At 48.2% G+C, this 288,358-nt stretch overlaps 2 protein-coding genes across 3 annotated transcripts; both read right to left on the bottom strand.

The window, feature by feature from the left end:
- Nucleotides 1-49,151: 49,151 nt before the first annotated feature.
- On the bottom strand, nucleotides 49,152-93,030 carry EPN3 (epsin 3). 2 transcript variants are annotated; one of them, XM_066586918.1, is made up of 11 exons: nucleotides 92,680-93,030; nucleotides 73,879-74,496; nucleotides 71,646-71,758; nucleotides 66,129-66,209; nucleotides 63,413-63,517; nucleotides 61,769-61,816; nucleotides 58,145-58,277; nucleotides 54,626-54,805; nucleotides 51,938-52,036; nucleotides 51,166-51,378; nucleotides 49,152-49,686 (listed from the first exon to the last, which is right to left on the bottom strand). In XM_066586918.1, exons 2-11 carry the CDS (start codon nucleotides 74,387-74,389, stop codon nucleotides 49,307-49,309), a joined length of 1,863 nt encoding a protein of 620 aa, XP_066443015.1. In that variant the 5' UTR covers nucleotides 74,390-74,496; nucleotides 92,680-93,030; the 3' UTR covers nucleotides 49,152-49,306. The 2 variants fall into 2 exon arrangements, with proteins under 2 accessions (XP_066443015.1, XP_066443016.1); XM_066586919.1 differs by lacking the exon at nucleotides 61,769-61,816.
- Nucleotides 93,031-105,828: 12,798 nt separating this feature from the next.
- Nucleotides 105,829-165,792, bottom strand: MYCBPAP (MYCBP associated protein). Its single transcript, XM_066586084.1, is given in 20 exon segments — nucleotides 105,829-105,965; nucleotides 105,968-106,034; nucleotides 107,983-108,171; nucleotides 115,331-115,470; nucleotides 120,090-120,205; nucleotides 128,730-128,851; nucleotides 132,667-132,870; nucleotides 135,876-136,019; nucleotides 137,470-137,657; nucleotides 140,205-140,397; nucleotides 144,057-144,165; nucleotides 144,271-144,386; nucleotides 150,540-150,649; nucleotides 150,740-150,890; nucleotides 150,972-151,087; nucleotides 152,503-152,677; nucleotides 154,473-154,579; nucleotides 156,382-156,541; nucleotides 160,087-160,217; nucleotides 165,741-165,792. Coding segments are annotated over 20 exon segments (2,667 nt in total). The 5' UTR covers nucleotides 165,787-165,792; the 3' UTR covers nucleotides 105,829-105,882.
- Nucleotides 165,793-288,358: the final 122,566 nt, after the last annotated feature.

Here is a 288,358-nt window from a genome sequence, read left to right as displayed (position 1 = left end):
TTACGCCCCGTGAATACGACCGTGTGATCTTATGCATTGGAATCCAATGCATCAGATCATAGCTTATAACGGCTGATCGTTAAATCAGCGGGCTGATATATGCTCGTGTGAAAGAGCCCTCATACTGCAGATTTTACTCCTTCTAATAAGCAGGGAGAAGCTTGCGACAAAATCTGTGGCATCTACCGTATGCAGGTATCACATGCAAGCTTTGCTCCAGATTTGTGGATCTTCTGGGGAACATACTTGTACAGTGTCTTGTGCATGCTATTCGCAATGAATAAAACTAGAGATGAGCGAGCACCAAAATGCTCGGGTGCTCGTTACTTGGGACGAATTTATCGCGATGCTCGAGAGTTCGTTTCGAGTAACGAATCCCATTGAAGTCAATGGGCGACCGGAGCATTTTTGTATTTCGCCGATGCTCGCTAAGGTTTTCATGTGTGAAAATCTGGGCAATTCAAGAAAGTGATGGGAATGACACAGAAACGGATAGGGCAGGCGAGGGGCTACATGTTGGGCTGCATCTCAAGTTCACAGGTCCCACTATTAAGCCACAATACCGGCAAGAGTGGGGCCCCCCCCCTCCCAACAACTTTTACTTCTGAAAAGCCCTCATTAGCATGGCATACCTTAGCTAAGCACCACACTACCTCCAACAAAGCACAATCACTGCCTGCATGACACTCCGCTGCCACTTCTCCTGGGTTACATGCTGCCCAACCCCCCTCCCCCCTGCACGACACAGTGTCCACAGCGCACACCAAACTGTCCCTGTGCAGCCTTCAGCTGCCTTCATGCCACACCACCCTCATGTCTATTTATAAGTGCGTCTGCCATGAGGAGGAACTGCAGGCACACACTGCAGAGGGTTGGCACGGCTAGGCAGCGACCCTCTATAAAAGTGGTGGGGCGATAGCCCACAATGCTGTACAGAAGCAATGAGAAATCCAATCCTGTGCCACCTCCATCAGGAGCTGCACACGTGGGCATAGCAATGGGGAACCTATGTGCCACACACTATTCATTCTGTCAAGGTGTCTGTATGCCCCAGTCAGACTGGTAATATGTACCTTAACAGTAACCGCGTTGGTGGTAATGTGGTGGTGACTGCGGACCTAGTAGCACGGTTGTATTTTGTTGGTTTTCGGAATGTGGCCAGGATTAAGTGGGCCGTGGCGGGGGGATGGTGTGGGGGCTCTCGTTGTGTCGGTAAAGGTGAAATTCTTGGACTGCCACCAGACGAACCAATGCAAAGGCATTTGCCAAGAATGTTTTCATTGTTGGAGGAGGAGGGGGATGTTTTTGAGGCACTACGTGTCCTCTCCACGTGTCCGTGGTTATATGCACCTTAACAGTAACCGTGTTGGTGGGAAATGGCCACGCCGCCATCATGTCTTTGGGAAGCCTCTGTTTCCACACCCCAGAGACATACCATTAGCAGCGGTATAGGCAGAGCCCAGAATTCGTAACATTTCAGCCGTAGCATTAGGACAGGCCCCACTAACATATCACTAGCAGCATTATAGGGGGAGCACAGTATTAGTTCCATTTCAGTAATAGTAGCACTCAAGACAGGCCCCAGTAACAATTCCGAAGCAGCAGTATAGGAGGAGCGCAGTCTTAGTTCCATTTCAGTAATAGTAGCAGCCTACACAGGCCCCAGGAACAATTCCGAAGCAGCAGTATAGTGGGAGCGCAGTCTTAGTTCCATTTCAGTAGCTGCAGTATAGCCAAGGCCCAAGTTACATTTATGTAGCTAAAGTGTAGGCCAACCCCACACACCTTTCTGTACCATGAGTGCAGGCGAAGAACATAGAAATTGCTATGATTACACTGTAGGTGAGGGCCCAAAAAAATTGGTGTACCAACAGTACTAATGTACCTCAGTAAAAATTGGCCATGCCCAACCAAGATGGCAGGTGAAACCCATTAATCGCTTTGGTTAATGTGGCTTAAGTGGTAACTAGGCCTGTAGGCAGCCCAGTTTAACGAAAAATTGGTTCAAGTTAAAGTTCCAACGCTTTTAAGAGCATTGAAACGTATAAAAAAATTTTAGAAAAATTATATGAGTGAGCCTTGTGGCCCTAAGAAAAATTGCCCGTTCAGCGTGATTACGTGAGGTTTCAGAAGGAGGAGCAGGAGGAGGAGGAGGAATATTATACACAGGTTGATGAAGCAGAAATGTCCCCGTTTTGGATGGTGAGAGAGAACGTAGCTTCCATCCGCGGGTGCAGCCTACGTATTGCTTAGGTATCGCTGCTGTCCGCTGGTGGAGAAGAGAAGTCTGGGGAAATCCAGGCTTTGCTCATCTTGATGAGTGTTAGCCTGTCGGCACTGTCGGTTGACAGGCGGGTACGCTTATCTGTGATGATTCCCCCAGCCGCACTAAACACCCTCTCCGACAAGACGCTAGCCGCAGGACAAGCAAGCACCTCCAGCGCATACAGCGCTAGTTCAGGCCACGTGTCCAGCTTCGACACCCAGTAGTTGTAGGTGGCAGAGGCGTCACGGAGGACGGTCGTGCGATCGGCTACGTACTCCCTCACCATCCTTTTACAGTGCTCCCGCCAACTCAGCCTTGACTGGGGAGCGGTGACACAGTCTTGCTGGGGAGCCATAAAGCTGGCAAAGGCCTTGGAGAATGTTCCCCTGCCTGCGCTGTACATGCTGCCTGATCTCTGCGCCTCCCCTGCTACCTGGCCTTCAGAACTGCGCCTTCTGCCACTAGCGCTGTCGGATGGGACGTTTACCATCAGTTTGTCCACCAGCGCCCTGTGGTATAGCATCATTCTCGAACCCCTTTCCTCTTCGGGAATGAGAGTGCAAAGGCTCTCCTTATACCGTGGATCGAGCAGTGTGTACACCCAGTAATCCGTAGTGGCCAGAATGCGTGTAACGCGAGGGTCACGAGAAAGGCATCCTAACATGAAGTCAGCCATGTGTGCCAGGGTACCTGTACGCAACACATGGCTGTCCGCACTAGGAAGATCACTTTCAGGATCCTCCTCCTCCTCCTCCTCCTCCTCCGGCCATACACGCTGAAATGATGACAGGCAAGCAGCATGGGTACCGTCAGCAGTGGGCCAAGCTGTCTCTTCCCCCTCCTCCTCATCCTCCTCATGCTCCTCCTCCTCCTCCTCCTGAACGCGTAGTTTCAGCACGGCCTGCTGACGCTTGCCCACCGCTGTGCTGCCACGCCGCGCGACACCGACTGCTGGCGACGTCCTGCTGCTGCTGACACATCTAGATTGCGAGACAGAGGTTGAGGAGGAGGAGGGTGCTTTAGTGGAGGAAGCATACACCGCCGAACATACCACCACCGAGCTGGGGCCCGCAATTCTGGGGGTGGGTAGGACGTGAGCGGTCCCAGGCTCTGACTCTGTCCCAGCCTCCACTAAATTCACCCAATGTGCCGTCAGGGAGATGTAGTGGCCCTGCCCGCCTGTGCTTGTCCACGTGTCCGTAGTTAAGTGGACCTTGCCACTCACCGCATTGGTGAGGGCGCGTACAATGTTGCGGGAGACGTGGTCGTGCAGGGCTGGGACGGCACATCGGGAAAAGTAGTGGCGACTGGGAACTGAGTAGCGCGGGGCCGCCGCCGCCATCATAGCTTTGAAAGCCTCCGTTTCCACAACCCTATACGGCAGCATCTCAAGGCTGATAAATTTGGCTATGTGGACGGTTAACGATTGAGCGTGCGGGTGCGTGGCGGCGTACTTGCGCTTGCGCTCCAACACTTGCGCTAGCGACGGCTGGACTGTGCGGTGCGAGACATTGGTGGATGGGGCCGAGGACAGCGGAGGTGAGGGTGTGGGTGCAGGCCAGGAGACGGTAGTGCCTGTGTCCTGAGAGGGGGGTTGGATCTCAGTGGCAGGTTGGGGCACAGGGGGAGAGGCAGCGGTGCAAACCGGAGGCGGTGAACGGCCTTCGTCCCACCTTGTGGGGTGCTTGGCCATCATATGTCTGCGCATGCTGGTGGTGGTGAGGCTGTTGGTGGTGGCTCCCCGGCTGATCTTGGCGCAACAAAGTCTGCACACCACTGTTCGTCGATCGTCAGGCGTCTCTGTGAAAAACTGCCAGACCTTAGAGCACCTCGGCCTCTGCAGGGTGGCATGGCGCGAGGGTGCGCTTTGGGAAACAGTTGGTGGATTATTCGGTCTGGCCCTGCCTCCACCCCTGGCCACCGCACTACCTCTTGCAACCTGCCCTGCTGCTGCCCTTGCCTGCCCCTCTGAAGACCTGTCCTGAGTAGGCGTTGCACACCAGGTGGGGTCAGTCACCTCATCGTCCTGCTGCTCTTCCTCCGAATCCTCTGTGCGCTCCTCCCTCGGACTTACTGCCCTTACTACTACCTCACTGCAAGACAACTGTGTCTCATCGTCATCGTCCTCCTCACCCACTGAAAGGTCTTGAGACAGTTGCCGGAAGTCCCCAGCCTCATCCCCCGGACCCCGGGAACTTTCCAATGGTTGTGCATCAGTGACGATAAACTCCTCTGGTGGGAGAGGAACCACTGCTGCCCAATCTGAGCAGGGGCCCGAGAACAGTTCCTGGGAGTCTTCCCGCTCTTGAGCATGTGTCATTGTAGTGGAGTGAGGAGGCTGGGAGGAAGGAGGAGCAGCAGACAGAGGATTCAGATTTGCAGCACTGGACGGCGCAGAACTCTGGGTGGATGATAGCTTGCTCGAAGCACTTTCTGCCATCCACGACAGGACCTGCTCACACTGCTCATTTTCTAATAAAGGTCTCCCGTGTGGACCCATTAATTGGGCGATGAATGTGGGGATGTGCCTCTCTCCTAATCGCGCAGCAGTCGGCTGCGACACACCGGGATCAGGAGCTCGGCCTGTGCCCACACCCTCACTTGGGCCTACGCGTCCTCGGCCGCGTCCACGTCCTCTAGGCCTACCCCTACCCCTCAGCATGCTGTATTACCAGTGATTTCCAAGCCAGGAAAGAAATTGGCGCAAGCCTGCAGCCAAAATAGAATTTTTTCCCTTGTTTTTCAAAGGACAAGCCACACTGTGTGTATTCAATGAATACTACTAAGTTTAACAACTGTGTTGTGGCCCTGCAAATGTGTCAGAGAACTGCAGTGATGCAAAGTTATTCGCTACAGCAGATCAGGGATTTCCCATGCAGGAAAAAAATTGGCGCAAGCCTGCAGCCAAAATAGAATTTTTTCCCTTGTTTTTCAAAGGACAAGCCACACTGCGTGTATTCAATGAATACTACTAAGTTTAATAACTGTGTTGTGGCCCTGCAAATGTGTCACAGAACTGCAGTGATGCAAAGTTATTCGCTCCAGCAGATCAGGGATTTCCCATGCTGGAAAAAAATTGGCGCAAGCCTGCAGCCAAAATAGAATTGTTTCCCTTGTTTTTCAAAGGACAAGCCACACTGCGTGTATTCAATGAATACTACTAAGTTTAATAACTGTGTTGTGGCCCTGCAAATGTGTCACAGAACTGCAGTGATGCAAAGTTATTCGCTACAGCAGATCAGGGATTTCCCATGCAGGAAAAAAATTGGCGCAAGCCTGCAGCCAAAATAGAATTTTTTCCCTTGTTTTTCAAAGGACAAGCCACACTGCGTGAATTCAATGAATACTACTAAGTTTAATAACTGTGTTGTGGCCCTGCAAATGTGTCACAGAACTGCAGTGATGCAAAGTTATTCGCTACAGCAGATCAGGGATTTCCCATGCAGGAAAAAAATTGGCGCAAGCCTGCAGCCAAAATAGAATTTTTCCCTTGTTTTTCAAAGGACAAGCCACACTGCGTGTATTCAATGAATACTACTAAGTTTAATAACTGTGTTGTGGCCCTGCAAATGTGTCACAGAACTGCAGTGATGCAAAGTTATTCGCTACAGCAGATCAGGGATTTCCCATGCAGGAAAAAAATTGGCGCAAGCCTGCAGCCAAAATAGAATTTTTTCCCTTGTTTTTCAAAGGACAAGCCACACTGCGTGAATTCAATGAATACTACTAAGTTTAATAACTGTGTTGTGGCCCTGCAAATGTGTCACAGAACTGCAGTGATGCAAAGTTATTCGCTACAGCAGATCAGGGATTTCCCATGCAGGAAAAAAATTGGCGCAAGCCTGCAGCCAAAATAGAATTTTTCCCTTGTTTTTCAAAGGACAAGCCACACTGCGTGTATTCAATGAATACTACTAAGTTTAATAACTGTGTTGTGGCCCTGCAAATGTGTCACAGAACTGCAGTGATGCAAAGTTATTCGCTACAGCAGATCAGGGATTTCCCATGCAGGAAAAAAATTGGCGCAAGCCTGCAGTAAAACGTAGCTGGCTGCGTCTGATTTTTTTTAACGTTCTGCACGCAGCACACACGTACCCAGAGCCCCGAGGACTGTCAGAGGCAGGCGAAATAGAATTTTTTCCCTTGTTTTTCAAAGGAAAAGCCACACTGCATCTATTCAATGAATAATGTATGTCTTCTGGCCCTGCCTACACAATTCTATCCCTGTAGTATTAATGCCGGGTGCAATGGTCTGCACAGCCGGTTTTGAGAAAAAAAAAAAAAATATGCAACACTGCTAACAGCAGCCTGGACAGTACTGCACACGGATAGATGTGGCCCTAGAAAGGACCGTTGGGGTTCTTGAAGCCTGCACTCACTGCTAACACTCTCCCTGCCTAACCACCACTTCTGTCCCTATTGCAGGGCGCAATGCTCTGCAGATCCAATTTTGAAAAAAAAATAAAAAATACAGTGCTAACACAGTACTGCACACTATTAGATGTGGCCCTGAGAAGGACCGTTGGGGTTCTTGAAGCCTACACTAACTCCTAACACTCTCCCTACAGCAGCTCCAGCACGATACCACTGTCCCTCAGCTAACTCACAAGGCATTTGAGGCGAGCCGCGGGAGGGGCCGATTTTTATACTCGGGTGACATCAGATCTCCCCAGCCACTCACAGCAGGGGGTGGTATAGGGCTTGAACGTCACAGGGGGAAGTTGTAATGCCTTCCCTGTCTTTCAATTGGCCAGAAAAGCGCGCTAACGTCTCAGAGAGGAAACTGAAAGTAACCCGAACACCGCGTGGTACTCGTTACGAGTAACGAGCATCCCGAACACCCTAATATTCGCCCGAGTATCAAGCTCGGACGAGTACGTTCGCTCATCTCTAAATAAAACCCAATTTCATTGGGTTCATCCACATAAGCATATTTCGCACGTATTTCGTTCGTGCAAAAAAATATGCAGCATGCTTTATTTTCCTGCGCATTTGCCCATGAAAATAGCAGATATAGAAATACTTAACTTAATTGACCATTTCAATGAACGGGAGCATGGTTGCGGTTTTTTTCGTATACAATTTGTGCACGTAAAAAGTACATTAAGGGCTCCTTCAGATGGGCATATGCATTTTTGCGCACTCCTCAGGACTCAGTCACACGGGCGTTTGTACGCCCATATGACAGCTGCGTTTGCGATCCGCATCTATATAGACCCAATGCTTTGCACACATGTGCGACTTTTTCATGCGCAGAAACGCATCCGGCGAAAATTATAGGACACAACAATTCGCAGAACGCATGTAACTGCGTTCTGCGGCAAATTGTTGTGTTCTGTGTATGTGCACTCAATGGGGCCGACGGCAGCAGCACCGACCCCATTGAGAACATATACTAAAGATCATTCTCCTCTGCCACAGCTGTTACAGCTGTGGCAGAGGAGAACAATGTTCTCCTATTGAATTCAATGGAGCCGGCAATACAGCCGCCTCCTTTGAAAGCAATGGGCTGCTGGCAAGCGCTGTATTAATTTTCGGGGAAGGGAATATAAGCCCTTCCCTGAAAACCATTCTAAAAAAGTGTAAAAATTAAAAAAAATCTATACTCACCTCTCTGCAGCTGCCGGGGCTCAGCTGCGTCCACCCGGCTCTTCTCCTGAACTGCTTTCAGTAAAATTCAGCAGGCGACGATTTAAAATCCCTGCCTGCTGAATGGGCTGCCTCTGATTGGCTGAGCATTGTAACCAATCAGAGGCAACTCTCAGCTATTGAATGACAGCTGAGAGCTGCCTCTGATTGGTCCCAGCACTCAGCCAATCAGAGGCAGCACTCACTCACCCAATTATGAATTCATGCGCACAAAAAATCGTGCCAAAAAAAGCCCGTGTGACTGAGCCCTCAGAGCAACATATTTGCACTGTGTCTGGGACTTTTTTTGCTTGCATATCACTGCATTGTACTGTATTTTTTGCGTTTGCACAGCAAGTTCATTTGTGCGCAGCAGACAAACATGCCCTGATTTAAATTGCCATTTAGCCTAATGAGTTCTATTGCGCATCTCTGTGTACATTGTGTGTGCATTTGCACACCTCCCATAGGCTTCTATAATAAATATAATAGGTAGAGCCGTAGAGGATTATTCCATCACTCATTTGCATAACTTTTTCCCAGGTGGCATTGCATGGCCTATAAGACTGCTTACACCATTGTGGTCCTCTCCACAAGGAGAAACATTACCTCCTTGGACTTGCTATAGGAGAAAAAAAAAACTATAAAGCTTATAAAAATGCATGAATTTCATGGCGTTTTTTACTAGCCAGGCAGAGACAACAGAACGTCTATGCTTGAAGGAAGTCTTAGACTGGTGCCACACTGGCATAAATGCACTTATGTAGTGGGCGTTGCGTATTTGCACAATGGTCGCTTTACTGTACTCTTTCTATGCACAAATCGTAAGGCTAGTACATTCAACGACCAAGATATGAGAAATAGAAAATATCTTTTAGAATGATACCCATGACACCCATTCATACAAACGGTAAACTCCTTATATCCAAATATGCTTGCTGAATGTACCCTGTTTCCCTGAAAATAAGACATACCCTGAAAATAAGACATAGCACGATTTTCCAGAATTTTTGAAGATGCAAAATGATTTTTCAGGCTTTCTGAGGATGCTTGAAATATAAGCCCTACTCCAAAATTAAGCCTGCTAACAGTTATTTTAAAAAGTCAATTTAAATAATGTCCAGGCAGCTATACATGTAAAAAGTTAAACCTTTTTGAACAAAAATTAATATAAGACACTGTCTTATTTTCAGGGAAACACGGTACTAGTTGCATAACAACCAAAATTAAAATTTTTTTTAATCAAATATCTACTTTTTGGATCAGATCTCCTTTTCTCCTGACCCTGGATGTGGGTTATCTCCTTTTTTACCTTCCGTTTTTTATTAAGGGAAAGATAGGATGATATAGGTTAGGTTCCTGTGCAGGGTCACCATTTTCGGGGCAGTTACCCCACTATTCCATCATTAGATTAGTGTTTGGGATGCTTTAGGGTGCAGTTAGGCTTTTTAAAATATTTATCAATTAGAGTTTATATATATATATTGATTCTTAAGACGGTACACTTTTCTGTGAACTCTAGTAGCATTAAAAAAAACGCAAGATATCAGCATATTTCTGCTCGAAATACACATACAGCTGTGTGAATGCACTCTTACAATTCTCATTTTTTCACTTCTTCACCACCCAAGTGCATCAAAATCTGTACTATGTGAATGATCCTCATACAGAAAAAGGTTATGAAATCAGATAACGAGTTGTGTGCACCTGACTACTAGAACATACTACTATATGCCCTATATATATAACATGCAAGAAGCTTATGTCATAGATTTTTCGTCATGACTATAGTAAGCAAACCGTTCTCCGGCCAAAGCAAGAGATGAGGGATTTCAGTGTTTGGGAAAACAGATGTCCTCCCTCTGACTGCACCATTTATTTATAGAGTGCAAATTGTTTGTACTAGCGAGTCTCTGGACCCCAGTGGTGCATCCTGGTGGAGCAGCTGCGTGCAGCACCAGTGTCTCCTGCAGGCCTCTAGCTCCCCCTCTGGGATCTCATTAGATTTACAGATATCTAATTGCTCTGTGCATCAACGTGCAGCAGCGACTGGCAGGAGACGCCTCTCACCTGAGCGAAATATTGTTGGCTTTCTCGCAGCTCTCATCTTCTATTACAGGATTTCTAGCTACCAGAGACAAAATTAAGTCAGGGAAAGATTCTAACCCCGGACGGATAAGTGTAGCAGAGGTGATAAATGTATCCACAAAAGCACATTTTAAGCCATGCTTCACACGAGCGTATTTGCACTTAGTTTTGCTTGCCGAAAATTGACACGCGCCATATGCGGAGAAGAGAACCCATTCATTGACAGATTTTGCATGCGCAAAAAAATAAAACCTGCTCTATTTTTGTGCGTATTTGTGCACAGAGGGTCCCCATAGAAGTCTATGGCAGTGCGGAATGCACTCCTAGATGCGCAATTCAGTTAAAAAAAATAACACATCTGGAACACATTAGATTAAATATCCATTTAAATCAAGGAGTGTTCATCTGCCACACGTAAATAAACGAGCTCTGTGAGCGCGAAAAGTACATTAAAATACGCGCGCACAAAAAAAAAAACTTGTTCATAATGCAAATATGTTGCACCAAAAAACGCATACGCCTGTGTGAAGCTGCCCTAAAAGAATTGTCATACAATAAAGTAGAAGATGGGGAAGAGATGTAAGCCACTAGAATGTTGAAACCAACCCCCTTCACACGGGTGTATTTGTGCATGCAAAACTTGCACGTGTGATACGGAGAAAATAGAGCCCATTGATTTCATTGGGTTCATTCAATCTACATATTTTCCTGCGCATTTCGGTTACACAAAAAAAAGCAGCATGCTCTATTTTCTTGCGCATTTGTGCACCCAAAGTTCCCATAGAAGTCGATAGGGGTGCGCAAACGCGAGCAAAATATCCATGAAATACTGCGTAATTCTGCAGGAAAAAGAACACATTTGGAACTAATTAGATTAATTAGTTATTTCAATTGGCGCATTTTTATTATCCGCACGCAAATGAACAGGCTTTGCAGGTGCAAAACCACAATAAAATATGCCAAAGCATTGATCATTCCGCAAATAAGCAGCCACACGTAAATATTTATACGCTTACGTGAAGAGGCCTTATACTGTGGCATCAAGAGTTTTAAGGAGTTTTATGGAGATGTTGCTCATTACCATTAAAAATGATTTTAATGGCTCATTCACACAAGCGTGAAATTCACGCCGAAGTTAGCCGCGCAAAAAAATTACGGTTAACTGCGTGAATGGACGATTTGCCATTATCAAGACAGGAGCTTAATTAGCAGTGAAATTGCCCATTCACACTATTGGGAGTTGCTTGGTGCTTTAAAAAAGTACTGCAGCTGCGGGAGGAGAGAGAGAGAGAGAGAGGTGAAGGAAAGCCTCGGGAAACCCCCTCTCTGGGGGGCTTCCCTTCATCTCAGCAGGGCTAGAGGTATATTCATAGCAGTAGTGAGACCGGGTTCGCCTGCAGGGGAGAATAAGGGATTCTCCAGCTTCGGGAAACCCCTTCTCTGGGGGGGGGCTTCCCTTCATCTCAGCAGGGCTAGAGGTATATTCTTAGGAGTAGTGAGACCGGGTTCGCCTTCAGGGGAGAATAAGGGATTCCCCAGCTGCTGGGGATTTCCTTAGTTTTCCCTGCAGGTTAACCCCTGTCTCACCGCTGCAGGGGATATCCCTCTAGCCCCACTGAGATGAAGGGAAGCCCCGCAGAGAAGGAGGTTTCCCCGATGCTTTCCTTCATCTCTCTCTCTCTTCTCACTATGGAGTGATTCCCCTGTAGTGGGAAGATGGAGTGGAAGTGGCTATAGGGCTTCCCTGAGAGGGGAGAGAGAGGGCAGGGCTAGAGGGAACCACCCTCTAGCCCTGCCCTCTCTCTTTGCTATGGGGAAATCACTGGTAGAGCCCCTCTAGCCCCGCCCTCTCTTTGTAGCCCCGCTCCCGCTCTCCCTGCTACAGGGCAATTCCTTGTTTTTGGCACAGTTTTTTTCTGTGGTTTTGTCTCCATAGGAGTCTATGGAGGCTTCTGCACTTTGTGCACCAAAGATAGATCGGCTGCTATCTTTTCACACAGCAATTTCACAAGAATTTTAGTTACGGGTTTTTTTTACGTGCTTAACATTCTCCCATCTAAACGTTTTCATAACAATGCATTGGTTCTATTAGCCGCGATTCTTCTAAGTTATATGGCGTGCGTGCATATCACGCTCGTGTGAAGGAGGCCTAAGGCCTTATTCACATGACTATATGCGTTTATATGTTCACCCGCTGTATAATCGCATGAATGAAGAATTGCTGGCATTGATTCCCGATGTTAATTAGCGTAGTTCATGCCATTCACACAGGCGGCTGCTGCAAGAAAATACGCTAAAGCAAAGTGATGAAGACCATCGATTGCTATAAAATGCTCGGAATGTCTAATAATGCTTAATTAGAACAAGCTATATTCTTTTCCCATCGTTGTGCGCAGGGTAACTCCCCCCCCCTCCCTTTTTTTCCCTTTTATAGGAGTCTATGGGAGCTTTCTGCGTATTTCGTCAAAAGATAGGGCAAGACTAAAGATGAGCGAACGTGTTCGGCTCCGCCCCTTTTCGCCCGGACACCGAACTTCGCGAGGAATTCCGTGTTCGGGCGAAAAAAGTTCGGGGGTCGCCGTGGCAGCGCGGGGGGTTGCGGCGGGGAGTGGGGGGGAGAGGGAGAGAGAGAGGGCTCCCCCCTGTTCCCCGCTGCTGCCGCCCGCGCCGCCGCGCCTCTCCCCGCCCCCCGGCGCCCCCCGAATACTTACGCGCGAACACGGAAGTCCTCGGAAAAGCCGGTGTTCGGGTGCGTAAGTGTTCGTTAAGAACACGTTCGCTCATCTCTAGGCAAGACCCATTTTTTGATATGAATGTGATTAATTAAAAATGTGCTATATTTCCCGGGGGGTGATTTTTTTTTTTTTTTTCTTTTTTTAACGTGTACAAAAATCGTTCATCTGAATGACTACATTGGCATTCAATGCTTCAGATGGTCGAGATTTTGGGGCAATTTTTCTTGCGTGGCTAAATACGGGCGTAAATAGAGTCGTATGAATAAGGTCTAAGGGTATGTTTACACGTTTGCTGTAGATTTTGTTGCAGATCAGCAGATTTCACCCTTTAGATTTGAATTCAATTGGAAAGGCGAAATCTGCTGCAGATTTCGCAATGCATGAATTTCGCTCGATTTACTCACCAGTGTGAAGGCACCCTTAGGCTAACTTTACACGGGCGAGCACAATATGGGGCGTGAATCCCGGCACCAGATCGCACTCCCTGCCATATGAATTCCCCGTGGATGTGAGGAGTTTTCATGGCAAAACAGCCTTGCATCACTTTGGTGACTAAGGAATCCTCTGCTACGGCTGTCAGCCACGATGGAGGATCGCAGAGTTTCTCCCATTGATTTCAATGGGAGATGTGATGCAAGAGCACGCAGCTAGATAGAACATGCTGCAATTGGATTCCCACATCGCATCACAGTGCTGTGCAGGACAACATCGCTCATGGTTTTAACCCCATTCAAAATAATAAGGTTTGTGTTTGTGCGAGATTTGTGCGTCTCATAATGCACAAATCTCGACCCCATTTTGACGCCCGTGTAAAGGCAGGCTTAGAGCATTTACCCGACTAGGATAAAATGTTGAAGGAATATTGTAAAATAAAGAAATATGACATAACCATCTCCTTAAGACTCTTTCACACTGGCTATCGTGTAATCGCCATGAGAAAATCGCAGCAAAATCACAATTCTGCTCATGAGATGTCTGAGCGTCAGCAATGCTTATTCTTGCAAAAACATTGCTGCCGCTTGCGATTGGCTTGTGCGACAATAGGAATCTTTAATGTTAAAAACGCATTGCATCGCACGAAAATTGCAAGTTCGTGCTTTGAGATAAAAAGGAGGCTCCATAGGAGATAAACATAGGGAGATAAAATACATTAAAAAAATAAAAAATTTAAAAAATTTTTTTTTTCGCAGGATAGCAGGAGTGAAAGCATTGCAAATGGGAATGAAACCATTGAAAATAATTGGTTTCATAATTTTGCGTTTTCAATCTCGCATCATGCGATTTTGTCGACAGTGTGAAGGCACTCAAAGTTCTTGTACTGTAGTGGCCAAGAACAACATCCTGGTCCCCTTCATAATTGTCATACATGTCAGCTTATGTGGATGCACTGTGCAAATCTGTTATGCCACAGTGACACGTCAGCACTTACCCCTCCCAGCTCTTCACGTTAGCCGGGTGTCCAAGGTCGCCCCTCTGGGGTGTTGCAGTACTAAGATAGACTTTTATTACCCATCTATGCAAAAGGTCAGTGTTTCCCAACTCCAGTCCTAAGGGCTTCTCACAGGTCATGTTTTCTGGATATCCCATAGAGAGAACACCTGCAGCAATGTCTGAGGACAGACAATAATTACCTGTGTAACACTGAGTTAATCCTGAAAACATGACCTGCTGGGGGTCCCGAGGACTTGGAGCTGGCCACGTATGCGCAGTCATCGCTTTGTTCATTTTTATGGGGATGATGGAAATAGCAGAATACAAAGCACTCCGTTATCTCCGGCAGTCCCATTGAAATGAATGGAGTGGCACAGCCCATGTGCAACCATAGCTCCATTCACGTCTCCTCCTCACTGCAGACGGTATAGTGAGCAGGATGGGCGAATCGGGGCCATTCAGGATCAGACCCACACCAATCACACAGATAGGTAATAGTTTATCCCTTTAAGTGGCCCCCTGTGCAGTACAGGAGTCACAGTTCACACTGCTACAATCTCAGAAAAAGCTGCAATGGTCATATGCTGTTTATTGCAAAATTGCAGCTGAAGCCTACGCCTGACTGAGCAGTGATGTGCACAAGGAATGGCACGTGACCGGCACCACTTCTTCCCAGATGAAAGCGAAAGGATCTACAGCTCCTCCAGTGAACAGGAGGTCATTTAAAGAAGTAAGTGTGCCATATTTTCTTATTTTACAATATTCTCTGCCTTTCTATTCTAAGTCCTAGAAAACCCCTTTTAATGTTTCTTTGTGCTAGCCCTCAGTAACCGATAGTAGCATTAGCGGAGCGTCTGCAGACGGTGAGTGGCTACGGTGATCACCTGCAAGTAGTTGCATCGTCAACACTTCTGGACAGCAACTGAGACCTCTGGAGCAGCAGAGCATGATCCGCGTCTGCAGCACAATATAATAATATGAATATATTAGCAGCATTCACTGTAAGCTGGAAAATAAGAATTACAATGGCAATAATCTGCGCGAGCGCCGCCAGCTTCAGGGAATCATTGACACAACAAGTTTTTGCTTTATGGGCAGTAGAAAAAGTGCCCTATTGTTACAGATTCTGCAGGAATTCACGGCACTGGGGAGGCGGCAGGGATTTTTCCAGGTGAGTACTGCTTATTGCGGTGTATTATGCATCCCCTGCTGCCTGCTGCAACATTTTGAAATGCCCCGGACATCCATCAAGGTTGATGTCTTGGGCAGCTATTTTGCTTAGGTTCCATTTCAGACAAAAAGCGTTGTGTCATCACATACAGAAAACTACTTAGTAAAGGTTTGTACTAGAAGCAATTTTAAAGTAAACAGAATTGGGGTCCGTCTACAAATAGTGTGGTCGTTTTTGTTTTTTTAAACTTAGCATTTTTTGCTTCATTTTTTCTGGCAAAAAAAATGGTTGCAACTTCATGTTAGCTGTAAGGTAATGAATAGGGAAATATGAAACTTGCTACAAACGGTGCAGGATTTGGGGGGGGGGGGGTTCGCCATTCAGGCTACATGCACGTGGGTGAGCGCAATATTGCACCAAGAAACCAATATTGCGCTTGCCAATGTACGTTTTAGGGTGCATTCACACGAATGTATATCGGCTCGGTTTTCACGCTGGCCGATATACGTCGTCCTCATTTGCAGGGGGGGGGAGGATGGAAGAGCCAGGAGCAGGAACTGAGCTCCCGGCCCCTCTCTGCCTCCCTGCACTATTTGCAATGAAAGGAGGCGGGGGCAGGGCTAAGTTCTGAGAATTAGCCCCGCCCCCATCCCACCTCTCCCCAGGGGCGGAGAGGAGGCAGAGAGGGGGCGGGAGCTCAGTTCCTGCTCCTGGCTCTTCCATCCTCCACCCCCCTGCACACGAGGACAACATATATCGGCTCGGCGTGAAAACTGAGCCGATATACGCTCGTGGGAATGCAGCCTTACATGCGGATGCAAGGCATTTTTGATTCAAAAACGCCTGTGAAATTGCGAACCTTGGGCGCGTGTTTAATGCGCGCTAGAGTATCACAAGTGTCAATGGGAAACATCACATCGCTCTCGCATCGATGTCTTTTAAGGTCCCATTGAAAACTATGAGCGATGCATTCCGAGGGAATGTCAAAAGATAGAATATGCTTCTCTGAAGGGGGAAAAAACGGTAATGTGACTAACTCCATTCAAAACAATGGAGTTCATTTTGGCATCTTGTAATGCTCAAAACCCACGTAAGATTCTCGCTTGAGTGCATGAAGCCTGATTGCGCATTTCTGTGGTCCATGGTGTTTTTTTTGTACCCCCAAAATACAGCATCCTTTAGGTATACCGTTTTTTTAAGTGTTTTCCCACAGGCTTGTCTGTTGGAAAAAATGGCAAAAGTGTGTGAAAAAGTCAACAAAAACACTTCTAAAAGAATACATGAAATAAACAGCATTTTTTACAAGCTAGGGAAAATGCCACAGTGAAGTGTATTAACATTTTCGCAATGCAAACCTGTGTGGGCATGGAAAAAATAAGAAAAATTAAAAGGGCTATCTAACCAGTAAAAGATGATGGTCTTGCGTCAGGATAGGCCATTGAGAGCTGATCTATGGGGGTCCACTAGCTGGGGATCCCTGATTAAAGAGGCCACAATACTCATGTGAATGCTGCAGCCTTTTCAATCCTTCCATCCATCTAAGCACGATCCTGACTCTGAACACCGTATTTATAGCCGTCATTCTGAGTATTACAGGCTTATTCTATTTACTTCAATGGGAGAAGCCTGCAGTACTCAGAATGGGCGCTATAAATACACTTGGTCAAAAGAAATCCAGCACCTAGAAGTTGTCATTTTGCTGCAAGACTCAGCATTAGAGATGAGCGAACGTGTTCTTCCGAGCTTGATATTCGTGCGAATATTAGGGTGTTCGGTATGTTCGTTATCCGTAACGAACACCATGCGGTGTCCGGGTTACTTAAACTTTCTTCCCTGAGACGTTAGCGCTTTTTTTTGGCCAATATAAAGACAGGGAAGGCATTACAACTTCCCCCTGCAACGTTTAAGCCCTATACCACCCCCCTGCAGTGAGTGGCTGGGGAGATCAGGTGTCCGCCTGATATGAAAGTCTGCCCCTCCCGCGGTTCGCTATGGATGCATTCTATATGCGCTCAATGGGGCCAGCGGCAGCAGCGCTGACCCCATTGAGAACATATAGAAGACAAATCCTTCTTCTCTGGCACAGCTGTAACAGCTGTAGCAGAGAAGAACGATGTTTGCCCATTGAATTCAATGGAGCGGCAATACAGCATGTTCCACTGAAAGCAATGGGCTGCCGGCGTGCGCAGGATGAATGGTCGGAAAGGGGTTAAATATATAACCCCTTTCCTGCAATTCATCCAGAAATGTGTTACACTAAAAATATATACCGGCGTATAAGGCGACGGGGCGTATAAGACGACCCCCCAACTGTCACCTTATACGCCGGTAATACAGTGGAGCAAAGAATAAAAATCATTACTTACGTTTTTAGATGATCTGCGGCGCTCCTGCAGGCTGTCACTCCCTCCTGGTCCACGGCAGACAAGCTTTCTCTATGAAAGGCTTTAAATCCCTGCCTCCAGAAGCACACGTGCCTTCAGCCAATCACAGCCAATGACAATGATGTCATTGAATGGCTGTGATAGGCTGTGTTTCTGGAGGCGGGGATTTCAAGGCTTGAAATCCCCGCCTCCAGAAACACAGCCAATCACAGCCATTCAATGACATCATTGTCATTGGCTGTGATTGGCTGAAGGCACGTGTCTTTCTGGAGGCAGGGATTTAAAGCCTTTCATAGAGAAAGCAATACTCTGCCGTGGACCAGGAGGGAGTGACAGCCTGCAGGAGCGCCGCAGATCATCTAAAAACGTAAGTAATGCTTTTTATTCTTTGCTCCACTGTATTACCGGCGTATAAGGTGACAGTTGGGGGGTCGTCTTATACGCCCCGTCGCCTTATACGCCGGTATATATTTTTAGTGTAACACATTTCTGGATGAATTGCAGGAAAGGGGTTATATATTTAACCCCTTTCCGACCATTCATCCTGCGATCGCGGGCAGCCCATTGCATTCAGTGGAACATGCTGTATTGCCGCTCCATTGAATTCAATGGGCAAACATCGTTCTTCTCTGCTACAGCTGTTACAGCTGTGCCAGAGGAGGACGATCTTTATGCTGACAGTGGGGGGGGCCCCACTCTTGCCGCTATTGTGGCTTAATAGTGGGACCTGTGAACTTGAGATGCAGCCCATGTAGCCCCTCGCCTGCCCTATCCGTCACTGTGTCATTCCCATCACTTTCTTGAATTGCCCAGATTTTCACACATGAAAACCTTAGCGAGCATCGGCGAAATACAAAAATGCTCTGGTCGCCCATTGACTTCAATGGGGTTCGTTGTTCGAAACGAACCCTCGAGCATCGCGGGAAGTTCGTTCCGAATAACGAACACCCGAACATTTTGGTGTTCGCTCATCTCTACTCAGCATGCATCTCAGAGGGACATGCAAATGATTAGAGTTGTGGTGTGATTAGATGAACATACGTATATGTTATATATATATATATATATATATATATATATATATATATATATATATATATATATACCTCTTCTGATCTATTCCATTTAAGCCTGAGGAAGAACCCTAGGTAGGTTTGAAAGCTTGCTGTGACATCATGTATTTTTGTTAGCCATTGAAAGGTATCATATCTGAAGAATGGGTGGAGACATGGTTTGGGAGTCCTCAGCTGCAGAGTACGCCTAGGTGATGGGCAAATGTGGGGATAGCCTGGCGCGCACACACCTCCCCACATGCACTGCCCATTGCCTATGCCCAGAGCCGGACTGCCCGCTCTCAGCGTTCATGCCCTTCCCATGACAACACAGCAGCAGCTGGCGGGTCTGCTGTAAGGGTCATCGCTGGGGGTGACAGGGGAGGACTCAGGATTTAGGTGCTGGCGACAGCCGCAGAGACACACAGGGGAACGGACTCGCCCTTCAGCTGCTGCATTTCCCTGTGACATGGGCCTGGCAGCTGACACCTGTTGGCTATGTCTGTATATTCCAGCCTGTGAGGAGAGAAGTTGTGGAGCTGGCAGGGAGAAAGTGCTGCGAGCACCGATACAGCTGGGAGAACAGTGTCAGCGTGAGCAGCACTACAGCGGGGACAAGACTGTCATATTGAGCAGTGGTACAGTGGGGAGAACAGTGTCTCCACCGGGGGCACCATGGACTGAGAGACCACGGAGGGCTTGAGGATGACAGCAGAAAGCAAACTGTCATCAGTAGGGGAGCAGAGCTGCGAGCGTGGCAACGGAGCGGGGAGAAGAGTGACAGGCTGCCCGGCTGCAGAGGCTGCAGGAAGAAACACACACAGCCGAAAACAGGTTGGGAGCTGAGGGGGCGTTATCAGGGCAGTAATAAGGCATTAGCTCTCACTAGGCAGGTCTCCACACATATTTGTGGTGGAGACAAGATACAACAATACCCAAGATTACTTGGTGTCTCCTACTGAGAACAATTACATAAGATAAACAGTCTTGCCACTTGTTGGCCTAACCTAAAGATGGGTTATCCAGCCTTTAAAAATGTAATAACCTCTTTCATTTAATACGGAAAAGGGTAATAATGAAAAGTCCTACTAAAGCCTAACAAAATCCCAAATAATGAAGCTGACGTTCACTCTCATATGATGCTTATTATTCATTTCTGTTTGGCTCACTCAGAGACATTGTCTCAAAACGGGTCCACTGCATGGCCAGCATATGACATTGCTTAAAGTGATATTCTATGACTCCAGGATTGGTCATCAGTAGTTGATCATCGGGTCCGCACTCGTGCATCCCACTGATTAGCTGATCGTCCCTCTCGCTGTCGGTGCATTGGGCTGGACATCTTCATCAGTGGTGAGTGATAGAAGTTAAATAGACAGCTTCACCTCCATAGAAATCATATTTAAGTCCGAAACACGTGTCAGAGTATACATTCCTTCTTAGGTTTGTGACTTTTCTGGTTTTTAACATGCATTAACATAATGCTGCTGTTTGGGTTGTCCATGTGCTGGACTGATGGTTTCATATTCTGCAGAACTCACTGCGCAGGCAGGGAAAGAAGAACACGGAGTGTCAGACTATTCTAAAATTCATTGGCCAGAGTGAAAACTGCAAGATTTCTGGATTATTTTTTTTTAGTATGTAGAAAAAAAATCATGAAAAATTATTTAAAACATGTTACCATAAAAACTTGATTGTTTAAAATATTTTAAATAGAGATAAGCAAGTATACTCGCTAAAGGCAATTGCTCGAGCGAGCATTGCCTTTAGCAAGTACCTGCCCGCTCGAGACCGAAGGTTCGGGTTCCGGCAGCGGGCAGGGAGCTGCGGGGGGAGAGCGGGGCGGAACGGAGGGAACATCTTTCTCTCCCTCTCTCCCCCCGCTCCCTCCTGCTGACTGCCACTACTCACCGCTCCCCCGCGCCGGCACCCGAACCTTCTGTCTCAAGCGGGCAGGTACTCGCTAAAGGCAATGCTCGCTCAAGCAATTGCCTTTAGCGAGTATACTCGCTCATCTATAATTTTAAACAATAGGTCATTTTCTGATGATATTCCCTTAGTCACAAGACTATGAAATGGGTGAAATTGGGCTTCTCCTGAGTGAGGTTGAAATATAAAAAAATCTCCATGTCTGCCTTTGTACCCACTCAAGCTCTGATATGTCCTTCTTGAGTACCGGTGCCCAAAATTGTACATAATATTCCATGTGTGGTCTGCCCAGTAAGCATGTTTTTTATCTGTATGTTCATGTGCATTTATACCACTTCCACTGCATCCCATGATCTTATTTGCCTTGACAGAAGCTTCCTGATACTGATTGCTCCAGTTAAGTTTACTTTCAACTAATATCCCTAAGTCCTTTTCCGTGTCAGTGTTAATCAGTATTTTCTCATTTAATATGTGATGGTGGCATGACCTTACATTTATTGATGTTAAACCTCATTTCCCACATCTGTGCTCAAGCCTCGAACTTTGACATAACACTGTCCTCTCCGGTGTTAATTACTTTACACAGTTTAGTCATCTGCAAAAATTGATATTTTACTGTGCAATCCCTCGGCAAGGTCATTACTAAATATATATTAAAAAGGGACAATACTGACCCCTGTGGTACCCCACTAGTAATGGTGAACCAATCTAAGTATCCCATTAAAGGGGTATTCCCATCTCATAATATCACGGCTAATCACTAAGAGATGTCATAACTTTATGAGCCCATAGATCCCAACAATGGAGTGATTGGAACTGACTGCAGTTTTCAGCACATCCGGGTGGGCAGGAGAGCGACTGCGCAAGAAAAAACAGTGAAGGGGCTTCAGCACTGCATGAGCATTGTGACCCCTTCATTCTCAGGATCAGTTTGGGTCCAAGAGTTCAGGACCCCCCCCCCCCCCCCCCCCCAATCATAAAGTAATTGCATAATTCAGGTATTTGTTTTTTTTCTACAGATAATGCTATAAAATTGCATCCGTCAGTGCAGCTGGATGATGTTGCTATTAGAATGATAGAAAATGCATGCAGAAGGTAAAGCAAGAACAATTTGTAAGTTACAGTGTCTGTTTCGGGTGGGTTCTCTGCATATGTCTCTTATTACCCCGCTTTTGGGTCACATGTGGGTAATAAGAGATTTCTATGTCTGTCATTGCTTCTTGCACATAAAGTACTTATAAACATCATCAGGATGCATAGAATGTACGCCAAGAAAAAAAATCCTCTGTAATTACAGCACGGACACTGTGAACGCTGCTGTTAAAGATGTTCTTAGAGGAATGACACTCACTTAAGCTGCTTGATGTCACAATGTGGTAAAGTCTTTACTTGGTAAACAATAAAGACAAGTGTGCTATACATGTTGGAGGGAAATAGAAGCAATAGCTATCAAAGGAAGATGAAGATAGCTTGGCAGAATATATGTAAGTGTGTGGGAGCGGTGGTGGAGGACTAGTACAGTATGACAGAACTTGTGAAGGAGGAAAACTTGGGGCAATACAGGACCTGGTTGTATCTGTTCATCATACGACACCTGGAGCTGAGGTATTGGAAAGGGGAGAAGAAAAATGTTCCTCCCGAAGTTGATGCATAACTTTCTGTCTGCAATTTCCAAGTTTTTGTAACTTTGTTTCTAATAAACATGTGAAGACTAAATACGGTACAACTGTCCTGTCAGTGGTGTCTTGTCTGTTTTCCCCTCACAACTCAGTTCAATGTGGGAAATAGCTGACAACATTTGGGGTAATAAGAGACATTTTTTTTACCCTGTTACACAATATGCATTATGAAATGGAATATGTTATCGTAGAGCCTTTCTGCTACATTGTAATTGATGTCAATATGGGATATGTGCATTCTGCTTGGGGTCATGTATTTTTCCCCAATCTTGTTACCCCTCTCTCCCCTATGTCTATTATTTTCAGTATCAGACATATGCAATACAGTGGTAAGGCATTTTAATAGGTACATATATACCTCTGTATGCTCCATCAGATTATATAGCTCGCACCTAGAATCCTTGTTTCCCCCAGTCGTCTCCACGACAGCACCAATTGAGATTGCCTCCTCCTGATAGGACAGGAACATACTGAGAGGTTAAAAGCTCCCCCCCTTCCCCACTTTCCTCAGTGTCTTCCTGTCCTGCCAGGAGGCAGGATCTCTGAGAGGGGCTGGTGGAGAAGCCAGCCAAAGCATACTCACGGGCGGATCGGAGGGCAGTGAGTCAGCCTGTCCTCCCTTCCCAGCCAGACGACTCCCGGGACGCCACATGGGGTGGTAACCCCCGGGCCAGGTTCCTCCCACGGCGGCCCATGGGGGGTACAAAGCGGGAGCCTCAGTCCCCCTCCTCCTCCTTGTATAGTCACAGCGTGGCGCTCCAGGAAGCCCTTTGACGGCGGGGGGCGGGGCGTCGCGTCACGTGTCCAGCGTGGTGACGTCATCACGCTCGCATCAGGAGCTGCACTGAGGGGGCGGGGCTTAGTGCAGGAGCACGAAAATTCAAAATAAGGAACCTGAGAGAAGCCAGAAGGTGGACCAGCACTACAGGTCGCAGGGTGTCTGCAGCACCGGTACAGTAATGAGTGCTCCAGCCCCAGAGATAGCTGAAACCTCAGCCTCAGCGGCCGTAAGTAGCCAGTGCGGCAATAAATACAAAATGCAAAATCCAATGTATTGTATATGGAAAAATTGCATATTTACCCGCAAAAAATACTTTCCCTTTTTTTGTCAGGGGGATAAAAAATACAACCCCCCCCAGAACAAAACCCAAAAAATGCGTGGAGTGCGAGACGAGACTGCCAGCTACGTACCAGAGGCCTCTATGCAAGGCATGCGTAGCTAGGCTAGTCAGAGAGGAATCGGGGGGATTCCTGGATGACGTTAGGAAGCTGGTGAAGGAGGAGGTTAGATCAGCCCTAACGTCACAGCTGGCGCTGCCAGAGAAACGCCAGAAAAAGGCATATGTTCCCGACGAGCCTTCCGACTCCGAGAGTTCTATCGGATCGAAGCAAGAGGAACAGGCGGCCGAGGAGTCCTCAGACGATGAGGACTACAAAAGAGATACCTTTTCCATCAGGACGACTTAACAGAATTGATTAAGTCAGTCAGGGCTACATTAAAAATGGAAGAGCCCAGAGAACCACGCACCCTGCAAGATGAGATATTCAGGGGACTAGGGGAGAGGCGTAAACATACCTTCCCTGTCCACAAAAACATCATTAAAATTATCCAAAAGGAGTGGAAGAAACCAGACGCAGGTTCCTTCTCTGCTAGAGGGGTAAAAAGAAGGTACCCATTCGAGGAGGAAGTTTGCGCAAGCTGGGAAGAGATACCCGGTAGAGGTAGACGTCCCAGTGGCCAAAGTAGCTAGGAGGACGAGCCTGCCCTTTGAGGACGCCGCACAATTAAAAGATCCCATGGATCGCAAAGCCGAAGGCCTTCTAAAAAAATCATGGGAGGCAGCGGCAAACATACTTAGGCCAGGGATCGCAGCCACTTGCGTGCCGCGCACTCTGGGGGTATGGCTCGAACAGCTGGAGCTACACTTAAAGGAGATGTCCCGCGCCGAAACGGGTTTTTTTTTTTTTTAAACCCCCCCCCCCGTTCGGCGCGAGACAACCCCGATGCAGGGGTTAAAAAAACCACCCGCACAGCGCTTACCTGAATCCCGGCGGTCCGGCGTCTTCATACTCACCTGCTGAAGATGGCCGCCGGGATCCTCTGTCTTCGTGGACCGCAGCTCTTCTGTGCGGTCCACTGCCGATTCCAGCCTCCTGATTGGCTGGAATCGGCACGTGACGGGGCGGAGCTACACGGAGCCGCTCTCTGGCACGAGCGGCTCCATAGAAGACTGCTGAAGACCCGGACTGCGCAAGCGCGGCTAATTTGGCCATCGGAGGCCAAAAATTAGTCGGCACCATGGAGACGAGGACGCTAGCAACGGAGCAGGTAAGTATAAAACTTTTTATAACTTCTGTATGGCTCATAATTAATGCACAATGTACATTACAAAGTGCATTATTATGGCCATACAGAAGTGTATAGACCCACTTGCTGCCTCGGGACAACCCCTTTAACCAATAAAACGCCAAGGGAACAGATCCTAAATTCCCTACCTATCCTGCGTATGGCAACAAATTTCCTAGCGGATGCCGTGGCCGAAACGGTTAAACTCTCAGCAAAAGCTACAGCCCGATCTAACTCAGCCAGAAGAGTACTATGGCTGAAATCGTGGTCAGGCGACCTAGCCTCAAAAAAAACTATGCGCCCTCCTGTTCTACGGTCAGTTTTTGTTCGGACCAGACCTAGACAAAATCCTGGAGAAGGCGGCCGACAAAAAGAAGGGATTCCCGGAAGAAAAGCCGCAGAGAGGGAAGACCTTCTTCCGAACCCCAGGGCAACAGCACGAGGACTACCAAGGCAAGGGCAAGACAGGCCGCTGGAGTTACCCCAAGGGGGGCAGAGGGAGAAATATCCTCTTTAATCCCCACCAGGGGGAGCCCAAGCAGAGACCCTGATGCCAGCTCCGTAGGGGCAAGGCTGGGGAACTTTGTGGACCAATGGGCCGCAATTTGCAAAGGCCTATGGATCCCAAAGATCCTACAGCAGGGATACTGGATAGAACTGGTGTCCCTCCCCAGAAGGAAATTCATCATCACAGGAGGCTCAGGGCAACAGTTACACTTACTAAGGCAGAGCGTTCGGGACCTGCAACATCTAAACGCAATATCCCCCGTACCGCAAAACGAGGAAACTCAGGGCCATTATTCTAGGCTCTTCCTAGTAAGAAAACCCTGCAGGAAACAGCGGATGATAGTGAATCTGAAGCCTTTGAACACCTGTGTCAAGTACAGAAAATTCAAAATGGAGTCCATCTCTTTAACGATAAAGTTGATTCCCAAAGGGGCCTACATGGCATCCATCGATCTGAAGGACGCTTATTTCCACGTACCGATCTACGAGGGGTCCCAAAGATACCTAAGGTTCGCAGTGGATATGGGCAAAGGAATAGAGCCCCACCAATTCAGATGCCTGCCTTTCGGGATCTACCCAGCACCCAGAATTTTTACCAAAATTATGGCAGAGGTAGCTGCCTACCTGAGGAAAAAGTCGATCCTAATAATACCCTACCTGGACGATATTTTAATAATAGCAGAGTCCAGGAAACTACTAACGAAGCACCTAGAGATAGTGCTAGAACTCCTCCAGTCTCTAGGATGGATCATAAACTGGGAAAAATCCAGCTTAGACCCCGACAGGAAGAAGACGTTTTTGGGCATAACACTTAACTCAGAATTACAATGCTCCTGCCTGCCCGAGGAAAAAATACAAAGGCTGGTCAGATCCTTCCTACAGAAACGATCATGCACAATTCGGGAAGCCATGTCTCTCCTGGGAAGCCTAACGTCATGCATTCCCGGAGTAGCATGGGCCCAGGCTCACACCAGAGCTCTACAGGCCTCCGTCCTATCCACATGGGACAAAAAGCAGTCCTCGCTAGGGACAAAAATGTATATCCCAAACACAGTGAAAACATCCCTGCGTTGGTGGACATCCCCAGCGAACCTGCAGGAAGGGGTTCATTGGCTACAAAACCCAGCCACGCACATCACAATGGACACAAGCGCCTGGGGATGGGGAGCGCATGTGGGGAACCAGTTCTTTCAGGGCCCGTGGTCCCAAAGGATAAAAGAACAATCCTCCAATTACAGAGAGCTACAGGCCGTATGGCGGGTCCTACAGCAGTTAGGAAACTCGCTACGGAACCAGCATATAAAGATACTGTCGGACAATACCACCAAGGTCGCCCATATTCGGCACCAGGGGGGCACAAGGTCTCCTGCCCTGCAAAACATTTCGCAGAAAATCTTCCACTGGGCAGAGGGCCGGATCACAGCAACACACTTAAAAGGGACGCTAAACCAAAAAGCGGACTTCTTCAGCAGGAGGCAGATAGACCCAGGAGAATGGTCTCTCTCCCTGGAGGCATTCAGAATCCTGACCAACCGGTGGGGGACCCCACAATTGGACCTATTTGCAACCAGGGAGAACGCCAACATAGGCAATTTCTTCTCCCTCCGGCCAGGAGATCGTCCTACAGCAATAGACGCCCTAGGCCAGGACTGGGGAAAGGGTCTAGCGTACGCGTTTCCTCTGATACCGCTGATCCCCAGGGTCTTACAACATTTCAGAACCCAGGTATGCACGCTAATCCTGGTGACCCCCTTCTGGCCCAAGAGAAGCTGGTTCGGTCTTCTGACAACATTGAGTGTCCAGGACCCAGTCACCTTTCCGACCTGGACAGATCAGCTATCACAGGGGCCACTGAACCACCCGGGCTTAGACAGACTCCACTTAACAGCATGGCTCTTGAGGAATCCTCACTAAGGGGGAAGGGATTCTCACAAAGAGTGGTAGAAACGTTAATGTCCAGCAGAAAAATGACGACCCACCTTATCTACCAGAAGGTTTGGAGAAGGTTCTCCTCATGGAGACAGGGAAGGGATACCGGGGATTCTATCCTAAGCATCCCTTTGATCTTAGAATTCTTGCAGGAGGGCCTACAGATGGGCCTCTCTCCAAGTACCCTGAAGGTCCAGGTCGCAGCCCTTAGCGCCATATGCAACACAAAGTTCGTGGACAATAGATGGGTCAACAGGTTCCTGACAGCAGCAGCTAGATTACGACCTAGACCCATAAACCTTGTTCCAGACTGGAACCTTAATTGGGTTCTAAGGGCCATGTCAGCGGAACCATTCGAGCCGATCGAAGCACTACCGATAAAAATGCTTACGATCAAGACGGTTTTTCTAGTAGCCATCACGTCCACGAGGAGGGTTAGCGAGCTTCAGGCTTTGTCCATTCGCCACCCATTTCTAAAAATCTCGGATTCCAAATTAGTATTTAAAACGGACCCTGCCTTCATGCCAAAGGTGGTATCACATTTTCATAGGCCCCAGGATGTAATAATTCCCTCATTTTTTAGCAAACCTAAAAACGAGGAAGAAAAAATCCTAAGCTGCCTGGACGTCAGGAGAGCAGTCCTAGGCTACATAGATGCGACAAGCCACTGGAGACAGGATGACAACCTGTTCGTCCAGTTCAGTGGCCCAAATAGAGGGAATAAAGCGGCAAAAAACTCCATAGCCAGGTGGATCCGCCTGGCCATCATAGAGTCCTATAAGGCCCTCGGGGAGGGAAATCCCCTTAGCTCTTAAAGCCCATTCTACAAGGGCAGTAGCATCCTCATGGGCCGAACATAGCTCAGCTTCGGTCGAGCAGATATGCAAGGCCGCAGTCTGGAAAAAAACCCACACGTTCATTAAACATTATAGGGTAAAAGTGCAGCAGGACAAGGACATGGCCTTCGGCCGCAAAGTCCTCTCGGCAGCAATCCCACCCTAATAAACTTTAGTTGGTACATCTCAATTGGTGCTGTCGTGGAGACGAGTGGGGAAAAAATAGATTATACCTACCCGATAATCGGGTTTCCAGGAGTCTCCACGACAGCACCCGTACCTTCCCCCCCCTAAATGGATAGAAAAGAAATTATAGAATATAATTCCCCCTCAAAAAAAAAAAAATCACAGTTAGGGAAAGAATTTAATTTAAGCTCCTACCCCGGCAATTCGTTAGAATCCACTGAGGAAAGTGGGGAAGGGGGGGGAGTTTTTAACCTCTCAGTATGTTCCTGTCCTATCAGGAGGAGGCAATCTCAATTGGTGCTGTCATGGAGACTCCTGGAAACCCGATTATCGGGTAGGTATAATCCATTTTTTTCTGTGTTCCTAAGAAGGAATACAATGCAACATGCGGGACCCAATACGGAACAGTATTGGCCACAGTATGTTTCCTTATTTTCCACTGTCTGGCCATCTCATGTTACCTATAGTCGGGCTATTCCATCTACTTGAAAAAGTCCACTAGATGAAGGCATTCCTAGTGAAATACTATGCAGTAGGGATTATCAATAGTGATTAGAGATGAGCGAGCATACTCGCTAAGGCAAATTAATCGCTCGAGTAATTTGCCTTAGCGAGTACGCTCGCTCATCTCTAATAGGGATTTATAGACATAGATACAATTCAACTATGGTATTTATGCACGCTCGTACAAACATCATTTTTGACCTCACAGTGGGTGACCTTGGTTTCAGAATATGTTTCCTGCCAATATTTTGATATTGCATGTCCTAGGGTGGTTTCAGATCTGCGTCAGAACCTCTCGCCGGAGGCTCCATCAAGGGTACTGGTGCATTATGTCTCCTCCGAAAGCTAGGGGTGGAGACATGGGTAAGCTGGGTTGAGATGCAGGAGACGACCAGGTGATGGCCACAGCTGCTGATTGGCTGTCCCTGCTGCCTGCCATCTCCGGGTCTCCTCTTTCATCTCCCCTCTGGACTCTGCTGATGTAAGTGTCTCACTGCCATCTACCCTCCCGAACCTGGTGCTCCCAGTGTCGACCACGGTGCTGTCACAGTTCCCTGTTTCCGCTGTACTGCCATCTCTGGGTCTCGGCTCCCATCTCCCCTCCAGGCTCTGCTGCTGTTAGTGTCCCGCTGCCATATCCCTTCCCGACCTCGCTGATCTCAGTTTCCCGCTGCCATCTGCCTTCCCGACCCCCCCCCCCCCCCTGGTGTAATTGTCCCACCGCCAACCCAGCTGCTGTCACTGTTTGACCCCGCTCCCACTGGCAATTATGGACAATGCTGCTGTCACTGTTCGGACCCCGCTGTCCACCGGCCTCCCATGTCCGCTGTAACTGTTGTCCCCGCTGGCCTCCCATCGCCGCTAATGGGCCCCTTATGACTGTCTCTGGCGCACTTGCTTGTGTCCGCATATTCCCCACCGGCACCCCCTTCTGTGCTCCCGGCTCGTCTCTCACTGGACTCCCCACCAGTCTCAGCCGCTGCTCACACTGGACTCACCACTGGTCTCAGCTGCTGCTCTGTTGTGCTGCGCCTGTCTTCTGATGCTGGAACATGCCACCTCTGTTGCCAGCCCGTGTGTCAGACACTGCCTCTGTGCATGGGCAAGTCACCTGTGCCAACACAGCACAGCAGATACCAGGAGCCAAGAGCATTATCCAATTGGCAGCTAGGGGCATAAACATGGTTTTACCTTCACCTAAGCTCTGTCAACCCTTAGCTTCCGGTGGAGACATAATGCACTAGTACCGCATCACAGATCTGACTGCAAATACCGGACTAAAAAGCACTGCATACAGTCTTAAAACCAGGGGTCCACCCAACACTGTTCAGTTCTGTCCTGAAACTGAATCGTTCGGCCTCAGGGATTCCCCTTTCCTGCTTCCTGAACAGAGCAGGAAAGTGGAACCCCTAGCACAAGTGTGAAACCACCCCTTCAAGGCTTAAAAAAGTAAATTATTTTTAATAACATTAACTAGCGGAGGAATATCCCCCACCTATCACGTAATCCTCTGAATTGGTGATCATGAGGGACAAATGTCCTATATGGTAATGAGGCTTTACCTTCCCTTAGTGATGCCTTTTCAATGACATTAAGAGGGATGAAGTGACATGACCCCATGACACCTTTTCTGCCCCCCAAAAGTTTATTCTTTTTAGGACTTCCAAGTTATATCATCATGCCATTGATTTGCTGAGAGTAATTTGCCAGGAAGGCACCACTGAGGTAGAGGAATATCTTATTACCATATAGAGGGCACTAATGATCAGCATCTTGGGATGTTGTTCCCTTTTGTACCCCGGAGGGCATTTTTATAAAAGTCCTCATTTAAATACATTTCTCCTATTCACAGTTTTTTTTAAAGCAAAAATAAAGTCACTTTCCCCGATCTGACAGTTACTTTTTCGCGGTTTTTGCTTTTGGCCCTGATTTCCCGTTCTCACAAGTCCTCATTCTGTATACTTAAATTATTACTCCATCGCTGGTTATTTTAGCCATTTAGTGGCTCATTTGCAAAACTCAATTTGAGGAAATAAGTCGCTTAGAACTGGAGAAGCAAACACCTTATTATAGCAGACAGCCTGTGAAATGCGTTGAACCTCCGGGTAGAATTTTCGTAAAAAGTTAATGTGAGAGACTTAAAGCGTAATCTGGGTCATGTGAAGAAAGCGGGGAAAGACTTTTTCGGCTCTCTAATTGTATTTGCCTTTTCATGATATCCTCTCCCTTTTCTCTCCCCACCTCATTCTCTCTGCATGCGTCTCCCGCACAAGATCTGTGCATTGTCTCCATAAAGCAGATGGGAATGAAAAGCAAACAGCAAGATGTGATCGCTGTCTCTATAGAAACACAGCCCCGGGAGTGTGCTTGGCTTTATTTGTCCCAGCAGACGTCAGAGCATAGAATCCAATGTCACATGTGAGAATGGATTAGTATACAGAGGAACTCCTCTCCTCTCAGGAGCTTTTCTTGCCCCAAGCCCTCAACCTTTCATTCAGCAAAACTCTGTCATTGCATCTCATCCTGACTCCACATGATATGGCAGAATGCTTTGTCTGCACAACCCAAAGAGCTGACAGCAGGAAATTTTCAGGTTTAAACAAAATATCTGCAGTGCTGAGGTTGGCAGGATCACCCCCGTATGTTACTCAGCTGTCTATCTATATTGAATAAACCGTATCTGGGACACCACAGCGGTGAAGCTCCATCGCAGGACGGGCAGTAGGACCGCGTGTAAATAATTTATTGACTACCAAGAGATAATATTATTGTATGTCTTCTTCTTAGGATAAATGATGCTGAATACATAGACTTCTATCTGTGCTTAGGAACAATATTATGTCCGGGAAGATTTCTATATAATATGTTATGAATGGTACTATAAATAAACAGGTATACATTGATATTCATGGTTGTTGATTGGAAAACAAATAACGTTATGAATTTATATAAACTCATTGCGTATTGTTACATTTACACTGATATGCCTAAAGTCATGGGATAGGGTCTAGTATGTAAAATCTCCTTTAGTATGGTGAGGTGTAGCAACTTGATGTAGCATTGATTCCACAAGTGGATGGAAGATGTCTCGAGGGATGGATAGCCATCCACAACTCTGTGGTATTTGTAGGTGCGGAATCTCAGGTGTGACTCGATCTCTCAGCTATATTCCATAAATGCTTGATTGGGCTTGTGTTGGGAAAATGTGAAGGCCATACTTTGACAGAATGCTCCTCAAACCAGTTCTGGACAACTTGGGCCCGGAGTATTATCATGCTGGAATATTTCATAACTGTGGAGGTACATGAAGTCCGTGAAGAGCTGTAAATGATCACTAAGCAGTTTTACATAGAGGGCACTGGTCAATGATGTGTTTAGGCAGACCAGTGGATACAACCCAAGCCATGAGAACTACCACCAGCTAACAGTGCCTTGTTGACAACTGGAGTCCATGGCTTCATGGGGTCTGCTTCACACACAAACCCTACCATCAGCCTGAAACAATTGGTACCATGGATCATGGGCTCATGGGTATGTTGATAGTACTTTAGGGTCCATATAGCAAGGCTGCAAGCCTAGACAAGGCACTGTGTCCAGGGTTGTGGTGTTAACGGAGGCACTCTGAGTCTTCTGCTCCCATATCCCATGGAAGCTAAAGAATGCTGCACTGACTTGCAGGATATAATTGTCGGGCCTCCTGTATTGAATACGGATGGGATTTATGCCAGAGTAGCTTGTCTATTCCCACAGACAATTCTAGCCAGATGCTGTTGATCATGATCATTAAGCACCATTGGGTGGCCACTTCGCTGTCCACTGTAAGTTGTAATGTCTTATATGTCATATGTTCCTGGCAACAAAAAACAAAGTCTGTGCATCCAACAAATAAACTAAATGTGAAGGTGCACATAAGCCATATTTACAACAAATACAAGAACAAACATGGGCTTCAGCACTCACAGACACTTTATATCTGCATAAAAATGCCCAACTGTTGCTTATACAAACTACATAAAAATGCAGGGTTCATAGCGCACAATTTGATCAAATTATGTGGGCCCATCCACCATGTCCTGGCAAACATTAATAGATGGGTACTTAGCTCTATAGACACCTGTCTTTGGACTAAAACCGTCCCACATATGAAAGCTGGATCAAATTGTGCACTAAAAACTTAGCATTTTTTAATGTAGTTGGCATAAGTAACAGTTGGGCAGGTTTATGCAGATATTAACCCCTTCCCGCTCCAGGATGTACATTTACGTACTGGAGCGTCAGGGTATGTATGATTAGAGATTGCGGGGCGACCTCTCTTCATACAGCGCGGGCGTCAGCTGTTTATTACAGCTGACACCCATGAGCAATAGCTGCAATCGGCCGTGCGGCCAATTGCGACTATTAACCCTTTAAATGCTGGGGGTCCCGGACGTATGTTCGGGCGTCCCGCACGTCCCCCCTCGCGGTGAGATCGGGGGAGTCGTGCAGGTTTCATGGCAGCCAGGGCCCAGGGCTGCCTTGAGAAATTGACTATCAAGCCATCCCCGTGGGGTGGCTTGATAGGCTGCCTGTCAAATTGCAGTATGACGTAATGCTCTGATAAGTGATCAGAAAAAAGTGGCTTAGAAGCTCGCCAAGGTTCATAGATGAGTTAAAGTGAAGGCAAATGCCAAAGGCATTAACCCCTATACCAAGTTCCCTAAAATATAACGTTATTAGATATAAACTGAAATTCACTTGCTAAAGGTTAAAAATCCAGCTTGCAGGCTGCCTGAGACAAATAAACACTCATTAGGTAAATCGTTCATATGAGAGCACAGATTTGCCCTATTTCCCAGGGACATGAGTGGAAGACTCAAACTCCCTCCTCAGTATAGGAAACTGTTTGAAATATAAGATCACAATCAAGGGCAAAGGATCATATATAGAAAAAAAGTGGAAGAAATCATTAGGTAATACAACCAAATGCAGGTGAAAAACTGCCCTAAGCTCCCTATGAACCAAATGGAAGACTCAAACTCCCTCCTCAGTATCAAGGGGGGTCATTAAACAAACATTCATGGCAAAGGGCAAAACATGGCCAACCAAACTGTGCTAAAAACATTGCTGTTAGACTCCCAACACGCTTCGGCAGCTCCCTGGTGCCATTGAGGGATATCAAGGCTAATACTAGTGTCCATTCGCCATACACTAGATCGGTATGTGTCAGCATATCTGTTTTATTTCACTGTATAGAAAATAGTAATTCTACGTGGTATACTTATTTAGTTAGATGTTGTCAATAGCCAACGTATGCCACTGTATATATACTGGGAGATGCCAGAGAAACGCATCATGAAATATTCCTGATATTAACCTCCGACAGAGGCAAAAACTAAGTGTGAACAGATCCTGAATTGCACATTTAATTCCACCTTCTTGCCTCCCTTTACACTGCCTTCTGTTACAGCCAAATACTTCACATTTTGACCCATCAGCCCAGCTTACCTGCTGCCATCTTTTTGCACCCCAGTTCCTATGTTTTTGTGCATAGTTCAATCGCTTGGCCTTGTTTCTATGTCAAAGCTATCGCTTTTTTGGTGCAGTTCTTCCATGAAGACCACTTCTGGCCAGACTTCTCTGATCTGCTAGATGGGTGTACCTGGGTCCCACCGGTTTCTGGCAGTTCTGAGCTGTTTGCACGCTGGACATCTTCTGATTTCAAAGAGAAGCAAGCATGATATGCCTTTCATCTGTTGCACTAAGTTTCCTTGACCAACCACTGTGTCTACGGTCCTCAACATTGCCTGTTTCTTTGTGCTTCTTCAAAAGCGCTTGAACAGCACATCTTGAAACCCCAGTCTGCTTTGAAATCTTTGCCTAGGAGAGACCGTGCTGATGCAGTATTAATGCCTTGTGTCTTGTTGCTGTGCTCAGTCTTACCATGGTGTATGTCATGTGATATGTAACTGTCTTCCACAACCTCACCTTTGTAACAGAGTTTGGCTGTTCTAACGCACTTTGACTCCTACACAGCTGTTTCTGTTTCAGTTCATGACTGTATTTCAACCTACATATGAAAATGGTGATCATTAGCAGTTTTTTGGTATAATTCGTTAATTATACTCCTATAAAATCTCTGATTTTGTGCAAGTGTACCTAGAAGAATTGATGTTGCTTTGAAAACAAAGGGTGGTCATGCCAAATACTAATTTGATTTTGATTTCTCTTTTGTTCATTCACTTTGCATTTTGTTAAATTAGTTTTCCAGGAAAAATACTATTGATGACCTATCCTCAGGATAGGTCACCAATTGTTGATCGGCTGAGATCCGCTGTTCCAGACCCCAGCCAATCATCTGATCGGGCACCTGTTCACAGTGCTGCAATTACACAGGGGTCGGAGCAGAATTAGATGTTCTAAGCCCTGTGTAGTGGCTGACGTTTGTAACTGCAAATGCAGCTCCCATTGATTTCAGTGAGACCACAGCCTGCAATTACAAGTGCTGCCCACTGCACACAGGTCAGAGCATCAGCTTCCACTCTGACCTCTGTGTATTTGCAGCGCTGACAGTGCAGGATCCCGTAGGGTGACTCCGGACACAGGGCATAGGTTGAGGAGCTGGCAGGGTAGAGTGGTCACTTGTCACGGTGGCACTTACCAGACTCCCTCCCGGAGGGACAGTGCTGGGCCTCTTCTGGACACCCCTAGGAGAGGGATGGCCAATAAACATACGAACAGGAGAAAAGGTTGTAACGGGTGACGCCACTATTCCGTTACCCACCGGAATGACCCTCGGCGGTAAATAAATGAGCCGCAGACTGTGTAACTTGCCTCAGCTCCCTGGGAACGGTCAGGGCCTGGCAAAACTTTACTTGGAACTTTATCAGTTCAGGTAAAAAGAAGATTAGAGGTCAGGGAGAAAACACAGAATGAAACCGGTCCTGCAGTCGCAGTTATCTGCTAGGAACCGCACCTGGATGGGGAACTCTCCAGAGGAGGATAGGGGTAGGGCCACTCCACAGACACTCTCACAGGATAGTACCTCTGCACGGTAGTTTTGTCCGTCTCTTCTCGCTCACTCTCAATCTCTCTCTCTCTCGCTTACTTTTCCTCACTCTCTGTTGGCTCCTGGCATGGGGGTACTCAGGAAACCGCTCTTCTTCCATTCTTAACCACATGAGGGTTGAAGGTACCCCCATGTGGCTGGCACTCTGAAGACTCCTCACTCACTAAAAACTACTCTCTACCATACCCAAATCACTCATACTTATAGACAACATAGATCACGTGACTAGACAAATATTGAAACATTGCAGGCATCTCCCAGTCTCATGCAAACATTAACCTCTCACTTGCTGCAGCTGTGCAATACGCATAACAAAATGAATAGACAACTTTGCACAGAACATCTACAGAAGAAATAACATGTATGACACTTATGGAGGGGCCAGCATAATAGACTTCTGGCCACTACAACAGCATGCGCTCGCTCAGCTGATTGGTCGGTGTGATAAACGACGGACCCCAGCCAATAAACTATTGATGACTTATCCTGAGGAAAGGTCATCAATGGTATTTTCCCTGGAAAACCCATTTAATTGACAAAAATTAACTATTAACACTTCTATTTTTGAAAACATTCTTTGGACGCCTGCAGACGGCCGGGTCGGATTCCCTGCAGGGACCAGTGCGACTCTCACCTGCTCCCGCGGCTCCGGCTCTCTGATGTGCCGGCGCAGGCACAGAGCGGAGCCAGCGCGCTGGGAGTAATATTTATGTGCGGGCCTCTGCGAGACCCGCACAGAAATAGAACATGCCGCAATTTGTTTTCCATGTGTGATTTCACCCGGACAAATCACGGCTGTCTGCCTAGGATTGCACGGGCGGAAATCCTGCCGAGAAGTTCCACCCGTGTGCAGGGGGCCTTACTTTGCAGCAGTTTTTCCACACATGCCTGAAACTTTTGCCCAGTAGTGTAGGATATATCTACCACTAACCCACTGCAAATTATAATTAGAGATCAAGGGCAAGTGTAATTTAAATGGAAAGCAGAGGGCGACCTAGTTAAAGGGGAAGTTCTCATTTACCACTTTGGCACCTAAAATATGAAAAGATTTTGCTGGTAATGACAATGAGGCTGTTTGATAACATAATTGCAGTCATGTATGCGAATTTCTGCTTACTTTGCTCTCTCTATATAAGGTTCATTGTGACAACTGCTGGTATAAGGAAATGGGTAGAAGTGGTATCTGAATGGGAAGAAATCAGTTTACAGCAATAGTAACAGCTTGTAGTAAGGAAACTACATGGTGGAACACTATATGGCATTTGGGTTGATGTGTAGCAGTAGCAAAACAACCAGGAGGTGGAGCTCTTCCCCATTGTAATGGGCATTGTACTTGATGAATAAGTAAAGTGTTAGAAAAACATCCGACTTTACAAATTCCTTTTGCATCTGCGTGTGAGGAGGCACTATACGGTCATGATTAATACATGTGCAGAATGTGCACCAGTCATATGTGATGTAGTGTCATAGTATTATCCTGGACAATGATAGCCATTCAAAATCTGCTGTAAGTCAGCATTCGCTCTTCAATGATCTTCACCCATAATAAATCTATCTCCGGGTACATAAGTACATCCACGGACCCCGGGCACAGATAAAATTGGGTCTCCTTTGTCAGCGCTGCTTTATGCCCTGAGTCATTGGTGGTGGAGGGCCCGTGTTTGTACCTCTTTTTCAATATTGTTCAGTTGATTCACTAATATCTTAGGGAAGCTATCAAACCTTGCAGGCAGGATCAGAGGAAAGGGAGCCATGGGTATATGAAATAAATCACTCCGAAAACCCCTTTAAGACTGCTCAGTTGTTTAAGAAAGGACTATTTTACCGTCCCCTTGCTATTGCTTTGCGGCCTGCAATGTAAATAAGGTTTGTATGTACTGTATATTATTTGATGTATATTTGATTTATTATATACTGATTGTGAACCTTTGGGTCTTGGGTCACTGGAGTTGGCAGACCATGGTGGTCCCATCAGGACTTGTTACAGCATTTGTCCTATCAGGAAGTGGTGACAACATCCTAGGAAGAGCATGGATGCTAATGTGGGTATGAACATTGTGATGCTGTAGCACTGCGCCACAGCATTGATAGGAAGGATGGAGAAGGGGTGATAAAAAGTGTTCTTTGGCGCCAATGGGTTGAGTGCAGATGGTCCAGGAGTGGTGCTAAGTGGATCTGTAATTGGCTTATGGGAAGTGGGGGACCTGGGCATATTTATCAGAGGTGAAGTGGTAGTCTGGAGGCCAGAGTGGATTGTTCATTGCATGAGAAGCGGTGGGCAGGAGACCAACATGTGTGACGCTGAGTCTGTACAAATGCTGCATAGCCGCCTGGCCGCTCTTGGAACACCTATAAGGTGAGAGGTGTATTGCCGTAAGAATGTCGCTGCAAGCAGATGGTGAGCTGGCCTGGGTAAATGTTGCTGCGTTAGTGTAGGGGGAACTAGAATAGTCTTAGCCATAGGAAGGGACAGATTGCAGGGCTCTGCGGGGGCTATTGCAGAAGTGGCTTAGGCTGAGCATGCTATCAGCCAGGGGAGATGTCACTACTAAAGAATCTACTGAGGCTGGAAGAGATGACCACCCAGAGGAAGCCAAGAGTGGGTTGAGAGGAGCTAGACTCAAACCAAGGAGGCTACAGCTCAGTCTGTAAGGGACTATGAATTTAAAGGAGTTATTAGAGTTGTTCTTATTATTTTAATTCATGCTCCCCATGCCTAAAAATAATGGAAAATCGTATACTTGCCTCTCCCGGCTCCTTGCAGCTGCAGCACGGTGGCTCGGCTCTATGCACTGGGTCTCTGTTGACAGGTTGTAGTTAATCTGTTTATACAACTTCCCGAGCCGCTGCAACCAATCACAGACTTTAGCAATCAAATGCTGAGGTCTGTGACTGGCTGCAGCAGCCTGGGATGTCCCATACACAGGCTAACTGCAGCCTATAGTAAACACGTCATAGGGAAGAGGATGTGGCACTGGAGCTGCGGGGATCCAAGAGAGGCGAGTTTATGAACTTTCAATATTTTTAAGCATGGGGAGCAGGAATAAAAAAAATAAATAACTTGGACACCCATTTAAATGTATCCTGTGAGAGTTAAAATTGTTGTATGTTGAAGACTATTCAAGTCGTGTTCTAGAATGTTCAAGTAATATGCCACCTGGGGTCAACTGCAACCACTAAACCTCTGTGCCTCATATGAGCATTTTTATGCCCCTGACAAAGAAAAAAAATCTGTTTTAACCAATATGCTCTGCAACTGTTTCTTTAAAAGGGGAAATCTCGACCATCTTCTTACATTTCACAACCCATTATGAAAAAGGTTTGTTACCGTGTTAGCCAGTAGAGCAAAATGTGATTGTTCCCAGCAAAAGAAAGACTTGCTCAGAGTCCTTCATCAAAGAAAAATGAAATGGATCTGAAGAGACATGCATATTTATGCACACCTACTTATGACAAGGCACAGACATGGATGTGATTGATTTGCACTTAAAACAAATACTCACTGATAAGGAAGTGAAGGTTTTAGGGCCCCTGAATTAGTGTTGGGGAGGGGGGGGGGGGTTCACCAGGTCAGCAGTGTTACCTGTGCTATAGATTTCCCATACTTATGCGTGAGTTGGAAGTATGAGAAATCTATAGCACAGATAACACTGCTGGCCTGAGACAGCCCCCCCCCCCCCTCCCCAAAAAAAATAAAATAATTAAGGGACCATAAAACCATCACTCCCTAATCAGTGCCATTTTAAAGATGTTTGTATTTCTGTGGTAGTATTCACTAAAGCCCTATTTACACTGAATGAATGTCTGGCAAATGATGCCCGACACTCGTCCAGTACTGAACGGCTGCTGCTTACACTCATCGTTTAGGCTGCATAAAATCCTGAACGATGAGTGTAAATAGCAGCTGTTCAGTCCTGAATGGCCGCTGTCTTAAGTGAATGAAGAGGGGTGGGGTAGCGCGAGGACTGAAATCTCCTCCAGCCGCCCGCTTGCGAGCCAATGATACTCACTCCTGTGCAACAGCACAGGAACGAGTACATGCGGGGACGAGTGTCGGGCATCATTTCCCCAACATTCATCTCGTGTAAATGGGGCTTAATTCAGGGGCCATAAAACCATCACTCCTTTATCAGTGACTTTTTAAAGATGTTTGTATTTCAGTGCTAGTATTCACTAATGGCCCATTTAACGATTATCGCTCAAAAGCCATCTTTTGAAGGATAATCGTTTCCAATAATCATGTAAGCAGCACGAGGGGTTAAATCATCCACAGCTCATCTTCTTTGAATGCATAAGCTCTTTATTAATCCATTCTTTGCAATTCGCCGCAGCGTTTCAACTGCTTGCCGCAGTCTTTATCAAGCAATTGCGGCAAGCAGTTGAAACGTTGCAGCGAATTGCAAAGAATGGATTAATAAAGAGCTTATGCATTTTAAGAAGATGAGCTGTGGATGATTTAACCCCTCGTGCTGCTTACATTATTATTGGAAACATTTGTTGGAAATTGGATGCATGGTCCACATCTGGGTAAGCCTGCATGAATTAAGATTGAAAGATTTCCCCTCTGAGGTTGAGGAAACATTGTGTGCGGCAGCCTGATCATAGACTTTTGAGCGATAATTGTTGCGTCTAAATGCGCAGCCATCGTGCATTGTTCGTGTACTGTTCGTTCATCGCTCATTTCTAACCAACTAGAAATGAGCAATGAGCCTTATCAGCGCCGCATGCTGATATCTCATCGGGCGGTGCCGATAGCATTCTTTCAGCTGGTATCCCACTGGCAGTTCTCAGCGGGACACCAGCTGAAAGCGCTGAGAGCAAAGTAGCTGTTTGCAGATACAAAACAGCTGCTTTGTGCTCGGAGCTACACAGCAGTATCGTGCTCCACCTGTATAACTCTTAAGTAGCTAATTAGCTACTCAGAGTTATGCAAAGATGATTGCTCAAAACTGGGGACCATAAAACCTTCACTCCCTTATCAGTGACTATTCTTTTAAGTGCAAATTAATCACATCCATGTCTGTGCCTTGTCATAAGTAGGTGTGTATAAATATGCATGTCTTCAGAATTATTTCCTTTTGCTTTGATGAAGGGCTCTGAGTAAGTCTGAAAGCTCGCATTAACATTGTGTATTTTTGTTAGCCATTAAAAGGTATTATATCCATGAGATTACTTGGTTTCTCTTGCTGGGAATAATCATAACCCGTTATAAAATGGCATGATGACAAAATGGGCTGTGTAAAGTCTCAAAGTAGAGAAATCCCATTATGGTATGTAGCTTCTTGTCTGTTTAATCTCCCACCATCTCTCATCAAGCAAACCCTTTCCCTACCTTACTGCCCATACATCCAGCATCCTCTATAGTCTCAGCTGCAGCATCAGTCATGCTATCTTCATTGCAAATATTCAGTGGCCTCAATATGCAAATGACTGCCCAATGATCGGAAGAGGGGAAATAAAGCTCGACTGAGATCCGAACATTTAGTAGTGCCTGTGATGTTATTTTCACCTAATGTCTGTGCGCTACTCTTTGACAGATGACAATGATTGTATCCTACAGAACTCATTTCACTGCAGTCTCTTGATAGTTCAGTGTCTATATCTAGCAATGCCTGCGCTTCAGGCCAGATATACCTATAAGTACAGTACTCCTGTGACTTTCAGTGGCTCTGGGAGAATGACATCTGCTAAGAGGAAACGTACATATGAATGTACTGAATGTGTGCCGTTCTATGTAAAATATGGGTATGTAAAGTAATTAAGGATTCACAGTGCTGCAATAGTAAACTGGCCATAAACAGTGGACGTATATTGGCCACCAATTTTGATGGAATTGCAGACTATCTGTCTATGGGGCCTCCTGCCTCTTCCCTGCGGACAGATGTTAGGGTCGATAAGAATTGGGCAGTTGGTTTTCTACTTGCCTAAAACTTTTGCTCTCAGGGCAGGGAGATAAGCCGCTGCTAGAGGTGCCTGGCAGCGGCTTATCCCCCTCATGTTACTCAAAACATATTGGCGATCAGCGGGGCTAAGCATACACATGCATGAGGGATTGGAAGAGATAACCACTGTCCGAATGAGCATTCAGCTGGCTGCTATCTAATATGTATGGACAGCCAAGAAGCACTCCCAAGAAGAAACAATGGGAAGGCTGTAGAGGTTCCTGGATGTTGTGAGAAATGCACTATAATTTATATAGTAAGAGTGGACAAACATGTTAACCCTCTCCAATCCACTGTCTGACGTCTGAAGACATTATGATTTTAAGGCTGTACAGCTCTGTTGTTGGAAGACGTCCGTCGGGGCTCTCTTACTGTATGTTGCCAGCCTCTCTGCAGTCAGAGCCTATCCAACGTGTCACCTCATGCAGTACTGGCTTTAGCCAGCATAAAGCGCTGTTGTATAACAGCAGAAAAAGAGTAAGCCCCCTAGGAAAACCAAAATACGAATTGGATTGGAAAGGGTTAATGCCATATATGACTTAAGATGTCAAAAAGCAAAACCCAGCGCTCCATCGTGTAGTGAGCTAGTCAAAGTCAGTGATAGAAAATAAGAACAGTAGCACCTAAATGGCACAACGCGTAGAAGGACCTGTCAGTTGCTGCAGCCTCCACAAACGGACGAGCACAAAGCCTCTGTAGTAGATCCAATGCAGGATAAGAAAAGCAAGGCATTCGCGGTGCTACTTGCCAGAGACACCGATAGATGGTTGGCACTTTTAATAGGACGGCAACGTGTTTCAGTACCAGTTGTGCACCTTCTTTGGGCCAATACAGACAGAACAACCTTGGTTGTTCAGTCTGTATGGCCTATAGAAGATGCAAGTCCTATACCGAAATACATCGCCTGTCCAGTTACGTGTCAACCATCTACCCGTGTCTTGGTTCCTCTGTCAAGCAGCGCCACAAATCCCAGATGAGTTACGGTGTGGCCTACTTGGTGGGTGGAGTCTAAGGCGCCAGACATTTTTAAGCTTACAGGCTCCTTCAATGTAAATTTGGTACTAGCATTGTAGGATATACCGTGTATATTGTTACCGTGTTAACATTTTATAATATATCAAAAAATATCCAAATAAAAAGCTTAGTCCAGAACCCCCTGAGGTGGGGTGGGGTGTTGGTGTTGCTGTTTTCTCCTTTTTATCATGCCCCATAACAGTCAGTCAACTGTGTATTCTAGATTGTTGTATATCTTAGTGCTTGGTGCATTATTTATTATAGCAAAACGGTGGCAATCGTGCGGTCCTTAAATGTGTAACGTGATCTTTTAGAAACAAGTGAGGTGTTACAAACACTTAGATTTAACGAGCTAGCGCGACCCCGCAGTGCTGCCAGCAAGCCACAAGAATAAGTGACTGTTGGATTGTATCCGTAATACACAAAAAAACTAAATAAATGAATGCCTCGATGCTTATTCATTTGGGAGTACTTGTGTACAAGAAGTTACTGTGAATGTATTATTTATCGCTTAGCGCATCTTTTAGTGTTATTCTATTCATCACATATTTTATATCATTTTATTTTGCCCTTTATGGGAATCATTTTACATTTTCTGTGTCACGACTCGCTAGCCTTGTTGGATCGAGACCAGGGTGACATCACAGCGTAAGCCCTGGCCCATGTGATCTACATGTCTGCACATGCTCAATGTTATTTCGGTGCTGGGCGCTGATGTGATCATTTCTCTGCAGATGTGTGTAGGGATTGGTCAGTGGGGAGGCGTGTGTCCTAGCCGGTCAATCAACACCTGTCTGTATACATCTATTCTTGCTCCTCCTCAGAAAGGACACCAGTTATACTTCTTGTCAGCAGTTGTGTCCAGTCAAGTTGTCGGATTCAATTCTGCTCCATAATCCAATAAGTCTGTTTGGTCCATTTGGATATTCTGGTGTGTTAACCATCTTTCTCCTGACTCTTTCATATTGTGTTCCATCTTGTTCATAATGTCCTGGTTTACAATCTTGTCGTATTCCTTGTCATTCTCAGTAGCTAATAGCATTCCTATTTTTCATGTAAGGAAACTCAGGGATGCCCCAGGATCCTGATGTGGGGTTGCCCTCATCAGGGTAAGTGCTCCGCTTTTAGGTAAGATTTCTTAGTGAGTTAGGGTTATATTTCCTAAAACTTTTTAGTTTCGTTATTAATAGTTTTGCTCTCCGCATTTCTATATTGTGTGTATATCTGTCCTCTTAAGAACAACAGATTATGTCTGTGTTTTGCGTCCTGCTAAGAGATAACATTATGTTGCTAGTGTGTTCATATTTTTATTCTGAGCTATAGAGACAGATATTACTTACAATCCTTTGATTCATTTTTGATTTAGTACTTAGTTAATAAAAGTGACATTGGCAGCTTTGCTACCCCCTAGTACAACAGGATTTATTATTATAATATCATTGTCTCCTTGATATCCTATGAACACTCTCTGACAATGACTAAAACTATTAACAAGAGTAATACTGGTGTATAGAGCTGGTAATATTGTATTAATAGTAGATGCTATTCTATTTTATGGTAACTATATGAATAGGAACATTCAGGGGTATGGCTATAGGAGAGGAAAAGCACTGTGGAATAAGTTGGCATTATACAAATAACGATTATTATTATCCTCTATTTAAACATTTTTTTCTTTGAAGTCAAAAGACAGCAGCCATGAAAATATTAGATTGGACATACTGTAGTTTGAAGAAAAGAAAAAAGAAAAACTTCACCCGTAAGACTCATTAGCCAAGGAACATGTGTCTGACAAATTACCACAACATTATACTGTAGTGGCCCAGTACATGCTTTCCTGGCCCCCTTCATAATGTCATACATGTAGATGTGTAGATGCACTGTGCAAAACTGTCTTGTCATTCTGTTATGTGTATTGCATAGCTGCAGCAAATGAGAGGTTAATGTCTGCAAAGTGTGAGCTGACTGTCTGTAAATGCATCAATTCTATCCTGTCACATGGTATGAGTGAGGCTATAAATGTGAGTGCTTGAGAGCAGGAAGAGTTCCATCTCGGCTTCTACCTGAAGTACAGAGACATATGGGGGCACCTTCAGCCCTCTTGTGTTGAAGATGGATGAGGAGGAGAGATTTCCTGAGCATGAGGATCAGCATAAGCAGTGAGTGGGCCTGCCCTAGAGAGAGAGAGCATGAGCCAGTCCCAAGTTTTTCCTACACAAGACCCAGTGCAGAGGTACTCTTCTTCTCAGTTGTTCACGCCCAAACGTCCTAAAGTCTGGGACCACTGGGTGGAGGTACACGATTACAATTGTCACACACACACAGGCGTCCTAAAGTCTGGGATCGCTGTGTGGAGGTACTGCTCTTCATGTCTGTCTGAATATACTTCTAATTTTACCTGCACTTGGAACACTGATTGTCTTTTGCCTTGTATCATTTGAGTTATTACCCAGTAAAGTAATCTCCAGGCCCTGATGGTTCCCGGAGACCTGAGGTATTAAACTACTGTCTGTGGCTCTTTTATTTCCACGCTGATGTTCATGCCAGTGGGTGCCGGGACGGTAGCGTCACCCGTGACGGCCCCTTCACCTGTCCTAATGTTTATTGGGCATCCCCATGCCGGGGGTGTCCAGAAGAGGCCCATCCCTCCCCTTGCCTCGGCTGCGAGCGTCCCTGTGGGAGGGAGCATGGTAAGTGCCGCTGTGACAAGCCAGCATCTTGTCCTCCAAGCTCCTCAATGTATGCCATGTATCCAGTGTCACCCTACAGGACTCTGCAGGACAGTATCCTGTATGTATGTATTTATAGATAATAAGTTCCGATGCTTTTTAAAACCTTAACAACTCAAACTTTTGGGACAAAAACTTTTGTTTACATCATTTTTTTTTTTTTTCAAGGATCTGACATCATTTGATTGTTTTTCGTATGATGTAAAGACATCACCTTCCAGAATAAAAATCATCAGAGTAAATGCTGAACCAGCAAGGAATGCTTGACTTTGAAGCCTGCAGCCCGATCATCAATCGTGGAAGAGAGGCCTGAAATAGGAAGAGGCGGCTACAGCAACAGAAGAGGGAGGAGGATGAGGCTGACTCTTTACCGTCTGGCCCAGGTAGGCTCTCCAAAGCAGCAGGGGTGGGAGTTCATGTGACTGTTCATACACATTGTGTCGAGTTTATTTATTTACTTGCAGTGTTTAAAATACTTGCTGCAAAATTTACAGATAACCTCTCTTTTGTCATCACGTGTGGTTTCAAAGCAGTCCTGTGAACAGTCCTAGCTCTGGGACAGATGTTGGTGCTGTTGTGACTAGTAGTGGCTGATGGTGATCGTAACGCCCTTATGTTTGTCTGTGACACCCTACATCCTGCAACGTTGGTCTCTTCCTTTAGCCCTGTGAGTTGCTATCATGACTCTCCCTACCTATCTGCGTTGGGTCAAGCACCCCATCATCTTCCACCTCTTCTGTCTCTTAAAGGGGTTGTCTCACGAAAGCAAGTGGGGTTATACACTTCTGTATGGCCATATTAATGCACTTAGTAATATACATCGTGCATTAAATATGAGCCATACAGAAGTTATTCACTTACCTGCTCCGTTGCTAGCGTCCCCGTCGCCATGGATCCGTCTAATTTCGCTTTCTTCTGGCGTTTTTAGACGCGCTTGCGCTGTGCAGCCTTCTTCCTGGTGAATGGGGCCGCTCGTGCCGGAGAGCTGCTCCTCGTAGCTCCGCCCCGTCACGTGTGCCGATTCCAGCCAATCAGGAGGCTGGAATCGGCAATGGACCGCACAGAGCCCACGGTACACCATGGCAAAGGACCCGCGGTGCATTGTGGGTGAAGATCCCGGCGGCCATCTTGGTGAAGGAAGAAGGAAGACGTCGCAGAGCGGGGATTCGGGTAAGTAATATATATTTTTTTTTTTTTAACACATCCATTGGGGTTGTCCTGCACCAAACGGAGGGCCTATGGGGGAAAAAAAACCCGTTTCGGCACGAGACAACCCCTTTAATTGTCCTTCTCCTCCTGAGTGGACTTTGTCACAGTGAGCATTGGAGCTGGCAACTCAGTCTCCACCTCTCCCTGAGTACACCTTGCCTGTGGAGGACTGACCACATGCACTGACCCACCATGATCTTCTTCGGAGGAGGAGGAGGAAAAAAAATTGTTTGGCATCAGTTCATTCAATGTCTTGGTCTTCTCGGTTGTTTGAACTGCTTAGTTGACATTCATGACACTGAAGGTTCAAACAGCTCCGCAGACTCATCCATGTGGACTGCTTTGGAAGGTTCGGGGGATTTGGCACGAGGTGAAGTAGACAGGGATGCTCATGGCCGACTGGTGCAGAATGACTACTGTGTGCCTGCGACTGAGGAGGTGGTAGTACTTAAGTCATGCTGTGTCATCCACTCTACAACCTATTTTGAATCCTGGTTCTGTTTGGGAGCCAACGGCAGACATGTTCAAGTATAAAGGTCTTGCTGTGATCGCTTCAATCCTGCCTTTGCTGTGGGGTGGCACACTGCATCCACTGCTAGTGTGATGATTTAGGGAGCCATCGCATATAACAGTCAGTCACCCCTAGTAGTGATGCAAGGAACACTAACAACTCAGCAATATGTGTTGCTTCTCATGGTATGGACTCCAACAGGCATTTTTCAGTAGGATAACGCTCACCTACACACAGGAAGGGTCTCCCAGGAATGCCTCCGCAAAGTTGCCACACTTCCTTGCCCTGCCCATTTGGCCTATATATCACAGATCAAGCTTTTATTGCTGAGAAGCCAGTTTAGATAGCTTACAAGGGTGCAGGATCTAGACGCCCATTTGCAACATCTGTGGGTAAATGTGCCACAGTATAGCATACAGACCCTGCATGCCTCCATTCTTGATTGTATCTCATAATTTATGTGGGCTAAAGGCAGTACAACAGGGTACTAGAGCCTCCATATCCGAAAGTATCTTATCATGTATCCAGACTAGAGGTGGAACAATAGAGTACTACAGCCATCATACTCGACTATATCTAATGTATCCAGACTAAAGGCGGTCCAACAGGGTACTAGAGACTTCATACCCATCCGTATCGTATTTATCCAGACTAAAGGTGGTCCAACAGGGTACTAGAACCTCCATACACAACCATATCTCTTCATGTATCCAGACTAGAGGCGGTACAACAGGGTACTAGAGCCTCCATACCCAAATGTATCTTATTATGTATGCAAACTAGAGGCGGCCCAATAGGGTACTAGAACCTCCATACCCGACCGTATCTCCACATATATCCAGACTAGAGGCGGCACAGCAGGGTACTAGAGCCTCCATACCCAAATGTATCTTATTATGTATGCAGACTAGAGTGGCCCAATAGGGTACTAGAACCTCCATACCCGACAGGATCTCCTCATGTATCCAGACTAGAGGCAGTACAGCAGGGTACTAGAGCCTCCATACCCGAATGTATCTTATTATGTATCCAGACTAGAGGCGGCCCAACAGGGTGCTAGAACCTCCATACCCGACAGTATCTCCTCATGTATCCAGACTAGAGGCGGCCCAATAGGGTACTAGAACCTCCATACCCGACCGTATCTATTCATGTATCCAGACTAGAGGGGGTACAGCAGGGTACTAGAGCCTCCATACCCGAACATATCTTATTATGTATCCAGACTAGAGGCGGCCCAACAGGGTACTAGAACCTCCATACCCGACCGTATCTCCTCATGTATCCAGACTAGAGGCGGCCCAACAGGGTACTAGAGCCTCCATACGTGAACATATCTTCCCTAATAAATGTATCAATTCGCTCTAGTATTGTAATCACTTACAGATATCATTACATTCACACATATAAAGTTTAAGTCAACAACTCCTTTCTAGCGCATAATTTTTTGCCAAGAGGTGTATCTATGTTGCAATGACCACTAGAGGAGAAATTTAGCATTACCTGCTGGCCATTCAAATGCATGGCTGAGAATACAAAGACAAACCAGTTCCTCCAGAGTTGGAGCTGCTGTTTGTTAGCAGCTCTCCTCACTGACTAATAGATTGGAGTGTCAAGCAGAGAAAACCCCTCCATGACATCCACATGTCCCAACAGAATACATAGAAAGGTGTTGTCTTGATGAGACCGCCCCTTTAAACAGAGGTTTTATGACTACAAAAAAGATTTTCTATGGATGGGTTGCTAAAAAGGAAGAAGTTTTCAAATATTGCCATATTCCAGAGAACTTTTGGTTTATAGCCTCAGTCCAGTAGAATAATTGTTGCTGTGATTCAGCAATTATGTTAATTAACTCGGTAATAATAGCAATTTGACAGGCAAGTATTGTTACCCTAAATCTCATAGTTCTAAATGATTCCCTTCCACTTAGCAGTGACCCAGATTCATAATTATTACTCATTAAAAACCTATATACCACATAACGACTTCATAATTTTAAAAATAATTAAACTCACAACACCAGCCATCATTTGTTTCTATGGAAAATATATTGTTTTATGATTTGTAAGCCGTAATAATACAGAATGATCACATTGCTTATATCCTCTAACAAGAAGTCATAGTGTGTGTGCACTAAAATAAGTGAAGACCTCATCAACAAATAAGAGAGTGATCCCCACCCAGTCAGAGGAAGGGGTTATTGGGAGCTTGTGCGGAGTTGGGGTTCGGCAGCATTGGTTGAGGCACGACAGCAGGTACTTGATTCAATGGTAGCACTGGAGCATACTGGAAATTCAGTGAAGGGTAAAGACTTGTAGCAGGGGGGAAACTTTGGAGCTGCATTGGAAGTGGTATGGTTGGTGGCACTGCGATTGTAGGCACCGGAGAAATGGTCCTTAAATTGATAATTCCAGTATCCAGTGAGTTAGTTGGCAAAAGACTGATATTTTGGATTGGCATTTGTGCTCCTGCAGTTGGCATAGGAGAGGTAGCTCGAATTTGATTGAGAGTGGGTTTCTGGTCTCCATACTGAAATGGGTTGGTGGGTGATGGTTCCTTCAGACCTACAGGAAAATGACAAAGTAAATCTGTTAATCCAAGAAAATGGAAAAATTACTTTAATATGGTAGTCAACAAGTACATAATCATAATATTGCCTGCTGCAACTCAGTTATGGTCAGACGAGGCTGCTTGGGTATCAACAGTCCCATTGAAAGTGAAGGGAGCACTGGTGCTCTCCCGCAACCAGCGCTTCACTCAGTCTCATCCTCACTGCGGTGGGTGCAGTAATCTTCCCCCCATCAGTGAGGAGGACATGGGATCCCCTTTCTTGAGATCAGTGAGGATGTCAGCAGTGAGACGCCCTCTGATCAGTTATTTCCTATCCTGTATATAGTGGTATGGTGGTATAACCTAGGTATCTCCCGTATATGATTATATATATAAAATGTGTAATATTTATGTGTGTGTGTGTATGTATATATATATATATATATATAATTACACATCTCCTGCATATAGTGGTATAACCTAATATATTTCCTGTATTAGAAAATGCATCAAAACCCTGCATGTGGTTTTAAAAAGACTGCATGTATTGTTTACACCCACATGTGGTTTTTAAATACCATATGCAGTTTTTTATGTGACTTTTAATTGACATTCAAAAATGCAGCAAAAATCATGAACACAGACTAAGGGGCTACAAATTTTCACCTAGTCCAGGAAAGCAGTCCTGTGTGGAAAGCTTATGACAAGGGGCTAAATCATGTATGTAAATTTGTTTTGCAGCTGTATGCAGCACAGTTTATGTATGGGTATAGGTCCAGGGGGAGGGAACCAGCTGGACTTTTGCACCCAGGCCCCTGAGCCTTCAGCTACTCCACGCCACAGTGCAGAGGGATCAGCTCTATTCTCATTTGCACAAGGAAACACTAGAAGCAATGGGATGAAACTGAAAGGGAGGAGACACAGATTAGATATTAGACAGTGAGGGTGATCAATGAGTGGAACAGGTTACCACGGGAGGTGGGGAGTTCTCCTTCAATGGAAGTGTTCAAACAAAGACTGGACAAATATCTGTCTGGGATGATTTAGTGAATCCTGCACTGAGCAGAGGGTTGGACCCGATGACCCTGGAGCTCCCTTCCAACTTTACCATTCTATGATTAATATAAACTAAGGAACAGTGATGCAAACCCTCAGATTTGAGATTTTTTGGTTCTTCCTCAAGATAACCCACCACTAGAAGAGTCTGACTGCTGCTTTTTCCTCTTTCTATATGGGATACACATGACAATATCCAAAAATGTTCTGTTCCGTATTGACCCTAATGGAGTATTCTCTTGCTTTTTTTATAGGATATGTATTATATAATTAATATGAAATTTACCTATATTCTTGTTAAATTGCTAAACTTGAAATGTTTTCAGCTTTTATGAATTCATAGCATAGAGGTCCACAGTAAAACTGTAACCATAAACAATGCCGTAGCTTGTTTCCTTGTGCCTAATATCTAGACCATTAGTGTTGTACCTACTTACCGGATAAGAAAGGGTTTTTGGTTTTGACGCTATCTCCATAAGTTACAAGGCTATCTAGATTTACTAATGACCGGGCAGCAGGTTCCAAAAACAACTCTGGAGTATTACAGCGGGGTCTGGCATTGGCATCTAGGATGGGTTCTTCAGCCTCTAGATCCGGACTGTCTGAGGATGGCTTTGAAGTAGGTACAACATCTCCAAAAAGGTCCAGGTCTGTAATAGAACAATATATTATTTTATAGAACACTGTAAATATTGTAACACAATTACTTGCTCGCCCGGCCTTACTATTCCCACGCCGAGTGCACGGAAGCAGAGAACCACTGCTAACAAGACTGCCAAGACTAAGGGCTTCTGTTTGAAACATGTAGACATTGAAAATACTCATGCTGGGATTTTATCCATGTTTTTACTGAATTGCTTAACCCTTTCCAATCCACTGTCTGACGTCTAAAGACACTCTGATTGAAGGCTGTACAGCTCTGATGTCGGAAGACGTCCGGCAGGGTATTCTTACTGTAGATTACTGGCCACTCTGTTGTCAGAGGCCTCTCCAGCATGTCACATACCGCAGTACTGGCTCAAGCCAGCAGATGGCACTATGGTATAATGGCAGAAAGAGAAAGCCCCCTAGGAAAACCCTGAATCCAAAATTGGATTGCAAAGGGTTAAATTTAGAAATCGTTTTATTGCGCCCAAGTGCTGGAAAACATCTGTTTTACTTCTATTGTAAAAACTGTAGCAGTGTGCAGGTGAAAAAAGGATGTCTTACCAAAAGAGTTGTCCGACTTTAGAAGAGGCGGTGGTTTGACATCTTTGTCTTCAGATGAAAGAGATGCTGAAAGTATATCATAGACGACTTCATCTGTACCTAAGTGAAGGAATTTACCAAAGTAATTGAAATTCATTTCTAAGGGCTTTGCACGTATGTTTTCAGGACAGTCTGACATTTAAAGGGGTTGAACCACAATGGCAAGTTATTCCCTAAGCATAGGATAGGGACTAACCTTCTGATCGTGAGGGTCTCAACCGTGAGACTACACACGAATCTCGAGAACAGCGCCCCCCGCCCCCCCCCCCCCCCCCCCAGCTGCCCTCCTGTCTCTGCAGGAGTCGCTTCAGTGATGTAACTGTGAATGGAGAACAAGCTGATCATGTGCGATCAAAGCTCCATTCTTTTCAATGCGGCTGATGGAAATAGCCAAGTGGCACGCTTAATTATCTCCACAGTCCTGTTGAAAGTGAATGAAGCGCTAGTGCACTTGCGCGATCAGTGCTCCATGACCAATTTAATTCCGGCATCAGTGGGGGTCCCAGCAGTTGCACATACTTCTTAATTGTGCCATTGAATTGTAACATTATTGATGCAGAAACTCCACCATTTGATGGCATCTTTAATTACTCCCTAACAGTCACATTTAAATTGGAAAAACCTAACCGTAAATGTCACTTTTAGGGCTTATTTAGACGACCGTATATTGGCGTCTCTCTCTGCAGGGGGAGGAGGCTGGAAGAGCCGGGAGCAGTCTGCAGTCATTTTACTGAGTATAGGGGCAGTACTGGTGAGGCAGGGACAGTGGTACAGGGAAAGAGATATACTGGCTATATAGGCAGTGGGCTTTTTCAAAAAAATTGGAAAAAAAAATCTTTGGGCTGCCTGTGACCGTGTTCAGTTTACTGCGTGTCTGCTTGGGGTAGTAGTCGCTCATTATTACCCAGCTAAGCGTTACAGCAGGCTTGCGCATAATTGTTTCCTGGCTCTGCTGTGTCTGTTACATGATCGCCGTCATCCCGCCAGAGGGAAAGAGTATACAGATATATGCTGCATACGGTGTCTGTCTGGTTTTTCACCTCACCATTTTAAAAAATTGAAGCAAAATACTTAAGGCCTACCACTGGCCTTTGGCCACTTGACTGCTTCTGCCCTGTGAATTCCAGTAGCTCAGTGATACGCACCTAGGTCTCACTACAGGCGTGCGCATAATTGTTTCCTGGCTCTGCTGTGTCCGTTACATGATCCCCCTATACTGTGCTCCCCCTATACTGTTGCTAGTGATATGTTACTGGGGCCTGTCTAGACTGCTACTACTACTGAAGTGGAACTAATACTGTGCTCCCCCTATACTGCTGCTTCGGAATTGTTACCGGGGCCTCTCTTGACTGCTACTATTACTAAAATGGGCGGTTGGGCAGCATGTTACCCAGGAGAAGTGGCAGCGGAGTGTCATGCAGGCAGTGATTGTGCTTTGTTGGAGGTAGTGTGGTGCTTAGCTAAGGTATGCATTGCTAATGAGGGTTTTTCAGAAGTAAAAATTGTTGGGGGGGGCACTCTTGCCGCTATTGTGGCTTAATAGTGGGACCTGGGAACTTGAGATGCAGCCCAACATGTAGCCCCTCGCCTGCCCTATCCGTTTCTGTGTCGTTCCCATCCCTTTCTTGAATTTCCAAGATTTTCACAAATGAAAACCTTAGCGGAGCATGGGTCATATACAAAAATGCTCAAGTCGCCCATTGACTTCAATGGGGTTCGTTAATCGAAACGAACCCTCGAGCATCGCGGGAAGTTCGACTCGAGTAACGAGCACCCGAGCATTTTGGTGCTCGCTCATCTCTAATTATGTGGTATAAATATTATGTTAATTTTATTCTACGGGTCATTATAATTGCAATACCACCAAATTTATGGAGGCTTTATTGTGTTGTACTACTTTCGCACAATTCAAACACTTTTTTCTTTAACAAAAATACTTTTTGCATGTCACCACATTCCAAGATCAGAGCATTTTTATTTTTTCGCAGACAGAACTGTACGAGGTCTTGTTTTTTGAAGAATGACTTATAGTTTTTCTTGGGACTGTTTTGATGGATATAAGGCTTTTTGACTACTTCTTATTACTGTTCTGGGAAAACAAGAACCAAAAATGGCAATTTTTGCACTTTCCTTCTTAGTTTGTTTTACAAGATTTACTGTACTTGATGAATAATATAATATTTTATAGTACGGGTTATTACAGATTTGGTAATACCAATTATGTGTGGGGTTTTTTCACTTTTTTCATTTTTTCCACCTTCAAAGCATTGTGTAAGGAGTAGAAAAGTGTAAAAAAAAATTCTGTAAAAACCCTTAGATGCCGCAGTCAGCAATGACTGCAGCATCTGCCAGTTTAAATGGTGTAGATGAGTTGTTAGATAACCTTCTCGTTCATTCTCACTCAGTCAGCAGTGCTTTTAATTCCTTTTTTAAAAAATGAACCATAATGAGATTAAATCAAATTGAAAGCATTCTGTTGTTTTGGAAAATACATGGAAATCATCGGGAAAAAAATGGAAATCCTGAATGCTATCTGAATTTTTCTACCCAAAAAACAAAAGAGGCAGATGGAATTCAAATGGAAATCTCTAACGCAGGTGTGATCGAGCCCTAAGAAGCTGTCCTCTTGAGCGGTGCACAGATACTCACTGTTTTTGCTCTCCCCCCAAGGATCAGATGGGGAGCTCTTTACAACTTGAGGCTCTTGCCAGCCTGATGGTTCATCAGAGCCAAAAATTATACTTTGACTTGTGTTATCTGCTTTTAACGGAGGATTCTGAGGAACAGTATCCCAGGGTAGGGGAGCAGTGACTATAGTTGAACTCTGATCTGAAATGAGAACACAGAATCTGCTATCAGACTTTGAATATACAGCTTCAAATACACTAAATGAGCACTATATTAGAGACATCCATCTAGAAGCACGTTGGACCTCCTTTGGCCTGCAGCAATTTGTCACGGGATCCATCCAAAGTTATCAGAGTTCCCAGGGGGGTGCAAAGCAAACACCCTCACCACTACTCCACCTCTACCAGGATGAATTGTTGACAGGAAGGGTTCATCAATTCATGCTGCTTGCACCAAATTCTGACCCTGCTATCAATATAGTGCAACAGAAATCTGGATTTATCTGACCAGGTGATGTTTTTCCTGTCATAGCCCATCTGTGCTAAAGAACTGAGAGTTGTGCATTTGAGTATGTTAATTGGAGCAGCAGCATTCTGTTTTATTTGCTTGGCTCTGCACCGCCTCTTGGTCAGAACGATTCATGATATGATGTGCCATGATAGCTCGAAGACTTGCAGGACATCCATCCATGTATGTCTCCTCCTCGCCACCCTACTTTTCCTCCTCCTCCTCTTCCTCCAACTCTACATACCACCTTTTAAAACCCTCCATATCACCACAGATATCCATATGAAACAAAGCCCGGCCTCCATACAGCAGTGTAGATGGTAAATGCCAACATGCTGTCCTAAAATTCATATGTCTTGGGAAGCGAAGCCACGTGGCTGAAATGCTGTTGATGGCTTTGCAGGCCCAGGCTGACATGTAGCTGACTCCACACAATCTAAGGCTAAGAAAAGTCGTGTGTGACAATGGGGCCAACTTGCTGGCAGCCCTTTGCCTCAGAAATCTCACATACATACCTTGCCTGGCCAATATGATGAACCTGATAGTGCAGCACTTCCCAAACAATTACCCAGGTTTATATCTACTACTGGAAAAGGCCAGGAAACTGTGCTTGCACTTTTGGCATTTAAACCCAGCCGCCTCTTGTATGGAGGAGGTGCAGCAACAGTTCAAGCTACCACCTAACCTCCTCATCGATCACTGAGTACCAGATTGTGTATGCCGTTAGAAGGTGCTGTATGGAGGTTGGTTATTTGACGCCTGTGGAGTGGCTGCAGATCAAAGACATTTGTGATTTTTTTTTTTTAGCCTGCTTTGAATAATTGGACAAAATAGTCAGTCATGATGACGCATAGATGAGTATGACATCCCTGTTGCCTGCTTGCTGAAACAGAACCTACAGGGTCTCAAGGACAATGACATGTTGTCAAAGAAGGAAGTAGAAGGGATACTAATCTGCTAACTGTCTGGCCTGTCCACCATTACTCAACACCGCAGTGAGGTGGCTCTGGGCAGTAAAGGGGAAATCTTTTCCAGCAGGTTTCTCTACTCATGGGACAAGTATAGAGGAGGAAGAAGGGGATGAAGAGAAGGGGGCTATGCAATGTTCCTTCAATCCATCACTAACCCCAGCTATTCTATCTGGATGATGGGAGCAGCCAAAGGACACTCTTCGGCATGACCCCAAGGAATGTGAGCCATCACCCTTATGCACGTTGAAGCATACGAGAGTTTTTATGCTGCAGTGCTTGCAGAAGGATCGTCGCATAGCCCACATCAAAACATCAGATCATTACTGGGTGGCCACGCTTCTTGATCCCCACTCTAAGGCCAAAATGACAAATCTCATTCTCAAAATGCAGCAGTATGAGGACAGACTGTCAAGCAACTTGAGCAGAGTAACTTCCTATGGCAGCGGGGATGCATCCACAATGGATCACAGCTCTGCATCTCATAGCAGACAAGCAGGAAGCCGCCACAGCAGCACCAACACTGGTGGCAGGGGAAGTCTAACATAGATGTGGCATAGTTTTTTCAGCCCACTGCAGCAAAAGCACTGAATAGGTCTGACAGATACAGGGAGCACTTATCCATGATGGTCCAAAAGTATTTAAGCTCCCGTCTGGGAGATGCACTGTTAATTACAAGTGTCAGCCACTACACAGGGGGTGGAGCAGTGGCTTGTACTTTGACCCCTGCGATGCGATGCCGTCAGTGGGCGCACAGTCAGCTGATCGGCCAGGGTCCCCAGCTGATCAACTATTGATGACCTATCCTATTTTTCCTGGAAATCCTTTTTTTTTCCACTGTAGATCTAGGTCGAAGTGCAGCCCCTCTGCAATCCACTGCTTATAATTAAGCATTTAGCTTCCCTTTCAACTAGAACATTATGACATTTTCTTAGCCTTTTTGCGGAGAGGCTGTCTTCACAGGCTCAGCTTCCCTGCACTCACCAGCTCTTAGATCTGCAGTTAGTGTGTACATAAGCGCTGCTTCTTTTAACCTGCTATGTGCACTTATCTTTATGTTGTAGGCATTATATGTGTCTCCAATTTCCTGTGGGCAAAAGCCGCATCAATCTTAAGGCCCATTTAGACGCAACGATTCTTGCTCAAATATCACTCAAAGCTATCTTTTGAGCGAGAATCGTTGGGTCCAAATGCAAGGACATCGAGCAGTTTTTGTGCTTGAGTCATTTATCGTTCAATTCTGTTTTTCTTGAATTGAAAGAAGAACTCTTATCAGCGGTGCAGACTGTTATCACAGTCAGCAGCGCTGATAAGATTCTTACAGCGCGTGTCCCACTGGTAGTTCACAGCAGGATGTCAGCTATAATCGGGGACAACAAGACAGCTGTTTGCTTGTGCAGAACAGCTGTATTGTTCACCGAGCGATAGTGGCAGTGTCTCGCTCTGCCTGCGTAGCTCTTTAGTAGCTACTTAGCTACTATAGACTATGCAAAGATGATCACTCAAAACTGTCACTCAAACTGTCGTTTGAGTGACTTTTGAGCGATTATCTGTCAGTGTAAATGGGGTCTTACTGATTTGTTCTTAATTAGCTGCTTTACTAGCTCTTGTGTGTTTGTATGGTCATAGCATATAAATAGCAGTGTTGGCCATAATGATTGGTTCCCAGGACAAACATACAGTCACTAAAGCGTCAGGCACACTAACCATGAGTGCAAGTTGCACCTCAAGAGGCTTGAGTGCAAATTGCATTGACCAGCACACGGACATCAGTACATGAAGACAGAACATTGACGTGCATTGGCAGGTCCCATTTCTCATCCAAGAAACGGATGGGAATAGGACATGCCATGAGTATTTTCAGGCGGATTATACTGTAATGTACACTTAAGCCTAAATAAAAAAAGAAAACTTGAATTGCCTTTTTCAATTCTGGATAGAGGAGGACATTAGAGAGATATCTCCTATTATGAATCAAGCAACAATTCTGTCTACGAAAGATTTCATCATCATATAACGTGTAGAATACAGGCTTCCTGATCTTATACCAGATGTTGCCACTTACTTGCTGGTCCCCAGGCTGGAATGAAAGAATTTAGGTTTGTTGATGGATGAGAGCTGGCAACTGGAGTATCCCAGATGTCTGATGCATGCGGTTGGGGAGGCCCAAATATGTCAATAAGATCATATAGGTGTGTCTGAAAAAGAGATACAAAAGGAAATTTATTAAGAGCAACTATAGTTGGCAAGCAGAGAGATCTCTGCAGTGATGGAGCAACAAGCCAAAACACACAAGTCTTCTTGTACTGGCTATGGAGAAAAAATATGAGGATGCTTGGCGAAAACATAGCCACTAGTCAAAGGGATTGTGATGAGGAATTTTAGTAGTAATTGTGCCGGGAACATTCGAGACTCTATCAACTCCTTTACCAGTTACCATGACTGGACTGAACTGGACATGACACGTACCAGTGTGCCGCTGTGGGAGAAGGGCAGGGAAGAAGAGTGATGATGATATCAATATTTGCTGTAGATACACATGTTCATGCCAACCAGTTTATTGTCGGCATTGCACAATAATGGTTTGCTATCAAGGTCGCTGAAACGAAATGAACTCTTGTTCTAAACTCATTAAAATAGGCCTCATAATATCACAGTTTTCATTTTTTAGAAATATGCTCCATTCATGTATCCAGGATTTGTGATGTATCTTACAGACACAGAATGAGGACACACTGGACCAACCCACCGGTTAAGCTTTGAGCTAGTCCCAGTATGGTTGGCAGCTGACCCCCTGATGTCAGAGGCACTGGCATGAGGCATGACGAAAGAGAACAACGTATGGGCAAATCTTGCCCTTTGTTAAACAGGAAGATGTAAGAGACCCTGCCTAATAGCGGGGCTGGTGTCCTGACAAGGACGACCCCACAGTTTTAAACTTGCGGCTGGAACCGCAAGAAGGCAGCAGACATGGGTAGCAGACCTAGCGATGTAGTATTCTTACTAAAGAAGGGAAGGTTCCATTTTAGCAAACAGGATTTAAAAGTAAAAATATTCCCACGTTGGTCCCAGGATATCCAAGGTAAGGCAAGTTTTAGGCAAATCTATGATTCAAAATAAAGCCTTTAGATACCGTCGGTTACAATCCGCACGTCAATATGTCTGGGTGTAGCAAGTCTTAGGCTGCTTTCACATCTGCACTAGGCCTCATGTCCACGGGGAAATTATATTCAGCAAATCCATGCGTGAAAAAAAAATGCAAATCCGCATCCCATAGGAAAGCATTGACCATTCACAATTAATTGAATAGCCGCGGATGGTATTATAAGTGATTTGCAAATTTCACGTGCGTGAAAAAAAAGCGACCTGCTCCATTTTAGTGCGGATCACGCATGCGAGAGCTCATAGAGGTCATATCTCAATTGATCTCCCGCATGAAAAAAAAAGACCATTATAATGCATCCACAGCAGAAATCTGCAGCAGAAGTCCATGTGGGCTCAGATCAGGGTTTCTGTTTCTCTGCTTCATACCTAAAATAAAACTGAAAAAACAGTTTTTTTCCCCTATTGATTTCAATAGGGTTTTAAGAAAATGGAAAGGGTTCCGTTTGCTTCCATTCTATCAAGTTTCCATTTTTCATGAAAGTGTGGCAATGTTGTGGGGTCTCCTGTGAGCCCCTTATGTGTGCGGCCAAGCATTATACTGTTGCCTCTTGGAAGCCGGCATGAGAGGAACACATGTGGCTGCAGGATGTCCTGAACACATCGCTGACCTGTCATTGTCCTCGTACCACTACTACCGTGTTTCCCCGAAAATAAGGCACCCCCCCCGAAATTTGCAGAAGTCCCAAATATAAGGCACCCCCAATAGTAAGGCATAGTAAAGTGCAGGCAAGTCAAGAGGCCTGTCCCCTGCTGCCATCCCCGTTGTCTCCTACCTCCAGATGTATAGGTAGATCTGCAGACAGTCTGCTGTTATCCTGTCCCTGCTGTGCTGTACGAGTGTGCTGTTGTGAGCTCCCCTTGCTGGCTGGAAAAGTCCATACTGTACGTTCTTTTCCTGCTGTACATGTCTGCTGTGATGAGCCACCCTGGTGGCCGGAAGCTGCAATACCATCCCTGCTTACAAGTGGTACAGGAACTTCTGTCTGCAGACAGGTACGTTACTTTACAGCCCTTATTTTTTTATGGCTCTGTGTGTGAGTCAGGCAACCTGTGTGTGATTCTTAAGGCTGGGTTCTCACAGAGCGTATTTCCAGCGGAAATCTAGCAGTTTGGCCACAGCGATATACAGCGAGATTTCCGCCGGGAAAGCGCTGCTTCAAAACCCACGGCACTCAGCCGCTTGTTTTGAAGCGACCTGGCTGCACGCTTTTCCGTTTCTGTGGCCGGTGAATCCGCACCACAACACCAGCTTCTCCCAGCTTTGCCGTGACAGATTTGCTGTCCCATGTGGACGAGATTTCTGAGAAATTTCGTCCACAAAGCTGGCCAATTGAGGGATTAGCGGCCACAGACGGATTTGCTGCGGTGAAATAAGACACCCCCTGAAAATAAGATGTAGCGCATATTTGGGAGCAAAAATTAATATAAGACGCGTCTTATTTTCGGGGAAACAGGGTAGGAGTGACCGTCATATACGATGGTCCCCCCCCCCCCATCGCAAGCTCTACACTACACAAGTGGAAGAAGAGGTCACTACACACAAGGGGCCTCTGAGAGCCTTTTATAGGTCAAGGGGGAACCACTTTTAGGGTCTCAGATGACCAGACCGTTCATCTAATCACACCACAACTCTAATCATTTATATATCTGCCTAAGATGGAACTGCATGCCGGGTTTTGCATCAAAACAACCTTTCCTTCTAGGTGCTTGATTTTTTTTTTTTTTTTACAGTGTGGGTATATATACTTTATATATACAATGCTTGCATCTATACAGGGTGTAGTCAAAAAGACTGATCCATTGCTATATCTCAATACTGGTGTCTTATGTTAAAACAACAATAGCGTACTTGAATAGGAAGGTGTGGATACAGTACACGATGGTATGGCGTATGTGTAGTGGCCCAGTACATGCTTTTCTGGCCCCCTCCATAATGTCATACATGTCATGTCTTATGTAGATGATCGGTGCAAAGTGGTTAATGTCTGCAAAGTGTGAGCTGACTGTCTGCAAATGTAACAATTTCTGTCCTGTCACGTGATATGAGAGAGGCTATAAATGTGAGTGCTTGAGAGAGGGAAGGATTTCCATCTTCTGGAGTTGGAGGCAAGAGGTCCTGCTGCATAGGGGGCACCTTCAGCCCTCAAGTAGCGAAGCATTGAAGAGGAAGAGAGGTTTTCCAGAGTGCTTGGTTCTGAGATGAAGATGGAGTGAGTCCCAAGAGAGAGTGAGAGTGAGCAACTACTGAATAAGACTTTCTGAAGGCCCAGTGCAGAGGTACTCTTTGTCCATCAACTGTTCACACCCAAGCGTCCTGAAGTCTGGGGCCGTTGGGTGGAGGTACTTGCAGGACTGTGTCAGTGAACAGCGAAGCACCAATTTAGTACAAATGTTTGCAAATTACTAGTAAGAGCACAACTCAATCCGAAGACAATGCAGATTTCAGTGTAAACGTGTCGGTTGGAATTTGGCGTTCATCTGGTTGGACCTGTGTTCATTCCAGGGACTCAACGCAGGTTAGTACCTGAATCTCCAGCAGACAACTGTGATTGACTTCCTGGGTGATCTGCCCCTATAATAATAGAAGGAAACTACTTTGATCATGCTTTCCTTACTTCAGCAGCAGTCCCATGGGACATAGAGAGAGGCGGAAAGCGGATTACTCTTTCTCTCACGCTACTCTTCAACTTTGCAATTGTGTTTTACTCTCTTTCTCCTACAGGGGCCACAACACAAAATTGAAATCCATGTTCTGGGGCCCCTAGGGGCCCATGCTTCATACCATTGTGTATCGCATCCATACCTTCCTATTCAAGTACTCTATTATTTCAATTTTTGACTACACCCTGTATTCATCTGTTCATAAATATGATGGCTGTTGATTATCCATATGTTAATATGGGTATTAATGTGTCAATGTGCCTATCAACCTAACAGCCCATTCAAGACAGACCACTATTGTGCACTCAAACTACTAGATGGGGACAGATAACACTAAGCTAATCTGCTAGTCTGCTTGCTGATGGTTTCCCTGGTGCTACAGATTTTCTTCATGCTACTCAAAAATAAGTGACGTTAGAACACATAGACCCATGTAATCCAACCTGCATCTCTCCAGCTGGCTCAAAACTACAAGCTGGGCATGGGTTAAAGTAAAAAAAAAAAATGAAGCCTACTCACCTATCTTGGGTCCCCCTGGGACTCATTAATCGACTCAACTGCCCCATCCTTGTTCTCCTCTGTCCCATCTCTGTCGTTGCTGTCAATGGCCAATCAAAGGCTACAGCACACTCCTGGCACCATGGCTCTCAGGATGTGAGTGCTGATGCCAGGAGTTTGGAGGATAATGCTGAGGCCACTGATTGGCTGAAGCAGCAGTACATATCTCCATTCTTGTGATCTGGAAGGGGGTTTCCAGCAGTCGGACCCCCACTGATCAGACACTTATCTATCCCCTACTCTGCAGATGGGGAATACGTTTATCTCTTGGGACAACCCCTTTAGAAGTTGTAGGTCAGCTACATCTGGAGAGCCTGGGATTAGCTACCCCTGGTCTGCTGGTTTAACCGCACCACATACTAAATCTTCCGAAATAAGCACTTTTTATATCAATAATAGATAACTTATCCAACATAAGTTTACATGAAGTTAAACAATATTCCGATGACATTCCACTAAGTACAGAAAAAGTGACCATAAATAGTCTCAAACTATGTTCTCATGCTTTATGTAAGAGTCGGGCTCAGTCGCTGCTCTCTCTGTTTAATGAGGTCACCTCAGTACACGGCAGGGATTAGGTAGGAACGAGCATGTATGGCTTGTAGATCTTCCCATTTGTCACATATATCATGATCATTACTGGATTTAATACAAATCACTTTAGTCATATGCCAGTACCTGTATGTCAAGAGGGAACGAGCAGCAGGAAAGCTCCACTAATTCAGTATTTAACCTTACAGAGCCTCAGACTTATCTTAAAAATCCCAACTGCTTTCTCTAAACTCTACAGGAAGTAATAAACATGGCTCTGATTAGTTCCTATGACCATCAAGGGCCCTATAGACTCCAAATACTATGACGCCAAAGCCCCTGGTGCTATATGTGATTAGAGTCTTATACTAATATATAGAGGATCATTCAGTGAGTTTACAGACAGATGCAGAATTACCTCATTTTTCTTCACCGTTTCCTTCTGGTCATCCTCTCCTATCAAATGCGTCTCTATAAGAGCGTTTTCAATCAATGATATGTCACCTTGTTTGGCCTGTTGTTCCTAAATAAAGATCAGACTGTATCATAACCTTGATTTTATTCAAATAGCAAGACATATATACCCCTAGTAACAGTTAATAATATATATTCTCCCTCCAAAAGTAATTGGACACCTTAGCAAGAATCAAAAGTAGTATTTATTTCCATATGTTCATACTTAGTACGGCTCCTTTGGTCATAATGGTATCAGATACTTTCTGTGGAATCCAGGGGCGTACCTAAGGGCTCAGGGGCCTGGGTGCAAAAGTTCAGCTCGGCCCCCCCCCCCCCCCCCCCACACACACACACACACACACTCCCCCGTACCCATATCTAGATCGTGCTGCATACATGATCTGCCTCTTGGCGTAATCTTTCCAAACATGACGCATTTCCTGCACTACATGAAGATTTGTTTGTAGCCCCGCAGGCCGCTCCCACACACACTGCTTTTTACCGCTATTAGCGCGGTGTCCCGAGTGCCGTACTAACCACAGTACAACACTCCCATAGATTTTAATGAGCTTACTCAAATGTGCGCTGGAATGCGGTGTTCCTAAAGCTGTGATTTTCGAGAGCTGTCTGTTCTATTTTTGCATTGTTGTGGTTTTTAACGCATCTCCTCACCCATCACAATGATGGGGTGCATTAAAAAGCGCCGTCAGACGCTGTAACCTGTGTTCAAAAACGCTGATCGAAATTCCGGTAAAAATGCCACGATTACAAGCTGCGTTTTCTGAACACATGTGTGAGAGCGGCCTTGGGGGGGGTCATGTTTATGTTGTACTTTATAAAGAAAAACACATAAGAAACCTGCATGCAGTATTTAAAGACCGCGTACGGTATTAAGGAGCTGCATAATTAAAAACTGCATGTGGTTTAGATGCGTTTTTTTTTTATTGTGTGTAAAGTGTGAATACAGTAAATCCAGGGAGATGTATAACCTATACCAGAGAGAGCTAGAGAGCTGGATAGATATGAGATAGATATGAGATAGATAAATATGGGATAGATAGATAGATATGGGATAGATAGATAGATATGAGAGAGAGATAGATATGAGAGAGATAGATATGGGATAGAGAGATGGATGGATAGATAGGAGATAGATAGATAGATAGATACACACACATATACACTTACCCCGACACTGCAGCTCCACGTTCAGGAGGAAGCAGGGTGCCGGCCCATGTGACTTCCTCCCTCCTCCTCTCCCCTTCTCTGCCGGGCTACACTCGGGCTGGCCGTTCTGCATGCAGCCTGATTGGAATCATGCTGCACACAGAACGGCCACCCATTAATGTCCTGAATGTGCATGTAGGTATGGTGGAGGGCGGCCTCGGGGCCCCCTGAGCGCAGGGGCCGGGTCGCCATGGCGACCCCAGCAACCCCTAACACTACTCCTATGATGGAATCCTTTCTACTAATGTCTGATACACTTCAGCTGGTATTTCCCTCCATTCACCCTGCAAACATCTTCTCTCAAAAAAAATCGGTGCTGTTCATATTTTCCGACTCAGTGCACCTGTTCATTCCAAAGATGTTCAGTAGGGTTCAGATTGGGACTCTGTGCAGCCAGTCCAAACGTCGAAGATCCATATCCTCAAACCAATGTAAAATAGTGTTGATGCGTTGTCTTGTTGGAAGTATTGCTGACCATTCTGAGAGTCACATTGTTGGCACACATTATCGTCTATAATGTCAGAGTACACCTCCATGGTTCTTGCCACTATAACCAATAGACCGAGACCATGCCACGTAACACGACTCCAGACCATAATGGAACATCCGACGTACTTAACTGTTGACACTACAGACTCAGGCAAAAGGCGTTCCCCAGGTATCCTCCACACCCAGGTACATCCATCCGAAGAGTGTGATTCATCATTTCATAAAACGTTCTTGCATTGCACAACCGTCCAATGATGACGCGCCTTGTACCATTCTAAACGAGTTTATGCATTGCGCTTTGAGATGGATGGCTTGTGGCATATATCCAAAAGTGTGCAGTTCCCGTCACAAACTATGGCTGATACTTCCAAGAGTCTGGATCTTATATATTATGGTGATGTAGCAGGGTTTAAGACATGTGACATGCTAATAAGACCCAATCCATTCTATCGGGGTGTCCAAATACTTTTGGTAGGACAGTGCATATCACTGGACATTTCCACATTTTGGTAGATACTGTATGTTTCGTGTCATTTTGTCAGTAGCACGTTTCATACTCTAACAAGGTGTCCATTCTGGATAAAATACTGACGTTTTGATACGTAGTTTGGGGATAAAGAATGATGAATATATATTTTAGTACATTGAAGTCAATGGATAAACAATAAATATATCTGGTGTTTAATTGCTTCTGACTATAAAACCAATGACCTCCTGGTAGATGTGGTCATGGATGAGCTCAAGACCATCTAATATTCTTGCCAGACATTCTATACGTTTTATTAACATTTTGCCCAAAATCAATAAAAAAAATGTCCCTGTGTACTTGCCTATTCTGTGATGTCATCGAAGTGTCTTATATAGAGACAGGGAGGATAATGTTCCCGTGTGAGCGCAATCTAGTAATGGCTTGTATAAATGATGTTACGACTGGAGGCAAGGCACATACATAAATGAAATACCTTTTCATATTCCTCTTTGCTTTTATTCAGCGCTGCTTGCAGCTGGATTTCTTCTTCTTCATTCGGGGCTGAAGGGACTTTCTGTATTCAAAAGACAAACCTCATATAAATCTGCTATAAGTTCAGTAAAGACCGGTGACAAGGTCAAATCATAAGCATTAAATATCAAAGTAAGGCAAGGGCCACTTTTAAATGTATTTCTGTAAGACTTAAGGCCCATTTAGACGCTACGATTATCGCTCAAATTGAGTGACTTTTGAGTGATAATCGTTGTGTGCATTCAGAGCGATCACCTTGCACTCCAAGCGGGGGATGCAGAAGACAAGCGGGCCGCTTGTCTTCTGCATCCAGCTGTTCTCTGCTCGGAGTGCCTGGCTGTTATACAGCTGAGCACTCTGAGCGGGGTATGGAGAACGCAGTTGCACAGCTGTGTTCTTCATACCCCGCCTGTCTTCAGGAAGTGGGATACAGCTGAAACAATAGTATCGGCTGTATCCCGCTGTGACTCCATGATAAGGCTCATCGTTCTCTTTCAGCACGCTGAAAGATGAGCGATCAGTGACAGCTTAACAAAAACTGCATGATGTCAGTGCAGTTACACACAGCGATTAACGCTCAAAAGACGGCTTTTGAGCGAATTTTGAGCGATAATCGTTGTGTCTAAATGGGCCTTAAGCCAGAACTGGATCCTGAAAGTAGGAAATGCACAGTGGCTCATGCACAATACTCTACCACGGCTCTTGAGTTGTAGGGAGCAGCAAAATGGCACTTATAGACTACTGTGGGGCCCTTCTGTTATAGAGATCAACTAGACTACCAGTGAAAAGCAGATGATTACAACATTGGACCACACCATATCAGAACTATATTACAAGGTATCTGCTCTCAGTTTTTTTTCTTCCGTCAGAACCAAAAGGCCACTTTCACACGGGCGACAAAATTGTGTGGTTTTTTTTTTTGGTTTTTTTTTCTGCAATGTGACAGCGCTACAAATCACATGTATGTGAAGCCCATGCTTTCCAATGGGTTCCTTCACATTAGCGATGCTTTCTAGGCTGCTACATTGTGTGAGAGAAAATCGCACCATGCTGAATATTGCCACGATTTGTGATGTTTTGTAGCCCATGTTTCCCTATGGAGCGTTCCTTTGTGTTGCATTGTATTGCACGAAATCGCAGTTTTTGTGCAGTGCGATGCAACTTTAACAGCAGGAAGTCCTACTGTTTTCCCTAAAATAAGCCCTAGCTGCATTAAAAAAAACAATACATCACCTAACAAGCGCTGTCCTCTCTGCTGCACGTCTCCTCCTGAAGCTCTGCAACACTTGTTTGCAGTCTTCAGCTGCCACTTCCTGGTTGAGCGCTCATAAATCCCACCTCCAGGAAGCTTTGTCTCGGATTAGTTCTTAAATGCTGCGACGGCTGTGATTGGTTCACCGAGCGCTGCATTGATTGGCTGAGCTGCGGCGCTTAAGAACCAATCAAAGCCAGCGCTTCCTGGAGGCGGGATTTATGAACCCCCTGACCAGGAAGTGGTGGCTGAAGATTTCAAATAAGTGTGCCGGAACTTTGGGAGGAGAAGTGCAGTGGAGCAATCAGTGCCTGTTAGGTAATGTATTGTTTTGGGGTTTTTTTTTAATGCCGCTAGGGCTTCTTTTCAGGGCAGGGCTTATTTTTCAAGCCCCCTGAAAATCCCAGCAAAGGAGCGCAACTTTGTGGCGCAACAAAATCGCAATATTGCTGCAATATAACACAGAAATTGCGGGAACACAGCTGCGATTTTCTTGTTGCAGCCTAAGTTGGATGTATTTGTCAGAAAATGGCTGAATGCGTGATATGAGCATAGACTTATGTGTTGTGTATTGTTCTCTTAACTTAGTAATACATACAAAGACCCCCCCAGTGATCTCGACAAATTGCAAACTGTACGTTTTGTGAAACAATCGTGATAAACTGAATTTTTAAAAGCATAGCTAACTTTTCAGACCTCTTATGCTCATTTAATACCCTGTTTGTTTCTCATCAATTTTGTAATATGCATTCATTAAATTGTTTTTTTGTTTTACCACTATAAATCAAAGCTGGAATGCAGCCCCTCTGCAATCCACTGCTTGTTATTATGCATTTAGCTTTTGTAGTAATTGGAGCATTGGAACCTTTCTTAGCTGTGGGGAGAAGCTGTCTTCACAGGCTCAGCTTCCCTGCTAACAGCTGTCAGACCTGCAGCCAGTGTGTACACAATCATCCTCTCCTGATCTTATAATTACCTGATCTGCTATGTGCACTTATCTTTATGTTTGTAGGCATTACACTGGGTATGTGACTTCAGTTTTCTGTTGGCAAAGCAGCCTAATTCTTATTGGATTGTCCTTTATAAGCTGCTTTACTTCTTTTGTGTAAAAGCTGGCAGTAGAGGAGGCACAACACTCCAGGTTAAAGCATGTAGGAAGTGATCAGCATATGAAGACGCGTTTCGGGGATAACCCCTTCATCAGTTCTGCTGACCCTCACCACACAGACAAACAGGATCTCATTATTAACCCTTTTATGTCCTTTTGATAGGTCAATAATTGCTTCACTATGTATGTTATCATTAAGCTTGAGGAAGGCCACAGGGCCGAAACGTCGCTTCTGTTGGTGATGGGGCAATAAATTATTCTTTTACTGCATCCCTATATGCTGCCGGTTCTACTTTTTTCATTATTAACCCTTTTGGGATCAATAAATTGCTTGTATGTTTTAAACACCAGCTGAACTGATGAAGGGGTCATCCCCGAAATGCGTCTGCATATGCTGATCACATATTTTATTAAATAAAAGGAGAGGTTTTCCACACCTTTGGTCACGTCCTACTTGCTATAACCTGGAGTGTTGTGTCGTCTCCTCTGCCAGCTTTTAGTCCTATTCTCTTGTCCGATTACGCCCACCCAGGTGGTGCGTCATCTGGTCAGGCAGCACCTCCACTATTGAAAATATCATTCTACTCTTTTCACCTTATATGTAGATTCATCCTTCCCAATTGACACGACTGTATGGGTGTTGCTCCACCCCTCTCTCTTTTTTTCCTCCTCGTCCACAGCATATTTAGATCTCTATATATGCTGTGAATATTGCAAACACACAAGACCAAGAAAAGCAACCAATAAAGATCACTCCAATAAGCAATATGCTCCTTTTCCCATAGCAAACTGGAGACATACAAAGATAAGTGCACCTAGTAGATTAGGAGAGGCAGAGATTGTGTACACACTGACTGCAGGCCTAAGAGCATAGTGAGTACAGGGAAGCTGAGTGCGTTAAGACAGACCCTTGCCCACAGCTAAGATGATGTCCTAAATGTCTCATTTGCTGGGGAAGTTAAGTGTCTAATGACAAGCAGTGGATTGCAGAGGGGCTGCGCTTCAGCCTTGACTTTCAGTGGTAAAACAAAAAAAAATTAAAGTATATTACAAGATGGATGAGACACACAGACTATTAAATGGGTGTAAGTTGTCTGAAAAAGTAGCTATGCATTAGCTGTCCCATGAATAATAACAATAATATACACCAATTTGAATTTTAAAAAACCATATGTGCCGATGCTATAAATATCCAGACAAACACGTATAACTTCTTAAAAAATTCCTGATTTAGCGAAATTGGGATGTAGATGTTTGTGCAACTCTGCGATGACCTCATTGGGTGGTGACTGAATTGAGCAATGAAGGACTTAAGTGGAGTGACACATTGTATAATTTAGAATGGGACTACAAGGCTACAGTCATGTAAGTATATAATTATACCCATTATATTGCATCTACTTGATAGACGTCCACACTATTAACAGGTGCAGTATTCATAGTATGTAAATATTACAGATGTATACAGTCGTCATAATATATATTCTGCTTGAGAGCTCAGTCCGGGTTTCCATCCATCCGTTGTGTCCAGCCAGTGTCTTCATGCCGATGCCACTTTTGGTATACTTTTTGCACTGGCATAAAGTACAATAGCCGGACATAGTTGCATGCTACGTTTTTTCTATCTAGCTCAGAGAGGCATCTAGCATCAAAACTGATATGCTGGATGCCTTAAACTATCCCATAGAAAGCTATAGGATCAGTTCTGACATCAATCTCCTTCCAGCATTTCACTACAATGCTGGAAGTTATAAAAGCAGATGGCCGGGTATATGGGAAGTATTTCAGGAATTGCCATAGCTTTCCTCCACAGTGCACTGATATGCCGACAATACAAAATCTTCTCGGAGACACTAGGCAGATCACAAGTGGGCATATTTAGGGACGTGTCTTAAATTAAGTTTTGCAATTGGTAAAAATTAGTTGTATAACAAAGCACTAAAACTTAGGAATAGAAATGTATTTAAAGCAGTAACCATGGCCACAACTTCACTAGACAATCCTTAAAATTGCTTCTACTATAATAATATTTTGGATAAGCAGTAAGTTCAACCCCCCCCCCCCCAAAAAAAAAGGGAAAAAAAGAGATTTGAGGTTCGGTATAATCTGATGGGATCTTAATCAATTTGGTAAAATCTGGTAAAAAATACTAGTGGTGATGGATTTTGAGAGGTAGAAAGGCTTTGTAGTAATACCGCGCTCAGTAAGAATATTATTGGTTTGTATGCCCACCTCATTGTGCATTTCCATTAGAATCACTCTTGCTTCGGCACATGGCCGTGTTTTTGGGGCCGTGTGCCGTCTTGTATTCTACTAATTATAGCTCATTATAGCCCATGAACAAAATTGCTGCATGTCCTATTCTTGTTCATCAATATTTAGGATTTAGGAATTGTCTATCATACGTTAGTGGATGTTCACATGGTGGAAGTCACCGTGGAATTTTCAGCATTAATTCTACCTCTAAAAACTGCGTCTTTCTGCCGACGATCTGCAGATTTCGCCCTGTCAATGGACAAAATCTACTTGCGGAAGTCTGATGTTGAAAATTACTTGTACACGCCAAGAAGTGACATGTCGCTTCTTGATGTCGAAATGTGTGGAAATGTGCCGGAATTCCACACATGGATATTGCCCATTGGCATGGCTAATTCTGTGCGTGGATCGGCGGCAAGGACTACAGCACAAAGACGTGGATTTTGTCATGCTTTTTAGAGGCAAAATTCATGCTTAAAAATTCCGAAATTTGTGAAGTACCATAAGGGTACCGCCATTTAAAACAAACAGTGCCTGCTGGTGATCGCAGATTTCCACGGTCTCCATTAATGCTATATTAATGGAGATCTTCCGCGGCGTAAATCTGCGGCAAACAGAACATGCCGCAATTTATTTCCGCTGCGGAAATCCGCATGTGAGCATTGGTAGGCAGAAAGCTATTAAGTTCCATAGAACCTAATAACTGCAGAATTTAAGCGCTGATTTCCGCCGCAGGTAACGCGGTAGAAATCTGTTGGTGGGCATTCACTCTTACAGTGATGTAGGAGTATTCTGGAGGATGTTTAATAACAATGAAATAACAATGTATAATAGAGCAGAAACTTCGGGAGTTTATAGTTTACCTTTTCAGCTTCTTCCTTACTCATAGCCAAAGCAAGCTGCAGCTGAAGTTCTTCCTCGCCAGTACTCTGAGGTACTGCCTGTTCCATATCTGCAGAAAGAGCTGACGCAGCGGCTAAAAACAAGAGGAAAACCCAATCACTAAGTAATCTCTGGCTCTTATGCCAAGTGGTGAGGAGTCATTACAGGTTTCACCCCTCTCCGGCACTCTAAGTTTAAGGCTGAATGCACACGGGTGGAAATTCCGTGGCGAGATTTCACGCAGAATTTCCATCGTTGCTCGCTGCCAGAGGATTGCCGGCACATCCGCAGAGCAGAGCGAAGACGCTGGACAGGTAAGCCGTATGTCACTGCAGGGGCACGGGTCGCATCCCGCTGCAAGAATTCTCGCCGTCTGAATCTGACCTGGCCATCTGCATTCACCCTAAGTATCCGTTCTGTTATCTCACATGCACTAATGAGTAATACTGAACATAACGGACTAAAGCCTTCACTGAGAAAGTTTGAAAACTACATAAAAGAAAGACTTTTTAGAGCGCTATGACATTACTGGATATAGACATTAAATACCAGCAGGTTTGTTGATCCGGAGATCTTCCGACTGACGGACTTAGTCGGGAAGGAACTTTTCTCTGCAGAGTGTTGATCCAGGGATTATTCTGACTTCCAATATGGAGTTGGGAAAGATTTCCCCCCCCCCCCCCAATGGGGTAAATTGGCTTCTACCTCATTGGGTTTTTTATTTGCATTCCTCTGGATCAACATGGGGAAGGTGAAGTGGAAACTGGCTGAACTGAATGGACATTGTCTTTTTTCATATAATGTAACCCTCTACAGTGTTTTGTTATATAGGAATCATGTTAGGAATAGGATTCATGAATCTGTGTATTCCCATAATCCTTTAGGTCTATTTCTTTGCCAGGTACATTTCATGCACCACACACATCAATGTCTTTAGTACCATCTTCTGTGTAACATGGGCACTTGAACAGTTATATTATGGAGCAGTAGAAAGATCATATGGGATTCATAAGTTTCCTTGTTTAAAATTGTATGCTTTCTCAAAAATAATATTTCTCTAGAAACTTAGAAAATTGATGGCAGAAGACCCCCAGGTCTATCTAGTCCGCACTTGTACTATTTCCTTTTTATTTCTCTCCTAGGATATATCTGTGTTTATCCCAGATGTACATGCATTTATTGTTGATTTTTCAACCACGTCTGCTGGAAGTCTATTCCAAACATCTACTACTATTTCAGTAATATAACATTTTCGGATCTCCCCCCAACTGATCTGAGTGTGTCCCCTTATTCTAGTATTTAGCTCCCTAATAAGAATATTTCCCTCCTGAACCTTATTTACACTTTAATATATATATAAAGGTTTCCGTCATGTTCGCCCCCCCCCCCCCCCCCCCCCCCGACTATACAAATTAAGTTACTTAAGTCTTTCCTGATAAGTTTTGTTCTTGATATCTTCCACCATTTTTGCAGCCTGTCTTTGGACTCGTTCTATCTTATCAATGTCTTTCTATAGATGAGGTTTCCAGAACTGAGCACAGTATTCCAGATGTGCTCTTACCAGGCATCTATACAGCAGGATCACAATCTCCCTCTTTCTACTGGTTATCTATTGTTCAATTAAGACAATTTTGCTCTAAGTATTTTGCTCTATAAGTTAGGAAAGTATGTCTCAGGTTTATAAGATTACACATGAATCCCTTGGCTTGCACAAAATACTTGGATACAGTGGTTTACTGACTACAACCACCCCTGTCAATATGCCTTATCAGGTATATGGACATCCTAGTAAGGGGTCTCCAACTTAGGAACTTTTTCTATGTGCCTGAATGGAAAGCTAATCTATATGAGGCTTTTCGTTGTGGCACATAGGCTAGCAATAGCTATCACTAGATAATGTTCCATCACTGAAGGTTAAGGAAAGCTGGATGGCTTCTTGAGAAGCCCAAGCAACATTTTCATTCTTTTTACTATACAGTGATTTATCATTGGTTCTGGTATTTTTACCAGCAAGAATATCAAAGTCTACACAGATATCCTTGTGGTCAAGAGTAACGTAATCCTAACAGGAACCCGATAGACCCCAATATAAAACAATGGGGTCTGTGAGGCTCTGTCAGAATATATTAAAATAAATTGACTCATCACAACTGTCATGGCTTCATTATGAACAGAATCTCAAAAAAGCTGTCCCATTTTTTTTCTATGCATTACCTTCATTAAATCTTAGCCTATGGCTGCTGTCAAGAGCTGCAGTCACTTGAGACATCCTTCTCCTGGTTGCTTGAGCTTGCACTCTCTCTTGCTTTATTCGCTCCTCATCTTTAAGCAGGGATACTATCTGTTTGGCCTTCTCTCGCACGTTAATGCCGTGGTCTTTTCCATCCTTATCCAAGAATTGAAAATCCTTGAGCGTCTGTACAGCGATGATATTCTCATTACTTTCTTGCACCACTTTGTTGGACCCATTTTTAATCAAATAGTCCAAAAGCATCAAACCTTTATAAACATGACGCCAGTTTTTTCCACTGTCATTCAGTCTCCTCCAGACCATAATCATGACCTCAGAGTACTCTGCGCTGTAAGTCATTTGAGCAATTTCAGCCATAAGAGTAGCAGATGGTCCCCATGGGTCATTTGAGGTAGCCTCTCGAACCTTAACTTCTGCTTCAGAATAATTGTGAACGATGTTCTTTACTTGACGACGTATTGATGAAGTAGCCATGGTGGATTGTTCTGGTGCTTATCTCGATATCCTTAGTGTGGGATCTACTAGTTTGTAAAAAAAAAAGTCTGGGGATGTATTTGCTTCCTGCTGATTTGTTCTGATATCTGTAAAATAAAGATCAGTGTGAGAAGCAGTTATCATGGTATCCTTGTAGAACATATGTAAAGATGGGGTCATTGTAAATCAAGGATATGTATCCTTGTAGAACATATGTAAAGATGGGGTCATTGTAAATCAAGGATATGTATCCTTGTAGAACATATGTAAAGATGGGGTCATTGTAAATCAAGGATATTTTTTTTAGACAACTATCCAAAACTGCAGAGAAAATACGTTTTTTGGGGTTTTTTTGTAGGGTGGTGGTCTTCTCAAATAGGATGGACACAGACAAGATGCAAGAGAACGGAAAAACTATCATGGTCTATATTAGTTGTGGTCTTAAGGTCTAAAAGTAGTGGCCTTTTGAAAAGGTTCCTTGTACAACTTAATACAAGTATAGATACTAATACTAGAAATCACTTAAGACTTCTTAAACATCTGTGCTAATCATTTCCATTGTCCTGATTAGAGATGAGCGAGTATACTCGCTAAGGCACATTACTCGAGCGAGTAGTGCCTTAGCCGAGTATCTCCCCGCTCGTCTCTAAAGATTCGGGTGCTGGTGGGGGAGAGCGGTGAGTTGCGGGAGTGAGCAAGGGGGAGCAGGGGGAGAGAGAGAGATCTTCCTCCAGTTCCTCCCCGCTCTCCCCCGCCGCTCCCCGCCCCCAGCCGTCACCCGAATCTTTTGAGACGAGCGGGCAGGTACTCACATAAGGCAATACTTGCTCGAGTAGTTTGCCTTAGCGAGTACGCTCGCTCATCTGTAGTCCTGATCCATCACTAGATTGATGGACTGCCGGTTCCATCACTTGACCGACGCCAACAGAACCAGGTATCTGTCAGGGTATCTCTAATCTTGCAAATGCTGAGCTATCTTTTTGGTCAATTTGACAGAATTTTTGGGATGCAGGCTCCAGTGCAAATGTCAACAATGCCTGTCTGTATTCTACTGTAACAGCCCTGCATTCCTTATATTTATTGTTAATTTATGATTACTACATTGTGGCAGATTGTGGCTATATCCTTGACATGTTTATGCACACCCCACACATAATCATTCTATTCTAGTCTACATTTTCCAAGTTTGCCTCTACTGTTATCATATAAAAGCATTATCAATTAAAATAGTGTAATCAATATTTATGCAAAAGACTAGTAAGGGAAGTAATAATACATCAAAAAGTTCCTAATCCTTGTTGAAGTGAATGTCGGACGAAGGCTTTCCTAGCCGAAACGTGTGACGGGGCAGACGTCAACCCAGACTTTTTTTTACTTTCCACATGGGTTTAGTATTGCTTAGCTTGTCATTGTTTTTTTGTCATCTACTGTACACTTGAACTTCATTATTTGTATATTCATCAAAATACTAAGGACCACCTGTCTGTGAGTGAGTTACATGCTCCGCCCTTGATCAAATGACATTGACGTCATCAAAGGTCCTAATCTAAAAGACATGCAAAGCCTGACCGCAGCCATGTGCTTACAGAACCTGTGATGATGTCACCGTCATGTGATCAGTCACCTGGGCTCTGTGACCATGAGTGAGTTACATGCTCCGCCCCTAATCACACGGTGGTGACATCATTACAGGGCTTTTATTCATGCGCAGATTATGCGCAGACTACATCACCTACAAACCCCCGGTGGCCTCAGTTGCTATGGAATACTAATGACCACTTGTCTGTAAGTGAGTGACTGTGTGAGTTACATGTGAAGATGCCACCGTCATGTGATCAGTCACCTGGGCTCTGTGACCATGAGTGAGTTACATGCTCCGCCCCTAATCACACGGTGGTGACATCATTACAGGGCTTTTATTCATGCGCAGATTATGCGCAGACTACATCACCTACAAACCCCCGGTGGCCTCAGTTGCTATGGAATACTAATGACCACTTGTCTGTAAGTGAGTGACTGTGTGAGTTACATGTGAAGATGCCACCGTCATGGGATCAGTCATTGGGGCTCTGAGCTTCACCCGATGATCACAAAACAAGTCCTTCACTTTATTAAAAACATGCAGAGCCTGACAGCAGGCGTGTGATTACAGCACCTATGATGATGTCACCATCATGTGATCAGCCACCTGTGTGGGGGGAGTCTGGGGTCACATGACCAGGGGTGATCAGTGTGTGCAGGACTCTGCTCTGCTGCTTGTGATCCCTGTTGTATTGGATGAAAAATGTATGTAGCAGAGCTGTATGTGATGCGCATGTAGCAGAGCTGTGTGTGTGACGTACATCTAGCAGAGCTGTGTGTGTGCAACATGCATGTAGCAGAGCTGTGTAGCACATTGCACCACCAGAAACACTGGTGCTATAATTTCCTAATAATTACTAGTCAATATATGTTAGTCTCTTCAACAAGATTTAGGACTATTCTGATGCATTCCTACTTCCTTTATTCATATTCTAGCTTATCATTTACTATTAATTGCAATTCGCTGTCCTACTACTATTATAGGTGCGGTAAAAAATGTGATGTCTCATAATTATTTTCTAGTTCACTAAAGGGCATAAAAGTCAATCAAAATTGGAAGAAAGCATGTGATAACTGGAATTTGGATTCCATCAAATTTTATATCACACTTACAAAATCTCTATCAATAACATGTTTCGGCCTGTAGCAGGAAGCATTGCCCAATAGACAGTAACAAACTTCTCAGAATGCTATGAGATTGATGTAATGACGATAAATATTTGACTCTAAGATGAAGAATATAATTACCATATAAGTCATAGAAATATAAAAGCATCTTGGAATATCTTCATTCCATTCAACGGTCTGCACAAAATCATCCTCTGAAGCTACCTTCTCTGGTAGGTAGATGAGTCCCACTAGTGTAAGCCATGTTTACTGCATTGAGTGCACCATTTTTGGTTTTACAGTAGAGCCTTATTCTATACTAGTCGTTATCATAAGACCAATTTCTAATTGTAAAAATAATTCAATTGTCCTCTCTTTATTAAATTTGGGCTGAATCCAGTGCACAACCTAATTTTGTGTGGCCCACCGGCTGTGCAGCAATTCTGTGGATTGCCGCAGGACACAGTCAAATCGCAGCTGTGGAGTTCCGCACCAAGATCTGCAGATTTTGATGTGGAATTGCAGGCAAGGCTTTAAGCCATTTTCAATTTTGTATCACAATCCACTGGTAGCCTGCAGATTTTGGTGCAGGATTTACTGTGGCTTGCGGTGCGTCGTGCGGCCTGTAAGGTCCATAAGGCTGCAATCACATGGGCAAGAGTGAGTTGTATCCAACATTCTCGCGAGTGACTCGCATCACATAATATACGGACACGCCATCCATGTGTTATGTGGTGTGAGAGAGACCCAACATCTGCATGTTCTATTCTCATATGAGGGTCAGAAACGCTATCTTTTCTCCTTAGGGAAAGCAACTATAAACTAAGTGAGGAGACTCAAATGGCCACACACGCTCCTCTGGGTAATATGCAAATAAGGGAGATGGAAAAAATCCTCCACAGTGCCACCTATTGAAAGGCAGCATTCCTTCAAGCCAAAGTCAGACTTTTTATACAAGCCTTGTTACAATAACTGGAAACTAAAAGCAAAGCCAGACTCCATGTACAGACAGCTGTTTCAGGGTTTTTGCCCTTCATCAGTGTACAGTAGGAGTGGTTTTGCTAGTGAGAGGCCTGGGACGGGGGGGGGGGGGGGGGGGGGTCAGAAATGCTATCTTTTCTCCTTAGTGAGACAACTATAAACTAAGTGAAGAGACTCAAATGGCCATCTCCTCACTTAGTTTATAGTTGCTCTCCCTAAGGAGAAAAGATAGCGTTTCTGACCCCCGTCCCAGGCCTCTCACTAGCAAAGCCAGACTCCTACTGTACACTGATGAAGGGCAAAGACCCTGAAACAGCTTTCTGTACATGGAGTCTGGCTTTGCTTTTAATTCCCGGTCATTGTAACAAGGCTTGTATAAAAAGTCTGACTTTGGCTTGAAGGAATGCTGCCTTTCAATAGGTGGCACTATGGAGGATTTATTCCATCTCCCTTATTCTCATATGAGACTCACACAAAAGTAGACCGTGATGCGATCCTTTCATCTCATAGCATCGCTGCAGGAGAAAATTCGCCCATGTAAATATACCCATTGCAAATAATAGGTTGTATCTCCGCATTTCGCAAGGCACAAAACCCACACGATTTCCTTGCCCATATGAATGCACTCTTCGTCATCTCATTGCTAAATGCGTGACCTTCTCACCGAGGAATTCAAATGTAGACCAAAGTAATACATTATTTAGAGGACTAAAATATCCAGCCAATTATTATCCACCTGACCATAATATTAACTTGCCAACCTCTAATTGTCTTCTTTGCCAAAGGTTGGGTTATTATCACACAATACTGGTTCTGTCCCAGCTGAGACCAATGTCTACATGAACTCCACTAAACTTTACAGCCACCTTCTTAAACTTGCCAACACTTAGGAAGTCCTCGTTCTACAGCTACATTGTACAAAGTGAATACTACAGTAGGTAGCTACATTGTATACAATTCCATTGTTATAATAGTATCAATAATAACCCTTTAATAGCACGCAAGTGCATAAATAAACATGTGACGGGGTGCAGTTTTTAATATCCACCCATTCTAGATTAATCTCTCCTTGGGTGCGGCTATTACAGGGCAGAGTGGAGAGCCGTGTACTAGAATATAGATGCTGTGGCTCACCAGAGAGCACTTATTGCTTGAGATGTTAATGAGACCTCGTCATCCCGCCGCACATGTCAGTTTTAGAAAATATTTGCATTCCGCGTAAATTAATAATTTTGAAGCATCTGATGTGTGGATTCTTCAGTTATTCCTCCTGGAAATGTGTAAATACAGTGACAAGTGAACAACTTTCCCATATCAAGAGCCTGAGTGCCAACACACTCTGATACTATCAGCAGGGGCATAACTATAGGGGGTGCAGAGGTAGCACTCGCTACCGGGCCCAGGAGCCTTAGGGGGCCCAAAGACCACCCTGTTACATACCCATAAACCAGTATTATAAATGGCACATGGTAGATAGGGGGATCTGTTCCAGATTTTGCATTGGGCCAGGGGTGTAACTATAGAGGATGCAGGGGATGCGGTTGCACCCTGGCCCAGGAGCCTTAGGGGGCCCATAAGGCCTCTCTTCTCCATATAGGGAGCCCAGTACTATGAGTAAAGCATTATAGTTGGGGGCCCCGTTACAGGTTTTGCATTGGGGCCTGGGAGCTTCAAGTTACGCCTCTGCATTGGGGCCCAAGGGCTCCTAGATACACCTCTGACTGTCAGCACTGATTTGGCAATGTCAGGCCTCCTTCACACGAGCGAACCCATTTTTGCAGGCATGAGCGTAGCGTTTTTGCGAATGAACAATAGTTGTTTGTGCATGCATCAACGTATTTTACTGCACCGAGACATGTTTATTTGCGCGCGGCAAACAAAGACGTACCGATTTAAATATGTAATTAGTCTAATGAGTTCTAGATGTGTTCTTTTAGCAGCAGTATTACATATCATTCATCTCCTAGTGTATTGCGTGCACATTTGCGCACAACCCATTGACTTCTTTGGAAACCTTTGGCGTGCAAATACGCAGGAAAGTAGATCATGTTGCTATTTTATTTTTGTGCAGGAAAAAATACGCACATGTGAACCAGCCCATTGAAATCAATTGGCGCTATTTTCTGCCTATTACGTGCGTAAATTCTGCAAGTGCGAATACATCCATATTTAAAGAGACTGCAGGAGCCTGTAAAAAGGCCATTAGTAAGGATATAATATTTTAACAAAGGGATTACCCAATTGTTATATAATGTATATATTTCCAGGAGGAATAACAGAGGAATGACACAAAACAGCATTATAAAAAAACTCTTTTATGCTCCAGAATTATTTTATGGGTTTTCAAAATTGACATGTCCGGTTGAGCTGACCTGTCCTCCATAAGGACGAGCTCTTACATAGAGCAGCTATATTAATAATCTGTGGAGCTACTATGGTGATTAGTTGAATAAATATCTAAAATGAAATATGGGACCCCTATGAAAAGTAAATCCAGGGTCTCCATACAGAAGGATCATGCAGGGTAGTAGGGAATGCCCTGTGACAATGTTCTGTTCCCAAAGTTACTTTAACTCACTTGGCATCAACTGTGACTTTGTTACAATATACCGAAAATAACCCGATACTTCAAAAAACTGACATTTTCTAAACTTAAAAGCTAATGAATCATTTAGCGCAACTCGCTGACCTGAAAAGTCTTGTGACTAATTTTAGCTTTCCTGTCATTCTCCTATCTGCCTCTTTTTGGTATGTAAAACATGCAGAATGTACACGACCCTCTTGGAATTAATGAATTTATGTTATTATTATAATATTTATAATCAGCACAAGTTTTAATCAGCAAGAATTACTGCAACAAAATCATATCTCTCCCTTCAGGGAAAATCTGTTAATAAGCAACCACTGATATGCAAATTTCCTATATTTATTTTAGACAATGAGATTCATTATTCCTTACAGAGATTTATAGGCTGCGGCTGTAACTCCTTCTATTCACTAGTGGCACTTACTTCCCAACTGATGCGCTGTACTCTGGGGACAGAACACAATTAGAAAGGGATAAGATAGAACAATAGTGTGAGCCGATAGATATGAGTTAGAGAGATAGATAGATGTGAGATGGATAGATGTGAGATGGATAGATGGATAGATAGATAGATAGATAGATAGATAGATAGATTATAGACATAGATAGATAGATTATAGACATAGATAGATAGATAGATTATAGACAGATAGATAGATTATAGACATAGATAGATAGATAGATAGATTATAGACATAGATAGAGATAGATAGATTATAGACATAGATAGATAGATAGATAGATTATAGACATAGATAGATAGATAGATAGATTATAGACATAGATAGATAGATAGATTATAGACATAGATAGATAGATAGATAGATTATAGACATAGATAGATAGATTATAGACATAGATAGAGATAGATAGATAGATAGATTATAGACATAGATAGATAGATAGATTATAGACATAGATAGATATAGATAGATAGATTTTAGAGATAGATAGATTATAGACATAGATAGATAGATAGATTATAGACATAGATAGAGATAGATAGATTATAGACATAGATAGATAGATTATAGACATAGATAGATAGATTATAGACATAGATAGATAGATTATAGACATAGATAGAGATAGATAGATAGATTATAGACATAGATAGATAGATAGATTATAGACATAGATAGATAGATAGATTATAGACATAGATAGAGATAGATAGATTATAGACATAGATAGATAGATTATAGACATAGATAGAGATAGATAGATAGATTATAGACATAGATAGATAGATTATAGTCATAGATAGATAGATAGATTATAGACATAGATAGATAGATTATAGACATATATATAGATAGATATGACATAGATAGAGAGATATAGTTAGATTTTAGATATAGATAGAGATAGATAGATATGACATAGATAGAGATAGATGGATAGATAGATATGACATAGATAGAGATAGATGGATAGATAGATATGACATAGATAGAGATAGATAGATGGATAGATAGATATGACATAGATATGAAATAGATAGATAGATATGAGATAGATAGATAGGAGATAGATAGATAGATAGATATGACATAGATAGATGGATGGATGGATGGATAGATAGATATGACATAGATAGAGATAGATAGATATGAGATAGACCGAGATAGATAGATAGATAGATAGATAGATAGATAGATAGATAGATAGATATGACATAGATAGATAGGAGATAGATGGATAGATGGATGGATGGATAGATAGATATGACATAGATAGATATGAGATAGATAGATGATCCTAATAATGCATTTAACTCCTAAATCCCATAACATCTTGGCATATGCTGACACTCCTAGTAGTGCCATTTAAAGCTTTAAGGCCTTTTTCACATGATCATTGCGTCTTCAGGGTCCTGTACATTACACCCCAAAAATATGTTGTTGTCCTCACCTAATGCTAATGGAGCAGCCCATTCAGTATGCTGAATCTGGTTTCGCATTATAGTGGCCCTGAAAAGACCATTGTTTGTTCAAAATATTTTATCCTGAGGCCATTGTAACTTGAGTGATCTATGTAACAATTCTGGATCATCTTTTCTTAGAACTCGGTGCTGTGCCGTTCCTTCATTATTCCTACTAGGAATGTATGAATACATTGACAACTGGGTGTTACCTGATGGGTGGGTGTCCTCACACAGTCTACTGATACTATCCAATCAGTGCTGACTGTGTAAGGACACGCCCATTTCACAATGGGAATGCTAACCTCTATGTGTCAAATTATTCACATATTTGATGAGAAATACCTGAGGAACGACACAATGTAGAGTTATAAAAAAACATAATTCAGAATTGTTATTTCATGGCGGATCTGAGTATTTAGTGAAACAGGAATATTAGTAGTGGTGACAGGGCCACCTTAAGTGATATTAGGGTGGTTCCACATTCATGTTGGAACCTCCGATTGGAAGTTCCATTGCACATCCAACACAAAATGCCAGAAGAAAAAGTGTTGCATGCAGTGCTTTCTCTTCCGGCTAAAAGCCGGGCAGCTGAGCGGAAACCGAACGGACCCCGTTATAGTCAATGGGGTCAGTTCGGCGCTGTTCGGTTCGATCCTGAGACGGAGTCGTTCGGCTATGAGGATTCTCCTTTTCTACTCCCTGAATAGAGCAGGAAAGTGGAACTCCGAGTGCAGGGGACAATGGGTGAAGGCATGTCTACACATACAGTATATAAAGGATACAGTATATATGTATGCATAGTGGATCTGCAGTATAACTATCAGCAAAGTTTTACATAGTTGAATCTAGAGAACAGTGATTTTGCAAAAGTCATGTGAACAGTTCAGTCCATGAGGACATCGAGTTGTCAACAACCGATCGCCCAAAGAGTAGAATGATTCCATGCCCGTGAATGTGGGCGGTAGCGGGCCCTTATACGTACACCTCCCTTTCTTCTTTGTATTTATTGAAGTAAACAGGTGTATAGTAAATCACAATTCATGGTCTCTGCCTCTTCCAGGAACACTAAATCAGTACCTATTATGTGTATAAAGGGACTAACATGCCAGCTCCGAGGTATTATCAGTTGGCTGCAGCGATACTCCGAGTCAGATGGATTTGCACAGTAATCATTGACTGTATTGAAAAAGACAGAGGCCCATTTAAGAGACGGCAACTAATCATATGTTCAGTGTTAGCGGGTATTTGCATCTTAAATCAAAAACGATCATGGAATAGAGTATATAACAGGGTAGAATGTGATGACTGAGAACAGACTGCTAGCCTCTAATGTGACAATTGTCCCATACAACTCCCTGACATTGACTGATCATAATATAGGGAGCTCTTACAAGCAGCTGAACCCAGTTGGGGATTCGTGACCTGAGGCTTCCGATTCCTGTTTCACACATCAGTTGAAAGTAGAGATAGCGTTCTGTCTTTTAATGCAATTAAAATATTTGATTGAAGACTGTGCTAATATATAGAACACATTATTGCTGTATAGTGTATATGGGCGGTGTCTTTAATACAGTCACTGTAGATCACCGCCTCTTCTCAAGATCCCCCCTGCAATACTACAAAATGCCAGTGATTGTCTGCTGTCTCTAACATCTATCTGAATCTTTCAAAAACTGAACTTCTTGTATTTCTACCATCTATTAATCAACCTAAACCTGAAATTTTAATTTCAGTGTATGGTTCTACCATAACTCCTAGGTAGCACGCCTGCTATCTTGGGTCATATTTGACTCCAAACTTTTCTTCCCTCTTTTCCTATATTCATATATTCAATCCCTTGCTCACTCATGTGACTTGCACCTCAAAAACCTCTCCAGAATCTCCCCTTTTCATACTGCTGAAACAGTAAAACCTTTAATTGTTGCCCTGATCCATTCCTGTCTTGACTACTGTAACTACTGATCGGTCTTCCCCTCACTAAACTCTCCAATCCACCGTGAACGCAACAGCCAGGTTCATATTCAACTACTATACCGATACCTCCACCCTGTGCCAGTCACTATACTGTCTGCCCCTCCACTAAAGATCAATATTCAAACTTCTGCTCCCTCATTGCCGTCTACCATTCCACCGATGCTCTCCATTCTGTTAATGACCTCACTCTAAGTTCCACTTTAGTTCGAACCTCCTACATCCAACGCCAAAACTTTTCCCGAGCCATTGGCTATCAAATTAATACCATTCATTGAAACGTTTGGTAGAAGGGTGCAGTCCATGGCGGACTCAGCATCTGCACTGTGTACAGTGATGGAGAACAAACTAGCTGTCATCTGTCTCTCTGGTATGGAAGTTCTATGGCATCACTTTCATTTCCAAAAATATGAAATGAAACGAAAAGTAGATCCGCCTTGCCGAACACCAATTTGACTTTGGGTTGCCCACGAAGGTAGCAATTTGGAAACTCCAGTTTTCTCCCTTGACTCCTCCAAGCGATATTTCATCTTCACTACTGGGACCCCAAGCCATTACTCATAGAGGTATTCCTGGTTGTGTGGCCACCGACGCATAGGGCTGAGGTATGGTACCTGATGGTGTGAACTTGGGCTTGTCCGTACTATTAGCAAAGGTCAGGGCTAGCAGCAAAACTTCAAAGACTGTATCCAGGCAAATAAAAGTCAGGTCAGCAAGCAAGTAAAGAAGTCCAGGTAATGTAGTTGAGGTCAGGAATCACAGACGTCAGACAGGTCAGGAAACAAACAAAGGTCGGAGCCAGACTACAAGACCAACGGGAGCTTTGTCATGGTGGATGAGACCAGTTGCTTAGGCATCCTCCAATGGAGGAGAAGGATGGCTAACATAGTCGGGAGGTGAGTAGTGATTGGGGGGGCCGGACTTGGGAGTGCATGCTGATCCTTTAAGAGAGAGGGCAGGACCACTTGTGAGCCCTACTAGCAGAGGCCATGAAGCAAGCAGTGGAGAAAGTGTGGCATATAGCGTGTCAAGTGGGGCCGATGTTACAGTATGTGTGCAGGACCAACCTTGCTTAAGATGAGGAGCTGTTGGATGAAGTCAAGGCTCCCATAACATCTTGCTTCCATAACCTCTTGCTTTGACCATCACAGCTCAGTCAGACGTCACGTCATGGCCGTGGTCTCTGCATGGAAGTCACTGAACTTTGACATGAATGTATCTCTAATATGCAGTTATATTTTTAATTAGATGATATCTGTATGGGGGATCAGGATTCTGTGTTTGCTATGGAAGAAAATATTGTTGACAACAGAGATGAGAATCTGGTGATGTGTGTTTCATGTTAGTATTTAGCTCTGCAATTTAAAATGTGTGAATAAAGCCTTCCCGAGTCATCCACGGGCTGTCACACACATTAACATTGAGTGCAAGTTGTTAAATATTCATATATTGACTCAGCTCATTATGTGTTATTGAGCATCAGGAATTCATGTGAGCTAGAAGCCATTCACATAATTAAAGGAACAATTAAGCCGTGATAAGATCTGTCAACAGCAATATTGTGCAGATCACTAAAGTTTTTTTGTCTTTCCGAAACTTGCCAGTAAATAACTAAAAAAATAAGTTACCACAAAGGTAATAAAGACAAGCTATGAAGAGTTAAATGTTTACATTGGCTGACTATATAACTAAAGATAATCCTTGAAGGAACCTGCAATAGTGTCTGGAGACCAAATACATAGTGTTGGATCAGAAGAAAGTGAAAAGGGGAATTTGCCCCACACTCAGTTACATCCAGTGCTACCATGTTTCCCCGAAAAGAAGACAGGGTCTTATATTAATTTGTGCTCCAAGATGTTTATTTTTTACATGTATAGCTGCCTGGACACTATTTAAAAATCATGCTAGGGCTTATTTACAGGGAAACAGGCTAGAATCGCCTTATTTAGTTATTCCTGAAATGTCCTGGAGCCGTTCTCCTCAGGTGGTCATGTGATCTTACTTCTGACCAGCGGAAATTTACTTGGCTGTATATGCTATCAAATTAGTCATTTTTTCAGACAGCATAACTCCTGCATAGTGAACCTAACCACAGATACTCTTTAGAGAAAGGCACAGACACTCCTGTCACAGTTACTGGTGATGATCACACAGTTATAATACAGGAGATCACAGCTTATCCTCCTGACTGTATACGTGTGGTCTATAGCTTATTTAAGTGAAAATAGAATATAGACAGCAGTAGCACTGTTCTCCCTGTAGGCAGAGATGGTACATGCTGTAGCTGCTCATGTGATGTTGTACTGATGCATCATGGGATTAATAGCACAGAATAGTGAAAAAGAAAGTAGGAAGGTATTTTAGCATCACAATAAGTATCAGACAGGAGGCTGCAGTGTATAAAAGTGACTATAATATACAGATGCAGGGATGGAAAAATGTAGTTTTGCTGGAGTGGCCATTTAATCTGGCCCTGGGAATACACTGGCAATGCTCACTGCAATGTGGTGTATTGTGAACCTGTGACAGTTATTAATTTTTGTTCACTGATCGTAATGTCTGTTAGGGTAAAACGTCATTTTCAAATCTATGGTATATTTCGAATATTTCCGTTAGTACTCTAAAACACATGAACCATACCCCCCCCCCCCCCACTCACTCAAAAAACCTGAAGGTAGCCACCCTACATACACCTGTAAAACCTTTTGTAGGCTTCTATGAATGAGAAGATCTGCTGAGTGCCGGCACGCAATATAGTCGCTGGTTTACAGATTTGGATGGGGCCAACACAAGTATGTTGAGTCCCTTCAGACAAAGATCATGTAGTTACAATGAAAGGGAGTTGGCCATACAAAGAGGGCCAAACGTCTCGCTGAGGTAATGGCTTGTTTTTCTGGGTTCTATTCAGACTTCTGAGTATAAACTTGAGGTCAACTTTAGTGTTTTTGACCTTCACTAATGTGAAATCTGCTTAAGGTGATGTTTATACAAAAATACCGCCGTGTGATAAATACTACATTCTTTTATTCTGTAGTATGGTTATGGTGATATCGTATTTATATAGTTTTGCTATGTTTTACTACAATAAAAAAATAGCTTTTTTTTCACCGCATGCTGATACCCATAACTTTTTCACTTTTTCGGCAATGGGGCCCTGTGAGGCTTGTTTTCTGAGGGTCGAGCTATAGTTTTTATTGGCATCATTTTGGGGTGCATATGACCTTTTTGATTATTTTTACTTCATTTTTTTTGAGGGGGAGAGGGTGGGTGGAGGTAAACTAAGAACTGTAACTCTGGCAAAGTGGTTTTATTACAGTAGTTACCAAGTGGGATAAGTAATATTATATTTTATCAGGCTGGATCTTTTTGGACACAGGGATACCGGTTGTTTATTTTTTTACTTTGTGTTTTTTGGTTACTTTTTCTTTTACTACCTAGCATGACTTGAACAATTTCTTGAATGCCTGTCCAATAAACTATGTTGTCACTGTGATATTGTTCCTTGCCAGCATTCTATTACACCCTGGCATATAGGCAGGGTATACTAGGTATACTAGAAAGGCAGGCTAGAAGGCCTCTGGTGGCCATGACAACCATTCATCACCTTGCAATCACATTTTGGGATGCCCACATAAGTGACAGAGGCAACTCTCTTCCTAATCACTTAGAGGCCACAGTCAGCATGGACCGCAGCATCTAAGTAGAGGTCACAAAGGTGTTAATGTACCTGACACATATGAGTGCTCTACAGTTTTTTAGTTATTAATTTTAATGTGTTTTATATTTATACATTGTTTTTCCATTGCGATCAACATGGTGGCAGTTTCACTGGCAGCTATTAGCCGCCAGAAAACGTTGCGGGAAACAGAAGGAACTGTAGTTGAGGTGTGTGAGCGGAGGCGGCTGCAAGAGAAACCAACTGCAGTTCTTAGAAAGAAGTGTGACACATTCTGCGCTGCTCTTAATGTAGTGTGTGTTCTGGGAGTAAGCTGCTTGGGCTAGCTGCCGCCTAGTCACCTAGAACACACACCCTGGCATGGGCATCATGCCAGCTGTGTCCGAAGTGGAAACTCTGCCCGTAAAAGAACTGGGATGTGCGGGCAAAGAATGGGGAGCTAACAGTGTGGAGCAAGGGAGGAAGAAAATCAGTGAGCAGGAAAGACTAAGCTGCCTCGTATAAAGCTCTTGTGACTAACCAGCCACCATACGGAATGCAATCACGTATTGTGCCCTGATGTTGAAACACGGTAACGTCCCAGCTATATTTGCATTGTAAATACTCTAACTGATAAGCTAGTTTGCCTGAGAGAGTTTTCCTTCAAATGCAACACGTGCCTCTCTCTGCCTGCCTTTCCTTGTTCTGTCATCTTAAAGGAATGACCCAGCGCTCCTTTTTTCTTCTGTAGACTCGCACAGGTATAAAATAATAAGCTAAACTATATTCACCTCTAACATGTCCCCACCGCTCCGGACAGAATGCGACCATGCTACCGAGAAGTATGCAAAGGTTGGAAATGCCCTGTGCCAGCCTTTAGGAAAAAAATAAAGTACCACCAGGCAACCCCTTTAAGTTTCTGTGGGTCTTATATCACTTGCTACACCTTGGTTCCTCCATTCCATATGTACTAAAAGGGAGACCTGTTGACCTGAGATCGTCTAAGATCTTAAACACGTCTTGATACACTCATCACTGATCCTCTATATATTTTCTACCAATGGTTGTGTTTGGCCATCTAATTGTGCCAGAATCGGGAGATATATAGCCGACCAAACTTATTATTTATCAAGCCCATTTCTCTTTTCTACTGAAATTGCAAGACGTTATTTCTTCACCCATGGTTTATGGACATTGGATTTGATTGTATTGCACTAATTTGAAATATGTCGTAAATGAAAGAACAATAGTGAGTTAAACAACGCGAGTCAACGATTAAGATGTTTGTCAAATATTTTGATAGATAAGGCTACTGCCGTACATTCAGCCACATGAAGATAAGGGGACTGGAAACAGAATTCTTCACTGGAACTGTGATACTGACCTTGAGAAAGTCTTATGCTGATAACATTCAACGACTAACGCATAATAACAAAAAGAGACCTGGTATCGATGGTGCTAGTCAAATCTGTCCACATCAATATCCAGATATAGCATGTAAAAAGTACTTAGAATTACAAACTATGCAATAAAAACCCCATTCTGCTGAGATGTGAATTTATGTGCCTTTCTATACCATGTGTCTTCCAAAAACTCATCTTTAGAGAAATCGCTGATCACAATGACCTTATAGTCTAGCAGCTACTAGGTCTAATGCACAGGGAATGCTTCGTGCAAGGACCCAATATGGTGGCACATGTGACTTTATATGCCTCTGTGGGGCACTATATTAGACCCTAGAAGTATGGGCCTAAATTATTCTTTGGGGTCTATATTATAGATCCATACCATGCAGCTCTACATTACATTGCCACTTTATTAGACATCCATCTTGTAGTGTTGGACCTCCTTTGGCCGCCAGCAATTCACCGTGGCACAGATTCCACTAGTTGTTGAAATCATTCTGCAAAACGTTTGGCCCTTGCAAAAACTGTAGCTTCCTGCAGTTGCTACAAGTTAGATACAGCTATTAACATGCTCAGAACAGATGTCAAGAAGGGTTCATCGGCTGCCCGTCAACATGGTGCAACCGAAATCTAGAATCATCTGAACAAGCGGTGTTTTTTTACTGCTCAGTGATCCAATTTTGGTGCTCATTTTCCCACTGGAAACTTTTATTCCTGTTTCTCTAAGGCTTCTTTCCCACGAGTGTATATCAGCCGTCTGTTTTATACGCTGTGATCTGATGCATTGGATTCCAATGCATCAGATCACATGGACATATTCCTGAGACGTAAAAGTGCCTGGCCAGACCAATATAGCGCCGGGCGTTTTTACATCGGGCCCAAAAGGTAGGTCTTATGCGTCCTATGGGAGCCCATGGCAGCGGCCGCAGGTGGGAGTTTAGCAGCATAGCTGCTAAACTCCCTGCCTCTGCTCTTCCCTCCCCGAGCAGGCTCACCTGTTCTTTCCTCCCCGCTGGCTCTCTGCAATGGGAGGGGGGCGGGAGGGGGGTGGAGCTAACCACTGCCCCACCCCGCCTCCTCCCATTGCTAGCTGTGGATAAGGGGCGGGACATGCGCAGAGCTTATATCCCACCCGCCCCTTGTCCATAGCCATCAATGGGAGGAGGCTGGACGGGATGATGCGTAGCTCCGCCCCTGCCCCATCCCCTCCCATTGCAAAGAACGAGCAGGGAGGAAAGGACAGGTGAGCCTGCTATGAGGAGGGGGCGGGAAAGGGGCGCCGGCATGGTGACTTCGGCGCATATGCCCCGAGATCCATGCCGTCTTAATGGATGCACAAACGCTTGATAAAGTGGTCACTCATTGTATAATACTCTTATGGGGTCTTAGATTCCATTTAACTAGAGAAGTAGAATATTTTTTAGGTTACTTTCAATCTTTGAGAAGAATCCCAATTCTAAACTTTTACATTTCTTAACAAAAACAATCTCTTCTTTGCATTCATTCTACCGACATTCTTTCATTCCACAGACACCTTCAATATTGTCTTTCAAAGCTAAATAATAATTCCCTTACGTAACCTCCGATCCCCAAAAAGAACCAAAGTTCCACAAACCACATGCCCCACCAATGCCTGAGCCCTAAATAGTAAATTAAAAAGTTAAATTACCCGAAGGTCCTTTTAAGATTTTATTATCTGTTATGGAGGTTCCTCAAAATCATTTCTACCAGGAACTGGCTTTTTAAGGTCGAAATATTGCGAAATCTTTAAAGGGGTTGTTCACTTTATCCAACAACTTTTTAATAGAAGGGCCGAACAACAATAACCTGATCACAGGGTTTCCAACTGTGGGAGAAACGGGCAGCATCAACCGTGGGCAGAAATGAAGCATTACAACACGGTACCCATGAAAACCTAACAACTGTCTGTGCAATGTGCCGAACTAGATCCTCTACAGATGCTCATTGAGTTTTGAAGCTCATCAGTGGCGCACCTCCTCTAATAACTCAGAATTTCCTTTAAAAAAAGCATTGAAAATGGGTTTTGTCAATTTGGACATTTAATCGTAAATGGCTGGCCATGTGAAAATGCTGAAAGGAACAAATAGAAGACAAGGTGGCAAGCCACTTCCCTAGCCCTTCTACCTCTTTGTTGCAGGTGAGGGCCACAGCGGTCAAATATGGATGGACTAGCAGCATATCAGTAGTGTCTATCTTAAGACAATCCTCTTAAAGGGGTATTCCCATCTGGAATTTTATGGCATATCTACAGCATATGCTATAAAGGACGATTGAGCGCAGGTTCCACTTCTGACCCCCACTGTCTTTGGCCCGACTGAATGTGTTGGCTGGGGAATATTGGAAATTACAGAAACTGATGAGTGGACTGTCTTAGGGCTCGTTCACATCGGCATTGAAGGTTCCATTCAGAACCTCTGTCACTGATTCCTGCTAGAAAGCAGGACGAAATAGAGCAGCAAGCCGCGCTATTTCATCCTCTAAATTCTGCCAGACTGTTGCCCGGAAATTGAACGGATCCCATTATATTCAATGGGGTCCGTTCTGCGCCGTTCGATTCCATCATAAGACAGATCCGATCGGCCAGAAATGGAGGAGGAAAACAGAACTTCCGAATGCTGATGTGAACGACTTCTTGCACAGTTTGTGTAACTCTCATAAAAGTGAATGGGAGTTACGGAAACAGTATAACACCGTGAGCCAAATTGCAGAGTTGCAGAAACAATGTATCCCAGATGCGCTCAGATGCTTCTATCCTCCGGCCACCTTGTATAGAGCGGTGTTCTCGTCTGGTCTAGATAGGAATACTATTTTAATGTCACTGTTATATGTATGATATTTACACATTCTGGACAATCATCCTGTCCCTACGATTACTATAGTCATCTAAATAGCCTAATGGATCCTAACTTAGTAATAATACCGTAAAATACATAGTATATAAAAACATAGAAATACAAGTTACATCGGTAGCAGAATTGAATATAAGATTACCAATACTTCATTTACCCCGTCTAGGCATGTAATGTTCCAATATTAAAGGTCTGCCCGCCTTACCTGTTACTTCTCAGTCTTCTTCAGGAAGCAGGGTGAAGGCTAAAATCCATACCGCCACAAGTGAAATCCTTTGTGAAGTCCGAGTGACTACTCCGTATGCTACAGACACACCTTTATGTAGTAATATAGAATGAGAAATGTCTCTTAAAGGTACAGGAAAATGGATTAAAACAGAATAATTCCATTTGCTATCGTGTGGTTATGTGTCATTGTATGTTCACGTCTGCCTATCCGTGTTCCGTGTGTATGTGACAGTAGTTGTGGTTTCTAGCAGTTCAGTTATTGAACACTTATTGTGTCTCCCTGTGCCGGTCTGTGTGTGTCTTACAAAAGTTCCTGTCAGTCAGTGGTTTTTCTTATGTGTCACCCTGACTAGAAGTTGCTTAGCTCGTTAGGCAGGTCAGACAGTAATTCAGCCCACATTTAACACTTTAGGAGCAGGCAAGTTTCTACAGGTAGTTCTACAAGTTGCCACTCTTTGTAAAAAAAAAAAAAAAAATCAAGCACCGACAATTAATTGTCATTTTGATACAAAACCCGGCATGCAGTTATATCTCATGCAGATATATAAATGATTAGAGTTGTGGGGATTAGATGAAGGGTCCCCCCCACCCGGCCTACAAAAAGGCTCTCAGAGGCTACTTGTGTGTAGAGTGACCTCTTTTTCCGCTTGTGTGCAGGTGGTTGCCCGCTAGACGACACCATCAAAGAGATTTCACTCAATTAACATTGAGAGGGGCGCATCATTGGAATGTACAAAGCTGGATGGTCATATTGACAAATTGCCCATTAACTGGGCTGTTTTAACCAAATTAATAGAAGGTGTTGGGACCAGTGGATGCGTGAGGGCAGACACACAAGGTAAAATAGTATGTAAGGCTGAAAAAATACATATGTCCATGAATTTCAGCTTATTCCTCCCCCCAATGTTGATCCAGAGGAAGGCAAAAAACCCAATGAGGTAGAAGCCAATTTTTCCCATTTAAGAGAAAAAATTTCTTTCTAATTCCAAGTCTGGCAATCAGAATAATCACTGGATCAACAACCACTCTGAAGTAATTCGTGATGATAACATATAATATTATAATGCTCAAGAAAAGTGTCCAGGCTCTTCTTGAATTCTTATATCAAATTTTTCATTGCCACATCCTCAGGCAGAAAATCCTATAGTCTCACTGCTCTTACAGTAAAGAACCCCCTTCTATGTCGGTGTAGAACCCTTCTTTCCTCTAGATGTAGAGGGTGTCCCCTTGTTACAGTCACAGTCCAGGGTGTAAATAGATCATGGGGGAGATCTCTGTATCGTTCCTTGATATACCTTTACATAGTCGATTGGTTGCACCTCAGCTGGTTTTTTGTTTTTTTTTAGGTGACCGGGTTCAGGAGTCCCTTAATAGATCAACAGTCAACAGAATAGTCTGATCATCTGACAAACATGAGCAGCTCCAACTGTTTTGTTGTCCACCATCCAGAGACAGGTGGCACCATCTTTGCAGGCCTCTTTGTCTGTCGGAACCATTTCCAGGCGCTTGGCTGAAGGACATTTGGTCTCACGGCACCCATTACATGTACTGACTTTGACACCCACTCACCATCTCCTCCATTTGCAGTGATGTCATGAACGATGAAATTGGATGCTACAGAGTGGTACTGGGTTGTCTTCAGCAACAAATCTAGGTTTAGTTTGGGCGCTGATGACAACTGTGTTCACTTCTGGAGACCTAGGGATGAGCACCTTAATCCTGCCTTTGCTGTGGAGCGGCACACTGCCTCCACTGCTGGTGTGATGGTCTGGGGGGGCCATCACATATGACAGTCGGTCACTCCTAGTAGTGGTACGAGGGACAATGACAGCTCAGTGATATGTTCAGCACATCCTGCAGCCACATGTGTTCCTCTCATGGCGGCTTCCAACAGCCATTTTTCAGCAGGATAATGCTCAACCGCACACACAAGGGTGTCACAGGAATGTCTCCACAACATTGCCACACTTCTGTGGTCTGCACAATCGCCAGATTTGTCACCAATAGAACATGTAAGGGACCATCTGGGAGGCTAACTTTAACAGTTTTTTCCTGACCTACATCACACTCACCTGTGTAAATACAGCCTGAGGGCTCTTTCACACAAGCATATATCGGCCGCCATTTTCACGGCCGGCCAATATACACTACGATCTGATGCATTGGATTCCAATGCATCAGATCACATGGCTGCATTCCCGCACCATAAAAGCACCCAGTCAAGCCAATATAGCGCCGGGCGCTTTCACTCTGGGTTGAAGAGATAGTCCTGGTATTATCTTTCCAGCCAGAATATATCGGCTGCTGCATAGATACCTATGGGAGCCAGTCACGCTGCTAAACTCCCTCCCTCTTCTCTCCTCCTCTCTGGCTGTTTGCAGTGGGAGGGAGTGGGACGGGTTGGAGCTAAACTCTGCCCCCTACCATTGCTGGCTACGGGCAAGGGGCGGGTGCCTAGCTCCACCCCTGCCCACTCCCATTGCAAACAGCCGGAGGGAAGAAGAGAGGAAGTGAGCCAGCGAGGGGGAGGGAAGGAGAGGCAATGGCATTGCAGCCTTTGCTTATATGTGCCGGGGCCCGTACCATCTAAACGGGCACACAAACGTTAGATTTCCGCGCCTATTCACACGGTTTTACAGCGCTGGTGGGCGCACATAAAAACGCCTACGGCCGTGTGACGGGAACCTTCGTAATCAATGGAATTGTGCTGTTTTATGGCCCCCTTCATGAGGGAACTTAACTTGGTTGTCTGATTTAGGGTCCTTTTACATGGGACGACTGTCAAGCACTTAAGCATTCAACAGTCATCCCAATGATATCACTGCTCTGCTTTCACACAGGAGCGAAAATTGCTCAGTGAATGAAGACGGAGCACACTGGAGATCCCTTCCTGCCTTCCGTCAGCGTAAACAAGCAGTCATTAAAGATGAACACTTACCTGTTTACACGGGCTGGTTATTATCATCAGCTTTATCCTGCCGACACGTGAGATGGAGACATATCTTTATGACCCTGGTGGAATGCTGCCCACACTGTACCCTCGCACCAGCATTGCCATTTAATTGGCGGTTGGCAGGTGCAACAGTATTGATGAGTGATTGTTATCTTTGCAATAGGGTGGACTCAATACGATGCATAAATGGCTGTTCCTCTTAAGTTATATCGCTCTTCATTGGTTTATTGAGAAACTTGATCTAAATAGAAGACGCAGGGTGATGATGTCACCATAGGCTATCTTACGTATGATTGGCAGTTCCTCACAAGTTATATCGGTCCTTACTGGTTCATTGAGAAAGTTGATCGGATTGGAGGATGCAGGTTAATGAAATCATCAGAGGCTATAATTATCCTAACCCCCCCCCCCCCCACCACCACCACCTCCCCCATTCCCCATTGGACTGCCATTTAGGCCCTGATGATGCCATTGAGGCACATGCTGGGGGTGCTGTTTGTTGCTTTTTAATTTCAATAAACTGAACAATTGCTGCTAATACACAATAATTAGATGGATTTCTCCTTTATATACCTAGATGTGTAGGAAATATGGAATATAGCCAATATGTTAGTGCAGCATGTGGAAGATACTGGGTTTTTAAATACCCCTTTTTAATGCATACCAATAAAGATTATACTTTTTCAGTAAAGGGATACCATCATTTGAGTTATATTGCATAACACAGGCAGCCCATTTATTAGGGCTTATTCACATGAGCGTATATTGCCCGCCGTTTTCATGGCCGGCTAATATATGCTACCATCTGATGCATTGGATTCCAATGCATCAGATCACACAGACGTATTCCCATAGTGTAAAAGTACCCGGCTGGCCAATATAGCGCCAAGCAGGATAGTCCTGACTGCTAAACTCCCTCCCCCTTTTTCCTCCCCTCTGGCTGCTTGCAATGGGAGGGGGTGGGATGGAGGCGGAGCTAAGCTGCCATTTCTGGCTGTGGACAAGGGGAGGGAGCTTAGCTCCACCCCCAACCATTGCTAACAGCCGGAGGGGAGGAGAGAGGAGGAGAGCCGGCGAGGGGAGGAAAAGGGGAGACAGCTTAGCAGAGCTAAGCTGTTTCTCCCCACCCAACAGCATTGCGGTCTCGGCATATATGTACCTAGCCTGGGCTGTCTGAACTAGCGCACATACGTTAGATTTGTGCGCCTGTTCACGCGTTTTTACAGCGCCGGCGGGTGCACGTAAAATGCCTGCGGCTGTGTGACAGAGTCCCTTATGATGGACACTGTGTAATGCTTCATTTCTCCTGTGGAGGAGCTGTAGGGGGATTGAACAATCACAGCTTCCTAGCAAGTCATTGCTGGCGGAAGATCTTTCTCATAAAATGGACAAGTAATGTAAATGACTGAATCTGCACTTAGAGCACGTCTGATTTAGGCCTCGTTCACACGGGCTACAAAATCTCGCTACAGAACGCATGTATGTGAAGCCCGTGGTTTCCAATGGGTTCTTTCAGGCTACAAAACAGAGCGATGATTTTGTAGCCCGTGTGAACGAGGCCTTATCCTGAAAATTAGAGATGAGCGAGTATACTCGCTAAGGCACATTACTCGAGCGAGTAGTGCCTTAGCCGAGTATCTCCCCGCTCGTCTCTAAAGATTCGGGGGCCAGCGTGGGTGACAGGTGAGTTGCGGTGGGGAGCGGGGGAAGAGAGGGAGAGAGATCTCCCCTCCCTTCCTCCCCGCTCTCCTCCGCCACTCTCCGCCCCCCGAATCTTTAGAGACGAGCGGGGAGATACTCGGCTAAGGCACTACTCGCTCGAGTAATGTGCCTTACTGAGTATACTCGCTCATCTCTACTGAAAATGTATTCACAAAGTGACTACTAATATTCCAGAGTGATCCCCTGTAGATCTTGTTAGACTGCGACACGCCCAAATTGAAGGCACATGGGAAAGACTTGCAACTAGTTTCCGGTAGTTCTGGGTGGAAGGTTTCAGCAGAATCCAGAGCATTGATTTGTAGACAGGTCTGTCCTGTTCTTGCCTCCACATTTAGAGCATGTGTTACCAGATTAAAGTCTTGTCATTTCACAACACCAGTAGCAGATAACACGAAAGCAGAGTGTTTATAAAGCAAAATGATGACTTAGATGCGGCCATACTAAGCGTACCGGGCAAACCAGTGCGAAGGATTTACAGATAAGCGTGAAGTCAGGCCTGAAGGTCTTCTTTTGAAACTTTTCTTTGAACTCTTAACTTGTATACCTTGGGATTTATGTGTTTAGTATTTACCTTAAATTCTCTGAAATGCTGGTGTTTTAGTGCCACATGTTTTTAAGGCTTCTTTCACACAAGCATATATCGGCCGCCATTTTCACGGTTGGCCGATATGTGCTACCTTCTGTGGCATTAAAGCTCGTGAACGGGCGTACAAATCTAACGTTTGTGCGCACGTTCACACAGCATGGGCCCTGGCGCCCCTTTCCCCTCCCTCCCCCTCGCAGGCTCACCTCCCTGACTCGCTCTTTGCCTAGCTCCCCCCCTTGCATTGCAAAGAGTGAGTGGGGAGAAGAGCAGAGGGAAGGAGTTTAGCAGCCGCTGCTAAGCTCCCTCCCACCTCCCTTCTCCGGCTACTGTCATTGCCTCCCATAGGAGCCCATGCAGCGGCCGACGTATTCCAGCCCAAAAGATAGTTCCAGGACTATCTTTTGGGCCGACATAAAAACGCACGGCGCTATATTGGCCAGCCGGGTACTTTTACGTCCTGGGAATATGGCCATATGATCTGATGCATTGGAATCCAATGCATCAGATCACAGCGTATATCGGGCAGCCGTGAAAACGGGAGGCCAATATACGCTCATGGGAAAGAAGCCTTTAAAATGTAGTTTTTCTATTTAGACATTGAAATAATTGTAGAGGAACAGACCATTTTCCCAAACTTCCTTGTATACGTCTTGTGATTGGTTTGCTCACTTTGGACCTCCAGAAGATGCAGCATGAAAATTATAAAATAACATGAAAGTATCAAAGTATTTAGAAAGTTAAAGGGATTTTCTGGGACTGAAAATAATCTAATGGACGGGTAATGTTCTAAAATAAAAAATAAGCCATACTTACTTATTTTAATTAATTCATGGTCCAACACAGGAGGCCCCATTACCCGCCGCTTTGACCCCGGAACAAGCTGCAGCAGTCATATGCTAATCATCGTAAACATGACTTTTCAGCCAATCACTGGCTTCAGCAGTCATGCATCATTTATGGCAGTATCACCACTGAAGCCAGTGATTGGCTGAGCAGTTAAATGTACCATATATGACATGAGACTACTGCAGCTACTTCCAGGATGGGAGCAGCGAGGTCCGAGGCTCCTACACTGGACCAGGGGGCCACGCAAGGAGGTAAATGTGCCTTTTTTTACATCACTTTTTGCCCATTAGATGTTTTTAGTCCCATAAAACCCCGTTTAATGGCCATTTACAAGTAACAATTAGGACTTTGATTTATACGGTTTCACGCCATCATAAAGTTAATTGTTCAGGACAGAAAACACTTAACACTAAATGATAAGTCCATTGTTTATTGGTGAGTACAATTGGTAGTTTATGTATTAAAAGAAATCTTAACATTTGTGAAATTGTTAAATGGGACAACACTATCCATGTGCTCTATTAGTGCGGAAGGACATCCTAGAAGGTGGTTGCCTCCTTGAGACTTCCCCTCCATTAGTCAGAGTGAAGAGCCACTGCAGTCCTTGGCTACCATCCTGGAGGACTATTATGAATGGATACAGGGGCATGGGTAATAGGGAGTACAGAGGTCCTGGAGTCTGTTGGACCTACTGGTTTTGTAACATGCAAAGACTCATGTGTCATAAATGGCACATGGTAGATGTAATCAGTTTGGGCTGTAGACAACTTGGGTACATTGGGTTACTCATCAGGCAAACCGCCAGCGTGTTGGAATCAGTGCCAGGAATTCAGTGCCAATGATGTTTACTCTAAAGGCTGTACAGGTCGCATATGGAGGAAAGGTGTTTTTATCATCTGTTCAGGAACGCGTTGTTTGCAGCTCCTCAGTAGCTCAAGGGGCAGTCATGGCAAAATCAAACAGCCATTCATTGAAATGAGAGCATACACTTGTCATATTCTGAATGACGCATAAGTAAGACACTTGGCTGCAGGCCATGTAACTGACTGGAGGTGGGGGTACAAGGGTCCGGAAGTAAAGTAATTGAAAACTCAAATAAAACTTACAATATAGAAATGTGACATCGGTCTGCAGCTTATCTATTGGCACAACAGAAGATCGGACATGTTGAAATACAAATTGCCCGATCTGTTGTGCGGGGACATGAGCGGCCATCTGAGGTGTTTGGGGGCAGCTCTTTTTCTCTCCTTATTGGAAGCGCCCACAAAATGAGTGTAAAGCCAACTTAAGGGCTCATTCACACGAGTGTATATCGGCCGCTGGTTTAACGGCCAGCCGATATATGCTACGATCTGATACATTGGATTCCAATGCACCAGATCACACAGGCGTATTCCCGTGGCGTAAAAGCACCCGCCCAGCCAATATACCGCCGGGCGCTTTTACGCCGGGCAGGAAAGATAGTCTTGGAACTATCTTTCTGCTAGGAATATGTCGGCCGCTGCATGGGCTCCTGTGGGAGCCAATGACAGTGGCCGGAGAAGAGAGGTAGGAGGGAATTTAGCAGCATGGCTGCTAAACTTCCTCCTTCTTCTCTCCTCCCTTCCGGCTGTTTGCAATAGGAGTTGGCGGGACGGTGGTGGAGCTAAGCTCCACCCCCTCCCGTTGCTGGCTGTGGACAAGGGGCAGGGAGGGGAGCTTATCTCCACCCCATCCCCTCCATTGCAAACAGCCGGAGGGGTAGAGAGAGGAGATGAGCCAGTGAGGGGGAGGGAAGGCGGAGCTCTGCTAAGCTGTCTCTCCCCGCCCAACGGAATTGTGGCCTCAGCGTATACGTACCGGCCCTGGGTCATTTGAACGGGCGCACAAATATTAGATTTGTGCGCCGTTCACACGTTTTCATGGCGCTGGCAGATGCACATAAAAACGCCTGCGGCTGTGTTAAAGAGGCCTAAAGTTGAGTTTAGATCTAGAATTCTGGTGTGGTTTATTCCCCCCCCCCCCCCCCTTCCTCTCCCCTCCCCATTCAGTAACTGAATTTAGAGGTTGGAAAAACTGAATGTAAAAGCTGATTTATGAGATTTTTTTAAATGCAGTGGGGCAGATTTACTAAAACTATCTAGTAGTTAGTGTAAACCTCAGTCTAAAAGTGTGCCAAATTTATTGGAGGCCAATGCTGCATAATAAATTTGGTGCAACTTTTGCCTAAGTTTATACCACCTATTAGTTAGCTTACTTTTGCACCAGATTTTCTTGCTAAAATTTTGTCACCTGACAGGTTAAATCCCACCCTTTTTCCAGTAAAGCCACATCCCTTATCTATGAGGCTGTTTTCACAGGAGCGTATTTTAGCGTCCCATTTGGTCCTTGTTTTGTGGATCATAATATGGTGCTAATGTAAATCTATATATCTATTGACATTGCCGTATTTTTTACTACCGTTTTTTAAAAATGCTGCATGACCTATTTTTTGCGCTTCTGCCTTTGTATTTGTATTCTTTTCTATTAGGCAAATATTGATCAGTAAAAACCGAACAGCGGCTAAGGCACTCACAGGCTTCAGCAGTGGTTCTTCTAAAGCCACTGAAGCCTGTGAGTGGATGGCCGGTCACGTACACAATGTACGGTGCGTGACAGCCTACCGCTTCTTACGGGCTCCATGCGGCAGACACTGTGGCCGCAGCGATGGACAGGGAGCCGCTGGGATAGGCGAGTATTCCATTTTTCCATTTCTCTTCATTTTAAGCCCTTCTAACTTTTTTTAATGGCCTGGAACAACCCTTGAAATAGTTCAAAATGTCCAAGAGATGTGAGATAGATTTCTCGTGTGTAGCTCCTCTGGACATTCCATGCAGAACCAGGACCTGATTCAGCTGAATATAAGAATTAGGCAATTTGCAAACCTTTACAGCATGCTGCTTGTCTGGGCCATAATCCGTTTCCCTTTGGAAGCAATTATTATTCACTTTGCTTGTTGGAAAGCCTCAGAAATGTTTGGGAGCTGAAACTAGGATGAACCTTTCTCTACATCTCTGTGGTCCCTATACTACAGCCTTTCATTTACACCACCTCTACAGCATAAATAGGCTTATGTGTGTAAGTACTGCTGCTTTATAGCTATTTATCTTCCTTGATTATTGGGACTTGTGGCCGTATTTCTCAGTATGCCAGTTTTAAAGTGTAGTGAAGACGACCGTGATTGTGTTTGGCTTGAACACAATGGTGGTAGAGCTCCTTAGGTGTACAATGGTGTATTATAAAAGTCAATCACTGCCAAAAGTGGATTCCTGTCCTTAGTTCATAAAGTTCACAAGGACAGGTAGAAGTCCTCCCAAGGAATAGAGAGAAATACAAACTGGAGACAGTATGACTGCTTTCTTGTTGACGTTCACCGATGAACTCAACAGCAATGCAAAACGGCCAGCTTGGACCTGTTTCAGGCCTTGTAAGGGAAGTCAATGTCTGTAATACACATCTTCTAGGGTAGGGTCACTTAATGCAAACAAAGTTCAGTGCAACACAATGACCTCTGCTCCAGTCAGAGAGGCACTTAACTTGTTAAACAGGTTACATGGTATAGTGGTCCTCAGGGTGACTGGTTCAATACAATGCCTTCTCTTCAGCTGCACCATGGACTTGGTGCCTAGCTGGTGGGCAACTTTTGTTCCCACTGTTTTAGACTCTCACTTGGTCACAGTTTCTGTCTGACCCTCTCCTCCTTGTACCAGCTATCTCAAGAGCATGCGAGAGAAAGAAATACCTGATTCAAGAACGGACATTCCTGCTCTGACTTCCACTGTAAAGCAAAAGCTTAAACAATACAAACGTGGCAATAAAACATCACAATTTCTCAATCAATGTGGTCTCCTCCTCCTTATAAATTGATATCTTTGTAGTATAATAGAGAACAGAAAGTGGAGCTGTCTGTACAGATTTCTTAGAAAAAGGCTGATGGTTGAATCTGGTTTCGCAGATGCAGCCATACACATTTTGGGCTATATTGGGCCCTAAACTGGTTGAAACTAGCCATACATGTTCAATGACACCAGCCGATGAACGAAGTTCCTTTAAAGGAAGATCATTCGTTGATGAAAAATCGTTCATAAAAATGGAAGATCTCTCGTCTGGGTTGAGGCCTTGGACAACCTTCAATATATGAAGGAGCTCAGGAGCTCCGACTCGGAGATGGGATACTTGGGCTTCTACGGTACATGGGCGCTGTTGGACAACTTCAGAAGCTCCTCGGCCTTTCTTAGGTGGCTGGAAGAGGGCTTGTCCTGAGCCTAATACGGGGTCCCCGGATACCTTGTGACACCAAGATCCCATACTGCCATGGCTGGAAGGACCTTCTCCCCTCCCCTCTTTCCCCTGTGTCTGACCCTCCCTCTCTGTTCACCATCTAATTTCTCTTCTCCTTTTCACCTCTGTCTTCCATTCTTCTTAATCTTTTCATCTTAACTAAAATAGTTACAACAGTTACAACAGTTTTAATGTATCCTCTCAGCCCTTTGCACATGATAGCCTGTATACAGACTTGTACCTAGAGGGAAACCTATGGGTTTCAGAGGTCTGGTAACCGCCTGGAGTGCCGTTTAGGGGACTTTTTGTCTTCTCAAGGGCTCACCCGACGTGCCTTGATTTGTTGTCTACGTTTAGACTAGTTTAGAGGTGCCCTACTCAAGAGCTGGGTTTGGCTCTTAGCCCAACTAACAGCTATATCAACGTCCGCACAGCCCTATTTATAACCTCACGTTGATGATACTGTATATGTTCCCCCTTGAATTCAGTCGGTTCTTTCCTCGGTGGCACTTTTTCTTCTTTTCTCCCCCTCTTGATCTCCTCAGTTTGGAGATAACTCATATGTAAACCTATGGGAAGACTCATAGCCCGGGGTGAGGGGGGAAATGCGTGTATTCCTTTTAAGCTTCAGATTGGATATGTCTCTAACGACATAGCTTATTATTGCAATTTTCTATGGTATGTTATATGTTTTATCTAAGAAAACTCAAATAGCTACATTTTGAAAGAAAATTAAAGCTCTCTCGTCCGACTATCAGATGAAAATTTCATTGACTGTCTTTCATCGTCAGCTAAAACGATTGCTCACGGTTAGGTTTCGCTTGTTATTTGTATAGCAGTGCTTTCTGGGTGTCTGCTATGTATATTGCAGTCACTTACATACAGTGCAGCCTCCCGTCAGATACTTATCAGGCACCACCATGTTGGGGCAATGTTGGACTGAGCCCACATTTTATGCCCATGTATGCAGATATTTCAAAATCCTCCTCCAACCCCCCCCCCCCCACCACCACCACCCCCCAACACACACACCCTCCATATACCATGAATAGTGCATCACTTTTATAGGTCTGGTATTGCAGAGAGTGGGAGGTACGATGTATTTTTCAGTGTATCAGTTAGATTTACTATTACTTTTTATCTTATTTCAGGGGCTTTGAAATAAACTAAGACTTATCTATAGAATTACAGTAAAACCTCTACTAACATCAGCAATCCGTCCAAAAGCAATCGTCTTTACCTGAAACCGTTGCTACTCGAGGTATTTTCATAGGAATCAATGTAAATCCAATTAGTTCGTTCTAGACATTCCAAAAAACGCACTAAACCACATTTAAATGGAGAATAAATATGGTCTTTAATACCAAAAACAATAATAAATTAATATAAAAGACTGCTGTAAAGAATAAATTAACCTTTAACATGTTACTGTGTGTTCTCTGTGCTGTTACATAGGACTGCAGGACACATCTACTACATCATCTGTCCTCAGTATTATCACTGTGTTCTCTGTGTGTTACAAAGGACAGCAGGTGATATTTGCTGTACTACAGTACATCATCTGTACTCAGTGTTATCACTGTATTCTCTATGGTATTACTTGGGACTGCAGGTGGCAGCATTATCTGTCCACAGCATTATCACTGTGTTCTCTGTGATGTTACATATGACTGCAGATCACATCTACTACATCATCTGTCCTCAGTGTTATCACAGTGTTCTCTGTGCTGTTACATTGGAGTGCAATAGTACAGTACTGTACTAGTGTATTACCCATCGCCGATTATGGAGAAGGGTGGGTTACATTAGCAGCAGCAGGAGTAGAAGGAGGAGAGGCCGAGCAGAAGATCACGTGGGTTCAGCAGCAAGGTCACATGGGTCGGCACACGCCGGTATTATTAGAGGCAACCAATGTTACTAGAGACAAAATTCTCGCTAAAAAAAAAAATCAACTTTACTCGAAATCAGCCTTAGCAGAGGTCAATGCTAGTAGAGGTTTTACTTAATTCTTTCATTTTACAATATTTAAACTTGACACTAATTGATTTAATTAAAGGGCTTTTTCTTGGCATTTACTATTGATGACCTGTCTTGAGCATAGGACATCAATAGTTGATCGGTGGGGGTCTGCCTCTCAGAATCCCCGGCAATCAGCTGATTCTCCGGCCTACTGTGACTGCAGCCGAGACGGAGACAGAAGTAAAATAGGAGGCATTTCTGCCATAGATTTCAATGGGAGCAATGCCTTCTATTACACTTCTGCTTTCAACCTCAATGCGGACATATAGCTCAGCTGCACCGATAGCGGGCCTGAGGATCAGCTGATTGGAGGTCTGTGGCACAGGGTCTCTGCCAATGATCAACTATTTCCGTATACTTCTGAAACAATCCTAATAATTTTCTGCAGGCTTGTTCCATTTTTGGTCGGGCAATGACAGAGAAGCTGAGCTTACCAGTCTTTATGTCCTATTGTAAACAGGACAGAGGGGGAAGCTCCTGCCAGGCGCTATACAGTGAGGAAGAGGAGGCACATGGCCGATACCTAGAGAACATTACTTCTTTATACATTTCTCACTTTGAATTGCAATAGTATCAAATTAAAGAAAGAGATTAAGAGAGGAAGAGCTGGGATTTGTTTCTGAGCATTTTCTATGTTAGTGTTCCTTTAAGTACAAAAGCATGAAAATGCTACAAAAATGACCAGCCTCCATATACAACTATTACAAGGTATACTGCACTTTAATTATACAGATTTATGAAGGAGTATATATTAGTCAATTACGTGGAGCATCTGCTGCAGAATTTAAAATATATTCAAAGCCTTGGGATTTGTCTTGGTTGACCGTTTTAGAGAGTTCTCCCCAAACTTCATGTCTTCTGCAATGAGCACCAGGTTTTCAGCCACTGCTTCCAGGATCCCATACATCTGCAATAGAGGTGATGAATTATAACGAGGGTTTACAGGGCCAATGAGTGCTATAGTTTGGCCCCTAGCAGTCTGTCCATTTGTTACTGTTGCTCCATATGAGCCAACATTACCTTCTAAGTTACTTTATGTAGCACCTTGCAGTTGAGAAGAAACCATTAGGGTGCATTCCGAGAAACCTGGATCAATATCACACTTGCAACATTTTTATGCGAGTGCAATACAAGTGTGACAAAATTGCATCACACTCGCATCACTGTACTTGCAATTTTCTCATATATTAAAAATGTGCGTGCAAATCGCATGTTATTCTCTATGGGAGCAAAAATGTATCGCATTACGCTCACGTGTGTGACTTTTGCCTTCTCCTATCTTTAGTACACAGCGCTCCATGAGCGCCATGTACTAAAAAGTGAAAGTGTTTCTTCCACTACACGAGATGGCAGTCATGTGACCACTAACATTCCCTGCTACAGCAGAGCTACAGGGTCCTAGCAGACTCCAATAAGCTCTGCCAGTGAGAATTGTCACTACAGGGGATGTTTTCCCTGTAACTGAGGCTCCTATGGATGCCCAAGCTACAGGGAGAAAAGTGTCAAATAAAAAAAATAAAAAAAACACGTAAATGTCCCCTAGAGGTCTTATATGATGTCATGGAGGAGACAGATAGTAAAAAAAATAATTACATAAGTAAAACAAAATTACAGAATAAAATAAAAATATATACATAAAAAAAAATAAAGCTGACGCTAATTCATCAATGCAGAGTAGGGTACTGGCGATAGGCTTTTACGTGGGTCTGGGGAATAATGTTTCTTTTTGTGGATTTCATTTTCTGACACATGAACTAAGAAAAGATGCACCAAATTTTTAAAGAAGCATGCTCTTAAAGGGGTATTCCCAAGATCAGCTTTTATCACCTATCCACAAAATAGGTGCTGAAAGTATGATTGATAGGGGTCTCAGAGCTGAGAAACTCACTGATACTAAGAACAGGGGTCTCGTGTTCCCCTTACCTCCACCCTGCACCCACCAGAAAGCTTGAATGATGCAACGTTAGAACATGCAGTGTCCCATTTTTAAGGGGACTGCCAAAAAGGGCTGTCAAGCACTCAGCGATTTCCTTCACCTCCATTTAAATGAATGATGTAGCCCCATGCATTCACAACCACCACCTGATTTAAGCTACAGTGAAGAGGAATGGGGGACATGAATCCTCTGCTATCAAAATCAATGGGGATCTCAGCGATAAGACCCCCCATTAATTAGACTTCTATCAGCTACCCTCTGGATAGTTGATACAAGTCAATCTTGGGATAACCCCTTTAATAAATTTGGAGCATCTTACTGTATTGCACTTTATAAATAAGACATGTAGGAAATGCCTTACCTAATAAATCTGGGCCTATGTTCTTGAAGGGCAGTAGATGGACATGTTCCCATTAGGCGAGAAGGATCAATATGCATTAGGCCTCCTGTCCACGGCTGATATTTCACTGCTTTACCCGCTGCGATAATCTGCACACGGGTAACGCAGTAAGCGCTTTCCTTTGGATAACTATGGGAAGCGCAGCCCGATGTACACGTTCTGCTCACGTCTAAACATCACGGCATGCCGTGATTCACCTATCATTATAGATAAGTTCATCACAGAAAATCGTGATGACAAAGTGCTCCCCAGCGGCGGCTCCCACGGTGGTATATCACACCGCCGGTGGACAGGCAGCCTTAACCTGCCAAAGACCCTAAAGAGTATCTTCCAGCTCTGAAGACACATCTCTTTTAGTAAAGACTTGTATTCCCCATGAAATAAGAATATTTTCCTAAAACTCTGTGCAGTGCCATTCCTCCATTGGTCCTCCTGGAAACGTCTGAATAAGTTGACAACTAATGCATCCCTACACAGTCTGATAGTAATTGGGCAATCTCTATTTTAGCAAATACATACCACAGTATATAGATTTGCCTTATATTTTTCTTGTAGAATTGGATCAACTTGACTGAGCCGAGACTCTGGAGGTGTAAGGTCCACACTTTCTGCTGAGGACACCAAGTCCTTGTTCTCTCTGGAGATGGTTGATGCCTTCAATACTTTCTTGTCATCTTTGCCCTTCAATTTTCTACTGCTTGGACGTTCCTATTTAAAGAAAAAAGATAATTTCTAGGATTTAACCCTTTCCAATCCACTGACTGACGTCTAAAGACATTGTGATTGAAGGCTATACAGCTCCGATGTCGGAAGACGTCCGACAGGGTATTGTTACTTTATATTACTGGCCGCTCTGTTGTTGGGGGCCTCTCCAGCATGTCACATACCACAGTTCTGGCACTAGCCAGCAGATGGCAGCATTGTATAATGGTAGAAAGAAAAAAAAACCCTAGGAAAACCTGAATCCAAAATTGGATTGCAAAGGGTTAAGATTCATTCCTTTTCTGTTTTATGAACGTTAAATTGGAAAATGTGAAAATCTGTTTTAATGCTTAATCGACTACTTTGTAATGTAACGCAAACCAGATTTTCCAAACAGCTTAAAACATTGGGAATGAGACTAGATATCTATACTAGACGCTCCTCCAGGCGCCCGAGCACAAGGAGGTCAGGCAGCTAATATCCAACCAATCCTACCCTGACATCAGCTGTTGGGGGAGAGTCAGGAGGCTCCAAACTTGCTAGATGATCAGCTGGACAAGCTAGAATTAGCAGGTCCCGCTGATACGCATCTACGGCCTTATTCAGATGAGCGGGTCACTGATAGATGAACCGGCACTGAGCTATATTGCACCCTGTGTAGGAGTTTTTTTTGCCCCCGCTCCCCCGCGTCATAAGAAAAAGATTATATGTTGCACTGATTATATACTGGCTATATTCTGCTTCTGCAGAAAGATAGCAACTCCTAAATATAGCACCAGAACCAAGACCATAACATAAATACAGCACTGACCAAACTCCATGCATAAATACAGTACCTGAACCAAGCAGTGGTACTTCCCCAGAATCAAGTTTATAACCCAAATACAGCACCAGAACTAAGCAAGTGAGTTGTAGTGGCGCTGATGGGCTGAAAACGTCACCTTCAACCATCAGATTAATTTCACAGGGGCGAGTGCGATATTGGGCCGTAAAACTCGGCCTGATATCACGCTCACCAGCATGCGATGTCCCTGCGGATGTGAAGCAATTTTGTGTTAAAACCGCCTTGCATCACTTAAGGGAAGGAGCGAGGTGCGCAGAGTATTTCTCATTGTTTTCAATGGGTAAACTTAGCATCGCATCGCACTTGGATGCGATGCTGCGACGGCCCCATTGACAACAGTGGGCAATGTGTTCCGAGGGAACACCCAATGATAGGACATGCCACGATTTCTTTCTCGCACCATGATGTGGGGAAAAAAAAATTACTCATGTGTATGACCCCATTCAAAAGAATATGGCTCGTATTTGTGTGTCTCGCAACGTACAAAACTCACACGATTTTGTTGCCCGTGTGTAAACTGCCTCACGGGATAAAACAGAGTCAGGAGAATGAGGTTCCACAAGACACAGCCGTATGAAGGACGAAAATCATTTTTCTGAGCAGGCTTAAGAGGGGGCGATCACCCCAAGCAACATCCACCTGGAGCCCCACTACAAGCTGGTAGCCAGCCATGGGTCTAACGTAGGTAAGGCTGGCCATGGATTTATCATCCTGCTTGTGTCACTTTTTTGGCATAATCTGCAACAATTTTCTGTCTAAAATGTGTAAAGTCAGATGTATTAATCATTTGCGCTTTTTGTTTTTTTCTTTTAGCTTTTGCATTGTCCTCACCACTTTTCTATTTTGACAAAAAAAGAGGGTGTGTCTTGGAGGGCATGAGCAATCTTAGCATTTGCAATTTTTTGTAAAAGTTGCAAATTCTCCCAAAACTTCACTCCATCTCGGAGATATTGTAAACTAACGGAGATGGACAGTCTTTATTTGTGCAGAGAAAGGGGAACATAGTTAATCAGCCTGGAGGTGCCCTGAATGGAGGAGATGTACAAATGCCTATATGGCACTCAGAAGGGGCTGGGGACCTACCAAAAGCAGCTGCCACAGACATCTGGACTCTCCTCAAGCTGCCACCCCCTAGTGCAATGCTGTGTGTGGATACCCCAGTGATGTAACTATCCGTGTAGGGCACTGTCAAACTATCAAAAGCCACGTCAGCCTCATAGTTGCCTTCAAAGGGCCGCTTGTAATTGTAAGACTGCATAGTAATAATAGCGATTCCCCATAGTGGCCCTAGTAGTGACAGTGACCCCTCATAGTGGCTACAGGAGTAATAGTGTCCCCTATATTGGTTTCTGTAGTAATAAGTTACCCCTAAAGTAGTCCCTGTAGTAATAGCAATCCCCCTATTGGCCTCTGGCCAGGCAGCATTCCTACAGGCATTCCACGCACCCAACCTGCAGCAACGGTACAATGGCAGCAGTGCGGAGTTTGTGATCGCTGACCTCTCCCCTTGGTATCTGCACTGCATATAGGTAAGCGCACAGAGGGGGGTGAAAATATCAGCAGTCACAGACTCTGCCCTGCCGCCAACAGAACGGAGCTGCAGGCTGGGTGTGTAGAATGCCTGTCAGGCTGCATGGCCGGTGGGCCACATATAATGAGTTGGCGGGCCGGACTCAACTCGCTGGCCTTGAGTTTAACATGTGATGCAGGGGAAACAACAGTGATGTAACTATATGTGTACGGTAACTATCTATATATGGATAGTTCTATCACTAGAGGCTTCCTGGTAAAGTATTAGTATTCAGAGATTGGAAGCTCCTCCTCCAGGACACTCTGCCACTGCTCCTGACCATTCTGCAGCGCTCCCGGCTGTAGGCTGTACGCCTCTTGTAGCTGCCTTGTTCTCTATCCTCCCCCCAGATTGGCAACAATGAGCACTCAAAAAGCTGGGTGACACAGTGCTCACAATGAAACCACCCGCTATCCCGCTCTCCTGGTGTGTCTTGCTTGCCCCTCTGTTTCCCCAAAAGCTTTTCTTATACTTTTTATAACATGCGCCAATTCCCAAGTCACGCAACATTCTTGTGACTAATTAAAAAGCTTGTCAATTTCTGGTTTTACCCTGCTGTTTAACATACGACAAATGTGACAAATTCAGAGAACACTTGGTAAATTTGGCGCAACATTCAAAGGAACAGTCCGCAACAGCTAAACATAAAGCAGACTTTAAGAGTTACGCAAATGATACAATCCCCCCTAACTGTTCCAGGGATAACGAATCCCCCTCAGATGATGTAACCAGGATCTGTATTTTTATCCTCGCTGTAACTCAGGTGCTATTTGGAAGCACGTAACTGACTGATGTGGGGACTTCTGAAATTAAAATTGCATGCTGTCAAAACATTTATATACCCTGTAATTAAGCAGAATGTAGAATGATGTAAAGATGATGTCAGGAAAGGGATTGACACATGCAATATGCCCGGCCATGGAAGTCACTGAAGAACATACTGTTACATTTCCGGACTTATTGATTTATTTATAAGGCGCCTGATAGATTGCGCTGATGTATTTTTCACAGCCTACATTTTCATATCAACCTCGTAAAAGGCTTTTCTGGACTCCTATTTTCACATTTAGTCCTCTAATTCTTGAAGAGTAAGAGAGCTTTTCAATGGCATCCACTGAACTGAGTGATGCTACAAGTACGAAATGCGCTTAACTTACATGGGCTTATAAATCATATGTCAATAAGACATGCAAAACCGATTTTAAGTGGAGGTAATACGACACAGATGCTGCAGAAGTGAACATCTGCCTGAGCAACAAGATTCCATTGGTCAGGGGTTTGAGCCACTCAGCTGCTGTTATCAGCTGCTTCCAAAGCCACCCAGAGCAGGGCAGGAGGCGAAGTAAACACAAATTTAGCGGGAAAGCCCTCAGCGAAGTAGGTGTCAAAAGGGCAGCTCAGTGCTAATGATTAAAATTTCCATGCATTTTGTACATGGTTTCCATATTTTTGTCCATCCCCTGTATATTGCATTATCTCTCAAGTCAGTGTACGCCCCCCACCCTCATTCCAGTCTATGCAATGTATGGAGAAAGATGCAATTGAAAAGCCATTTTGTTACTCATGAAAAAACATAGCAACCCCCTTTTTAAAAGCAATACCAACTTTTGTATTGAGGGCCAAGGCTATACACAGTTTTTTAGCACCTCACAATCCATTAACCATCCGTATATTTGAGACTTTTTTGAAAGAAGAGTTGGCCAAGCATGTTGATTGTGAACGGTAGTGAATGAGTGACACATGGCAGAGAGTCTCCTCTATGGAGACACATGATCGTTAATACAATTATTCGTCTCCATACAGCTATTGTTGGTTAGCTGCATAGCTCACTGTTTACATGGGGAGATCTGCAGCCAACCAGCAAGCCAGTCAGCTGACAAATGCTGAGGCCAGTGATTGGCTGCAGTGGTCACGTGTATATACAAAATGTCACTGCAGCAGCCAAAGTAAACAGAGTATGGTGTGGAGGATGGAAACAGTGAGGTTGGACTGACGGGGGCAATGGGGGTGGTGAGACTGGCTTTGTTTCTTATTTTTAAGCCTTTCCTGCTCTCTGTATCATATACTTACTGTATAACTCAAAAAACCCTTTAAATGGAATCAATCACTTCAAAACAATTTGTCCCATTTCATTTTGTATCTTTTTTTTCTTCCAGATATTTATTCTAATTGACAGATTTGGAGAAAAGAAGGATTTTTTTTTCCACTAAGGTGAAAAAAATTGGCTTCTACCTCATGTTTTTTTGCCTTACTCTGGATCAACACTGCAGGATAATAGGCTGAAGTGGATAGATGTACATCTTTCTTTTAAACCCTACTATCAAAATACTAACGGCCACCTATCCGTGAGTGAGTTACATGTGATGATGTCACCGTCATGTAAGCAGTCAACGGGCCTCTGAGCTACGCCCCATATCACGTGACGGTGACGTCATCACAGGTCCTTCATACCTGTGTACTGAATGAGGGCTTTCATGTGTTCAGTGATCAGTCACTGGGGCCCCACACAGCTAATGTCTGGATCTGCTGGTTTAGCACCTTTGATGACATCACAGTCATGTGATCAGGGGCGGAGCTCAGTGCCCCTAGTGACTCATCACATAATGACCATCACAGGTCCTGTAAGCACAGGGCTGCTGTTCAGCTCTGCTGGTTTAACACCTGTGATGATGTCACCATCATGTGATCAGGGGCAGAGCTCAGAGCCACAGTGACTGATCACATGATGGTCACATCATCACAGGTCCTATAAGTACACGGTTGCTGTCTGACTCTACTGGTTTAGGACCTGTGACCAATTCCAATTCCTTTTATTATTTTATATTAGTAAGTGCCGCATTGCATCACCAGAAACACTGCTACTAGAATTTCCTAATAGTTACTAGTACTACTTTAAAGGGAACCTATCACATTGATAATTTAGTGTGAGTGGTGTGTTATAGAGCAGGAAAAGCTAGGGTGATGAATAGATAGTTCTACCCAGAAATCGTCGCATAGTCAATGTGAACTACTCAGCTCTGCTTCATGAGTCTGAGGAGAGGGGAATATTATCTATTTTTCTCATTTTAAAATGGGCTCAGTTGCTAGAAAAAGCCCTTTAAGCAATGATTGACAGCCTTCCTTCTAGAAGTGTAGATACAGAGATACCGTAGCTGTCAGTCAGTGACAGGACCTCCCACTGGACTCCCAAGCCCAGAACAAATGAAAATAAAAATACAATAAACGCTACAGTTAGCTACCTGCATGGTGAGAGGAGGATGCATCTATATGCACTCCTCACCCAGTAAGTAACGGCCATTTTCTGTGATTGTTTTTAATTTTTTATTTCCCCTTCTGTGACGCATTATATTAGTGTAGGGACCCACTACAACGCAAGGAACCGTGAAGTGGTTAGTGGGCTCATGTATCTTGGCCAACATCCAACCAATGCCTTGCATTTACTATTTATCATTCACATGCAGCGTGGCTTTAAGACTCCAGGGGGAGCCCAGGGTGGCAGTACCAATGTGGTTCACTGAAGGAAATGCAGGGCAACCCACCGAATTATCATGGCGTCATTAATAGGTTGCTGGTCTGCATGGTGAACTACATATATCAGAATGGTCTGGCACCCTGTATCCACTATGTGTGGGAGTGTACACCAAGCATCCACCCCCCTCATTATCAGGAGGCAGTGTGAGTGGTTGTCAGGTGTTATTGGCTCCTCCATTTGGCAGTCAGCTACCTGCATGGTGAGAGGAGGATGCATCTATATGCACTCCTCACCCAGTAAGTAACGGCCACTTTCTGTGATTGCTTTTAATTTTTTATTTCCCCTTCTGTGATGCAAACGCTACAGTTATGCTCAATCTTTTCCGACAAAACTATATAACAATCTGCTCAACTCCGCCTGTTTTAGGGTACGTTCACACAACGAAAATGGTGCAGATTATCTGCAGTGGAAAATCCGCACAAAAACCAGTGTCAGAAATCGCATCAAAATCTTCACCATTGCACATTTTAGTGTGAATCTGCAGCTGGTATCACCCATTTAATGCAAAGGTCTCTGAGGTCTCTTGTGGATCTGCACCAAAATCCACAACAATGGTGTGCTTTTTAACTTCCACCCAATATCCAGTGTGTGTGACCATACCAAGCCGCCTGCACACGGGCGAAAATGATTTCCCGCGGGATTTCCGCCGCTGAAAGTCTGCATAGGAGTGCATTACAATACGCACTCCTATGCAGACGGCCGCGGTTTGGCCGCGCGAAATCTCGCGCGGCAAACTAACCACGGCATGTCCTATTTTTGTGCGGGGCACGCACTCACCCGGCCGCCGGCTCCGGTCTGCCTATGCGCCGGCTGCGCCGCAGCCGGCACGTGAAAGAGCTGGGGCCGCCAGGCGCGGGAGAGTACGCGCTCGTCCCTGCAGGCTCTCGGGTCGGGTCCCGTGGCGAGAATTCTCGCTGCCGGATCCGACCCGCTCGTGTGCAGGTGGCCTTATAGTATGCTGCCCGCAGACCGCATTACATGTTCAGTGTAACGGGTTCCCTTTAATTCTAAACCAGTTCATCAGAAGCTATGTATTTGTTCTTCTCAGTATGGGGGGCTACTCCAGGAAGAGGGGAAATCATCATACATCACAGAAAGCAAGTCTATCAGTTACAAAATGAAAATAATTGTAACACTAGTGCAGATCTACAGATATTTACCATTTAAGCCCCGAAAGACAAATATGTGACTACTGTACTAAGTGTAGCTGGCAGCGTACCTCTTTCTCTGGTTTGTCCTTTACTGTCCTCCCAGCCTTTTTCTCATCTTTTTCCTTTGCACCAGACATCCTTTTATCTTCCTTCACACCTCCTGCTCTCTTATCTTCTTTGCTGCCTTTTACACACTTTTGATCCAATGCTAAAAACAAGGCGTTTAGGAATTTTACAGTAGGTTTCTAAAATGTTACATGTTTAATCATATCCAGCTACACGGCAACCGATTTTTTTTTAAAAATTTTTTTATTTTTACACTTTTTATTTTTGACCTTTTTAATCAAAGTCACTTTCTTTCAAAAACAGATTTAGGCTTCATACACAGGTTTTTGTGGAAGTTTTTGAGCAAAGCCAGAAATGGATCCAGAAGGAAGGAGGGGTAAGTCCTTCGTTTCTACAGTATTTCTTATTCTCTTTGGACATGTTCACAAGGGCTTTACTTGTCGGATCCATGTCGGATTTTGAATAGAGCACAAACTAGACCGCCACTCCGTTTAAACTCCTGGTCGTGTAGTGAAGAGCACGAAGGGGCTTACGGACCCCATTCTACAGATCATGGGGGTCTCTAGTGATCAGACATTTATCACCTATCTTGTGGATAAGTGACAAATGGCCATTACAGGAAAACCACTCTAATGCCCAACGCCTTCCATTGTGTTATAGGGAGGGGGGGGGGGATTGTTCACATTGACAACCCTTGTTCATATTCCCTACTACTATATTTAAATGTGATAGAATGGTCCCAGACTGTTCATACTATATATTACATATATTGCCATTATTTAAATATAATAATCAATATGTTTTTGGAAATTAAGACTTTTTGTAAATGGTTTTCATTAAAAAAAATATTCTGATTGTTTAGTTTCTATACTTGTATTGTTTTCCAAGGCTCTGTAGACTGGAAGACTAGCAAATTCTGTCAGTCCCAGTAAACGTACAGCTCCTACCCTAGCCTGCTTCCCTGTTGTGAAGGTGCATCCACTGCCTTTCAACTGAGCTATTACATAGCTATATTATGACATAATATATATATTATGTATGTATTATCATACATAGTATGACAGTACTGGGAATGGTGAAGGAGATCAGGAGGATAGAAAGCAGAGAAAGCTACCATTACAGAGGGCCGTAATTGACTCCCAGTAAGCATTTTGCTCTTATCAGTGGATGTGAATGGACCAGCAGCTACTCAGAGGATGGCATAGAAGGAGAGATAGCTGTGTAGTATGGAGTGGGCATGGCTACAAAGCATCTGAATCAGATGAGAGGAGGGGGAGCTGAGCTTGTGCTTGATCTCAAGAAACCAGCAGATTAGTGCTGGGAATGCCTGCTAGGCAGAAACTTGAATGTACGAGAATCTGCAAACCAAATATGAGGCTTTTTAAATGCATGAGAATGAAAACTAAATGCAAAAACACAGCTAAGTGCATCACTTTTTTTCTGCAGGAACTTAGATATGTCTGTGTTGATTTTTCATGCACAAAGGCTTCCATAGCCTTTAAGTTGATACAGTTTCCTCTAATAATCAAAGGCGATTGCCAGGGATTAGAGAAGCTGGGCTCATGGCACTTGTCTTCTATTTGAAAATGGTCTTCAGGATTAAATAGATCAGCTAACAAATTGATTATCTTAGCAATCTTTCTCCTCATTATTAAGTCAGAGGACTTTCCAAAACGTATGTGGTGTGGCACTAGAGGCGTAACGGAGTTCAAAAAGGAAGATATCTTATAGACTGAATCTCTTAGGTGGTTTCCAGTAACATGGAAATCAATTACCCAAATGGTAGGTGTCAATATTTTTTTTTTTTTTAGAGTTGTGGTTAATGACAATGCTATATACCGCCTACATGTTGGGAGCCATGACTGCCCTGCCCATCTGATGAATCACATTGATCATGCACGGCTTTAATTGCTCACGTGAACCGTCTTGGTGAACAAAGCATGGAATTAATATTAACTGATATAAATGACAGGAAAGCAGTTGATGTGTGGCTGAATACCAGAATAGACTTATATAACACGAGCCATGTGGGGAAGGAACTAAGAAACATCTAACCTACAGATTAATTAATTAATTAAAACAAACTCATTCTTCTCTTTCCAGCACCGCCTAGCTACGTGTATACCTGTCTCTTCAGGTAGGATTTCGGCAAAGATGACTAAACTTCTGCCATCTCGCATAAGAGTTAATAATTAAAAAAAAAAAAAAAAACAGAACTAATGGATCTGTGCCCAAGAGCTGTGCCAGGCTACATAAACAGCAGATGCCAAGGTCATTAATATACCAATGAAAGGGAAAGTATAAATATATATACACACACACACTACACAAATCTATCCTACAGAAACGACTAATGGGAATATTCCCTGTGATGGGTTTCTAGTACTTCTGACATAGATCTATGAATTGCGGTTGGGTGGACTTATGAGCTGAACCACAAATGCCCTATTTGATCTTATTGAGGTTGAGTCCCATGTATGCAATCATAATAACAAAGTTTACGATGGAGGTACATCATCATCATCGTTCATTCTGGCGGCTCTGAGAAACCTCAGTTTGACATTGCCTGCCCCCATGTAAAAACATGAAGCTTTACTAGATTACCTGCATTACTTCGGCTCATGCCATGAGTTGTGCAGTATAAATATCATTAATGGATGGAATTGCAGATTATCATCAGTCAACCTGGTGTTGACCCTACGACAAGGAAAATATGCACTGTCTCTAAGAAAGTGGCGCAGAGTGTTAAGGCAGCAGAAATACAGTCCTAAGCCCCGAAGCTCTCGCTCACAACCTTAAGGTTGCAGGTTCAATCCCCGCTTGGGTAGTCAATAGAGATGAGCGATTATACTCGCTAAAGGCAATTGCCTTTAGCGAGTATCTCCCCGCTCGAGACTGCAGGTTCAGGTGCCGGCGCGGGGGAGCCGTGAGTAGCGGCTATCAGCAGGAGGGAGCGGGGGGGGGGGGGAGAGAGAGAGAGATCTCCCCTCCGTTCCGCCCCGCTCTCCCCCGCAGCTCCGTGCCTGCTGCCGGCACCCGAACCTGCAGTCTCGAGCGGGGGAGATACTCGCTAAAGGCAATGCTCACTCGAACAATTGCCTTTGGCGAGTATACTTGCTCATCTATGGTAGTCAACTCAAAGTTGACTCAGCCTTCCATCCTCATTCCAAAATGAGCACCCAGCTTGCTTGGGGGTAGAAAAAATGACTGGGGAAGGCAATAGCAAACCACCCCGGATAAACAGTCTGCCAAGAAAACTATGTATACCTTTACATGGTACCATAAAGGTTATATGAACAAGTTAGTTATTAGATGTAGATAGGGTTCGTTTGCAGTTTATGCTTTACCCATATGATATCATTCTTGACGACTGGTTTTTATTATTGTTGTACCCAGAGCCAATAGATTTTTTCGAAATGTTAGATATTGTTGGAGAAAAAAAAAATTTAAAAAGGGGTAGGAACTAAAAAGTTGCTGCACTAATGTTCTATATTATACTGTACTCTACTAATGAGATGCACCACTAGAGGCTGGATTTGTGAGAAGCGTTCTAATACACATCCATTCTGCCACTAAGCATACAGTAGACTGCTGTGATTGCAGAGGGCAGTGTAACAGATGCCGTGTTATGCGTTGCCTTATGTCCTGTCCTGGCCTTCCCTTATGTCGTATTTTGGAGTCTACTTTATAGTAAAGCTCATGAGAAAATGCATAGCAGAATTCCTTGCATGGTCTGATTTAATATGTACTTGGAATTTGTATAGGAATCTCTAAGCTAAGGGCTTATTCACATGGGCGATTGTGATATCACGCTTGCCAACGTGCACGTTTCAAGGTGACGCAGCGATGATGCAAGGAAAAAAAATTGCTCATGTGCATGAATCTGCATGATAGGTCATCAGTAGTAGATTAGTGGTGGTTCGCCTCCTTGGGCCCCACCGATCAGCTTTTTATTGGGTAAGTGTGCTAATGCATCAAGCGATTTCTGCAGGAACCAGATGGTTTCGTTCTTACTGCAGTGGAGAGACTTGGTATTGCAGGCACTGCCGTGACTGTAAACTTTACCTGTAATACCTCGCCTAGCCACTGCAGTAACAACGGAGCTGTCTGCTTCCTGCAGAAAATAGCTCAGTGTACGAGCTGGGGAACATCTGATCAGCAGGGGTCCTGGGCAGCAAACCCCCACCGATCTACTACTTATGGCTCATCCTAAGGATATGCCATCAAAAAAATAAAATTATTGTAAATAATAAATAAATGAAAAGAATATAAAATTAAGGTTCTGTTCACATCTGCGTTGGAGGTTATTAGGATCCTTCATTGCAGATTTTGTTCTCTTTGATGGGAAGCACAGCATACACAGAGGCGTAACTAGAAGCTCTTGTGTCCCAATGTAAAATCTGGAACAGGGCCCCCTACCTTCCATGTGCCACATAATACTGGTGTCATCATATGTGATAGATGACCCCAGTAAGGCATCAGGGCCCAGCAGCGACGGCTACCTCTGCACTCCTATAGCAAGCAGCATTCATCTTCCTGTCAAAATGACAACACGTCCACAAAGACTGCTCTATAACCCAATGGTGTCGTCATTGGTGTACGCAGTGTGATGATGTTGCACTGCCTCGTGGCTTCTGTTATAAACAGGAACCATGACGCAGATGTGAACAGAGGCTAAAACTATTATAATTAAGTATAATATTGGCCATTTAATCCTCATTTAACTGATATCTCAATAAAGAACATGAATGAGTCACATACCTGAGTCCGCAATGATAAATTCCGCTGTCATATCCTTATCTGGCATTCCCAGTACAGATCGCAGCTCAATGGAGCGTTCTACAAGCTCATCGATGGCTTCACGCCAGAGCTGCAAACTAAGGACAAACATCAAGATACTCTCAGAAGTAATGTAACTAGATGAAAACCGCAGACTCCTCCAGTCCTTGTTTATTGTAAAGGTTTAACTTGATTGACCTATTGTTACTGATTTATACTCCCTCCACAGATCTGAATGGGTTTGCACATGGTGCGGGAACAACCCCATACATATGTATGGAACAGATTTTCGGTTATGGAAATGGCTGCAACAAATTTGCCAGGCGAAAACATACTCTGAGGCTGCATTCAAACGAACGTATATCGGCTCGGTTTTCACGCCGAGCCGATATACGTTGTCCTCATGTGCAGGGGGGGGGGGGGGGGGGAGGATGGAAGAGCCAGGAGCAGGAACTGAGCTCCCGCCCCCTCTCCGCCCCTCTGCACTATTTGCAATGGGGAGAGGCGGGTAGGGGGCGGGGCTAATTCGTCCCACTTTCATTCATGAAAGTTTTGATGCAACTTTTTTTTTTCACCCAACGCGTATCCACACATACGTTAGGCTAAAAAGACTGCATCATAAACTGCATATCTACTTTCAGCCTTAAAGATTCAATATATTTAACTTACCAAATTGTGACCCCCTTTCCAATGATAAAATTGGTAACACCCCTGCCAGGTTATCAGAAGGAGAAGATCAGTATTGAGTCTCTATATAAGTAAATGGTGTATACTTTGGACTAAGGGTGGGTTCACATATGCATTGAGGATTCCGCTTTCCTGCAGTGTTCAGGGAGCAGTAAAGGGGGAATCCCAGCAGCCAAATGGTTCAATCTCTGGATGAAACCAGATAACACTGGACGGACCCCATTGACTTTGATGGGGTCCGTCGGCTTTCCACCAAGCTGCCCGCCTGTTGGACGGAAGAAACAGTGCTGCATGCAGCACTTTTTCCTCCGGTATTTGGAGCTGGATCTATGACAGAATCTCTAGCCAGAGTTTCCAACGCAGATGTGACATCACCAAACTACATCATGTGATTATTTAACCCACAGATCAACAGCCCATCTATCATGATCTATTAGATCACATAAAGGATCCAGGTAGAATGTGAATCGGTTAAGACCTCTTTTACCTGGACTGATGATCTGGCACTAATGTTCACTCTAAAATTTCTTTGGCCGATCAACAAGCCATGTAAATATGCACCCAATCAGCTGACAAACGATCACATGCTTGTTCATTGGCCGATTATATATGCCACCATAAAAATCGTCAGTTGTCAGCAGCACATCCCCCATAAGAACAAGGGGCTGTGCTACCAAAAAAAGTCATCTGTATTTGTTTGTCCTCATGCCTATTCCTGATCTAGCATACAGCTGTTCAGCTTACATTGTATACAACTATACAATAAATTGTTTCATTACCTTTGCCATTATTTATTAGTGTCCTTCAGAGCACACCGCCAATGAAAAATAAAACTGTTACACTTTACATGTACGGCACATTTGTACCAGACCTCTTTTTTTCCTCCAAATTCACTAACTGTGATCAATGTATACTATGTTACATGTAGAATTAACCCCTTAACGACTGCCCCATCGGGAAACTACGTCCTCAGAAAGTGGGCTTTAATCCTAGAGGACGTAGTTTTATGCATCCTCTTTAGATTGATGCCCAATTGCCTGAGGACGTGACAGCTTCATGCTGTCGGTGCCCGCAGGTAGCCGACAGCATGGAGCTGTCATCCCAGGATGCGGGCAGACCCCACCGGCATTGCGATCGGCGCTATCCAATGCATAGCGCCGATCGCAAAAAAGTAAATAAAACCGTGAAAAAAAGTAAAGATTCAGCTGGCCTGATGGATCGGATCTATCAGAGCAGCTGAAAAAAATCACGCGGCTTGTCCCCAGTGTCCCCCGGAGATCGGGTCCTCCCGGACCCGCCGGCGGTCTTCTGTGCATGCGCGCCAGCCAATGACGTCAGGCGCATGCGCAGAAGCCCGGGTGCCCCCGGCAAATTTTAAATCTCCTGGCTCCCGGCTCCTAAAGGTAGCCGGGAACCAGGAGTGTTACCGGGGACTGCTGTGAGCGGTCCCCGGGCACGCGATCGCCGCTATGCATTGGATAGCGGCGATCGCGAAAAAGTTTAAAAAGTCCGTTTCACCTCCCCTCATGGATCGGATCCATGAGGGCAGGTGAAAATACTTACCTAAGTCTTCCCCGATGTCCCGGGACCCGAATCCACGTCTGCGCATGCGCACCCGATGATTGACATCGGGCTCGTGCGCAGACGGGCTCGAGCCCCGGGAAATTTAAAATCCCTCTGCTCTTGGCTGCCATGTGTAGCCTGGAGCAGAGAGATTATACCGGGGACATGATCACTGTTATCCAATGGATGACAGTGATCATGTAAAGTTTTAAAAAAAAACTGTAAAAAGTGAACAAAAAAAGTGTCAAAGTAAAAAAAAAAAAAAGTTTAAAAAAAGTTTTAAAAAAAGTTAAAAAAGCTGGCGTTTCATCTCCCCCCACGGATCATATCCATGAGGTAGGATGAAATGACGTACCTAAGGCCCGCGGATTTATCCGCGGACCTTACCCCAGCTTCTGCGCACGTGCCCGTCGCCAAAATGGCAGACGCATGCGCAAAAACCGTGGATTGCCAGGATAATTGAAAATCTCCCTGCTCCTGGCTACAAAACTTAGCTGAGAGCCTGAAGATTTCACAGGGGGCCACGCTGAGCGGTTCCTCGTCACGTGTTCGCCGTTATCCAATGGATAATGGCGAACACGTAAAAGTAAAAAAAAGGTGACGCTTCATCTCCCCTCACCGATGCGATCGGTGAGAGGAGATGAAACTTTTTACCGGAGGCCTCCGTATTTTCACCCCGATGCGATCTTCTCCCGTGAACTTTCCCGGATCCTGGGCATGCGACCGCCGGCAAAACACCGGACACATGCGCAGGAGTCGGGGAGCCCAGGAAACGTAAAATCTCCTTGCTCTCAGCGACCAATGGTCGCCGAGAGCCCGGAGCAGTGACGGGTGGCCTCGTTGAGCGGTCCCCGGTCACATGATAAAAAGGTAGCGATCTACCTTAGGCCGGTCTCACATGACCGGATAGGAATTACGGATTCCGCATGCGTCTGATCCGCGGTAATACGCAGATCAATCGCATTGGATTACACAATTCCGCTCACATTAGCGGGTCGGAATTGTGTAATCCACTCGAAGAAAAGAGAACGCAGCACGTTCTATTTTAGCGCGCATATCTGCAACATAGAGCCTATTGTGCTCCTGAGAAAGTACAGGCTCATAATATGAAAGAATCTGTCTCAAAATGGCCGCTAGATACAAAATGGAGCATTATAAGATGTAAATAAGCTTGTGTGTAGTGAAACAAGTCTGGATACAGTTCTTATCAGAAGAAACCCTCCCACGCCTCCATTCGGAGACTTGGACAAAGGAACTGACTGTACTACAGCCACCTAAATCACAAAGTGAATACAAGGGAGGACCAGATAAACGCTGGGAGAAACAGACACTTGAGAACATAACAGATATATTCTCACTACGCTGATTGCTGAACAATATATGATTCTTAATGTTTTTCTAACCCAATAAGATTAACCCCATGACTAATGACGTATTCCTTTCCTGTATTAGAACTATACCAAGTCAATAAACGCTCAGAGTACGCACGCCTTAAGCAGAGTGAGCTGTATATCTGCCGCGGCTCAACTCTACGTATCTGTGGGAACTAATAACTATAAATCATATAGTTTTTGGCCTCCCTGATGCATCCAGGTACGAACTAATTTGAACCTCAAGACTTGAAAGGTTACGTGGCCGCCAAGCGGTCCTTAACACTCCGTGGTCGCAGATATACCCGCAGCCCATACGCAACTACCTTGTATACGGGCTGCGGGTACCCGCGTCATCGCTAAGCGACGGTGCGGGAAATACAAACAAAAAAAAGGTACTGCGCATGACCGCCTGTGTGAGTACGCAGTTATGCGCAGTACATTACGCGGCCGTACGCAGGGTCACAGCCGGGATCACAGCTGGGACCCGCTGCGGGCCTCCGCAAGCGGATCCCACCTACGGCTGCGTGAGCCCGGCGTTATTCAGACCGCTACCTGTAATACGTATTTTACAAGAAGCCCCGGGAACGCTCACCTTCCTGCAGTTCCAGGAGCACCTTGTTGAGCGCCTTCTGTGCGAGACCGCCGCACCTCAGCAAGCTTACGGAGACTCACAGAGCGCCACTTTTTACACCCCATCCCCGCTGCTGAGGTCACGAAATACCCCCAAAAAAGCATGAGGAGAGGGGAGGAGATACCCGGTTTTATTGCCCCATGTGCCCATCCCAACCAGCCTCTGTAATTACCCCTGTCTTCGGAAATACCACACAGTTCACATTATTACTTTTATCTAAGATTTGGGGAACGCCGAAAAGGGCGCGGAGGGCTAGGGGTGTGTGTGTGTGTGGGGCGGGAAGGGGGGGGGGGATATTTTTAGGGAGTCAATTTTTATTCCGTACAAATGAACAATGGGGCCTGGGATTTATTCAGTTGTGCCCTGCAATCCAACGGCTGTTCCCTCCATTATGGGCCTAACCATGTGTCCTATAAGTAGATTAGGGCCACGATGGGTATGTTTTTGAACACGGGACAAACGGGGGTATCCATTTGGGGGTGCAAGTCTTCATTCCTATGTACACTGTACAAAAAAAACCAGTTTTTAAATTGACAAAATTGCCAAAAAAAAGAAAATCGTAATTTTTTCCTTCTGCTTTGCTTAGATTTATTCAAACACTGTGGGGTCAAAATACACAATACACCCCTAGATGAATTCATTAAGGGGTCTAGTTTTTTAAATGGGGTCATTTGAGGGGGTTCCTTATCGTTTTGGACGCTCAATGGCTCTATAAGTGGGCGATGGGGCCTGGAATTTATTCCGTTGTACCCTGAAATGAAACGGGTGCTCCTTCCATTATAGGCCTAGCCATATGTCCTTTAAGTAGATTAGGGCCACAAGGGGTATGTATCTGAACACAGGACAAACAGGGGTATCCATTTGGGGGTGAAAGTCTTCATTCCTATGTACATTGTACAAAAAAACCTGTTTTTAAATTGACACAACTGCCAAAAAAATAAAAATTGTGATTTTTTTCCTACTGCTTTGCTTAGATTTATTCAAAAATTGTAGGGTAAAAATACACAGTACACCCCTAGATGAATTCGTTAAGGGGTCTAGTTTTCAAAATGGGGTCATTTGTGGGGGTTCTCTGTCGTTTTGGCCGCTCAAGGGCTCTACAAGTGGGCAATGGGGCCTAAATCACTTTCATGCTAAATTTCTGTTCTGAAAGCCACCGACTACTTCTTTCATTTTGCGCCACATTGTGCATCCAGACAAAAGATTAGGGCCACAATGGGTATGTCTCTGAACACGGGACAAACAGGGGTATCCATTTTGGGGTGCAAGTCTTCATTCATGTGTGTGCTGTACAAAAAAAGCAGTTTTTAAAACGACAGAATTGCCAAAAAAACGAAAATCACATTTTTTTCCTTTTGCTTTGCTTGAATTCATTCAAAAACTGTGAGGTCAAAATGGGCAGTACACCCCTAGATAAAATCATTAAGGGGTCTAGTTTTCAAAATGGGGTCACTTGTGGGGGTTCTCTTTGGTTTTGGCTGCTCAAGAGCTCTACAAAAGTGCTATGGGCCTAAAACGCCTTCAAGCAAAATTTATGTTCTGAAAGACACCGACTGCTTCTTTCATTTTGGGTCCCGTTGTGCATCCAGACATAAGATTAGGGCCACAATGGGTATGTTTCTAAACACGGGAGAAAAGGGGGTATCCATTTTGGGGTGTAAATCCTCATTTTCATGGGCACTATAGGAAAAAAAATGTCTTTAAAATGACATATTTGCAAAAATATGAAATTTTAGTTTTTCTCCTCTAAATTGAATTAATTCCTGAAAAAAACTGGTAGGGTCAAAATACTCACGACACCCCTCAGTGAATACATTAAGGGGTGTAGTTTTTAAAATGGGGTCATTTGGGGGGGGTATCTATTATTCTGACACTCATGAGCCTTTGCAAACTTGGCTTGGTGCAGGAAAGCAAAGTGTTCCTCAAAATGCTGAAAAGTAATGTTAAATTTGTACGCCCTATAAATGGTTAAAAAAAACACAAAAGTTTTGCAAGGTGTGCATTCAGAATAAAGTAAACAGATGGAAATATATATCTTATCAAAAATTTGTACAGTATGTTTAGACATATTTGAGATATTACAGTTGAAAATGTGAAAAAAAATGACAATTTTTTCAAAATTTTTCCAATATTGGTACTTTTAATAAATATACACAAATTATATCGGTCTCTTTTTACAACCAAAATGAAGTACAACATGTGGCGAAAAAACAATGTCAGAATCACTTGGATGTGTAAAGCCTTTACGGAGTTATGCTACGTTGAACGACGCATGTCAGATTTCCAAAATTTGGCTCCGTCACTAAGGCGCAAACAGGCTTCGTCACTAAGGGGTTAAACTATAGCCCAGTCACTGCTTCTACAAGCCTGAGAGCTCTCATTACACTTGTCACACTTTAACTCGACCCTCACTGATCTTATACTGCAGAAACTGCTTGCTTGCATCAATGCTGATGCTGCTGTGATCACAGGACTTTATTAACCCTTTCCAATCCACTGTCTGACCTCTGAATACATTATGATTTAAGGCTGTACAGCTCCGATGTTGGAAGACGTCCGTCGGGGTTCTCTTACTGTATATTGCCAGCCTCTTTGCTGTCGGAGCCTATCCAACGTGTCACCTCATGCAGTACTGGGTTTAGCCAGCATATAGTGCTGTTGTATAACAGCAGAAAAAGAGTAAGCCCCCTAGGAAATCCAGGATACAAATTGGACTGGAAAGGGTTAACGAGCAAGTTCACTCTACAGGCACCGACAGCTTATAACTCCTTGTCTGGATATTCAAGTTACTTTAGCCATTTCACACTGTCTCTACAAAGCAAAAGTTACACTGCTTTCACACCTGCATTAGGCCTTTCAATCTCAATTCAGGGTGTCTATTCTGTTTTTTGAGCAGAAAAACGTAATTAAAGTAGAATTAAACTTTTCTATTTTTCTCTCCATTCATTTCAATGGGTTTAAAAAAGGCAAAGCTTTCAGTTTGCTTCCTTTACGTTATGCTTCCATTTCTTTTTTAAGTCTGCGGTGCTATTTGTTCCATTACAAAAAACGGAAACATAACGGAAAGGGAGCAAAAAAGAAAAAAAAAAATGCTTAATTCAGTTTTTCTGTTTCAAAAATGGAACAGAGAGCTGGAATTGAGACGGGAAGCCCTAATGCAGGTGTGAAAGCAGCCTAACGTGCTGCAGTAATCCACGTCTAATCCTACTCTGACTCATACTGTAATAACTAGAGTATGCTCCCTGCAAGTGAATGAAAATGATGAACTGTATAGGACACTGATTTTCCAATTCTACACGGGTAACATGAATTTACACTGAAGCATTTCCTTAGAGGTTTTTAGGTGGATCTCTGAGCCCCCCACGGATCCTGAGAATGAAAGGTAATCAGTGCTGGTTTAGATCTGCATCCCCCTCTTAAGTTCTCTTTACATATCAGCTGCACTTGGGAAGATTTCTTTAGGGTATGTTTACACGGTGTGCAAATGTCTGCAACGAAAATTCACTGGCAAATTCTGTATCCAAAAGAGAGTCAAAATACACATCATTGGTGCGGATGTTGGCTTAAAATCAGCAGCCTACCCGCAGCTGACTTCAAAAAGTACAGTACTCACCTCCAAAGTCTTTGGCTGTCAGCGCACTTCTTCATCTGGTACCCAGCGACCTTTAGTGAGCGCAGCGCCACTGATCAGGTGATACGGAAGTGCCATCACCGTACCAGAAACCCTGCGGGCAGTATAGGTCACCGGATGAAGGCGTGCGCTGACAAAGACTTCCGAGGTGAGTGCTGTATTTTCTGAAGTCAGCTGCAGGTATGCTGCTGATTTTGAGTCAAAATCCGCACCGATGGTGCGGTTTTTTGACTCTGTTTTGGGTGCGGAAATGCTGTGGAACTTGCCGCGGGAATTTCCACTGTGGACATTCTGCAGAATTTCTGCCGCGTGTAAGCATACCATAAGGCCAGGCTTCACAAACCCGTATTTGCATCTGCAATAAGCAGAGAATAAGACCCATTGATGTCAACGGGTTTGTTCCCATTTCCATATTTTGGCGTGCGCATTTTGGTTGCGCACAAAAAGATAGAGCATACCGCACAAAAAGTTGCGCTAGGGCATGCACAATTGTCTGAAGCAGACATTAAGGCGATTTTTTTTTTCTACTTGGGAAGCCAGGCAGAGGTCTTTACGGGTGCGAGGGAAAGCAGGTGCCACACCTTCAGAGACATATCAGCCCAAGTAGAGGACATGCAGGTTGAAAGTAGGGAAAGCCGGCGGACTGGGTTTTGTTTCACAAATTTCCATATTTCTCCTGTCTGAAGTAGAATACATTGTCAGGAAGCCCAGGGAATTGACAGACATAAAACACTCACCCAGCTTGATGTAACAGATCCAGAGGAACATCCGGGACGGCTTCATTCAGTTCACTGATATTTCTGTTCAACTGAAGTAAGAAAGTCTCTCTTGCTTCATCATCGGGAATCGAGACGGCAGCCTGAAATAAAGATGGAACAGACACCTCCGTCTATACATGGAGTTTACTACAGACCGCAATTTACAGCGCCACACAGCTTATGAATGGGACATACACTATAAGTTATCATAAAGCAGTCAGATGATACATTCAGCAGACTACAGGCTTTTTTAGCAGTGGGCTAGAGAAAGCCTTCTTGGAACAGAAACTGCTCATTCTTGAATCCCTGGTGATCAGTGTTATTGGATGGGAGAGCCACGTCCAACCATTTGTTTCCTGCAGTCGGAGAAATATAGCAATCTATACCAGCCTTTCACATGAATGTGTTATTGTCACAGTGCTTACTGCAGATGGCGTGGTATAACTCAGTTACTACAGATTGATCATTCGGCTAAACCGGGGAACAGAGTCTAAGGGATTGGGAGTTATTCACCCTAGTCGGGATGGGTATTGTCTCTCCTTAAGAAGACACCAAGAAGGTGAGTGAGGAGACTTATAAGGCCATGCATGTTCCTCTAGGTAATATATGCAAAAAAGGAATATGGAACAATACCTCTGCAGCGCCACCTATTGGATAGCAGCATTCCTGCAAATCAATCATATTGTTCACCCTAGAACACACGTCAAACACAAGGCCCGTGAGCAGAATCTGGCCCGCCACCTCATTTTATGTGGCCCACTAGCCACGCAGCAAACTAACAGGCACTTCACTCACCCAGCCTGCAGCTCCAGTCCTGCGGCGACAGTGCAGTCTGACCGCTTCCCTCTGGTCTCTGCATGTGCCGTCCTGTATGCAGTGCAGATGCCAAGGTGAGAGGTACGCGATCACAAGCTCAGCAGCGCCTACTGCTGGACCGGAGCTGCAGGCTGGGTAAGTGGAATGCCTGTAGGGATGCTGCCTGGTCAGAGGCCAATAGAGGAGTCACTATTACTACTGGGACTACTATGGGGGTCACTTATTACTGCTGGCACTAATATACAGAAGACTATTACTACTGGAATGTCCATGGGGGGCACTATTACCACTGGGGCCACCAATATAGGAGACACTTATTACTGGGGCAACTATGGGGTCATTATTACTACTGGGACTACTATGGATGTCACTTATTACTACAGTGGCCACTATGGGGGTCACTATTACTATAAAATCTTACAATTACAAATCAGCCCTTTGAAGGCAGCCATAAGGCCCGCAGTGAAAATGAGTTTGACACCCCTGTCCTTAAATACATGCATGGAGGAATGGACTCCATCAGCAGTGGTTGATGTGAGGAATGACTGAAGACATGGATACATGGTACCAAGACAGAAGGAAGAAATTGCAATCAGACAGGCAGACGTGAGGGCAGGCCGAGTATGTTCACAACTGTAGACAGACCGATGTCAGGGCTGTTAGAGTTGAGGCAACATGGCGAACAGACAGTAGGTCAGATCAGGCAGCAGATGGATTGACAACTTCAGAAAACAAGCCATGTCAGTACCAAAGAACATAAATCTGAACACCTTACAGCTGACTAGTTCATGGCCTGAAGCTTGTAACCACCTGGAGTGCAGGTAAACTGGCACACACTGGCCCTTTAAGAAGCCAGGTGTCAGAGTATGTGTGAGACCCAACAGGTGAGCAGTAGTGAGCGGAATAAGGAGCAGTGGCATGGACAGGGATGCAATGGCATGGCCATAAAATTACACTCCCAAATTTATGGCCATTGTAGATACCCTCAAGAATGGAATGAACCTCGGAGCAGGGTTCTTGCACAAGTGGAGAATATGAAAGGTCGGAAGGAGGTCAAGAGGGATGTCCTTAAGGAGAGCACCCAGGGGGTATGTGGAGACACCTGAAGGGTGTGTGGGTCAGGTGATGACATTGTCTCTCACCAAGGAGAGCACCCAAAAGGGGTGCTATTTCCAATCATTGTTTTACAGACTTAGTAAAAACTCCTACACTGATTTGAAGGAATGCTGCCATTCAGTAGGTGGCGCTGCAGAGGTATTGTTCCATCTTCCTTGTCTGCAGATCTGAAGGAGAGATTTCACATTCCTTGTCACTGGACTAATTATTTACTGTTATGGTCATCCCTCCCTGGGATTTACCTAAATGCTATTAATCCCAACATGTCTGTGCCCTCATACCCTCTGTCTCTGGTATTTATATAGTGCATATTAAGTTCACCATGTTCCTGCCCTCCCATGTGATCATGTCTTATAGTAAATACGTCTTTAGATTTGTTTCATTAAGCCTGAGGAAGGACCATGAAAGATCTGAAAGCTCGCTGTAACATCATGTATTTTTTATTAGCCATTAGCGGGTATCTCATCTATAAGATTACTTGATTTCTCTTACTGAGCACAATCACATATTGCTCTACTGAATAACACTATACCAAACCCCCTTTTTTTGCATTGCAGTAATACATGGATGGCACAGGACTGCCGGAGCAGAAGATGCTCTTACACAATATGGGGCGTCTCTAAATGACAACTCCTTTCCAAGAAATCTCTATATCAGTAGAGGGCCGTAAGAACAGGTACATCACAATAACAGCAATCATCCTTTACAGCACACAAAAGAAATAGATTGTACTTTGTGATGCCAAACTCAATCAAGAAGAGAATCTATTGGAAGCGGCTTCTAAAATCAACCAAAATAGTCATCTAACCTTTCACATAGCACAAATCTACTAGTGCAATGTATGAAATGCAAATGCCTCAATCTGGAGACATTCACTGCTGTATGCTTAGGAGTAGGATTGTAATCAGAAGTGGTAAAAAGCTACAAAGACTTCAGTGATTGCACAGTGCGATAGAGCCTGCCCTGATAACTTATGACTGATACTGCGAATGGTAGACTGAATACACGACTGTCTTCATAAAGTGGGATATTTATTGAAGCGCAGTATTACGTCGTTGTTTCCACTTTGAAATTTTGGAGGTACATACAGCGTTCTTCTTCAACTAATTAGCAGTGATTTAGAGATCAAAGGTCCATGTGATCTTTATTTACCATAAACTTCAGAACTTCACTTTATTGAAGACGTATAATGGCACTGAGCACAGCCCGAGAGTTGGATTCAAGCAGGGTGCCATCTGTGTGAGTTTTGCACATTCTCAGTCTGATGTAAATGAATGCCGATTGACAAGCACGTCATCTGGCGCTCATTTGCTTTTGTTGACATGGGCTGAGAATCGCTGCTATGGGGACAAAGAATCACTAGTACAATTGATTGTCTCCATTGGCCTGCTGTATATCTCTCTGTTCACACTGGAAGATGTACAGTCCCCAATCAGTGAGAATTTTTATCAGCAATCAACTGACAAACTAGCATCCACTTGTTCATGGGGCCCTCTGCATGGCGTGATCGTCAGTAGACACCCGTGGGGAAGCAGTGCTGTGCTGTTAAACTAGTAAGCTGAACATGCTCTACATTGAGTGATTAAGGCTGCCTGTCCACGGGCTTTGCGGTATCCCGAGGCGGATCTCCGCCACGGGAGCCGCCGCACGGGAGCAGGAGCCAGGAGACGGATCTGACAGAGAGGCTGACCGCGGAGAAATGTGGCAAATCACAGCATGCTGCGATTTGCCGGCCGTGAGCAGAGAATCGCTATGATTCTCCACTCGTGGACAGGGAGTGGGGAAGCGCTCTCCATAGCGTTGCTATGGAGAGCTTTCACTGCGTTCCCCGCCGCCAGATTATCGCCGGGGGAAACGCTTTGAAAACTCGCCCGTGGACAGGCAGCCTTACAGAGCATGCTGGATGTTCCAGTTGTAACAGCAGAAGAAACAAAAGTTGCTACAATGTCACCAGATGTGCGTATAATGCAGGTGCTGGTCTTACCTGTTTCAGCTCCACAACTGATAAGTCCCATACATGTTCTAACTTCTCTTCCTCTTTTAGCTCATCGCTTTCTACAATATTTGTAGCTTGCAGAAAGTGATCCAGAACCTCTTCAGATACGCTCATGCTGTCCTGGACATCAGGGGAGATGTATTCCTTCCATAACTCATGCAGCTCCCGAACAGTCTCATGCTTGTAGTGTAACTGTAGCAACACAAAAAGAAAGTGCAAAGTGTGCTTTATGAGGGATGGAAGAATGCAGGTGATTAATAAGACAGCAACAAACAAAAAGAAGGTTTAGTTCCAGACTAGAATCCCATCAGTATCAGTTTTGTTATACAATATATACTTAAAGGAGTTGTACCAAAATCCACAGGATAAGGAATAAATTTGTATTTTGGAACAAACTATTTGCGTTCACACGAAGTGGAAATGCTGTAGATCTTTCACAGCGGGAAATCTTCAGCATTTCTGCATCAAAACCCGTAACATGGGTGTGGGTTTTGACTAGCATACAGCTGCTCATCCGCAGCTGATTTGAACCTACTCTCGCCTCATACTACACCCTCACTGCAGCACACATGACTCACGAGGCAAGCACTACTTAGCACGGCTGCCGCTGGTCAAGTGATGCGCCCACTTTCGCTTCAATGGATCCGCAGCTGACTACCAATCAAAATCCGCACCAATGGAACTGCAGTATTTTTGTTTTATATGAAGGCACCCTATAAAAGTGGCAGAAGCTACAGGGTTTGCTAAGGTTAACAACTAGAGATGAGCGAGTATACTCACTAAAGGCAATTGCTCGAGCGAGTATTGCCTTTAGCGAGTATCTCCCCCGCTCGAGACTGCAGGTTCGGGTGCTGGCGCGGGGGAGCCGTGAGTAGCGGCTGTCAGCAGGAGGGAGCGGGGGGGAGAGAGGGAGAGAGAGATCTTCCCTCCATTCTTCCCCACTCTCCCCCGCAGCTCTGTGCCCGCTGCCGGCACCCGAACCTGCAGTCTCGAGCGGGGGAGATACTCGCTAATGGCAATGCTCGCCCGAGCAATTGCCTTTAGCGAGTATACTCGCTCATCTATATTAACTACCCATTTTTGCCTATTACACTACTTTATATGCATGGCCCAAACTCGCAATAGGTGAAAACTGCGTTTATTTTGTGATCACAATTCTTTATGGGCATGTCACATGCCAATATAGTCCCAAAAAATGGAAGTCAGCACTTCCAAAAAAATTAATTAAATATGTAGGTGCACTTAAACCATTGCTGCGACAATTACAGAAACACACATTTAATATCTGAATAAAATTACACAACTGTTGTTCATACAAACTGCATAAAAGTGCAGCGTTCTTAGGACATAGTGTGATCAAACCATGTGGGCCCATCCGTCATGTCCAAGCGAATCTTATTGCATGGGTATCCAGCTCTAAAAGACACCTCTCTTTGGGCAAAAGCCACCAAATGTATGAGAAAGCTGAATACCTGGGTATATACTTTTATTAAGCAACCTGGGACAGATGGGTGAATGTAGTGCAAGACAAGACAAAAGTAAGATCAGCCACTCCTCCACCAATGCAATGTAATGCATACAAAAAACAAAAGTCAGCACTTCCAAACAAATAAATTAAATGTGAAGGTGCAGGCACAGTTCATTCACCCATCTGTCCCAGGTGGTGGATGGGCCCACATGCATTGATCAAAGTATGTGCCAAGAACTTTGCACTTTTATGTGGTTAAAATTAACAGTTGTGGAATTTTATTCAGATATTAAATGTGTACGAGTGCTGAGGGATGTGTTCCTGATACCCATATTGTCCCCTGATGGCAGACGTCTACATCTCTGATCCTTTGCTACCCCAGAACAAGGCAGAGACTTAAGGACCATTTACACGCAACGACTATTGCTCTAATTTGCTCAAAAGTCATAGTTTGAGCGATAATCGTTGTGTGTAAATGTTCCCATCTTTCACTCTTCGGCTGAACAATGATATTTAGGTGAGCATAAAATCCATCGTTCAGCCGCAGAGAAGATAACACAGACCGCATGCTGTGTTTGCTGTCCATGGTGCTGTATTCTCCACGCGAATGCTAATTACCTTGTATTCAGCTTGCAGCCCTGTGGCAGAACAAGGGAGCTGAATGCAGAGAACAGACCACCTGCTGTTCTCTGCATGCAAATGAAGGTGATAAGCTGCTAATATTATGCAAAACAATCGCTCAAAACCTATCTTTTGAATGATTACTTTTGTGTGTAAATGGGCCTTTATCCCTCTCTTTAGACACACATGTTCAGATGATCTAGGCATGGCTATCTATGGGGTCATTGTGGGAGATCGTTTACATATTGTTAACCTAAGACATAATACAATGTTACGCTTTATACATGTGAAAGTCAATCTATAGCTCAAGGAAGGACTGGATCCTACAGGCGAGAAGAACAGTGTAAAAATCAGCATTAACCCTTTGCAATCCAATTTTGGATTCAGAGTTTCCTAGGGGGCTTTCTCTTTCTGCCATTATACAATGGCGCCATCTGCTGGCTAGAGCCAGTACTGTTGTATGGGACATACTGGAGAGGCCCTTGACAACAGAGCAGCCAGTAATATACCGTAAGAATACCCTGCCGCACGTCTTCCGACATCAGAGGTCTACAGCCTTCAAATCACAATGTCTTCAGATGTCAGACAGTGGATTGGAAAGGGTTAAATCCACATTTATTAACGTGTGGACGGTAAATAGAGAGTCATGTAGATTGAATCACACTAAAGAAAAAATTAGGGTGCGCAAGAAATATTTACAGGACTTCCTATTTCTGCGTATGGGAAATGCTAATCTTTTAAATAGACAGCAGAAAAAAATAGTGTAGGAGAATATTTGATGCAATCAAATTGTTCCTCCGAACTTCCCAAGGACTGTACTACGTGCACATGAATGTGGTAATCTTCCTGCAATTGTTCTGAAATAAAAAAGACTCTAAATGTTGTTCTGGGTAAATTGGTCTTGTAAAATTAATTAGAATACAATCTCCTACATGCTTCAGGAAACAACTGAAAGATAATGGTGCCCTCTAGTGGCCACAATGAATACAGCAGTACTCACGTGGCAAGCAATGTGAGCAAGGAGTGAGCATGAACAGGTGGATAGAACAAGAAATGCAACAACTATGGTATGACTGCAGCGTCCTTAAGGACTTTGTAGATTAAACACCTTTGGGTTTACGATGCAGAACATCTCTTCTTCTGTTAAACGTGTAACTGGTGATTGGGGGCGCTCTGGGCTACGAACTCCATCCAGGATTTCTTGAACCATCTTCTGAGCAATAAACAAAGCCTCCCGTGACTCCAGCTCCCTCTATCAGATAATGAGAAATGTTAATCAGTGTATGTTACTGTAAAAGCTACAGCAATATGGTATAAAGGAAATAGCACAAAACACCTGGATTATGAGAGAGACTCTAAGATTTAGGAAATACCAAAAAATGAAAGTAGCTACACTTCAATTTCTTTGAGGTTTACAGAATAGGCAATTCTAAGCATTTTTGCAATAGGTTTTATCAGCCTATTCTGTAACTTTTTTGCATAAATCCCGTATTCAGCCAGAAGAAGATGATGCATTGAAATCAGTCTTCAGCTGGCTAACTGCATAGTACAACAGGGAGCTCCAGCTGTGCCTGCACCGTTCTCTCTAGTGCAGGCACAGCTGATCCATATAGCAGTTTATTTACAAAGCCTACTTTATATAGGGTTTTATTGATTTTCAAACATTACTTTGTGTGTGCCATCATGGTCTCTTTCCCAGCACTGCTGTTATCCCTCTAAGTCTCTGCTGCTCTGCTGATGTGTAAGGAGAAGCCGTTCTGTGCTGCAAACACCTTATCCCCTCTTAGTGCGCCCATTCCATGCCAGACTGTCAGGGTCTCAGTATGTTGAGTGTACAGTTATATATGTCACAAACAAATGCACTGACACCTCCACAGTGCATTAGGTCCAGCGGGGAGAAGCAATCTGCAGCACAGAACGGCATCCCCTTATACAGCGCTTGGGGACAGAGACAGGAAAGAAAGAAAAGAATCGCTGGAAAAAGAACAAAGTTATGTTTGAAAATGTAATAAAAATACTATGTAAAGCAGGCTTTATAAATAAACTGTGATATGGAACAGCTGTGCCTGCACTAGAGAGAACAGTGCAGGCACAGCTGGAGCTTCAGCTGTGCAGTTAGCTATGTAGCTTGAGGCTCTTACGCATGGGTGATGTCCCGACGCTGGTTAGGAGCACACAGAAAGCACTTCTATAGTAATCAATTGTTTCCGTGCAAAGCACTGGCAGGTCTCAAAGATAGGACATACGAGTGCTATGCCCGCATCTAGCTCTATAGGTCATGCAAAAATAGGGCCTGTCCTATCTTTGCTGCGTGTTTTCCATATACTCCTATGGAAGCTGGAAAGCATGCAGCTCGCACCACGGACCATGTGAATGGGCTACCTCAAAGTAGTTAGAGCTAGCCCGTTCATGTGATCTTCAGAGCAGTGTAGCAGCGAGCTATGCACGTGGCTCCACTGCGGGCGGACAGCGCTCATGTGAATTCATTTAATCTTCAGCAACTGCAAGAGGCTATTCTGTCTGCATGAGCCATGAACAATTTCAACACGCTGTGGAATCTATACCACAACAAATTTCTGTGGTTTTGAAGACCAGAGGTCCAATGTGCTATTATAAGGGTGTCTCTAATAAAATGACATTCGGTGTTTATATAGCCCCACAGATCCACCTAGTTCCTATTCACCCAAATATTTTCCACCAACCTGTAGAGCCTCTCTTAGTGGAGCAGTCTTGTCTTCGTACAAAGATATTCCCCACAGAGACACCTGTATCAGTGCACCAGCCATTAACACCGGGTGGGTGCAGAACTCCCAACTTTCGGTGAAAATTCCCGCTGTCGGTGACTTGAAGTTGAAGGGGAAGGTCTGTGTCTCTCCTGGAAGCAATACACCTGGAAAGGCCATGGTTCAGCGTAAAACAAAGCCCAATGAACACATGGATGTTGTATACATGTTACTATACTAGATGGTCACAAACATTAGGTGCAGTTGTCTTTCCTAGATACTCTGGGATATTACTCAACATTCGTTACTTATGTGCCACATATCTTTCCCGAATTGTGTAAAAAAAAAAAAAAAAAAAAAAGCACAAAATGATGTCATGGTAGAAGACTAAAATACACAGTGATTTCACCATACAGGAGATTTACTGACACTTTCTAATAGTTAAGACAGTGAGAACTTAAGACCCTTTTAGACAATGATTTTCGTTCAAAAATTGCTCAAAGCCATCTATTGAGCGATAATCGTTGCAGTTTTTCATTAAGCCGTCGCTCATCGTTGCCTTTCAGCGTGCTGAAAGATCAGCGATCAGTTACCAGGAATTCACAGCGGGATACAGCTGATACTATTGTTTAAGCTGTATCCCGCTCCCTGAAGATAGGCGGGGTATGAACAACACAGCTGTCCAGCTGTGTTCTTCATTGCCTGCTCGGCTATACAACAGCCGGGCGCTCCGAGCAGAGAACAGCTGGATACAAAAGACAAGCGGCCCTGCTTGTCTTCTGCATCCCCCGCTCGGAGCACTTCGCTGTATAACAGCCGAGCGCTCCGAGTGGGAAACAGCTGGATGCAGAAGACAAGCGGCCCTGTTTGTCTTCTGCATCCCCCGCTGGGAGCACAAGGTAATCGCTCAATGTTTGAGCGATCATCTTGCGCTGTAAAGAACCTAACAATTACCGCTCAAAAGATTTTTTGAGCAATAATCATTGTGTCTAAACCAGGCTTTACAATATACAGACTTTAACTGCGCCAGATATATCACAGTGACTGATAAATCTGGCATATCTTTAGATTGTATAGTCTAACGTTATACCACCTATTAGTTGGCTTAGTTTATGACAAAAATGGCATAATTTGGCACAATTTTTGATGCACAATGTCGTATTTAGGCCATGCCTCCTTTCTTAGAAGCCATGTACTTTTGTCAGAGTAGTGATAAAAAGTTTCCAAAAGTGTTTAAAAACAAAGGATAAATGTGGTGCTAATAATGTAAGATAGTTTTCTGGTACAATATGTGCCAGAATACTGCTAGATTTTTAATAGTAAATCTGCCCCAGTGAGGGCAGAGTACAGGGATAATGCACACCGTGATGTCACAGTATAGGGACAATGTACACGATGATGTCAGAGGATTGAAGTACATGCACACAGTGATGTCACAGTATACAGACAATGTACACGATGATGTCAGAGGATTGAAGTACATGTACACAGTGATGTCACAGTATAGGGACAATGTACACGATGATGTCAGAGGATTGAAGTGCATGTACACAGTGATGTCACAGTATACAGACAATGTACACAATGATGTCAGAGGATTGAAGTACATGTACACAGTGATGTCACAGTATACAGACAATGTACACGATGATGTCAGAGGATTGAAGTACATGTACACAGTGATGTCACAGTATACAGACAATGTACACGATGTTGTCAGAGGATTGAAGTACATGTACACAGTGATGTCACAGTATAGGGACAATGTACACGATGATGTCAGAGGATTGAAGTACATGTACACAGTGATGTCACAGTATACAGATAATGTACACGATGTTGTCAGAGGATTGAAGTACATGTACACAGTGATGTCACAGTATAGGGACAATGTACACGATGATGTCAGAGGATTGAAGTACATGTACACAGTGATGTCACAGTATAGGGACAATGTACACGATGATGTCAGAGGATTGAAGTACATGTACACAGTGATGTCACAGAACAGTAATTTAACAATATAGAGATAACAAAAGACAAAGAAATATTGATGTCACATTACAGTTATAACAAAACACAGTGATGCATAGTGAAATCAGGGAATGTGTTATTTATGCGATTCCCTAGTATACTGTGGAGCTGTTCTTATAATGAGTCTTTAAAAACTTAAAAGGGGTATTCCAATCCTTGGAATCCTATTTCAAGGTGTTTGAAATTGCAAAACAATGAACTGACCCAGAAGATGTTTATTTCCAAAATGCTCCGTTCTCCAGATATTGCAGCCATTGATTCCTTTGGTTGTTTACTGCTTGTTACCAGGGAAATAGACCACCTCTTCTATGGAAAGGAGGAGGCTGGTGCTTTTGCACTTCTTTCACCTAAATCTGTTGTCCGGGATCCTAGTAGCACATGCGCACTAGCTTTCAGCCTGGCGACCAGCTACTATTATGCTCTGCTATTACTTTCCATAGAAGAGGCGATCTGTTTCCCTGGCAACAAGCAGTAAACAACCAGAGGACAGAGGAATCAACAGCTGCAAGATCAGGAGAACGGAGCATTTTGGAAATAGACATCTTATGGATGAATGCATTGTTTTACTATTTTGAACACATTGAAATATAATTCCTGAGTTGGGAATACCCCTTTAACACACTGATCATTAATCAGAATTCTTATAAAATCCGCTTTGCTCATATTAAATATCTTCTCACCGGCATTAGTATTGAAATAGAAATGTTGTACTGGTGGTTCTTTGTGGCGACCTGCAAGATTGGTGGCATGTGGCAAGCGTCTCCACTCATACCATATAGCTGCACTTCCATTGTTAACGACCTCTAGGACCGAGGAAGCTTTTTCTCCTGCAAGGGCTTCAAAAGTAATGCGTGTAGAGATGCCAACTTTTTCCTAGATTGAGAATAAGGGGGTGAAAATGAGGAAATACATTTTTTAAATGTACAAATAGACTCCTATAGATCTAAGAGACCCACATTTAATAGGTTTCATTAGAATGATTCCCATAAGAGGAAGTAAAAAGCCTGCAAGAGCCTTGGGCTATTTGAGTCCTAAAATACGTTGGTGCCTCTGTATTGAGCCTCAGGTGAACCTGGGGCAATATTACCTGTTGAAGCACCGTGTTGGAGCCCGCTGAAGTACTAATATAGGAATGCCATCTGACAACTATTCAGACGACATTAGGCTCTTCTCACGTTTGTGTGCAAAGCTTAGTAAAATAGTATGTAAGGCTGAAAAAAGAAACACGTTCATTCAGTTTAGCTTATTATCCTGCAATGTTGATCCAGAGAAAGGCAATTCCTTCCCGACTTCAATCTGGCAATCAGAATAGTTCCTGGATCAACAACCCTATGAAGTAATAAGTGACTTTAGCATTTAATATTGTATCGCTCAAGAAAGGCGTCCAGGCCCCTCTTGTACTCTTAGCAAATTTCTCATCACCACGTCCTCAGGCAGAAGGTTTCATAGTCTCACTGCTCTTACAGTAAAGAACCCCCTTCTATGTCGGTGTAGACGTAGAGGACGCCCCCTTGTTATAGTCACAGTCCTGGTATAAACAGATCATGGAAGAGATCTCTGTATTGACCATTTAAAGCATACTTTACAAGCATTGCTATGTTTGTCATCAAAATGAAGGGCTCCACAATGGAACATCAACAGACACCATTGTTTTTAATAGGGCCCATCATACGATGGATCAGGGACAGCATCACAGCTCCAGTTATAAACATAAAGCATGATGGAGGTATAAACAGAGTTTTCTTGATATGCTGTTTTATTAAGTCTTCTCAGTTTCTTAAACATATTTTATGTCCAATTCAACTAAAACGGCTTTGGTCCATACCGCATCTTAAGATGCAGCAAATTTGTTTCAGGGACCTCTGTGAATGTTCCATTGCTCTAACTGGGCTTCCGCAGCTGATTTCAGAAGCCACTGCACCCGCAAACCTCTGCAGTCTTTGCGCCCTTTGCACTTCCTTCACTGGGCACCGGGTGGCATCTAATGAGCGCAGCACTGCTGGTCACTTACGCATGGCTGCACACATTAGAGGCCCAGAGAAGGAAGCGCAGAAGGTGCGAAGACTGAGTAAATTATGTTGCAATGTTATACACAGTATGGCGCGTTATCCCAAAAAGTGTAGGGACTTGTTATTCCACAGCGCTTTCAGGTAATTACCCCCCAGCAAGCTGGGTACTAATTTTACCGACCTCAGAAGAAGTCAACCTTGAGCTGGCTACCTGAACCATGCAGTGATTGAATTTGCAACCTTCAGGTCGTGAGGGAGAGCTTAACACTCTGCGCCACACGAGACCCCTATAATATGGTAACACAGCAGCTGTTTGCAGTGTGCAGGATGTAAATGTAACACATTTGTAGATCCCTTTGTTTCAGTTTTGTATTGAGAGCACAAGCCGTCGTTAATGTAGAGGATTGTGGTATATCCGAATGTTGTACAGCCTGATCAATTATTTTCACATTGTTTGCCTGGGTGTGAGCTTTAGGTTTTAATGCAAGTTTTTAAAAAGTAAATCCTGTTTGCCACAAACGTATGTGATGGTGCATATAGCTGTCAGCTGCCCGTCAGGACTACTACAATCAGCAGGTTGTCTGCTTCCAGGAAATATAGAAGGTTTAGGGCGCACTTACCTTTCAGGGGGTGTAATTCCTGCATTTTATAGGTTACTTTTTAAAATTTCCAGTTGAATAACTTTGGTACCTCCAGTTCTGGAGAGGTTATGATTACAACTACATGTGGACATAGGCGTAAGGGTTCATTCCCACTAACGTATTTTCACTGGGTGTGCAATGTACACGGCTAATTAAGTCAATGAAAGTACATTGATTTTCATTGATCCATTCACATTAGTGAACATTACATAAAAAGAACGCAGCATGTTGTAGTTCACTGCATATTACGAGTGTACAGCCCTATTTTTCTTTATGGGTTGTGTATTCAAAGCCGTAGATATGCAATACTTTGTGTATGGGTGGCATTGCATATACAACTCCACTATGAGACAGAGCGGGGAATTTAAAAAATGTATGGCAGCAAATGCATTGGGTATGACAGCGTGGGCGAGACACGCTCTCATGCACAATGCATTAGCTGCCATACACAGTGATAACCGGATCACCGGCAGCTCCCACAGCCGTAGGAATGAGCTGGTATATATGAACTTTTTGAACTTTTACTTTGATGCAGTTGTGTGTCTATTATTCTGTTAGGATCACTTTTGACTACAAACATCATTATTTCATGCTTTTTTTTTAATTAATAATTAGACTTTGGCACAAAATTGCATGAAGGTCCAGAGAGGCATGTTGTGACAATATGCCAGATATACTCTTTCAGAAAACGTAGGTACTGCAGTGTAGCATGATTTTACTAACTTTGTAATTTAGGTTTTGTTTGTGCGTAAGTGTGAAAATTGTTCTGGCTATCAAAAGAGCAAAATGTTCAAAAACCCTTGCCAACAAAAGGGTTAATATAAAGGCAGTAATACTAAGGCCGGAATCACACAAGCATATGCGTATTTGCGTGCATATTTTGCGCAACAGGTATAGTACATTTGCGTGCGCAACAGTGCTTTTTACAATACTTGTGGCGTGCGCAATTGCGCTCAATATTTATCGGTGCTCTCAGCCATTGAAATGGCCAATTCGTATGATGGGTTCAAAAGGTGTTCTTTCCTGGCGTTTTTTTTGCACGACTGAATTGCGCACGCCAAATACATCCCCGTGAATCAGGCCTAAATGCATTACTTTTCAATTGTCAATATTGAAGGGGTTTTTCAAAGAAAATGACCTATTAATAATTGATCAGCTACGGTCCACCACTCGGGACCCGGACACATCAGCTGTTCGGGCGCCTCCTGTCTGCACCGCAACACACAGCGGTATGGAGCGGAAGCTGCTGCTCCAACACCTATAATATGGGCCATTTATATGGGAAGATTATATCTCAAAATTGAATGAAGTTGGGCGATAATATAATCATTCAGTGTAAATGCCAAAAAAGCGTTCACTATTCGTTATCACTGACTTTCAGTCAACATAAAAACCATAGCTAGTTCGTGGGCTTGTCCTTCCATGTAAACGCCCCCCGCTCAGTGCTTCACGTAGAAGGTGAAGCGCTGAGCAGGACGCCAGCGATCCAGCAGTGAAGTCTGTCAGTCTAAATGCTCTGCACAAGTGGCAACGACTTTAGCCGTGACGTCAGCGTTCGTGCAGTCGTTTAGCCATCCTGTGTAAAAGGGACATAAGACGCAATGCTCATTATAATCAATGGAAGCTGTGCTTGCAGTTACCAGCGCCGGCCATTACACAGGAGTCAGAGTTAACTGCTGCCGCTCCGTACCCCTGTGAATTACGGCACCAGCAGAAAGCCCCTGATCAGCCCGAGCGGTTGATTTCAGCCAATCAACTATTGCTGACCCATCCTTAGGATAGGTCACCAATAGTATTTTCTTGGAAAAGCCCTTTAAATTTCCCATCATTGTCTGCCAGCTTATCTTTCTGTTATATACTGTAATGTAATATTGGACGTTACCCTGTAAGACGAAGGACTTTCTGCCCAAACTGCTGGCTGACCACAGAAAAGCAGTGAGGGACCTAGGACAAAATCCGGAACAACATCTGGAAAATCACGGAGTGGATCCCTGTAAAAGACAAGTACGGCACAACCTTGTAATCCACGTCATTACAACCTGCAGACCACCAGTCACTGGCTGCCTGTCCTCCCTTTCCTTGCTGCGCACACTCACTGGTTTTCTTTATCTTCTGTTGCAGTTTCTTGAAGCTCGTCACCTAGTGAGAAACCTTCAGTAGATACAGATGTAAACGGACGTCCTCGCCCAATGACTTCCAAACCATCGATATCCTACAAAACAGGGAAAGTACTAGTTAAAGTCATTATCTCATGCATAAGGGCATATGCCATCAGAAAATGCCCTCTTGTTTATATGAGGTGGCACAATGTCCTTGCATTGTCACCTATTGGAAGGCAGCTGCCCTATAAGTCAACGCCCAACCTTCTAACAGGCCTTGTAACGTGACGACATAGAGTGGATTTTGGTTTGACTAATATCCTTAGTAATACTGTAAGGTCTGTTAGAAGGTCGGTCATTGACTTATAAGGAAGCTGCTTTTCAATATTTCTAAGAAATTTGGTAATTTTTCTTTAAAAAAAAGTCCAAAATCTTGGTTGCACACTGACCACTAAGCCTAATAAAAGTCTGACACTTCTTGTTCTGTAGAGAAAACTTTTCAGCAACCATCTCATTATCATCACAGGCAGGATTACAATGCAAGGTAACATCTATTTTCAAAATACAGGCTCCCCCATTCACAGTAGGTGATAGTCGCAGCTCACCTCCTCCCCTTCCCTGCACAATGACCTCTACATAGGTCACAAAGCATGCCCACTTTGCAAAATCGGCACCAAATCCCCTATGTGTGAACGCACACTTAAGTACGTAGTAAAACTAGTTTTGTGGACAGCTGCTGAAAAAACTATTCATTTGATGGGCCACAAACCGTTCTAGAAATAGAGGAAAAGATGGTTTAACATGGGGACTTTAAGGCCACGAAGAGGGGCACCTAATCACACTGAATAGCTGCAGTAATAACTGCCGAATACCGATAGAGCCAACCCATGTATATGACCGCCACGTACATTGGGGGAGAAGAACGAGACTGAATAGATCATCTGCACAATGAATGGCACAGGATTGCCAGAAAGACCAGAGCTGCAGGAAATGGGTCATGTGACGGCATGGTGAATCAGCAGGGGGTAAGGTCATTTAACCAGAGTAACTTTACAAAGTTGGAAATGAGTGCATATGGGTTATTTTATTTAATAGAAGGCAATCCTTAAAAAACCTCTTTAACACAATTTAAGAACATGAGAATGTCGGAAGAAACATTCAGAAAAAAATCTGTAAGTGTCTGAGTATATTTGTAAATGCCTGAAAGTAGGTCCAGGGTGCAATGAAAAAAGGGGTAGAAAGCTGTTGGCCAAAGTCAAGATTTTCATACTAAGAAAAGGAGATGCTAAAATCTCAAGACGTTACCTTTATTTATCTTAGAGTCCATTCGGGGCGGTCCACATCTGTCATTTGTGGTTCTGTTTAATCAGGGGTTGCCAGTTTCCTGCTCCATGAATGCAACTCTGCCCGCGGCCGCTAATCCCGGGATTAGACAGCCATGTGGATGAGATTTCTCAGAAATCTCGTCCACACGGGACGGCTAATCCGCTGCGGTAAATCCGGTTGAAACCTCGGCTGCGGCAGCCGTGGTTTCAAAAGAAGCAGCATGTCCATTCTTTTTTTCATTCCGCTGCGGCCGCGCTCTCCTCTATGGGAGCGCCGGCCACAGCGAAAGAGCGAGCAGCCGGGCCGCTTCAAACCGCGGCGGTTCTCCCGGCGGAAATCTCGCGGTTTTTGCTGCGGCCAAACCGCGAGATTTCCGACGAAAATCCGCCCTGTGTGACCCTAGCCTTAAGCTGAGATTGTTGCAGCCAGAAAATGGCCTTTGCAGTATACGGGGAGTCCATGGAAATACCAATCTAGGGGTAAAGGAGACTGACATTGCAGACGGGCGGAAAAGCAGGAGTTAAAAAAAAAAAAATCTGTACTGCGCATGTCTCATAGTGAGCCAGTACAGAGAAGCCATTAGAAGACAAGTCCGCGCAGACACCGGCGAACAAGGCCATCTGCACACACTGGTACGCAGTTTACCCGCCGCGGTCAGGGCCGGATTCCATAAGGATGAGGCCTTAATGTAGGTTATATTCAAGGGGTATTGTAGCCTTGTCGATCAGGTATGACTAATTATTATTCAATGGATAGGAGAAGAGAACAATGAAAAACACTCGGGTGATGTTTCCAAGCTCTTCTGTTTTATTGTTGCAATACAAGAGGTTATATAGTCTGGTATACCCCACAAATTCCCTTTGACAGCTGAGACAGTATAATCAGCGCTCCCCGGGCAGAACAAAGTGTGCGGTCCGTCTTATCAGCTCTTCTGCCAAACGATGGATTTCATGCTCAACTGAAGATCATTGTTCGGCAGAAAAGTGAAAGATTGGCACATTTACATGCAACAGCTATCGCTTGAAAGCCATCTTTTGAGCGATAATCCTTGTGTCTATATGGGCCTTTAGTAAAACATTCAAAAGGTTAATTATGATAAAGCTGCATGGTAAGCAGTGTCCGAGACCCTGTTAGTAAAAATTTCACTACAATGCATCTTCTACTCACGTATTTCTTGCGATGTACATGGCGCAAACATTATGCAAACAACACTACTGCATAAAATATGATTCAATACTTTCACACTGTGAACACCCTATATATTCACGTCTGTCAAAACTGTATTCCCAATTGCGTCTAAAGCCAGGCTCAGACAGCCGTAATTTGCTACATGCCATGCGCACGGCGGCACGCAGCAAGTAGGCAAGGATATTGCCTACTTGCAGCATGCCACCAATCGCCATGAACCATCTTCGCATGTATGCATACTTAATACGCGCTGAGATAGAACCTGCTGCAATTTTTCTTGTGCGCATATTTCATGCAAGCAGCAACATGTCAGGCTAAGGGAGATTGGTGCAGCGTATTACGTACACAAAACCCATGCGTGTAATATCTTGTAACCATACGCTCATGTGAGCTGTGCCTTACGGTTTGAGAAGCACTGTTCTATATAAACTTTATTTGCTAAAACCATAATAACTAGAGATGAGCGAGTATACTCGTTAAGGCACATTACTCGAGCGAGTAGTGCCTTAGCCGAGTATCTCCCCGCTCGTCTCTAAAGATTCGGGGGCCGGCGGCGGCCAGGGAGCGGCGGGGGAGAGCGAGGAGGAATAGAGGGGAGATCTCTCTCTCCCTCGCTCCCCGCCGCAACTCACCTGTCACCCGCGCCGGCTGCCGAATCTTTAGAGACGAGCGGGGAGATACTCGGCTAAGGCACTACTCGCTCTAGTAATGTGCCTTAGCGAGTATACTCGCTCATCTCTAGTAATAACCCTTTAATGGAGTCGTATTCTTCTTTTTAGATCTCATTTCGTTACTATCACACAGGGGCTTCTGCTCATGTCTAGGTAACTCTAGTAATGGTAACAATATTTTGGTTTTATATACAATAGAAATCTATTGAACCAAACTTAAACCAGTAAGACTACTGAAATTCTTACAAAATTGATTAAGGCACAACAGAAATACTGGATGTCACTGGCGTAACTATAGGGGATGCAGAGGATGCGGTTGCACCCGGGCCCAGGAGCCTTAGGGGGCCCATAAGGCCTCTCTTCTCCATATAGGGAGCCCAGTACTATGAATAAAGCATTATAGTTGGGGGCCCGGTTACAGATTTTGCATTGGGGCCCAGATGCTTCAAGTTACTGCTGGATGTTACCCAACCGATTTGAGTCTCTAAGCTGGCTGTGCCACATGTGCTCACAAGAATACAAAACTCCCTTTTTGCCAGCGTTTATTGTGTTCAGGCCCGCAGAGTAATTTCCATATCCTTTTTAGTGATTTTTTCAGAAATTTTCAGAAATTCTGCAGCATATGGGAAAAATAATAACATTCACCTCCCACTAAAACATATTTTAAGTCATAAATTCAGTTTATCAAACCGTATAAAATCTGCTAAGACTGCGGCTGAATGGCTTAGTCATATACGGATACAATATACACAGCGGGGATAGCATTTTTTTTTATTTTAAAACAGTCTTTAATGGAGCAAAATTACAGCTAATCTTAAAATTCCCCTATTAATTAGGATTTAATACAGCTCAGGAATCGTAAATTCTATCGCTCATTTACAAATGTGACGTCGTACGCTGTGAGCACGAGGCTTTGTAGAATAAAACGTGTCCGTAGGCGGTCGGTGTATGTCAGGGAAAATATCAGAAACGTACAAAGATTATTTAAAGGGAAAGTTCTTGTTTGCAGCCAATTTTTACAGTTCCAAAGAATCTGAAACGAGGCAACTTTGCAAATCATTTTCACCAAAAATCTATTTTTTTTACCCATTTCCACCTCTTGTGCATGTTTTCCATAACAGAATACACACAAAGCTTATGCAGTCCTATTTTTTTTATGTCTTACCCCCTCCCTTCCCTTATACTAGTTTACATTTCATAGGTTAGCAAGAAGTAAGGAACAGATGAATGGGCACCTGAGTTTAGGCCAGCTTCATGTGGGTGTATGCATATTAGCGCACACATGAACACAGTGTTTTTCTAGATCGAATGTTGCTTTTTTGCACACGCATCAGCATCCCCAAAAATAAGACCTACCCCAATAATAAGCCCTAACCTGATTTTGGGTCCCTCACACTGGGCTGTGGCGCGCTGGCAGTCTTCCGCATAGTCCTCAGCGCTCAGCGAGCATTCGCTTACTGGTAACGGGGCTTGAATACCCCGCCTCCAGCAAGAGATTGCTGTGATTGGATCATGAGTGTCGTGACTCAGCCAATCAGAGCCGTCACTTGATGAACCAATCATAGCCATTCAGTGCATGACATTGAATGGCTGTGATTGGTTCATTGAGCACTGAAAATAAGAGACTGTGCCTCTTTTGGGGCAAAAGTTAATATAAGACAGTGCCTTATTTTCAGGGAAACATGGTATTTTGCTGTACTTTTTGCACATGCAAGGCACATGCAAGAGATGCTCTCAGCCATTGAAATGGTTAATTAGGCTAACGAGCTCAAGAGGTGTTATTTTTTCCTGCGAAATTACCCAGTATTTCACACATCCTCTAGCGCATTGTGCCCACATTTGCGCATCGACGTTTCGTGCTCAGGAAAATAGAGCATGCTGCATTTTATTTGCACGATTAAAATGTGCAGGAAAAAAATACGCTTATGTGAAGGAAGCCATTTAAATCAATCAATGTGCTCCGGTCACTGCGTATTGCGTGCAAATTTTATGTGCAGAAATGCGCTTTTGTGACGCCAACCTAAGGTTGAATTACGCGCGTTTTGTGTGTTGCAAGTTGCACAGAACCCGTACAGAAATAAAACGTATTATTTATAATTTGTGTAATTTGTAAATCTGTTCTATTTTTCGGGTAATATCGCCCATGCTTTAATATGAGAGCAAGAAATAAAATTGCATCACACTGGCATGTAGATACGATCTTCTGCATGCTGAGTTTTTTTGGGGGGGGGTTTGCATGACCTAAATGCGCAGGAAATTGCGCTTATGTGAACGCAGCTATTAAAATCAATGCCTTCTATTCAGTACGTATTGCACTGGTAAATATACACACTCACTCTGGGGCCTCTGGTAAGTGAACGGTTCACACTAGCTGATCCCAGCTCCCCATCGGTGAGGCTGAGCTACACTGAGCTCCCATTAATGACAAGCACAGCAAGGTTTCAAACCAAGATAGTACCAAAGACTGTTACACCAAAAATAGGGCGAGTGTGTAGTGGTGTGAAAGAGCGCAAAAGAGAGGAGTCTCATTTAGAGTTTTTGAGATAAATGTAGGAAAAATTGTGGTTATAGGCGCAATCCCCTTTAACTCAAAGAGGCACGAGACGTGTTTTTGAGCTCGACTCCTGCTTTTATTGAAAATCAATCCAGCACATAGACACGTTTCGAGGTCGTTGCACCCCTTCCTCAGTATTTTAGCTGGGGATATACAACCAGCAATACTGTGTGCTCTTTGCATTTAGAGTTTATTCTCTGGACCCAGTCTTCTGTACGTATATTTATAAAGGAATGGGCAATGCTTATCAATGTAAGAATAGAACAAGAAGTGTTTAACCTTAAAAATATTCCTTTGTATGTTGAAGGGGTTATCCCAAGAAAATCACGAATGAGGGATTGCTATGGGTCCAATCAATGGGATGCCCAGCACACCCTGCATCCACAGGGTGAATGGAGAGAGCTGGGCTCCGCTTTCCCAGTCAGCAAGTGAATGAAGTCACACATGCACACCGCCGCTCCATTCACACATACCACCTTCAAATTCTTCCTCTACGGGGCAATTATTTGGTGACCGTTTCCACTTACTGGTTTAGTGAAGTTCAGTTCCTCCATGACAGCTTTGAGTTTCTCCTTGCGGTGCTGCAGATACAAACTTTTATCCCATGTGTGGTGAAATGGGGGCCTTTCCGTGGAACCTAAGGCAATGAGAAGAACCATATATATTGTAGACAGGATACCAACAAGCTGCACTTGACAAACACAAAGAAGACTTGTGCTTAACATACCCGTCTCCTGCTTGATGCTACATGGTTTTCCTATGTGAGTGAGAGGTGAGGGGTAACCGCGCTCGCCCTGAGTAAGTGTTAACGTCAAGCCAGTCAACTCATCTCGAATCAATTCGGACATGTTCCAGAATTCACTTCCAATGCGTTGGCCCTGTATGAAAAACACAAAGCTAATCTTCCTGATCAAAAACGAGTCCCTTATCCCTTCGGCACTCATTTGCCCTGCGCCCACCTTGCCACGCTCCAGAGCTGGGATACAGCGGTCTATCAAGTGTCTTTCCTCCTGAACTCTGCGGAAATCTTCAGATACGTTCATTACAAGCTGCTCACTGGGTCTGCAAAGCCGAACTGCCTCGGCAAAGAAATACAAAAAACAAGTTCAGCAATTTTAGCTCTCTTGCACGGTTATCCTAAAGTTGTAGAGTCGCAATGGAGCATCCATTAGGGCCTTAGATTGCAGACATATTGGCAGTTTTCATGCGTGAGTTTAGTTTGAGTCCAAGATGGAAAAAGAAACTATTCATTTGAATGGGTAAAAGTGACCTTCCGGGCCCGAGGAAACCAAAGAAGGCCGAACCTCTTCTCCGACTACCTAATGCACGCTATGCATAGTATGCATGAGTAGTCTAAGACACTACCTGCTGCTATGACTGGCCACTAATGCGGACAGCACTGGCCAAACAAAGCAGTAGTGGTCTCTAAAGGCCCATTTATATGCAACAATTATCGTTCAAAATTCAGTCAAACGACTGCTAATGTGTGATCATCGTTGCGTGTAAACAATGATTTTAAGGTGAGCTTAAAATCCATCAGTCAGCTGGATTGAGATAACAGGAACTTCATGCTGTGTTCTCCACATGAGTCAGAGATTACATTGTATTCTGTCCACAGCGATAACAATGGAGCTGTGTACAGAGTTCAGACTACATGCTGTGCTCTGCAAACAGCTCACAAAGGCCCCTTTACACGCAAACGAAGAGGATACAGTGCAAATGGACATCAGTGTCCATAAACCCTTTATGCAAAATGATCGCTAAAACTGTCAATCTTTTAATGGTTTGAAAGATTATCTTTGCATGTAAATGAGCCTTAAGACCAATGATGCATACGAATACACAATGTGCATCAGGAAGTTAGACAAGCTGGTATGACTATCTTTCGTTTCTCCAGGCCTGGATGGTCACTTAAATTCACACGTGCGATTTTTCACTTTAAAAAAAAAAAAAAAAAAAAAGCTGGATCTCCCATTTATCTGCAGTTCTAGTTTAAGAATTGCCTATTTTATATTGAAACGTTAAAAAAAATAAAAAAAAGAATCGCATTCATGCCATGCGAGCGCAATCCAATTTTAATGCTTGTTACAACGGGGACCACATGAAAAAAAGAACCAGGAAGTGAAGATCAGTGAAAAACGGATGTAAAACGCATGACGTCACACGTGAAAATCCCAATAAAGCAGAGCAAACGCTCGAAAATTGCATAAAATAACACGGAAAACAGTTTTTTACTGATCAACACTGCCCTTGACCGTGTGACTACAGCCGTAGGGGTACAGAGGGTCTTTTTCTGTCGGTTTCCATACCAATCCAATAGGAACAATTTGTGTCATGCTCCACAAAAAAGGCAGCTTGCCGTTTGTCATACAATGACCTACAGGCTTCCAGTATCAGAGCTGTCTCTGAAGAATAATTGCCTTTGCTGCCCATAATGACCCATCAGAGTTCAACCCTCATTAGAAAACGAAAAAAATATAAAAAACTAACGGGATAATGAGTCGAGCTGCCTCTTCCTCTGATTCATGTGGTACTGCCAGTTACTGAGAGCATTGTCCTGCTTCTGTAGATGCGTGAAAGCTTCTTTCTTCTGCTGGAGTTTCCATTCTTCATCGTATGATTCAAGAACGCCAAACTGGGGTGTATCTTGTATAAGCTGGGCGACCTAACAACAAGGGGCATCCAAAACAATCAATTTATACACTTTAGACATATATAAGAACACCATCAACTCTTCCAAAAGTGACTGTCCTTCAGGAATCTAGCTCATTCATGCATTACATGGACAGTCCACTGATTTCAACGGGCCGTGTACAGTTTTATTTTAGTTGCTGCAGTAGAAATGAGAGCCCTCCTCGGTGACATATGCTCTCAAGCCTTACTATTAGGACATCAGCTTACCCTTATTCCATTCCTATTTTAATTAGGGAAAAATACAGAGAGGCCGGTCAATTTCCAGTGTGGGGTTGCCCTTTTCTGGGCAGTTACTCCAGTTGCTCACCCAGTTATTATAGTTTGAGACAGGTTTGTTTTTTTTATATATAAAATTTGAATACTAATAAAATTGAAATTTTTAATTAAAGAATGCAGTACAATTTTCTGCAAGTCTCTATCAGCTTAATCTATAGCATAAAGCTCAAAGTAAACCTAGTAACACCCTGTTTCTTTAGGCTTTTAGGTCCAATATCCTGCCCTGATTAATTACTTTATATATCTTTATAGTGGTTGGAGCTCAGTTTCACTGATACAAGCACAGAGTAAAATCAGAGGGTCTCAAAGTTTAAATAAAATAAATGATTTTAAAAAATCATCACAAAAAAATGCATTTTTTTACACTTTTTTATCAAAGTAGAGAAAAAAAGCATATAAAACATATATGACTACTAGAGATGAGCGAATCTCTAATGACTACACTTGTCCAGAACTGTATAAAAAGTTATACCCTGTATTGATTTTAACAGTGACAGCCATAAAAAAATATACATATACATTTCGAAATAGATTCATTGATGCATCCCCACATACTAAAACATTCATATAAATTAAATGCTATCATAGCAATTCATCCTAGAGAGTGTCAGGAGGGGACTTGTGGTCATCGGCGGTGTTGCGCTGGCGAGGTGGTGTCGCCCGGGGGTCTCCTGGGGTGGTTGGCGTTCGGTGTCGGGCATGGTGGCTGCAGCGCAGCTGGGCGGGGCCTTGGCAGCCGGCCTCGGAGTTCCCCTGTTAGGGGGCGCAGCCAGAGGAGTTTATGCATTACTGTCTGGCTCGTCACCAGGTTCCGCCCCGACCTAGGCGGGGCTTTGGGTATTTAGCTCTGCAGACACTGTCAGTCCCTGCCAGTGGGTGCTAATTGTTCTCCAGCTAACACCCGCTCAGGTTGCTCGCTCCAGTCCCCTGTCCCGGTTGGCTCTGACCTATTTGTCTCCTTCTGGATTCTTTGTTAGTTCTTTGGTGGAATCTGTCCTACTTAGTTCTAAATTGGATTTGGTGATATTCTGTCTAGTTTGTCTCTCCTGTCCCTGTCCCCGGGGTTCCTTCAGTGCAGGGTAGGGACCGACACCCAGTTGTCGCCCTGGGGTTTAGCCCAGGGGGGCAAGTAGGTAGGGACAGAGGAGAGGGTTGGTTGTAAGGACTTCCTGTCATCTGTTCCTAAACCAGTCCTGACAGAGAGAACAAGATTTCAAATAGTTACATAACCTTAAAGGAGTTGTGCCAAGTTATAAAGTGATCCGCTAGCCACAGGATAACCATAATAAGGTGTTATGGGAAGACAGGTAACGGGAAAGAAACATGGAACTGGAGGTTCATTGTCAACAATAAAGGAATCATCATAATTTTAGTTTTACAAAGAGGAATCTTATAAACAAAAGACAAGAAGAAAGAAGATCCCTTTAGAAATAGTAATTAGAAGTATTCTGCCTGCAAAGATAATGAATTCATGGTCTTCTGAAACTTGCCTGTAAGTCTCCTCTTGCAGTGGCTTCTTGTCTCAGCTCCTGTAAACTCCCTAGAATGTTGTGCGGCAGAAGCTGATCCCGTGTGTCACACAAAGGGACTTCTGCACCTAAAACAAGACATGCATTAATTCTAATTTAAAGGGGTTGTCCAGAGAAACATACCCAAATCCAGTCAGTGGTGACAGAGCCTCTACTTCCAACCGGGCTCCAACATTAATTCGAGTGGGAAAATCATTCTGCATCAGCCGCGACAAAGAAGCGGGTCGGCTTAGTTATTGCAATAAGCCAGTCAGCCAGCACCGTACAATTATGTCATTGACTCCAGAAGGTGGAGGAAGCTCTATACCCAAAGAGCTGGTGTCAGAACCAAGCTGGAGGTGGACTGAATAAGGGCAAGTATTAGAGTTGAACGAACATACTCTGCCGAGCTTGATGCTCGTTCGAGTATTAGCGTAGTCGATGGTGCTCGTTACTCGAACGAGTATCAAGTCGCGTTCGACCCCGCCCCAGTTTTTGGCTCCTCCCCGCTGTGACTTGTCTGTTTTGGCCCCTCCCCGCCGCAGCGCGTGTCATTGGCAAATTTTTTGTCTGGTAGGCGAGAGGGAGGGGTTGGGAGAGAGGAGAGAGGGAGAGACGAATCAAGATAAAAAAAAAAAAAAGCTCGGCACTCGGCGTCCCACATACAAAAATGCTCGAGTCTCCCATTGTAGTCAATGGGGTTCGTTACTCGAGTAGAGCTCTCGAATTTTACGAAAAGCTTGACTCGAATAACGCGGACCCGAGCATTTGGGTGCTCGTTCATCTCTAGCAAGTATGTTTCGCAAGACATGCCTGCAAGGTAAGTGTCCTTCTTTTGTACTTCTCTAAAACTTTGGGCTGTACATTTAGATAGCGGAGATATTTTTCTACAACTTAGTAATTGGGTGATAGATTTCTCCAGTCAAGGGTCTCTAGATTTGTGTTCAATATTGCAAACATTAAAGCAACCTGATAGGAAGTGATGGCACACCGCTGATTGGTGAGGGTCTGGACGCCCAGACAGGTGAAACCCACTTAAAAGGGATTTCTAAGACTTTAAAGGGGTTGTCCAGTTGCCAAAAAACTTTTTTAATTGTAGGTTCAAATGTGTTAAAATAACAAAAGGTAGGGATACTAACAGTCCTTATCTGGTAATCCAGCGCAGCAGCCCGGCGGTTCTCCTGATCTTTGTCTATCACCTGACCGCTGCAGCCAATCAGAGGCCGCAACAGTCAGGTGCCCTTCTCCTTGTATCATGATTCTCAGTATCTGGGCAGCGGTTAGGTGGTAGCTGTTCCATAACAAACACTAGGACCACCACAGGGTTGCAGCCCTGGGGGAGGGTATAGGTAAGTACCCCTGCTTTTGTTATTTCAACACATTTGCATCTATAATTTAGAAACATATATATAAAAAACAATTATTGACCAGCAACCGGGCAACCCCCTTTGATATTCAATATTAAATCAGTGGAGGTCTGACTCCCGGTCTCCCCCACTGTACAAGCACTGCAGTCTCTTCTTTGTATACCAGGTACAGCGCCATACATTTTGTAGAGGTTGTGCCTGGTACTCCAGCTTAGTCCCATTCACTTATATGTTGTAGTTCTATGGATGTGGCTATCATTTTAGATTACTCCATGGGCCATGGGGAAAGACTGCAGGATCAGGATACACAGAGGGTTTACAGTATGTACAAAAAGCTCTGTATATACCTACCCGTGCACTCCCTTCTAGCTTCCCCAAACGTCTCGCTAACCTACATTCAGTAGAGTTGCGAAATTCATATAAGGAGTAGCACTTTGCACAACACAAGTCCCATTACATGTAAAGACAATACATAAATCCACAGTAACAACATCATACTTTTTCTCAGCACCACTATGGCATACCAGAGAAAGCCTGGCTTTTGCTTGCAGACCCTGGTGGCACTGGACGTGCTACAAGCAATCGCCTCTTTCTACTCTCTTCTTGATGATGAAGCTTCCGAATTAAGATCTGCTTTCTTACAGGAGCCTTCTGTTCTTCTTTAGGGGGTCGTGGAGGGTGAAGCTATGAGATGATAAAAAGGTAATTAGAATGGGATTATAATTTGCTCAGATACATACGGCTTAGGGTACTTTTACAAGGACTATCATTGAAAAATCACTAAACGATGATCGTACTGAACGGCCGCTGTGTTGAGAGAATGGAGAGGGGCAGAGTACAGCGAGGAGTGAAATCTCCTCCAGCCTCCCCGCCCCCCTACTGGCCGCTCTGTCAGAGATCCAGCGATACTCGCTCCTGTGCAGCAGCACGGGAGCGAGTACATGTGAGGACGAGTGTCAGGCATCGTTTGTGTATGGGCAGTTACTAAGGGGGTAAAAGGGCTTGTGCATTACTAGGGTACCCCGATGCTCGGAACCCCCACAACGAGTCAGAGCATAGCTGAGAATCATTGGAATGTTCACCATGTAATTCTACATTTGCCCAGCAGGGGCCACTGCAGGAAAAAGTATGGCTTTACAACTGCAGAAATTAGTTGTGAAATAGTTTTCACTAGTTGTTGAAACCATTCGGCAGGAATATTGGCCCTTGCGGACAGGAAGCTTCTTGCAGCTGGTACAAATTAGACAGAGGTACTGACGTTTTTGGAACACCTGACAGGAATGGTTTACGGATTCATGCTGCCTGCGCCAAATTTTGACCTCCCATGAGCAGGGTGCAAAAGAAATTTGGATTCATCTGACCAGGCGCTGTTTTGCCACTGCTAAGTGGTTCATGTTTTGCAATCTTTTGCGCACTGGAGGCTTGTTTTTCTGTTTCTCTTAGACAGCAATAGTACCCAAACCATTGTCTGTTATAGCCCAATCAGGAACGACTTGTGCATTTGGACACGTGTTAGAGCACCAGTATTGTATTCAGCTGCAATCTGCTTGACTGCGCAATGCTGGTTGATAAGAATGATTCTTGACACCCTCCTCTGACCCCTTTGCTAATGTTTTTACTCAAGGACACCATCTTCTGTATGCCCTCAACACTGTTGCACGAGAAAACTCACAAGGTTGTTCGTTTCTGCTCAACTAGCTGGTCTGATTGGTTCGTACAGGACCCTAACACCTGCTTAGAGCCTTCATCTGTGTGACAGGGGCCTGTTTGAGCCAATGAGCACTTTCTTTCACCGTCAATGAAAGCGCTCATTACTTACTAAGCAGAGTCTGTTAATGAGCTAATTTTACATAGTTGCACTCAAAGGCCGATAACTTTATTTTTCCATAGATGAAGCTCTATGAGGGCTTTCAGCAGGACAAGTTGTAGTTTTTATTTGTATCATTTTGGGGTACATATAGCTCTTTTGATCACTTTTTTTGCTTTTTTTGGGAGGCAAAATGAAACAAAATAAGCATTTTGCTTCAGTTTTTGTAGGGTTTTTTGTTTTCTGCTGTGCAGGATAAATAGTGTGTTCAATTCATTGTACAGGTCATAACAGATACGATGATACCAAATATGTGGGATTTGAATTTTTATACAAACGGGAGTGTGCAAAAAAGTGTTTTTTCTGGGGGTTTTCTTTACTTTTTTTTTACATTTTTTACTTTTTTACAATGTTATGTCTCTGTAGGGGACTTGAACCATAAAAGCTATGATTGCTATGATAATGCACTGCAGTACTTCTGTACTGCAATGCATTATCACGCAAAGTAGTGATGACAAGCTATGGCAAGAGCGGACACCAGTGTATGGCGTCCGGTTGCCACAGCAATCTATCAGCCCTCCATGAATACATTGAGCGCACTCCGTCTGTGAACCCTTTACATGCCACAATGTACATTGATCGCAGGATGTATCTGGTTAGGAGCGGAGATGTATGTTCTAATCGATCCCCGCTGTTGCAGCAGGACGACGGTTATCAGTCACAGCTGGCTCCTATGACGGGATGATAAGCTTACGTCTTGTTGCATTAAAAAAACAGCCAGGACATAAACTTACATCCTATAGTGTTAAGGGGTTAATAGTAAGATTATGTCCCGAAGCAGAAGGTCGTCTCCAACTCTTTTTTCTTCTCCATGCTTCTACAAGAAATGCCTAACGAGCCTGACAGCACTGTAGTGTGGAGGGTGAGCTGATGACATTTTCCTTTTTCTATAAGGTTTTGTTCCTGTCTGACTCACAAGATATGATAACAATCCAAGTGACTCCAAACAACCAAAACTTTTTGAATGTAGTGCATGACAGAGGTTTACCCTCATCCACTCTCAGTTCGATTATTGCAACTCGTTGCTGACCTCCTCCGCACCAGACTCTACCCTCTCCAATCCATCCTGAGTGCGGCAATCAGGCTCATCTTCCTGTCCAGCCGCTACTCAGACGCCTCTGCCCTGTGCCGGTCACTGCACTGGCTGCCCGTCAAATACAGAATTCAATTCAAACTCACCACCATTATCCATAAAGCTCTCCACAGCGCCGCACAGTCCTACATTGCCTCCCTCATCCCAATCCACCACCCAGCCCGGGCTCTCTGCTCTGCTAATAAAAAAAATCAGACTGAGTGCCCCTTTAGTTCAAACCTCTCATTCCCGCCTCCAAGACTTCTCCAGAGCAGCACCAGTCCTCTGGAACGCGCTACCCCAATCTATCCAGGCAATCCCTGACTCACAAAACTTCAGGTGTGCTCTAAAAACGGACCTCTTCATGGAGGCATACCAAATCTTCTAAGCCAAACTCTTCTGTACCCCCCTGATAACATGCTCCCTGACCTACTGACTGCAATCCCTGCTAGCCGCAATAAACCGCTCCTGCAGTCATACTGATTCAGCCACTATACCACTGAACCTGACCATTTGTCTATGTGTATAGCATCCCTCACTCTCCACCCCGCCATACCGTGCACATCTCCAGCCACTTTACCTTCTGTATCACCCCATTATCTGTAGTATTTAAAGGGGTTGTCCCGCGGCAGCAAGTGGGTCTATACACTTCTGTATGGCCATAATAATGCACTTTGTAATGTACATTGTGCATTAATTATGAGCCATACAGAAGTTATAAAAAGTTTTATACTTACCTGCTCCGTTGCTGGCGTCCTCGTTCCCATGGAGCCGACTAATTTTCGCCCTCCGATGGCCAAATTAGCCGCGCTTGCGCAGTCCGGGTCTTCTTCTTTTCTGAATGGGGCTCCGTGTAGCTCCGTGTAGCTCCGCCCCGTCACGTGCCGATTCCAGCCAATCAGGAGGCTGGAATCGGCAATGGACCGCACAGAAGCCCTGCGGTCCATGGAGACAGAGGATCCCGGCGGCCATCTTCAGCAGGTGAGTATGAAGACGCCGGACCGCCGGGATTCAGGTAAGCGCTGTGCGGGTTGTTTTTTTAACCCCTGCATCGGGGTTGTCTCGCGCCGAACGGGGGGGGGGGGTTAAAAAAAAAAAAAACCCCGTTTCGGCGCGGGACAACCCCTTTAAGCTCGTTAGAGCAGGACCCTCACCCCTACTGTCTCCATCAACTGATTACTACATGTAACAGTGGTTTTTGTATTTTTGTACGTTTGTCTTTCTGTAACCTCCTGTTTTTGTAAGTGCTGTGGAATATGTTGGCGCTATATAAATAAAGACTATTATTACCTTCTCCAGATCCTCCAGCCTGATAGCCAGAGCCTGGATCTCATCACCTTTAAGCACGGTGCTTATGGCTGGCTCGGTCTGTTCTGGTACGGGAGAGGTAGGCTGCTCAAACGCCTTCAACTTCTTCTTCTCTGCAACATAATAAACATATCTATATAAAACAGAGGTCATCAAATGGGATACTAGAAACTGGAGACCCTTCCACTGGTTCCCCTTACGATATATACTAGGCCTTGAAATCTGCAGCCAGAATGCAAAACTTGCTATATTTCAGTAAATCGGAAGTCCGAGCCATTAATCATTAATTGACTATTATATTTGGTGGACCTTTTGACTATCATTGGGGAAGGGGTGCAGTATAAAAGCAAAGAGCAAGATGTTTGGGAGGAAAACTCTTGAGTCAAAGTGTCATGACTAGAAGAAGCCTTTATGTTGCTCACCTGCAAGTCATTGCATGTGATTATTGCTCACTGTCACTTTGAAGGCAGTGGATCGCTACTGTACCTACCTGTCCGGTGATTAGAAGTTATTACCCATTTGTCATATTTAAAGGGAACCTGTTACCAGGTCCGTGCTGCCCGAACCTTGAGCACCATGCACCCGGGACAGATGTGCCCACTCAGTCCATGTATGTTTTATTCTGAAACACTGTTGCTTTTCACAAAGAAGCATACAAAGAAGTTTGACTCAGACCTCAGCTAGAACGGAGCTCCGAGCCAAAGAGGTGGGCCGCGCCGGACTCTTCCGGCCAGGTCAACAAGCCTCACAAACGAGTTTAGGACAGCGCCCCGAGAATGTGAATATATGAAAACAAAAGTGCTACAAAAAGTTACGATTCACCTGGTGCTGAAGCCCTCACGGACAGGCTGCCACATCTCTGGTCCTAGTTCGCCTTCTAAATAGTATGACACTTGTCCATGCCGCCACTAGATTCCTGTAGGGGTCCACATGGACCAAGAGAGCGTCTGGGGAAAGTCCAGGGTACCCGGTACCTGGGCCGCAATTTAGGAAGAGACCCACTTACAAACTTGGAGCGCAGGCTTTTCTGTAACCTGTCTTTTCCCAGGTCATCACTGACAGCCCTGACATACACAAGCATGGAGTAGAGCTGTCACTCCTGATGCTGCGAGCGGAGAGAACCTGGCACAGCCGACCCTTAAGACTCAAGAGCTCAAACTTCTCATAGTTTTTTCTAAAGTGTTGCTGGGGTTGTGTGAGGGCTTGTTTTTTGCTTGGTGACTTGTAGTTTTTATTGGTATCATTTTGTATTTTTGCAGACAGCGTTCACCGTGCAGAATTAAAACTGTGATATTTTATTAAAATTGGCCTCTTATGGACGCCACAATACCAATTTTTAATTCTTTTTTGGGGGGGATGCAACAATTGTACATTTTTTGTTTAAACCTCTAGCGTTTTTATTTTTTTCACAAAAATGAGAAAATCTCTATTTTGCTTATTCTTTTGTGCCGACAAGGGACTTGAACTGGTGATCGTTTGATTGCTTATACAGTATAATGCAATACTAGAGTATTGCATTATACTGTATTCTGACTGATGTTCTATTAGGATGTGCCACAAACACATGTAAAAATAAAATCACTCGTGGCAGCCCTGGGGGCCTTCAGAACAACCCAGGTTTGCGATGACATCTGGATGACACCCTGTGATCTCATCGTGGAGAGTCGTTTAGAACATCTGAGTCCCAATCCCAATTTAAAGGTCGCTGTCAGAATTGACAGTGGTATGGCTGCTGCAGCTTGTTTGTAGACAGGCGCGACCTGCCAAGTGATGCCAGGAGCAGACTGCAGCAGGCGGTAGAGGATGAATGGGGGGGGAACGTTGAGAGGTAACTGCTCATTTGTTATTTTAATGCATGAGGGACCCGGTGACACAGGTTTCCCTTAACGCAGACAACCCCTTTAAGCCTAAAGGGCACACATGTACGCCTTATAGGTACAGTGCTTGTATGAAGAGTGAACGGGAGCCGATCTGGTGCTGACTGTCTTCGACAGCTGACAAAAGTCCGCAACAGCCATAGTCAGTGCATAACTGTAAACCCTTTAAATGCCCTGATTAGCCTTCAGGGGTCCCGAATGGCCCTCTCAATGAGATCGCGGGGTGCTTTTGGTCATTATGACAGCCGAGGTCTTCTGAAGGAGTCCAGGACTGCCAGTGCGTCAAGAGGGGTGTCGTGTCTCCTTAAGGAGAGCACCCAAAAAGTGTGTGGAGACACCTAGAGGGATTCCCAAGGAGAGCTGTGAGAAGACACCCGAGAGGTGAGTGAGGAGACTTATTTGGCCATGCACGCTCCTCTGGGTAATTTATGCAAATAAGGAAGATGGAATAATACCTCTGCAGCGCCACCTATTGGATGCCATTAATACCTGTCAGAATACAGTATAATACAATATAAAGGTCAGCTGCACACTACCCGGTCCGATTTCGGATGCAGGATACCGCACTGGAATCCGGCCCTGTGCCTGGCTGGTGACCCCGCGTACCTGGCATTTCTTTCCTTGAGCAGGCGGCCTTCTGTATTGCAGATGGTCTGGCCACGAGCTGTTGGGCATGCGCAGTACAGATTTTTTAAATTTTAAACCCCTGCTTTTTCATCTGGTGATCACGCAGAATCCACGACCTTTCTGCATTGTCAATTGCAGTAAGGCCGGGGGTCAGATGGCTTCCATTGACTTCAATGGAAGCAGTCCAAGTGGAATCCGCTCAAAAATAGAGCATGCTGCGATTTTTCCTCCGCGAGTGGAAAATTGCAGCTGATTTCCACTCGTATACAGGAAAAAGCGCTTTTCCATTGCATGTTATAGAAGGTATTTGCTGCAGAACCCGGAGGCGGACACCAGCTCTGGATTCCGCAATGCAAATCCGGTCGTGTGCAGCCAGCCTATGAGTGTTCACACAATCAAGTTCAAGTCCATTTAAGGGATTAAAAAAGTAAATACTAGTGGGAAAAAGTTTTTTTTCATTATATTTAAAAAAAATAAAGGATATTAAAAGTAAAAAAAAAAAAAAATTCCCATATTAAACATTAAAAATCTCTCCCCCCAAAAAGACAAAACACATATGTGGTATCGCTCTGGCCATAAAAATCTGATCTATCAAAACAATGCATTATTAATCCCGAATAGAGAACGTCATCAGAGAAGAAAAATATACAAACACAAGAACTGCGGTTTTTCGGTCACCCTGTCTCAACAGGTCCGTACCCTACCCTCCCACCCCCAAAAACAAATGGTGAAATTACAGGATTTTTTTCTATTTCCTTCCACTTAGAAATTTTTTAAAGTTTTTCAGTTCATTATACATTAAATAGTACCAACGAAAAATACAACTGAGACAGCAATAAACAAGCCCCCAGCAAGCGCAAAAATAAAAGTTATGATTTTTGGAAGTGTAGAACAAAAAAAAAACAAAAAAAATTCGAAAAAATAAATAAATAAAATAGAAAAAATAAAAATGGCCACGTCCTTAAGGCCGCTTTCACACGGTCGCGTAAATTGTCTGAGTTTTGCACATCGTGAGAGACACAAATCTCGCACAAATATGAACCCCATTCTCATATACATTAGCGCCTTTTTTTACTGCATCTCGGTGCTGGAAAATAATGGTGACATGTCCTAGCTGTGGGCGTTTCCCGGGAACGCCTCGCTTATTGTTTTCAATTGGGCCGTCAAAACATTGCACGGCTGGTGAGGTGCGCACAAGTGCGATGCAAGGTTTCTGAAAGCCGCGCCAAAGGATCGCAACTTCCCTGAAGTGATGCAAGAAGTTTTTGACATAAAGACGCCTCGCATCCTCTGGAAAATAGATATTGCGCTCGCCTGTGTCAAAAAAACTAAGGCTTACTTCACACGTAGCGCGGTATGGCCGTGAATCCCACCCCCATGTGACGCTCCCCACCATGTGAATTAACCGCGGATGCCAGGCGTTTTCACATGAAAACAGCCTCACATGGCTTCGCGGATCCGCTGGTGTGGCTAAAAACAATAGGAGACCTCGCATCGTGTGCGCCTAGGACGCAGTGCGCTGCTGCGGCCGTCCCCTTTGGAGACAATGGCGCTGCGGTGCGAGGGCACACAGGAAGATAGAACATGCCATTTGTTTCCCGCATCGCAGTGCCAGGCAGGAGAATGTCGCTCATGTGTAGGACCCCAGTCATAAGAATGGCCTTCATATGCGTGCGTCTCACGTTTTTAAACGGCCTTTTCAAACACATTCGACAACACTGATCGAAAAGAAGCGGGGGGGGGGAACCAAAAACGCTGCAATGCACTAAAATAGAGCTGACACGTTCAGAAAGCGCGGCACTTTTAACGCTCGCCTGAGACGCCCCACTGAAATCAATGGAGGCGTTTACAATGTTTTTACCGGGTGCTTCAAACATTGTGCTCAATGCTATAAAAAGAGTGCCCTAAGGGGTTAAGGTACAGCGCCCTCCACCTGTGCCCTAAGGGGTTAAGGTACAGCGCCCTCCACCTGCGCCCTAAGGGGTTAAGGTACAGCGCCCTCCACCTGCGCCCTAAGGGGTTAAGGTACAGCGCCCTCCACCTGTGCCCTAAGGGGTTAAGGTACAGCGCCCTCCACCTGCGCCCTAAGGGGTTAAGGTACAGCGCCCTCCACCTGCGCCCTAAGGGGTTAAGGTACAGCGCCCTCCACCTGCGCCCTAAGGGGTTAAGGTACAGCGCCCTCCACCTGCGCCCCAAGGGGTTAAGGTACAGCGCCCTCCACCTGCGCCCCAAGGGGTTAAGGTACAGCGCCCTCCACTTGCGCCCCAAGGGGTTAAGGTACAGCGCCCTCCACCTGTGCCCCAAGGGGTTAAGGTACAGCGCCCTCCACCTGCGCCCCAAGGGGTTAAGGTACAGCGCCCTCCACCTGCGCCCCAAGGGGTTAAGGTACAGCGCCCTCCACCTGCGCCCCAAGGGGTTAAGGTACAGCGCCCTCCACCTGCGCCCCAAGGGGTTAAGGTACAGCGCCCTCCACCTGCGCCCCAAGGGGTTAAGGTACAGCGCCCTCCACCTGCGCCCCAAGGGGTTAAGGTACAGCGCCCTCCACCTGCGCCCTAAGGGGTTAAGGTACAGCGCCCTCCACCTGCGCCCCAAGGGGTTAAGGTACAGCGCCCTCCACCTGCGCCCTAAGGGGTTAAGGTACAGCGCCCTCCACCTGCGCCCCAAGGGGTTAAGGTACAGCGCCCTCCACCTGCGCCCCAAGGGGTTAAGGTACAGCGCCCTCCACCTGCGCCCCAAGGGGTTAAGGTACAGCGCCCTCCACCTGCGCCCCAAGGGGTTAAGGTACAGCGCCCTCCACCTGCGCCCCAAGGGGTTAAGGTACAGCGCCCTCCACCTGCGCCCTAAGGGGTTAAGGTACAGCGCCCTCCACCTGCGCCCTAAGGGGTTAAGGTACAGCGCCCTCCACCTGCGCCCTAAGGGGTTAAGGTACAGCGCCCTCCACCTGCGCCCTAAGGGGTTAAGGTACAGCGCCCTCCACCTGCGCCCTAAGGGGTTAAGGTACAGCGCCCTCCACCTGCATGAGCTGCCATAGTGTTAGTGCACATCTACATCATGAACACAGCAGCTCCGGCAGGGCACACCACACCCCCTGTGACCGGCCTCCTGGCACCGGCTGCACATACACTTCATTACCCGGAGTCTTGGTGCGAGACTCCCTTTTCCCAGATTTGTTCGCCATGCTGTCCTCCGTATCTATGGTAACGGTACACAAGCCGGTTATGCGCATGCTCCGTTCTTCCTGTGAACTACAAGACCCATATGCCTTTGCGAGCACGGCGGCAGCGGCGGCACCGCCTACCTACGTCCTTCTCCGTGCGCAGTGAAGGCGGCTCCTGTAGGGGGCGTGACAGGATCTGCGCTCTCTGTTAAAACTACATGGGAATCCCCTGTGTTGTGTGGATGGAGTGCCCCCTCTATTACCTGACGCTGGGCACATGGCAGGGTGGTGGGACTGGTACATGACTGGGGACATTTCTTAGTGCATCATGAGACTAAGGAGCATTGACAGAGTACTCCTCCAAGGGACCTTAGCAGACCCTGCCTTCAAGAGTACCTTCATGCTGGGTTCTCACAGGGCGTATCCCTGATGGATATCTCGTGGTTTGGCCACAGCGGAAAAACATGAGATTTCCGCGTGGGAGAGCGCTGCTTCAAAACCAGCGGCACTTAGCCACGGCTTTGGGAGTGCCTTGGCCGCATGCTTTTCCGTTGCGGCCGGCGCTCCAATAGAGGAGAGCGCGGCTGCAAAGGGGAAAAAAAAAAAGAATGGACGTGCTGCAGCCGGCGAATCTGCACCGCAATGCCGGCTTTGCCGCAGTGGATTCGGCATCCCGTGTGGACGAGATTTCTGACAAATCTTGTCCACATGGCCGGCGAAACCCAGGATTAGCAGCCGCAGGCGGATTCGCCGTGGCAAAATTCCGGATGGAATTTCCACGGCAAATCCGCCCTGTGTGAACCCAGCCTAAGGGGCTTTCCAGGGAGAATACTACCGATCTTCAGCATAGGTCATCAATAGTTGATCGGCTGGAGTCCATAACTCGGGACCCCGACCAATCAGCTGATAGTGCACCCACTGACAGCCCCACAATTACACAAGTCGGAGCGGAAGCAGGGGTAGTTTCCACTCTGACCTCTGTGTAGCGGCCGGCGCTGGAGCTCCAGTCTTTGATTATCCAATTTTTGGGAACATTTTACATTTTGATCACTTTTTATTCCATTTCCTCTAGAGAAAAAATTAACAAAATCCGCAATTCTGGAATGACTGTTATTTTATAAATGGTGCTCTCCATGTGGTCTAAATTCTGTTCAATCAGTTAGGCCGGCGGCACACGGACGGGTCGGATTCCGGCTCTGACCCCGACCAGTAACCCCACATATGTTCACTTTTTGTATTTCAGATAACAGCGAACACTCGCTGCCGGTCATGCGCAATATAGTTTTTTTCTTATTTATTTTTGCTGCGCGGTCGCTAGGCGATCACATGGGTAGCCGCAACCTATCCGCAATGTCAGACGCAGATGGGCTGCAGGTTGGACGAATCCCATTGACCTCGATGGAAGCCGCGCATGCAGATTACACACGGAAATAGAATATCATGCGACTTCTCTGCGCATGTGAAGAAAAAAAGCAAAGTTTTCTATAGCATGTTCTGAACAGTATTTACTGCAGATCCTCCGTGCGGATTCCGCAGCAGATATCCCTTCGTGTGCAGCCGGCCTTGTGCTGACACCAAATTTGATGTTCTTTTTCTATTTTATGGCATTTTTTCCCTGGAACATGGAAAGGCACTTTAAAAGGGGGTTTAGCCGAAAGCACTACTCTTCCTCATGTAGCCCTTTATGGGCTGCTGTGTGGTTTCACTATTACACTGGGGGCCGCTGTGGGGTCTCAATAATACACTAGGGTCCACAGTGGGGTGTCACTTATACATTGAGGGACGCTGTGGGGTGTCACTATTACACTTGGGGCCGCCGTGGGGTGTCACTAATACCCTGGGGGCCACTGTGTGGTGTCACAAATGCAATGGGGGCCACTAGGGGTCTCAATCTTACAGTGAAACCGCTGTGGGGTCTCACTATTACAGTGGGGACCGCTGTGGGGTCTCACTATTACACTGGAGGCCGCTGTGGGGTCTCACTAATACACTGGGGGCCACTGTGGAATCTCACTATTACACTTGGGGCTGCTGTGGGGTCTCACTAATAGACCGGGGTTCGCTGTGGGGTCTCACTATTACACTGGGTCCACTGTGGGGTCTCACTATTACACTTGGGGCCGCTGTGGGGTCTCACTATTACTCTGGAGACCGCTGTGGGGTCTCACTAATACACTTGGGGCCACTGTGGACTCTCACTATTACACTTGGGGCTGTGAGGTCTCACTAATACAGTGGGACCACTGTGGGGTCTCACTAATACACTGGGGGCCACTGTGGGGTCTCACTATTACAATGTGGGCCGCTGTGGGGTCTCACTATTACAATAGGGGGCCGCTGTGGGGTCCCACTATTACACTGGGGGCTGCTGTAGGGTATAACTAATACACTGGAGGCTGCTGTGGGGTCTCACTAATACACCAGAGTTCGCTGTGGGGTGTCACTATTACCCTGGGGCCACTGTGGGGTCTCACTATTACACTTGGGGCCACTGTGGGGTCTCACTGTTACAATGGGGGCCGCCGTGGGGTGTCACTAATATACTTGGGGCCGCTATGGGGTGTCACTAATGCACTCGGAGCCGTTGTGGAGTGTCCCTATTGCACTGGGGGCCACTGTCGGGACTCACTAATACACTGGGGGCCACTGTGGAGTGGCACAATCACACTGGGAGCCGCTGTGGTGTGTCACCAATACACTGTAGGCCGTTGCGGGGTCTCAGTATTACACTGGGAGCCACTGGGGGGGTCTTACTAATACACTGGGGGCTGCTGTGAGGTGTCACTAATACACTGAAGGGCCGCTGTGGGGTCTCACTGTTACACCTGGGGCTGCTGTCCAGTGTCACTAATACACTGCGGGCCGCTGTTCGGTCTCACTGATACACTGAGAGGCTACTGTTGGGTCTTAGTATTACATTATGGGCCGCTGTGTGGTTTCACTATTAAACTGGGAACCGCTGTGGGTAGTCACTAATACACATGGGTCTGCTATTGTGTTTCACTAATACACTGGGGGCCACTGTGGGGTCTCAATAATACACTGGGGTCCACAGTGGGGTGTCACTTATACATTGGGGGCGGCTGTGGGGTGTCACTATTACACTTGTAGCCGCCGTGGGGTGTCACCAATACCCTGGGGGCCACTGTGTGGTGTTACAAATCAATGGGCGCCGCTGTGGGGTCTCACTATCACAGTGGGGACCGCTGTGGGGTCTCACTAATACACTGGGGTCCACTGTGGAGTCTCACTATTAGACTTGGGGCCGCTGTGGGGTCTCACTATTACACTGGGCGCTGCTGTGAGGTTTCACTAATACACTGGAGGCTGCTGTGGAGTGTCACAATTACAATTGGGGCCGCTGTGGCGTGTCACAATTACAATTGGGGCCGCTGTAGGGTGTCACAAATACACTGGGGGCTGCTGTGGGGTCTCACTAATCCACTGCGGTACACTGTGGGGTCTCACTATTACACTGGGACCCGCAGTGCGGTCTCTCTGTTACACTGGGGGGCGCTTTGCGGTGTCACTAATACACTAGGGGCCACTGTGGGGTGTCACTAATATATTGGGGGCTACTGTGGGGTCTCACTAATACACTGGGGGACGCTGTGGGGTGTCACTAATACCCTGGGGGCCATTGTGGGGTGTCACTAATACCCTGGGGGCCACTGTGGGGTGTCGCTAATACACTGGGGGCCACTGTGGGGTGTCACTAATACATTGGGGGCTGCTTTTGGGTCTCAGTATTATACTGTGGGCCGCTGTGGGGTCTCACTATTACACTGGGGGCTGCTGTGGGGTCTCACTTATACAGTGAGGGCCACTGTGGGGTGTCAGTATTACACACAGAGCCACCGTGGGGTGTCACTAATACCCTGGGGGCCACTGTGGGGTGTCACTTATACCCTGGGGGCCATTGTGGGGTGTCACTAATACCCTTGGGGCCACTGTGGGGTGTCGCTAATACACTGGGGGCCACTGTGGGGTCTCAGTAATATATTGGGGGCTGCTGTCGGGTCTCAATATTACAGTGGGGGACGCTGTGGGGTCCCACTATTACACTGGGGGCTGCTGTAGGGTATAACTAATACACTGGAGGCTGCTGTGGGGTCTCACTAATACACCAGAGTTCGCTGTGGGGTGTCACTATTACCCTGGGGCCACTGTGGGGTCTCACTATTACACTTGGGGCCACTGTGGGGTCTCACTGTTACAATGGGGGCCGCCGTGGGGTGTCACTAATATACTTGGGGCCGCTATGGGGTGTCACTAATGCACTCGGAGCCGTTGTGGAGTGTCCCTATTGCACTGGGGGCCACTGTCGGGACTCACTAATACACTGGGGGCCACTGTGGAGTGGCACAATCACACTGGGAGCCGCTGTGGTGTGTCACCAATACACTGTAGGCCGTTGCGGGGTCTCAGTATTACACTGGGAGCCACTGGGGGGGTCTTACTAATACACTGGGGGCCAAGGTAGGGTCTTACTAATACACTGGGGGCTGCTGTGAGGTGTCACTAATACACTGAAGGGCCGCTGTGGGGTCTCACTGTTACACCTGGGGCTGCTGTCCAGTGTCACTAATACACTGCGGGCCGCTGTTCGGTCTCACTGATACACTGAGAGGCTACTGTTGGGTCTTAGTATTACATTATGGGCCGCTGTGTGGTTTCACTATTAAACTGGGAACCGCTGTGGGTAGTCACTAATACACATGGGTCTGCTATTGTGTTTCACTAATACACTGGGGGCCACTGTGGGGTCTCAATAATACACTGGGGTCCACAGTGGGGTGTCACTTATACATTGGGGGCGGCTGTGGGGTGTCACTATTACACTTGTAGCCGCCGTGGGGTGTCACTAATACCCTGGGGGCCACTGTGTGGTGTTACAAATCAATGGGCGCCGCTGTGGGGTCTCACTATCACAGTGGGGACCGCTGTGGGGTCTCACTAATACACTGGGGTCCACTGTGGAGTCTCACTATTAGACTTGGGGCCGCTGTGGGGTCTCACTATTACACTGGGCGCTGCTGTGAGGTTTCACTAATACACTGGAGGCTGCTGTGGAGTGTCACAATTACAATTGGGGCCGCTGTGGCGTGTCACAATTACAATTGGGGCCGCTGTAGGGTGTCACAAATACACTGGGGGCTGCTGTGGGGTCTCACTAATCCACTGCGGTACACTGTGGGGTCTCACTATTACACTGGGACCCGCAGTGCGGTCTCTCTGTTACACTGGGGGGCGCTTTGCGATGTCACTAATACACTAGGGGCCACTGTGGGGTGTCACTAATATATTGGGGGCTACTGTGGGGTCTCACTAATACACTGGGGGACACTGTGGGGTGTCACTAATACCCTGGGGGCCATTGTGGGGTGTCACTAATACCCTGGGGGCCACTGTGGGGTGTCGCTAATACACTGGGGGCCACTGTGGGGTGTCACTAATACTTTTGGGGCTGCTTTTGGGTCTCAGTATTATACTGTGGGCCGCTGTGGGGTCTCACTATTACACTGGGGGCTGCTGTGGGGTCTCACTTATACAGTGAGGGCCACTGTGGGGTGTCAGTATTACACACAGAGCCACCGTGGGGTGTCACTAATACCCTGGGGGCCACTGTGGGGTGTCACTAATACCCTGGGGGCCATTGTGGGGTGTCACTAATACCCTTGGGGCCACTGTGGGGTGTCGCTAATACACTGGGGGCCACTGTGGGGTCTCAGTAATATATTGGGGGCTGCTGTCGGGTCTCAATATTACAGTGGGGGACGCTGTGGGGTCTCACTATTACACTGGGGGCCGCTGTGGGGTTTCACTAATACCCTGGGGGCCACTGTGGAGTCTCACTATTACACTGGGGTCCGCTGTGGGGTCTCACTAGTACAGTGGGGCTGCTGTGGGGTCTCGATAATACACTGTAAGCCTCTGTGGGGTTTCACTATTACAATGGGGGCCTCTGTGGGGTTTCACTATTACAATGGGGGCCGCTGTGGGGTCTCACTATTACAATGGGGGCCGCTGTGGGGTCTCACTATTACACTGTGGGCAGGTGTGGGGTCTCACTAATACACTGGAGGCTGCTGTGGGGTCTCACTAATACACTGGGGTCCGCTGTGGGGTGTCACTATTACACTCAGGGCCACTGTGGGGTCTAACTATTACACTGGGGGCCACTATGGGGTCTCATTCTTACAATGGGGTCTGCCTTGGAATGTCACTAATATTCTGGGGGCCACCGTGGGGTTTCAGTAATACAAGTGGGGCCACTGTGTAGTGGCACTATTACACTGGGGGCCACTGTGGGGTGTCATCAATACACCGTTCGCTGCCGTGGAATCTCAGTAATACACTGGGGGCCTCTGTGGGGTCTCACTATTACACTGGGGGCCACTGCGAGGGGTGGGGGTCTCACTAATACACTGAGGGCCACTGTAGGGACTCACTAATACAGTGGGCCGCTGTGGGTTCTTACTAACACACTGGGGGCTGCTGTGGGGTCTCACTAATCCACTGGGGGCTGCTGAGGGGTCTCACTAATCCTCTGGGGTATGCTGTGGGGTGTCACTATTACTCTGGGAGACGCTTTGGTGTCTCACTGTTACACTGGGGGCCACTTTGGGGTATCACTAATATGCTAGCGGCCGCTGTGTGGTGTCACTAATACACTGGGGGCTGTTGTGGGGTCCCACTATTACACTGGGTGCCAGTGTGGGGTCTCACTGTTACACTGGGGGCAACTGTCGAGTGTAACTAATACACTGAGGGCCGCTGTGGGGTGTCACTAATACCTTGGGGCTGCTGTTGGGTCTCAGTATTATACTGTGGGCCACTGTGGGGTCTCACTATTACACTGTGGGTCACTGTGGCTAGTCACTAAAACACTTGGGGCTGCTGTGGGGTGTCACTTATACACTGGGGGCCACTGTGGGGTCTCAATAATACCCTGGGGGCCGCTGTAGGGTGCAACTTATACCTTGGGGGCCGCTGTGGGGTTTCACTAATACACTGGGGGTCACTGTCAGGTCTCACTGATATATTGCCGGCGGCTGTGGGCCGGCACTATTACACTGGGGTCCGCTGTGCGGTGTTACCAATAAACCAGTGGCTGCTGTGGGGTCTCGCTAATACACTTGGGGACGCTGTGGCGTGTCACAATTACAATTGGGGCCGCTGTGGGGTGTTACAAATACACTGGGGGCTGCTGTGGGGTTTCACTAATCCACTGGGGTACACTGTGGGGTCTCACTATTACACTGGGAGCCGCTGTGACGTCTATCTGTTACATTGGGGGCCGTTTTGGGGTGTCACTAATACACTTGGGGCCGCTCTGGGGTGTCACTAATATATTGGGGGCTGCTGGGGGGTCTCACTATTACACTGGGGGCCGCTTTTGGGGTCTCACTGTTACACTTGGGGCCGCTGTTGGCTGTCACTAATACCCTGGGGCTGCTCTGGGGTCTCACTAATACATTGGGGTCTACTTTTGGGTCTCAGTATTATACTGTGGGCCGCTGTGGGGTCTCACTATTACACCGGGGGCCACTGTGGGTAGTCACTAATACACTCGGGGCTGCTGTGGGGTCTCACTTATAAATTGAGGGCCACTGTGAGGTGTCACTATTACAGACGGGGCCGCCGTGGGGTGTCACTAATACCCTGGGGGTCCACTGTGGGGTGTCACTAATACACTGGGGGCCACTGTAGGGTCTCACTGATTTATTGGGGGCTGCTGTGGGGACTCACTATTACACTGGGGGCCACTGTGGGGTCTCACTATTACAATATGGGCCGCTGTGGGGTCTCACTATTACACTGGGGGCTGCTGTGGGGTCTCACTAATAGACCGGGGTTCGCTGTGGGGTCTCACTATTACACTGGGTCCACTGTGGGGTCTCACTATTACACTTGGGGCCGCTGTGGGGTCTCACTATTACTCTGGAGACCGCTTTGGGGTCTCACTAATACACTTGGGGCCACTGTGGACTCTCCCTATTACACTTGGGGCTGTGAGGTCTCACTAATACAGTGGGGCCACTGTGGGGTCTCACTAATACACTGGGGGCCACTGTGGGGTCTCACTATTACAATGTGGGCCGCTGTGGGGTCTCACTATTACAATAGGGGGCCGCTGTGGGGTCCCACTATTACACTGGGGGCTGCTGTAGGGTCTAACTAATACACTGGAGGCTGCTGTGGGGTCTCACTAATACACCAGAGTTCGCTGTGGGGTGTCACTATTACCCTGGGGCCACTGTGGGGTCTCACTATTACACTTGGGGCCACTGTGGGGTCTCACTGTTACAATGGGGGCCGCCGTGGGTTGTCACTAATATGCTTGGGGCCGCTATGGGGTGTCACTAATGCACTCGGAGCCGTTGTGGAGTGTCCCTATTGCACTGGGGGCCACTGTCGGGACTCACTAATACACTGGGGGCCACTGTGGAGTGGCACAATCACACTGGGAGCCGCTGTGGTGTGTCACCAATACACTGTAGGCCGTTGCGGGGTCTCAGTATTACACTGGGAGCCACTGGGGGGGTCTTACTAATACACTGGGGGCCAAGGTAGGGTCTTACTAATACACTGGGGGCTGCTGTGAGGTGTCACTAATACACTGAAGGGCCGCTGTGGGGTCTCACTGTTACACCTGGGGCTGCTGTCCAGTGTCACTAATACACTGCGGGCCGCTGTTCGGTCTCACTGATACACTGAGAGGCTACTGTTGGGTCTTAGTATTACATTATGGGCCGCTGTGTGGTTTCACTATTAAACTGGGGACCGCTGTGGGTAGTCACTAATACACATGGGTCTGCTATTGTGTTTCACTAATACACTGGGGGCCACTGTGGGGTCTCAATAATACACTGGGGTCCACAGTGGGGTGTCACTTATACATTGGGGGCGGCTGTGGGGTGTCACTATTACACTTGTAGCCGCCGTGGGGTGTCACTAATACCCTGGGGGCCACTGTGTGGTGTTACAAATCAATGGGCGCCGCTGTGGGGTCTCACTATCACAGTGGGGACCGCTGTGGGGTCTCACTAATACACTGGGGGCCACTGTGGAGTCTCACTATTAGACTTGGGGCCGCTGTGGGGTCTCACTATTACACTGGGCGCTGCTGTGAGGTTTCACTAATACACTGGAGGCTGCTGTGGGGTCTCACCAATACACCGGGGTTCGCTGTGGGGTATCACTATTACACTGGGGCCACTGTGGGGTCTCACTATTACACTTGGGGTTCGCTGTGTGGTCTCACTGTTACAATGGGGGCCGCCGTGGGGTGTCACTAATATACTTTGGGCCACTATGGGGTGTCACAAATGCACTCAGAGCCGTTGGGGGCTGTCACTATTACACTGGGGGCCACTGTGGAGTGGCACTATTACACAGGGGGGCACTGTGGGGTGTTACCAATACACCGGTGGCTGCGGTGGGGTCTCGCTAATACACTGAGGGGCCGCTGTGGCGTGTCACAATTACAATTGGGGCCGCTGTGGCGTGTCACAATTACAATTGGGGCCGCTGTAGGGTGTCACAAATACACTGTGGGCTGCTGTGGGGTCTCACTAATCCTCTGCGGTACACTGTGGGGTCTCACTATTACACTGGGACCCGCAGTGCGGTCTCTCTGTTACACTGGGGGGCGCTTTGCGGTGTCACTAATACACTAGGGGCCACTGTGGGGTGTCACTAATATATTGGGGGCTACTGTGGGGTCTCACTAATACACTGGGGGACGCTGTGGGGTGTCACTAATACTTTGGGGGCTGCTTTTGGGTCTCAGTATTATACTGTGGGCCGCTGTGGGGTCTCACTATTACACTGGGGGCTGCTGTGGGGTCTCACTTATACAGTGAGGGCCACTGTGGGGTGTCAGTATTACACACAGAGCCACCGTGGGGTGTCACTAATACCCTGGGGGCCACTGTGGGGTGTCACTAATACCCTGGGGGCCATTGTGGGTTGTCACTAATACCCTGGGGGCCACTGTGGGGTGTCGCTAATACACTGGGGGCCACTGTGGGGTCTCAGTAATATATTGGGGGCTGCTGTCGGGTCTCAATATTACAGTGGGGGACGCTGTGGGGTCTCACTATTACACTGGGGGCCGCTGTGGGGTTTCACTAATACCCTGGGGGCCACTGTGGAGTCTCACTATTACACTGGGGTCCGCTGTGGGGTCTCACTAGTACAGTGGGGCTGCTGTGGGGTCTCGATAATACACTGTAAGCCTCTGTGGGGTTTCACTATTACAATGGGGGCCTCTGTGGGGTTTCACTATTACAATGGGGGCCGCTGTGGGGTCTCACTATTACAATGGGGGCCGCTGTGGGGTCTCACTATTACACTGTGGGCAGGTGTGGGGTCTCACTAATACACTGGAGGCTGCTGTGGGGTCTCACTAATACACTGGGGTCCGCTGTGGGGTGTCACTATTACACTCAGGGCCACTGTGGGGTCTAACTATTACACTGGGGGCCACTATGGGGTCTCATTCTTACAATGGGGTCTGCCTTGGAATGTCACTAATATTCTGGGGGCCACCGTGGGGTTTCAGTAATACAAGTGGGGCCACTGTGTAGTGGCACTATTACACTGGGGGCCACTGTGGGGTGTCACCAATACACCGTTCGCTGCCGTGGAATCTCAGTAATACACTGGGGGCCTCTGTGGGGTCTCACTATTACACTGGGGGCCACTGCGAGGGGTGGGGGTCTCACTAATACACTGAAGGCCACTGTAGGGACTCACTAATACAGTGGGCCGCTGTGGGTTCTTACTAACACACTGGGGGCTGCTGTGGGGTCTCACTAATCCACTGGGGGCTGCTGAGGGGTCTCACTAATCCTCTGGGGTATGCTGTGGGGTGTCACTATTACTCTGGGAGACGCTTTGGTGTCTCACTGTTACACTGGGGGCCACTTTGGGGTATCACTAATATGCTAGCGGCCGCTGTGTGGTGTCACTAATACACTGGGGGCTGTTGTGGGGTCCCACTATTACACTGGGTGCCAGTGTGGGGTCTCACTGTTACACTGGGGGCAACTGTCGAGTGTAACTAATACACTGAGGGCCGCTGTGGGGTGTCACTAATACCTTGGGGCTGCTGTTGGGTCTCAGTATTATACTGTGGGCCACAGTGGGGTCTCACTATTACACTGTGGGTCACTGTGGCTAGTCACTAAAACACTTGGGGCTGCTGTGGGGTGTCACTAATACACTGGGGGCCACTGTGGGGTCTCAATAATACCCTGGGGGCCGCTGTAGGGTGCAACTTATACCTTGGGGGCCGCTGTGGGGTTTCACTAATACACTGGGGGTCACTGTCAGGTCTCACTGATATATTGCCGGCGGCTGTGGGCCGGCACTATTACACTGGGGTCCGCTGTGCGGTGTTACCAATAAACCAGTGGCTGCTGTGGGGTCTCGCTAATACACTTGGGGACGCTGTGGCGTGTCACAATTACAATTAGGGCCGCTGTGGGGTGTTACAAATACACTGGGGGCTGCTGTGGGGTTTCACTAATCCACTGGGGTACACTGTGGGGTCTCACTATTACACTGGGAGCCGCTGTGACGTCTATCTGTTACATTGGGGGCCGTTTTGGGGTGTCACTAATACACTTGGGGCCGCTCTGGGGTGTCACTAATATATTGGGGGCTGCTGGGGGGTCTCACTATTACACTGGGGGCCGCTTTTGGGGTCTCACTGTTACACTTGGGGCCGCTGTTGGCTGTCACTAATACCCTGGGGCCGCTCTGGGGTCTCACTAATACATTGGGGTCTACTTTTGGGTCTCAGTATTATACTGTGGGCCGCTGTGGGGTCTCATTATTACACCGGGGCCACTGTGGGTAGTCACTAATACACTCGGGGCTGCTGTGGGGTCTCACTTATAAATTGAGGGCCACTGTGAGGTGTCACTATTACAGACGGGGCCGCCGTGGGGTGTCACTAATACCCTGGGGGTCCACTGTGGGGTGTCACTAATACACTGGGGGCCACTGTAGGGTCTCACTGATTTATTGGGGGCTGCTGTGAGGTCTCACTATTACACTGGGGGCCGCTGTGGGGTTTTACTAATACCCTGGGGGTTACTGTGGAGTCTCACTATTACACTGGGGGCCGCTGTAGGGTCTCACTAGTACAGTGGGGCTGCTGTGGGGTCTCAATAATATAGTGTGGGCCGCTGTGGCTTCTCACTATTACAGTATGGGCAGCTGTGGGGTCTTACTAATACGCTGGAGGCCGCTTTGGGGTGTCACTAATACACTGGGGGCTGCTGTGGGGTCTTAATATTACACTGGTCTTCGCTTTGGGGTCCCACTGTTACACTGGGGGCCGCTGTCAGGTGTCACTAATACACTGGGGCCTCTGTGGGGTGTTACTAATACATTGAGGGCTGCTTTTGGGTCTCAGTATTATACTGTGGGTCGCTGTGGGGTCTCACTATTACACTGGTGGCCACTGTGGGTAGGCACTAATACACTCGGGGCTGCTGTGGGGTCTCACTATTACAATGGGGGCCACTGTGGGGTCTCACTATTACACTGGGGGCAGCTGTGGGGTGTCACTATTACACTATGGGCAGCTGTGGGGTCTTACTAATACACTGAAGACCGCTGTGGTGTGTCACTATTACTCTGGGGGCCACTGTGGGGTCTAACAATTACACTGGGGCCACTGTGGGGTCTCATTGTTACAATGGGGTCCACCTTGAGCTGTCACTAATATACTGGGGGCCACTGTGGGGTCTCACTATTGCACTGGGGGCCATTGCGGGGGGGTGGTCTAACTAATACACTGGGGGCCACTGTAGGGACTCACTAATACACTGGGGCCGCTGTGGGTTCTCACTAGCACACTGGGGGCTGTTGTCGGGATCTCACTTATCCATTGGGGTACGCTGTGGGGTGTCACTATTACTCTGGGAGCCGCTGTGGGGTCTCACGTTTACACTGGGGGCCACTGTGGGGTGTTACTAATACGCTCGGGGCCGCTGTTTCATGTCACTAATACACTGGGGGCTGCTGTGGGGTCTCACTATTACACTGGGTGCCACTGTGGGGTCTCAATTTTACACTGGGGGCAACTGTCGGGTGTCACTAATACACTGAGGGCCGCTGTGGGGTTTCACTAATACCTTGGGGCTGCTGTTGGGTCTCAGTATTATACTGTGGGCTACTGTGGGGTCTCACTGGGGGTAGCTGTGGGTAGTCACTAAAACACTTGGGGCCACTGTGAGGTCTCAATAATACACTGGAGTCCACAGTGGGGGGTCACTTCTACATTAAGGGACGCTGTGGAGTGTCACTATTACACTCGGGGCCGCTGTGGGGTGTCATTAATACCCTGGGGGCCGCTGTGGGGTGTCACTTATATATTGGGGGCCGCTGTGAGGTTTCACTAATAGACTGGGGGCCACTGTGGGGTTTCACTGATATATTGGGGGCCGCTGTGGGGTATCACTATTACACTGGGGGCCGCTGTGGGGGTCACTAATATAATGGCGGCCTCTCTGGGCTGTCACTATTATACTGTGGTTCTCATTATTATACTCGGGGCTGCTGTGGGCTCTCACTAGTGTATTATGGCCGCTGTGGGGCCTCAATAATAAACTAGGGGCCACTGTGTGGTGTCAATAATACACTGGGCTCCACAGCGGGCGGTCACTTATGCATTAAGGGACACTATGGAGTGTCACTGTTACACTTCGGGGCCGCCGTGGGGTGTCACTAATACCCTGGGGGCCACTGTGGGCTGTCACTTATATATTGGGGGCCGCTGTGGGATCTCACTAATACACTGGGGACCGCTGTGGGTTCTCACTAGTATATTATGGGCCGCTGTGGGTACTCAATAATAAACTGGGGGCCACTGTGTGGTGTCACTATTATACCGGGGGGTGTCACTATTATACTGTTGTGCTGTCATTATTATACTGGGGTGGTGTCACTATTATCGCTGGGGGGGGGGGGGAGGGTTCTCAAATTTTGCTGGGATCACTGAGTGTTGTCACTATTATCACTTTGTCCGCTTGGGTGGGTCACTATTATTGAAGGTGTTGGTGTGGGGGGTCACTATTACTGCTGGCGTATGTTTACATGTGTTGCAAATGGGCAGGGCTGTTTCAAAATAGACATGGGGCACATTTTGACTGCTTTTTGGATGAAACGCTAATGAAATTTTCCATTTGGGTTGCAGTTGGGGCACTCGGTCTCTGAAAGGTTCGCTATCACGGGACTAGACTGTTGATAACCTATCCTTAAGCTAAGTCATCTATCGTTCATCATCAGGGTTCGCTTCTTGGGATCCCTGTCCATCCGTTGACTGAAGTGACAGCGTCACCCTGTCTGATTGATGCCCAATGTGCGGGGCAGTGGATATTACACGTCCTACTCTTATCCCTGATGTGGACTAGGGCAGGACATGCTAGTACGAATATTGGTCCGTTTAAAAATTTGCACGTATGAATACCTCAGAGGCTATAATGTGCCCGTGTGCTGCCATGACTGAATATACGCCCATGTGAATGGGCCCTAAGGCCTCATGTCCACTTGCAAATTATTATTTAAAATCCGCAGCGTTTTTTTCTGCACGCTGATCCGCGCCCCATAGGGATTCATTAGACACCCGCTGGTAGTTACATACCTGCAGATGTCATTTTTCCCTGCAGAAGCGGATCCGCGTGCAAGAAAAAATCCGAACCATGCTCCATTTGGTGCAGGTCTCCTGCGCGGACGGCTTCCGCAGGCTTCTAATGAAGCCTATGGAAGCCGTCCGGATCCGCAGGAGACCTAAAATCAGAATATACTCACCTGCTGCGGGCCGTGCGTGTCTTCCCTTCTTCCCGGCCAGATCTTCTTGCTTCGGCCCGGCGGATGTGCCCGGCGCATGCACGCGGAACGCAGCTGGCATGCCGAAGAAAGAAGATCCGGCCGGGAAGAAGAGAAGACACACACGGCCCGCAGCAGGTGAGTTTATTCTATTTTCAGCCCTCATGTCCGCGGGGCAGGAGGGACACGCTGCGGATTCTCCATGGAGAATCCGTAGCGGGCCTGATTTTCCCCGTGGACATGAGGCCTAAGTGTGGATTTTGCTGCTGCAGATTTTTCTCAGCAGATCTAAACCACATGACCATACCCTTATATAAGAGAACCACCGTATAAGAGGAACACATGTTGGTACCCATATAACTCCCAACTTTAGGGCTCTAGATTAGCATCATTAAATAGAGCCCAAATATTAATGCAGTGCCAACCATATGGCTTGTCTAATAGTGGCAGCCATACGCATTCACTGCTTTTGAACTATTCTAACCAGACATAAGTCATCCTCCTTTACCGTATACAGTGTAACATGGGAGTGCACATGCTTTTATACGGGCCGATAATCGTACGATTTCTGGCGATCCTGCAAGAATCCTAATGACTACCGTTCAGTGTAAATGTATGCAGAAAACTGAAGGATGGATCGGCCCGTGTAAACAGGCAGTTGGTCACTTATGAATGACTGCCTGCTTACTGTGAATGGAGGCAGGCAGACCGGTATGATCCCCGGCCCACTCCGCCTCCATTCACTAGTATTAATCATTCCTGGGTAAAATCACAGGAATGGTTATAATTATCGCTGTTAGGCATCTTGCGCCCGACAGGTCGTCCCGTGCAAAAGCGCCTTATGTTACATAAATCCTCCCCCAATTATATTAGGTTCTCATGATAATTAATAAGTTCTGTTTATGGAAAGAATTTAGCCAAAACCTCCATAGAAGTTAATATACATTTATTTGTACATGAAAGATGTTACTCTTATGCAATGGTATTACTTTCAATAGAAAGGAGCAGATGATGGTGAGTCCGCTCTTCAGGCCTTGGCTTACATATGTGTTGTTTTTGGATATCCAGGTCCAGGTCACGTGTGATGGAGAGGAAAGAGCAGCAATTTTTGAAGTATGGCCCGTCTAGCTGAAATGTATCCTGGATGTTCTTCTTACAACACTGCGGTTTGCCAGTCAGCCTTCTATAAGTCCATGTCTGGTAGGTGAAGGAGTTACTTCTGCCTCACAACTTTCTTCTGTCATTGTCACCACATTGTAGTTGAGACATTCAGAAGGTTCCATAGTAAGTAAGGTTGATAGAACTCTTTCAATTTCAACCTATAGTTAGTAATATGGCGATCGGAATAAATCCCGAGATGTTTGGTGTTATGATCCACGTTGATGTTAAGTGGGGGGAGTTTGATGGTACTGTTATTCCGATTTTTAGAACAGTCCAGTTGTTAGAGTTGTATCATCCACTTGATGGAAATGGACTGTTCTAGATGTTAAGTAGTGGATGATTTATAAGATGGTAAATATAATTGATGTAGAAAGGCTCATTCCCGGATGTTATGGGAATGTGGCTGGATTGTATGAGCCAATTACTCCTGTAAGAACACAAAAATACATGTCTGAGATTCTGCTCTTCACAGATATACATATAATAAGGGGTCTAGTGTGAATGTGTTACACATCAATGATAACACTCTAATGGATGTCACTGGGCCTTATACTTACAAAGTCCCATTGGAATGGTGGGCAGGAACTGCCTGTCTCTACATCATCCCAGTCAATAGAGTAGAAGAACGGGTGGGATCTGATGGAAGATGTTATCGGCAACCGGTCACAAGGAGTCTTGCAGAGGAGCTGGAAAATAAGAGAAGCCATTAGCCATTATATTATGTATTAGGTCGTAGTACAATAACTTCTATTCCTCTCAATCATCCTTCATTTGACGCTACTCACCCCGTCGATTATACTGATGGCATTCGGGCACATTCCCTCTAGATAAAAAGGTTCATCCTCCTGCAGTGATGTATAATAATCCTCCATTGTGCCTTCGCCATAGAATGGTTGATCTCCTATGCTCATCATGTATAAGATGACACCCAAAGAGAAGGAGTCTACCAGGTGGTTGTAGCTGTCACCGTTCATCACCTGTTAAAATATCAATAGGAAGATCAGCTGAGTATACAGGTGAAGGGATTTACATACAGAGACTATGAGGACAGCTCTGTGATTAGATTAGGGTAGATAGCGATTCCTTGGGTGATGATGGAAGTTAACACACTGGAAGCCATAAGTAACATGTTATTACTCAGTCCTACTGTATACACCAATCAGACAGGAACGTTCCTTACCTCTGGGGCGGTGTAACCTTTAGTGCCTAAAAAGTCATTCATCGTGTCCTCCCCAAACACATTAATCGCAGCTAATCCATAATCAGCGATCTTAATGTGCCCGATGTCACTGAGGAGTATATTTTGGGGCTTCAGGTCACTGTAGAAAGAAAGAACAGACATTTATTATGATGGATGGTTCATGAAAAGAACCACATAGTATAGATATGTAAGAAGTCAACTTAGTGATACAGAATTTATATATGAGGATATAACTAATTACCGATGTACTACGCCATGATCATGTAGGAATTGGATGCCGCAGACCATCTCTGCTGCAAACGGTCTGTGGAGAAGAAAATAGGGGATTGGTTAGTGACTCCATACATAATCCTAGAGATCATCAGAAGATATACAGACATGTCCTGTTCATGTTTAAACCCCCTCCTGTTGTCATTGTCCCTTGCTCCAGGACCACAATGTACATACAGCAGCTTATAGGATTCAGCTATAAGATATTTACCTTGTTGTTTGATAGTCAAACGGCATCCATTCCATCATCAGATGGTGCAGGTCTCCTCTGGCCATGTAGTCCATAGCAATTATATAATGATGTTTCTTCTCTGTAAATGCCCGCAGTGATATTAAGAAGGGGCTCCCAGCGGCAATGGTCAGAGCGTCCAGCTCGGTATAGATTTTATCACCGGTGCGGCTCTTGTTCATAATTTTAATGGCCAGCAGTTCTTCACTAACCGGATCAGATGCCAAGACCACCTGGAGGAGAATCACAACAGATCAGGACAAGGAGAATTTTGGGGAAAGAAAGTGATTTATTATGAAAATAAGTCTAATTTTTAGAAGAAGTTTAAATCTTTGGCCACTTACTTTTCCAAATGTCCCCGCTCCAAGCTTTCTATGGAATGTGAGGTGATCCAGGTCAATGGATGTTACTGTATTGACCTGTTCTCTGGGGGGTGGAGTCCGGCTACTGGCATTACCAAGGTGTTCAACTGGTATCACGGCTGGGTTAAGGCTTTCATCTGTTGGGAAGAGAAAAGATTCAATATTAACTAGAACTGTAAAATCTATATTTTAAATGAGATTTAACTTAATAAAAAAAAGTCTAATATTTGGGATCTAATTTATTAGAACTAATAGAAAAATTGCCCTTGTTGCCCACCATAGCGACCAATCAGAGCTCAGATTCCATTTCTTGAAATTCCGTGGAACAATGAAAGCTGCATTATGATCGGTTGCTATGGGCAACAAGGACAGTTTTTCCATTAGACAGTTTGGATAAATCAGGCCTACAAATAATTAGCAGTAAAATCCCCTACAGTTTAACCATAGTGAACTATTTCCAGCTTACCTGGTGCTTCTTCCTCCAATGATCTATTGGGTGTGGAGTCACTGTACTTGATTTTCTTGGACTCTTTAAAGGAGATGGTTATAGCCGATGACCGGGACCTTTTTAGAGCACCATTTCCATTCTCTATGGGTCTGGCGTAGTTGAGACGCCTTCTACGTTGGACAACCCAGTCTCTGTTGTTTCTCATCCTGTTCTGGGCTGCCTCTCTCTGTGGATTTGGGCTCTCTTCGCTCTCCCATCCAGAGAATGGGACGCTTGCAGGTGTTTCTTGCAGAGCCTCTTCCAACTCCAGCTCTGTGCTGACGATGTTCCTCAGCTTTATGAGGATGGCATCTTTATTCATCCTTCTTATTTCTGGGGCCAGTTCTCCAATTTTCTTCATGGAGTCATGAATGGCCTTCTGGAGTTCTGCAGCAGATTCTGCAGAATTAGCACTCATGAGATTCTCCATATTTCGTTTTTGTGTATGGATCTCATGTCTCATGCTCGATCTTCTTTTCTCCAGATTTTGTCTTTTAGACATTATTTCTGGAGCAGCATTATCCATATCCGGAGGCTGGGTGTCATTTTGCCCTAAAACGAATATGGGTAGCTGCTCTTCGATAATCCCTCTCCTCTGTATCAGAACCTGATCACGTTTGGCTCTTCTACTTTTCTCCATCATAAAAATCACTTTTTGCTTTGTGTATCACGATACGCAAAGGGGGCCGCCTTACAGTCGGAAGTCTGTAAGGCAGTGATTTCCTTCAAGGCAGGACAGTGGGATATAGAAGGTGATGATGTCATCAAATCAATTGTGACATGTTTCATATGGAATCTCACTGTAGTAGAGTTCAGCAAGTTGCCAGGACAAAATTCATACAGTGAGATCATAATACTGGTGTTCTACAAGCACCATCATCAAGTAGTGTGAAAGATATTATAATTTCTGTGTATAAAAACCAGAGATGGAGTGTAAAGTTTTCTATTGTTTCATGAATGTCAGCAGTCAAATTCCTGTAATGCAACATCTTCCAATTCTCCAAAATCATATAATCCATTCCTGTAGATGTACATACTGTACAAAGCATACATACACACCTATACATACAGTATGACAACCCATGGTGGGTCTTAAAGGCCATGATGTGATAAGTCTGCTGGCATTGATGTGCTGATACTGTAGGGGTAGCACCTATGGTTCCATTGGCTATTGCATTGGCTCCTCCTGGAGAGGCTCCTGAGTTTCAGAAGGTCCACCACGGACTATGAAGATTCACAGGGCCCAGTAATCGTCGGATTATGAGAGAAGCTTCTATATACTCTGTGTGACAATTTTTCTTGCTTGGTGGATTATTCATATTCCTGGGTTACCATGTGCCAGATTAACGGCCTTTTACTGTATTTACAAATAAATTAAATAATCGTTTCTTAACTCCTCAATGACTGGCTCATTTTAGGCCCAAATAACTAACTAATTGTTCATTTTTGTATAGTTACATTCCTAGAGCCATACAATTTTTATTTCCCCATCAGCATAGCCATATGATGGCTTCTTTTATGTAGGATAAATTGTCATTTTTAATGGCATAATCTTGGTGTACATTTACAACAGATGGTTTAACTTTTAATAATTTTTTTTATATCTTTATATCTCTAATTTTTTTTATATCACCAACAAAACCGTCCAGTATATGGATATACCGTGCCTGTGTACATACATGTATGGCTCCAAATAAAAGCCATTACACTAAATTAGAATTTTTTTTGTACATTATATGGTACATTAAATAGAAACATTGAAAAATATATCTTGTTTATCTATCTACGTTGATGGATGAATAAAAAAAGCATTATGATTTTTTAAAAGGGTGGAGGAAAAAAATTGAGAATGGATAAAATAAAATGTTGCCTCTTTAAGGCAATTAAAGGGGTTATATGGGACTAGACCAGTGGACCAGAAGCGGCATGCAGAGCCCTCTCTACTGGCATGCGCCGCCATCGCCGCTCATCACTAGTGAATACCGGCAGGGGCCGCGGCTCCCCTGCTTGTAGTCACTTACAGCGCTGCTAGCCGCGGTAATCCTGGCGCACACTGCAACGTTAGTGTGCATCCAGGATCCTCCTTCCCTGAGGTTTCCTCTCAGATTCCACGAGAGCAGGGGATCATCGCCGAGCTGAAGAGGAGCGGAGCTTCCAGGAGGGGGAGGACAGGGTAAGTATGTGAGTCTCGATTAGGGGGCCGCTGTGTTGTGTCACTAATGCACTGGAGGCCGCTGTGGGTACTCACTAATACACTGGGGGCTGCCGTGAGGGAATCAGTATTACACTGGCGGTCGCCATAGATTCTCACTATTACACTGTGGGCCACCGTGAGGTGTCACTAATACATTGGGGAGGCTGTGGGGTGTCACTAATGCACTGGGGGCCGCTATGGAGTCTCACTAATACACTGGGGCCACTGTGCTGTGACAGTCATACACTGGGGGCCGCTGTGTGGTCTCACTATTACACTAGGGGCCGCTGTGCGGTCTCAATAATACTCTAGGGGCCACTGTGCATTGTCACTAATACACTGGGGGGTGCTGTGGGGTCTCACTATTACACTAGAGGCCATTAAGGGGTCTCACTAATACACTCGGGGTCGCTGTGGGGTCTCACTAATTCACTTGGGGCCGCTGTGAGGTCTAACTATTACACTTGGGGCCGCTGTGGAGTCACACTAATAGACAGGGGCCCTCCGCGGAGTGTCAGTAATACACTGGGGGCCGCTGTGGGGTTTCACTATTACACTAGGGGCCACTATGGTGGCTCACTAATACACTGGGGGCCGCTGTGGGGTCTCAGTATTATACTAGGGGCTGCTGTGGGGTCTCACTATTACAATAGGGGGCCGCTGTGGGGTCTCACTAATTAACTGGGGGCCGCTATGGGGTCTAACTATTACACTTGGGGCCACTGTGGAGTCACACTAATACACGGGGGGCCTCTGCGGAGTGTCAGTAATACACTGGAGGCCGCTGTGCGGTCTCAGTAATACTCTGGGGGCCGCTGTGGGGTCTCACTAATCCACTTGGGGCCGCTGTGGGGTCACACTAATATACTGGGGGCCGCTGTGGAGTCTCACTATTACACTAGGGGCCACTGCGAGGTCTCACTAATACACTGGGGGCCGCTATGGGCTCTCACCATTACACTAGGGGCCACTGTGGGGTCTCACTAATACACTGGGGGCCACTGTGGGGTCTCAGTATTATACTAGGGGCTGCTGTGGGGTCTCATTAATACAATGGGGACAGCTGTGGGGTCTCACTAATACACTGGGGGCCGCTGTGGGGTCTCACTAATCCACTTGGGGCTGCTGTGTGGTCTCACTAATACACTGGCAGGCGCTGTGAAGTGTCACTATTACACCGGGGGCCGCTGTGGGGTCTCACTAATGCCCTGGGGGCCGCTGTGGGGTCTCACTATTACACTGGGGGCCGCTGTATAGTCTCACTAATACACTGGGGGCCGCTGCGTGGTGTCACTCATACACTGTGGGCCGCTGTGGATAGTCACTAATACACTGGGGGCCGCTGTGTGGTCTCACTATTACACTAGGGGCCAGTGTGGGGTGCCAATAATACACTAGGGGCCGCTGTGCATTGTCACTAATACACTGGGGGCTGTTGTGGGTTGTCACTAATACACTGGTGGCTGCTGTGGGGTCTCACTAATACACTAGGGGCCGTAGTGCGGTCTTACTAATACACTGGAGGCCGCTGTGGGGTCTCAGTAATACACTGGGGCCAATGTGGAGTCTCACTATTAAACTGGAGGCCGCTGTGGGGTCTCAATAATACACTAAGGCCACTGTGGGGTCTCGATAATACACTAGAGGCCTCTGCGGGGCCTCACTATTACACTGGGCGCCACTCGGGGGTCTCACTATTACACTCGGGGCGGCTGTGGGGTCTCACTATTACACTGTGGGCCACCGTGGGTTCTCACTATTACACTAGGGGCCGCTGTGGGGTCTCACTAATTAACTGGGGGCCGCTGTGGAGTCACACTAATACACTGGGGGCCTCTGCGGACTGTCAGTAATACACTGGAGGCCGCTGTGGGGTCTCACTAATACACTGGGGGCAGCTGCAAGCTCTCAGTATTATACTAGGGGCTGCTGTGGGGTCTCACTAATACAATGGGGGCCGCTGTGGGGTCTCACTAATACACTGGGGGCCGCTGTGGGGTCACACTAATATACTAGGGGCCGCTGTGGAGTGTCACTATTACACTAGGAGCCGCTGTGGGGTGTCAATAATAAACTAGGGACCACTGTGCTTTGTCACTAATACACTGGGGGCCGCTGTGGGGTCTCACTATTACACTAGGAGCCACTGCAAGGTCTCACTAATACACTGGGGGCCGCTATGGTCTTTCACTATTACACTGGGGGCCACTGTGGAGAGTCACTAATACACTGGGGGCTACTATGGGGTCTCATTAATACAATGGGGGCCGCTGTGGGGTCTCACTAATACAATGGGGGCCGCTGTGGTGTCTCACTAATCCACTTGGGGCCGCTGTGGGGTCACACTAATACACTGGGGGCCGCTGTGGAGTGTCACTATTACACTAGGAGCCGCTGTGGGGTGTCAATAATAAACTGGGGACCACTGTGCATTGTCACTAATACACTGGGGGCCGCTGTGGGGTCTCACTATTACACTAGGGGCCACTGCGAGGTCTTACTAGTACACTGGGGGCCGCTGTGCGGTCTCACTATTACACTAGGGGCCACTGCGAGGTCTCACTAATACACTGGGGACCGCTATGGTCTCTCACTATTACACTGGGGGCCGCTGTGGGGTTTCAGTATTACACTTGGGGCTGCTGTGGGGTCTCACTAGTACACTGGCAGGCGCTGTGAAGTGTCACTATTACACCGGGGGCCGCTGTGGGGTCTCACTAATGTCCTGGGGGCCGCTGTGGGGTCTCACTATTACACTGGGGGCCGCTGTATACTCTCACCAATACACTGGGGGCCGCTGTGTGGTGTCACTCATATACTGTGGGCCGCTGTGGAGAGTCACTAATACACTGGGGGCCGCTGTGTGGTCTCACTATTACACTGGGGGCCGCTGTATACTCTCACTAATACACTGGGGGCCGCTGTGTGGTGTCACTCATATACTGTGGGCCGCTGTGGAGAGTAACTAATACACTGGGGTCCGCTGTGTGGTCTCACTATTACACTGGGGGCCGCTGTGGGGTCTCACTATTACACTAGGGGCTGCTGTGGGGTGCCAATAATACACTAGGGGCCGCTGTGCATTGTCACTAATACACTGAGGGCTGTTGTGGGTTGTCACTAAAACACTGGTGGCTGCTGTGCGGTCTCACTAATACACTAGGGGCCGTAGTGCGGTCTTACTTAAACACTAGGGGCCGCTGTGGGGTCTCAGTAATACACTGGGGCCACTGTGGAGTCTCACTATTAAACTGGAGGCCGCTGTGGGGTTTCAGTAATACACTAAGGCCGCTGTGGGGTCTCCATAATACACTGGGGGCTGCCGTGAGGGAATCAGTATTACACTGGCGGTCGCCATAGATTCTCACTATTACACTGTGGGCCACCGTGAGGTGTCACTAATACATTGGGGAGGCTGTGGGGTGTCACTAATGCACTGGGGGCCGCTATGGAGTCTCACTAATACACTGGGGCCACTGTGCTGTGACAGTCATACACTGGGGGCCGCTGTGTGGTCTCACTATTACACTAGGGGCCGCTGTGCGGTCTCAATAATACTCTAGGGGCCACTGTGCATTGTCACTAATACACTGGGGGGTGCTGTGGGGTCTCACTATTACACTAGAGGCCATTAAGGGGTCTCACTAATACACTCGGGGTCGCTGTGGGGTCTCACTAATTCACTTGGGGCCGCTGTGAGGTCTAACTATTACACTTGGGGCCGCTGTGGAGTCACACTAATAGACAGGGGCCCTCCGCGGAGTGTCAGTAATACACTGGGGGCCGCTGTGGGGTTTCACTATTACACTAGGGGCCACTATGGTGTCTCACTAATACACTGGGGGCCGCTGTGGGGTCTCAGTATTATACTAGGGGCTGCTGTGGGGTCTCACTATTACAATAGGGGGCCGCTGTGGGGTCTCACTAATTAACTGGGGGCCGCTATGGGGTCTAACTATTACACTTGGGGCCACTGTGGAGTCACACTAATACACGGGGGGCCTCTGCGGAGTGTCAGTAATACACTGGAGGCCGCTGTGCGGTCTCAGTAATACTCTGGGGGCCGCTGTGGGGTCTCACTAATCCACTTGGGGCCGCTGTGGGGTCACACTAATATACTGGGGGCCGCTGTGGAGTCTCACTATTACACTAGGGGCCACTGCGAGGTCTCACTAATACACTGGGGGCCGCTATGGGCTCTCACCATTACACTAGGGGCCACTGTGGGGTCTCACTAATACACTGGGGGCCACTGTGGGGTCTAAGTATTATACTAGGGGCTGCTGTGGGGTCTCACTAATACAATGGGGACAGCTGTGGGGTCTCACTAATACACTGGGGGCCGCTGTGGGGTCTCACTAATCCACTTGGGGCTGCTGTGTGGTCTCACTAATACACTGGCAGGCGCTGTGAAGTGTCACTATTACACCGGGGGCCGCTGTGGGGTCTCACTAATGCCCTGGGGGCCGCTGTGGGGTCTCACTATTACACTGGGGGCCGCTGTATAGTCTCACTAATACACTGGGGGCCGCTGCGTGGTGTCACTCATACACTGTGGGCCGCTGTGGATAGTCACTAATACACTGGGGGCCGCTGTGTGGTCTCACTATTACACTAGGGGCCAGTGTGGGGTGCCAATAATACACTAGGGGCCGCTGTGCATTGTCACTAATACACTGGGGGCTGTTGTGGGTTGTCACTAATACACTGGTGGCTGCTGTGGGGTCTCACTAATACACTAGGGGCCGTAGTGCGGTCTTACTAATACACTGGAGGCCGCTGTGGGGTCTCAGTAATACACTGGGGCCAATGTGGAGTCTCACTATTAAACTGGAGGCCGCTGTGGGGTCTCAATAATACACTAAGGCCACTGTGGGGTCTCGATAATACACTAGAGGCCTCTGCGGGGCCTCACTATTACACTGGGCGCCACTCGGGGGTCTCACTATTACACTCGGGGCGGCTGTGGGGTCTCACTATTACACTGTGGGCCACCGTGGGTTCTCACTATTACACTAGGGGCCGCTGTGGGGTCTCACTAATTAACTGGGGGCCGCTGTGGAGTCACACTAATACACTGGGGGCCTCTGCGGACTGTCAGTAATACACTGGAGGCCGCTGTGGGGTCTCACTAATACACTGGGGGCAGCTGCAAGCTCTCAGTATTATACTAGGGGCTGCTGTGGGGTCTCACTAATACAATGGGGGCCGCTGTGGGGTCTCACTAATACACTGGGGGCCGCTGTGGGGTCACACTAATATACTAGGGGCCGCTGTGGAGTGTCACTATTACACTAGGAGCCGCTGTGGGGTGTCAATAATAAACTAGGGACCACTGTGCTTTGTCACTAATACACTGGGGGCCGCTGTGGGGTCTCACTATTACACTAGGGGCCACTGCGAGGTCTCACTAATACACTGGGGGCCGCTATGGTCTTTCACTATTACACTGGGGGCCACTGTGGAGAGTCACTAATACACTGGGGGCTACTATGGGGTCTCATTAATACAATGGGGGCCGCTGTGGGGTCTCACTAATACAATGGGGGCCGCTGTGGTGTCTCACTAATCCACTTGGGGCCGCTGTGGGGTCACACTAATACACTGGGGGCCGCTGTGGAGTGTCACTATTACACTAGGAGCCGCTGTGGGGTGTCAATAATAAACTGGGGACCACTGTGCATTGTCACTAATACACTGGGGGCCGCTGTGGGGTCTCACTATTACACTAGGGGCCACTGCGAGGTCTTACTAGTACACTGGGGGCCGCTGTGCGGTCTCACTATTACACTAGGGGCCACTGCGAGGTCTCACTAATACACTGGGGACCGCTATGGTCTCTCACTATTACACTGGGGGCCGCTGTGGGGTTTCAGTATTACACTTGGGGCTGCTGTGGGGTCTCACTAGTACACTGGCAGGCGCTGTGAAGTGTCACTATTACACCGGGGGCCGCTGTGGGGTCTCACTAATGTCCTGGGGGCCGCTGTGGGGTCTCACTATTACACTGGGGGCCGCTGTATACTCTCACCAATACACTGGGGGCCGCTGTGTGGTGTCACTCATATACTGTGGGCCGCTGTGGAGAGTCACTAATACACTGGGGGCCGCTGTGTGGTCTCACTATTACACTGGGGGCCGCTGTATACTCTCACTAATACACTGGGGGCCGCTGTGTGGTGTCACTCATATACTGTGGGCCGCTGTGGAGAGTAACTAATACACTGGGGTCCGCTGTGTGGTCTCACTATTACACTGGGGGCCGCTGTGGGGTCTCACTATTACACTAGGGGCTGCTGTGGGGTGCCAATAATACACTAGGGGCCGCTGTGCATTGTCACTAATACACTGAGGGCTGTTGTGGGTTGTCACTAAAACACTGGTGGCTGCTGTGCGGTCTCACTAATACACTAGGGGCCGTAGTGCGGTCTTACTTAAACACTAGGGGCCGCTGTGGGGTCTCAGTAATACACTGGGGCCACTGTGGAGTCTCACTATTAAACTGGAGGCCGCTGTGGGGTTTCAGTAATACACTAAGGCCGCTGTGGGGTCTCCATAATACACTGGGGGCCTCTGAGGAGCCTCACTATTACACTGGGGGCCACTGTGGGGCCTCACTATTACACTGGAGGCTGCTGTGGGGTCTCACTATTACACTGGGGGCCACTGTGGGGTCTCACTATTACACTGGGGGCGGCTGTGGGTATTCACTATTACACTAGGGGTCACTGTGGCGTCTCACTAATACACTGGGGGCCGCTGTGGGGTCTAACTATTACACTTGGGGCCGCTGTGGAGTCACACTTATACACTGGGGGCCTCTGCGGAGTGTCCGTAATACACTGGGGGCCGCTGTGGGGTCTAACTATTACACTAGGGGCCACTGTGGGGTCTCACTAATACACTGGGGGCCGCTGTGGGGTCTAACTATTACACTTGCGGCCGCTGTGGAGTCACACTAATACACTGGGGGCCTCTGCGGAGTGTCCGTAATACACTGGGGCCGCTGTGGGGTCTCACTATTACACTAGGGGCCACTGTGGGGTCTCACTAATACACTGGGGGCCGCTGTGGGGTCTCACTAATCCACTTGGGGCTGCTGTGGGGTCACATTAATATACTTGGGGCTGCTGTGGAGTGTCACTATTACACTAGGAGCCACTGTGGGGTATCAATAATAAACTAGGGACCACTGTGCATTGTCAGTAATACACTGGGGTCGCTGTGGGGTCTCACTATTACACTAGGGGCCACTGCGAGATCTCACTAATACACTGGGGGCCGCTATGGGCTCTCACCATTACACTGGGGGCCGCTGTGGGGTCTCAGTATTACACTGGGGGCCGCTGTGGGGTCTCACTAACACACTGGGGGCTGCTGTGGGGTCTCACTAATGCACTGGGGGCCGCTGTTGGGTCTCACTAATGCCCTGGGGGCCGCTGTGGGGTCTCACTATTACACTGGGGGCCACTGCGAGCTCTCACTAATACACTGGGGGCCTCTATGGTCTCTCACTATTACACTGTGGGCCGCTGTGGGGTTTCAGTATTACACTTGGGGCTGCTGTGGAGTCTCACTAATACACTGGCAGGCGCTGTGAAGTGTCACTTTTACACCGGGGGCCGCTGTGGGGTCTCACTAATGCCCTGGGGGCCGCTGTGGGGTCTCACTATTACACTGGGGGCCGCTGTATACTCTCACTAATACACTGGGGGCCGCTGTGGAGAGTCACTAATACACTGGGGGCCGCTGTGTGGTCTCACTATTACACTGGGGGCCGCTGTGGGGTCTCACTATTACACTAGGGGCTGGTGTGGGGTGCCAATAATACACTAGGGGCCGCTGTGCATTGTCACTAATACACTGGGGGCTGTTGTGGGTTGTCACTATTACACTAGGGGCCGTAGTGCGGTATTACTTAAACACTTGGGGCCGCTGTGGGGTATCAGTAATACACTGGGGCCACTGTGGAGTCTCACTATTAAACTGGGGGCCGCTGTGGGGTCTCAGTAATACACTAAGGCCGCTGTGGGGTCTCCATAATACACTGGGGGCCTCTGTGGGGCCTCACTATTACACTGGGGGCCACTGTGGGGCCTCACTACTACACTGGAGGCTGCTGTGGGGTCTCACTATTACACTGGGGGCCACTGTGGGGTCTCACTTTTACACTGGGGGTGGCTGTGGGTTCTCACTATTACACTAGGGGCCACTGTGGGGTCCCACTAATACACTGGGGGCCGCTGTGGGGCCTAACTATTACACTTGGGGCCGCTGTGGAGTCACACTTATACACTGGGGGCCTCTGCGGAGTGTCCGTAATGCACTGGGGCCGCTGTGGGGTCTCACTATTACAATAGGGGCCACTTAGGGGTCTCGCTAATACACTGGGGGCCGCTGTGGGGTCTCAGTATTATACTAGGGGCTGCTGTGGGGTCTCACTAATATACTGGGGGCCGCTGTGGGGTCTCACTAATCCACTTGGGGCCGCTGTGGGGTCACATTAATATACTGGGGGCCACTGGGGAGTGTCACTATTACACTAGGAGCCGCTGTGGGGTGTCAATAATAAGCTAGGGACCACTGTGCATTGTCAGTAATACACTGGGGGCCGCTGTGGGGTCTCACTATTACACTAGGGGCCACTGCGAGGTTTCACTAATACACTGGGGGCCGCTATGGGCTCTCACCATTACACTGGGGGCCGCTGGAAGGTTTCAGTATTACACTTGGGGCCGCTGTGGGGTCTCACTAATACACTGGCAGGCGCTGTGAATTGTCACTATGTCACCGGGGGCCGTTGTGGGGTCTCACTAATGCCCTGGGGGCTGCTGTGGGGTCTCACTATTACACTGGGGGCCGCTGTAGAGTCTCACTAATACACTGGGGGCCGCTGTGTGGTGTCACTCATACACTGTGGGCCGCTGTGGAGAGTCACTAATACACTGGGGGCCGCTGTGTGGTCTCACTATTACACTAGGAGCCGCTGTGGGGTGTCAATAATACACTGGGGGCTGCTGTGGGGTCTCACCAATACACTAGGGGCCGCTGTGGGGTCTCACTAATACACTGGGGGCCACTGTGAGGTCTCACTAATACTCTGGGGGCCGCTATGGGCTCTCACTATTACACTGGGGGCCGCTGTGGGGTCTCGTTATTTCACTGGGGGCTGCTGTGGGGTCTCACTAATACACTGGGGGCCGCTGTGGGGTCTCACTATTACACTGGGGGCGGCTGTGGGTACTCACTATTACACTAGGGGTCACTGTGGTGTCTCACTAATACACTGGGGGCCGCTGTGGGGTCTAACTATTACACTTGGGGCCGCTGTGGAGTCACACTTATACACTGGGGGCCTCTGCGGAGTGTCCGTAATACACTGGGGGCCGCTGTGGGGTCTCACTATTACACTAGGGGCCACTGTGGGGTCTCACTAATACACTGGGGGCCGCTGTGGGGTCTAACTATTATACTTGCGGCCGCTGTGGAGTCACACTAATACACTGGGGGCCTCTGCGGAGTGTCCGTAATACACTGGGGCCGCTGTGGGGTCTCACTATTACACTAGGGGCCACTGTGGGGTCTCACTAATACACTGGGGGCCGCTGTGGGGCCTCACTAATCCACTTGGGGCCGCTGTGGGGTCACATTAATATACTTGGGGCTGCTGTGGAGTGTCACTATTAGACTAGGAGCCACTATGGGGTATCAATAATAAACTAGGGACCACTGTGCATTGTCAGTAATACACTGGGGGCCGCTGTGGGGTCTCACTAATGCCCTGGGGGCCGCTGTGGGGTCTCACTATTACACTGGGGGCCGCTGTATACTCTCACTAATACACTGGGGGCCGCTGTGTGGTGTCACTCATATACTGTGGGCCGCTGTGGAGAGTCACTAATACACTGGGGGCCGCTGTGTGGTCTCACTATTACACTGGGGGCCGCTGTGGGGTCTCACTATTACACTAGGGGCTGCTGTGGGGTGCCAATAATACACTAGGGGCCGCTGTGCATTGTCACTAATACACTGGGGGCTGTTGTGGGTTGTCACTAATACACTAGGGACCGTAGTGCGGTATTACTTAAACACTAGGGGCCGCTGTGGGGTCTCAGTAATACACTGGGGCCACTGAGGAGTCTCACTATTAAACTGGGGGCCGCTGTGGGGTCTCAGTAATACACTAAGGCCGCTGTGGGGTCTCCATAATACACTGGGGGCCTCTGTGGGGCCTCACTATTACACTGGGGGCCACTGTGGGGCCTCACTATTACACTGGAGGCTGCTGTGGGGTCTCACTATTACACTGGGGGCCACTGTGGGGTCTCACTTTTACACTGGGGGTGGCTGTGGGTTCTCACTATTACACTAGGGGCCACTGTGGGGTCCCACTAATACACTGGGGGCCGCTGTGGGGCCTAACTATTACACTTGGGGCCGCTGTGGAGTCACACTTATACACTGGGGGCCTCTGCGGAGTATCCGTAATGCACTGGAGCCGCTGTGGGGTCTCACTATTACACTAGGGGCCACTTAGGGGTCTCGCTAATACACTGGGGGCCGCTGTGGGGTCTCAGTATTATACTAGGGGCTGCTGTGGGGTCTGAGTAATACACTGGGGGCCGCTGTGGGGTCTCACTAATCCACTTGGGGCCGCTGTGGGGTCACATTAATATACTGGGGGCCACTGGGGAGTGTCACTATTACACTAGGAGCCGCTGTGGGGTGTCAATAATAAGCTAGGGACCACTGTGCATTGTCAGTAATACACTGGGGGCTGCTGTGGGGTCTCACTATTACACTAGGGGCCACTGCGGGGTTTCACTAATACACTGGGGGCCGCTATGGGCTCTCACCATTACACTGGGGGCCGCTGGAAGGTTTCAGTATTACACTTGGGGCTGCTGTGGGGTCTCACTAATACACTGGCAGGCGCTGTGAATTGTCACTATGTCACCGGGGGCCGTTGTGGGGTCTCACTAATGCCCTGGGGGCCGCTGTGGGGTCTCACTATTACACTGGGGGCAGCTGTAGAGTCTCACTAATACACTGGGGGCCGCTGTGTGGTGTCACTCATACACTGTGGGCCGCTGTGGAGAGTCACTAATACACTGGGGGCCGCTGTGTGGTCTCACTATTACACTAGGGGCCGCTGTGGGGTGTCAATAATACACTGGGGGCTGCTGTGGGGTCTCACCAATACACTAAGGGCCGCTGTGGGGTCTCACTAATACACTGGGGGCCACTGTGAGGTCTCACTAATACTCTGGGGGCCGCTATGGGCTCTCACTATTACACTGGGGGCCGCTGTGGGGTCTCGTTATTTCACTAGGGGCTGCTGTGGGATCTCACTAATACACTGGGGGCCTCCGTGGGGTCTCACTATTACACTGGGGGCGGCTGTGGGTACTCACTATTACACTAGGGGTCACTGTGGCGTCTCACTAATACACTGGGGGCCGCTGTGGGGTCTAACTATTACACTTGGGGCCGCTGTGGAGTCACACTTATACACTGGGGGCCTCTGCGGAGTGTCCGTAATACACTGGGGGCCGCTGTGGGGTCTCACTATTACACTAGGGGCCACTGTGGGGTCTCACTAATACACTGGGGGCCGCTGTGGGGTCTAACTATTATACTTGCGGCCGCTGTGGAGTCACACTAATACACTGGGGGCCTCTGCGGAGTGTCCGTAATACACTGGGGCCGCTGTGGGGTCTCACTATTACACTAGGGGCCACTGTGGGGTCTCACTAATACACTGGGGGCCGCTGTGGGGTCTCACTAATCCACTTGGGGCCGCTGTGGGGTCACATTAATATACTTGGGGCTGCTGTGGAGTGTCACTATTACACTAGGAGCCACTGTGGGGTATCAATAATAAACTAGGGACCACTGTGCATTGTCAGTAATACACTGGGGGCCGCTGTGGGGTCTCACTATTACACCAGGGGCCACTGCGAGATCTCACTAATACACTGGGGGCCGCTATGGGCTCTCACCATTACACTGGGGGCCGCTGTGGGGTCTCAGTATTACACTGGGGGCCACTGTGGGGTCTCACTAACACACTGGGGGCTGCTGTGGGGTCTCACTAATGCACTGGGGGCCGCTGTGGGGTCTCACTAATGCCCTGGGGGCCGCTGTGGGGTCTCACTATTACACTGGGGGCCACTGCGAGCTCTCACTAATACACTGGGGGCCTCTATGGTCTCTCACTATTACGCTGTGGGCCGCTGTGGGGTTTCAGTATTACACTTGGGGCTGCTGTGGGGTCTCACTAATACACTGGCAGGCGCTGTGAAGTGTCACTTTTACACCGGGGGCCGCTGTGGGGTCTCACTAATGCCCTGGGGGCCGCTGTGGGGTCTCACTATTACACTGGGGGCCGCTGTATACTCTCACTAATACACTGGGGGCCGCTGTGTGGTGTCACTCATATAGTGTGGGCCGCTGTGGAGAGTCACTAATACACTGGGGGCCGCTGTGTGGTCTCACTATTACACTGGGGGCCGCTGTGGGGTCTCACTATTACACTAGGGGCTGCTGTGGGGTGCCAATAATACACTAGGGGCCGCTGTGCATTGTCACTAATACACTGGGTGCTGTTGTGGGTTGTCACTAATACACCAGGGGCCGTAGTGCGGTATTACTTAAACACTAGGGGCCGCTGTGGGGTCTCAGTAATACACTGGGGCCACTGTGGAGTCTCACTATTAAACTGGGGGCCGCTGTGGGGTCTCAGTAATACACTAAGGCCGCTGTGGGGTCTCCATAATACACTGGGGGCCTCTGTGGGGCCTCACTATTACACTGGGGGCCACTGTGGGGCCTCACTATTACACTGGAGGCTGCTGTGGGGTCTCACTATTACACTGGGGGCCACTGTGGGGTCTCACTTTTACACTGGGGGTGGCTGTGGGTTCTCACTATTACACTAGGGGCCACTGTGGGGTCCCACTAATACACTGGGGGCCGCTGTGGGGCCTAACTATTACACTTGGGGCCGCTGTGGAGTCACACTTATACACTGGGGGCCTCTGCGGAGTGTCCGTAATGCACTGGGGCCGCTGTAGGGTCTCACTATTACATTAGGGGCCACTTAGGGGTCTCGCTAATACACTGGGGGCCGCTGTGGGGTCTCAGTATTATACTAGGGGCTGCTGTGGGGTCTCACCAATACACTGGGGGCCGCTGTGGGGTCTCACTAATCCACTTGGGGCCGCTTTGGGGTCACATTAATATACTGGGGGCCACTGGGGAGTGTCACTATTACACTAGGAGCCGCTGTGGGGTGTCAATAATAAGCTAGGGACCACTGTGCATTGTCAGTAATACACTGGGGGCCGCTGTGGGGTCTCACTATTACACTAGGGGCCACTGCGAGGTTTCACTAATACACTGGGGGCCGCTATGGGCTCTCACCATTACACTGGGGGCCGCTGGAAGGTTTCAGTATTACACTTGGGGCTGCTGTGGGGTCTCACTAATACACTGGCAGGCGCTGTGAATTGTCACTATGTCACCGGGGGCCGTTGTGGGGTCTCACTAATGCCCTGGGGGCCGCTGTGGGGTCTCACTATTACACTGGGGGCCGCTGTATACTCTCACTAATACACTGGGGGCCGCTGTGTGGTGTCACTCATACACTGTGGGCCGCTGTGGAGAGTCACTAATACACTGGGGGCCGCTGTGTGGTCTCACTATTACACTAGGAGCCGCTGTGGGGTGTCAATAATACACTGGGGGCTGCTGTGGGGTCTCACCAATACACTAGGGTCCGCTTTGGGGTCTCACTAATACACTGGGGGCCACTGTGAGGTCTCACTAATACTCTGGGGGCCGCTATGTGCTCTCACTATTACACTGGGGGCCGCTGTGGGGTCTCGTTATTTCACTGGGGGCCGCTGTGGGGTCTCACTAATACACTGGGGGCCGCTGTGGGGTCTATTACACTGGGGGCCACTGTGGGGTCTCACTAATGCCCTGGGGGCCGCTGTGGGGTCTCACTATTACACTGGGGGTCGCTGTAGAGTCTCACTAATACACTGGGGGCCGCTGTGTGGTGTCACTCATACACTGTGGGCCGCTGTGGAGAGTCACTAATACACTGGGGGCCGCTGTGTGGTCTCACTATTACACTAGGGGCCGCTGTGGGGTGCCAATAATGCACTAGGAGCCGCTGTGCATTGTCACTAATACACTGGGGGCCGCTGTGGGGTCTCACTATTACACTAGGGGCCATTGCGAGGTCTCACTTATACACTGGGGGCCGCTATGGGCTCTCACCATTACACTGGGGGCCGCTGTGGGGTTTCAGTATTACACTTGGGGCTGCTGTGGGGTCTCACTAATACACTGGCAGGCGCTGTGAAGTGTCACTATTACACCGGGGGCCGCTGTGGGGTCTCACTATTGCCCTGGGGGCCGCTGTAGAGTCTCACTAATACACTGGGGGCCGCTGTGGAGAGTCACTAATACACTCGGGGCTGCTGTGTGGTCTCACTTATAAATTGAGGGCCGCTGTGGGGTCTCACTATTACACTGTGGGCAACTGTGGGGTGTCACTATTAGACTATGGGCAGCTGTGGGGTCTTACTAATACACTGGAGGCTGCTGTGGGGTCTCAGTAATACACTGGGGTCCGCTGTGGGGTTTCACTATTACACTCGGGGCCACTGGGGGGTCTAACAATTACACTGGTTCCACTGTGGGGTCTCATTGTTACAATGGGGTCCACCTTGAGCTGTCACTAATATACTGGGGGCCACTGTGGGGTTTCACTAATGCACTTGGGGGCACTGTGTAGTCGCACTATTACTCTGAAGGCCGCTGTGGGATGTCACCAATGCACCGTTCACTGCTGTGGGGTCTCAGTAATACACTGGGGTCCTCTGTGGGGTCTCACTATTGCACTGCGGGCCACTGCGGGGGGGGGTCTAACTAATACACTGGGGGCCACTGTAGAGAATCACTAATACACTGGGGCCGCTGTGGGTTCTCACTAGCACGCTGGGGGCTGTTGTGGGGTCTCACTTATCCATTAGGTTACGCTGTGGGGTGTCACTATTACTCTGGGAGCCGCTGTGGGGTCTCACTGGTACACTGGGGGCCACTGTGGGGTGTTACTAATACGCTAGGGGCCGCTGTTTCATGTCACTAATACACTGGGGGCTGCTGTGGGGTCTCACTATTACACTGGGTGCCACTGTGGGGTCTCAATGTTACACTGGGGGCAACTGTCGGGTGTCACTAATACACTGGAGGCTGCTGTGGGGTCTCCTTAATACACTGGGGTCCGCTGTGGGGTTTCACTATTACACTGGGGGACACGGTGGGGTCTAACAATTACACTGGTGCCACTGTGGGGTCTCATTGTTACAATGGGGTCCACCTTGAGCTGTCACTAATATACTGGGAGCCACTGTGGGGCTTCACTAATGCACTTGGGGCCACTGTGTAGTCGCACAATTACACTGAAGGCCGCTGTGGGGTGTCACCAATGCACTGTTCACCGCTGTAGAGTCTCACTAATACACTGGGGGCCGCTGTGTGGTGTCACTCATACACTGTGGGCCGCTGTGGAGAGTCACTAATACACTGGGGGCCGCTGTGTGGTCTCACTATTACACAAGGGGCCGCTGTGGGGTGCCAATAATGCACTAGGAGCCGCTGTGCATTGTCACTAATACACTGGGGGCCGCTGTGGGGTCTCACTATTACACTAGGGGCCATTGCGAGGTCTCACTTATACACTGGGGGCCGCTATGGGCTCTCACCATTACACTGGGGGCCGCTGTGGGGTTTCAGTATTACACTGACAGGCGCTGTGAAGTGTCACTATTACACCGGGGGCCGCTGTGGGGTCTCACTATTGCCCTGGGGGCCGTTGTAGAGTCTCACTAATACACTGGGGGCCGCTGTGGAGAGTCACTAATACACTCGGGGCTGCTGTGTGGTCTCACTTATAAATTGAGGGCCGCTGTGGGGTCTCACTATTACACTGTGGGCAACTGTGGGGTGTCACTATTAGACTATGGGCAGCTGTGGGGTCTTACTAATACACTGGAGGCTGCTGTGGGGTCTCAGTAATACACTGGGGTCCGCTGTGGGGTTTCACTATTACACTCGGGGCCACTGGGGGGTCTAACAATTACACTGGTGCCACTGTGGGGTCTCATTGTTACAATGGGGTCCACCTTGAGCTGTCACTAATATACTGGGGGCCACTGTGGGGTTTCACTAATGCACTTGGGGGCACTGTGTAGTCGCACTATTACTCTGAAGGCCGCTGTGGGATGTCACCAATGCACCGTTCACTGCTGTGGGGTCTCAGTAATACACTGGGGTCCTCTGTGGGGTCTCACTATTGCACTGCGGGCCACTGCGGGGGGGGGGGGTCTAACTAATACACTGGGGGCCACTGTAGGGAATCACTAATACACTGGGGCCGCTGTGGGTTCTCACTAGCACGCTGGGGGCTGTTGTGGGGTCTCACTTATCCATTAGGTTACGCTGTGGGGTGTCACTATTACTCTGGGAGCCGCTGTGGGTTCTCACTGGTACACTGGGGGCCACTGTGGGGTGTTACTAATACGCTAGGGGCCGCTGTTTCATGTCACTAATACACTGGGGGCTGCTGTGGGGTCTCACTATTACACTGGGGGCAACTGTCGGGTGTCACTAATACACTGGAGGCTGCTGTGGGGTCTCCTTAATACACTGGGGTCCGCTGTGGGGTTTCACTTTTACACTGGGGGCCACTGTGGGGTCTAACAATTACACTGGTGCCACTGTGGGGTCTCATTGTTACAATGGGGTCCACCTTAAGCTGTCACTAATATACTGGGGGCCACTGTGGGGTTTCACTAATGCACTTGGGGCCACTGTGTAGTCGCACTATTACACTGAAGGCCGCTGTGGGGTGTCACCAATGCACCGTTCACTGCTGTGGGGTCTCAGTAATACACTGGGGTCCTCTGTGGGGTCTCACTATTGCACTGCGGGCCACTGCGGGGGGGGGGGGTCTAACTAATACACCGGGGGCCACTGTAGGGACTCACTAATACACTGGGGCCGCAGTGGGTTCTCACTAGCACACTGGGGGCTGTTGTGGGGTCTCACTTTTCCATTAGGTTACGCTGTGGGGTGTCACTATTACTCTGGGAGCCGCTGTGGGGTCTCACTGTTACACTGGGGTCACTGTGGGGTGTTACTAATACGCTAGGGGCCGCTGTTTCATGTCACTAATACACTGGGGGATGCTGTGGGGTCTCACTATTACACAGGGTGCAACTGTGGGGTCTCAATGTTACACTGGGGGCAACTGTCGGGTGTCACTAATACACTGGAGGCTGCTGTAGGGTCTCACTAATACACTGGGGTCCGCTGTGGCTTTCACTATTACACTGGGGGCCACTGTGGGGTCTAACAATTACACTGGTGCCACTGTGGGGTCTCATTGTTACAATGGGGTCCACCTTGAGCTGTCACTAATATACTGGGAGCCACTGTGGGGCTTCACTAATGCACTTGGGGCCACTGTGTAGTCGCACTATTACACTGAAGGCCGCTGTGGGGTGTCACCAATGCACTGTTCACTGCTGTGGGGTCTCAGTAATACACTGGGATCCTCTGTGGGGTCTCACTGTTACACTGGGGGCCACTGTGGGGTGTTACTAATACGCTAGGGGCCTCTGTTTCATGTCACTAATACACTGGGGGCTGCTGTGGGGTCTCACTAATACACTGGGTGCCACTGTGGGGTCTCAATGTTACACTGGGGGCAACTGTCGGGTGTCACTAATACACTGAGGGCCGCTGTGGGGTGTCACTAATACCTTGGGGCTGCTGTTGGGTCTCAGTATTATACTGTGGGCCACTGTGGGGTCTCACTGGGGGTTGCTGTGGGTAGTCACTAAAACACTTGGGGCCACTGTGAGGTCTCACTAATACACTGAGGGCCACTGTAGGGACTCACTACTACAGTGGGGCCGCTATGGGTTCTCACTAACACACTGGGGGCTGCTGTGGGGTCTCACTAATCCACTGGGGGCTGCTGTGGGGTCTCACTAATCCTCTGGGGTATGCTGTGGGGTGTCACTATTTCTCTGGGAGCCGCTTTGGTGTCTGACTTTTACACTGGGGGCCACTTTGGGGTGTCACTAATATGCTAGCGGCCGCTGTGTGGTGTCACTAATACACTGGGGGCTGTTGTGGGGTCCCACTATTACAATGGGTGCCAGTGTGGGGTCTCACTGTTACACTGGGGGCAACTGTGGAGTGTAACTAATACACTGGTGGCCGCTGTGGGGTGTCACTAATAGCTTGGGGCTGCTGTTGGGTCTCAGTATTATACTGTGGGCCACTGTGGGGTCTCACTATTACACTGTGGGTCACTGTGGCTAGTCATTAAAACACTTGGGGCTGCTGTGGGGTGTCACTAATACACTGGGGGCCACTGTGGGGTCTCAATAATACACTGGGGTCCACAGTGGGGGGTCACTTCTACATTAAGGGACGCTGTGGATGTCACTATTACACTCGGGGCCGCCGTTGGGTGTCACTAATACCCTGGGGGCCGCTGTGGGGTGTCACTTATACCTTGGGGGCCGCTGTGGGGTTTCACTAATACACTGGGGGTCACTGTGGAGTCTCACTGATATATTGGGGGCGGCTGTGGGCCGGCACTATTACACTGGGGTCCGCTGTGCGGTGTTACCAATAAACCGGTGGCTGCTGTGGGGTCTCGCTAATACACTTGGGGACGCTGTGGCATGTCACAATTACAATTGGGGCCGCTGTGGGGTGTTACAAATACACTAGGGGCTGCTGTGGGGTTTCACTAATCCACGGGGGTACACTGTGGGGTCTCACTATTACACTGGGAGCCGCTGTCACGTCTCTCTGTTACACTGGGGGCCGTTTTGGGGTGTCACTAATACACTGGGGGCCGCTGTGGGGTGTCACTAATATATTGGGGGCTGCTGGGGCGTCTCACTGTTACACTTTGGGCCGCTGTTGGGTGTCACTAATACACTGGGGCCGCTCTGGGGTGTCACTAATACATTGGGGGCTACTTTTGGGTCTCAGTATTATACTGTGGGCCGCTGTGGGGTCTCACTATTACACCAGGGGCCACTGTTGGTAATCACTAATACACTTGGGGGCTGCTGTGGGGTCTCACTTATAAATTTAGGGCCACTGTGGGGTGTCACTATTACAGACGGGGCCGCCGTGGGGTGTCACTAATACCCTGGATTGCCACTGTGGGGTGTCACTAATACACTGGGGGCCACTGTAGGGTCTCACTGATTTATTGGGGGCTGCTGTGGGGTCTCACTATTACACTGGGGGCCGCTGTGGGGTTTTACTAATACCCTTTGGGTTACTGTGGAGTCTCACTATTACACTGGGGGCCGCTGTAGGGTCGCACTAGTACAGTGAGGCTGCTGTGGGGTCTCGATAATACACTGTGGGCCGCTGTGCGGTCTCACTATTACAATGGGGGCCACTGTGGGGTGTCACTATTACACTGTGGGCAGTTGTGGCTTCTCACTATTACACTATGGGCAGCTGTGGGGTCTTACTAATACGCTGGAGGCCGCTTTGGGGTGTCACTAATACAATGGGGGCCGCTGTGGGGTGTCACTAATACAATGGGGGCCGCTGTGGGGTGTCACTAATGCACTGGGGGCCGCTGTAGGGTCTCACTAATACACTAGGGGCCGCTGTGGGGTGTCACTAATACACTGGGAGCCACTGTGGGGTCTCACTAATACTCGGAGGGCGACTGTGGGGTCTCACTAATACTCTGGGGGCCGCTATGGGCTCTCACTATTATATTGGGGGCTGCTGTGGGGTCTCTCTAATACACTGGGGGCCGCTGTGGGGTCTCACTATTACACTGGGGGCCACTGTGGGGTCTCACTATTACACTGGGGGCCGCTGTGTGGTGTCACTCATACACTGTGGGCCGCTGTGGAGACTCACTAATACACTGGGGGCCGCGGTGTGGTCTCACTATTACACTAGGGGCCACTGCGAGATCTCACTAATACACTGGGGTCCGCTATGGGCTCTCACCATTACACTCGGGGCCGCTGGGGGGTTTCAGTATTACACTTGGGGCTGCTGTGGGGTCTCACTAATACACTGGCAGGCGCTGTGAATTGTCACTATTACACCGGGGGCCGCTGTAGGGTCTCACTAATGCCCTAGGGGCCGCTGTGGGGTCTCACTATTACACTGGGGGCCGCTGTAGAGTCTCACTAATACACTGGGGGCTGCTGTGTGGTGTCACTCATACACTGGGCGGCTGCAGAGAGTCACTAATACACTGGGGGCCGCTTTGGGGTGCCAATAATACACTAGGGGCCGCTGTGCATTGTCACTAATACACTGGGGGCTGCTGTGGGGTCTCACTAATGCACTAGGGGCCGCTGTGGGGTGTCACTAATACACTGGGGGCCACTGTGGGGTCTCACTAATACTCGGGTGGCGACTGTGGGGTCTCACTAATACTCTGGGGGCCGCTATGGGCTCTCACTATTATACTGGGGGCCGCTGTGTGGTCTCACTAATACACTGGGGGCCACTGTGGAGTCTCACTAATGCCCTGGGGGCCGCTGTGGGGTCTCACTATTACACTCGGAGCCGCTATGTGGTGTCACTCATACACTGTGGGCCGCTCTGGAGAGTCACTAATACACTGGGGGCCGCGGTGTGGTCTAACTATTACACTAGGGGCCACTGCGAGGTCTCACTATTACACTGGGGCCGCTGTAGGGTCTCACTAGTACAGTGGGGCTGCTGTGGGGTCTCGATAATACACTGTGGGCCGCTGTGGGGTCCTATTATTACAATGAGTACTGCTGTGCGGTCTCACTATTACAATGGGGGCCACTGTGGGGTCTCACTATTACACTGTGGGCAGCTGTGGCTTCTCACTGTTACACTATGGGCAGCTGTGGGGTCTTACTAATACGCTGGAGGCCGCTTTGGGGTGTCACTAATACACTTGGGGCTGCTGAGGTGTTTCAGTAATACACTGGAAGGCGCTGTGAAGTGTCACTATTTCACTAGGGGCCACTGTGGGGTCTCACTAATACACTAGGGTCCACTGTGGGGTCTCACTATTACAGTGGGAGCCGCAGTGCGGTCTCTCTGTTACACTAATGCGCTTTGCGGTGTCACTAATACACTAGGGGCCACTGTGGGGTGTCACTAATATATTGGGGGCTACTGTGGGGTCTCACTATTACACTGAGGGCCGCAGTGGGGTCTCAATGTTACAGTGGGGACCACTGTCGGGTGTCACTAATACACTGGGGGACGCTGTGGGGTGTCACTAATACCTTGGGGGCTGCTTTTGGGTCTCAGTATTATACTGTGGGCCGCTGTGGGGTCTCACTATTACACTGGGTTCTACTGTGGGTAGTCACTAATACACTTGGGGCTGCTGTGGGGTCTCACTTATACAGTGAGGGCCACTGTGGGGTGTCAGTATTACACACAGAGCCACCATGGGGTGTCACTGATACCCTGGGGGCCACTGTGGGGTGTCACTAATACACTGGGGGCCACTGTGGGGTCTCAGTAATATATTGGGGGCTGCTGTGGGGTCTCAATATTACAGTGGGGGACGCTGTGGAGTCTCACTATTACACTTGGGGCGCTGTGGGGTTTCACTAATACGCTGGGGGCCACTGTGGAGTCTCACTATTACACTGGGGGCCGCTGTGCGGTCTCACTAGTACAGTGGGGCTGCTGTGGGGTCTCGATAATACACTGTAAGCCTCTGTGGGGTCTCACTATTACAATGCGGGCCGCTGTGGGGTCTCACTATTACAATGAGGGCCGCTGTGGGGTCTCACTATTACACTCAGGGCCACTGTGGGGTCTAACTATTACACTGGGGGCCACTATGGTGTCTCATTGTTACAAAGGGGTCTGCCTTGGAATGTCACTAATATACTGGGGGCCACCGTGGGGTTTCAGTAATACAATTGGGGCCACTATGTAGTGGGGGCCACTGTGGGGTGTCACTAATACACCGTTTGCTGCCGTGGGATCTCAGTAATACACTGAGGGCCTCTGTGGGGTCTCACTATTACACTGGGGGCCACTACGGGGGGGGGGGTCTCACTAATACACTGAGGGCCACTGTAGGGACTCACTAATACAGTGGGGCCGCTGTGGGGTCTCACTAATCCTCTGGGGCACGCTGTGGGGTGTCACTAATACCTTGGGGGCTGCTTTTGGGTCTCAGTATTATACTGTGGGCCGCTGTGGGGTCTCACTATTACACTGGGTTCTACTGTGGGTAGTCACTAATACACTTGGGGCTGCTGTGGGGTCTCACTTATACAGTGAGGGCCACTGTGGGGTGTCAGTATTACACACAGAGCCACCATGGGGTGTCACTAATACCCTGGGGGCCACTGTGGGGTGTCACTAATACACTGGGGGCCACTGTGGGGTCTCAGTAATATATTGGGGGTTGCTGTGGGGTCTCAATATTACAGTGGGCGACGCTGTGGGGTCTCACTATTACACTTGGGGCGCTGTGGGGTTTCACTAATACGCTGGGGGCCACTGTGGAGTCTCACTATTACACTGGGGGCCGCTGTGCGGTCTCACTAGTACAGTGGGGCTGCTGTGGGGTCTCGATAATACACTGTAAGCCTCTGTGGGGTCTCACTATTACAATGCGGGCCACTGTGGGGTCTCACTATTACAATGGGGGCCGCTGTGGGGTCTCACTATTACACTCAGGGCCACTGTGGGGTCTAACTATTACACTGGGGGCCACTATGGTGTCTCATTGTTACAAAGGGGTCTGCCTTGGAATGTCACTAATATACTGGGGACCACCGTGGGGTTTCAGTAATACAATTGGGGCCACTATGTAGTGGGGGCCACTGTGGGGTGTCACTAATACACCGTTCACTGTCGTGGGATCTCAGTAATACACTGGGGGCCTCTGTGGGGTCTCACTATTACACTGGGGGCCACTACGGGGGGGGGGTCTCACTAATACACTGAGGGCCACTGTAGGGACTCACTAATACAGTGGGGCCGCTGTGGGGTCTCACTAATCCTCTGGGGTATGCTGTGGGGTGTCACTATTACTCTGGGAGCCGCTTTGGTGTCTCACTTTTACACTGGGGGCCACTTTGGGGTGTCACTAATATGCTAGCGGCCGCTGTGTGGTGTCACTAATACACTGGGGGCTGTTGTGGGGTCCCACTATTACACTGGGTGCCAGTGTGGGGTCTCACTGTTACACTGGGGGCAACTGTCGAGAGTAACTAATACACTGGTGGCCGCTGTGGGGTGTCACTAATACCTTGGGGCTGCTGTTGGGTCTCAGTATTATACTGTGGGCCACTGTGGGGTCTCACTATTACACTGTGGGTCACTGTGGCTAGTCACTAAAACACTTGGGGCTGCTGTGGGGTGTCACTAATACACTGGGGGCCACTGTGGGGTCTCAATAATACACTGGGCTCCACAGTGGGGGGTCACTTCTACATTAAGGGATGCTGTGTGTGTCACTATTACACTCGGGACCACCGTTGGGTGTCACTAATACCCTGGGGGCCGCTGTGGGGTGTCACTTATACCTTGGGGGCCGCTGTGGGGTTTCACTAATACACTGGGGGTCACTGTGGGGTCTCACTGATATATTGGGGGTGGCGGGGGGCCGACACTATTACACTGGGGTCCGCTGTGCAGTATTACCAATAAACCGGTGGCTGCTGTGGGGTCTCGCTAATACACTTGGGGACACTGTGGCATGTCACAATTACAAGTGGGGCCGCTGTGGGTTGTTACAAATACACTAGGGGCTGCTGTGGGGTTTCACTAATCCACTGGAGTACAATGTGGGGTCTCACTATTACACTGGGAGCCGCTGTGACGTCTCTCTGTTACACTGTGGGCCGTTTTGGGGTGTCACTACTACACTGGGGGCCGCTCTGGGGTGTCACTAATATATTGGGGGCTGCGGGGGGGTCTCACTGTAACACTTGGGGCCGCTGTTGGGTGTCACTTATACACTGGGGCTGCTCTGTGGTGTCACTAATACATTGGGGGCTACTTTTGGGTCTCAGTATTATACTGTGGGCCGCTGTGGGGTCTCACTATTACACCAGGGGCCACTGTGGGTAATCACTAATACACTTGGGGGCTGCTGTGGGGTCTCACTTATAAATTGAGGGCCACTGTGGGGTGTCACTATTACAGACGGGGCCGCCGTGGGGTGTCACTAATACACTGGGGGCCACTGTAGGGTCTCACTGATTTATTGGGGGCTGCTGTGGGGTCTAACTATTACACTGGGGGCCGCTGTGGGGTTTTACTAATACCCTGGGGGTTACTGTGGAGTCTCACTATTACACTGGGGGCCGCTGTAGGGTCTCACTAGTACAGTAGGGCTGCTGTGGGATCTCGATAATACACTGTGGGCCGCTCTGGGGTCCTATTATTACAATGAGGGCTGCTATGCGGTCTCACTATTACATTGGGGGCCACTGTGGGGTCTCACTATTACACTGTGGGCAGCTGTGGCTTCTCACTATTACACTATGGGCAGCTGTGGGGTCTTACTAATACGCTGGAGGCCGCTTTGGGGTGTCACTAATACACTGGGGGCCGCTGTGGGGTGTCACTAATACACTGGGAGCCACTGTGGCGTCTCACTAATACTCGGGGGGGCTTCTGTGGGGTCTCACTAATACTCTGGGGGCCGCTTTGGGCTCTCACTATTATACTGGGGGCCGCTGTGGGGTCTCTCTAATACACTGGGGGCCGCTGTGGGGTCTCACTATTACACTGGGGGCCACTGTGGGGTCTCACTAATGCCCTGGGGGCCGCTGTGGGGTCTCACTATTACACTGGGGGCCGCTGTGTGGTTTCACTCATACGCTGTGGGCCGCTGTGGAGAGTCACTAATACACTGGGGGCCGCTGTGTGGTCTCACTATTACACTAGGGGCCACTGCGAGATCTCACTAATACACTGGGGGCCGCTATAGGCTCTCACCATTACACTGGAGGCCGCTGGGGGGGTTTCAGTATTACACTTGGGGCTGCTGTGGGGTCTCACTAATACACTGGCAGGCGCTGTGAATTGTCACTGTTACACCGGGGGCCGCTGTAGGGTCTCACTAATGTCCTGGGGGCCGCTGTGGGGTCTCACTATTACACTGGGGGCCGCTGTAGAGTCTCACTAATACACTGGGGGCTGCTGTGTGATGTCACTCATACACTGTGGGCCGCTGCGGAGAGTCACTAATACACTGGGGGCCGCTGTGTGGTCTCACTATTACACTAGGGGCCGCTGTGGGGTGCCAATAATACACTAGGGGCCGCTGTGCATTGTCACTAAAACACTGGGGGCTGCTGTGGGGTCTCACTAATGCACTAGGGGCCGCTGTGGGGTGTCATTAATACACTGGGGGCAACTGTGGGGTCTCACTAATACTCGGGGGGCGACTGTGGGGTCTTACTAATACTCTGGGGGCCGCTATGGGCTCTCACTATTACACGGTGGGGCCGCTGTGTGGTCTCACTAATACACTGGGGGCCGCTCTGGGGTCTCACTATTACACTGGGGGCCACTGTGGGGTCTCACTAATGCCCTGGGGGCCGCTGTGGGGTCTCACTATTACACTGGGGGCCGCTGTGTGGTGTCACTCATACACTGTGGGCCGCTGTGGAGAGTCACTAATACACTGGGGGCCGCGGTGTGGTCTCACTATTACACTAGGGGCCACTGCAAGGTCTCACTATTACACTTGGGGCCGCTGTAGGGTCTCACTAGTACAGTGGGGCTGCTGTGGGGTCTCGATAATACACTGTGGGCCGCTGTGGGGTCCTATTATTACAATGAGGGCTGCTGTGCGGTCTCACTATTACAATGGGGGCCACTGTGGGGTCTCACTATTACACTGTGGGCAGCTGTGCCTTCTCACTATTACACTATGGGCAGCTGTGGGGTCTTACTAATACGCTGGAGGCCGCTTTGGGATGTCACTAATACACTGGGGGCCGCTGTGGGGTTTCAGTATTACACTGGGGGCTGCTGAGGTGTTTCAGTAATACACTGGAAGGCGCTGTGAAGTGTCACTATTACACCGGGGGCCGCTGTGGGGTCTCACTAATGCCCTGGGGGCCTCTTTGCGATCTCACTATTACACTGGGGGCCACTGTGGGGTCTCACTATTACACTGGAGGCAGCTGTGGGGTGTCACTATTAGACTGTGGGCAGCTGTGGGGTCTTACTAATACACTGGAAGCTGCTGTGGGGTCTCACTAATACACTGTGGTCCGCTGTGGGGTTTCACTATTACACTGGGGGCCACTGGGGGGGGGTCTAAGAATTACACTGGTGTCACTGTGGGGTCTCATTGTTACAATGGGGTCCACCTTGAGCTGTCACTAATATACTGGGGGACACTGTGGGGTTTCACTAATGCACTTGGGGCCACTGTGTAGTCACACTATTACACTGAAGGCCGCTGTGGGGTGTCACCAGTGCACCGTTCACTGCTGTGGGGTCTCAGTAATACACTGGGGTCCTCTGTGGGGTCTCACTATTGCACTGTGGGCCACTGCGAGGGGTCTAACTAATACACTGGTGGCCACTGTAGGGACTCTCTAATACACTGGGGCCGAAGTGGGTTCTCACTAGCACACTGGGGGCTGTTGTGCGGTCTCACTTATCCATTAGGTTGCGCTGTGGGGTGTCACTATTACTCTGGGAGCCGCTGTGGGGTCTCACTGTTACACTGGGGGCCACTGTGGGGTGTTACTAATACGCTAGGGGCTGCTGTTTCATGTCACTAATACACTGGGGGCTGCTGTGGGGTCTCACTATTACACTGGTTGCAACTGTGGGGTCTCAATGTTACACTGGGGGCAACTGTCGGGTGTCACTAATACACTGGAGGCTGCTGTAGGGTCTTACTAATACACTGGGGTCCGCTGTGGGGTTTCACTATTACACTGGGGGCCACTGTGGGGTCTAACAATTACACTGGTGCCACTGTGGGGTCTCATTGTTACAATGGGGTCCACCTTGAGCTGTCACTAATATACTGGGGGCCACTGTGGGGTTTCACTAATGCACTTGGGGCCACTGTGTAGTCGCACTATTACACTGAAGGCTGCTGTGGGGTGTCACCAATGCACCGTTCACTGCTGTGGGGTCTCAGTAATACACTGGGGTCCTCTGTGGGGTCTCACTGTTACACTGGGGGCCACTGTATAGTGTTACTAATACGCTAGGGGCCGCTGTTTCATGTCACTAATACACTGGGGGATGCTGTGTGGTCTCACTAATACACTGGGTGCCACTGTGGGGTCTCAATGTTACACTGGGGGCAACTGTCGGGTGTCACGAATACACTGAGGGCCGCTGTGGGGTGTCACTAATACCTTGGGGCTGCTGTTGGGTCTCAGTATTATACTGTGGGCCACTGTGGGGTCTCACTGGGGGTTGCTGTGGGTAGTCACTAAAACACTTGGGGCCACTGTGATGTCTCACTAATACACTGAGGGCCACTGTAGGGACTCACTAATACAGTGGGGCCGCTATGGGTTCTTACTAACACACTGGGGGCTGCTGTGGGGTCTCACTAATCCACTGGGGGCTGCTGTGGGGTCTCACTAATCCTCTGGGGTATGCTGTGGGGTGTCACTATTACTCTGGGAGCCGCTTTGGTGTCTCACTTTTACACTGGGGGCCACTTTGGGGTGTCACTAATATGCTAGCGGCCGCTGTGTGGTGTCACTAATACACTGGGGGCTGTTGTGGGGTCCCACTATTACACTGGGTGCCAGTGTGGGGTCTCACTGTTACACTGGGGGAAACTGTCAAGTGTAGCTAATACACTGGGGGCCGCTGTGGGGTGTCACTAATACCTTGGGGCTGCTGTTGGGTCTCAGTATTATACTGTGGGCCACTGTGGGGTCTCACTATTACACTGTGGGTCACTGTGGCTAGTCACTAAAACACTTGGGGCTGCTGTGGGGTGTCACTAATACACTGGGGGCCACTGTGGGGTCTCAATAATACACTGGGGTCCACAGTGGGGGGTCACTTCTACATTAAGGGACGCTGTGGGTGTCACTATTACACTTGGGGCCGCCGTGGGGTGTCACTAATACCCTGGGGGCCGCTGTGGGGTGTCACTTATAACTTAGGGGCTGCTGTGGGGTTTCACTATTACACTGGGGTCCGCTGTGCGGTGTTACCAATAAACCGGTGGCTGATGTGGAGTCTCGCTAATACACTTGGGGACGCTGTGACATGTCACAATTACAATTGGGGCCGCTGTGGGGTGTTACAAATACACTAGGGGCTGCTGTGGGGTTTCACTAATCCACTGCGGTACACTGTGGGGTCTCACTATTACACTGGGAGCCGCTGTGACATCTCTCTGTTACACTGGGGGCCGTTTTGGGGTGTCTCTAATACACTGGGGGCCGCTCTGGGGTGTCACTAATATATTGGGGGCTGCTGGGGGGTCTCACTGTTACACTTTGGGCCGCTGTTGGGTGTCACTAATACACTGGGGCCGCTCTGGGGTGTCACTAATACATTGGGGGCTACTTTTAGGTCTCAGTATTATACTGTGGGCCGCTGTGGGGTCTCACTATTACACCGGGGGCCACTGTGGGTAATCACTAATACACTTGGGGGCTGCTGTGGGGTCTCACTTATAAATTGAGGGCCACTGTGGGGTGTCACTATTACAGACGGGGCTGCCGTGCGGTGTCACTAATACCCTGGGGTGCCACTGTGGGATGTCACTAATACACTGGGGGCCACTGTAGGGTCTCACTGATTTATTGGGGGCTGCTGTGGGGTCTCACTATTACACTGGGGGCCGCTGTGGGGTTTTACTAATACCCTGGGGGTTACTGTGGAGTCTCACTATTATACTGGGGGCCGCTGTAGGGTCTCACTAGTACAGTGGGGCTGCTGTGGGGTCTCGATAATACACTGTGGGCCGCTGTGGGGTCCTATTATTACAATGAGGGCTGCTGTGCGGTCTCACTATTATAATGGGGGCCACTGTGGGGTCTCACTATTACACTGTGGGCAGCTGTGGCTTCTCACTATTACACTATGGGCAGCTCTGGGGTCTTACTAATACGCTGGAGGCCGCTTTGGGGTGTCACTAATACACTGGGGGCCGCTGTGGGGTGTCACTAATATATTGGGGGCTGCTGTGGGGTCTCACTATTACACTGGGGGCCGCTTTGGGGTCCCACTGTTACACTGGGGGGCGCTGTCGGGTGTCACTAATACACTGGGGCCGCTGTGGGGTGTCACTAATACATTGAGGGCTGCTTTTGGGTCTCAGTATTATACTGTGGGCCGCTGTGGGGTCTCACTATTACACTGGGGGCCACTGTGGGTAGGCACTAATACACTCGGGGCTGCTGTGGGGTCTCACTTATAAATTGAGGGCCGCTGTGGGGTCTCACTATTACAATGGGGGCCACTGTGGGGTCTCACTATTACACTGTGGGCAGCTGTGGGGTGTCACTATTAGACTATGGGCAGCTGTGGGGTCTTACTAATACACTGGAGGCTGCTGTGGGGTCTCACTAATACACTGGGGTCCGCTGTGGGGTTTCACTATTACACTGGGGGCCACTGGGGGGTCTAACAATTACACTGGTGCCACTGTGGGGTCTCATTGTTACAATGGGGTCCACCTTGAGCTGTCACTAATATACTGGGGGCCACTGTGGGGTTTCAATAATGCACTTGGGGCCACTGTGTAGTCGCACTATTACACTGAAGGCCGCTGTGGGGTGTCACCAATGCACCGTTCACTGCTTTGGGGTCTCAGTAATACACTGGGGTCCTCTGTGGGGTCTGACTATTGCACTGGGGGCCACTACGGGGGGTGGGGGGGTCTAACTAATACACTGGTGGCCACTGTAGGGACTCACTTATACACTGGGACCGCTGTGGGTTCTCACTAGCACACCGGTGGCTGTTGTGGGGTCTCACTTATCCATTAGGTTACGCTGTGGGGTGTCACTATTACTCTGGGAGCCGCTGTGGGGTCTCACTGTTACACTGGGGGCAACTGTCGGGTGTCACTAATACACTGAGGGTCGCTGTGGGTTGTCACTAATACCTTGGGGCTGCTGTTGGGTCTCAGTATTATACTGTGGGCCACTGTGGGGTCTCACTGGGGGTTGCTGTGGGTAGTCACTAAAACACTTGGGGCCACTGTGAGGTCTCAATAATACACTGGGGTCCACAGTGGGGGTCACTTCTACTTTAAGGGACGCTGTGGGGTGTCACTATTACACTCGGGGCCGCTGTGGGGTGTCATTAATACCCTGGGGGCCGCTGTGGGGTGTCACTTATATATTGGGGGCCGCTGTGAGGTTTCACTAATAGACTGGGGGCCACTGTGGGGTTTCACTGATATATTGGGGGCCGCTGTCGGGTCTCAATAATACACTGGGGTCCGCAGTGGGGTGTCACTATTATACTGTGGGCCGCTGTGCAGTGTCACTAATACACTGGGAGCCGCTGTGGGGTGTCACTAATATAGTGGGAGCCGCTGTGGGGTATCACTATTACACTGGGGGCCGCTGTGGGGGTCACTAATATAATGGCATCCTCTCTGGGCTGTCACTAATATACTGTGGGTCTCATTATTATACTGGGCGCTGCTGTGGGCTCTCACTAGTATATTATGGCCGCTGTGGGGCCTCAATAATAAAATAGGGGCCACTGTGTGGTGTCAATAATACACTGGGCTCCACAGCGGGGGGGTCACTTATGTATTGAGGGACGCTAAGGGGTGTCACTATTACACTTCGGGGCCGCCGTGGGGTGTCACTTATACCCTGGGGGCTACTGTGGGGTGTCACTTATATATTGGGGGCCGCTGTGGGGTTTCACTAATACACTGGGGGCCACTGTGGGGTCTCACTAATACACTGGGAACCGCTGTGGGTTCTCACTAGTATATTATGGGCCGCTGTGGGTACTCAATAATAAACTGGGGGCCACTGTGTGGTGTCACTATTATACCGGGGGGTGTCACTATTATACTGTTGTGCTGTCATTATCATACTGGGGTGGTGTCACTATTATCGCTGGGGGGGGGGGGGGGGGTTCACAAATTTTGCTGGGATCACTGAGTCTTGTCACTATTATCACTTTGTCCGCTTGGGTGGGTCACTATTATTGAAGGTGTTGGTGTGGGGGGTCACTATTACTGCTGGCGTATGTTTACATGTGTTCCAAATGGGCAGGGCTGTTTCAAAATAGACATGGGGCACATTTTGACTGCTTTTTGGATGAAACGCTAATGAAATTTTCCATTTGGGTTGCAGTTGGGGCACTCGGTCTCTAAAAGGTTCGCTATCATGGGACTAGACTGTTGATAACCTATCCTTAAGCTAAGTCATCTATCGTTCATCATCAGGGTTCGCTTCTTGGGATCCCTGTCCATCAGTTGACTGAAGTGACAGCGTCACCCTGTCTGATTGATGCCCAATGTGCGGGGCAGTGGATATTACACGTCCTACTCTTATCCCTGATGTGGACTAGGGCAGGACATGCTAGTACGAATATTGGTCCGTTTAAAAATTTGCACGTATGAATACCTCAGAGGCTATAATGTGCCCGTGTGCTGCCATGACTGAATATACGCCCATGTGAATGGGCCTTAAGGCCTCATGTCCACTTGCAAATTATTATTTAAAATCCGCAGCGTTTTTTCTGCACGCTGATCCGCGCCCCATAGGGATGCATTAGACACCCGCTGGTAGTTAAATACCTGCAGATGTCATTTTTCCCTGCAGAAGCGGATCCGCGTGCAAGAAAAAATCCGAACCATGCTCCATTTGGTGCAGGTCTCCTGCGCGGACGGCTCCTGCAGGCTTCTAATGAAGCCTATGGAAGCCGTCCGGATCCGCAGTAGACATAAAATCAGAATATACTCACCTGCTGCGGGCCGTGCATGTCTTCCCTTCTTCCCGGCCGGATCTTCTTGCTTCGGCCCGGCGGATGTGCCCGGCGCATGCACGCGGAACGCAGCTGGCATGCCGAAGAAAGAAGATCCGGCCGGGAAGAAGAGAAGACACACACTGCCCGCAGCAGGTGAGTTTATTCTATTTTCAGCCCTCATGTCCGCGGGGCAGGAGGGACACGCTGCGGATTCTCCATGGAGAATCCGTAGCGGGCCTGATTTTCCCCGTGGACATGAGGCCTAAGTGTGGATTTTGCTGCTGCAGATTTTTCTCAGCAGATCTGAACCACATGACCATACCCTTATATAAGAGAACCACCGTATAAGAGGAACACATGTTGGTACCCATATAACTCCCAACTTTAGGGCTCTAGATTAGCACCATTAAATAGAGCCCAAATATTAATGCAGTGCCAACCATATGGCTTGTCTAATAGTGGCAGCCATACTCATCCACTGCTTTTGAACTATTCTAACCAGACATAAGTCATCTTCCTTTACCGTATACAGTGTAACATGGGAGTGCACATGCTTTTATACGGGCCGATAATCGTACGATTTCTGGCGATCCTGCAAGAATCCTAATGACTGCCGTTCAGTGTAAATGTATGCAGAAAACTGAAGGATGGATCGGCCCGTGTAAACAGGCAGTTGGTCACTTATGAATGACTGCCTGCTTACTGTGAATGGAGGCGGGCGGACCGGTATGATCCCCGGCCCACTCCGCCTCCATTCACTAGTATTAATCATTCCTGGGTAAAATCACAGGAACGGTTATAATTATCGCTGTTAGGCATCTTGCGCCCGACAGGTTGTCCCGTGCAAAAGCGCCTTATGTTACATAAATCCTCCCCCAATTATATTAGGTTCTCATGATAATTAATAAGTTCTGTTTATGGAAAGAATTTAGCCAAAACCTCCATAGAAGTTAATATACATTTATTTGTACATGAAAGATGTTACTCTTATGCAATGGTATTACTTTCAATAGAAAGGAGCAGATGATGGTGAGTCCGCTCTTCAGGCCTTGGCTTACATATGTGTTGTTTTTGGATATCCAGGTCCAGGTCACGTGTGATGGAGAGGAAAGAGCAGCAATTTTTGAAGTATGGCCCGTCTAGCTGAAATGTATCCTGGATGTTCTTCTTACAACACTGCGGTTTGCCAGTCAGCCTTCTATAAGTCCATGTCTGGTAGGTGAAGGAGTTACTTCTGCCTCACAACTTTCTTCTGTCATTGTCACCACATTGTAGTTGAGACATTCAGAAGGTTCCATAGTAAGTAAGGTTGATAGAACTCTTTCAGTTTCAACCTATAGTTAGTAATATGGCGATCGGAATAAATCCCGAGATGTTTGGTGTTATGATCCACGTTGATGTTAAGTGGGGGGAATTTGATGGTACTGTTATTCCGATTTTTAGAACAGTCCAGTTGTTAGAGTTGTATCATCCACTTGATGGAAATGGACTGTTCTAGATGTTAAGTAGTGGATGATTTATAAGATGGTAATTATAATTGATGTAGAAAGGCTCATTCCCGGATGATATGGGAATGTGGCTGGATTGTATGAGCCAATTACTCCTGTAAGAACACAAAAATACATGTCTGAGATTCTGCTCTTCACAGATATACATATAATAAGGGGTCTAGTGTGAATGTGTTACACATCAATGATAACACTCTAATGGATATCACTGGGCGTTATACTTACAAAGTCCCATTGGAATGGTGGGCAGGAACTGCCTGTCTCTACATCATCCCAGTCAATAGAGTAGAAGAACGGGTGGGATCTGATGGAAGATGTTATCGGCAACCGGTCACAAGGAGTCTTGCAGAGGAGCTGGAAAATAAGAGAAGCCATTAGCCATTATATTATGTATTAGGTTGTAGTACAATAATTTCTATTCCTCTCAATCATCCTTCATTTGACGCTACTCACCCCGTCGATTATACTGATGGCATTCGGGCACATTCCCTCTAGATAAAAAGGTTCATCCTCCTGCAGTGATGTATAATAATCCTCCATTGTGCCTTCGCCATAGAATGGTTGATCTCCTATGCTCATCATGTATAAGATGACACCCAAAGAGAAGGAGTCTACCAGGTGGTTGTAGCTGTCACCGTTCATCACCTGTTAAAATATCAATGGGAAGATCAGCTGAGTATACTGGTGAAGGGATTTACATACAGAGGCTATGAGGACAGGTCTGTGATTAGATTAGGGTAGATAGCGATTCCTTGGGTGATGATGGAAGTTAACACACTGGAAGCCATAAGTAACATGTTATTACTCAGTCCTACTGTATACACCAATCAGACAGGAACGTTCCTTACCTCTGGGGCGGTGTAACCTTTAGTGCCTAAAAAGTCATTCATCGTGTCCTCCCCAAACACATTAATCGCAGCTAATCCATAATCAGCGATCTTAATGTGCCCGATGTCACTGAGGAGTATATTTTGGGGCTTCAGGTCACTGTAGAAAGAAAGAACAGACATTTATTATGATGGATGGTTCATGAAAAGAACCACATAGTATAGATATGTAAGAAGACAACTTAGTGATACAGAATTTATATATGAGGATATAACTAATTACCGATGTACTACGCCATGATCATGTAGGAATTGGATGCCGCAGACCATCTCTGCTGCAAACGGTCTGTGGAGAAGAAAATAGGGGATTGGTTAGTGACTCCATACATAATCCTAGAGATCATCAGAAGATATACAGACATGTCCTGTTCATGTTTAAACCCCCTCCTGTTTTCATTGTCCCTTGCTCCAGGACCACAATGTACATGCAGCAGCTTATAGGATTCAGCTATAAGATATTTACCTTGTTGTTTGATAGTCAAACGGCATCCATTCCATCATCAGATGGTGCAGGTCTCCTCTGGCCATGTAGTCCATAGCAATTATATAATGATGTTTCTTCTCTGTAAATGCCCGCAGTGATATTAAGAAGGGGCTCCCAGCGGCAATGGTCAGAGCGTCCAGCTCGGTATAGATTTTATCACCGGTGCGGCTCTTGTTCATTATTTTAATGGCCAGCAGTTCTTCACTAACCGGATCAGATGCCAAGACCACCTGGAGGAGAATCACAACAGATCAGGACAAGGAGAATTTTGGGGAAAGAAAGTGATTTATTATGAAAATAAGTCTAATTTTTAGAAGAAGTTTAAATCTTTGGCCACTTACTTTTCCAAATGTCCCCGCTCCAAGCTTTCTATGGAATGTGAGGTGATCCAGGTCAATGGATGTTACTGTATTGACCTGTTCTCTGGGGGGTGGAGTCCGGCTACTGGCATTACCAAGGTGTTCAACTGGTATCACGGCTGGGTTAAGGCTTTCATCTGTTGGGAAGAGAAAAGATTCAATATTAACTAGAACTGTAAAATCTATATTTTAAATGAGATTTAACTTAATAAAAAAAAGTCTAATATTTGGGATCTAAGTTATTAGAACTAATAGAAAAATTGCCCTTGTTGCCCACCATAGTGACCAATCAGAGCTCAGATTCCATTTCTGGAAATTCCGTGGAACAATGAAAGCTGCATTATGATCGGTTGCTATGGGCAACAAGAACAGTTTTTCCATTAGACAGTTTGGATAAATCAGGCCTACAAATAATTAGCAGTAAAATCCCCTACAGTTTAACCATAGTGAACTATTTCCAGCTTACCTGGTGCTTCTTCCTCCAACGATCTATTGGGTGTGGAGTCACTGTACTTGATTTTCTTGGACTCTTTAAAGGAGATGGTTATAGCCGATGACCGGGACCTTTTTAGAGCACCATTTCCATTCTCTATGGGTCTGGCGTAGTTGAGACGCCTTCTACGTTGGACAACCCAGTCTCTGTTGTTTCTCATCCTGTTCTGGGCTGCCTCTCTCTGTGGATTTGGGCTCTCTTCGCTCTCCCATCCAGAGAATGGGACGCTTGCAGGTGTTTCTTGCAGAGCCTCTTCCAACTCCAGCTCTGTGCTGACGATGTTCCTCAGCTTTATGAGGATGGCATCTTTATTCATCCTTCTTATTTCTGGGGCCAGTTCTCCAATTTTCTTCATGGAGTCATGAATGGCCTTCTGGAGTTCTGCAGCAGATTCTGCAGAATTAGCACTCATGAGATTCTCCATATTTCGCTTTTGTGTATGGATCTCATGTCTCATGCTCGATCTTCTTTTCTCCAGATTTTGTCTTTTAGACATTATTTCTGGAGCGGCATTATCCATATCCGGAGGCTGGGTGTCATTTTGCCCTAAAACGAATATGGGTAGCTGCTCTTCGATAATCCCTCTCCTCTGTATCAGAACCTGATCTCTTTTGGCTCTTCTACTTTTCTCCATCATAAAAATCACTTTTTGCTTTGTGTATCACGATACGCAAAGGGGGCCGCCTTACAGTCAGAAGTCTGTAAGGCAGTGATTTCCTTCAAGGCAGGACAGTGGGATATAGAAGGTGATGATGTCATCAAATCAATTGTGACATGTTTCATATGGAATCTCACTGTAGTAGAGTTCAGCAAGTTGCCAGGACAAAATTCATACAGTGAGATCATAATACTGGTGTTCTACAAGCACCATCATCAAGTAGTGTGAAATATATTATAATTTCTGTGTATAAAAACCAGAGATGGAGTGTAAAGTTTTCTATTGTTTCATGAATGTCAGCAGTCAAATTCCTGTAATGCAACATCTTCCAATTCTCCAAAATCATATAATCCATTCCTGTAGATGTACATACTGTACAAAGCATACATACACACCTATACATACAGTATGACAACCCATGGTGGGTCTTAAAGGCCATGATGTGATAAGTCTGCTGGCATTGATGTGCTGATACTGTAGGGGTAGCACCTATGGTTCCATTGGCTATTGCATTGGCTCCTCCTGGAGAGGCTCCTGAGTTTCAGAAGGTCCACCACGGACTATGAAGATTCACAGGGCCCAGTAATTGTCGGATTATGAGAGAAGCTTCTATATACTCTGTGTGACAATTTTTCTTGCTTGGTGGATTATTCATATTCCTGGGTTACCATGTGCCAGATTAACGGCCTTTTACTGTATTTACAAATAAATTAAATAATCGTTTCTTAACTCCTCAATGACTGGCTCATTTTAGGCCCAAATAACTAACTAATTGTTCATTTTTGTATAGTTACATTCCTAGAGCCATACAATTTTTATTTCCCCATCAGCATAGCCATATGATGGCTTGTTTTATGTAGGATAAGTTGTCATTTTAATGGCATAATCTTGGTGTACATTTACAACAGATGGTTTAACTTTTAATAATTTTTTTTATATCTTTATATCTCTAATTTTTTTTTATATCACCAACAAAACTGTCCAGTATATGGATATACTGTGCCTGTGTACATACATGTATGGCTCCAAATAAAAGCCATTACACTAAATTAGAATTTTTTTTGTACATTATATGGTACATTAAATAGAAACATTGAAAAATATATCTTGTTTATCTATCTACGTTGATGGATGAATAAAAAAAGCATTATGATTTTTTAAAAGGGTGGAGGAAAAAAATTGAGAATGGATAAAATAAAATGTTGCCTCTTTAAGGCAATTAAAGGGGTTATATGGGACTAGACCAGTGGACCAGAAGCGGCATGCAGAGCCCTCTCTACTGGCATGCGCCGCCATCGCCGCTCATCACTAGTGAATACCAGCAGGGGCCGCGGCTCCCCTGCTTGTAGTCACTTACAGCGCTGCTAGCCGCGGTAATCCTGGCGCACACTGCAACGTCAGTGTGCATCCAGGATCCTCCTTCCCTGAGGTTTCCTCTCAGATTCCACGAGAGCAGGGGGAGGAGACGTCCGGCAGCACACTGATATAGTGTGTGCCGGGATCATCGCCGAGCTGAAGAGGAGCGGAGCTTCCAGGAGGGGGAGGACAGGGTAAGTATGTGAGTCTCGATTAGGGGGCCGCTGTGTTGTGTCACTAATGCACTGGAGGCCGCTGTGGGTACTCACTAATACACTGGGGGCTGCCGTGAGGGAATCAGTATTACACTGGCGGTCGCCGTAGATTCTCACTATTACACTGTGGGCCACCGTGAGGTGTCACTAATACATTGGGGAGGCTGTGGGGTGTCACTAATGCACTGGGGGCCGCTATGGAGTCTCACTAATACACTGGGGCCACTGTGCTGTGACAGTCATACACTGGGGGCCGCTGTGTGGTCTCACTATTACACTAGGGGCCGCTGTGCGGTCTCAATAATACTCTGGGGGCCACTGTGCATTGTCACAAATACACTGGGGGGTGCTGTGGGGTCTCACTATTACACTAGAGGCCATTAAGGGGTCTCACTAATACACTCGGGGTCGCTGTGGGGTCTCACTAATTCACTTGGGGCCGCTGTGAGGTCTAACTATTACACTTGGGGCCGCTGTGGAGTCACACTAATAGACAGGGGCCCTCCGCGGAGTGTCAGTAATACACTGGGGGCCGCTGTGGGGTTTCACTATTACACTAGGGGCCACTATGGTGTCTCACTAATACACTGGGGGCCGCTGTGGGGTCTCAGTATTATACTAGGGGCTGCTGTGGGGTCTCACTATTACAATAGGGGGCCGCTGTGGGGTCTCACTAATTAACTGGGGGCCGCTATGGGGTCTAACTATTACACTTGGGGCCACTGTGGAGTCACACTAATACACGGGGGGCCTCTGCGGAGTGTCAGTAATACACTGGAGGCCGCTGTGCGGTCTCAGTAATACTCTGGGGGCCGCTGTGGGGTCTCACTAATCCACTTGGGGCCGCTGTGGGGTCACACTAATATACTGGGGGCCGCTGCGGAGTGTCACTGTTACACTAGGAGCCACTGTGGGGTGTCAATAATAAACTAGGGACCACTGTGCATTGTCACTAATACACTGGGGGCCGCTGTGGGGTCTCACTATTACACTAGGGGCCACTGCGAGGTCTCACTAATACACTGGGGGCCGCTATGGGCTCTCACCATTACACTAGGGGCCACTGTGGGGTCTCACTAATACACTGGGGGCCACTGTGGGGTCTCAGTATTATACTAGGGGCTGCTGTGGGGTCTCACTAATACAATGGGGACAGCTGTGGGGTCTCACTAATACACTGGGGGCCGCTGTGGGGTCTCACTAATCCACTTGGGGCTGCTGTGTGGTCTCACTAATACACTGGCAGGCGCTGTGAAGTGTCACTATTACACCGGGGGCCGCTGTGGGGTCTCACTAATGCCCTGGGGGCCGCTGTGGGGTCTCACTATTACACTGGGGGCCGCTGTATAGTCTCACTAATACACTGGGGGCCGCTGCGTGGTGTCACTCATACACTGTGGGCCGCTGTGGATAGTCACTAATACACTGGGGGCCGCTGTGTGGTCTCACTATTACACTAGGGGCCAGTGTGGGGTGCCAATAATACACTAAGGGCCGCTGTGCATTGTCACTAATACACTGGGGGCTGTTGTTGGTTGTCACTAATACACTGGTGGCTGCTGTGGGGTCTCACTAATACACTAGGGGCCGTAGTGCGGTCTTACTAATACACTGGAGGCCGCTGTGGGGTCTCAGTAATACACTGGGGCCAATGTGGAGTCTCACTATTAAACTGGAGGCCGCTGTGGGGTCTCAATAATACACTAAGGCCACTGTGGGGTCTCGATAATACACTAGAGGCCTCTGCGGGGCCTCACTATTACACTGGGCGCCACTCGGGGGTCTCACTATTACACTCGGGGCGGCTGTGGGGTCTCACTATTACACTGTGGGCCACCGTGGGTTCTCACTATTACACTAGGGGCCGCTGTGGGGTCTCACTAATTAACTGGGGGCCGCTGTGGAGTCACACTAATACACTGGGGGCCTCTGCGGACTGTCAGTAATACACTGGAGGCCGCTGTGGGGTCTCACTAATACACTGGGGGCAGCTGCAAGCTCTCAGTATTATACTAGGGGCTGCTGTGGGGTCTCACTAATACAATGGGGGCCGCTGTGGGGTCTCACTAATACACTGGGGGCCGCTGTGGGGTCACACTAATATACTAGGGGCCGCTGTGGAGTGTCACTATTACACTAGGAGCCGCTGTGGGGTGTCAATAATAAACTAGGGACCACTGTGCTTTGTCACTAATACACTGGGGGCCGCTGTGGGGTCTCACTATTACACTAGGGGCCACTGCGAGGTCTCACTAATACACTGGGGGCCGCTATGGTCTTTCACTATTACACTGGGGGCCACTGTGGAGAGTCACTAATACACTGGGGGCTACTATGGGGTCTCATTAATACAATGGGGGCCGCTGTGGGGTCTCACTAATACAATGGGGGCCGCTGTGGTGTCTCACTAATCCACTTGGGGCCGCTGTGGGGTCACACTAATACACTGGGGGCCGCTGTGGAGTGTCACTATTACACTAGGAGCCGCTGTGGGGTGTCAATAATAAACTGGGGACCACTGTGCATTGTCACTAATACACTGGGGGCCGCTGTGGGGTCTCACTATTACACTAGGGGCCACTGCGAGGTCTTACTAGTACACTGGGGGCCGCTGTGCGGTCTCACTATTACACTAGGGGCCACTGCGAGGTCTCACTAATACACTGGGGACCGCTATGGTCTCTCACTATTACACTGGGGGCCGCTGTGGGGTTTCAGTATTACACTTGGGGCTGCTGTGGGGTCTCACTAGTACACTGGCAGGCGCTGTGAAGTGTCACTATTACACCGGGGGCCGCTGTGGGGTCTCACTAATGTCCTGGGGGCCGCTGTGGGGTCTCACTATTACACTGGGGGCCGCTGTATACTCTCACCAATACACTGGGGGCCGCTGTGTGGTGTCACTCATATACTGTGGGCCGCTGTGGAGAGTCACTAATACACTGGGGGCCGCTGTGTGGTCTCACTATTACACTGGGGGCCGCTGTATACTCTCACTAATACACTGGGGGCCGCTGTGTGGTGTCACTCATATACTGTGGGCCGCTGTGGAGAGTAACTAATACACTGGGGTCCGCTGTGTGGTCTCACTATTACACTGGGGGCCGCTGTGGGGTCTCACTATTACACTAGGGGCTGCTGTGGGGTGCCAATAATACACTAGGGGCCGCTGTGCATTGTCACTAATACACTGAGGGCTGTTGTGGGTTGTCACTAAAACACTGGTGGCTGCTGTGCGGTCTCACTAATACACTAGGGGCCGTAGTGCGGTCTTACTTAAACACTAGGGGCCGCTGTGGGGTCTCAGTAATACACTGGGGCCACTGTGGAGTCTCACTATTAAACTGGAGGCCGCTGTGGGGTTTCAGTAATACACTAAGGCCGCTGTGGGGTCTCCATAATACACTGGGGGCCTCTGAGGAGCCTCACTATTACACTGGGGGCCACTGTGGGGCCTCACTATTACACTGGAGGCTGCTGTGGGGTCTCACTATTACACTGGGGGCCACTGTGGGGTCTCACTATTACACTGGGGGCGGCTGTGGGTATTCACTATTACACTAGGGGTCACTGTGGCGTCTCACTAATACACTGGGGGCCGCTGTGGGGTCTAACTATTACACTTGGGGCCGCTGTGGAGTCACACTTATACACTGGGGGCCTCTGCGGAGTGTCCGTAATACACTGGGGGCCGCTGTGGGGTCTCACTATTACACTAGGGGCCACTGTGGGGTCTCACTAATACACTGGGGGCCGCTGTGGGGTCTAACTATTACACTTGCGGCCGCTGTGGAGTCACACTAATACTCTGCGGAGTGTCCGTAATACACTGGGGCCGCTGTGGGGTCTCACTATTACACTAGGGGCCACTGTGGGGTCTCACTAATACACTGGGGGCCGCTGTGGGGTCTCACTAATCCACTTGGGGCTGCTGTGGGGTCACATTAATATACTTGGGGCTGCTGTGGAGTGTCACTATTACACTAGGAGCCACTGTGGGGTATCAATAATAAACTAGGGACCACTGTGCATTGTCAGTAATACACTGGGGGCTGCTGTGGGGTCTCACTATTACACTAGGGGCCACTGCGAGATCTCACTAATACACTGGGGGCCGCTATGGGCTCTCACCATTACACTGGGGGCCGCTGTGGGGTCTCAGTATTACACTGGGGGCCGCTGTGGGGTCTCACTAACACACTGGGGGCTGCTGTGGGGTCTCACTAATGCACTGGGGGCCGCTGTGGGGTCTCACTAATGCCCTGGGGGCCGCTGTGGGGTCTCACTATTACACTGGGGGCCACTGCGAGCTCTCACTAATACACTGGGGGCCTCTATGGTCTCTCACTATTACACTGTGGGCCGCTGTGGGGTTTCAGTATTACACTTGGGGCTGCTGTGGAGTCTCACTAATACACTGGCAGGCGCTGTGAAGTGTCACTTTTACACCGGGGGCCGCTGTGGGGTCTCACTAATGCCCTGGGGGCCGCTGTGGGGTCTCACTATTACACTGGGGGCCGCTGTATACTCTCACTAATACACTGGGGGCCGCTGTGGAGAGTCACTAATACACTGGGGGCCGCTGTGTGGTCTCACTATTACACTGGGGGCCGCTGTGGGGTCTCACTATTACACTAGGGGCTGGTGTGGGGTGCCAATAATACACTAGGGGCCGCTGTGCATTGTCACTAATACACTGGGGGCTGTTGTGGGTTGTCACTATTACACTAGGGGCCGTAGTGCGGTATTACTTAAACACTTGGGGCCGCTGTGGGGTATCAGTAATACACTGGGGCCACTGTGGAGTCTCACTATTACACTTGGGGCCGCTGTGGAGTCACACTTATACACTGGGGGCCTCTGCGGAGTGTCCGTAATACACTGGGGGCCGCTGTGGGGTCTCACTATTACACTAGGGGCCACTGTGGGGTCTCACTAATACACTGGGGGCCGCTGTGGGGTCTAACTATTATACTTGCGGCCGCTGTGGAGTCACACTAATACACTGGGGGCCTCTGCGGAGTGTCCGTAATACACTGGGGCCGCTGTGGGGTCTCACTATTACACTAGGGGCCACTGTGGGGTCTCACTAATACACTGGGGGCCGCTGTGGGGTCTCACTAATCCACTTGGGGCCGCTGTGGGGTCACATTAATATACTTGGGGCTGCTGTGGAGTGTCACTATTACACTAGGAGCCACTATGGGGTATCAATAATAAACTAGGGACCACTGTGCATTGTCAGTAATACACTGGGGGCCGCTGTGGGGTCTCACTAATGCCCTGGGGGCCGCTGTGGGGTCTCACTATTACACTGGGGGCCGCTGTATACTCTCACTAATACACTGGGGGCCGCTGTGTGGTGTCACTCATATACTGTGGGCCGCTGTGGAGAGTCACTAATACACTGGGGGCCGCTGTGTGGTCTCACTATTACACTGGGGGCCGCTGTGGGGTCTCACTATTACACTAGGGGCTGCTGTGGGGTGCCAATAATACACTAGGGGCCGCTGTGCATTGTCACTAATACACTGGGGGCTGTTGTGGGTTGTCACTAATACACTAGGGACCGTAGTGCGGTATTACTTAAACACTAGGGGCCGCTGTGGGGTCTCAGTAATACACTGGGGCCACTGAGGAGTCTCACTATTAAACTGGGGGCCGCTGTGGGGTCTCAGTAATACACTAAGGCCGCTGTGGGGTCTCCATAATACACTGGGGGCCTCTGTGGGGCCTCACTATTACACTGGGGGCCACTGTGGGGCCTCACTATTACACTGGAGGCTGCTGTGGGGTCTCACTATTACACTGGGGGCCACTGTGGGGTCTCACTTTTACACTGGGGGTGGCTGTGGGTTCTCACTATTACACTAGGGGCCACTGTGGGGTCCCACTAATACACTGGGGGCCGCTGTGGGGCCTAACTATTACACTTGGGGCCGCTGTGGAGTCACACTTATACACTGGGGGCCTCTGCGGAGTATCCGTAATGCACTGGAGCCGCTGTGGGGTCTCACTATTACACTAGGGGCCACTTAGGGGTCTCGCTAATACACTGGGGGCCGCTGTGGGGTCTCAGTATTATACTAGGGGCTGCTGTGGGGTCTGAGTAATACACTGGGGGCCGCTGTGGGGTCTCACTAATCCACTTGGGGCCGCTGTGGGGTCACATTAATATACTGGGGGCCACTGGGGAGTGTCACTATTACACTAGGAGCCGCTGTGGGGTGTCAATAATAAGCTAGGGACCACTGTGCATTGTCAGTAATACACTGGGGGCTGCTGTGGGGTCTCACTATTACACTAGGGGCCACTGCGAGGTTTCACTAATACACTGGGGGCCGCTATGGGCTCTCACCATTACACTGGGGGCCGCTGGAAGGTTTCAGTATTACACTTGGGGCTGCTGTGGGGTCTCACTAATACACTGGCAGGCGCTGTGAATTGTCACTATGTCACCGGGGGCCGTTGTGGGGTCTCACTAATGCCCTGGGGGCCGCTGTGGGGTCTCACTATTACACTGGGGGCCGCTGTAGAGTCTCACTAATACACTGGGGGCCGCTGTGTGGTGTCACTCATACACTGTGGGCCGCTGTGGAGAGTCACTAATACACTGGGGGCCGCTGTGTGGTCTCACTATTACACTAGGGGCCGCTGTGGGGTGTCAATAATACACTGGGGGCTGCTGTGGGGTCTCACCAATACACTAAGGGCCGCTGTGGGGTCTCACTAATACACTGGGGGCCACTGTGAGGTCTCACTAATACTCTGGGGGCCGCTATGGGCTCTCACTATTACACTGTGGGCCGCTGTGGGGTCTCGTTATTTCACTAGGGGCTGCTGTGGGATCTCACTAATACACTGGGGGCCTCCGTGGGGTCTCACTATTACACTGGGGGCGGCTGTGGGTACTCACTATTACACTAGGGGTCACTGTGGCGTCTCACTAATACACTGGGGGCCGCTGTGGGGTCTAACTATTACACTTGGGGCCGCTGTGGAGTCACACTTATACACTGGGGGCCTCTGCGGAGTGTCCGTAATACACTGGGGGCCGCTGTGGGGTCTCACTATTACACTAGGGGCCACTGTGGGGTCTCACTAATACACTGGGGGCCGCTGTGGGGTCTAACTATTATACTTGCGGCCGCTGTGGAGTCACACTAATACACTGGGGGCCTCTGCGGAGTGTCCGTAATACACTCGGGCCGCTGTGGGGTCTCACTATTACACTAGGGGCCACTGTGGGGTCTCACTAATACACTGGGGGCCGCTGTGGGGTCTCACTAATCCACTTGGGGCCGCTGTGGGGTCACATTAATATACTTGGGGCTGCTGTGGAGTGTCACTATTACACTAGGAGCCACTGTGGGGTATCAATAATAAACTAGGGACCACTGTGCATTGTCAGTAATACACTGGGGGCCGCTGTGGGGTCTCACTATTACACCAGGGGCCACTGCGAGATCTCACTAATACACTGGGGGCCGCTATGGGCTCTCACCATTACACTGGGGGCCGCTGTGGGGTCTCAGTATTACACTGGGGGCCACTGTGGGGTCTCACTAACACACTGGGGGCTGCTGTGGGGTCTCACTAATGCACTGGGGGCCGCTGTGGGGTCTCACTAATGCCCTGGGGGCCGCTGTGGGGTCTCACTATTACACTGGGGGCCACTGCGAGCTCTCACTAATGCACTGGGGGCCTCTATGGTCTCTCACTATTATGCTGTGGGCCGCTGTGGGGTTTCAGTATTACACTTGGGGCTGCTGTGGGGTCTCACTAATACACTGGCAGGCGCTGTGAAGTGTCACTTTTACACCGGGGGCCGCTGTGGGGTCTCACTAATGCCCTGGGGGCCGCTGTGGGGTCTCACTATTACACTGGGGGCCGCTGTATACTCTCACTAATACACTGGGGGCCGCTGTGTGGTGTCACTCATATAGTGTGGGCCGCTGTGGAGAGTCACTAATACACTGGGGGCCGCTGTGTGGTCTCACTATTACACTGGGGGCCGCTGTGGGGTCTCACTATTACACTAGGGGCTGCTGTGGGGTGCCAATAATACACTAGGGGCCGCTGTGCATTGTCACTAATACACTGGGTGCTGTTGTGGGTTGTCACTAATACACTAGGGGCCGTAGTGCGGTATTACTTAAACACTAGGGGCCGCTGTGGGGTCTCAGTAATACACTGGGGCCACTGTGGAGTCTCACTATTAAACTGGGGGCCGCTGTGGGGTCTCAGTAATACACTAAGGCCGCTGTGGGGTCTCCATAATACACTGGGGGCCTCTGTGGGGCCTCACTATTACACTGGGGGCCACTGTGGGGCCTCACTATTACACTGGAGGCTGCTGTGGGGTCTCACTATTACACTGGGGGCCACTGTGGGGTCTCACTTTTACACTGGGGGTGGCTGTGGGTTCTCACTATTACACTAGGGGCCACTGTGGGGTCCCACTAATACACTGGGGGCCGCTGTGGGGCCTAACTATTACACTTGGGGCCGCTGTGGAGTCACACTTATACACTGGGGGCCTCTGCGGAGTGTCCGTAATGCACTGGGGCCGCTGTAGGGTCTCACTATTACATTAGGGGCCACTTAGGGGTCTCGCTAATACACTGGGGGCCGCTGTGGGGTCTCAGTATTATACTAGGGGCTGCTGTGGGGTCTCACTAATACACTGGGGGCCGCTGTGGGGTCTCACTAATCCACTTGGGGCCGCTGTGGGGTCACATTAATATACTGGGGGCCACTGGGGAGTGTCACTATTACACTAGGAGCCGCTGTGGGGTGTCAATAATAAGCTAGGGACCACTGTGCATTGTCAGTAATACACTGGGGGCTGCTGTGGGGTCTCACTATTACACTAGGGGCCACTGCGAGGTTTCACTAATACACTGGGGGCCGCTATGGGCTCTCACCATTACACTGGGGGCCGCTGGAAGGTTTCAGTATTACACTTGGGGCTGCTGTGGGGTCTCACTAATACACTGGCAGGCGCTGTGAATTGTCACTATGTCACCGGGGGCCGTTGTGGGGTCTCACTAATGCCCTGGGGGCCGCTGTGGGGTCTCACTATTACACTGGGGGCCGCTGTAGAGTCTCACTAATACACTGGGGGCCGCTGTGTGGTGTCACTCATACACTGTGGGCCGCTGTGGAGAGTCACTAATACACTGGGGGCCGCTGTGTGGTCTCACTATTACACTAGGGGCCGCTGTGGGGTGTCAATAATACACTGGGGGCTGCTGTGGGGTCTCACCAATACACTAAGGGCCGCTGTGGGGTCTCACTAATACACTGGGGGCCACTGTGAGGTCTCACTAATACTCTGGGGGCCGCTATGGGCTCTCACTATTACACTGGGGGCCGCTGTGGGGTCTCGTTATTTCACTAGGGGCTGCTGTGGGATCTCACTAATACACTGGGGGCCTCCGTGGGGTCTCACTATTACACTGGGGGCGGCTGTGGGTACTCACTATTACACTAGGGGTCACTGTGGCGTCTCACTAATACACTGGGGGCCGCTGTGGGGTCTAACTATTACACTTGGGGCCGCTGTGGAGTCACACTTATACACTGGGGGCCTCTGCGGAGTGTCCGTAATACACTGGGGGCCGCTGTGGGGTCTCACTATTACACTAGGGGCCACTGTGGGGTCTCACTAATACACTGGGGGCCGCTGTGGGGTCTAACTATTATACTTGCGGCCGCTGTGGAGTCACACTAATACACTGGGGGCCTCTGCGGAGTGTCCGTAATACACTGGGGCCGCTGTGGGGTCTCACTATTACACTAGGGGCCACTGTGGGGTCTCACTAATACACTGGGGGCCGCTGTGGGGTCTCACTAATCCACTTGGGGCCGCTGTGGGGTCACATTAATATACTTGGGGCTGCTGTGGAGTGTCACTATTACACTAGGAGCCACTGTGGGGTATCAATAATAAACTAGGGACCACTGTGCATTGTCAGTAATACACTGGGGGCCGCTGTGGGGTCTCACTATTACACCAGGGGCCACTGCGAGATCTCACTAATACACTGGGGGCCGCTATGGGCTCTCACCATTACACTGGGGGCCGCTGTGGGGTCTCAGTATTACACTGGGGGCCACTGTGGGGTCTCACTAACACACTGGGGGCTGCTGTGGGGTCTCACTAATGCACTGGGGGCCGCTGTGGGGTCTCACTAATGCCCTGGGGGCCGCTGTGGGGGGAGAAAAAGAAAAAGAACAAGAGTGAGAAGAGAGAGATACGCGCTATCTCAGAGTATGGTCTCTCACTATTACGCTGTGGGCCGCTGTGGGGTTTCAGTATTACACTTGGGGCTGCTGTGGGGTCTCACTAATACACTGGCAGGCGCTGTGAAGTGTCACTTTTACACCGGGGGCCGCTGTGGGGTCTCACTAATGCCCTGGGGGCCGCTGTGGGGTCTCACTATTACACTGGGGGCCGCTGTATACTCTCACTAATACACTGGGGGCCGCTGTGTGGTGTCACTCATATAGTGTGGGCCGCTGTGGAGAGTCACTAATACACTGGGGGCCGCTGTCTGGTCTCACTATTACACTGGGGGCCGCTGTGGGGTCTCACTATTACACTAGGGGCTGCTGTGGGGTGCCAATAATACACTAGGGGCCGCTGTGCATTGTCACTAATACACTGGGTGCTGTTGTGGGTTGTCACTAATACACTAGGGGCCGTAGTGCGGTATTACTTAAACACTAGGGGCCGCTGTGGGGTCTCAGTAATACACTGGGGCCACTGTGGAGTCTCACTATTAAACTGGGGGCCGCTGTGGGGTCTCAGTAATACACTAAGGCCGCTGTGGGGTCTCCATAATACACTGGGGGCCTCTGTGGGGCCTCACTATTACACTGGGGGCCACTGTGGGGCCTCACTATTACACTGGAGGCTGCTGTGGGGTCTCACTATTACACTGGGGGCCACTGTGGGGTCTCACTTTTACACTGGGGGTGGCTGTGGGTTCTCACTATTACACTAGGGGCCACTGTGGGGTCCCACTAATACACTGGGGGCCGCTGTGGGGCCTAACTATTACACTTGGGGCCGCTGTGGAGTCACACTTATACACTGGGGGCCTCTGCGGAGTGTCCGTAATGCACTGGGGCCGCTGTAGGGTCTCACTATTACATTAGGGGCCACTTAGGGGTCTCGCTAATACACTGGGGGCCGCTGTGGGGTCTCAGTATTATACTAGGGGCTGCTGTGGGGTCTCACTAATACACTGGGGGCCGCTGTGGGGTCTCACTAATCCACTTGGGGCCGCTTTGGGGTCACATTAATATACTGGGGGCCACTGGGGAGTGTCACTATTACACTAGGAGCCGCTGTGGGGTGTCAATAATAAGCTAGGGACCACTGTGCATTGTCAGTAATACACTGGGGGCCGCTGTGGGGTCTCACTATTACACTAGGGGCCACTGCGAGGTTTCACTAATACACTGGGGGCCGCTATGGGCTCTCACCATTACACTGGGGGCCGCTGGAAGGTTTCAGTATTACACTTGGGGCTGCTGTGGGGTCTCACTAATACACTGGCAGGCGCTGTGAATTGTCACTATGTCACCGGGGGCCGTTGTGGGGTCTCACTAATGCCCTGGGGGCCGCTGTGGGGTCTCACTATTACACTGGGGGCCGCTGTATACTCTCACTAATACACTGGGGGCCGCTGTGTGGTGTCACTCATACACTGTGGGCCGCTGTGGAGAGTCACTAATACACTGGGGGCCGCTGTGTGGTCTCACTATTACACTAGGGGCCGCTGTGGGGTGTCAATAATACACTGGGGGCTGCTGTGGGGTCTCACCAATACACTAGGGTCCGCTTTGGGGTCTCACTAATACACTGGGGGCCACTGTGAGGTCTCACTAATACTCTGGGGGCCGCTATGTGCTCTCACTATTACACTGGGGGCCGCTGTGGGGTCTCGTTATTTCACTGGGGGCTGCTGTGGGGTCTCACTAATACACTGGGGGCCGCTGTGGGGTCTATTACACTGGGGGCCACTGTGGGGTCTCACTAATGCCCTGGGGGCCGCTGTGGGGTCTCACTATTACACTGGGGGTCGCTGTAGAGTCTCACTAATACACTGGGGGCCGCTGTGTGGTGTCACTCATACACTGTGGGCCGCTGTGGAGAGTCACTAATACACTGGGGGCCGCTGTGTGGTCTCACTATTACACTAGGGGCCGCTGTGGGGTGCCAATAATGCACTAGGAGCCGCTGTGCATTGTCACTAATACACTGGGGGCCGCTGTGGGGTCTCACTATTACACTAGGGGCCACTGCGAGGTTTCACTAATACACTGGGGGCCGCTATGGGCTCTCACCATTACACTGGGGGCCGCTGGAAGGTTTCAGTATTACACTTGGGGCTGCTGTGGGGTCTCACTAATACACTGGCAGGCGCTGTGAATTGTCACTATGTCACCGGGGGCCGTTGTGGGGTCTCACTAATGCCCTGGGGGCCGCTGTGGGGTCTCACTATTACACTGGGGGCCGCTGTATACTCTCACTAATACACTGGGGGCCGCTGTGTGGTGTCACTCATACACTGTGGGCCGCTGTGGAGAGTCACTAATACACTGGGGGCCGCTGTGTGGTCTCACTATTACACTAGGGGCCGCTGTGGGGTGTCAATAATACACTGGGGGCTGCTGTGGGGTCTCACCAATACACTAGGGTCCGCTTTGGGGTCTCACTAATACACTGGGGGCCACTGTGAGGTCTCACTAATACTCTGGGGGCCGCTATGTGCTCTCACTATTACACTGGGGGCCGCTGTGGGGTCTCGTTATTTCACTGGGGGCTGCTGTGGGGTCTCACTAATACACTGGGGGCCGCTGTGGGGTCTATTACACTGGGGGCCACTGTGGGGTCTCACTAATGCCCTGGGGGCCGCTGTGGGGTCTCACTATTACACTGGGGGTCGCTGTAGAGTCTCACTAATACACTGGGGGCCGCTGTGTGGTGTCACTCATACACTGTGGGCCGCTGTGGAGAGTCACTAATACACTGGGGGCCGCTGTGTGGTCTCACTATTACACTAGGGGCCGCTGTGGGGTGCCAATAATGCACTAGGAGCCGCTGTGCATTGTCACTAATACACTGGGGGCCGCTGTGGGGTCTCACTATTACACTAGGGGCCATTGCGAGGTCTCACTTATACACTGGGGGCCGCTATGGGCTCTCACCATTACACTGGGGGCCGCTGTGGGGTTTCAGTATTACACTTGGGGCTGCTGTGGGGTCTCACTAATACACTGGCAGGCGCTGTGAAGTGTCACTATTACACCGGGGGCCGCTGTGGGGTCTCACTATTGCCCTGGGGGCCGCTGTAGAGTCTCACTAATACACTGGGGGCCGCTGTGGAGAGTCACTAATACACTCGGGGCTGCTGTGTGGTCTCACTTATAAATTGAGGGCCGCTGTGGGGTCTCACTATTACACTGTGGGCAACTGTGGGGTGTCACTATTAGACTATGGGCAGCTGTGGGGTCTTACTAATACACTGGAGGCTGCTGTGGGGTCTCAGTAATACACTGGGGTCCGCTGTGGGGTTTCACTATTACACTCGGGGCCACTGGGGGGTCTAACAATTACACTGGTTCCACTGTGGGGTCTCATTGTTACAATGGGGTCCACCTTGAGCTGTCACTAATATACTGGGGGCCACTGTGGGGTTTCACTAATGCACTTGGGGGCACTGTGTAGTCGCACTATTACTCTGAAGGCCGCTGTGGGATGTCACCAATGCACCGTTCACTGCTGTGGGGTCTCAGTAATACACTGGGGTCCTCTGTGGGGTCTCACTATTGCACTGCGGGCCACTGCGGGGGGGGTCTAACTAATACACTGGGGGCCACTGTAGAGAATCACTAATACACTGGGGCCGCTGTGGGTTCTCACTAGCACGCTGGGGGCTGTTGTGGGGTCTCACTTATCCATTAGGTTACGCTGTGGGGTGTCACTATTACTCTGGGAGCCGCTGTGGGGTCTCACTGGTACACTGGGGGCCACTGTGGGGTGTTACTAATACGCTAGGGGCCGCTGTTTCATGTCACTAATACACTGGGGGCTGCTGTGGGGTCTCACTATTACACTGGGTGCCACTGTGGGGTCTCAATGTTACACTGGGGGCAACTGTCGGGTGTCACTAATACACTGGAGGCTGCTGTGGGGTCTCCTTAATACACTGGGGTCCGCTGTGGGGTTTCACTATTACACTGGGGGCCACGGTGGGGTCTAACAATTACACTGGTGCCACTGTGGGGTCTCATTGTTACAATGGGGTCCACCTTAAGCTGTCACTAATATACTGGGGGCCACTGTGGGGTTTCACTAATGCACTTGGGGCCACTGTGTAGTCGCACTATTACTCTGAAGGCCGCTGTGGGGTGTCACCAATGCACCGTTCACTGCTGTGGGGTCTCAGTAATACACTGGGGTCCTCTGTGGGGTCTCACTATTGCACTGCGGGCCACTGCGGGGGGGGGGGGGTCTAACTAATACACCGGGGGCCACTGTAGGGACTCACTAATACACTGGGGCCGCAGTGGGTTCTCACTAGCACACTGGGGGCTGTTGTGGGGTCTCACTTTTCCATTAGATTACGCTGTGGGGTGTCACTATTACTCTGGGAGCCGCTGTGGGGTCTCACTGTTACACTGGGGTCACTGTGGGGTGTTACTAATACGCTAGGGGCCGCTGTTTCATGTAACTAATACACTGGGGGCTGCTGTGGGGTCTCACTATTACACAGGGTGCAACTGTGGGGTCTCAATGTTACACTGGGGGCAACTGTCGGGTGTCACTAATACACTGGAGGCTGCTGTAGGGTCTCACTAATACACTGGGGTCCGCTGTGGGTTTCACTATTACACTGGGGGCCACTGTGGGGTCTAACAATTACACTGGTGCCACTGTGGGGTCTCATTGTTACAATGGGGTCCACCTTGAGCTGTCACTAATATACTGGGAGCCACTGTGGGGCTTCACTAATGCACTTGGGGCCACTGTGTAGTCGCACAATTACACTGAAGGCCGCTGTGGGGTGTCACCAATGCACTGTTCACCGCTGTAGAGTCTCACTAATACACTGGGGGCCGCTGTGTGGTGTCACTCATACACTGTGGGCCGCTGTGGAGAGTCACTAATACACTGGGGGCCGCTGTGTGGTCTCACTATTACACAAGGGGCCGCTGTGGGGTGCCAATAATGCACTAGGAGCCGCTGTGCATTGTCACTAATACACTGGGGGCCGCTGTGGGGTCTCACTATTACACTAGGGGCCATTGCGAGGTCTCACTTATACACTGGGGGCCGCTATGGGCTCTCACCATTACACTGGGGGCCGCTGTGGGGTTTCAGTATTACACTGACAGGCGCTGTGAAGTGTCACTATTACACCGGGGGCCGCTGTGGGGTCTCACTATTGCCCTGGGGGCCGCTGTAGAGTCTCACTAATACACTGGGGGCCGCTGTGGAGAGTCACTAATACACTCGGGGCTGCTGTGTGGTCTCACTTATAAATTGAGGGCCGCTGTGGGGTCTCACTATTACACTGTGGGCAACTGTGGGGTGTCACTATTAGACTATGGGCAGCTGTGGGGTCTTACTAATACACTGGAGGCTGCTGTGGGGTCTCAGTAATACACTGGGGTCCGCTGTGGGGTTTCACTATTACACTCGGGGCCACTGGGGGGTCTAACAATTACACTGGTGCCACTGTGGGGTCTCATTGTTACAATGGGGTCCACCTTGAGCTGTCACTAATATACTGGGGGCCACTGTGGGGTTTCACTAATGCACTTGGGGGCACTGTGTAGTCGCACTATTACTCTGAAGGCCGCTGTGGGATGTCACCAATGCACCGTTCACTGCTGTGGGGTCTCAGTAATACACTGGGGTCCTCTGTGGGGTCTCACTATTGCACTGCGGGCCACTGCGGGGGGTCTTACTAATACACTGGGGGCCACTGTAGGGAATCACTAATACACTGGGGCCGCTGTGGGTTCTCACTAGCACGCTGGGGGCTGTTGTGGGGTCTCACTTATCCATTAGGTTACGCTGTGGGGTGTCACTATTACTCTGGGAGCCGCTGTGGGTTCTCACTGGTACACTGGGGGCCACTGTGGGGTGTTACTAATACGCTAGGGGCCGCTGTTTCATGTCACTAATACACTGGGGGCTGCTGTGGGGTCTCACTATTACACAGGGTGCAACTGTGGGGTCTCAATGTTACACTGGGGGCAACTGTCGGGTGTCACTAATACACTGGAGGCTGCTGTAGGGTCTCACTAATACACTGGGGTCCGCTGTGGGTTTCACTATTACACTGGGGGCCACTGTGGGGTCTAACAATTACACTGGTGCCACTGTGGGGTCTCATTGTTACAATGGGGTCCACCTTGAGCTGTCACTAATATACTGGGAGCCACTGTGGGGCTTCACTAATGCACTTGGGGCCACTGTGTAGTCGCACAATTACACTGAAGGCCGCTGTGGGGTGTCACCAATGCACTGTTCACCGCTGTAGAGTCTCACTAATACACTGGGGGCCGCTGTGTGGTGTCACTCATACACTGTGGGCCGCTGTGGAGAGTCACTAATACACTGGGGGCCGCTGTGTGGTCTCACTATTACACAAGGGGCCGCTGTGGGGTGCCAATAATGCACTAGGAGCCGCTGTGCATTGTCACTAATACACTGGGGGCCGCTGTGGGGTCTCACTATTACACTAGGGGCCATTGCGAGGTCTCACTTATACACTGGGGGCCGCTATGGGCTCTCACCATTACACTGGGGGCCGCTGTGGGGTTTCAGTATTACACTGACAGGCGCTGTGAAGTGTCACTATTACACCGGGGGCCGCTGTGGGGTCTCACTATTGCCCTGGGGGCCGCTGTAGAGTCTCACTAATACACTGGGGGCCGCTGTGGAGAGTCACTAATACACTCGGGGCTGCTGTGTGGTCTCACTTATAAATTGAGGGCCGCTGTGGGGTCTCACTATTACACTGTGGGCAACTGTGGGGTGTCACTATTAGACTATGGGCAGCTGTGGGGTCTTACTAATACACTGGAGGCTGCTGTGGGGTCTCAGTAATACACTGGGGTCCGCTGTGGGGTTTCACTATTACACTCGGGGCCACTGGGGGGTCTAACAATTACACTGGTGCCACTGTGGGGTCTCATTGTTACAATGGGGTCCACCTTAAGCTGTCACTAATATACTGGGGGCCACTGTGGGGTTTCACTAATGCACTTGGGGCCACTGTGTAGTCGCACTATTACTCTGAAGGCCGCTGTGGGGTGTCACCAATGCACCGTTCACTGCTGTGGGGTCTCAGTAATACACTGGGGTCCTCTGTGGGGTCTCACTATTGCACTGCGGGCCACTGCGGGGGGGGGGGTCTAACTAATACACCGGGGGCCACTGTAGGGACTCACTAATACACTGGGGCCGCAGTGGGTTCTCACTAGCACACTGGGGGCTGTTGTGGGGTCTCACTTTTCCATTAGATTACGCTGTGGGGTGTCACTATTACTCTGGGAGCCGCTGTGGGGTCTCACTGGTACACTGGGGGCCACTGTGGGGTGTTACTAATACGCTAGGGGCCGCTGTTTCATGTCACTAATACACTGGGGGCTGCTGTGGGGTCTCACTATTACACTGGGTGCCACTGTGGGGTCTCAATGTTACACTGGGGGCAACTGTCGGGTGTCACTAATACACTGGAGGCTGCTGTGGGGTCTCCTTAATACACTGGGGTCCGCTGTGGGGTTTCACTATTACACTGGGGGCCACGGTGGGGTCTAACAATTACACTGGTGCCACTGTGGGGTCTCATTGTTACAATGGGGTCCACCTTAAGCTGTCACTAATATACTGGGGGCCACTGTGGGGTTTCACTAATGCACTTGGGGCCACTGTGTAGTCGCACTATTACTCTGAAGGCCGCTGTGGGGTGTCACCAATGCACCGTTCACTGCTGTGGGGTCTCAGTAATACACTGGGGTCCTCTGTGGGGTCTCACTATTGCACTGCGGGCCACTGCGGGGGGGGGGGGGTCTAACTAATACACCGGGGGCCACTGTAGGGACTCACTAATACACTGGGGCCGCAGTGGGTTCTCACTAGCACACTGGGGGCTGTTGTGGGGTCTCACTTTTCCATTAGATTACGCTGTGGGGTGTCACTATTACTCTGGGAGCCGCTGTGGGGTCTCACTGTTACACTGGGGTCACTGTGGGGTGTTACTAATACGCTAGGGGCCGCTGTTTCATGTAACTAATACACTGGGGGCTGCTGTGGGGTCTCACTATTACACAGGGTGCAACTGTGGGGTCTCAATGTTACACTGGGGGCAACTGTCGGGTGTCACTAATACACTGGAGGCTGCTGTAGGGTCTCACTAATACACTGGGGTCCGCTGTGGGTTTCACTATTACACTGGGGGCCACTGTGGGGTCTAACAATTACACTGGTGCCACTGTGGGGTCTCATTGTTACAATGGGGTCCACCTTGAGCTGTCACTAATATACTGGGAGCCACTGTGGGGCTTCACTAATGCACTTGGGGCCACTGTGTAGTCGCACAATTACACTGAAGGCCGCTGTGGGGTGTCACCAATGCACTGTTCACCGCTGTAGAGTCTCACTAATACACTGGGGGCCGCTGTGTGGTGTCACTCATACACTGTGGGCCGCTGTGGAGAGTCACTAATACACTGGGGGCCGCTGTGTGGTCTCACTATTACACAAGGGGCCGCTGTGGGGTGCCAATAATGCACTAGGAGCCGCTGTGCATTGTCACTAATACACTGGGGGCCGCTGTGGGGTCTCACTATTACACTAGGGGCCATTGCGAGGTCTCACTTATACACTGGGGGCCGCTATGGGCTCTCACCATTACACTGGGGGCCGCTGTGGGGTTTCAGTATTACACTGACAGGCGCTGTGAAGTGTCACTATTACACCGGGGGCCGCTGTGGGGTCTCACTATTGCCCTGGGGGCCGCTGTAGAGTCTCACTAATACACTGGGGGCCGCTGTGGAGAGTCACTAATACACTCGGGGCTGCTGTGTGGTCTCACTTATAAATTGAGGGCCGCTGTGGGGTCTCACTATTACACTGTGGGCAACTGTGGGGTGTCACTATTAGACTATGGGCAGCTGTGGGGTCTTACTAATACACTGGAGGCTGCTGTGGGGTCTCAGTAATACACTGGGGTCCGCTGTGGGGTTTCACTATTACACTCGGGGCCACTGGGGGGTCTAACAATTACACTGGTGCCACTGTGGGGTCTCATTGTTACAATGGGGTCCACCTTAAGCTGTCACTAATATACTGGGGGCCACTGTGGGGTTTCACTAATGCACTTGGGGCCACTGTGTAGTCGCACTATTACTCTGAAGGCCGCTGTGGGGTGTCACCAATGCACCGTTCACTGCTGTGGGGTCTCAGTAATACACTGGGGTCCTCTGTGGGGTCTCACTATTGCACTGCGGGCCACTGCGGGGGGGGGGGTCTAACTAATACACCGGGGGCCACTGTAGGGACTCACTAATACACTGGGGCCGCAGTGGGTTCTCACTAGCACACTGGGGGCTGTTGTGGGGTCTCACTTTTCCATTAGATTACGCTGTGGGGTGTCACTATTACTCTGGGAGCCGCTGTGGGGTCTCACTGTTACACTGGGGTCACTGTGGGGTGTTACTAATACGCTAGGGGCCGCTGTTTCATGTAACTAATACACTGGGGGCTGCTGTGGGGTCTCACTATTACACAGGGTGCAACTGTGGGGTCTCAATGTTACACTGGGGGCAACTGTCGGGTGTCACTAATACACTGGAGGCTGCTGTAGGGTCTCACTAATACACTGGGGTCCGCTGTGGGTTTCACTATTACACTGGGGGCCACTGTGGGGTCTAACAATTACACTGGTGCCACTGTGGGGTCTCATTGTTACAATGGGGTCCACCTTGAGCTGTCACTAATATACTGGGAGCCACTGTGGGGCTTCACTAATGCACTTGGGGCCACTGTGTAGTCGCACAATTACACTGAAGGCCGCTGTGGGGTGTCACCAATGCACTGTTCACCGCTGTAGAGTCTCACTAATACACTGGGGGCCGCTGTGTGGTGTCACTCATACACTGTGGGCCGCTGTGGAGAGTCACTAATACACTGGGGGCCGCTGTGTGGTCTCACTATTACACAAGGGGCCGCTGTGGGGTGCCAATAATGCACTAGGAGCCGCTGTGCATTGTCACTAATACACTGGGGGCCGCTGTGGGGTCTCACTATTACACTAGGGGCCATTGCGAGGTCTCACTTATACACTGGGGGCCGCTATGGGCTCTCACCATTACACTGGGGGCCGCTGTGGGGTTTCAGTATTACACTGACAGGCGCTGTGAAGTGTCACTATTACACCGGGGGCCGCTGTGGGGTCTCACTATTGCCCTGGGGGCCGCTGTAGAGTCTCACTAATACACTGGGGGCCGCTGTGGAGAGTCACTAATACACTCGGGGCTGCTGTGTGGTCTCACTTATAAATTGAGGGCCGCTGTGGGGTCTCACTATTACACTGTGGGCAACTGTGGGGTGTCACTATTAGACTATGGGCAGCTGTGGGGTCTTACTAATACACTGGAGGCTGCTGTGGGGTCTCAGTAATACACTGGGGTCCGCTGTGGGGTTTCACTATTACACTCGGGGCCACTGGGGGGTCTAACAATTACACTGGTGCCACTGTGGGGTCTCATTGTTACAATGGGGTCCACCTTGAGCTGTCACTAATATACTGGGGGCCACTGTGGGGTTTCACTAATGCACTTGGGGGCACTGTGTAGTCGCACTATTACTCTGAAGGCCGCTGTGGGATGTCACCAATGCACCGTTCACTGCTGTGGGGTCTCAGTAATACACTGGGGTCCTCTGTGGGGTCTCACTATTGCACTGCGGGCCACTGCGGGGGGTCTTACTAATACACTGGGGGCCACTGTAGGGAATCACTAATACACTGGGGCCGCTGTGGGTTCTCACTAGCACGCTGGGGGCTGTTGTGGGGTCTCACTTATCCATTAGGTTACGCTGTGGGGTGTCACTATTACTCTGGGAGCCGCTGTGGGTTCTCACTGGTACACTGGGGGCCACTGTGGGGTGTTACTAATACGCTAGGGGCCGCTGTTTCATGTCACTAATACACTGGGGGCTGCTGTGGGGTCTCACTATTACACTGGGGGCAACTGTCGGGTGTCACTAATACACTGGAGGCTGCTGTGGGGTCTCCTTAATACACTGGGGTCCGCTGTGGGGTTTCACTTTTACACTGGGGGCCACTGTGGGGTCTAACAATTACACTGGTGCCACTGTGGGGTCTCATTGTTACAATGGGGTCCACCTTAAGCTGTCACTAATATACTGGGGGCCACTGTGGGGTTTCACTAATGCACTTGGGGCCACTGTGTAGTCGCACTATTACACTGAAGGCCGCTGTGGGGTGTCACCAATGCACCGTTCACTGCTGTGGGGTCTCAGTAATACACTGGGGTCCTCTGTGGGGTCTCACTATTGCACTGCGGGCCACTGCGGGGGGGGGGGGGTTTAACTAATACACCGGGGGCCACTGTAGGGACTCACTAATACACTGGGGCCGCAGTGGGTTCTCACTAGCACACTGGGGGCTGTTGTGGGGTCTCACTTTTCCATTAGGTTACGCTGTGGGGTGTCACTATTACTCTGGGAGCCGCTGTGGGGTCTCACTGTTACACTGGGGTCACTGTGGGGTGTTACTAATACGCTAGGGGCCGCTGTTTCATGTCACTAATACACTGGGGGATGCTGTGGGGTCTCACTATTACACAGGGTGCAACTGTGGGGTCTCAATGTTACACTGGGGGCAACTGTCGGGTGTCACTAATACACTGGAGGCTGCTGTAGGGTCTCACTAATACACTGGGGTCCGCTGTGGGTTTCACTATTACACTGGGGGCCACTGTGGGGTCTAACAATTACACTGGTGCCACTGTGGGGTCTCATTGTTACAATGGGGTCCACCTTGAGCTGTCACTAATATACTGGGAGCCACTGTGGGGCTTCACTAATGCACTTGGGGCCACTGTGTAGTCGCACTATTACACTGAAGGCCGCTGTGGGGTGTCACCAATGCACTGTTCACTGCTGTGGGGTCTCAGTAATACACTGGGATCCTCTGTGGGGTCTCACTGTTACACTGGGGGCCACTGTGGGGTGTTACTAATACGCTAGGGGCCTCTGTTTCATGTCACTAATACACTGGGGGCTGCTGTGGGGTCTCACTAATACACTGGGTGCCACTGTGGGGTCTCAATGTTACACTGGGGGCAACTGTCGGGTGTCACTAATACACTGAGGGCCGCTGTGGGGTGTCACTAATACCTTGGGGCTGCTGTTGGGTCTCAGTATTATACTGTGGGCCACTGTGGGGTCTCACTGGGGGTTGCTGTGGGTAGTCACTAAAACACTTGGGGCCACTGTGAGGTCTCACTAATACACTGAGGGCCACTGTAGGGACTCACTACTACAGTGGGGCCGCTATGGGTTCTCACTAACACACTGGGGGCTGCTGTGGGGTCTCACTAATCCACTGGGGGCTGCTGTGGGGTCTCACTAATCCTCTGGGGTATGCTGTGGGGTGTCACTATTACTCTGGGAGCCGCTTTGGTGTCTGACTTTTACACTGGGGGCCACTTTGGGGTGTCACTAATATGCTAGCGGCCGCTGTGTGGTGTCACTAATACACTGGGGGCTGTTGTGGGGTCCCACTATTACAATGGGTGCCAGTGTGGGGTCTCACTGTTACACTGGGGGCAACTGTGGAGTGTAACTAATACACTGGTGGCCGCTGTGGGGTGTCACTAATAGCTTGGGGCTGCTGTTGGGTCTCAGTATTATACTGTGGGCCACTGTGGGGTCTCACTATTACACTGTGGGTCACTGTGGCTAGTCATTAAAACACTTGGGGCTGCTGTGGGGTGTCACTAATACACTGGGGGCCACTGTGGGGTCTCAATAATACACTGGGGTCCACAGTGGGGGGTCACTTCTACATTAAGGGACGCTGTGGATGTCACTATTACACTCGGGGCCGCCGTTGGGTGTCACTAATACCCTGGGGGCCGCTGTGGGGTGTCACTTATACCTTGGGGGCCGCTGTGGGGTTTCACTAATACACTGGGGGTCACTGTGGAGTCTCACTGATATATTGGGGGCGGCTGTGGGCCGGCACTATTACACTGGGGTCCGCTGTGCGGTGTTACCAATAAACCGGTGGCTGCTGTGGGGTCTCGCTAATACACTTGGGGACGCTGTGGCATGTCACAATTACAATTGGGGCCGCTGTGGGGTGTTACAAATACACTAGGGGCTGCTGTGGGGTTTCACTAATCCACGGGGGTACACTGTGGGGTCTCACTATTACACTGGGAGCCGCTGTCACGTCTCTCTGTTACACTGGGGGCCGTTTTGGGGTGTCACTAATACACTGGGGGCCGCTGTGGGGTGTCACTAATATATTGGGGGCTGCTGGGGCGTCTCACTGTTACACTTTGGGCCGCTGTTGGGTGTCACTAATACACTGGGGCCGCTCTGGGGTGTCACTAATACATTGGGGGCTACTTTTGGGTCTCAGTATTATACTGTGGGCCGCTGTGGGGTCTCACTATTACACCAGGGGCCACTGTTGGTAATCACTAATACACTTGGGGGCTGCTGTGGGGTCTCACTTATAAATTTAGGGCCACTGTGGGGTGTCACTATTACAGACGGGGCCGCCGTGGGGTGTCACTAATACCCTGGATTGCCACTGTGGGGTGTCACTAATACACTGGGGGCCACTGTAGGGTCTCACTGATTTATTGGGGGCTGCTGTGGGGTCTCACTATTACACTGGGGGCCGCTGTGGGGTTTTACTAATACCCTTTGGGTTACTGTGGAGTCTCACTATTACACTGGGGGCCGCTGTAGGGTCGCACTAGTACAGTGAGGCTGCTGTGGGGTCTCGATAATACACTGTGGGCCGCTGTGCGGTCTCACTATTACAATGGGGGCCACTGTGGGGTGTCACTATTACACTGTGGGCAGTTGTGGCTTCTCACTATTACACTATGGGCAGCTGTGGGGTCTTACTAATACGCTGGAGGCCGCTTTGGGGTGTCACTAATACAATGGGGGCCGCTGTGGGGTGTCACTAATACAATGGGGGCCGCTGTGGGGTGTCACTAATGCACTGGGGGCCGCTGTAGGGTCTCACTAATACACTAGGGGCCGCTGTGGGGTGTCACTAATACACTGGGAGCCACTGTGGGGTCTCACTAATACTCGGAGGGCGACTGTGGGGTCTCACTAATACTCTGGGGGCCGCTATGGGCTCTCACTATTATATTGGGGGCTGCTGTGGGGTCTCTCTAATACACTGGGGGCCGCTGTGGGGTCTCACTATTACACTGGGGGCCACTGTGGGGTCTCACTATTACACTGGGGGCCGCTGTGTGGTGTCACTCATACACTGTGGGCCGCTGTGGAGACTCACTAATACACTGGGGGCCGCGGTGTGGTCTCACTATTACACTAGGGGCCACTGCGAGATCTCACTAATACACTGGGGTCCGCTATGGGCTCTCACCATTACACTCGGGGCCGCTGGGGGGTTTCAGTATTACACTTGGGGCTGCTGTGGGGTCTCACTAATACACTGGCAGGCGCTGTGAATTGTCACTATTACACCGGGGGCCGCTGTAGGGTCTCACTAATGCCCTAGGGGCCGCTGTGGGGTCTCACTATTACACTGGGGGCCGCTGTAGAGTCTCACTAATACACTGGGGGCTGCTGTGTGGTGTCACTCATACACTGGGCGGCTGCAGAGAGTCACTAATACACTGGGGGCCGCTTTGGGGTGCCAATAATACACTAGGGGCCGCTGTGCATTGTCACTAATACACTGGGGGCTGCTGTGGGGTCTCACTAATGCACTAGGGGCCGCTGTGGGGTGTCACTAATACACTGGGGGCCACTGTGGGGTCTCACTAATACTCGGGTGGCGACTGTGGGGTCTCACTAATACTCTGGGGGCCGCTATGGGCTCTCACTATTATACTGGGGGCCGCTGTGTGGTCTCACTAATACACTGGGGGCCACTGTGGAGTCTCACTAATGCCCTGGGGGCCGCTGTGGGGTCTCACTATTACACTCGGAGCCGCTATGTGGTGTCACTCATACACTGTGGGCCGCTCTGGAGAGTCACTAATACACTGGGGGCCGCGGTGTGGTCTAACTATTACACTAGGGGCCACTGCGAGGTCTCACTATTACACTGGGGCCGCTGTAGGGTCTCACTAGTACAGTGGGGCTGCTGTGGGGTCTCGATAATACACTGTGGGCCGCTGTGGGGTCCTATTATTACAATGAGTACTGCTGTGCGGTCTCACTATTACAATGGGGGCCACTGTGGGGTCTCACTATTACACTGTGGGCAGCTGTGGCTTCTCACTGTTACACTATGGGCAGCTGTGGGGTCTTACTAATACGCTGGAGGCCGCTTTGGGGTGTCACTAATACACTTGGGGCTGCTGAGGTGTTTCAGTAATACACTGGAAGGCGCTGTGAAGTGTCACTATTTCACTAGGGGCCACTGTGGGGTCTCACTAATACACTAGGGTCCACTGTGGGGTCTCACTATTACACTGGGAGCCGCAGTGCGGTCTCTCTGTTACACTAATGCGCTTTGCGGTGTCACTAATACACTAGGGGCCACTGTGGGGTGTCACTAATATATTGGGGGCTACTGTGGGGTCTCACTATTACACTGAGGGCCGCAGTGGGGTCTCAATGTTACAGTGGGGACCACTGTCGGGTGTCACTAATACACTGGGGGACGCTGTGGGGTGTCACTAATACCTTGGGGGCTGCTTTTGGGTCTCAGTATTATACTGTGGGCCGCTGTGGGGTCTCACTATTACACTGGGTTCTACTGTGGGTAGTCACTAATACACTTGGGGCTGCTGTGGGGTCTCACTTATACAGTGAGGGCCACTGTGGGGTGTCAGTATTACACACAGAGCCACCATGGGGTGTCACTGATACCCTGGGGGCCACTGTGGGGTGTCACTAATACACTGGGGGCCACTGTGGGGTCTCAGTAATATATTGGGGGCTGCTGTGGGGTCTCAATATTACAGTGGGGGACGCTGTGGAGTCTCACTATTACACTTGGGGCGCTGTGGGGTTTCACTAATACGCTGGGGGCCACTGTGGAGTCTCACTATTACACTGGGGGCCGCTGTGCGGTCTCACTAGTACAGTGGGGCTGCTGTGGGGTCTCGATAATACACTGTAAGCCTCTGTGGGGTCTCACTATTACAATGCGGGCCGCTGTGGGGTCTCACTATTACAATGAGGGCCGCTGTGGGGTCTCACTATTACACTCAGGGCCACTGTGGGGTCTAACTATTACACTGGGGGCCACTATGGTGTCTCATTGTTACAAAGGGGTCTGCCTTGGAATGTCACTAATATACTGGGGGCCACCGTGGGGTTTCAGTAATACAATTGGGGCCACTATGTAGTGGGGGCCACTGTGGGGTGTCACTAATACACCGTTTGCTGCCGTGGGATCTCAGTAATACACTGAGGGCCTCTGTGGGGTCTCACTATTACACTGGGGGCCACTACGGGGGGGGGGGGGTCTCACTAATACACTGAGGGCCACTGTAGGGACTCACTAATACAGTGGGGCCGCTGTGGGGTCTCACTAATCCTCTGGGGCACGCTGTGGGGTGTCACTAATACCTTGGGGGCTGCTTTTGGGTCTCAGTATTATACTGTGGGCCGCTGTGGGGTCTCACTATTACACTGGGTTCTACTGTGGGTAGTCACTAATACACTTGGGGCTGCTGTGGGGTCTCACTTATACAGTGAGGGCCACTGTGGGGTGTCAGTATTACACACAGAGCCACCATGGGGTGTCACTAATACCCTGGGGGCCACTGTGGGGTGTCACTAATACACTGGGGGCCACTGTGGGGTCTCAGTAATATATTGGGGGTTGCTGTGGGGTCTCAATATTACAGTGGGCGACGCTGTGGGGTCTCACTATTACACTTGGGGCGCTGTGGGGTTTCACTAATACGCTGGGGGCCACTGTGGAGTCTCACTATTACACTGGGGGCCGCTGTGCGGTCTCACTAGTACAGTGGGGCTGCTGTGGGGTCTCGATAATACACTGTAAGCCTCTGTGGGGTCTCACTATTACAATGCGGGCCACTGTGGGGTCTCACTATTACAATGGGGGCCGCTGTGGGGTCTCACTATTACACTCAGGGCCACTGTGGGGTCTAACTATTACACTGGGGGCCACTATGGTGTCTCATTGTTACAAAGGGGTCTGCCTTGGAATGTCACTAATATACTGGGGACCACCGTGGGGTTTCAGTAATACAATTGGGGCCACTATGTAGTGGGGGCCACTGTGGGGTGTCACTAATACACCGTTCACTGCCGTGGGATCTCAGTAATACACTGGGGGCCTCTGTGGGGTCTCACTATTACACTGGGGGCCACTACGGGGGGGGGGGGGTCTCACTAATACACTGAGGGCCACTGTAGGGACTCACTAATACAGTGGGGCCGCTGTGGGGTCTCACTAATCCTCTGGGGTATGCTGTGGGGTGTCACTATTACTCTGGGAGCCGCTTTGGTGTCTCACTTTTACACTGGGGGCCACTTTGGGGTGTCACTAATATGCTAGCGGCCGCTGTGTGGTGTCACTAATACACTGGGGGCTGTTGTGGGGTCCCACTATTACACTGGGTGCCAGTGTGGGGTCTCACTGTTACACTGGGGGCAACTGTCGAGAGTAACTAATACACTGGTGGCCGCTGTGGGGTGTCACTAATACCTTGGGGCTGCTGTTGGGTCTCAGTATTATACTGTGGGCCACTGTGGGGTCTCACTATTACACTGTGGGTCACTGTGGCTAGTCACTAAAACACTTGGGGCTGCTGTGGGGTGTCACTAATACACTGGGGGCCACTGTGGGGTCTCAATAATACACTGGGCTCCACAGTGGGGGGTCACTTCTACATTAAGGGATGCTGTGTGTGTCACTATTACACTCGGGACCACCGTTGGGTGTCACTAATACCCTGGGGGCCGCTGTGGGGTGTCACTTATACCTTGGGGGCCGCTGTGGGGTTTCACTAATACACTGGGGGTCACTGTGGGGTCTCACTGATATATTGGGGGTGGCGGGGGGCCGACACTATTACACTGGGGTCCGCTGTGCAGTATTACCAATAAACCGGTGGCTGCTGTGGGGTCTCGCTAATACACTTGGGGACACTGTGGCATGTCACAATTACAAGTGGGGCCGCTGTGGGTTGTTACAAATACACTAGGGGCTGCTGTGGGGTTTCACTAATCCACTGGAGTACAATGTGGGGTCTCACTATTACACTGGGAGCCGCTGTGACGTCTCTCTGTTACACTGTGGGCCGTTTTGGGGTGTCACTACTACACTGGGGGCCGCTCTGGGGTGTCACTAATATATTGGGGGCTGCGGGGGGGTCTCACTGTAACACTTGGGGCCGCTGTTGGGTGTCACTTATACACTGGGGCTGCTCTGTGGTGTCACTAATACATTGGGGGCTACTTTTGGGTCTCAGTATTATACTGTGGGCCGCTGTGGGGTCTCACTATTACACCAGGGGCCACTGTGGGTAATCACTAATACACTTGGGGGCTGCTGTGGGGTCTCACTTATAAATTGAGGGCCACTGTGGGGTGTCACTATTACAGACGGGGCCGCCGTGGGGTGTCACTAATACACTGGGGGCCACTGTAGGGTCTCACTGATTTATTGGGGGCTGCTGTGGGGTCTAACTATTACACTGGGGGCCGCTGTGGGGTTTTACTAATACCCTGGGGGTTACTGTGGAGTCTCACTATTACACTGGGGGCCGCTGTAGGGTCTCACTAGTACAGTAGGGCTGCTGTGGGATCTCGATAATACACTGTGGGCCGCTCTGGGGTCCTATTATTACAATGAGGGCTGCTATGCGGTCTCACTATTACATTGGGGGCCACTGTGGGGTCTCACTATTACACTGTGGGCAGCTGTGGCTTCTCACTATTACACTATGGGCAGCTGTGGGGTCTTACTAATACGCTGGAGGCCGCTTTGGGGTGTCACTAATACACTGGGGGCCGCTGTGGGGTGTCACTAATACACTGGGAGCCACTGTGGCGTCTCACTAATACTCGGGGGGGCTTCTGTGGGGTCTCACTAATACTCTGGGGGCCGCTTTGGGCTCTCACTATTATACTGGGGGCCGCTGTGGGGTCTCTCTAATACACTGGGGGCCGCTGTGGGGTCTCACTATTACACTGGGGGCCACTGTGGGGTCTCACTAATGCCCTGGGGGCCGCTGTGGGGTCTCACTATTACACTGGGGGCCGCTGTGTGGTTTCACTCATACGCTGTGGGCCGCTGTGGAGAGTCACTAATACACTGGGGGCCGCTGTGTGGTCTCACTATTACACTAGGGGCCACTGCGAGATCTCACTAATACACTGGGGGCCGCTATAGGCTCTCACCATTACACTGGAGGCCGCTGGGGGGGTTTCAGTATTACACTTGGGGCTGCTGTGGGGTCTCACTAATACACTGGCAGGCGCTGTGAATTGTCACTGTTACACCGGGGGCCGCTGTAGGGTCTCACTAATGTCCTGGGGGCCGCTGTGGGGTCTCACTATTACACTGGGGGCCGCTGTAGAGTCTCACTAATACACTGGGGGCTGCTGTGTGGTGTCACTCATACACTGTGGGCCGCTGCGGAGAGTCACTAATACACTGGGGGCCGCTGTGTGGTCTCACTATTACACTAGGGGCCGCTGTGGGGTGCCAATAATACACTAGGGGCCGCTGTGCATTGTCACTAAAACACTGGGGGCTGCTGTGGGGTCTCACTAATGCACTAGGGGCCGCTGTGGGGTGTCATTAATACACTGGGGGCAACTGTGGGGTCTCACTAATACTCGGGGGGCGACTGTGGGGTCTTACTAATACTCTGGGGGCCGCTATGGGCTCTCACTATTACACGGTGGGGCCGCTGTGTGGTCTCACTAATACACTGGGGGCCGCTCTGGGGTCTCACTATTACACTGGGGGCCACTGTGGGGTCTCACTAATGCCCTGGGGGCCGCTGTGGGGTCTCACTATTACACTGGGGGCCGCTGTGTGGTGTCACTCATACACTGTGGGCCGCTGTGGAGAGTCACTAATACACTGGGGGCCGCGGTGTGGTCTCACTATTACACTAGGGGCCACTGCAAGGTCTCACTATTACACTTGGGGCCGCTGTAGGGTCTCACTAGTACAGTGGGGCTGCTGTGGGGTCTCGATAATACACTGTGGGCCGCTGTGGGGTCCTATTATTACAATGAGGGCTGCTGTGCGGTCTCACTATTACAATGGGGGCCACTGTGGGGTCTCACTATTACACTGTGGGCAGCTGTGCCTTCTCACTATTACACTATGGGCAGCTGTGGGGTCTTACTAATACGCTGGAGGCCGCTTTGGGATGTCACTAATACACTGGGGGCCGCTGTGGGGTTTCAGTATTACACTGGGGGCTGCTGAGGTGTTTCAGTAATACACTGGAAGGCGCTGTGAAGTGTCACTATTACACCGGGGGCCGCTGTGGGGTCTCACTAATGCCCTGGGGGCCTCTTTGCGATCTCACTATTACACTGGGGGCCACTGTGGGGTCTCACTATTACACTGGAGGCAGCTGTGGGGTGTCACTATTAGACTGTGGGCAGCTGTGGGGTCTTACTAATACACTGGAAGCTGCTGTGGGGTCTCACTAATACACTGTGGTCCGCTGTGGGGTTTCACTATTACACTGGGGGCCACTGGGGGGGGGTCTAAGAATTACACTGGTGTCACTGTGGGGTCTCATTGTTACAATGGGGTCCACCTTGAGCTGTCACTAATATACTGGGGGACACTGTGGGGTTTCACTAATGCACTTGGGGCCACTGTGTAGTCACACTATTACACTGAAGGCCGCTGTGGGGTGTCACCAGTGCACCGTTCACTGCTGTGGGGTCTCAGTAATACACTGGGGTCCTCTGTGGGGTCTCACTATTGCACTGTGGGCCACTGCGGGGGGTCTAACTAATACACTGGTGGCCACTGTAGGGACTCTCTAATACACTGGGGCCGAAGTGGGTTCTCACTAGCACACTGGGGGCTGTTGTGCGGTCTCACTTATCCATTAGGTTGCGCTGTGGGGTGTCACTATTACTCTGGGAGCCGCTGTGGGGTCTCACTGTTACACTGGGGGCCACTGTGGGGTGTTACTAATACGCTAGGGGCTGCTGTTTCATGTCACTAATACACTGGGGGCTGCTGTGGGGTCTCACTATTACACTGGTTGCAACTGTGGGGTCTCAATGTTACACTGGGGGCAACTGTCGGGTGTCACTAATACACTGGAGGCTGCTGTAGGGTCTTACTAATACACTGGGGTCCGCTGTGGGGTTTCACTATTACACTGGGGGCCACTGTGGGGTCTAACAATTACACTGGTGCCACTGTGGGGTCTCATTGTTACAATGGGGTCCACCTTGAGCTGTCACTAATATACTGGGGGCCACTGTGGGGTTTCACTAATGCACTTGGGGCCACTGTGTAGTCGCACTATTACACTGAAGGCTGCTGTGGGGTGTCACCAATGCACCGTTCACTGCTGTGGGGTCTCAGTAATACACTGGGGTCCTCTGTGGGGTCTCACTGTTACACTGGGGGCCACTGTATAGTGTTACTAATACGCTAGGGGCCGCTGTTTCATGTCACTAATACACTGGGGGATGCTGTGTGGTCTCACTAATACACTGGGTGCCACTGTGGGGTCTCAATGTTACACTGGGGGCAACTGTCGGGTGTCACGAATACACTGAGGGCCGCTGTGGGGTGTCACTAATACCTTGGGGCTGCTGTTGGGTCTCAGTATTATACTGTGGGCCACTGTGGGGTCTCACTGGGGGTTGCTGTGGGTAGTCACTAAAACACTTGGGGCCACTGTGATGTCTCACTAATACACTGAGGGCCACTGTAGGGACTCACTAATACAGTGGGGCCGCTATGGGTTCTTACTAACACACTGGGGGCTGCTGTGGGGTCTCACTAATCCACTGGGGGCTGCTGTGGGGTCTCACTAATCCTCTGGGGTATGCTGTGGGGTGTCACTATTACTCTGGGAGCCGCTTTGGTGTCTCACTTTTACACTGGGGGCCACTTTGGGGTGTCACTAATATGCTAGCGGCCGCTGTGTGGTGTCACTAATACACTGGGGGCTGTTGTGGGGTCCCACTATTACACTGGGTGCCAGTGTGGGGTCTCACTGTTACACTGGGGGAAACTGTCAAGTGTAGCTAATACACTGGGGGCCGCTGTGGGGTGTCACTAATACCTTGGGGCTGCTGTTGGGTCTCAGTATTATACTGTGGGCCACTGTGGGGTCTCACTATTACACTGTGGGTCACTGTGGCTAGTCACTAAAACACTTGGGGCTGCTGTGGGGTGTCACTAATACACTGGGGGCCACTGTGGGGTCTCAATAATACACTGGGGTCCACAGTGGGGGGTCACTTCTACATTAAGGGACGCTGTGGGTGTCACTATTACACTTGGGGCCGCCGTGGGGTGTCACTAATACCCTGGGGGCCGCTGTGGGGTGTCACTTATAACTTAGGGGCTGCTGTGGGGTTTCACTATTACACTGGGGTCCGCTGTGCGGTGTTACCAATAAACCGGTGGCTGATGTGGAGTCTCGCTAATACACTTGGGGACGCTGTGACATGTCACAATTACAATTGGGGCCGCTGTGGGGTGTTACAAATACACTAGGGGCTGCTGTGGGGTTTCACTAATCCACTGCGGTACACTGTGGGGTCTCACTATTACACTGGGAGCCGCTGTGACATCTCTCTGTTACACTGGGGGCCGTTTTGGGGTGTCTCTAATACACTGGGGGCCGCTCTGGGGTGTCACTAATATATTGGGGGCTGCTGGGGGGTCTCACTGTTACACTTTGGGCCGCTGTTGGGTGTCACTAATACACTGGGGCCGCTCTGGGGTGTCACTAATACATTGGGGGCTACTTTTAGGTCTCAGTATTATACTGTGGGCCGCTGTGGGGTCTCACTATTACACCGGGGGCCACTGTGGGTAATCACTAATACACTTGGGGGCTGCTGTGGGGTCTCACTTATAAATTGAGGGCCACTGTGGGGTGTCACTATTACAGACGGGGCTGCCGTGCGGTGTCACTAATACCCTGGGGTGCCACTGTGGGATGTCACTAATACACTGGGGGCCACTGTAGGGTCTCACTGATTTATTGGGGGCTGCTGTGGGGTCTCACTATTACACTGGGGGCCGCTGTGGGGTTTTACTAATACCCTGGGGGTTACTGTGGAGTCTCACTATTATACTGGGGGCCGCTGTAGGGTCTCACTAGTACAGTGGGGCTGCTGTGGGGTCTCGATAATACACTGTGGGCCGCTGTGGGGTCCTATTATTACAATGAGGGCTGCTGTGCGGTCTCACTATTATAATGGGGGCCACTGTGGGGTCTCACTATTACACTGTGGGCAGCTGTGGCTTCTCACTATTACACTATGGGCAGCTCTGGGGTCTTACTAATACGCTGGAGGCCGCTTTGGGGTGTCACTAATACACTGGGGGCCGCTGTGGGGTGTCACTAATATATTGGGGGCTGCTGTGGGGTCTCACTATTACACTGGGGGCCGCTTTGGGGTCCCACTGTTACACTGGGGGGCGCTGTCGGGTGTCACTAATACACTGGGGCCGCTGTGGGGTGTCACTAATACATTGAGGGCTGCTTTTGGGTCTCAGTATTATACTGTGGGCCGCTGTGGGGTCTCACTATTACACTGGGGGCCACTGTGGGTAGGCACTAATACACTCGGGGCTGCTGTGGGGTCTCACTTATAAATTGAGGGCCGCTGTGGGGTCTCACTATTACAATGGGGGCCACTGTGGGGTCTCACTATTACACTGTGGGCAGCTGTGGGGTGTCACTATTAGACTATGGGCAGCTGTGGGGTCTTACTAATACACTGGAGGCTGTTGTGGGGTCTCACTAATACACTGGGGTCCGCTCTGGGGTTTCACTATTACACTGGGGGCCACTGGGGGGTCTAACAATTACACTGGTGCCACTGTGGGGTCTCATTGTTACAATGGGGTCCACCTTGAGCTGTCACTAATATACTGGGGGCCACTGTGGGGTTTCAATAATGCACTTGGGGCCACTGTGTAGTCGCACTATTACACTGAAGGCCGCTGTGGGGTGTCACCAATGCACCGTTCACTGCTTTGGGGTCTCAGTAATACACTGGGGTCCTCTGTGGGGTCTGACTATTGCACTGGGGGCCACTACGGGGGGTGGGGGGGTCTTACTAATACACTGGTGGCCACTGTAGGGACTCACTTATACACTGGGACCGCTGTGGGTTCTCACTAGCACACCGGTGGCTGTTGTGGGGTCTCACTTATCCATTAGGTTACGCTGTGGGGTGTCACTATTACTCTGGGAGCCGCTGTGGGGTCTCACTGTTACACTGGGGGCAACTGTCGGGTGTCACTAATACACTGAGGGTCGCTGTGGGTTGTCACTAATACCTTGGGGCTGCTGTTGGGTCTCAGTATTATACTGTGGGCCACTGTGGGGTCTCACTGGGGGTTGCTGTGGGTAGTCACTAAAACACTTGGGGCCACTGTGAGGTCTCAATAATACACTGGGGTCCACAGTGGGGGTCACTTCTACTTTAAGGGACGCTGTGGGGTGTCACTATTACACTCGGGGCCGCTGTGGGGTGTCATTAATACCCTGGGGGCCGCTGTGGGGTGTCACTTATATATTGGGGGCCGCTGTGAGGTTTCACTAATAGACTGGGGGCCACTGTGGGGTTTCACTGATATATTGGGGGCCGCTGTCGGGTCTCAATAATACACTGGGGTCCGCAGTGGGGTGTCACTATTATACTGTGGGCCGCTGTGCAGTGTCACTAATACACTGGGAGCCGCTGTGGGGTGTCACTAATATAGTGGGAGCCGCTGTGGGGTATCACTATTACACTGGGGGCCGCTGTGGGGGTCACTAATATAATGGCATCCTCTCTGGGCTGTCACTAATATACTGTGGGTCTCATTATTATACTGGGCGCTGCTGTGGGCTCTCACTAGTATATTATGGCCGCTGTGGGGCCTCAATAATAAAATAGGGGCCACTGTGTGGTGTCAATAATACACTGGGCTCCACAGCGGGGGGGTCACTTATGTATTGAGGGACGCTAAGGGGTGTCACTATTACACTTCGGGGCCGCCGTGGGGTGTCACTTATACCCTGGGGGCTACTGTGGGGTGTCACTTATATATTGGGGGCCGCTGTGGGGTTTCACTAATACACTGGGGGCCACTGTGGGGTCTCACTAATACACTGGGAACCGCTGTGGGTTCTCACTAGTATATTATGGGCCGCTGTGGGTACTCAATAATAAACTGGGGGCCACTGTGTGGTGTCACTATTATACCGGGGGGTGTCACTATTATACTGTTGTGCTGTCATTATCATACTGGGGTGGTGTCACTATTATCGCTGGGGGGGGGGGGGGGTTCACAAATTTTGCTGGGATCACTGAGTCTTGTCACTATTATCACTTTGTCCGCTTGGGTGGGTCACTATTATTGAAGGTGTTGGTGTGGGGGGTCACTATTACTGCTGGCGTATGTTTACATGTGTTCCAAATGGGCAGGGCTGTTTCAAAATAGACATGGGGCACATTTTGACTGCTTTTTGGATGAAACGCTAATGAAATTTTCCATTTGGGTTGCAGTTGGGGCACTCGGTCTCTAAAAGGTTCGCTATCACGGGACTAGACTGTTGATAACCTATCCTTAAGCTAAGTCATCGATCGTTCATCATCAGGGTTCGCTTCTTGGGATCCCTGTCCATCAGTTGACTGAAGTGACAGCGTCACCCTGTCTGATTGATGCCCAATGTGCGGGGCAGTGGATATTACACGTCCTACTCTTATCCCTGATGTGGACTAGGGCAGGACATGCTAGTACGAATATTGGTCCGTTTAAAAATTTGCACGTATGAATACCTCAGAGGCTATAATGTGCCCGTGTGCTGCCATGACTGAATATACGCCCATGTGAATGGGCCCTAAGGCCTCATGTCCACTTGCAAATTATTATTTAAAATCCGCAGCGTTTTTTCTGCACGCTGATCCGCGCCCCATAGGGATGCATTAGACACCCGCTGGTAGTTAAATACCTGCAGATGTCATTTTTCCCTGCAGAAGCGGATCCGCGTGCAAGAAAAAATCCGAACCATGCTCCATTTGGTGCAGGTCTCCTGCGCGGACGGCTCCTGCAGGCTTCTAATGAAGCCTATGGAAGCCGTCCGGATCCGCAGTAGACATAAAATCAGAATATACTCACCTGCTGCGGGCCGTGCATGTCTTCCCTTCTTCCCGGCCGGATCTTCTTGCTTCGGCCCGGCGGATGTGCCCGGCGCATGCACGCGGAACGCAGCTGGCATGCCGAAGAAAGAAGATCCGGCCGGGAAGAAGAGAAGACACACACTGCCCGCAGCAGGTGAGTTTATTCTATTTTCAGCCCTCATGTCCGCGGGGCAGGAGGGACACGCTGCGGATTCTCCATGGAGAATCCGTAGCGGGCCTGATTTTCCCCGTGGACATGAGGCCTAAGTGTGGATTTTGCTGCTGCAGATTTTTCTCAGCAGATCTGAACCACATGACCATACCCTTATATAAGAGAACCACCGTATAAGAGGAACACATGTTGGTACCCATATAACTCCCAACTTTAGGGCTCTAGATTAGCACCATTAAATAGAGCCCAAATATTAATGCAGTGCCAACCATACGGCTTGTCTAATAGTGGCAGCCATACTCATCCACTGCTTTTGAACTATTCTAACCAGACATAAGTCATCTTCCTTTACCGTATACAGTGTAACATGGGAGTGCACATGCTTTTATACGGGCCGATAATCGTACGATTTCTGGCGATCCTGCAAGAATCCTAATGACTACCGTTCAGTGTAAATGTATGCAGAAAACTGAAGGATGGATCGGCCCGTGTAAACAGGCAGTTGGTCACTTATGAATGACTGCCTGCTTACTGTGAATGGAGGCAGGCAGACCGGTATGATCCCCGGCCCACTCCGCCTCCATTCACTAGTATTAATCATTCCTGGGTAAAATCACAGGAACGGTTATAATTATCGCTGTTAGGCATCTTGCGCCCGACAGGTTGTCCCGTGCAAAAGCGCCTTATGTTACATAAATCCTCCCCCAATTATATTAGGTTCTCATGATAATTAATAAGTTCTGTTTATGGAAAGAATTTAGCCAAAACCTCCATAGAAGTTAATATACATTTATTTGTACATGAAAGATGTTACTCTTATGCAATGGTATTACTTTCAATAGAAAGGAGCAGATGATGGTGAGTCCGCTCTTCAGGCCTTGGCTTACATATGTGTTGTTTTTGGATATCCAGGTCCAGGTCACGTGTGATGGAGAGGAAAGAGCAGCAATTTTTGAAGTATGGCCCGTCTAGCTGAAATGTATCCTGGATGTTCTTCTTACAACACTGCGGTTTGCCAGTCAGCCTTCTATAAGTCCATGTCTGGTAGGTGAAGGAGTTACTTCTGCCTCACAACTTTCTTCTGTCATTGTCACCACATTGTAGTTGAGACATTCAGAAGGTTCCATAGTAAGTAAGGTTGATAGAACTCTTTCAGTTTCAACCTATAGTTAGTAATATGGCGATCGGAATAAATCCCGAGATGTTTGGTGTTATGATCCACGTTGATGTTAAGTGGGGGGAATTTGATGGTACTGTTATTCCGATTTTTAGAACAGTCCAGTTGTTAGAGTTGTATCATCCACTTGATGGAAATGGACTGTTCTAGATGTTAAGTAGTGGATGATTTATAAGATGGTAATTATAATTGATGTAGAAAGGCTCATTCCCGGATGATATGGGAATGTGGCTGGATTGTATGAGCCAATTACTCCTGTAAGAACACAAAAATACATGTCTGAGATTCTGCTCTTCACAGATATACATATAATAAGGGGTCTAGTGTGAATGTGTTACACATCAATGATAACACTCTAATGGATATCACTGGGCGTTATACTTACAAAGTCCCATTGGAATGGTGGGCAGGAACTGCCTGTCTCTACATCATCCCAGTCAATAGAGTAGAAGAACGGGTGGGATCTGATGGAAGATGTTATCGGCAACCGGTCACAAGGAGTCTTGCAGAGGAGCTGGAAAATAAGAGAAGCCATTAGCCATTATATTATGTATTAGGTTGTAGTACAATAATTTCTATTCCTCTCAATCATCCTTCATTTGACGCTACTCACCCCGTCGATTATACTGATGGCATTCGGGCACATTCCCTCTAGATAAAAAGGTTCATCCTCCTGCAGTGATGTATAATAATCCTCCATTGTGCCTTCGCCATAGAATGGTTGATCTCCTATGCTCATCATGTATAAGATGACACCCAAAGAGAAGGAGTCTACCAGGTGGTTGTAGCTGTCACCGTTCATCACCTGTTAAAATATCAATAGGAAGATCAGCTGAGTATACAGGTGAAGGGATTTACATACAGAGGCTATGAGGACAGGTCTGTGATTAGATTAGGGTAGATAGCGATTCCTTGGGTGATGATGGAAGTTAACACACTGGAAGCCATAAGTAACATGTTATTACTCAGTCCTACTGTATACACCAATCAGACAGGAACGTTCCTTACCTCTGGGGCGGTGTAACCTTTAGTGCCTAAAAAGTCATTCATCGTGTCCTCCCCAAACACATTAATCGCAGCTAATCCATAATCAGCGATCTTAATGTGCCCGATGTCACTGAGGAGTATATTTTGGGGCTTCAGGTCACTGTAGAAAGAAAGAACAGACATTTATTATGATGGATGGTTCATGAAAAGAACCACATAGTATAGATATGTAAGAAGACAACTTAGTGATACAGAATTTATATATGAGGATATAACTAATTACCGATGTACTACGCCATGATCATGTAGGAATTGGATGCCGCAGACCATCTCTGCTGCAAACGGTCTGTGGAGAAGAAAATAGGGGATTGGTTAGTGACTCCATACATAATCGTAGAGATCATCAGAAGATATACAGACATGTCCTGTTCATGTTTAAACCCCCTCCTGTTGTCATTGTCCCTTGCTCCAGGACCACAATGTACATGCAGCAGCTTATAGGATTCAGCTATAAGATATTTACCTTGTTGTTTGATAGTCAAACGGCATCCATTCCATCATCAGATGGTGCAGGTCTCCTCTGGCCATGTAGTCCATAGCAATTATATAATGATGTTTCTTCTCTGTAAATGCCCGCAGTGATATTAAGAAGGGGCTCCCAGCGGCAATGGTCAGAGCGTCCAGCTCGGTATAGATTTTATCACCGGTGCGGCTCTTGTTCATTATTTTAATGGCCAGCAGTTCTTCACTAACCGGATCAGATGCCAAGACCACCTGGAGGAGAATCACAACAGATCAGGACAAGGAGAATTTTGGGGAAAGAAAGTGATTTATTATGAAAATAAGTCTAATTTTTAGAAGAAGTTTAAATCTTTGGCCACTTACTTTTCCAAATGTCCCCGCTCCAAGCTTTCTATGGAATGTGAGGTGATCCAGGTCAATGGATGTTACTGTATTGACCTGTTCTCTGGGGGGTGGAGTCCGGCTACTGGCATTACCAAGGTGTTCAACTGGTATCACGGCTGGGTTAAGGCTTTCATCTGTTGGGAAGAGAAAAGATTCAATATTAACTAGAACTGTAAAATCTATATTTTAAATGAGATTTAACTTAATAAAAAAAAGTCTAATATTTGGGATCTAATTTATTAGAACTAATAGAAAAATTGCCCTTGTTGCCCACCATAGTGACCAATCAGAGCTCAGATTCCATTTCTGGAAATTCCGTGGAACAATGAAAGCTGCATTATGATCGGTTGCTATGGGCAACAAGAACAGTTTTTCCATTAGACAGTTTGGATAAATCAGGCCTACAAATAATTAGCAGTAAAATCCCCTACAGTTTAACCATAGTGAACTATTTCCAGCTTACCTGGTGCTTCTTCCTCCAACGATCTATTGGGTGTGGAGTCACTGTACTTGATTTTCTTGGACTCTTTAAAGGAGATGGTTATAGCCGATGACCGGGACCTTTTTAGAGCACCATTTGCATTCTCTATGGGTCTGGCGTAGTTGAGACGCCTTCTACGTTGGACAACCCAGTCTCTGTTGTTTCTCATCCTGTTCTGGGCTGCCTCTCTCTGTGGATTTGGGCTCTCTTCGCTCTCCCATCCAGAGAATGGGACGCTTGCAGGTGTTTCTTGCAGAGCCTCTTCCAACTCCAGCTCTGTGCTGACGATGTTCCTCAGCTTTATGAGGATGGCATCTTTATTCATCCTTCTTATTTCTGGGGCCAGTTCTCCAATTTTCTTCATGGAGTCATGAATGGCCTTCTGGAGTTCTGCAGCAGATTCTGCAGAATTAGCACTCATGAGATTCTCCATATTTCGCTTTTGTGTATGGATCTCATGTCTCATGCTCGATCTTCTTTTCTCCAGATTTTGTCTTTTAGACATTATTTCTGGAGCGGCATTATCCATATCCGGAGGCTGGGTGTCATTTTGCCCTAAAACGAATATGGGTAGCTGCTCTTCGATAATCCCTCTCCTCTGTATCAGAACCTGATCTCTTTTGGCTCTTCTACTTTTCTCCATCATAAAAATCACTTTTTGCTTTGTGTATCACGATACGCAAAGGGGGCCGCCTTACAGTCAGAAGTCTGTAAGGCAGTGATTTCCTTCAAGGCAGGACAGTGGGATATAGAAGGTGATGATGTCATCAAATCAATTGTGACATGTTTCATATGGAATCTCACTGTAGTAGAGTTCAGCAAGTTGCCAGGACAAAATTCATACAGTGAGATCATAATACTGGTGTTCTACAAGCACCATCATCAAGTAGTGTGAAATATATTATAATTTCTGTGTATAAAAACCAGAGATGGAGTGTAAAGTTTTCTATTGTTTCATGAATGTCAGCAGTCAAATTCCTGTAATGCAACATCTTCCAATTCTCCAAAATCATATAATCCATTCCTGTAGATGTACATACTGTACAAAGCATACATACACACCTATACATACAGTATGACAACCCATGGTGGGTCTTAAAGGCCATGATGTGATAAGTCTGCTGGCATTGATGCGCTGATACTGTAGGGGTAGCACCTATGGTTCCATTGGCTATTGCATTGGCTCCTCCTGGAGAGGCTCCTGAGTTTCAGAAGGTCCACCACGGACTATGAAGATTCACAGGGCCCAGTAATTGTCGGATTATGAGAGAAGCTTCTATATACTCTGTGTGACAATTTTTCTTGCTTGGTGGATTATTCATATTCCTGGGTTACCATGTGCCAGATTAACGGCCTTTTACTGTATTTACAAATAAATTAAATAATCGTTTCTTAACTCCTCAATGACTGGCTCATTTTAGGCCCAAATAACTAACTAATTGTTCATTTTTGTATAGTTACATTCCTAGAGCCATACAATTTTTATTTCCCCATCAGCATAGCCATATGATGGCTTGTTTTATGTAGGATAAGTTGTCATTTTAATGGCATAATCTTGGTGTACATTTACAACAGATGGTTTAACTTTTAATAATTTTTTTTATATCTTTATATCTCTAATTTTTTTTATATCACCAACCAAACTGTCCAGTATATGGATATACTGTGCCTGTGTACATACATGTATGGCTCCAAATAAAAGCCATTACACTAAATTAGAATTTTTTTTGTACATTATATGGTACATTAAATAGAAACATTGAAAAATATATCTTGTTTATCTATCTACGTTGATGGATGAATAAAAAAAGCATTATGATTTTTTAAAAGGGTGGAGGAAAAAAATTGAGAATGGATAAAATAAAATGTTGCCTCTTTAAGGCAATTAAAGGGGTTATATGGGACTAGACCAGTGGACCAGAAGCGGCATGCAGAGCCCTCTCTACTGGCATGCGCCGCCATCGCCGCTCATCACTAGTGAATACCAGCAGGGGCCGCGGCTCCCCTGCTTGTAGTCACTTACAGCGCTGCTAGCCGCGGTAATCCTGGCGCACACTGCAACGTCAGTGTGCATCCAGGATCCTCCTTCCCTGAGGTTTCCTCTCAGATTCCACGAGAGCAGGGGGAGGAGACGTCCGGCAGCACACTGATATAGTGTGTGCTGGGATCATCGCCGAGCTGAAGAGGAGCGGAGCTTCCAGGAGGGGGAGGACAGGGTAAGTATGTGAGTCTCGATTAGGGGGCCGCTGTGTTGTGTCACTAATGCACTGGAGGCCGCTGTGGGTACTCACTAATACACTGGGGGCTGCCGTGAGGGAATCAGTATTACACTGGCGGTCGCCGTAGATTCTCACTATTACACTGTGGGCCACCGTGAGGTGTCACTAATACATTGGGGAGGCTGTGGGGTGTCACTAATGCACTGGGGGCCGCTATGGAGTCTCACTAATACACTGGGGCCACTGTGCTGTGACAGTCATACACTGGGGGCCGCTGTGTGGTCTCACTATTACACTAGGGGCCGCTGTGCGGTCTCAATAATACTCTGGGGGCCACTGTGCATTGTCACAAATACACTGGGGGGTGCTGTGGGGTCTCACTATTACACTAGAGGCCATTAAGGGGTCTCACTAATACACTCGGGGTCGCTGTGGGGTCTCACTAATTCACTTGGGGCCGCTGTGAGGTCTAACTATTACACTTGGGGCCGCTGTGGAGTCACACTAATGGACAGGGGCCCTCCGCGGAGTGTCAGTAATACACTGGGGGCCGCTGTGGGGTTTCACTATTACACTAGGGGCCACTATGGTGTCTCACTAATACACTGGGGGCCGCTGTGGGGTCTCAGTATTATACTAGGGGCTGCTGTGGGGTCTCACTATTACAATAGGGGGCCGCTGTGGGGTCTCACTAATTAACTGGGGGCCGCTATGGGGTCTAACTATTACACTTGGGGCCACTGTGGAGTCACACTAATACACGGGGGGCCTCTGCGGAGTGTCAGTAATACACTGGAGGCCGCTGTGCGGTCTCAGTAATACTCTGGGGGCCGCTGTGGGGTCTCACTAATCCACTTGGGGCCGCTGTGGGGTCACACTAATATACTGGGGGCCGCTGTGGAGTGTCACTGTTACACTAGGAGCCACTGTGGGGTGTCAATAATAAACTAGGGACCACTGTGCATTGTCACTAATACACTGGGGGCCGCTGTGGGGTCTCACTATTACACTAGGGGCCACTGCGAGGTCTCACTAATACACTGGGAGCCGCTATGGGCTCTCACCATTACACTAGGGGCCACTGTGGGGTCTCACTAATACACTGGGGGCCACTGTGGGGTCTCAGTATTATACTAGGTTCTGCTGTGGGGTCTCACTAATACAATGGGGACAGCTGTGGGGTCTCACTAATACACTGGGGGCCGCTGTGGGGTCTCACTAATCCACTTGGGGCTGCTGTGTGGTCTCACTAATACACTGGCAGGCGCTGTGAAGTGTCACTATTACACCGGGGGCCGCTGTGGGGTCTCACTAATGCCCTGGGGGCCGCTGTGGGGTCTCACTATTACACTGGGGGCCGCTGTATAGTCTCACTAATACACTGGGGGCCGCTGCGTGGTGTCACTCATACACTGTGGGCCGCTGTGGATAGTCACTAATACACTGGGAGCCGCTGTGTGGTCTCACTATTACACTAGGGGCCAGTGTGTGGTGCCAATAATACACTAGGGGCCGCTGTGCATTGTCACTAATACACTGGGGGCTGTTGTGGGTTGTCACTAATACACTGGTGGCTGCTGTGGGGTCTCACTAATACACTAGGGGCCGTAGTGCGGTCTTACTAATACACTGGAGGCCGCTGTGGGGTCTCAGTAATACACTGGGGCCAATGTGGAGTCTCACTATTAAACTGGAGGCCGCTGTGGGGTCTCAATAATACACTAAGGCCACTGTGGGGTCTCGATAATACACTAGAGGCCTCTGCGGGGCCTCACTATTACACTGGGCGCCACTCAGGGGTCTCACTATTACACTCGGGGCGGCTGTAGGGTCTCACTATTACACTGTGGGCCACCGTGGGTTCTCACTATTACACTAGGGGCCGCTGTGGGGTCTCACTAATTAACTGGGGGCCGCTGTGGAGTCACACTAATACACTGGGGGCCTCTGCGGACTGTCAGTAATACACTGGAGGCCGCTGTGGGGTCTCACTAATACACTGGGGGCAGCTGCAAGCTCTCAGTATTATACTAGGGGCTGCTGTGGGGTCTCACTAATACAATGGGGGCCGCTGTGGGGTCTCACTAATACACTGGGGGCCGCTGTGGAGTCACACTAATATACTAGGGGCCGCTGTGGAGTGTCACTATTACACTAGGAGCCGCTGTGGGGTGTCAATAATAAACTAGGGACCACTGTGCATTGTCACTAATACACTGGGGGCCGCTGTGGGGTCTCACTATTACACTAGGGGCCACTGCGAGGTCTCACTAATACACTGGGGGCCGCTATGGTCTTTCACTATTACACTGGGGGCCACTGTGGAGAGTCACTAATACACTGGGGGCTACTATGGGGTCTCATTAATACAATGGGGGCCGCTGTGGGGTCTCACTAATACAATGGGGGCCGCTGTGGTGTCTCACTAATCCACTTGGGGCCGCTGTGGGGTCACACTAATACACTGGGGGCCGCTGTGGAGTGTCACTATTACACTAGGAGCCGCTGTGGGGTGTCAATAATAAACTAGGGACCACTGTGCATTGTCACTAATACACTGGGGGCCGCTGTGGGGTCTCACTATTACACTAGGGGCCACTGCGAGGTCTCACTAATACACTGGGGACCGCTATGGTCTCTCACTATTACACTGGGGGCCGCTGTGGGGTTTCAGTATTACACTTGGGGCTGCTGTGGGGTCTCACTAGTACACTGGCAGGCGCTGTGAAGTGTCACTATTACATCGGGGGCCGCTGTGGGGTCTCACTAATGTCCTGGGGGCCGCTGTGGGGTCTCACTATTACACTGGGGGCCGCTGTATACTCTCACCAATACACTGGGGGCCGCTGTGTGGTGTCACTCATATACTGTGGGCCGCTGTGGAGAGTCACTAATACACTGGGGGCCGCTGTGTGGTGTCACTCATATACTGTGGGCCGCTGTGGAGAGTAACTAATACACTGGGGGCCGCTGTGTGGTCTCACTATTACACTGGGGGCCGCTGTGGGGTCTCACTATTACACTAGGGGCTGCTGTGGGGTGCCAATAATACACTAGGGGCCGCTGTGCATTGTCACTAATACACTGAGGGCTGTTGTGGGTTGTCACTAAAACACTGGTGGCTGCTGTGCGGTCTCACTAATACACTAGGGGCCGTAGTGCGGTCTTACTTAAACACTAGGGGCCGCTGTGGGGTCTCAGTAATACACTGGGGCCACTGTGGAGTCTCACTATTAAACTGGAGGCCGCTGTGGGGTTTCAGTAATACAATAAGGCCGCTGTGGGGTCTCGATAATACACTGGGGGCCTCTGTGGAGCCTCACTATTACACTGGGGGCCACTGTGGGGCCTCACTATTACACTGGAGGCTGCTGTGGGGTCTCACTATTACACTGGGGGCCACTGTGGGGTCTCACTATTACACTGGGGGCGGCTGTGGGTACTCACTATTACACTAGGGGTCACTGTGGCGTCTCACTAATACACTGGGGGCCGCTGTGGGGTCTAACTATTACACTTGGGGCCGCTGTGGAGTCACACTTATACACTGGGGGCCTCTACGGAGTGTCCGTAATACACTGGGGGCCGCTGTGGGGTCTAACTATTACACTAGGGGCCACTGTGGGGTCTCACTAATACACTGGGGGCCGCTGTGGGGTCTAACTATTACACTTGCGGCCGCTGTGGAGTCACACTAATACACTGGGGGCCTCTGCGGAGTGTCCGTAATACACTGGGGCCGCTGTGGGGTCTCACTATTACACTAGGGGCCACTGTGGGGTCTCACTAATACACTGGGGGCCGCTGTGCGGTCTCACTAATCCACTTGGGGCCGCTGTGGGGTCACATTAATATACTTGGGGCTGCTGTGGAGTGTCACTATTACACTAGGAGCCACTGTGGGGTATCAATAATAAACTAGGGACCACTGTGCATTGTCAGTAATACACTGGGGGCCGCTGTGGGGTCTCACTATTACACTAGGGGCCACTGCGAGATCTCACTAATACACTGGGGGCCGCTATGGGCTCTCACCATTACACTGGGGGCCGCTGTGGGGTCTCAGTATTAAACTGGGGGCCGCTGTGGGGTCTCACTAACACACTGGGGGCTGCTGTGGGGTCTCACTAATGCACTGGGGGCCGCTGTGGGGTCTCACTAATGCCCTGGGGGCCGCTGTGGGGTCTCACTATTACACTAGGGGCCACTGCGAGCTCTCACTAATACACTGGGGGCCTCTATGGTCTCTCACTATTACACTGTGGGCCGCTGTGGGGTTTCAGTATTACACTTGGGGCTGCTGTGGGGTCTCACTAATACACTGGCAGGCGCTGTGAAGTGTCACTTTTACACCGGGGGCCGCTGTGGGGTCTCACTAATGCCCTGTGGGCCGCTGTGGGGTCTCACTATTACACTGGGGGCCGCTGTATACTCTCACTAATACACTGGGGGCCGCTGTGTGGTGTCACTCATATACTGTGGGCCGCTGTGGAGAGTCACTAATACACTGGGGGCCGCTGTGTGGTCTCACTATTACACTGGGGGCCGCTGTGGGGTCTCACTATTACACTAGGGGCTGCTGTGGGGGCCAATAATACACTAGGGGCCACTGTGCATTGTCACTAATACACTGGGGGCTGTTGTGGGTTGTCACTAATACACTAGGGGCCGTAGTGCGGTATTACTTAAACACTAGGGGCCGCTGTGGGGTCTCAGTAATACACTGGGGCCACTGAGGAGTCTCACTATTAAGCTGGGGGCCGCTGTGGGGTCTCAGTAATGCACTAAGGCCGCTGTGGGGTCTCCATAATACACTGGGGGCCTCTGTGGGGCCTCACTATTACACTGGGGGCCACTGGGGGGCCTCACTATTACACTGGAGGCTGCTGTGGGGTCTCACTATTACACTGGGGGCCATTGTGGGGTCTCACTTTTACACTGGGGGTGGCTGTGGGTTCTCACTATTACACTAGGGGCCACTGTGGGGTCCCACTAATACACTGGGGGCCGCTGTGGGGCCTAACTATTACACTTGGGGCCGCTGTGGAGTCACACTTATACACTCGGGGCCTCTGCGGAGTATCCGTAATGCACTGGGGCCGCTGTGGGGTCTCACTATTACACTAGGGGCCACTTAGGGGTCTCGCTAATACACTGGGGGCCGCTGTGGGGTCTCAGTATTATACTAGGGGCTGCTGTGGGGTCTCACTAATACACTGGTGGTCGCTGTGGGGTCTCACTAATCCACTTGGGGCCGCTGTGGGATCACATTAATATACTGGGGGCCACTGGGGAGTGTCACTATTACACTAGGAGCCGCTGTGGAGTGTCAATAATAAGCTAGGGACCACTGTGCATTGTCAGTAATACACTGGGGGCTGCTGTGGGGTCTCACTATTACACTAGGGGCCACTGCGAGGTTTCACTAATACACTGGGGGCCGCTATGGGCTCTCACCATTACACTGGGGGCCGCTGGAAGGTTTCAGTATTACACTTGGGGCTGCTGTGGGGTCTCACTAATACACTGGCAGGCGCTGTGAATTGTCACTATGTCACCGGGGGCCGTTGTGGGGTCTCACTAATGCCCTGGGGGCCGCTGTGGGGTCTCACTATTACACTGGGGGCCGCTGTAGAGTCTCACTAATACACTGGGGGCCGCTGTGTGGTGTCACTCATACACTGTGGGCCGCTGTGGAGAGTCACTAATACACTGGGGGCCGCTGTGTGGTCTCACTATTACACTAGGGGCCGCTGTGGGGTGTCAATAATACACTGGGGGCTGCTGTGGGGTCTCACCAATACACTAGGGGCCGCTGTGGGGTCTCACTAATACACTGGGGGCCACTGTGAGGTCTCACTAATACTCTGGGGGCCGCTATGGGCTCTCACTATTACACTGGGGGCCGCTGTGGGGTCTCGTTATTTCACTGGGGGCTGCTGTGGGGTCTCACTAATAGACTGGGGGCCTCCGTGGGGTCTCACTATTACACTGGGGGCGGCTGTGGGTACTCACTATTACACTAGGGGTCACTGTGGCGTCTCAATAATACACTGGGGGCCGCTGTGGGGTCTAACTATTACACTTGGGGCCGCTGTGGAGTCACACTTATACACTGGGGGCCTCTGCGGAGTGTCCGTAATACACTGGGGGCCGCTGTGGGGTCTCACTATTACACTAGGGGCCACTGTGAGGTCTCACTAATACACTGGGGGCCGCTGTGGGGTCTAACTATTATACTTGCGGCCGCTGTGGAGTCACACTAATACACTGGGGGCCTCTGCGGAGTGTCCGTAATACACTGGGGCCGCTGTGGGGTCTCACTATTACACTAGGGGCCACTGTGGGGTCTCACTAATACACTGGGGGCCGCTGTGGGGTCTCACTAATCCACTTGGGGCCGCTGTGGGGTCACATTAATATACTTGGGGCTGCTGTGGAGTGTCACTATTACACTAGGAGCCACTGTGGGGTATCAATAATAAACTAGGGACCACTGTGCATTGTCAGTAATACACTGGGGGCCGCTGTGGGGTCTCACTATTACACTGGGGGCCACTGCGAGCTCTCACTAATACACTGGGGGCCTCTATGGTCTCTCACTATTACACTGTGGGCCGCTGTGGGGTTTCAGTATTACACTTGGGGCTGCTGTGGGGTCTCACTAATGCACTGGCAGGCGCTGTGAAGTGTCACTTTTACACCGGGGGCCGCTGTGGGGTCTCACTAATGCCCTGGGGGCCGCTGTGGGGTCTCACTATTACACTGGGGGCCGCTGTATACTCTCACTAATACACTGGGGGCCGCTGTGTGGTGTCACTCATATAGTGTGGGCCGCTGTGGAGAGTCACTAATACACTGGGGGCCGCTGTGTGGTCTCACTATTACACTGGGGGCCGCTGTGGGGTCTCACTATTACACTAGGGGCTGCTGTGGGGTGCCAATAATACACTAGGGGCCGCTGTGCATTGTCACTAATACACTGGGGGCTGTTGTGGGTTGTCACTAATACACTAGGGGCCGTAGTGCGGTATTACTTAAACACTAGGGGCCGCTGTGGGGTCTCAGTAATACACTGGGGCCACTGTGGAGTCTCACTATTAAACTGGGGGCCGCTGTGGGGTCTCAGTAATACACTAAGGCCGCTGTGGGGTCTTCATAATACACTGGGGGCCTCTGTGGGGCCTCACTATTACACTGGGGGCCACTGTGGGGCCTCACTATTACACTGGAGGCTGCTGTGGGGTCTCACTATTACACTGGGGGCCACTGTGGGGTCTCACTTTTACACTGGGGGTGGCTGTGGGTTCTCACTATTACACTAGGGGCCACTGTGGGGTCCCACTAATACACTGGGGGCCGCTGTGGGGCCTAACTATTACACTTGGGGCCGCTGTGGAGTCACACTTATACACTGGGGGCCTCTGCGGAGTGTCCGTAATGCACTGGGGCCGCTGTAGGGTCTCACTATTACATTAGGGGCCACTTAGGGGTCTCGCTAATACACTGGGGGCCGCTGTGGGGTCTCACTAATACACTGGGGGCCGCTGTGGGGTCTCACTAATACACTGGGGGCCGCTGTGGGGTCTATTACACTGGGGGCCACTGTGGGGTCTCACTAATGCCCTGGGGGCCGCTGTGGGGTCTCACTATTACACTGGGGGTCGCTGTAGAGTCTCACTAATACACTGGGGGCCGCTGTGTGGTGTCACTCATACACTGTGGGCCGCTGTGGAGAGTCACTAATACACTGGGGGCCGCTGTGTGGTCTCACTATTACACTAGGGGCCGCTGTGGGGTGCCAATAATGCACTAGGAGCTGCTGTGCATTGTCACTAATACACTGGGGGCCGCTGTGGGGTCTCACTATTACACTAGGGGCCATTGCGAGGTCTCACTTATACACTGGGGGCCGCTATGGGCTCTCACCATTACACTGGGGGCCGCTGTGGGGTTTCAGTATTACACTTGGGGCTGCTGTGGGGTCTCACTAATACACTGGCAGGCGCTGTGAAGTGTCACTATTACACCGGGGGCCGCTGTGGGGTCTCACTATTGCCCTGGGGGCCGCTGTAGAGTCTCACTAATACACTGGGGGCCGCTGTGGAGAGTCACTAATACACTCGGGGCTGCTGTGTGGTCTCACTTATAAATTGAGGGCCGCTGTGTGGTCTCACTATTACACTGTGGGCAACTGTGGGGTGTCACTATTAGACTATGGGCAGCTGTGGGGTCTTACTAATACACTGGAGGCTGCTGTGGGGTCTCAGTAATACACTGGGGTCCGCTGTGGGGTTTCACTATTACACTCGGGGCCACTGGGGGGTCTAACAATTACACTGGTTCCACTGTGGGGTCTCATTGTTACAATGGGGTCCACCTTGAGCTGTCACTAATATACTGGGGGCCACTGTGGGGTTTCACTAATGCACTTGGGGGCACTGTGTAGTCGCACTATTACTCTGAAGGCCGCTGTGGGATGTCACCAATGCACCGTTCACTGCTGTGGGGTCTCAGTAATACACTGGGGTCCTCTGTGGGGTCTCACTATTGCACTGCGGGCCACTGCGGGGGGGGTCTAACTAATACACTGGGGGCCACTGTAGGGAATCACTAATACACTGGGGCCGCTGTGGGTTCTCACTAGCACGCTGGGGGCTGTTGTGGGGTCTCACTTATCCATTAGGTTACGCTGTGGGGTGTCACTATTACTCTGGGAGCCGCTGTGGGGTCTCACTGGTACACTGGGGGCCACTGTGGGGTGTTACTAATACGCTAGGGGCCGCTGTTTCATGTCACTAATACACTGGGGGCTGCTGTGGGGTCTCACTATTACACTGGGGGCCACTGTGGGGTCTAACAATTACACTGGTGCCACTGTGGGGTCTCATTGTTACAATGGGGTCCACCTTAAGCTGTCACTAATATACTGGGGGCCACTGTGGGGTTTCACTAATGCACTTGGGGCCACTGTGTAGTCGCACTATTACACTGAAGGCCGCTGTGGGGTGTCACCAATGCACCGTTCACTGCTGTGGGGTCTCAGTAATACACTGGGGTCCTCTGTGGGGTCTCACTATTGCACTGCGGGCCACTGCGGGGGGGGGGGGGGTCTAACTAATACACCGGGGGCCACTGTAGGGACTCACTAATACACTGGGGCCGCAGTGGGTTCTCACTAGCACACTGGGGGCTTTGTGGGGTCTCACTTTTCCATTAGATTACGCTGTGGGGTGTCACTATTACTCTGGGAGCCGCTGTGGGGTCTCACTGTTACACTGGGGTCACTGTGGGGTGTTACTAATACGCTAGGGGCCGCTGTTTCATGTCACTAATACACTGGGGGCTGCTGTGGGGTCTCACTATTACACAGGGTGCAACTGTGGGGTCTCAATGTTACACTGGGGGCAACTGTCGGGTGTCACTAATACACTGGAGGCTGCTGTAGGGTCTCACTAATACACTGGGGTCCGCTGTGGGTTACACTATTACACTGGGGGCCACTGTGGGGTCTAACAATTACACTGGTGCCACTGTGGGGTCTCATTGTTACAATGGGGTCCACCTTGAGCTGTCACTAATATACTGGGAGCCACTGTGGGGCTTCACTAATGCACTTGGGGCCACTGTGTAGTCGCACTATTACACTGAAGGCCGCTGTGGGGTGTCACCAATGCACTGTTCACTGCTGTGGGGTCTCAGTAATACACTGGGATCCTCTGTGGGGTCTCACTGTTACACTGGGGGCCACTGTGGGGTGTTACTAATACGCTAGGGGCCTCTGTTTCATGTCACTAATACACTGGGGGCTGCTGTGGGGTCTCACTAATACACTGGGTGCCACTGTGGGGTCTCAATGTTACACTGGGGGCAACTGTCGGGTGTCACTAATACACTGAGGGCCGCTGTGGGGTGTCACTAATACCTTGGGGCTGCTGTTGGGTCTCAGTATTATACTGTGGGCCACTGTGGGGTCTCACTGGGGGTTGCTGTGGGTAGTCACTAAAACACTTGGGGCCACTGTGAGGTCTCACTAATACACTGAGGGCCACTGTAGGGACTCACTAATACAGTGGGGCCGCTATGGGTTCTCACTAACACACTGGGGGCTGCTGTGGGGTCTCACTAATCCACTGGGGGCTGCTGTGGGGTCTCACTAATCCTCTGGGGTATGCTGTGGGGTGTCACTATTACTCTGGGAGCCGCTTTGGTGTCTGACTTTTACACTGGGGGCCACTTTGGGGTGTCACTAATATGCTAGCGGCCGCTGTGTGGTGTCACTAATACATTGGGGGCTGTTGTGGGGTCCCACTATTACAATGGGTGCCAGTGTGGGGTCTCACTGTTACACTGGGGGCAACTGTGGAGTGTAACTAATACACTGGTGGCCGCTGTGGGGTGTCACTAATAGCTTGGGGCTGCTGTTGGGTCTCAGTATTATACTGTGGGCTACTGTGGGGTCTCACTATTACACTGTGGGTCACTGTGGCTAGTCATTAAAACACTTGGGGCTGCTGTGGGGTGTCACTAATACACTGGGGGCCACTGTGGGGTCTCAATAATACACTGGGGTCCACAGTGGGGGGTCACTTCTACATTAAGGGACGCTGTGGATGTCACTATTACACTCGGGGCCGCCGTTGGGTGTCACTAATACCCTGGGGGCCGCTGTGGGGTGTCACTTATACCTTGGGGGCCGCTGTGGGGTTTCACTAATACACTGGGGGTCACTGTGGAGTCTCACTGATATATTGGGGGCGGCTGTGGGCCGGCACTATTACACTGGGGTCCGCTGTGCGGTGTTACCAATAAACCGGTGGCTGCTGTGGGGTCTCGCTAATACACTTGGGGACGCTGTGGCATGTCACAATTACAATTGGGGCCGCTGTGGGGTGTTACAAATACACTAGGGGCTGCTGTGGGGTTTCACTAATCCACTGGGGTACACTGTGGGGTCTCACTATTACACTGGGAGCCGCTGTCACGTCTCTCTGTTACACTGGGGGCCGTTTTGGGGTGTCACTAATACACTGGGGGCCGCTCTGGGGTGTCACTAATATATTGGGGGCTGCTGGGGCGTCTCACTGTTACACTTTGGGCCGCTGTTGGGTGTCACTAATACACTGGGGCCGCTCTGGGGTGTCACTAATACATTGGGGGCTACTTTTGGGTCTCAGTATTATACTGTGGGCCGCTGTGGGGTCTCACTATTACACCGAGGGCCACTGTGGGTAATCACTAATACACTTGGGGGCTGCTGTGGGGTCTCACTTATAAATTGAGGGCCACTGTGGGGTGTCACTATTACAGACGGGGCCGCCGTGGGGTGTCACTAATACCCTGGATTGCCACTGTGGGGTGTCACTAATACACTGGGGGCCACTGTAGGGTCTCACTGATTTATTGGGGGCTGCTGTGGGGTCTCACTATTACACTGGGGGCCGCTGTGGGGTTTTACTAATACCCTTTGGGTTACTGTGGAGTCTCACTATTACACTGGGGGCCGCTGTAGGGTCGCACTAGTACAGTGAGGCTGCTGTGGGGTCTCGATAATACACTGTGGGCCGCTGTGCGGTCTCACTATTACAATGGGGGCCACTGTGGGGTGTCACTTTTACACTGTGGGCAGTTGTGGCTTCTCACTATTACACTATGGGCAGCTGTGGGGTCTTACTAATACGCTGGAGGCCGCTTTGGGGTGTCACTAATACAATGGGGGCCGCTGTGGGGTGTCACTAATATATTGGGGGCTGCTGTGGGGTCTCACTATTACAATGGGGGCCGCTTTGGGGTCCCACTGTTACACTGGGGGCCGCTGTGGGGTGTCACTAATACATTGAGGGCTGCTTTTGGGTTCTCAGTATTATACTGTGGGCCGCTGTGAGGTCTCACTATTACACTGGGGGCCACTGTGGGTAGGCACTAATACACTCGGGGCTGCTGTGGAGTCTCACTTATAAATTGAGGGCCGCTGTGGGGTCTCACTATTACAATAGGGGCCACTGTGGGGTCTCACTATTACACTGTGGGCAGCTGTGGGGTGTCACTATTAGACTATGGGCAGCTGTGGGGTCTTACTAATACACTGGAGGCTGCTGTGGGGTCTCACTAATACACTAGGGTCCGCTGTGGGGTTTCACTATTACACTGGGGGCCACTGGGGGGTCTAACAATTACACTGGTGCCACTGTGGGGTCTCATTGTTACAATGGGGTCCACCTTCAACTGTCACTAATATACTGGGGGCCACTGTGGGGTTTCACTAATGCACTTGGGGCCACTGTGTAGTCGCACTATTACACTGAAGGCCGCTGTGGGGTGTCACCAATGCACCGTTCACTGCTTTGGGGTCTCAGTAATACACTGGGGTCCTCTGTGGGGTCTCACTATTGCACTAGGGGCCACTGCGGTGGGGGGGGGGTCTAACTAATACACTGGGGGCCACTGTAGGGACTCAATAATACACTGGGGCCGCTGTGGGTTCTCACTAGCACACTGGGGGCTGTTGTGGGGTCTCACTTATCCATTAGATTACGCTGTGGGGTGTCACTATTACTCTGGGAGCCGCTGTGGGGTGTCACTGTTACACTGGGGGCCACTGTGGGGTGTTACTAATACGCTAGGGGCCGCTGTTTCATGTCACTAATACACTGGGGGCTGCTGTGGGGTCTCACTAATACACTGGGTGCCACTGTGGGGTCTCAATGTTACACTGGGGGCAACTGTCGGGTGTCACTAATACACTGAGGGCCGCTGCGGGGTGTCACTAATACCTTGGGGCTGCTGTTGGGTCTCAGTATTATACTTTGGGCCACTGTGGGGTCTCACTGGGGGTTGCTGTGGGTAGTCACTAAAACACTTGGGGCCACTGTGAGGTCTCACTAATACACTGAGGGCCACTACAGGGACTCACTAATACAGTGGGGCCACTGTGGGTTCTCACTAACACACTGGGGGCTGCTGTGGGGTCTCACTAATCCACTGCGGGCTGCTGTGGGGTCTCACTAATCCTCTGGGGTATGCTGTGGGGTGTCACTATTACTCTGGGAGCCCCTTTGGTGTCTCACTTTTACACTGGGGGCCACTTTGGGGTGTCACTAATATGCTAGCGGCCGCTGTGTGGTGTCACTAATACACTGGGGGCTGTTGTGGGGTCCCACTATTACAATGGGTGCCAGTGTGGGGTCTCACTGTTACACTGGGGGCAACTGTGAAGTGTAACTAATACACTGGTGGCCGCTGTGGGGTGTCACTAATAGCTTGGGGCTGCTGTTGGGTCTCAGTATTATAATGTGGGCCACTGTGGGGTCTCACTATTACACTGTGGGTCACTGTGGCTAGTCATTAAAACACTTGGGGCTGCTGTGGGGTGTCACTAATACACTGGGGGCCACTGTGGGGTCTGAATAATACACTGGGGTCCACAGTGGGGGGTCACTTCTACATTAAGGGACGCTGTGGATGTCACTATTACACTCGGGGCCGCCGTTGGGAGTCACTAATACCCTGGGGGCCGCTGTGGGGTGTCACTTATACCTTGGGGGCCGCTGTGGGGTTTCACTAGTACACTGGGGGTCACTGTGGAGTCTCACTGATATATTGGGGGCGGCTGTGGGCCGGCACTATTACACTGGGGTCCGCTGTGCGGTGTTACCAATAAACCGGTGGCTACTGTGGGGTCTCGCTAATACACTTGGGGACGCTGTGGCATGTCACAATTACAATTGGGGCCGCTGTGGGGTGTTACAAATACACTAGGGGCTGCTGTGGGGTTTCACTAATCCACTGGGGTACACTGTGGGGTCTCACTATTACACTGGGAGCCGCTGTGACGTCTCTCTGTTACACTGGGGGCCGTTTTGGGGTGTCACTAATACACTGGGGGCCGCTCTGGGGTGTCACTAATATATTGGGGGCTGCTGGGGGGTCTCACTGTTACACTTTGGGCCGCTGTTGGGTGTCACTAAAACCCTGGGGCCGCTCTGGGGTGTCACTAATACATTGGGGGCTACTTTTGGGTCTCAGTATTATACTGTGGGCCGCTGTGGGGTCTCACTATTACACCGGGGGCCACTGTGGGTAATCACTAATACACTTGGGGGCTGCTGTGGGGTCTCACTTATAAATTGAGGGCCACTGTGGGGTGTCACTATTACAGACGGGGCTGCCGTGGGGTGTCACTAATACCCTGGATTGCCACTGTGGGGTGTCACTAATACACTGGGGGCCACTGTAGGGTCTCAGTGATTTATTGGGGGCTGCTGTGGGGTCTCACTATTACACTGGGGGCCGCTGTGGGGTTTTACTAATACCCTTTGGGTTACTGTGGAGTCTCACTATTATACTGGGGGCCGCTGTAGGGTCGCACTACTACAGTGAGGCTGCTGTGGGGTCTCGATAATACACTGTGGGCCGCTGTGCGGTCTCACTATTACAATGGGGGCCACTGTGGGGTGTCACTATTACACTGTGGGCAGTTGTGGCTTCTCACTATTACACTATGGGCAGCTGTGGGGTCTTACTAATACGCTGGAGGCCGCTTTGGGGTGTCACTAATACAATGGGGGCCGCTGTGGGGTGTCACTAATATATTGGGGGCTGCTGTGGGGTCTCACTATTACACTGGGGGCCGCTTTGGGGTCCCACTGTTACACTGGGGGCCGCTGTGGGGTGTCACTAATACATTGAGGGCTGCTTTTGGGTCTCAGTATTATACTGTGGGCCGCTGTGAGGTCTCACTATTACACTGGGGGCCACTGTGGGTAGGCACTAATACTCTCGGGGCTGCTGTGGGGTCTCACTTATAAATTGAGGGCCGCTGTGGGGTCTCACTATTACAATAGGGGCCACTGTGGGGTCTCACTATTACACTGTGGGTAGCTGTGGGGTGTCACTATTAGACTATGGGCAGATGTGGGGTCTTACTAATACACTGGAGGCTGCTGTGGGGTCTCACTAATACACTGGGGTCCGCTGTGGGGTTTCACTATTACACTGGGGGCCACTGGGGGGTCTAACAATTACACTGGTGCCACTGTGGGGTCTCATTGTTACAATGGGGTCCACCTTGAGCTGTCACTAATATACTGGGGGCCACTGTGGGGTTTCACTAATGCACTTGGGGCCACTGTGTAGTCGCACTATTACACTGAAGGCCGCTGTGGGGTGTCACCAATGCACCGTTCACTGCTTTGGGGTCTCAGTAATACACTGGGGTCCTCTGTGGGGTCTCACTATTGCACTGGGGGCCACTGCGGTGGGGGGGGGGTCTTACTAATACACTGGTGGCCACTGTAGGGACTCAATAATACACTGGGGCCGCTGTGGGTTCTCACTAGCACACTGGGGGCTGTTGTGGGGTCTCACTTATCCATTAGATTACGCTGTGGGGTGTCACTATTACTCTGGGAGCCGCTGTGGGGTCTCACTGTTACACTGGGGGCCACTGTGGGGTGTTACTAATACGCTAGGGGCCGCTGTTTCATGTCACTAATACACTGGGGGCTGCTGTGGGGTCTCACTAATACACTGGGTGCCACTGTGGGGTCTCAATGTTACACTGGGGGCAACTGTCGGGTGTCACTAATACACTGAGGGCCGCTGTGGGGTGTCACTAATACCTTGGGGCTGCTGTTGGGTCTCAGTATTATACTGTGGGCCACTGTGGGGTCTCACTGGGGGTTGCTGTGGGTAGTCACTAAAACACGGGGCCACTGTGAGGTCTCACTAATACACTGAGGGCCACTATAGGGACTCACTAATACAGTTGGGGCCACTGTGGGGTCTCACTAATCCACTGCGGGCTGCTGTGGGGTCTCACTAATCCTCTGGGGTATGCTGTGGGGTGTCACTATTACTCTGGGAGCCCCTTTGGTGTCTCACTTTTACACTGGGGGCCACTTTGGGGTGTCACTAATATGCTAGCGGCCGCTGTGTGGTGTCACTAATACACTGGGGGCTGTTGTGGGGTCCCACTATTACAATGGGTGCCAGTGTGGGGTCTCACTGTTACACTGGGGGCAACTGTCGAGTGTAACTAATACACTGGTGGCCGCTGTGGGGTGTCACTAATACCTTGGCGCTGTTGTTGGGTCTCAGTATTACACTGTGGGTCACTGTGGCTAGTCACTAAAACACTTGGGGCTGCTGTGGGGTGCCACTAATACACTGGGGGCCACTGTGGGCTCTCAATAATACACTGGGGTCCACAGTGGGGGGTCACTTCTACATTAAGGGACGCTGTGGGTGTCACTATTACACTCGGGGCTGCCGTTGGGTGTCACTTATACCCTGGGGGCCGCTGTGGGGTGTCACTTATACCTTGGGGGCCGCTGTGGGGTTTCACTAATACACTGGGGGTCACTGTGGAGTCTCACTGATATATTGGGGGCGGCTGTGGGCCAGCACTATTACACTGGGGCCCGCTGTGCGGTGTTACCAATAAACCGGTGGCTGCTGTGGGGTCTCGCTAATACACTTGGGGACACTGTGGCATGTCACAATTACAATTGGGGCCGCTGTGGGGTGTTACAAATACACTAGGGGCTGCTGTGGGGTTTCACTAATCCACTGGGGTACACTGTGGGGTCTCACTATTACACTGGGAGCCGCTGTGACGTCTCTCTGTTACACTGGGGGCCGTTTTGGGGTGTCACTAATACACTGGGGGCCGCTCTGGGGTGTCACTAATATATTGGGGGCTGCTGGGGGGTCTCAGTATTATACTGTGGGCCACTGTGGGGTCTCACTGGGGGTTGCTGTGGGTAGTCACTAAAACACTTGGGGCCTCTGTGAGGTCTCACTAATACACTGAGGGCCACTATAGGGACTCACTAATACAGTGGGGCCACTGTGGGTTCTCACTAACACACTGGGGGCTGCTGTGGGGTCTCACTAATCCACTGCGGGCTGCTGTGGGGTCTCACTAATCCTCTGGGGTATGCTGTGGGGTGTCACTATTACTCTGGGAGCCCCTTTGGTGTCTCACTTTTACACTGGGGGCCACTTTGGGGTGTCACTAATATGCTAGCGGCCGCTGTGTGGTGTCACTAATACACTGGGGGCTGTTGTGGGGTCCCACTATTACAATGGGTGCCAGTGTGGGGTCTCACTGTTACACTGGGGGCAACTGTGGAGTGTAACTAATACACTGGTGGCCGCTGTGGGGTGTCACTAATAGCTTGGGGCTGCTGTTGGGTCTCAGTATTATACTGTGGGCCACTGTGGGGTCTCACTATTACACTGTGGGTCACTGTGGCTAGTCATTAAAACACTTGGAGCTGCTGTGGGGTGTCACTAATACACTGGGGGCCACTGTGGGGTCTCAATAATACACTGGGGTCCACAGTGGGGGGTCACTTCTACATTAAGGGACGCTGTGGATGTCACTATTACACTCGGGGCCGCCGTTGGGTGTCACTAATACCCTGGGGGCCGCTGTGGGGTGTCACTTATACCTTGGGGGCCGCTGTGGGGTTTCACTAGTACACTGGGGGTCACTGTGGAGTCTCACTGATATATTGGGGGCGGCTGTGGGCCGGCACTATTACACTGGGGTCCGCTGTGCGGTGTTACCAATAAACCGGTGGCTGCTGTGGGGTCTCGCTAATACACTTGGGGACGCTGTGGCATGTCACAATTACAATTGGGGCCGCTGTGGGGTGTTACAAATACACTAGGGGCTGCTGTGGGGTTTCACTAATCCACTGGGGTACACTGTGGGGTCTCACTATTACACTGGGAGCCGCTGTCACGTCTCTCTTTTACACTGGGGGCCGTTTTGGGGTGTCACTAATACACTGGGGGCCGCTCTGGGGTGTCACTAATATATTGGGGGCTGCTGGGGCGTCTCATTGTTACACTTTGGGCCGCTGTTGGGTGTCACTAATACACTGGGGCCGCTCTGGGGTGTCACTAATACATTGGGGGCTACTTTTGGGTCTCAGTATTATACTGTGGGCCGCTGTGGGGTCTCACTATTTCACCGGGGGCCACTGTGGGTAATCACTAATACACTTGGGGGCTGCTGTGGGGTCTCACTTATAAATTGAGGGCCACTGTGGGGTGTCACTATTACAGACGGGGCCGCCGTGGGGTGTCACTAATACCCTGGATTGCCACTGTGGGGTGTCACTAATACACTGGGGGCCACTGTAGGGTCTCACTGATTTATTGGGGGCTGCTGTGGGGTCTCACTATTACACTGGGGGCCGCTGTGGGGTTTTACTAATACCCTTTGGGTTACTGTGGAGTCTCACTATTATACTGGGGGCCGCTGTAGGGTCGCACTACTACAGTGAGGCTGCTGTGGGGTCTCGATAATACACTGTGGGCCGCTGTGCGGTCTCACTATTACAATGGGGGCCACTGTGGGGTGTCACTATTACACTGTGGGCAGTTGTGGCTTCTCACTATTACACTATGGGCAGCTGTGGGGTCTTACTAATACGCTGGAGGCCGCTTTGGGGTGTCACTAATACAATGGGGGCCGCTGTGGGGTGTCACTAATATATTGGGGGCTGCTGTGGGGTCTCACTATTACACTGGGGGCCGCTTTGGGGTCCCACTGTTACACTGGGGGCCGCTGTGGGGTGTCACTAATACATTGAGGGCTGCTTTTGGGTCTCAGTATTATACTGTGGGCCGCTGTGAGGTCTCACTATTACACTGGGGGCCACTGTGGGTAGGCACTAATACTCTCGGGGCTGCTGTGGGGTCTCACTTATAAATTGAGGGCCGCTGTGGGGTCTCACTATTACAATAGGGGCCACTGTGGGGTCTCACTATTACACTGTGGGTAGCTGTGGGGTGTCACTATTAGACTATGGGCAGATGTGGGGTCTTACTAATACACTGGAGGCTGCTGTGGGGTCTCACTAATACACTGGGGTCCGCTGTGGGGTTTCACTATTACACTGGGGGCCACTGGGGGGTCTAACAATTACACTGGTGCCACTGTGGGGTCTCATTTTTACAATGGGGTCCACCTTGAGCTGTCACTAATATACTGGGGGCCACTGTGGGGTTTCACTAATGCACTTGGGGCCACTGTGTAGTCGCACTATTACACTGAAGGCCGCTGTGGGGTGTCACCAATGCACCGTTCACTGCTTTGGGGTCTCAGTAATACACTGGGGTCCTCTGTGGGGTCTCACTATTGCACTGGGGGCCACTGCGGTGGGGGGGTCTTACTAATACACTGGGGGCCACTGTAGGGACTCAATAATACACTGGGGCCGCTGTGGGTTCTCACTAGCACACTGGGGGCTGTTGTGGGGTCTCACTTATCCATTAGATTACGCTGTGGGGTGTCACTATTACTCTGGGAGCCGCTGTGGGGTCTCACTGTTACACTGGGGGCCACTGTGGGGTGTTACTAATATGCTAGGGGCCGCTGTTTCATGTCACTAATACACTGGGGGCTGCTGTGGGGTCTCACTAATACACTGGGTGCCACTGTGGGGTCTCAATGTTACACTGGGGGCAACTGTCGGGTGTCACTAATACACTGAGGGCCGCTGTGGGGTGTCACTAATACCTTGGGGCTGCTGTTGGGTCTCAGTATTATACTGTGGGCCACTGTGGGGTCTCACTGGGGGTTGCTGTGGGTAGTCACTAAAACACTTGGGGCCACTGTGAGGTCTCACTAATACACTGAGGGCCACTATAGGGACTCACTAATACAGTTGGGGCCACTGTGGGGTCTCACTAATCCACTGCGGGCTGCTGTGGGGTCTCACTAATCCTCTGGGGTATGCTGTGGGGTGTCACTATTACTCTGGGAGCCCCTTTGGTGTCTCACTTTTACACTGGGGGCCACTTTGGGGTGTCACTAATATGCTAGCGGCCGCTGTGTGGTGTCACTAATACACTGGGGGCTGTTGTGGGGTCCCACTATTACAATGGGTGCCAGTGTGGGGTCTCACTGTTACACTGGGGGCAACTGTCGAGTGTAACTAATTCACTGGTGGCCGCTGTGGGGTGTCACTAATACCTTGGCGCTGTTGTTGGGTCTCAGTATTACACTGTGGGTCACTGTGGCTAGTCACTAAAACACTTGGGGCTGCTGTGGGGTGCCACTAATACACTGGGGGCCACTGTGGGCTCTCAATAATACACTGGGGTCCACAGTGGGGGGTCACTTCTACATTAAGGGACGCTGTGGGTGTCACTATTACACTCGGGGCTGCCGTTGGGTGTCACTTATACCCTGGGGGCCGCTGTGGGGTGTCACTTATACCTTGGGGGCCGCTGTGGGGTTTCACTAATACACTGGGGGTCACTGTGGAGTCTCACTGATATATTGGGGGCGTCTGTGGGCCAGCACTATTACACTGGGGCCCGCTGTGCGGTGTTACCAATAAACCGGTGGCTGCTGTGGGGTCTCGCTAATACACTTGGGGACACTGTGGCATGTCACAATTACAATTGGGGCCGCTGTGGGGTGTTACAAATACACTAGGGGCTGCTGTGGGGTTTCACTAATCCACTGGGGTACACTGTGGGGTCTCACTATTACACTGGGAGCCGCTGTGACGTCTCTCTGTTACACTGGGGGCCGTTTTGGGGTGTCACTAATACACTGGGGGCCGCTCTGGGGTGTCACTAATATATTGGGGGCTGCTGGGGGGTCTCAGTATTATACTGTGGGCCACTGTGGGGTCTCACTGGGGGTTGCTGTGGGTAGTCACTAAAACACTTGGGGCCTCTGTGAGGTCTCACTAATACACTGAGGGCCACTATAGGGACTCACTAATACAGTGGGGCCACTGTGGGTTCTCACTAACACACTGGGGGCTGCTGTGGGGTCTCACTAATCCACTGCGGGCTGCTGTGGGGTCTCACTAATCCTCTGGGGTATGCTGTGGGGTGTCACTATTACTCTGGGAGCCCCTTTGGTGTCTCACTTTTACACTGGGGGCCACTTTGGGGTGTCACTAATATGCTAGCGGCCGCTGTGTGGTGTCACTAATACACTGGGGGCTGTTGTGGGGTCCCACTATTACAATGGGTGCCAGTGTGGGGTCTCACTGTTACACTGGGGGCAACTGTGGAGTGTAACTAATACACTGGTGGCCGCTGTGGGGTGTCACTAATAGCTTGGGGCTGCTGTTGGGTCTCAGTATTATACTATGGGCCACTGTGGGGTCTCACTATTACACTGTGGGTCACTGTGGCTAGTCATTAAAACACTTGGAGCTGCTGTGGGGTGTCACTAATACACTGGGGGCCACTGTGGGGTCTCAATAATACACTGGGGTCCACAGTGGGGGGTCACTTCTACATTAAGGGACGCTGTGGATGTCACTATTACACTCGGGGCC

Source organism: Eleutherodactylus coqui, chromosome 13 (assembly GCF_035609145.1).
Source record: "Eleutherodactylus coqui strain aEleCoq1 chromosome 13, aEleCoq1.hap1, whole genome shotgun sequence".
Lineage (NCBI taxonomy): Eukaryota > Metazoa > Chordata > Amphibia > Anura > Eleutherodactylidae > Eleutherodactylus > Eleutherodactylus coqui.
This window is presented reverse-complemented; position numbering and strand designations above follow the sequence as displayed.

Coding starts and splice junctions, on each gene's coding strand:
- EPN3 (XM_066586918.1), bottom strand. CDS start 74,389: ATGGCTACTTCATCAATACGTCGTCAAGTAAAGAACATCGTTCACAAT. Junction 71,759..73,878: donor TAGGCTAAGATTTAATGAAG/GTAATGCATAGA, acceptor TCTTGTTTTTAG/CCGCTGCGTCAGCTCTTTCT. Junction 66,210..71,645: donor GTAAGGAAGAAGCTGAAAAG/GTAAACTATAAA, acceptor TTTTGAATACAG/AAAGTCCCTTCAGCCCCGAA.